The 251,052-nt window shown below is 49.2% G+C and overlaps 2 protein-coding genes across 2 annotated transcripts; both read left to right on the plus strand.

The window, feature by feature from the left end:
- The first annotated feature begins 931 nt into the window (after positions 1 to 931).
- KCNQ3 (potassium voltage-gated channel subfamily Q member 3) lies at positions 932 to 208,695 on the plus strand. The gene is given in 16 exon segments (XM_054691974.1): positions 932 to 1,019; positions 1,022 to 1,319; positions 174,652 to 174,742; positions 176,056 to 176,182; positions 179,342 to 179,514; positions 183,512 to 183,667; positions 184,707 to 184,817; positions 185,567 to 185,662; positions 186,962 to 187,056; positions 189,565 to 189,591; positions 199,566 to 199,768; positions 200,771 to 200,873; positions 201,676 to 201,807; positions 204,002 to 204,100; positions 206,033 to 206,117; positions 207,747 to 208,695. Coding segments are annotated over 16 exon segments (2,601 nt in total). The 5' UTR covers positions 932 to 946; the 3' UTR covers positions 208,479 to 208,695.
- A 17,635-nt stretch (positions 208,696 to 226,330) lies between these two features.
- Positions 226,331 to 249,806, plus strand: HHLA1 (HERV-H LTR-associating 1). The gene is made up of 14 exons (XM_037514000.2): positions 226,331 to 226,409; positions 227,505 to 227,564; positions 229,390 to 229,446; positions 230,950 to 231,030; positions 233,107 to 233,190; positions 233,282 to 233,365; positions 234,243 to 234,326; positions 234,954 to 235,010; positions 235,121 to 235,207; positions 241,389 to 241,442; positions 241,748 to 241,822; positions 245,938 to 246,094; positions 247,678 to 247,760; positions 249,763 to 249,806. The coding sequence occupies exons 1-14, from the start codon at positions 226,331 to 226,333 to the stop codon at positions 249,804 to 249,806; spliced, it is 1,086 nt and encodes a 361-aa protein (XP_037369897.2).
- Positions 249,807 to 251,052: the final 1,246 nt, after the last annotated feature.

Genomic DNA, 251,052 nt, shown 5'->3' on the forward strand with positions numbered 1-251,052 from the left:
CCATCGTCCGCCTGCGCTCGCCCGCCCGCGGGGCGCAGGGGCCGGGAAGGGCCGGGGCCGGCGAGGGGCGCTGGGTCCACCCGGAGCCCTGAGAGGGGCGTCCGGGGCGCTGCCGCGCGGCGGGCGTGGGGTGCGGGTGCTCGGGGTCCCGGCCGACCGGCAACTTGGGCTTGACGTGCCCGGCCCGGGGGCAGGACCGGGAGTGCCGAGAAGACGCGAAGCTGCCGCGGCAGGACCCGCGCCGCGAGGAGACACCCCCGCCCCCCGCCGCCCCTCCCTCCCCCCGCGCCCCGCCCGGGGAAGCCCCGACGCCCACGGGAGCGCGGGGAGCCCCGCGCGCGGGCGGGGCCGGCAGCCGGGCGATCCCCCCGCGGGGCGCCGGGCGGGGGCGCGGGGGGCGGGGCGCCGACGGGCCTCCCGCCGAGACGGGGCGGGACAATGGGCCGCACCCCGGCGCGGCGCGGGCGGAGGGAGGCGGGCGGCGGCGCTCGCGGCTCGCGGCGGGGCTGGGCTGGGGCTGGGGCCGGCGCGGGCGGGCGGGCGGCGCGCGGGGGCGGGCGCGCGGGGCGGGCGGCGCGCGCGGGCGGGCGGCGGGCGCCCGGCGTGTAAATAAACTGCGATGCTGCCTCGGGCTCGCCGGCCCGGGTGCCGCCGCCGCCCCGGAGCGTCCGTGCCCGGCTCCCGCCGCCGCGCGCCCTAGCGCCTCGCGCCCGCGCCCGCGCCCCCGCCGCCCGCGCCCTCGGGGTCCCGCGCCGCCCCGGGGGATGTGACCTCCGCCGCCCGGCCGCCCGCGCCCCGGGGCCCGCCCGTGCCCGCGCTCGGGGGGGGGGGAGGGGCGCGCGGATCATGGCATTGGGGTTCCCGGGTCTGCAGCCGCCGCCGCCCGGTCCCCGCACCCCGAGCGCCCCGTCTTCCCGGAGCAGCAGCCGAGGCGGCGCCGCGGCAGATGGGGCTCAAGGCGCGCAGGGCGGCGGGCGCGGGCGGCGCGGGCGGCGCGGGCGGCGGGGCGGCTGACCCCGCCGGGGGGACGCGGCGGCCGCCGGCGACGAGGAGCGCAGAGCGGGGCTGGCGCCCGGCGACGGGGAGCAAGTCACCTTGGCGCTCGGGGCCGGCGCCGACAAGGACGGGACCCTGCTGCTGGAGGGCGGCGGCCGCGACGAGGGGCAGCGCCGGACCCCGCAGGGCCTCGGGCTCCTGGCGAAGACGCCGCTGAGCCGCCCGGCCAAGCGGAACCACGCCAGGTACCGGCGCGTCCAAACTTTGATCTACGACGCCCTGGAGAGGCCGCGGGGCTGGGCGCTCCTCTACCACGCGCTGGTGTGAGTACCCGGCCGCTGGGGCGCCCCGCGGGGCGGCGGGGGGCGGGGGTCGCCGGGCGCGCGGGTCCCCGGGCGGGACGCCGGCCTGCCCCGAGCGCGCGTGTCCCCCGAGTCCTGCGGGGAGCGGGCCGGCCGGTGCGCGCGCGGGTGCGGGTGGCTCCTTCTCGGGACCTTGTCCTGGAGCGTGGAAGAACCGTGTGGTTTTTCCCGATTCGTAAAGTGGATCCTCGGGCCAGCGCCGTGTCTCTGCTTGGGGGTCCCTTCTCTGGGAATCGCTGCTGAGTTTACATGGTGCAGCCTGGAGTTGGGGGAGCAGAGGTGCTGCCCAGAGCGGGGGTGTGTGAGCGCCGCGGGTGTGCCTGAGCGCAGGGGGCCGTCGCCTGCCCGCCGTGCTCCGAGGGCCCCATCCTGGTGGAGAAGGAGCCTGGCGTTGCTCCAGCTGGGGGCTCGGGTTCACCAAATCCGTGCCTTTGGGTTCTCGTTCGGGGAGATCAATCGGAGCGTGTGTCTGTGCATCTCAGACTTGAAACCTCCGGGCAGGCACTGGGGCTGAGCTGTGCCAGCAGGTGGGGGTGGGTGGTGTTGTGGCTGAAACAGCTCCTTGATTGGGGTCCTGATAGTCCCTGGGCCGTAACTGCGGCTCCTTCTCTTGCTTGCACTGAGCGAGCGCGCAGAAATGTGGAGGAACCGGGGCTAGAGGTCCCCCCAGCACCCCAGCACCCTTCCCCTGGAAAGCATCTCCTTGCTAGTCAGAATGAAATGCACAAAAATGCCTGGCTAGAAGGAACACAGCGTCTTTTCTGCACCTGGCACTCTGGATAAAAACCCCCTTGTACTGGGGGAAGCCAGGGAGAGGATGGTCGTGGCGCTCCTCACCCAGGAGGGGAAACCCCGTGTCACAGACTTCAGGGCTGCAGGACCCTTTCTGGTGCCTCTTGCCTAGTGGCTGTGGCTTAGTCATCCTGATGGCTGCCTCTCGTGAGGCTGCACGGGTATCCGGGCATTGGTGGGGAACTGACCGTGACCTGTGTTATGCCAAGGTGAGCAGGGGATATACCTCTCTGGCCTCCCGCAGTTGACCCCTGACTGATGTGGTCAGGAGGAGTTCAGGGATCTCTGGAGTTAACACTCCCCGCCAGTCTTCCTCTTAGAATAGCTTTTACAGATGTGGCCACCAGGTGGGGCCCGGGCACAGGACCTCAGACTTGGCAACAGGTTTCTTCAGAGGTTGCTCAAGCCTGGAGAGGGTGCCTCCCTGAAAGGCAGCACCCGCAGGAGGGAGGAGAGCATCCAGGCAGTAATAGGGGTTTGGGGGGGGGGTCCAGCTGTTGGCATCTATGTCTGTGTGCGTTTGCAAGTGTCGGTGGCCGAGAGAAGGGTTGGCAGTTGATACTCTCCCATTTGCTTTTTTCAAGTGATTAAAATGAGTTTGAAAATACATATATTCCAAAAAAAAAAAAAATACACGTGTCTCTGTCTCTAGCACTGTGTTTAGTTAAATTAGAATGAAGTTCATGTGGTGATATGTGATCATTTAAAAAGGGACACAAACGGAGACTCACATGCAGACATACAGACTCACACGACCTTTTGCACATACATGCATTGGGTACGTGTTGGTTGACTTCCAGACCTGGGGTCCTCCTGCAGCCTGTGGGCTCCCCGCTTCTCCTCCCATGTTTCCCAGCCAGCGCTCCGAACCATGCCTTGCCCAGGAAGAGAAGAGAGAGCTAATACCTATAATTGACAGAGCCTCCATTTTATCATTCTCTAGAATTATTCCAGCACTCAGAGGCAGGTTTGAGATCTATCGAAACCTAGAGCCGCAGTTCCCAGAGAGAATCCAGGAAAGCTGAAGACTGAAGGAGGAGGAATTGAAACCTTACTCCACAGTATCCTACTTGCAAACCATTCCCTCATTGTACTCCCACCACAGTGCACTGTGGGTCTTTTTAAAAGGGGGTTCGTGCCCCCCTCCTTGACTCCTCATCTGTTGATGGATGTTCAGGCTGTTTCCACTTCTCGGTGGTCTTGTGTGAGGAGCTCTGCAGTGAACTGGGGAGGTCACTGTGTCTTGAGATTCTGATTTATTTCTCTTCTTCTGGACCCGGCTAGTTCTGGCTTTAGTGGTGAGGACCCACCTTGCGGTGTTCCAGCACAGCTGCACCATTTTGCTTTCCCACCCACAGAGTGCAAATTTTGCAGCCTCTCCACGTCCTTCCCAGGCTTGTCTGTTGTTTTGATAACAGCTATCCCGACAGATGTGAGGAGACGGTGCGTCGTGTCCATCTTCATTCAGTGGGAAGCGGGTGAAGGAGGCCCCCCAACCCCTGGTTTAACCCAGCTCTGCCCTGTCCTAGCTGTGGACCCTGGAGCGAAGTGCTGGACTCCCCTGAATTTTGGTTGGTTCATTTCTAATATGGAGATTGTGATGCCTCCTCGCAGGGTGGTGGCGAGATTTAACAGACATGATGGATAGAAAACTCCTCAACGTGGCATTGTAGCTACTTGGTAAATGTGTTTTCTTTTTTGCTCCCATACTCACTTATATTTAATCTACCTGCTTCCTGCACCCTGATAAAATCCATGGCCTCCTCTGTTCTAATCATCTTCTTTTATCTTGTTCTTCATTTCTGAGCTCCTTGCCTTCCTTGTGACTCTGTTTCTATGACGCTTTCAAGCCTCTCAACCAGAGCTCGGTTTAGGGGTTGACGACCATAGCTCCGCAGTTCAGCAGAGGCAGAGAGGGACTCACACCCAGGGGCTCCCGTGCTGGAAGCGAGGGGACACAGTCTCTTCCTCACGAGTGAGCGAGTGACAGGTCCTGAGAAGACACGTGCTATTTCGGGGAGGGAGTTGGGCTCACACAGGAGTCCTCTGGCCGCAGCGTGGCGCTGTCTTCACTATGTCACCGTGGTCCCTGATGAAAGACTTGGGGGGATGTGGGTAGGGAGGCGGAGGAGGGTAACACACAGGGACTGAAGCCTGGCCTGTCTGGGGATGTGCTCATAACTGCATTTCTGGCAAGTTCCCAGGGGAGACCAGTGTTGCTGGTTAGCAGAGCACACTTGGAGCAGCAAGACTTCTCAGACTTGGGTATCTTTGTCTCACCTGGGCAAAGGCACCTGAGCACAGAGCTGGCAGGCTCCACTCAGCCAGAGCCATCACACTTGTGTGTAGGGAGGCGAGCTGATCCCCTCTCCTCCTGACGACTGTCTATAGAAATATATACAGCATACCTGCGATAGGCCTAAAAAGACCTGTGTCCGGTACTGGAAAGTAACAGACACATTGCACTTGTGGGACATCAGTGTTTGTGGTGTCTCTTCCAAAGGGTTCATGTCATGAAAACAAACAGGCGTGGAGCGCTGTGTCAGTGAAGGGAGGCAGTGATAACCACATGCGATGTTTGAGACCCATCAAATTCAAAAGTCAAAGAATCAATCAAGAAAATGAAATGGAAACTTCCAGATGGAAGAGTATATTTTTAAACCATATATTTGATAGAGTTTATATCCAAGTTATATAAAGAGCTCATATAACTCAATAGCAAGGAAAACAACCTGATGAAAATGTGGCAAAGGGCCTGCACATTATTCCATAGAAGACATTCACGTGGCTGACAGGTACATGCAAGGTGCACAATGTCATGAGGCAGGAGGGAAATGCAAATCAGAACCACAGGGAGACGCCATCTCACACCTGTTGGAATGATTACTATCAAAAAGAGGTAAGAAGTGCTGGCCAGGATGTGGAGAAGCAGGAACTCCACTCCTGGGTATTTATCGAAAGTAAAGTAAGTCACTGTCTTGAAGAACGTGAGCCCCCATGTTCACTGTAGCTTTATTTATAGTAGCCAAGATGTGGATAGTTCGTGTCCGAAGGGTGACTATGCCTCCAGCTTACTTTTAGAGGGTTCAGGGAACATACTGACCGTAAGTGTGTGTATGGGTGTATGATATTGTTCTTCACTTAAAAATATTTCTGTGGAAAGTTAAAAAAAAAATGAGACATACGTGAGAACAGATGCCAGGCTCCAGCCCAAAGCTGGATGCTGTTGCTCTGGTGGATTGTTGTGTGGGCCCAGGGTGATCTCAGGGCAAAGTCAGACCTGCGAACTGTTGACTGAGTTGAACAGGCCTTGTTAGGTCCATGATTCTATGGACCAAGTCTCTGGGTCCCTCTCTGCTTTGGGTTTCATGCAGGTAATGACAAACATCCAGTGGAAGGTCCAGCGTTCATTTCCAGGTCACACAGCCAGATCTCGGCCAGGCTATCGAGGGCGTGAGCTGTAATTCTTTCCCTGGGACCAAGCGACTTGAAACAGCTGCATTTCGGTAGTTCAGCATCTGCAGTGAGGGAGTGCACCTGCGGTGCCAGGCTGCAGACAGGGGCAGCATGGTTAGCCTGCCCTTGTGGTTTGTGGGGAGGCTTCTCCAAAGGAGGTTTTGGGGGGCATCAGACAAGGCAGCTGCTCTTTGCCCAGTGGGTGGGTAGTCCCCTTTTCCCACTTGGAGAACCGAAGGCTAACCTCAGCGGACTTGAATGCTAAATTATTCTTCTTGCATTACGTCATCGCCTCCTGTTCACAGGGGTGGATGGAAGCAAGTCAAATCCCATCCAGCTGTACCTGTTGGATGGGACTTTTCCTCCTACCACAGAAGGTTTGAAATGCTTTCTCCCAAGAACAGTTCGGTTGCAACTTAGAGACAAGATTCTTTCTTGCACATAGTTGACAAATGAGCCGTGTAGATCCTGTCCACTTGGCTCAGGGAACATTCCAGACAGAAGCTCCGCTGACTTCCTCCAGGGGGTGGACTTCTCTCTCTGCTGAGCTCCGCGGCCTGAATGGCCTGGTCCTTCTGTCCACTGTTGCGCTCTTTTAAGAGACATAAAATTATCTGGACCCCATGAGAGGGTAACATTGAGTTGAGGTCCATAAATACCAATATACCCACAATCCCCAGCATTTTGGTAGCGTTTCATAATTTATTATAACCCCTTTGGGCAGCACCACCAGGTGGCCCCTGTTTGTATCCATTTAAAAAAAGTCCAGCCCTCAGACGGAGCGATGGACTTTTTATACAGGAACGACAACAGCAGATATAGCGGTTCCTCCCTTCCTACACATCCCCAAATCTGGTTTTCCCCACATGTGTGGTACAGGAGAAGCAGACAGCCTGTTAGAAAGAATCTAAAGATTAGATTAGCAGGTTAAGAGGTTAAGTTCATTTTTGCCTTTATGGGTGTCTTTGTTGGCAGGGGGATGGGGTGAAATGCTCTCCAATGTCATTTGAAAATGCTGAGTCTCGGGAATGTCTCCTCTGGCCTGGGCATCTGAACTGATGGGGAGACTTCGCTCTACCACCCATATATCCCCCTACCCTTGGCCTTGCCTAAAACCCCAGCTTTTGCTTTGTCTCGTTGTATGCATGTTAGCCATGGATGCTTCTTGTCTCGGTGATGTCAGTCCTAAAAATGAAACGGCATGACTTAGTCACCAGCAAGTCTAATCAGACTAATCAGCAATAGTCGCTGAGCAGCAGATGATGGGCTTCAGGGGCCCGGCACCGAGGGAGGTGTTTGGCAGGTCACAGAGTCAGAGGACAGGAGGAACCATAGAGAAGAGGGATCGGGCCCAGGTGCTTAGCCTGCTGAAGGTCAAGGGCTGATAAGCTAGGTCTCAGCTTTCAAACTCAGGACTCCTCCAAGACTGCCTTCCATTTCCCCACTCCTGCCTGCTCCCCCTCGTGGTCTTGGACACCTGGGTGCACACAGAACATTCTCCCTGCTGTGTGATTCCTCTGGGTCATGCCAGCTTAGGGTCAGAATCAAATGAACAGAAAAAAGGGCCTTCCTGTTGGTGCAGGGGTTAAAGACAGCACTATCAAGCTACTGCCAGCCACTACAACATGAGTTTGATCCCCAGCCAGCCAGGGAGCAGCCCATATGGCGCAGGAGACCGCTCCTGCCTCACCTGCTGCTCCCCTCAGCAGTGTATTTCCATAGATCTGCCTGTTCTGCTTCCTACTCTGTCTCTGGTGAATCCTCTCACCCCCCACACCTCTGGCCTGTACCCCAGCTCTTGTATGCATAAATAAATAAATCTTTTTAAAAAATGAACAGAAAAGAGAGTGCAGCCAGGTGCAGGCTGAGCAGATGAGCCTCTCTTCCTGCTAGTGCTCCCATGCCAGATCCCCTCTCTCCACCCCAGCCCCCAAAAATCCAGCGCTCCACCAAGGATCATATAAAATCCTCTCTGATCCCTGCTGAGCTTGAGTTGAGCATGTGAAAACAGCGGATTAATGGTAAGAAATGTTTTTATCCATTTGGGTTGTTTATAATGTCACCTGTGGAGCCGCACTACTGTCTGTTCCAGTCGCGGAGACCTGATTTATTTCATCAGTAACAGCCGCTGACATTTAGAGCATTCGCTCCCGGAGCCATGTTGGATGAGGCACCGGGATGGCTCTGAGATGTGGCTGGGAGCCTGGCCGCCAGGAGACCTTGAGTCTTGTGCTGATTTGCTCTGTGGTCCCCAACAAATCATTCTACTCCTAATGGCCCCAGTCTCTTGTCTGCTAAGGCGACCTAAGATGCTCTGCCTTGCGGGTTGTCAAAAGGACTAAATGAAGTAATTCATGGAAGCACTGAGCAGAGAGTGCGGCAGTGTGGGCTCTTATTCTCCCTCCACACATTGCCTGAGGCAGAGTTCAGTGCACAGGGTCCCTCGGATTTGGGGTCATCAATCTTGTTTGCATTCTCTCCCCCTTTGAGGACTCTTTTTAGATGATTTTCCCCTACATGTCCCCACCCACATGACATTGCTGTCGCACGGCTGAACTGTGTATCTCTGTGTCGCTTATCTGTCCACCCTTGAGGTAGAAAAAGTTAAGATTCTTTTCACCCACCTTGGGGGCAGTTATGCTCAGGCACCCCGGGGAGCCCTGGAATGCAGTGTAGAACAGAATTATCCTGAACCCCACCCCCCCACCCCCCACTGGCTCAGGGCTGCTCCCAGGGATCAAGAAATCCCTTAGACAGAAATGTGGGATGTTTGCAAAAGGCCCCTTTGACAGGAGCCGGGAGGGCGTAGTGAGAAGGTCTGGCAGGGCAGAGTCTTATCTGCCATCTTACCTGCAGTGCTGTTGAACTTGAGGGTCACGGCGGTTTTATGTTTTCTCAGTGGTTCTTAAGTACAGGAAGCCTTGCGGTATAAGCCATGGTATAGCTCTGCTGTTGTTTTTCCTCATTAATCTTTCATTGAGGATAGTCATTCAGGAAAAAACAACAACAACATTGAATTAAAAGTATTTGTAAATATGTCGATTCAGTGTCTGGTAGCTAATAGGAGCTGCCTTTGCTGAGCTCTTCCTGGGTGCCAGTGCTGGAGTCCTGGAAAGCACCAGGACACCTGTCCATCATCTGCACCATCCTTTGGTGAAAAGAACGGTGGCCCTCTTAACTTTCGGGTGTGTTCATATACAAGTAACGCTCACCAAATTGGCAGAAGCGCTGGGTTCAATCAGCAGGGAGAACTTCAGTCCTGCTGACACTAGAATTCTGTGTAGCTTTTGTGATACTTTCAAAGAATGAAGCATCTTACTAATTTATAACGTGAGAAACATTAGCATTTTCAAAACATGGTTAAAATAGATATTCCAGTTGCTCTTACAAACACATCTTTGGTTGAGAAAGGAGCAGGATCTTGGCTGTGAACTTTGGGGTCCAGGGCTTCTGCCCTTTGCCTCAGTTCCAGTTTCTTGGGAAAGTCATTAGCACTTACCTTTGGGTTTTCAAATGCTTGAAGGGAATGTTGAGATTTCTTCCCAATTCCTTCTTTGTGCCAAGATTTTAACAGCTTATTTGGCTGGCAAGAAGTTTCATGAGAAAAATCTCGATTCTTTTGGTTTAATGTATATATTGCTCCAAATTTCTGCTGGCCCAACCCAAGAGATAATAGCAGAGATTGGTTTCAGGTCTAGTGGAGGTGAAGTTGTTAGGTTAAGGTCATGTGTTACCTTAAGGTCGTAACGCGGGTCCTGTGTTAGGTTAAGATGGGGGAACAGTTTTGGATAAGGTGGTCTCTGCCCTTGAGGAGCTGATGGCGACTATAAATAATAGCAAAGTAGCAGGTTACTCCAATAATGCATATACCGAGGCTATTGACTCAAGTGGTCAGACTGTTTCAATGCGTCGGGGAAGCTTCCCAGCCGCACTGAGTAGATTTGGCTTTATGCACAGGGTTAAAGCCCATTCTTCCTGCATTTTGTATGTGCAACTATGACCATGTCACACATTTAGAGAACAAAGATCTCATTTACTCTCACACTAAATGGAAGGCACCAAAATGGAAGGACAAGAAATGGGATTGTAAAACCTATGGTTGGGTGGACCTCAAGTTGGGTTATATCAAGAGACTGAAGACTTGTTTTCACTGTTCATTTCACACGTGCAAACATCCATTCTTTGCATCCATTCTTTCCATCCGTATACCAGATACTCTGACTCAGATACTCAGACGGACACAGCGCCAGTGCCCAGAAAGTGCAAGCTAAGTGACAGAAGCAGAAATGAAAGTCCATAAGACCTGGCTTTGAATCCTGGCTGTGCTGTTTGAGCCAGCTAATGTTGACTGAGCCACATATCCAGCCTAAACCTTTTCCTTCCTCTGTTACATGGACACGCTCACTCACCTGCTCATCTGGCTGTGGCCGGCATCTAAGAAGAGGTTGTTCTTCCCCATTCTTGTGCCATTCTGCTGAGAGACAGACAGTGTCTGTGATGAAAGTCTGGTGAAGTTCATAGTGGCATTTCTACTGGAAAGAAATGTGATGAAACTCTGATGAAATTCTGTTAGGATGCGTGAGCTCTGACTCTTCTTAAGGGAAAAGGAAGAAACTGACATCATCGAGAGGGAAAGAAAGGTGTAGAACAAAAAGAATTGGCTGCCTGACTCAGGGTTCCTAAGGAAGCGGGATGCTGAGAGAACCCTGTGTGGCTGCAGATGCGTGGCCAGGGCTTCTCGGAGTTGTCAAGGTCCTCTTGATCAGGGAGGGAATGAGAAACCAGCACCCCCAGTGGAGCCTCCAGGCACATGACAACCCTTTGAAGTCTGGGATCCCGGCACAGAAATCGGACTTTGGGTGAAAATGAAGGAAAACTGAATCAAGTCTGGACTTTAGTTAATAGTCATGTATCAGTGTCCATTCATTAATTGTAATGCATGTCCCTGGCTAGTCTAAGAAATTTTCTCTGGTGGGCTTTGTGAGCCGAGGCACTATTCACATAGACGCTGTCTAGCCCATTCTGTAGACGTGGAAGCTCAGCCCTAGAGGAATTCAGCAGGTGTGCCGGCAGGAGCAGCTCCCAGTGGCTGTGTGGGGGCTCCTTGGGTGGATGGGGGAGCTGGGTGGCGGGAGGATGAAGTTGGAGATGGGTTGGAAGAGGTCAGACCTTTTTTTTTTTTTAACACAATTGCTGTGCAACCTTAACAAGAAACTCCTGTATCTCTGTGCCTTTAATTCTTCCTTGAAAAATTAGGTAGTTGAATATATTTTAGGGTTTCTTAATGGGGGAGCTATTGGAGTTGCAGCTGGGACTCTTCCTGACGTGGCAGGAAATCACCCACCTTGCAAGATGTGCCTCCTGGGCCCTCCCACGAGATGCTCTAGACCTCCCTGTTGTGATGAATAAAACCACACCCAGGCTTTGCAGAAGGTTCCCTTGGGGGTGGCAGCACCCTGGCCTGAGAACCGCTGCTTCTAAAGGCCGAGATGCTGTGACAGCTGCCTCTGGCCTCAGATCCCCAGTGTTCATGTTGTCAGGTGAAGAGTCCAAACAAAAAACTAGGTACGGGGGAGGCTGGAGGGCTTCGTATACCTGCGTGATTACACGGCGCTTTTATGACCTTAAGAAAGACTTTTTTTTTTTGAGCTGAAAGAGTCTGACTCAGGTAAAATACCCAAAAGTTGGGGAAAAGGAACATCAGCCAAACACAAGCCACATGCGCGCACATGTGCACACGCACGCACGCCATCCGTCCCTAGACCCCAGTGTTTGGAACATTAATTAGTGTCACTGCTTGAAACAAATTAAGCCGGGGACCTCGTTGCTTCCATATTTAAGAAAAAAAAAGCTCTGGAAGATGCTGCCGTTGGAGACAGGCAGACCTCGCCTTGGTTTCTGGGCTGTCGGGACCACGCAGGCCCTCCCCGGGGGCCGCACTTCCGTTCCGGGAGGCTGGGCGCTTGGGCGGGTGGGGGCTGGCGTGTGCCGCAGCGTGGCCTCTGTGTCCGATGAGATGAGAAAGGCGGGTTGGCACAGGAGTCTCAGCCAGCCTGCAGGGGCCTGAGTCCCAGCGGAGTGACCTTCCCTTTCCTGCATCTCAGCGTCCTCACCTGTGGGATGGAGACGGTAACAATGACTCCCTCCCGCATGGCGGTAAAGGTTAAGTGGGTTCACGCAGGTAAAACCTGTGGGATGGAGCAAGGTGATTGGATCTGCTGCCACCCTCAGTCAAGACGGCCAGGACTCCAGCTGAGTGGGGCTTACCTCAGCCATATTAACCTGTTCTAATTGTAGGGAACTATACGAGCCATAAAGTGTACCATTTGGATGAGGACAGGTCCAGTTCAGTGGCATGAAATACGTTCATGTCCTTGTGCCGCCCTCACCCCCCTGCATCTCTAGGACGTCTCCATTGCAAAGCTCAAAGTCAATACCCAGCATTGTTTGCTTGGTGAGGGAGGAGGGCTGTGGCCTCACTTCCAGATACCCCTCAGAGAGCTGGGTTGAGGGGACTCACCTCTCAGGTGTCACAGACCCACGCAGGGTGTGGTGGGGAGACGCGCAGCAGGGCCACCTGCTCTCAAGCCCGAGGATTTGGTACAGGTCAGACTTGACTGCCGGGAGAGGGTGTCTTGGAGGGAAAGGAATGGCTCATCTTTGCTGGAAGGTTCCAGTGAGGGTGATAAAGGCATGTGCATGGAACAGCATCATCCTTAAAAAGGTGGGAAACTGTGACCCCCTGCTACAATGTGATACGCCGTGAAGAACTGCTCTGGATGAGGTGAGCCAGCCTCAAAAGGATGCTGTGAATCCACTTCTGTGAGGGGTAGAACAGCAAACCCTACAGACAGAAAGTAGGGTGCTGGTTGGGCGGTTCGGGGAAGGGAGGAGTCACTGTTGAATGGGGACCTAGCTGGGGAAGAGGAGAATGTTCTGGAGATAGACAGTGGTGAGGGTGACACAGCAGTATGATTGTGCTTAATGCCATTGAGCTGGACACTTACGGTCACAGTGGCCAGTTTTATGTAATTGGTTCTCTGTGCTTCCCCTTGATTAAAAACACCCGGTGATGTGAGGGGCCGGTTCCAGCAGTGGGAGCTTGGACCACGTGGTTTTGAAGTCCCCTGAATTCCAAAATGAACTTCATTGGAAACTGGTCTGTTAACCTCTTTTCCTGCTCTTGTTGAGCCCCTGCTGCTCCAGGCCAGCCAGCCCTCCAAGCTTGTCCTGCTCACCTGCCTCCCAGCTGTTCCTGGCCCAGGTGAAGGCCTGGAGACACCCCATCTCATCCCTTCAGCTTATTGGAGAAGATGGCAGGTTAGGCACAGCAGGAACAACTTCAGATGTCTGCCTTCAGTCTGCAGAGACTCTTCCTGGCTGTTCCAGAGCTCGAGACCCTGCAGACGATCCATAATGTCCACTGTGTCTCCATTTACTTTGAGAAGTCTCAGTGTTCCCTGAGCTCTGCTCATGGGGTGGCCTCTACTGTGTTGACTGTCTCCTTCGGTATTTATCCAGCACCTGTGGACTTGCTGTCCTCGGGGGTGCAAGCTGCGTGAGCAGCTGCACAGAAGGAGAACAGTGAGCCCCAGCCCGGAGGCTCGCAGGATAAGGTCTGACTGGGGTGGGGTAGGTGGAGGAATTCTTCCAGAAGGAGGTGATTCTGCAGCCCCATCTTGAGGGATGCGTGGGAGTTCTTCAGCAAGGCCCTGAACAAAGGGCATCAGAGGGACTGTTCTGGACGGCTTATTGCCATCATTCTCTGGGAAGAACCTTCTAGATCAACCCTTCCATCCTTTCTGCGCCTTTGCAGCCTGCTTTTCTTCTTCGCTCCCTGCTCCAGGCGTCCATGGGAGGTGGTCCGGGGAGGAAAGAAGGCTGAGTGGTGAGACCGCTCTTGAGGGAGATCACGTTCCTTCTTCCTCACCAGCCTTCAGCCAGTCGCCTGCTCTGTGCCGCACTCTGTGGGGCTTTGCCTGTGGGAAATGTGTGCAGTCCGCCCCCTCGAGCCTCGTAGTCTCAAACTTCATAGTCAAACCATCCCTCACTTCACCTTTCTGTCACGATGAAGCCTGTGGCTGGAGCTTCTGCCCATGAAGTCGATTGGCTGTGGAGCCATGTTCCTGGGGTTCCTGGGTGCTGCATAATTCAGGGGGAAGAGCACTGCTTGGGCATCTGGACACGTGGCATTGGGCCTGAATGAATCTTGGGCCCCTGTTGGTCCTTCATCTTCCCATTTATAAAACCCCCTGGCTCTGACCTTCCAGGTTTCTGCCCAGCCCCTTTCATAAGCAGCGGGCACTGGTGACCAGTGGCCACGTGTCCCCCATCAGCCTCCATTGCTCCCACCAACCGCTGGCTGATTTTCCTTTGGGAACTTTATTCCTCCCTATTTTGAACCATGTTTTTGGGTCCAGATTCACCCGGTGCTCAACTCCAGAGGTGGCCCCTGTTAGGAGTCAGCCTGGCGGTGGCCTCACCGAGTGGTGGGTACAGGAAAGAACTTGTGACCCAGTCAGGGCTGATGGGAGGGAGAGGGTGACCCTAGGGCCTGGGAGAGAACACCAGCAGAGGTGATCTTTTGTGGGTGGGTGGCGTGAGGGTGTGAACTCCAGAGCATTTGCAGTCATTTGGTGAGCATGACTCGGTGGGTATCGAGAGGTGGGAGGAGAGGGGGCGCGGGAGGGCCAGGCAGTCTGCAGGGGATGAGACTGAAGACAAAAGCACGTGAGGTGGAGTGGAGACCAGCCTTTGGAGGCTGGAGGGCAGGCAGTTGGAGAGGCGGGTGTGAGGTCCTGTCTGGTGTTCTGATCACCAAATTCCTAGGTGGGGAGGGGCTCCCCACACTAACACATCATGCTCCAGGCTCCAGCTGGCTGTCCCACTGTCCAGCTCAATCCTGACATCGTCTATCAGGGGTGGCACCAGAGTCCATGCGCGGAGGTAGGACTGCCCCACCCTCACTTCCGGGGCCAGGCGCACGCCCAGGTGGTCACCTGCACTTCTGACCCACTAGCTGTCAGTCAGGTTCTGGGACCTCCTCCTTGGGGCCGGTTTGCTAGAGCAGCTCACAGAACTCAGAGAGACATTTTAATTACTGGATTCCTTCTATACGATAAGAGGATGGGATTCAGGAACAGCCAGATGGAAGGGTACACAGGGCCAGGATTGTGGGGAAGGGATGGCTGGAGCTTTGGGACCTCTCCAGACTCACCAAGACTCTTCCCTTGTCTCCATGCGTCACCAAGCTATAGGCGCTCCAGATCCCACCCTGCTTTGCTTTTTTTATGGGGCTTCATTACGTAGATGGATTAAATCATCAATTTGGCCATTGGTGATGGATCCCGACCCCTCCCTCATCCTTCCCCAGAGGAGGCCGGGCAGCGGGAATACTTACTGGAAGTTCTAACCTAGTCCCATGGTTGTCTCCACTGGCCACCAGTCCCCATCCCAATGTGCTTTCCTCAGAGTCACAGAATCAACATAACAAAAGAAACCTTGATCACTCTCAACACTTAGAAAGTTCCCAGGGTTTGGGAAGCTGTGAGCCAGGAACTGGGGGTGAAAACCAAATAGCTGTGTGTGTGGATCCCAATATGGTAGAGCCGAGGATGGGGAATTAGACATGGCTGAGTAGAGAACACAATGAATGTTCTAGGTTTCCCAGCAGGAAGTGGCATGATTGGATTGGTGCTTTAAGGTAGACTTTGGCTTCAGGTGGACAAGGGAGAAGGCAGAGGGTAAAGCAGAGCTTTGTTGTTCCAAGATGGCGGCTGTCACTCTGAATGGGGCCATTTATCTTGGGCTGGAAGGCACAGGTGCTGCTCTAGCCCATCGCCACCACGTTACGGTGAGGAAAGAGCTCAGAGAGCTCCAGAGTGCTGCTCAGGGTCAGATGTGGCCCGGAATGGCCCTCGCCGGAGTCTGCTCCCTCCACTGTGCCAGTGGACACATCATTTACTCTCCCTCCAGGGAGGACCCTTCCTTCTCTCACATTCTGCAGCCTCAGGAGCCTTCAGGGCCAAGGTTGACATTTGTGTTAAGATGATTTCCTTCCTGCTTAGAATAAATGTCAAACTGAATGATGGAAGTGATTCAGCAAGAAATAGCATGCAAGGGGGGAAAAGAGCTGTGTAAAAACATTTGCAAATGGAATAAAAATTTGAGTCCACCAGCTCATGCCAACATATTTGGAAGTTTGGGAGATATTTTTAGACCATGAAATCCAAATGGCACCGATCGTGGGCTGGAGAGATGGAAATGCAAAGAATAGATTGCTCGCTGTGACCAGTGATTGCTTTGCCAAGTTTCTCCGTAGCTATAAAATATCAGCACCCAAATGCAGACTCCCCTGCCTAGACCGTCTTCCTCCTTTCTTGCGCATCTTTCTCCTTCACATCAAAAGCCCAGGGCTCGGCAGCCTGTTTTTGGAAGGCTGGTGAGACTCTCTGCTGAGGGTTTATGGTGGTTCTCTTGATGGTTCTGAAGGAAGCCAGTTCAAACCCGATGAGGAAGGGGCTTGTTGGCTCATCCACCCCCAGAGAGGGCAGGAGAGGGTCTCCCTCAGGGCCTGAACTCCTGGAGCCTCATGGTGGGAATGTCATCTACAGAGTCTGACCGTGACCTCACTCTGTGCTTGGAGAGAGGCTGCTGCTTTGGTGTTTGAGTCCGGGAGTTGAACTGCTGAGTCCTCCCCAACTTGTGTCCTGGGGGAGACGGGTCATGAGGAAGCAAGATGCAAAACAGAGCAGACTAGTTCCGAGGGCAGGGAGTCCCTCTCCGAGGACAGGTGACGCTGCCGCCACGTTCCCCAGGTTCCACGCCCCTTTCCCCGGCACACCTGCTGGCCTCGCCTGTGCTCGTTGGATGCTCCCGATCATTCCACGTGCAGCTACAAGAAACATTAAGAAGAAGATTTGATGGTCTTGAGGGGTCACTGGGCTGACAGCTGCGTTTCTAAGATGCTGGGGGCAGAGTCCGGCACGTACTCCTGCTCACTGTCAGCGCCTGCTTCTGCCCTCAGACGTATTTCCAGTTACCTTTATTGTTTATGGAAGGAATGTGGGGTGTGCGCCAGCCCCCCGAGTTGTGCACGCGGGTCCCAAAGGAAGAGCCACAGCCGGGCTGGGCCCTTCTCCACCCACCTCCCAGCAGCAAAGTTTCTTCTTGAACTTCCCCGAGCGTCTCGCCACGCCTCCAAATCACGGGCTTGTGCTGCTGTCTCTGGATGAATCAACTTTAGGCATTTTTATCGATTTCCTGTTCCCTCCTGGCTCCGTATGCTTTATGTTCTCTTGACTCCTCGCTCCTCTCCCACTACTTTCCTCCCCCTGTTTCTGTATCCGAGTTGCCTCTCTCCCCTTCCTCCTGCCGCTTCTCCGGCGGGTTCGCCTCTCCTCACGTGCCTCCCATCACCCTCACCCGGTGGCCGTTGCTCCTCTGCCCACTGGCACTCACCTGCCTGCTCCTCAGTCTCTCCTTTTCCTCTCTGGAGTGTCTTCTCCAGAGCTCGCTCTCAGAAACTGTCGGCATCATTGTGGTTTGACACCTTGAATTGGGCCCTTTCCTGCCCACTGGGGCCTGGTTTGGAGGTTTATCCAGAACCACACTACCGCTCCCGTCTGCACATCTTATTTCCTTACATGTGGAGTCTTACCAAGTCTTCAGAATGCTCCATGATGGAAGATTTTGGAATTTTCATTGTGCTGGTGGCATAGCAGAGCCTCAGGAGGATGCAGAGAGGGGGGCTCAGTGACACACTGGAGGCAGTGAGGCCCACATGCATAGCTTGCCCCAGGCCAGGTCTCCCATCTGCCCCCCGGACTTCCCTCCCGCTGGGCACCCGGTCCTACATGGGCTAGGAAGTGTTTTGTTGAATGGGATCGGACAGAAAGACGCTTGTCCTGTAATCGGACGCATTTGACATGTCTTCTTGACGTTTCTGTTTTGACTTCAGGAGGCCATGCGCATACGCATGTGCACACACATACACATACTCCCACACACACCTCTCACACCTGCTTCTAGCTTCAGATTCATTTCCTGCTTTATTTTTTAAATAGCTTTCTATAAATCCCGATTTCTGTCTGGGAGGCAGCCCTCTTGGAGCAAACCATTGGGGTTTTCTTGTCCTTCTGACGTCCTGGGTGATTTACAGGCTTGGAGATAGAGAACTGGCCTCTTGCTCTGTCAGTATTGAACAGACCTCACTTTCCCTGCAAAATAGCTTGCAGAGCTGCAGTAAATCCTGGGAAATTACCTGGAGTTAACTATGGGGTGTTTAAGCACCAATAATGACGCGTTCCCTGGGAATGTCTGCTGCCATACGGATACCTGACTTTCAGGGTGTCCCAGGGCTGGGGAATTGTGGAAGATGCCTTTGAGGTGGACAACTTGAGCCCGGAGATGGGAAGGACTTTGCCTAAAGATGTACAACCCACTGGCAGGCCCGGGTCTCGAGCTCCGTGTTTCAGCCGCTCTGCGGGCTGCCTGCTTCCCTGCAGCATGCCCTTAGGTGACGCGCGTGTGTGGCCCTGTGCGGCTCACCCAGCTGTCTCACGGTCCTTCCAAAATTAGTTATTAATTGGGCACTAATCTCACTGACCACAGCTAAAGCATTACCTTGACAGGGGCGGAAGGTTGGTGGGTCAATGGCGAGATGCGAATTCTGGAGGTCACTCAGCCGCTGGGGAGAAACAGGTACCCGAATGTCACCCGGTACTTTTCCTGCTTTGAATGTGGAAGAGTCACAGGCTTGGTCCTCAGTAGTCCTCGTCCCGTAGGGACCTCAGTGTCCGCATGGGCGTGGGTGACCAAGTTCAGCGGTGTATTCACTAGATCCTTCCTCTGTCACCTGCCTTCAGCCAGGGGCCTTTGCTGAAGGCACATGGAAGGCAGACCTCAGCCTGGAAAGTCATGGAATGTTTTCCCAGCAAACAGAGAGGGGATGTAGGAAAATAAAATAGCCTTGGGATTAACTCAAACTCTTACTGACAGCCTTGGGTCAGTTTCTAGGCCTGAGTCTCGATTTTCTCATCTGTGGAATGGAGCAGCTATATGCTTTAACTGGGGTCCTGTGGGTGAGTGCCGGCCATCCAGCAGGCACTCAGTAACTGCTATTGATAATGTTTGCATTAGCTGTTTCTGCTCATCTTGCAGTACTGCACAGGGGCCCAGAGGGAGGTTTTGGGGGTTGGGGAAGATGTGCTGAGGCCTCACGGCTTCTCCAGGGCCTATTTCTGACTTCTTCTTCACGTGGTCATCATGTCCCAGTTAACTCCCCACCAGATTCTGAGCTCCTGTGGGTGAAGGCAGCCAGCCTGCTATTTCTATATCCCCTGCACCAATATGCATATTTCTGAGTGAAAGTGAATGATTGGATGAGTGAGATGAACCATGATGAACCTGCTAAGAAGTAAGAAAAAGTCTCCAAAAGGCACTAAGTCCAGAAAAATGTTTTCCCCAGCAGAGCTGTGACTGTATCAGCAAAACTATAATAAAGTTATTATTAGTAGCCTTTATTGAGCTCCTGCTGTATGCCAGGCGCTCACCTACAGGATCCTGCTGAAAGCTTGTACTGCCCCATTTTACAGAGGAGAAAATCGAGACTCATGGAGGCTACATCACTGACCCAGGTTTGTACAGTTAGGGAGAACTCGCTTGAATCCCAGGACTCCTGACAGTGGGAGAGGACAGTGGACAGTGCCCAGGCTGGCTGGGCCGCCCTGCCTTTTCCCCTCCAGGCTTCTGGTCCTCCTGACCTCGGCCTGACTCGCGTCCTCTCTGAAAAGCCACCTCTTGCTTCTCCATGAAATGACAAGGAAGGAATGTGACACTGCAGCACCACAATGAAGAACGCTTGGGCCTTGGGTCTGGAAGCCTCTGCTCCACTACTTCCTGTGACGCACTTCTAGTCCCATCTCTCACCTTCCTGGGCCTCAGTTTCCCTGTCTGTAAAATGGACAGGCAATCGTGAGAATTACAGGAGGAGGCTGCCTGGTGGAAGCTGTTTTCTGGAAACACTGTGGGTTAGTCCATGTTGTCACTTCAGTTCGAGGCCTCTTATAGTTTCTCATTCAGTTCCCAAGTATTCATTCTAAGAATAAAGCTCGCCGACTTTCAGATTACTTTACAATTTCCAAACCACTGTCATGCACTGTGTCATTGAATCCTCACAACCCGGGCAAGCGGGCTGTTTTTTTCATTTTCATGAAAGATGCAGAGAGGACCAGGTCGGACCCGCTCTGATGCCCCCTGACTGTGGCCCAGCGTCCAGCAGACACGGGCCCACCATCCGCTGTCCCAGCTACAGCAGGTGCGCCCGCACCACCACCTCACGCTGGTCTCACGCCACGTTGCCTGCGGCCTTCAACCCTGCCATCTGCACAGCCCGATGATGTCGGTTTTATCATTTTATCATTTTAATTTTTACAGGTCAGGAAACTGAGGCACAGAAAAGTGACATGCTTGCCTGGTTCAGACCCAGTGGTTGGCCCACGGGCCCTCATCCCCCTCCCACAGCGCCACCTGCTTCCAGGAGCCTGTGACTGTCGGGAATGATGCTGAGGGCTCTAGTGCTCGCGTGGGGACGCCCCATCTGGGCCCAAACACAGACCCTGGTGGTGGCTGAAGTCACCACTCAGAATCCCAGGAGTCTCACAGAGTGTGCGGACAGAGCTAAGGGGGTTGAGGGGGCTGGGAGGAGCAGGAGGGGGCACCAGGAGACAGAGGAGAATGCTCCCGAAGAGGGGCTGCCTGGCTCAGGGCTCTGCCCACGCCCGCTCAGCTCTCACGCCCGCTGGAGCAGGACTGATGGCTGTGCCATCTCCGTGTTCTCGCCAGGGGAGGCTTCCGGAGCTGGGCTGCCTGGTGGTTGGTTGGAATCCCAGCTCCAGGGCTCTCCAGCCACGTCCCTGAGGGACAGGCCTCCCGAGACGCTCACAAGACTTGTCCTTTGGCATGTGGGTTATTTCCAGCTGAGCTCGATCAAGGTGCCTCAGGCTCATGGTAGTTAATGCTCTTTTAACTGCTTAGAAGGATGAGCATCGAGGGGGAAGGGAGTGTTGTCCTACCTAGAATTAGGGTTTTTAGCAGAAGAAGCCTTTCTGCCAGAGAAGCCTACCTCTGGCAGGGCAGACTAATCACAGAGCATCTAGACTTTGTCAGAGGAGCCCCTCCCCACCTCGTGTGAGTCCTCTCCTCGCCCCTGGGAGCCCCCAGGCCCCCCTCCTGCACCTCAACTTTGGTGGACACCCCTATTTTGCCCCAGTGGTTTTAGAATCTACATCCATGTAGACTTAGCATTTGTACCTAATTATTTAAATTTGTTCTTTACCCCAACTTTGTTCTGATGTTCATTTGGTGGTTTGATCAGCCCAAGAAGAACTCGGAGGAGGTGGGGACACGTCCCCTGGCCCTGCCTCACTCAGTGCCCCTCAGGTTTTTGGTCTGAAGAAAAGGAGCCGCCCTGGGCTTGTCTCCTGGGCTTGGTATGGGGATTAAACCACATGATATTTATAAACCCCTGAGACTATCATATGGCCCTTAGCTATGAAAATTAAGGAAAGCAAGAAAACAAGTAGGTGGAAAAAGAGTCTCTGAGGGGTGGATGACCTCCCCAGGGGTCAGGAGCAGGCCCTGAACCCAGGACTTCTGGACCCAGGCACGCACCCCATATTAGTTCCCTTCTCTGACTGCTTCTGCAAAATTGAGGAGCAATAACGCAATAAAATAAGCGTCTTCCCCAGTCGCTTGGGGATCTGATGTGGTTCCCTTAATCAGGGTGTGTGTCTGTGCCTGGGGGCCAGGGGTGTAGGGCATGGGGCCAGGGGGAGTGGAGAGAGTGGGGTGCAGTGATGCCTTTTCACCAAGTCCTTGTCTCTGTAGCCTTTGAAGAAGCCACACTCTCATCTCTGACATGTGGGCATCTCTGCTGGCCCCTTTTCAAATCTCTTTGATTCTCATTAATGCTGTTTTTCAATTAAATTATTCTTAGTGCTAGAATCTACCCAATTAAAGAAGCAATTTTCTGTACTTTGCCTGGAAGTGATTGCTTACCTGGTTGAGTGGTGCCTTTAGCAGTGAACAAAGCCGAGCGAATACTCTAGGGCCACCGGCTTTAATTGGCGGTGCTGGGGAAGGGAGGGGCCATTGCCATTGGGGGGGATTTCTGCAAAGGGGAACCTGACCATGGAAGGGGCTTGTCAAATGTCAGTCCTCCCTGGGCCCCTCCCTACCTTTATTTTCAAAGGTTATGCTCAAGTGGGTCTTCGTGATAGCTCCAATTTGTAATTCTAATTTCCTTGGAAATAGGACTAAATAGAACATTTGTCATTCCTCCCCATGTGGGTTACCAGCCTCAGATGAGGATTTATGGTCTGGGCTGCTGCTTCCGCCTCCAAAGGCAGAATCCTGTCTCTGGGGCAGAGAGGGGCTGTCTGAGCGCAGATCCCGGAGAGGGTGTTGGGGAAGTGGGGGTGGGGGTTGCTTGTTCTCAGTTAAAAATACCTCAAATATATTTTTTCTCTAAATCTGGAGGAGAGAAAAATGTCCCCTGCTAAAACTTCAGGTTGCCTAGTTATGAATAAAATAGGAGGCAGGGAAACAAACGATGGTGAAAGGCGTGCGATGCTTTGAGCTCCGTGGGGACGGTCTTCTGCCCTGGCTGTTTATTTTGGGAAGGAAATGTTTTGATTTCATAGGCTCTATTGAAGTCCAACAGGTACGGTCAGGAGCAAGGAGGCTCCCCCAGTCTGAGAGCTGGAGCCCACATTCCAGGGAGCTGGTCGTCAGTGGCAGAGAAGGCAGCCCCTCTTGGTTGAAGCTGGCATTCAAGAAGTTTGGTGTTGGGGGTGAGCACCTGGGCTCACACCTGTTCCTGCAGCCGCAGGTATATTTAGCCGCTCCCATGTACCAGGCTCTGTGCTGCTGTCACTGAGTGATGGCGGGCTCGTCTAGCCGATGCACGGGGATGCCAAAGATATGTCGCCGGGGCTTGGGAGAGAAAGAACTTCAGTAGAGTCAGTTCAGCAGAAGACAGGAGCCCCAGGAAGGAGCACCGCCTCCGGCATGGGGGAGATGGGCTTGTGTGACATTTGGGGAAGTGGGGAGAACAGAAGAGTTGAATTTCATTGAGCAGCACTTGGGCTGGGGGCACAGGGACGTGGGCTTGGCAGGAGGTCACTGGAGGATGCTGCCTGCAGCGGGGACAGAGGATACACGGGGTGAGCAGGGCTGAAGGTCGTGGTGGACTCTTGTCCATGCACGGTCAGGTCCTTTGGAGGCATGGAGGCCTCGTGGATGAGGGCTGGACCTGGGCTTCCTCGCTTTCTTGCTTGGAGCAGCAGAGTTGCTCGGGCAAAACAGGTTAGTCTTGGTCTTGTAACAAAGGGGTAACAGAAGTCAAGGCTACCTGATTTAACTGTCCAGGCTGCAAAATAAGACCTGGTGCGAAGAAGATTCCTGTACAAATACCCCGCATACTATTATCTTCAGAAGTCATCTTTCTGTTCATATAAATCAAGGCATAGTGTTATTTGAAGAGCCATCAGAAAAATTGGACAATATATTGTTGTTTTCGGCTTTCTTCGTAATTTACCAGAATTAACATTTGGAGGAACTTAGGATATTCTGCATGGATTTAGATACCGCTTACAAAATGCTGGAAATGACTATTAGTGAAGGTGATTTATGTGATCGAGTTAAAACATTGTGCGATATCATCTGTGATTACTGTTTATCGTATGTAATTCCTTACAGGGCTTGAATGTGGTAATGTAAAAAGCAGGATTCCTATCCAAGTCTTAAGACCGTTGCCTTAAGAATGCTATTGATAATTCCGCTTGCTACTCCCCCGGCAGAGTGAAATGTCTCCAAATTAAAGTTAATTAAAAACTATCGAAGAACTACATTGACTCAAAAAAGTTGTCTTATTTGGTATTTCGTCAATGGAGTGCAAATCATATGAAAATCTTGATGATAGAACATAATACATTGGATGGAATGAAGGCAAGGAAATTTTATGGCATAAATAAGTAATAATTATGAATTGTTTAAAAAACTGTTTCATTGATTTGGACTCTGCCCCTCTTTCAAGGCCAACCCGGGCAGGGCTGGGGCAGGGGTGTGGAGTCTTGTAGACGTGACTGTAATGCTGAGTGAAGAGAACAGTCTGGGGAGGGGGCTTTCGGGTGGGATGGATGGGGTGGGGTGGGGTGAGTGGGGTAACCAACACTCAGGGAACCTTCTCCATTGAGCTTCTTGAAAAAATGGTCTAGAAGTGTTTCTTCTACCTCTGTTGAGTCGGGAACTGGTAGGGGCCAAGGATCCAGGAATGACCTTGACTTCCTAGGCGTGGCCTATCCAGATGCTCACCGTTAAGGGTGACTAACTTTGTGGAGGGTCAGGAGCCCTGTTCACAGCCTCCAGCAGTTTAAGCCTGGCCCCATGGTGGGTTCCGAAAAAGCCAACCACTCTAGTAACCCAAGCTGGGGACGCTTCCTCACATGCAGAAGACGACGCTTTATCTAATCCCAGGGCCCGGGGCATGTCGTTGCTCTACCTGTTTGTGTGTTTTCTTCTTTCCAGGTAGGGGAAATTGTTCTTAGCGTGGATTGGTCCATTTGCTTCATAAATACTCCTTGAGCTCTTTACCTGTGATTGGCACCATGGTAGCTCATGGGGACACGAATGAGAGGAACATGAATTCTTACCTTCATGGCTAAAAAAAAGGGTGTGTCAACGAGCAGTTGCAAGGAAGTGTGGTGAGGGGCGCCGTGTGGCTGATGGAGGACAGGCCTGGGAGGCGAGGTGGGGCAGGAGGCAGCGGTTACATTCAGATGGAGCCATAGGCCCTGTACGCAGAAGAGGGCGTGTTTAAGCAGGGACTGAGGTGATGTACATTACATTAGAAAGGGTCCCTTTACCTGGGGTCCAGTGTGGGGTGGAGGGGATGTCTCTGGGGAAAAGAGGCCAGTGACAAGGCGGGTGAAGACGTTGTTGGAATAACGTCAGCAAGTGGGATGTGGTGCATGCCTTTCACCTTCTTCATTTGAATGTATTTAAATAGACTCTTGATTGATTTCAACCCCGGACTTGAGAGTAGCACCCCATGCTGGGCAGACTGCAGGGTCTCCGTGTCTTGTGCTTTTGCCATGTCCACTCATTCTGTGCCGTGGGTCCGAGACGTCTTAGCTGGTCACATCTCACCACTGAGCAGCTGAGTTGCTGCGGGTGCTCACCCTGACTCTGATGACTTGAGTTCCAGTTTGCTCTGCTGACGTGCACAGAAGGCCTGCCCAGGGCCGTCCCTCCCAGGGGCTTCAAATGAAATGAAAATTAGAATGTCCCTTGGGACTGGAATGCTTTGACTTTGGGTCAATAGAGAATTATAGGAGAACTTCCAGCATGAATTGAGCTGAGCAGAGTGAAATCAATAGGTGTTTTACCTGTGGTTTGCAGTGATGCCTCACAACAGCTGCCCCAAGTAGGTGCTGCTATACTCACTTCAGTGAAGCAAGATGAACGCCTGCAGATGAACAGTCCCTGGCTCAAGCTTGCACAGTGAGTGTGGGACACATAAATGAGACGTGAGTCCAGCCCCCGGACCTGGAAGGAAGGACCGAAGTTGGCATGGGTCAGCACGGGCTGGCTGGAGAAGCCAGGCCTGACCTCACCTGTGCTTCCTCTTGGATCACAGGCAAGACGGGGCGCTGTCCCGGCCGATGCCTGGCTAGGTCCCCACAGGAATGATGAAAATGAGGCATTCTTAGATGTGTCCTCAAAGCATTTTTTACCCCGCTATCCCCCGAGTCTGGGGGCTGTGGAGCCACCTCATAGGGACAGCAGGCAGCACACCTCCATCCAAGCGTCTGGCCACGCAGGGTCCTCTCTGAGGTGAGTCAGACTTCAGGATCCTGGGTAGGAGGGGCTGGGTTTTGGCAGACAAATGAGGGGTGAGCCCTGTGGGGAGCCGGGCGGGAGAGGCAGGGCTCTTTGTGGGCTCCCCAGATGTCAGAGCTGGCCAGGAGGCTGTGTGTCCCCTGGCTCTGAGGAGACAGACCCTGTGGCTCTAAAATGCACTGAAGTTATGTTCGCAGTGGGGCAAAAAAAAATTCGCCAAATGGTAAATATTTTTACGAATCATGAATGCATATACACAGTTTAAGATGGGTGCCTGGGTGTCCTTAATATATTTAAGATTGTTCACATTGTAAACTTGGTAGCTTTTTAGAAGTTAATCATTTGCACAGAAGGGTAGAGAGCTGGGGTGTGTGTGCAAGTGTGCGCACACGTGATATGCGTGCACGTGTGTGTTGGTGCATGTGTGCACATGTGCATGTGTGTGTTTGTGTGTGCTTTCTCAGGTGTGGTGAGCGAGAAGAGAATGCTGACTGATTTCTCTGTGCTGATCTCCAGGGACCAGAGGCTGTGGTTGCTGTGTTAAATTGTTTGTGCTAATTATTGTAATAATGTTTTTGTAAATAGGTTGCCGTATGCAAAAGTAGCTTGAAGGTGTGTTTCCGAGAATTTCAGACTAGCTGTGACTGTCATTCTAAGTTGGAAAAGACTTCTGTAAGGCAGAAGGGCTGGTGAGAAGAGCGCAGACAGCAGAAGGATTCAGATTTGGAGGAAGACAGGAGTTGGGACAGGGGAATGGCATAGAGAGAGAGCAGGAGAGAAGGGGCCAGAGAGAACTAGACCTTGAGAGACCCAATATGCAGACAGGGATGAAAACTGAGGGAGGAGAGCCCAGTGGCAGAGGGAGAGAGACAGAAGACAAGGACAGAGCCGGCAGGCTCAGGGGACACCCCCAGGCTGAGGCTGGAGAAGAGGGCCGTGATTGCTAGACAGATTGTGGCTCGGAAGCATCGTCTATAATTGGTCCACAGGGGATTTTTAATAAAATCTTTAAAGTGATTAAAGACCATTTTATCGAAAGAGATCTGGGCCTCTTTGGTGCAGAGAGACCAGCCAGAGCTGTTTCCCCTGAGCTCAGCTGCTGCTTTGGTGGATCACATGTGTGAGAAGGGGGGGTGTGGATTTGCTCCCCTATTTTTCTCCTCCCTGTGTCTGAGCTAAGGAGTGCCCCCTCCCCAGATTCTTCAGGAGGGAGTATGATGGGAGCCCAGTAAAGGCCTTGGCATCTTTGGCTTTGATGCCCAGACCCCAAGTCTTGCTGAACAAAGGGGGTTTTATTTTGCATCTTAATTTTTTACTAATTATATATTTATATATCATTTGTTTAACAGAAGATTCATTTATTAGTTAATTTTTATGTTTACCCTTGGTTTATTAAATGATGTACATTTCAGGAATACAGCTTCACCCCTTGACACCTGTGTATGCCACGCCACACCCACCACCAAGGTTCTAGTACCATCCACCAGCATCCACTCGAGGCCCCTCCCTGCTCCTCCCTCTCCCCACTGGTAACCACTATTTTGTTGTAAGAGCTAAGAGTTATTTTTAAGATTTGTTAGTCCATTTCCTTGGTTTCTTTGTAATCTACATAGGGGAGAAAACATCTTGTAATTGTTTTTCTTTCCTGACTTATTTATCTTATCATAATCATCTCCAGTTCTGTCCATGTTGCTTCAAAAGGCAAGACTCATCTTTTTCATAGTTGAGTAGTATTCCATTGAGGATAAAAATGAATAAAGATGATGTGGTGCATGTTTTGTACTTTAAGTTGCTGAAGCAGAGAGCAAATACAGTGTACAGCATTTCCTTCACTTCTGAGATGTTCTTTGCATCAGACCTGGTAAGATTATTTTTTCTAACAAATTTTATTGGTCTACCATTCATTTACGAAACTATTTAATTTGGGGAGTGTAGCTTAACACCACATACACATATGGGCATGTGTATTGTGCTTCACTCAACCTCCATCAAAGTTTTAGTGCATCACACAATCCCATTATCCTCTACCTTTTCCTCCTACCTTCCCCTCCTCTCCTCTGGCAACCACCATCTTTTCAGCACCTGAGAGTTTTTTTTTTTAAGATTTATTTGTTTATGCATACAAGAACTGGGGTACAGGCCAGAGGTGTGGGAGATGAGACAGGTGTGGGAGATGATTCACCAGAGACAGAGTGGGGAGCAGAACAGGCAAATTGACCGAAATACACTGCTGAGGGGAGCAGCAGGCAAACCAGGAGAGGTCTGCTACGCCATGTGGGGAGCTCCCAGGCCCAGGGCTCGAACTTGCGCTGCAGAGGCTGCGGACAGCTTCACAGTGTTGCGCTCAACCCACTTTGTCACTAGGGAGGCCCAAGAGAGTTTTTTTTTTAATTGGTTTTGCCAGGTTGTTTTCTTTGGTTATCTATATTCTGCACAGAGTGAGACCATCCAGTAACTCTGTTTCTCTTTCTGACTCAGCATTATCACCTTAGTTCCATCATATCACAGAAGGCATGTGCCATCGCCAAAGGCATGATTTTTTTCATTCTTCTGCCTCACCCACTCCCAGTCCCATGGCAGACATGACTAGTCAATCAGACATATCAATCATGATCCCCCTGCTGCCGGAGCCTTCTCAAGACCATGTTTGGGGGAAGCACCAATAATATTTCAGCCTATGGGATGAGTCCCTCAGTGCTGTACTGTTGGAGTGTGTTTATCTTTCTTATGTAAAGAGCTTTATAGTTTTAATCTTTGGCCCACTGATTAATAACAACACATGTAACTTTAGGCTTGGAAGGAATCTAATTCACCCTTTCACTGGAGTCTAAGTGTTTTTGTTTGAAAGTGGGAGATCAAGAGGGACTGGATGGATCGTCTAGTCTCAGTGGTTCTTTGTCTCTTTGCTTTCTAGTTATTTTATTTGGGTTTGGGAGAACACCTGCAGTTAGTTGGGCTACAGGAATTTGCAAGGAGGGTTTTCTTTTTCCTTGGAAGATGAGGAGACCATTTCTCAGTCTGGTCTGACTCATATAGCTGGTGTTTTCATCACCACTGGTGAAGGAGGGAGCCCCAACACAGGGACATGGGAACTCTCAACACCCAATACTTGGCAGATTAGGTAGAGCTGACATTCACACATGCTCACAGCCTGGGGGGGTGGCTGACAGGGAGGGCCACGTGTGGCTGGGGGACTGCACTGATAAACCAGGGACCATGGGAGGCAGGCCTTGTAGTGTCAAGAGGGTGGGGCACCCCTGAATCTCGAAGGGTGATGCCTAACTCTGTGGCTGACAGGCAGCTGAAACCCACTCTCCAGGCATAAGCAGGGACTGTGTCTGGTCCCCCTGCCAAATGGGGCTGTTGGTTTAGGGGACCTGCCAGGTGCTTAGTTCAGCACCCCCTAGATGTCAGCAGCTGCCACGGCAATGCACACTGTTGAGTTGTGATTTTTGGCCCACCCCACAGCGGGGCCTGAACTGGAACTTGAACACAGGCTGATGACTCCAAAGCCAGAGTCCCTCCTGCAGATGCTGGTGGTAGAGTCAAATATTGAGAAATAAATGTTGTTCTCTCCTCCAGACTTGTCAGTCAGCAGGGCTGTCTGTGTTTGTATTTCCTCACACCTGGGCATTGTGTAATGCTAGAATTCATTTCCTTCTCAGTTCCTCTTTGTCACTTTGTGGTGGCTGGAAATATTCCCAATGAATTCAGACGTGGTCTAAGTATCACAGAAGGAGGTGGGGAGTCGGGGGGCTGAAGCCAGACTATGCTGGAGAGCAGAGCACGGGCTGACAGCAGTTGAGCCCATTTAAATCGCTAGACGTGCCCCTGCATACAGATGTGGAGAACAGACACCTTGCCGGCTCGTACGCATGCTGTCTGGAGGGTAAACCTGAACCAGAGGTCCCACGGGGTTCCTTTAAACAGAAATGTCCTGGGGCACGTAAAGCAACTCTCCAAATAGATAACTACTGTTTACATGCAGGGGAGGTTTGGGGGCCACAGCTTACGGTAGGAAAAGAGAAGTGGCACTGCTGTCGTTGAATCAGTTGTAGACACGGACATGGAACAGAGGGTATTGAGTGTCTGTGGTACTGCTGTGATAGGTATTCCCCCTACATTTTCTCCTTCACCTTCTTCCTAAGGACCTCGCACAGCAGGTATTATTATTACCATGCTTACGATGCAGAACTTGAGACCCAGAGGGTTTCACCCACTGAAGTCACCAGCTAGCAAGTGATGGCATCTATGTGCTGCTTCCCATGCAGGGCGGTGCAGGGCGGGTGCAGAGCAGATGTAGGAGGGTGCAGGGCGGATGTAGGGGGGTGCAGGGCGAATGTAGGGGGGTGCAGAGTGGGTGCGGGATGGGTGCAGGGTGAAAGAGAATGTGCGTGACAGTCTAGCCAGCACCTGACCTACCGCCAGCCTTCTAGAGGTGGCAGCTGACACTAGATGCTGGGACTCTCGTGACTCCATGGCCGATGTGCGGGTGTCTGAGGGGCTCTGGCCCTGGTGCAGAGCCATATGCTACTCTGCTTTGCAGGCAGAGAAACGTGGTTCAGAGTGTCTTCACTTGTAGCTGTGCTCACCTTCCCTGATCTACCAAGGTGTCTGGGATCCTCAAGGGGGAGTCCGCCCTGGGGGGCTGAACGGTAGTTCTGCAGAAAGGAATCCAGGATGCAACCTCCAGAGCCTGCAAATTTGACCTTTTTGGAAAAGGCATCTTTGCCCATGTGATTAAGTTAAAGAGCTTCAGATGGAGCCTCCTTTATTACTGGGGTGGGCTCTGCACCCAGAGTCAGGTGCCAGTATAGGAGACACAGAGAGACACACACAAGGGGAGAAGATGAGGGAGCCAGCTCAGAGATCAGGGTGGTGCAGCCACAAGTCAGGGAACTCCAGGGGCCCCTGGAACTGGAAGAAGCAGGAAATATTCCCCCCCAAAACTTCAGGGGGAATGAGGACCTGCAGACACGTGAACTTGAACTTTTTTCCTCCTGAACCATGAGAACGAGTTGCTGGTGCTTTAAGCCTCCACATTTGTGATTAGTCATGGCAGTCCCAGGGGATGGATGCACCCACGTGGCTGAAGACCCCCTTCCTGTGGGGCAGGGGGATGACCAGCCCGGGTGCCAGGAGCCTGGGCCCTGGCCTGGACTGCCTCTCACTAGCAGGCAGTGGGTTGTTTTGGCTGTTTTGCTTTCTGGGCCTCTCGGTTTCCCTACCTGTGAGTGAGGAGGGGGTGACAGGGATAAGAGGACAGCATGGAGGACTGGATCCTGGGAGCCATGGAGCCTGCAAGGGACAGAGGGGGTTTGGGGCTGCAGCCTCAAAAATGGGGAGAGTGGGGCGGAGGACGCAGGCTTCAGGAGCACCTGGGCAGAGCCGCGGCGTCTGCACCCATCTGAGCGGCGCCTGGAGACAGCTCTGCTAGCTGGCTGGCTGGGTGGGCGTGGAGGGGGTGTGAGCTGCTAATTGGAACCAGTTCATTCCAGTCAGGAACAGCCAGATGACTCGGTGGAATCAAAAAAGAATAATAACAAGCCCTCCATTTGAGATCACTTGGCTGCAAGTGATGGGAGACACATCGAGGATATTCCTGCAAGTTTTTTTGAAACCCCAGAAATAATTCTTTTGACCCAGTTTTAGTCGTGCTTGGGATGTGGTTATAGTTAACTGCGCTGAAGTACAATCTGCTCCTTCGCTGTCCCTGAGTTACCTTCGGAGCTTCTTGTGGGCTCAGGTCTCGGTGCTGGTGGACAGGTGGGGGAGGAGCTTGGGTCTGGCTCCTCGGAAGCCTGTGCAGGTCATGACTCAGAGGTCATGGAGGGACGGGGCTCTGGAATGACACTGCAGCTCTGCCCCTTGTAGCTGTTTGATTTGGGTGAGTTATTAGCCTCTCTGCACCCCAGTTTATTCAGTTGCAAAATGGGGATTAATTTGCATTAATGTTCCTTGGACCTGAAATTCCCTTCCCTCTTCCCTCCATCACCCACCCTGAGGATTCCTTGTCTTTCTTGTTCCTTGGCTTAAAGATTCATCCCTTCTCTCATTGGCTGAGATTCTGCTCAGAGACAGACAAACAAGGAAATAGACACATAACGATGCATCATGGTTTGGAGACAGAGGAGTGAAATGGACGGTGTTCGGAGGAGCGTCCCCAAGATGTAGCTGTCAGATGGTCATGCCTGGGGCCTGTGGGTGGACAGAATGGTCGGTGGGTGGAAAAGCCTGGTTCCCATTGGGACCTGTGTCCCAAGGTCTTGAGGGGGAAGTTGGTGAGTTCCGGGAACGGGAGGAGGGCCAGAGGAGCCGGAGGCCCCGCAGGGGGAGAGTGGTAGGAGGCATTTGGAGAGGTGCATGCCCAGGGGGACAGGGAGTTTAGGCTTAAATGTAAATACAAAAAGGATTCTGTGGGGTGATCCCTTTGCTGTTGTGTTGAGAATAGACTTGGTGGGACCGGGAGTCGGGTGAAGGCCCTTGCAGGGAGGCAGCGAGAGGGTTGGTAGGTTGGGCCAGGGAGCTGGGTATAGGAGGGTAGGCGAGTCAGGGCTTTCTAGATTTTTTTTCTGGAGGTAGATGTGAAGATAAAGGAAAGGGAAGGGTCAGAGAAGCTTTGTGGGTTCTGATAGGGGCACCTCGGTTAGAAGGTCAGCCCAGTTTGAGGTGAAATCCATGGTTCTGTCTTGGAACTTGTGGGCGTCAGCTGGTGGGGGTACTGAGGGGGCCAGTGGGTAGAAAGTGTGATTAATAATCTGCCTTTCTTCCTAACACTGAGGGCCGCACCCCTATCGAGCTATGGAGCCTGGGAGCGGGGTCGGGGGTAGATTTGGCAGAGCAGCGTGTGGACTTGAGTATGAGCATTTGAGCCTGAGTCTGTCCTGCCTCTCCGGTGGGAACTGGGGTGACATTTGCTCTTCTTCAAACCAGGCAGCTCCCTGTTTAAAAAAAACACATTTCACCTGCGATTCTGCCATCAGAACCAGGTGCCAGGATGTCTACACCAGTGTCTCCCATCATGACCTGTTTTCCTCTGTTCCTGTGGGCTCCTGGTTCTCAGTGCTCATTTCTCAGTTTGGAAAACCTTCTTTTTGCTGAAGACAGAATCACCAGTGCAGTGAAAAGACCTCCTTCTCCCTTTTGCCTCCCGGTCCACCCCCCCCCCCCCCGCCCCCAGCGATCCCCACTGGGTTGTCCAGCCCCCTGCTGACTCTCTGCTCCTCTGGGGTGCCTTTCCTCAGGCTCACCCACAGATCTGAAACCCTATTAGACATGTCTCTGCATATCCCCATCTCCTGACTTTCTACTCCCCTGCCCTTTTGTAACCGGCAGCTCTCAGATGGCTTGTTTCATTTCCCGTCGTTGGTTTTTGGTGATTTCTTATTCAGCCCTTTGTGTTGACATCGCAGGAATTTTACTTAGGGACTTTCACTTTACTCATTTACCTAGTGCTGTTGGGGGCCAGGTCAGCTACCGTTTTACTGAGGCCTCTATGCACCGCCCACACGCATGGAGACATGTCACCATCAAATGTCTTACACTGCCTTACTGCGCGATTTACAAAATGAGCACAACACTGTTATGTCCATGTCTATATATGTATATACACATACACACACATATGTAATCAGAAAATACAGCCAAGCCCTCTTCAGTACATACATGGACTGTCTAAATGTTTTAAACGTGTATGTTTGCCTCCTTCCACTTAAACTTCCACTGGAATATACCTGTCCTGCCTTCCAGTTTACCTTTCAAAGATCGGATTCACCATGTGAATTCAACTTTCCACTCTGGGTGGGGTTAGGCCCTGGAGACGCAGGACTCTGAGCTGTGCCCCGAGTGTCTGAAGCTTCAGCCAGACCAGCAGACGCCCCTTGCAGCCTCCCAGAATACAAAATGCATCGAAAACCCAGAAACGTGCTGCTTCTGCAGCCTCATTTATCAGCACATTTCTGTGCACTGTGGGATGGTACAAATTAGTTATTCATCGAGGCAGCAAGCAGTTAAATAAACTCTGTTCTTGCCCAGAGAGTTCTTGCCTCCTGAGTGTCTGTTCTGACCACAGCGACCCTCCCGGATGTGCTGTCTTCCTTGGAGTAAAGAACACCACCCACACACTTCCGGTGCCAGCTCAGAAGACATCCAGCCCAGATGCTGATGCTTCAGGCTCAGGAGCAGGGAGCCAGTTGCAGGTGGCCCCAGGTTGGTCTCTCCAGGGGCTGATGGGGTCCCATCCCCCGTCTGCTGTGCCTCTGACATTATGGTGCGAGATGAGTATTTCTTAGGCACGTCAGAACTTACCCAGCCAAACATTCATCCTCTTGGGTGGGTACCCACCTTGCCCAGTGTGGCAGCTCTGTTTGTTTCTTTTCCTTTAAAGAGAGAAGGGCACGTTTGGAAAAACACAGGCTCCCCATCAGACGTCCCTGAGCTCAGGTGCAGGCCTCCGCAGGTGTCGGTCCTGGTGTACATTGCTGTGTGCTTGGGCAAACGCTTGTGCGCCTCGGTTTTCTCATCTGTGAGATGGGATGATAATACTGACCCACATAGACTTGTGAGAATTAGAAATAATAGGGACCCATCATGTAGAACCCTCCCTGCAGGTCCTGGGCCTTGGAAGTCTGTCCTCCTCATCAGCAGAGGGCTCCAGGGGCGGGGGCGGGTGTGGCCTGAACTTTCTGGCCTCCACAGTGGATTTCTTGGCCAGGACTTTGAAAAGGACCTTTTGTTTGGTCCCAGGAGTCAGGAACTGAAGCTGCCAACTCCCTGTGTGAATTTTGGCATCCGTGAAACCGCAATACCGAGGGGACCTTGCTCTTCAAAGCAGCGTCCACATGAAAGCAGTGGACCCGGGGCCTCCCCGGTGGCGCAGCGGTTGAGCGCTGGGCTGCGAAGCTGCAAGCGGCCTCTGCAGCGCCGGTTCGATCCCCGGCTGCTCTCCAGCCACCAGGGGAGGGTCCCGCATGGCGCGCAGACCTCTCCTGCCGCCCGCTGCTCCCCTCAGCAGTGTACTTCGGTCCTTCTGCCTGCTCTGCTCCCCGCTCTGACTCTGGCGAATTCTCTCGCCCTCCCGCGCTTCTGATTGTACCCAGTGCTTGTATAAATAAATAATAAATAAATAAATAAATCTTTAAAAAAAAAAAAAAAAGAAAGCAGTGGACCCGGCACGAGCTTCACTGCGGGGCATCTCCTGTGAGGACCGTAACCTGTGTGTTCAGGAAACGACACAGACTGTGCTCTCCGAGCTGCTTGTGCAGCTGAACAGAGATGAGGCCGCTTGCCCGGCGTGGGTGGCCGCGCTGCCTCACCCGGGGCCCGTGAGTCACCACAACCTCGGCCCCTGCAGACCCCCATCCAGCAGGCCCCGGGAGCCCAGGCCTTTCTCGCTGTGCTGCTCTGAATTTCTCTTTTAAACGTCCAACCAGGAGCTTGGGAGGCTGGGGTTGCGCCCCTTTTACAGACCAGAGAACTCAAGCCTGAAAACAGGCTTGCCTTGTGCCCCGTGACCTGTGAAGGGTGACCTTGGACTTGACCTGAGGGCCCACACCAAGCTGGCCCTCCACTGAGTGCAGCTGCCTCCTCCCTGCCCCCTTCCAGTGATCCACTTTTTATTTATTTTTTTTCCCAAAATGAAATACTTATTTAGTAGATAATAAAATAGAAATGTAGACCAACAGTAAATAGAAAAAAGAACACTTTAAAAGCCATTTTTTCAATAAATTAATAACCCAATTATTTGGCTATTATGTGAACGTTTTTTATTTTATATATATTTTTACATCATTTTTCATTTTTGCACAATGTATGCATTTTCATCTTGGTTATATTCCTCATACAATTCCATCTCACACCAGTGAACACGGCACATATTAAAAAAACTAGCAACAACAAATGTTGGTGAGGATGTGGAGAAATAGGAACTCTCCTGCACCGCTGGTGGGAGTGCAAACTGGTCCAACCACTGTGGAGAGCTGCGTGGAGATTCCTCAACCTGCTAAAGATGGAGTTTCCATATGACCAGCAATTCCACTCCTAGGTATTTATTACCCTTTTGAATCATTAATTCAAAAGGGCACCTGCACCCCTATGTTTATAGCAGCACTGTTTACAATAGGTAAGCTTTGGAAACAACCCAAATGCCCAAAAACAGATGACTGGATCAAGAAGATGTGGTCCATATACATAATGGAATATTACTGAGCAATCCAAAAAGATAAACTCATGTGGTCCACTTTTTAAATGAAGCAGATGAGGAGGCAAAAACACAGAGTGGGGAGAAAGTGACTGATCTGAATTGGCAGCTGGTTAGAGGCAGAACCGGGTTAGGGATGCCCATGCCTGCTTTTCTTCTATTCCAGCCAGGGCCCCAAGGTACCTGGTTCAACCCACACAGAAGCCAGAGACAGTCTCCCCTCACAGACCCCTTCCTGTTGGCGGCCAAGGCAGCTGTCCCCTTCAGAGAGCCAGTGATCTAAGGTTATATTTCTCTTGTCCTCCAGCATCAAAGTAATTGTTTCCTCCTCGTTTTCCTGTGGGACACTCAGTGCTGGTAACGCTCTTGCCCAAAAACACCCAATGCCAGCCCTGTTATTCCCAACCACTGTCTACTGCCAGCGATGCCTCTGAGTTCAAGCAGGCGCCTTAGCAGTCAGGTAGGGCAGGAGGTCTGCCCTGGAAGATCAGGTCCCATGACTTCCTGGAGAAGTCGCCCCCACAGCAGGAGCTGGGAGCATTTTACTTCCCTGACTTATGGGTCACGGCTGTCCCGGGCCTGCAGTTACTCACTCTGCTTCCTTCCTGGACTGACCCTCACATCGCATTCCACCTGCTCAGCTCCAACGCCAGAGAAAGAGAGCATCTCTTCCCATTGTTGTCCACCAAGGTCCCTGAGCTGAGTTCTGAATGGCTTGGTCTGGCCTATATGCAGCGGGTTCATATTGCCTGGAATTCCACTAGGAGGCAAGTGCATTTTATTCACAAATAGATCCTTACTCAGCACGGTGCCTGGGATGGATGGAGGAGTGGAGGCCTGTATGGGTGTTGGACGGATGGGTGGGTGGATGGACAGATGGTAGATTTTGCCCAGGTTTGAGTCACATGACCATCTTGTTGCTAAGGGTTGAATTCCCTGCTCTCTGACCACTTGAAATGTGTATGTCACCAGAATAGATGTCGTGTTCAGATGAGTAAAAAAAAAAAAGTGGATGCCTATAGGAGGGGGGCGCACATCTGCCACCCAGAATATGTCTTGGGTACAGGTTGGTTTCACGCAAGGGGCTCTGAAGGCTGTGACATTTTTACACTGCAGGCGGTCTGCATATGTGCTGCAACCTTTTGAAGGACCACAGGCCTTTGTAGCAGCTAAGATAATTTTTGCTTCTCAGAAGCCAGTCTTGCCCGTGGCGATGCCTGGTTTCACTGGTTCATGAGACTGGGTCTCTGCAGTGTGGGGACTGTCGGACTCCTGGGGGAGATAGGGGCAAGCAACAGGGCCAGCATCCCAAGTGCCATGCTGGAGGGGTGTCTCCACTATTTGGGGTGTCAGTGATGTTCCTTTGGTGACCTCATGCATGGGGTCAGATTGAGGGCTGCAGAATCCCACGAAACTCGGTTGGCGAAGAGCTCTGGCTGTGAGCTGGCAGGACACTCAGGCAGTGAGGGTGGGAAGCAGGGCGTGGAGGACAGGGGAACAGCCTGGAGTCAGGCCCCAGCAGTGTGTAGCACAGAGGGAGATTGGGATCGAGCTCAGGTGACCCCCCACCAGGGATCTCCACAGCTGCTTTTGCTTTGGTGGCCTTCGAGTTACTGGCCCTGATGAGGTGACACCATCAGGCCAGAAGACACGGGATCCCCAGACTCTGCTGCCGGCTAACAGAACCCACTGCAGACTCCGCCTCTTGCAGGCGCTGAACTGGGGCTTGGAGCCCTAACTCCATCCCTGCTTCCTCCTGACATGCTGTTCACCCTTCTTGATTTCTCATGCCTCACGTCTCTTGCTGGCATGTTTCTGCTTTGCCGTAGCGAGTGGGATCGTACAAGTGCCCCCAAATCTTGTGAAATGAGTCATCGGTTCACATGCAAAATGTGCCCCCCTACCCTCCCCACCCCCCCACCGTAGTCTCCTAAGAGGATCAGCTGGGGTCCCTACTCCATCTCATGATGGGCTCATGGTGGGACTCTGTCAAGGGGCTGAGCTCCTGGGGAGCCCCACCTCCCCTTCTCCCCTGCACCTTTCAGCTCTTCTCTTTGTTCACAGCCATATCTAACTGTCCTCCAAAACCAGCCAGCCAGCCCTATTGCATGTGACAGAACTTCTCTGCTAGAGAAGCTGCTGGAAATAGCAGCTGCACTGGACAGGGCTGGGACTGGCCAGGACTGCAGCCATCCCTTTAAATCCAGAGCAAACCCGCAGAGGGGAGGCCTGGCATTTCCCAGCTTTACCTGAGGGGATCCTCCCTGGGCTTCCGGCACTTCCCAGCTCCTTCTCCAGCAAGGGAATAAACCTTCTGGAGACCAGGGCAGCCTGCGGACCTGGGGCTGCCTACCTACCCCTCTGCAGCTTGGTTCCTTATCTGTGAGTGGGAGGGTGATATCTCATGCCCCCGCCGGGCTGTTGTGAAAAATTAAGTAATCTCAGTGAAGCTCCCAACAGGGTGTATCGTAGGGCCTCCAAGCGAGGCAGATGCGGCTCTTACTATGAATTATCATTATTTTGTGCCATGGGACCTGCGCCCGGTGCTCTGGGGCCTGCTCTGGCTGCACTGCTGGGAGGCGGGGAAGCAGCTCCTCGGGATGAATAATTCATCCCCAGGCTTCTCTGCTCTGAGGCAGCAGCTCCTGGCAAACGCTGCCGACGAATTCATTTGTCACGGGTGGGCGTGCGCGCGAGAGCAGATGGGATTCCCCAGTCACGTGCTTCTGCAGACAGCGTGACGCGCAGATGTGCCGAGGAAGCCCTGTTCTGGAGGAGAGGGCCAGGAGCCCCCGCTTCTGAGCAAGCATGCAACCGATCTGCTGCCCCTGCCCTGTGGGGCAAACCTGGTCCTTTTCTGGAAGAAAGGGGGCACTTATCATCCTGCCATTTCCTAGGCAATGTCTGACAGCGTTTGCTCACCGTTGGGACACACGCGTCTCCTAGGAATTATAGGAGCATTTATTTAATTCATTCCACCATCAGTTCAGCCCGCGTGGGCTCCTGGCCCTGAATCAGGAACAGAGAGGCCTGGAGACCCGTTCTCCTGGGACGCTCAGAGCAGGGGGCGCTGACATAGTCTGTGTTTCATTCCTGCCCACTGAGTTCATATCTGCTCACTGAAAGCCCCTACCCCAGCCTGTGATAGTCAGGGAGGGCTTCCCAGCGGAGGTGATAATTAATCTGACATCTGGAGGATGACCTGGAATTTCTAAATGAAGGAAGATTTTGAGGAACACGTGAGGAAGTGGGGTGTTTCCCGAGAGATCTGAGTGGAAGAAATGTGTGGATAGGTGTGAGCTGGGTCCTGGTGGTCCTGGCACCTCCCTCGGGGCTTGTGTGTGATTCAGTGGGGGCCACTGAACTTGGGGCTTTCGTTTTATGGCAAGAGTGCTCTGGCTGCATTGTGTGGAGGGGCTCAGGGAGGGCCTCTTGGAGATGGGAGGTAAGCTCATGCATTTGTTCACTCGCACTCAAATCCACCCCCATACCCATTATTTGTGCATCCCTTATTTCTTGAGCGCCCCCTGTGTGCAGCACCTCAGGGCGTCAGTGGGGAGAGAAAGCCGCACAGCCTATGTGCTGAAAGGAGAGGGCTGGGAATGCCACAGCTGCCCCCTGGGCAGGTCAGTACCACCTTGTTTAAAGTGAACGTGGTCAGCAGAGCTAAGTTCTTGTGAGCAGAAACGAGCCCTGGGACCAACTGCGCCCTGCAGCGAGCGCCTGTGCTGCAGTTGGGGTGCCCCATTGGCGCGACTCGTATCTGTGGGCATGCCCTCAGCCCAGGGACAGTGGCCCTTGCTTGTCCCCTTGCTATGTCCCTGGTGGGGAGGTGACCACATGCCCTCCCTTTACTACTAGAATCCCTATGGGTCATGGCCGTGGCCTCCCACCAAGTGTCTGTGAGCTTCCTGGTGGCACTGCCATCCCTGGGGCTGAGGGCTGCAGTGCACCACACACTAGTGTGCACCTTCTGTTACCTTCTGGAAGGTCAGCCGGCTGGGATGTGTGCATGGGGCCTTTGCTCCATACCTAAAACATTTGCAGAACACGGAGATCCCGGTTGAACCCTGTTTGGAGATGGAGAGTATTCCTGGGGGCAGAGACGACCAGCCATGTGGGGGGGCTCAGGACTGTGGGTGCCTAGGTGGGGGGGGGCGGTGTGAGACACGCGAATGAAGACATGTGCCCCAGGACCTCTGAATCACATACAGTGTTGTCAACCAGTGTTGCCCTCAATACAATTCTTTTTTTTAAAAAAAGAAAATTCTAGTGAATTAAAAACCCCAGACAGACCTGGTCAGGCTGCTCCCATCGCATGATTTCCATTGGGGCGTCTTTTTCTCCATCCCATGTGCTTTGTGGCTCACCTGACTCAGAATCACGTGGGAAGGGTTCAAAGGCAGGTGCCTGCCCTCCAGGCAGACTTGTGGACTTAGAATTTCCTGGGGAGGAGGAGCCAGGGAGCCTGTATGTCTAATCAGCACCCCTGGTGAGGCGGAAACTCTTGTCTGAGAAGCATCATTTTTAAGCACAAGGCTTTTTTTTTTTTTTTGAAAGATTTATTTTATTTTTATGCATACAAGAGCTGGGGTACAGACCACTGGTACGGGGGGCGGGGGGTGAGAAGATTCACCAGAGACAGAGCGGGGAACAGAACAGGCAGATTGACTAAAATCCACTGCTGAGGGGAGCAGCGGGTGAGACAGGAGAGGTCTGCTGCGCCATGTGGGTTGCTCCCTGGCCAGGGATCGAATTCGTGCTGCAGTGGCTGCGGACAGCTTCATGGGTTGCATCTTAACCCCTTGAGCCACAGGGAGGCCCCTAAGCACAGGCTTTTTCTGGAGTCAGCAAGGGACTATCGTGAGTGCCTGCCCCTGAGGGGGCTACATCCCTCCTGGCACCTTGGCAAGCCTCTGCGCAGAGATCCCCTAGTCACCTGGAATCTCCTCCAGTCTCAGCGCCTCCTCTTAGAGCCATGGGCCCCAGGCCAGTGCATCTGAAACTGCTGGGACAAGACTCCCAGAGGCTGTGAGCGCAGCAGGAGGTCAGGGAAGTGCTGGTGAGTGCCTCATGCTGGGGGGCCAAGTCATAGCTGTTGCATGTGATCCCACCAAAGCCAGGACCAGAGTCCCATCTTGCCATCTGTCACTCTGTCTCCAAACTGGATGGGCAGTCTCCAAAAATACCTCTCTGGAGCTACCTTGCAGTGACCAACCTTGGCCCAGGGAGGCCTGGTGACTCCCAGACTCTAGTTAGAGAAAGAGCCCTGGATTTCCAGGGCTGCAGCCAAGGAGATGCATCCCCTGCTGCAGGCTTTCATTGGCAGGACCTGCATGGAGAGAGAAGGATGCAGGTGTGTGGAGGGTGATAGGTGAGGGCATAGATTTGTGCTACCAAGTGGTCAGGGTGGTGACATCCACAATCTCCACTCTCCTACTGGCCGCTGACACCAGGGGGACAGGCCCTTAATCAACTTTGTTTCCTTGATTTCTCAGTCACCTCCAAGTGTCTTGGAAGGGCCCTTGTTAATCCATCCCTGTATTCCAGTGCCTGGCACCGTGTGCACAGCCAGAGATCAGGATTATTGAAGGCAAGAGAGACTCCTGGATGACCAGTGCAGGGCAGAGAGGATTCTGAGGCTCCCGGAAACACAACCCAGCTGGTAGACGCAGAAGACGTGAGCTTACTGCACCAGCATTTGGCAAAAGGACTGGAGAAGTTGCTGGATTCTTGAAAGTATCTCCATAGAGTCTGTGCCAGAGCTTTTCAAGGGAGAATTTTGGGGAACCATTCCACAATGGACGGTTAAGAAGAAATTTCCGAATTTAGTCCATAATGATATTTTGAAAGGTGTGACCTGGCATGCATAGTCTGCATTATACTTTTTATAGCCTTTCGGTATGGAGCTTAATTTATTAATAGATGGGTAGATGAACCAGTAAGTGAATGAATTCAGCATCATTAAGTTAATTTTTTCCTGACTTATTACTCTGCTTGGCAAACTAACAACTTATCTGTCCCACTGTCGGTCTCAATATTAAAAGCTGGCTCCTGGGCTGGGCTGGACGCTGGTGCCAGGAATCCATATAACTCCTGTCTCGAGCCTCAGTTACTGGAGGAGCTGGTAAAAAAAAATCCAGATTTATGTTCCAAGTTGATCAAACAGCACTTTCATTTGAGTTATTCCAGCAGATGTGTACTGAGCGCTGGGCTGTCCTGAGGCTGGACCTGAGCTGTGGCCACCTGCAAATCGGACCTGATTATGCAAACCAGAACCCAGCCCTGTGCTGAAGCTACCAGGGATTGTTAGAAGGGTGCAGATTTGAGCTGGTTTTAAAACCCTTTCGTTTTGTACAGAAGGAGGTGACTAAGAGCACACAGCTTTGCTGCTGAACAAATGCCTGTTGTGTGTGTTCATAAATATGAGACAAATACATATGAGCACTTCATCTTTCCCCCTTGATCTGGCAATTCCAGCTCACCTTTCTCGGGTCTCAGCCGGGTGCCACTGCTTCCAAGAAAGAAGCCTTCCCCAACAGCCAGGTGGTTCTCTTGCTTGTACCTCTTCGTTGGCTGCATCTTCCCATGGTGTCCAGTTTCCATGATTGTCTTCTCCACTGAGCTTAGTGCCTGCAGGACAGAGACCATGTGTTATTAGTCTGTCTCCAGCAGAGCCAGGCTCAGAGTTCACACAGTCAGCTACTTGCCCGGGAAGGGAATGGATGAAGGAAGAAATGAGTGGTTGAACTCCATTGGGCCAAACCCCTAAATCTCTTGTAGCTGTTACAGTCTTTTACAATGGACCTAAGAGAGCCGTGATGTGGTACCTCACCATCCAGTGTGCACACAGACATGACGTCCGAGTGAGATGTGATGATGATTCTAATGGAGGTTTCTGTAATATTCTTTTAGGTTTATGCATGCTTGGTAGTTGGGATATTAAGGTTACCAAAATCTTAGGGATTTGGGGTCCTTTCTCTCTTCCTTCTCTTAGCTCTGTGGGCCTCCCATGTAGAATGACTCTTTGAGGCCAGGACAGAAAGGGGTGGGGTTACAGGAGGTTGTAGACACTCAGGAGAAACAGCTTCCAGAGCAGCAGGCAGCTAATATTGCTGCTTCCTGTGGGAGCTGCAGAAATGTTCAAATGCAGTGAATAAAGGCCTTTCCCAAAAAGCTGAGGCTCAGGCTGCTCTGTGGGCGCACAGAGGTGAGAGCTATTTCTGTAACTCATTAGAAGAATTTTTATTGCGACATTGTTAATAAAAATCTGCAAAGCAGGTTGATTCTTCTGCATAGACAGAGATGTGGCTTATGAAGAAATATGTAAGTTAGAGTGTCTGTTGCAGCTCTGGTATGTACCCCAGCATCTGTGTGGGCCTCTTCCATGATTTGGACAGGGGTCTGGGGAAGCATCCCCATCTTGGTGGACTTCTGAGATGGTTCGGCTCAAAGGCACTTGACATGTGGTTGCACGGAATATATCTTTAGGTGTGTGATGAAGCTCAGTTAATTCACTGTGTGGCCAGAGATGGTCTGAGGCCCGGGCTGGTGGGGGCATCTCCTGTACAGTTCCCTCCTCTTTGGGGCAGATGCCAGCATCTGTCAGGACTCTGTGAAAGCCCGTTCAGACTTGCTGTGTATACTCTCTGCCCTTTCTCTCTTCTGGCTTCCCAACCTCTCTCTCTTCCTTTCTCTCGTCTCCCACTGCTGCATTTTAAGCATCACCCAATCTCTTCCTGTCTCTCTGTATCCAGCCATTTAATCTGTACTATTTATACTATTTATACATCTCTAGCAAAATTAAAATAGCATCTTAATAGGAGAAAAGGCTTATGCAAGTAACCTTTAATAAAATGTTGAGTTCTCGGGGCACCCCAAATGAAAATGAAAGTCTGACATTTGAGTTTTTTTTTTTTTTTTTGGCAGAGGAAAGTACATAGAGAATTTAGAAAATGTGAATAATGAGCAAATCATTTTAGAAAATGCCATTTAGAAATTAAAAACCACTATAACTTAGTTTCTTCCCATTATATCTGAGTCAAACATGTATAAAAAATACAAAAATGCAAAAGAAAACCAAGAAACTCCAAAATTTGGGGGTCATATTGCAAAAAAAAATGAAAATAAGAAATAACCAACAAGTAAAATAATGGCAAATACTTGAGCCCAATTTGCTCCCACTTGGGTTCAACAGGAACTGCTGACAGAGAGTAAGATTGAATTTTGGGACTTACATTTTCTTACAAAGACAAAATTATGTCTTTGTTATGTCTAGAGAGACTCTTGGTTTTTTAAATGATATGGAATTTGGTGTACCATGACAGTTTGAATCTCAACGTTAGTCTCTAACACCATCTATCTCTCCTGCTATCACTGAGTACCCCAAATACACATACCCACACCTTGCAATGCTTTCAACAAAGAGTAAATATTTTATAAGTTTGTGGGGTTTTTTATAGTAGACATTCTTTTACTTAAAAACACAACCCTAGGACTTGATTGATGGATGGATGGATATATAGATAGATTAGGTAGAGGACGGTGGATGGATAGATGGATGGATGGATGCACACATACATACGTGGCAGGCAAGCTCATAGATTCTTGGCATTTAGCTACATATGAAGACAACACTTTCTTGAACTTTGAGTTATTTGATAATAATTTTGTGTCTCTGTATACCCCTGAACAGGTTATGTAACTTCCTTAGGGAGAATTATTTTTTAACCATTTATTATTTTTAAATAAATAGAGAAACATTCAGGCTAAATATTCTGAGCCAAGGAGGTTACCTGGGTCATCCCCCAGAGAGTAAAATTCATTGAAAAGATGTTTAAATTCACAGCTCTTGGGCTCTGCAAAATATAGCCCTTTGGAATTACTGTTGGGAAACATCATTTCATGAGCATCTACTTTACACCAGGTACTCCCTCTATGGGATTTTAGGTGATTCACACCCCAACCCTGTACAGTCTACCTGTTTGTAGTCTGATAATTATAGTGCAGAAAAGGGAGCAGGTCCCAGGGAAGTTAAACAACTTGCCAGTCACCCAGGCAGGGAGGAGGAGGCTTATCTAGTGCTTTGTTTTCAAGTCGGGTCCCTTGCAGGTGACTGTATATTGGAAGGGAGCACTGGCGTAGGGTGGAAGAGGGATGGTGGACAACATCAAATACGTTGGTCACATGGGCCCCTGCTCAACTGGAACAGACTGAGTACAGACATTTCAAGTACAGATTTGATAAAATGAGATTTTAACCTATTAAGTCACCCTCAAACTGGATCAGCTGAATTTGATGTGTGTCTTGGCAGTGAGACTTTTTAATGAAAAGTGCAGTGATAGTAATAAGCCACTTAGGGAACATATGGGCTCAGCTGCCAGAGGGTGACATAGCCAAGCTCTAGTCATCTCAGCGCAGAGACACTGTTACAATAATAATAGGTGTGAAGATAGCCATAGTCATTGGATGAAATAGTTTCTAATAATAATTACCATCACTGGCAACTCTCCTGCCCACTTGTGATTGCAGATACCTCTTTTTTTCTTCCTCCTTTTCCTAGTAAACCTGTCTTTTTAAAATGTAAAAAAAAAAAATACTATTACCAAGAGCCAGGACTAGGCACCTTGTGAGAGGGAGTTAGCTCTGTCTATCATCTCTTCCCTCTTTAAACCCCTAAGGCCTGACAGCACAGCTGTGCTCAGTAGTGGGGGGCTGTTATCACCTGTTTTTTGTCTTTAGGAATTTATGATCCTGTAACTGATCTGGTTTTTCTCTTTGCTTTGGTCATTGGGGAACTCAGAGGTAAACTTAAAGCTCCAGCGTCCAGAAAGAACTTTGTTTTCTAATTTTATCTCTTGTTATTTTCTTTCTCCCAGTGACTTCCACTTGTCCACTGCCTTATTACAGGTTCCTCTCTCCTTAAAGGTAAAATTTATTGAGTGTCAGTTTTAAGGCAGGCATTATGCCAAAGAGCTTTTTATGCATTATCTAACTTAATTATTATACTCATTTATTTTCCTGGGGGGAAACAAAATTTGCTGTTTCAGTCATTTCTATAAAGCCAACGCCTGGGCCAGACCAAAGATCTCAGTAACCTGGCGTGGAGGATGGACTCAGTGAATGATGCGGGAGGGCTACCTGAATCTGTTACCTAACAAGGGTTTGCAGCCCAGCGCACACAGAAGCCAAAACTGTAGCACCAGCTTTTGAGAGAAGGAGTTTTATTTTGAAGTCAACTGGAAAGGGGCTAGGAGGCAAGGCCTAATTTTACCTCTCCAATCTGAGGGCAAAGATTAGTGTTACAGGGACAGAGAAAGAAAGGAAAAGCTATGAAGGAGGGAGTTACACACTTGGTGAAGTTTGATTGGTGAATCACAAGTAGGTCCATGTATGGAGAAGTTTGCACACAAGCAGATCTGCTTTGTCGAGGGAGCCTTTGCTTTTTTTAAAAAATATTTATTTATTTATACAAGCACTGGGTACAGTCAGAAGTGTGGGGGTGTGGCGAGAGAATTCAACAAAATACACTGCTGAGGGGAGCAGCGGGCAGCAGGAGAGGTCTGCGTGCCATGTGGGACCCTCACCAGTGCCTGGGGATCGAACCGGCGCTGCAGAGGCTGTTGCAGAGGCTGTGGGCAGCTTCGCAGCCCAGTGCTCAACCGCTGCGCCACCAGGGGAGACCCTGAGGGAGCCTTTACTTTGAATGTACTCTGGACAGTTTCTTCTCAGTCCTTTCGGTTCTGCACCAACAATCTCTTGGTTCTGGCTGGCTTGGAGTTTAGTTTAAGGCTAATCATTTTTGTGCATGCTTGTGGACAAGCATCAGAATCTGCTGTTTCCATGAACACTAGCTCTAACAATAGTTAAATACATGGAATTATTCTAGTTTGGTCATGAAGAAGCCAAACTGGCTACGATTTCAAGTCTAATCAGGAGTAAATAACCAGAGAAATCTAGAATGTGAAATATTCAGTAAGGTGGCCGGTCTAATCTTTAAAAATACCAGTAATGTGAAAAACAACCCCCAAGACCTCAAGGAAGTGTTCTTATTAAAAGAGCTAAAGAAGTATAAAACCAAATTTAATCATGTGCCTTGATTGGATCCTGGATTAAAAAAATGACTTTAAACATTTTTGAGACAATTAGAGAAGTACTAACATGGAATCCATATTAGATGATGATATTATGGAGTTTTTGTTCATTTTCTTGAGTGTCATGATGACATTGTTGTTTTAAAGGAAAATTTCTTTGTTATTAGCAGATGCTGAGGAATTTGGGGTCATTAATTTCCTAGTGCTGCTAAACAAATTACCACAAATTTAGTGGCTTAAAGCAAAACAAACTCATTGCTTCTAAATATCAGAAATCTGAAGTGGGTCTCAAAGGCTAAAATCTAGGTATTATCAGGGACATCTGATAATCTCTTCATTTTAAGGTCAGTTGAGTAGCAACCTCCATTCCATAGGCAGCTTTAATTTCTTTCTGCTGTGTAACCTAACATATTCATGGGTTCTTGGGATTAGATGTGCACCTTTTGGGGGGGCCACTGTTCTGTCCACCTAGTCATGATGTCTTTAAAGTATTTTCAAGTGGGTTATAACTTTCTAAGAGTATACAGAAAACAAAGGTGACTAAAATCTTAACATTGGATATAAGTTTTAGAAGTCTTTGCCATTTTCTTTCAACTTTTGTATAGGTTTGAAATCTTTCAAAATAAAAAAAATGGTGTAAAAAAGATGAACGTAAGAAGTGAAAATGGACCAGATTATGTATAGATGAGTTGGCTGAGAAGTTGGACTGAGCTGGTACCTTAGGTCCAGTGAGATGAGCAGAAGCAAAGGGTTTTAGGAGACACTGATCAGTAGGGGAGCCAGCGGGAAATCTGCAAGGGCTCACTGACCACGGCCAGGTGTTGGACACCTGTCCTCACCTGACAACCCTGTATGGGACTTAGCTACTTCCTAGAATGTCAGCCTACTTTATACCAAGTATCGTGGGCAGGGAACCGGAACACTTGCCTCTGTTCAGTGGTTGTACGGATTTGCCATATTTTCGTCACCCAGTCAAACTAAAGAAAATATCTTTACAAAGGCCTGATGGGAAAATAGGGCTGCTTCTCTGTAAAGCGCAGACTTGTACTCAATACTCATCTTAAAGCATCATGGAAAGGACTAACGTGATAACAGGAAAGGTGTGTAAAGGACCAGGACTGGAATAATTATCCAAGTTGTCTGTGCCAAACAAATTATTCAAATTATCAGAGTGAAGCCAGGCCCTTGCTTTCCTCACTTTATCAGCATGAAGCCAGAGTCACTCTTCTCTCTTGGCTCCCAGTTATCCAAGAGGACCCTGTGCTGCGTAAACATGGCCAACCCCCCTCCCCCCACCCCTGACCCACCCCAGCAAGCGACCTCCGGGAGAGGCGCCGTTACTCATACGTGCTCGGTTATGGGGCTGGGCTTGAGTCTGAATATATAGTCCATTCTCTTTGGCACCAAGCTCCACTCATTCAGAAGAAACAGTCTTCCTGAAAAGTGAAGTAGAATCTTTCTGTGGTTTCACCAACGCTTTGAGGGATAAAGATGGGGAGACTTTCACTGCCCTGCCCCCCAAAACTCGACATCCTCCTTTCTCAGCTTGGTGAGAACACGGCTTAAATCACAGGTTGGAACCTCCCACTCCCCCCATCCATGTGTGGATGGAGAGTTCCAGAAAGAGCAGCAGAGGCTTGAGGGGAACGTGAACGAAGCACCTCTTAGCCCTGTGCTCCAAATGAGCGATGCTGGAGCTGACTCATCAGATCAGGCTTGGTTGCCAGGAGGCAGGCCCCAGGTCGGTTTCCAGATCCGATGTCCTTGGAGCTGGTTCTTACTTGTGACTGAAGCTGTGTCTCTGGGCAGATGCAGTTAGCTTTCCCGACAGCCAGGCAGCCCTCCAGGCTGTGGTTCCCCGCTCTTAGCAGCAGGCGGATACCTTTTGGTTAAGTGAGCAAGTCGTCCAGCTTGGGGACCTTTTTGGCTTCAGGGGCTTCATTTTCTGGGAAGCTTTCCCCTCTGCCCCACACGATCACCCCATCCTCACGCCAGGCTGAACACCCTCTGCCCTCCAGGACGATCGGGTCATGACGCCCAGGGCAGTCATGGTGGCTATATTTTAAGCCCTCACTCTAGACAGACAATCACGCTACGTAAACTAACTCATTAAAAAAAATGGGGAGGTGGGTTATTTTTAGCCCTGCTTCCTGTGACATAGAGAAACTGTGACCAAGGGCTCCACAGCTGGCAAGTGGTAGGAATGGAGATTAGTCCCACAGCTTCCCTGTGACCTTGTGCAGAGGCCTTCCCTGAGCCTCAAAGTCTCTGTCCTCAGGCCTCTGTCTGGACTATATCAGGGAGCCGTCACCTCTGTCCCAGCAGGGCACCCCCTGGCTCTGGATGGCCATCGAGTGCATGTCCGTCTTGCTTGTCTCTAGAAGGCAGGTACCCAGCAGAGTCTGGGTCTGCCCTGCCCACGCCTGGGGGTGTTAGCCACATTCTGGAACTCCTTGGCTCAGTTTATCTCCTGATTTGTTTCAGCCGAGACAGTTGAGGGAGCCGGTGGGCACTCGGCATGCCCGTGGGGCAGGTGACCGAGAATATCCACGCTCCCCTGTCATGGGGAACTGCGTTTTGTCTTTGGCATGAGGTGGCATTTTCATGGTAGGTGGAATTGGGGGTGTGTATCCACTGGTGGAGTCTGCGGAGGCCTGGAAGTCCTGAATTCCAGTCCCCACGTTGTCCCTCAACAGGGCGGCCTCAGGGAAGCAGTCTCAGGACTTAGCTATCCCTCGGCCCCCTGAGCACACATGCTCGAGCGGGCCCACCTTCCGTTACCGTCACTCGGGCAGCCGAGATGGCTGGTGGCCGCACACCCTGTGCCAGGCACCCATTGTTCCGGAGCAGGGCCCCAACCCGGGCCACAGGCCTCTCTGCCCCATGACCTGCTCTGTAAGCAGCAGAGCCGAGCAGCGGAGACAGTCGTGGCGTGTGAGTCCTGAATTGTGTACGCGGGTCTTTTTCTTTCTTTCTTTCTTTTTCATTTTTTATAATTTATTTATTTATATTTATTTTTAAATAATTTTTAATTTTATATATTTTTATATCATTTTTAATTTTTGCACAGTGCATGCATTTTCATCTTGGCTATAGTCCCCATACAATTCCCACCCGCCTTGTTTTGGGAAAGCAAAGAAAGCAGAACAGATGAGCTGGAAGAACAAGGAAGTATCTCGAAGACACAGGAATAAAAAGAACCAAAACAAAAGGAAAGAGAAGTGTGAAGGATAAAGAATGAAGACAGACTTCGGGAACTATCTGCCTCCATGAGGAAAGGAAATGCAAGAGTTAGAGGAATCCCAGGAGGAGAGGAGAGAGACATCAGGTCTTTTCTACTAAGAAAACTTGTCCGACTGCTGTGATCGGGATGCAGCCTCGGATCTTGACAGAGATGCGGCTCTGAGTCGCTTCCATCCCGGAGTGCGGAGGAGCAATAAGTATGGGGAAGGCAGGAAGTGACCCTGGGGTGGGAACCTTAGGGGCAGCTGCTTCTATGGGGGGCCTCGCCCCAGGCGACGGGTGACCAGAGGTCACCGACGGTTCACGCGCTGACAGAAGGCTTCGCAGGCTCGGGGAGGCAGACGGGAATAAAAATCCCAGCAGTAAGTAGTGAGTACCTACTGTGTGTTCCATGCTAGGGGCCTAAAGGTGAACAGAACTGGGATTTCTTGGAATTTGCAGTCGAGTGTGTGTGGGAGACATAGACATAGCCAGTGCCAGAGGCTTTTAAATAGACGATGAAGAATTATACAAAATTTATAAAATGATACCTGAAATTACAAGAAGAAAAGTGGTATGGAATAAAAGGGAGCAGGACAAAGGGATGTCGAGGTGAGATGGGGAGAGAGATTTCAGAGGGATATTTGGTGTCGATCTCTTTGGAAAGGTGGCTTTTGGGTGAAAGTCAAGGGAGACAAAGGGTGAACCGTGTGGGTTTGTGGAGTAAGAATCTCTAATCCAGGGAGACAGCTAGTGCAAAGGCCCTGGGTGGAAATGTGCTGGTGTTTTTGAGGAACAGCAAGGAGGCTAGTGTGGCGGAGCAGAGTTAGGAAAATGGTGAATGGCAGATGACGAGCTCAGACAGATGAACTCCGACAGGTGAGGGACCGTGCACAGGTGCTGGAGGCCAGCACTGTGCCTCTGTTTTGAAGGTCGCAGCAAGAATGGTGATATCTCCTCTGGCAGATTTTGACCGTATTCAGGAACAAAAGCTGAATTGCAGAGGGTTCCCACTGGAGACAAGTCAATGCAATTGACTGGAGAGCCGAGGAGCCGCTGTTCCCCTTGAAGAGAAAGTGACTCAATGTAGGTTTTAAGAATTAGACCAGCCTAATCTGTTTCTTGGTGGGGTGTGGAGAGGGGGGCAGGAAGCTGATGCTGGAGGCTTTAAAAGGATCTGACTTGGAGCTGCTGGAAGTCCACGATGGTCTGTGACAACGGGGTGTGCACACACGTGGGTACACATCCCTGCAGGTGCATGCTGTGGACACGTGTGCCCGGTTCCCCTATGTCAGTGTCAGAGCATGGATCTGGTGCGGGCTTGCGAGTGGACTCTTCCTTTTTCTAGCTCAAGACAGCAGTGTCCACACCCACCTTTTCCTAGCACAGGAGGCAGTTTCCAAGACAGCGGCTGCCCAGCCTCCATGAGCATCTGTATCGGAAGCAGTTAAAATCATCTGCCAGACTGGGGGCTACAGAACGCTGCTCCCCACGTAGAATATGGTGCGGGAGGCTGGCTGGCATTTGGCTGCGAATAAGTCCAGAGGGGGTTAGCAAGAAGACTGGGCTTGCTGTTTTTGAGTCTCCTGCTGCCGGGAGGGGAAGGTGTTTCTCCCTCTGGCTGCTATAGACCAGTGGGGAGGGAAGCGCTGACTCTGTTTTCCCCTGGCGAGCTCTGTGTACCCAAGTGCAGACCGCAAAGCAGTTCGGTGGTGTTTGTTTTAGCGCAACAGGCTCCTGAAATCCAGATCAGCCTACAGAATGTGTTTTATCAGTGCCATTCCCCAGCCACCTGCTGGGTGTGGGGGTGTGAGGCATTTTTTAGCTGAGCACATATTGTGAGTTCTGGGCTTTTGCATCCCTTATCTCAACTCAGAATCACCAGAAAATCTAGGACAGGGACGGAGCTGCCTTGCCATCCTCCGTGGGCGCTGAGGCTGGCAGGGGTCACATGCTTCACCCAGAGCTCCCTGGCAGTAAGAGGCGGTGTGAATGCCTCCAACCTGGCCTTCTGATACCATGCTCTTCAAGGCTGGTGTCTGAGTGACAGGACAAATGAGGTTCAGTGCAGACAGCTGCCAGTCATGGGGTGCTCTCCCGCCACCAACAGCCAAATCAAGAAATGAGGAGCCTGGCTTTGTTTTGAGGGGATTACAACCTTGGCAGATCCAGAGGATACATCTCAAGTGGAAAGAGCCGCTCACTGCTACAGTCTCCTTCCCAGCCTGAAGGGTGAAGGTTTCCACAACTGAGGGAGAAACTAGCTTGTTCTGAGATTGTCCCTGCCCCCGGGAGGCCTTGGCCAGCACTTCAGGGCTCTGTGGCTTCACTTTTCTCTCAGTGTTTTTGCTGCTCTTGTTCTGGTTTCTGAACAAAGATCCTTCATTTTGATGCAGTAAAATTGATAAAGTATTTCCTTTATAAAAAAGTCATGAAAGCACTGCTCTTATTTTCTTCTAGAAGTTTCTATCTTTCACATCAAGGTTTACCATCAGCCTGGAATTGATTTTTGTACATAGTGTGAGGTAGAGGTCAAGTTTCATTTTTTTTTTTCCCGATTGATACCAAATTTTCCTGAGAACATTTTTTGAAAAATCTGTTTTTATCAGCTTTTGTATTAGTATTTATTGAAGCTTCCCGGCAGAATCCAATTAAAGCCTGGGGTGAGAACTTCTACGTTATGCCTGAAGTCAATTTCATGTTGGATATTTGGGGTAAAGTATAAAATCTGAAAGAAGAACATGAAGATCCCTATTCTTCCTACCACCCAGAAATGACCACATTAGCTTATTCATGAAGGCAACATCTTGTCTATTTTTTGTGACAGTGTATGGAGCCAGACCTGACACTGAATAGATAGTAAATCATTTTGAAAAATAAAGGATAAATGAGTGGGGCCTCCATGGTGGTGCAGTGGTTAAAGTCTCAGTGCTGTCAAGCTATCGCCAGCCACTGCTGCGAGGGTTTGAACCCTGGGCAGGGAGGTGACCCACATGGCGCAGCAGACCTCTCCTGCCTCGCCCACAGATCCCCTCAGCAGTGTATTTCAGTGGATCTGCCTGTTCTGCTCCCCACTCTGTCTCTGGTGAATCCTCTCACCCCTGCACCTCTGGCCTACACTCCAATTCTTATATGCATCAATAAATAAAAATAAATCTATTTTTTTTAAAAAAAGGATACATGAATAAATGAAACTTTTGCTTATCTACTTCCATCTTTTTTTGTTTCTGCATATTTATATAAATTTGGCCCATATCTATTGGCAGCGTGATATATTCTCTTAACTCTTGTCTTTTTCTTGTCTCTTTTCTAATATTGTTGCTTTTTTCTAATTGATTACTTTTAAATTATATGGTATTTCAGCATACATATGGTGTTTGTAATCAGTGAATGTCCTATTCTTGAATTTGTATATCATCTCCAACTTTTTTTTAAGATTTGTATATTTATGCATACAAGAACTGGGGCACAGACCAGGGGTGTGGGGTGGAGAGCAACGAGAGAATTCACCAGAGACAGAGTGGGGAGCAGAACAGGCAGATTGACTGAAATACACTGCTGAGGGGAGCAGCGGGGAGACAGGAGAGGTCTGCTGCGCCATGTGGGTAGCTTCCTGGCTGGGGATCGAACTCGTGCTACAGTGGCTGTGGAGAGCTTCTAGTGCTGAGACTTAACCCCTTGCACCAGCAGGGAGGCCCCTCCTCTCCAATTTTAACTACCATGTGTGTATCCTCTGTCCTACCGTCCTTATATGCTCCTCAGTTTATTTCTCGGAATGTATTCCTAGAAGTGTAGACTCAGGTATGAATGCTCTTACGTACTTCTAAACTTGCTATTCAAAACTTTTTAATTAACTGTTCTCTAAACAAATGGATGACAATGCTTCTTCCCCAGAATCCTCAAAACTACTTGCACTATCATTTTAAAGATTTTAATCTAGGATAATTTGATGAATTAAAAAGTACTATCACTTGTTTGTTTTAATTTTTAAATCATTTTTTTCAAGTGAATGTGAAGACGTCTATCTAACCTCTATGTTTCTTTTTTTTTAACTTTCTTAATTAAGGACAATAATCTTTTGATTATCATCTGTATTGCAAATATGTTTCCCAAATAGTCACTTGTCTTTAAATTCATTGTGCATTTTTTTTTTCTTCTCGAAAGTTTCCCATTGTCATGTGCAAAAATCTGTGCTCTTAAACTTCAGTTTGGTGCTTCTTTCCTTGATTGTGATTTTGTTGGCTGTGTGCTTCCTAAAACCCTCCTTATTTTATATTTCCTTATGCTGACTTCTAGGTTTTCAATATTAAGATGTTTCCAACTGGTTTCAAACAATTAACATACACATTAAGGGATTCTTTTTGTGCTACCAATTAAAAAATATTCAGCAACAGGTATCCAACTTGATCAATTGCTGTTGGTTTTCTACTAAGATGATTATGTGGATTTTTTCATTTGACTTATTACCATGCTGATTCCCATTAATAACATCTCAGTGGTGGATTATCTTTTATGTCCCTGGTGTATCATGACTGGACATGATATCCTATTGGACATAATACATTTTGTTCTTTTAGTATGCTTACTTGAATCCACAACTTGGATTTGATTTGGAGTTTTTGCTTTGTTTGTATTTGACATAATTCTCTTTCTTTTTTTTTTTTAATTTTATTTTTGTTAGCTTTCTACATGATGCTGTGCTCCCAAAATGTATTGGGAGAATTTCCACTTTTCTTGAAAGTCAGAGGAAGATTTGTGAGTCATTCTTTGATTGTTTAGATTATTTCTAAATTTTTATTATATCTTTCTGTTGTGTTGAGTTTTCTTGAACTAATTTTTACTTTAAAATCATCAGTTTCATCAACTTCTTAATGGATAAAAGAGCAGCTATAAATCATACATTTGTGATTTAAAATTGCATCTATATCTGTGGTTATAAACACTTCCTTGAAAATTTTTAGTTTTCTTTTCAGCCAGCTTTTGAATTTATTTTTAAATTTTACGCATAACTTCTGCTTTTATATTTATAATCCCATTTAGCTAGTCTACATATTTTTCAAAATCATTCAGTTGAAAACTCATTCCATTAATTTTAGTCTGGCTTCCTCCAACACTGACAGCATTTAAAGCTATATATTTCCCGCTGAGACTAGCTGTGGATACCACCTTAATTTTGATATGAACTGTGCTTATTATCATTTTCTTTTCAATCAGGAGCATGTTCCCCTACCCAGGTACATATCAAAATCACCTAAAAGATTTTCCAAACAACATTATCAACCCCTAAAATTCCAATCATCACCCCGGGGTCCTTTTTATTTTATTTAAGGGGATTTTAACATGTTTGCACTTACATATTTGGTCATCTGTCATCATTACTGTTTTGGTTTGCTCTGTGCTTTCTGTACATTGCATTTAAACTTGCTTGTATTCTACTTTGTTTTGTTGTTTTGCTGTGAGGCTGCCCCACACCTCTTTAGCTCTAACGTGTATTGTTTTGTCTGACATTGATCTATGGGATTGATGCTGGTCAAAAAACACTCTGCAGATTCCCAGATCATGGCGCTGGCCAAGGTCCTAATGGCAAAAGGGAAACCCGAACACTGAGCTTGTTTCTATTCCTGGCAGAGGAATTGCTGCCCACTCTGGAGGATGACCCTGCCTCCTGGTGGCTGATTAGTCTCTCAGGTGACATTGGGCAGCTTGGTCGGTCACTTTGCTGGAATGCTGGTTTTCCCCAGGACACGAACCTGCAGGATGTTTGTTAGAGAGTGCTCTTGAAACCCACACCTGTGGAAGGGAGGAGGGAGAAGCCACGCTGTGCAGGAGAGGTTGACCTGCTCTGCAGTCCCTCCACATCCCAGCCAACTCCACTGGGGCCTTTGAAGCCAATGTGATCTTTCAGAATTGCCCCGAGTTGGGCTAAGCTGATTGGGCCTCTGGTCCTCTGTGCTGGTCAGTCACAGACATGGAGCACCTCTGGAAAGAGACGTGACCTTTGGTGGGGGCTCTCTTCAGCCCAGGCCACCCTCTGTGGGCTATTTGCCAATGTGTTCTGGTAACGCTTTAGCACCTGGAGCGGGAGGAGGGGAGTCTTCTGTTCCTGAAGGGGCATCAGGGATGCACTGTGCACACATCTCTGCACTGGACACTGCACGAGGACTGTCCTGATCAGTTCTCAGAGCAGCAGATCGATTCCCAGGCCCTGGCGGTCTGGCTTTACAATGCTGCTCCATTGATGTGGACCTTGCTCTCGATGTTGCTCAAAGTTGCTTTTTAAGTATTAAACAGGATCCTTGGTCCTGTATATCTCCAGCGACCACTGGGCTGGGCCTCCCTGTTGCTGTCACACATGAAAGACCAGCTGGCAGGGAGGGACCCTTGGGCTGTCGTCACCTTCTCCTGTGAAGCCTCTGCATGAATGGTCCCCCACCTTCTGGGGCTGGATCACTGCGCCGAGCACCACCCATTCCTTGACCTTTGTGTTTGATTGTGTGCTGGGATAATCTGTCTCCATCCTGAAATTTCAAAAATGTCATCGTATTTCTTCAAGTGTTTACTTTCTTTCTCCCTGTGCTCCTATTGGGGGAGGTTACTCATTCATTCTTTTGTTTATCTTTTGAAATGCATTGGTGATCAGCCCCTGATGGTTGCAGTGCTGGGTGAGGGGTACACAGAGATAAGTCAGCTCTTGTAGCCCACAGGGACTAGGAGACAGATGAGAAAGTAAAGCCCAGCACCACAGGGTAGGGCTATACTAGGGATGCAGGGTAGTGTATAGTCACTGAATCTGGGGAGCAGATGCCTTCTTGTAGTAGGTGAGCTCTATTTTGGCCTTTGAAGAATGCATAGGAGTTTTCTAGGTGACAAAGAGAAGGTCTTGCATTGACTGCCAGTGTCCCCAGGAAGGCTTTTCCTCTCAATTACTGAGGACAGAGTCCCCACATCTAATCATAGCTCATGCTTAACTCATTAACCCTCTAGATGTTTTTCCTCTGTTTACTCATTTAATCTGTTTCTCAGAGGAGAAAATGGGGCCCAGAGAGGTTATGTGGCTTGTCCAAAATCACGCAGCCAGAATGTGGTGGAGGCACTGGTTGGTTTCCTGCCCAGCGATGCTCGGGGGATAGTCAGAGCCCATGTAGTTGCCCCTGGAAATAGCGAACATGCACGTACAGGTTTTTCTTCCATCAGGAAAACCCCCTTTTCTCCCTGATCCCATTGGAGACACTCTGCCAGACCACTTAAGATGCTGTGGGCTGTCGACATGAACAGGCACAGTCCCCTCCAACATGACACTGTTAGCACCATAAGGAAATGTAGCCCGTTGGGAGGGAGGGGTCTGGCTCAGCTCTGAAGGCCTGCAGCCACAGTGGGGATTGACAGTCGAAGAGCAGGAGGGAGAAGCCAGTGGGTGGGAAAGACTAACAGGAGACAACTAGGGAGGGGAAATCCTTGCTAAATGGACCTCATGGGTTTCGTGCTAAAGGCAGGCGAGTCTTAGACATCAACGTGGAGGTGAGGAACCTGACCAGGGCTGGTCAGATATTAGGGACGGGGGTGTGGGGAGTGGGGGTTGCTTCCAGGATTCTTTGTTTGGAGTGGGCTGGGCTGGTCAAGGAATGGGCAGAAGCCAAGGTCAAGGCCTAGTCAGAAAGTGGGCTTAGAGGAATCTGGAGAGGAATAAACAGATAAGGCTGACCAGGGAGTCTTTGTCACTAGCGGATGTTTGTGACATGGGGTTCAGCTGAGGTTTGTTGAAGGTGGGACAGGGACCTGTCCCATGCCAGTGCCAGGCGAGTGGACCCCTGTCATCAGCACCCCTCTGCTCATCTCGTTGCCCCTCTTGCCACCTGAGGCTTCCCTGACCTCTGCAGCCCACCGGCACCCCCTCCCAGCCTCCTGCAGTCTGGCAGTGACCGACCTCCCTCCCGCCCTGCCCCGTCACCATGACGACCTTGCATTCTCAAATAAAATACACTGCACAGCGTTTTTATTAGAAAATGTATATGATTTCCTTGCCCTGCGTGCTGTGTTGGCTCCGCAGCAGCTGGATGTGATTCCCCCAACACATCACTGCCCCCCTCACACACACACACACACACAACACACACACACACATCCGATAGCCTCAGCACAACACCCAGCCTTCAAAGGAAAGTGGCTGGATTGGGGGAGGGGGTGAGGGATGAGCTGGTTTCCTCTTTGTACTCCTGGGAGACAAGTGGTTTTTTTGGTCTTCTTTGAATGGGTGTTTTAAGGGTACCTGATATGTCTCATGGAGCCAGTTTGGGGACTTCTCAGAATCTGTCTCCTTTAGTCTGCTTCGGCCTCAGAGGCAGGTGCTTGCCTCACTCCATTTTGTAGATGAAAACACAGAGGTTCAGAGGGGGTCAGTCACTTACCCAGAGGCACCCAGCTGAGAAGTGGGAGAGCCAGGATCTGGGTGAGTAATGGTTGATTTTTAAAAATGACATTTAGGGCCTCTCCAGTGGCGCAGCGGTTGAGCGCTGGGTTGCGAAGCTGCCCGCAGCCTCTGCAGCGCCGGTTCGATCCCCGGCTGCTCCCCGGCCACCAGAGGAGGGTCCCGCATGGCGCGCAGACCTCTCCTGCCGCCTGCTGCTCCCCTCAGCAGTGTACTTCGGTCCTTCTGCCTGCTCTGCTCCCCGCTCTGGCTCTGGTGAATTCTCTCACCCTCCCGCGCTTCTGACTGTACCCAGTGCTTGTATAAATAAATAAATAAATCTTTAAAATAAATAAATAAATAAATCTTTAAAATAAATAAATAAATCTTTAAAATAAATAAATAAATAAAATAAAAATGACATTTACATGTAAATGTCCCTCTGTGAGGGCGTCTCCCTCGAGGTCCAGGAAGACCTGCTCTCCTTGTCTCTGCCATGGAGGGAACGGAATCTGCCACGCTTTTGTTTGTTGTGCCTTCTTTGGCAAGCTGCCCCTCACCTCCCCAGCCTCCTTCTCACCTCCCCAGCCTCCGTCTCACCTCCCCAGCCTCCCCCTCACCTCCCCAGCTTCCTTCTTGCCTCCCCAGCCTCCCTTTTCTTAACCGAGCTGTTGAGGATGAGCCCGCAGCCATGAGCACATGGGAGGAAGGGCCTCCCATGTGCTCATGGTGTCTCCTGTGGATGCAGGAGGGCTGAGTGTTGTCATTAAATTTCCATTTGGGGGCCTCCCCGGTGGCGCAGCGGTTGAGCACTGGGTTGCGAAGCTGCCCGCGGCCTCTGCGGCGCCGGTTCGATCCCCGGCTGCTCCCCGGCCACCGGAGGAGGGTCCCACATGGCGCGCAGACCTCTCCTGCCGCCCGCTGCTCCCCTCAGCAGTGTCCTTCGGTCCTTCTGCCTGCTCTGCTCCCCGCTCTGGCTCTGGTGAATTCTCTCACCCTCCTGCGCTTCTGACTGTACCCAGTGCTTGTATAAACAAAACAAACAAACAAATAAATAAATAAAACATGCCTTTATTTAAAAGAAAAAAAGAAAACATAAATTTCCATTTGGCTTTTTTTCTCTGATCAATCCGTCTGATGCTTTGATTATTTGCCAGCCTAGGAGAACCCAGAGGAGAATGGGATGATTTCTTTTGCATTCTGACAATCCTTCGTCTCAGGGGCTGTTTTGTGCAAGTACCAGAACCTTCTTTATCCGGCTTCTGAGGCATAGCTTGATCCAGCAAAGTCAGGAACATCTCTACCTTTCCGTGCAGGTGACGTCTGTATAAAGTGGGAATTGAGATCCTGTCCTCTCATGGGACCAGTTATGGGGCTCCACGAGGCTTCTGTCTCTGTGGGAGCCTGCAAAGTCTACACTTGGGTCTGCCCTGGCCTGAACTCAGGATTCTCTGTCCTGATGCCCAGGTGTGTGCCTGGTGTAGACAAGCGGTTTTACACTCTACCCTCAATTCTCACCAAAGTGGAGTCTCCTTAATGCTTTCAGGAATGAGAGAGAATGGGGAAAGTAGTCTTGTGTCCAGAGCCATGCTTTGCACACAGTAGGTATTCAATAAAAACTTTTTTCTTTTTCTTTTTTTATTAAGTAAAACATGTGACTGTACGTCTTTCCATTGTCTTAATCACTCTTATCATCGCCAGTAATAATACAATTCAGGATTTGTTGGCCTTTAAATAATCATAGGTAGGCTAAGCCAAAAAAAATCTTTTTTTAAAAAAAAGATGCCAAGATTTCCTTAGGAGCACCTCGAAAGGGAGTCAGGGGGGTGTAATGGAGCCCCAGTAGTAATCGCAACTAGCAAACACTTAATTTGGTGTGATATGTTCCACATCTTTGTCTCCTGAACAATTAGCTGGATGAAAAAATAGCTGTCTGCCCTCAGAAAAGGAACATAATATGCAATTAAAATTAAGGACTTTCTGTTTGAAGGGACCTGTTACATGAAATTATAGGAGGAAGCCATCAGGGAATATTATTGTTTCACTATTTAGGAATCGGGGTAATTGGAAGATGGCAAACAGAGGCTGGGAGGAGGGGACCCCACATCATGGGTGTGGCCCCCTGCTGGGTGGTCCTGGCAACACAGAAAATGGACCAGCCACTGAAAGGGGGAGGGAGGTAGGTGTCTTGGGGGCTGTGGTTGGGAATGAGCTGGGCTCACAGTCCAACCTCTCCATTGAGTTCCTGTGATATTTTTCCTTCTAAGCTTTGGTTTCCTTCTCATCTGAAAAACCAGGCTAATCATTTTGATCACACAGGCTTGTGTTGTGGGATTAAAACTTAGATGATCCTCAGAATAGGCTTCCTGAAGTACTTGCAAGTTATGAATCTTCAGTAGATATTAAATTTCATTATGTTCATTGATGCATAGAAATGTGCACGCCTGATAGAGGACTTAAAAAGCAGACACATAAACCAGGTTGCACAGAGTACCTGAGCCAGAATGCTTCCAGCTACAAGCCAAAGACGTCCCGATTGCTGGAAGGGCTCTCATACCCTAGGGCGTTTCTGGTCCCACAGAACATGCAGCCCAGGCTCTGCTCAATCAACAGTTTGGTAACCCATGGTTCCCACTGGCAGCTCAGTGTTTCTCTTGGAGTCAACTGTGAGTTAGCCTCATGGTGCAAAGAAGGCTGCTGCCGTTCCAGATGTCACAGCTCTGTACAGTTATGTTTTGATCAGGAAAAAGAGTCTGTTTCCTCCCAAGGGTCTCTTTGCAAATCTAGAAAATCTTTACCCACCAGCACCCCAGGCCCTCATATCTTATGACCCAGAATTGATCAGGTGCCTCTTTTTCTACTCACAAGCCAACCACTGCCAAAGAAAAAGAAATGACTGTGGCTGGCTCTATGCTAATCAAGATCCTCATTTGAGGACTAGGAGGGACACCTCTGAAGCAGGGCAAAACGACTTTCACAATAATACTAAGAAGTTACTTGCTTTTGGTCAGCCCCTTCCCGCCGGGAGTATAGTGTCTACACGTGTGTGAGGCCAAAGACAGCTTGAAAACAAAAGCAGAGATTAGGGTCCAGCTGTCTTCTGTTAAGCTGAACATGAAAGAACTTTAGCAGAAAGCAAAGCAGGCCCATTGTTCTCAGCGGTGACGACTGGCTTTCCAAATAGAGCTCTTTTTCAAAAAAGACAAGTTTTGTAGGCTGGCGTGGAGTTAGTTTATTATTATTGTTCCATGCATTCACCATAGGCTAAAATCTGTTTTAATTTTGAGTAAATACTGATAGATCAGATCCACGTAAACAAAAGCTCTTTGCGTTCCTTTTCAGTGTTCAAGAACGTCAACCTCTGAGACCACTAGGTTCATTTTTACTGGAAGGCGCCTGTACCAAGGAGTGCCAACAGGGGCAGTATTGGGTCCAGACGCCTAGTGTGGGTGAGCAGGGGACAGGGCGGGAGGGACAGGGAGGAGAGTTTCTCTGCTCTCCCATCTAGATGTTAACAGTTACTTTTCCTGGGCCCCAGGCACTGGCGCTAACACTTATGTTCTGTATCCCTTGACAGCCTCACTGTGAGGAAGGTGCTGGTAGGTTTTGGGTTTTACCCGTGAGGAAACTGAAGCTCAGAGAGGGACAGTGTCTCTCCCATGGACACAGAGCCAGACAGGGCGGAGCCAGGATTCAGACCCAGGTCGGTGTGACTCTGGGCCCATGCAGCTCACTCGCGGCTGGTCATCCCGGGAGGGTCTGGAGGACCAGGGCTGAGAGCCCCTGGCTCCTGGCTGCCCTGCGGGTGGTCTCCACTGTTGTCCAGGGACATGCTGCCCGTGTTTGGTGGCACCTGAAGATGCTGGCTCTAGCAAGTGACTCTTGGCCGAGGAGGTCAGTGTCGCTTGCAGGGGCTTCTGGGAGAAGATGGTCTGATGCCTCCGGGGTTGAGCCAGCCAGGGAGCTGGGGCGGACTCGGCTCACGCTGTCTTCTTTTCACCATTCAGCGGGGCTTACTGGCCCCTGTGCGTCGGGCCTTAGGCCTGGTCCATGGGGCAACACCTAAGGGGAGAGAGAGAGGACTATTCCTTTGGTCCCTGCCATGCTGCCGGCCAGCCAAGACGGACCCTGCGTTGGGTCCGAGGGACTTTCCTCTAGAAGCCTCCGTCTGCCCCGTGTCAGCTGTGTTGCCTTGGCCGTGGGGCTTGACCCCTCTGGGCCTCCCTTTTCTGGGAGCAAGATGACAATGCTGTACAAGTCTCGTCGTGGAGGGCTGCTGCGAGAATTAGCGGCGTCAGGACAGACCCGCTCCCTTGCCCCAGGGAGCACTCAGCAGACATCGTCCTTGCCCTTGATTCGCTGTCTCCGCAGATGAAGGGAGTGGGGACACCAGCAGCCCAGCCCCAGCACCTTGGACCTGGGGCGCCCGTGTTGGAGCTGGGGTCACCGGGGGAGGGGGGCAAGGAAGACTCAGTGCTGAGGCAGAGGGGCTGGGGTGCGAGCGGTGGAGCTGGGGATTCAATGTTCTGCCACCCTGGCTGCCCCTTCCTCCAGGCTCGACCTTGGCTCTGCACCTGCTATGTGCAAAAGGACGTCGTCAATGGCAGCCCATCCCCTTGGAGCAACTCTCCAGCCTGGATCACAGGCCAGTGTGGAAGGCGGGTGCCCGCCGAGGCGGTGACATTGTGTTTGCTGAGTGCAGAGGGGAGACTGGAGAAACAAGAGGCCTCTCTGCTGCTATTTACTCTGGAATTACAGGCTGTTCACAGGGCCTCTTGGAGGATCCGGTCTGTGCTTCTTGAGTCTTAAAGGAATAGAGCTTTATTTTTCTTTCCAGAGGGAGGGGGCTGCTTTTTGCCAGTTAGTTGCTGGCTCTTCTGGCTCCTCATGAAGACAAATGTTCCCTTTCAGACCTCTGGAAATACTTCTTCCTGCTTTTAACTGGGCGTTCTCAGAAGGTCGAATATTTAACAAAATCTGTTCTTCCCTGGAGATCAGGATGTTGTAGGTAGCCATAAATACATGTTTTTCTCCACTAGCCATTTTCAGCCCATTCTGAATGACTCCACCCAAGTACCCCCAACTCCAGGAAGTCCTCTGTGATTGCCTCAGCCTGGTATTGTCCCTCCGTCCTGCATTTCATTGCCCCTGCATACCCAAATCCTCTCCCTCACTGGAAGTCTTTTGCTTCCATGTCTGCCTCCTGCATTGGACTGCAGGTCCTCAAACCATGGACGCTGTGCTCAGAAAGCATTTGTGGCATTAAATTTGACAGTCTTAGGGGACAGGCTGTGAGAGGCGTGTGGAAGGATGACAGAGTTTCTGAGAATAAGTCACTTACCAAATGATGAAGTGCCTGCTTAAGAGTTCAGTGTCACTTCCAGTAGATCACGTTGCAGTTCCAGAGGACTTCAGGAAATGACACACACCTCAGGAAACAATCAGTCAGCATGTGGGAACTAGGGGTCCACTAAGCGCCCCCTTCACACTGAGGAAGAGACAGGAAACCTCGGTCTCTGCCCCGAGGAGTCAGACTGAAGGCGGGGCAGTGGGCAGGTTCCATGACTGGAAGTCGGTGCCAGGGATCACGGAGGCCTCTGGGGAACAGGTGGCCCCATCGAGGATTTGCAAACCGGGGAGGACAGAGACATTTCAGTGATGGTTAAGGGCTTGCACACCTAACACACACCTAACACACACGCTGCCACCTCCTGCCTGCGGCCCAGTGCTCCCTGCCTGCCAATTCTCGCCCTCACCTTATTTCCCTGAAGCCCTGCAAATTGCTGGCTCTGTAATCTTGGAGAATTTGCTTTCGTCTCTGTGCCTTAGTCTTCTGATCTGTGAAATGGAGACAGGGCCCTGGCCTCACTGGGCAGGGGCGAGGAGCGAGAGGCCCCAGCAGCACCTTGCACAGTGCCTGCATGTTGCCAGAAATACTGCCTCTTGTTGTCAATACAGTTATTACTTCCAGCAATACCAGCCATTCCTGGCACTGGGCTCTGCTCCTCAACTCCTGCCCTGGCTTGGAATGGGTGCCCTCAGCCTTGCCAGCTGTGTAACAGGAGCCCGCCTTGGTGTGTGGCTGAATTCAGCCAGAGAACCCTGATTCTCCTCCTCTAATTGATCGGGGCTATTTGAGGCCAGAGAGAAAACACTGGATCTAATGACACGGGGAGCCTGCCAAGAGAGCCAGTTAGCAGGGCCACCGCGGGGTGCTGAGTCTCCCCACCCCGGGTGGCGTCGGGAGGCCATGCAGGACGCCCTCATGGTGCCTTTTCCTTTGTGGGGCCAGGTTTCTGCAAGAAGATTCATTCAGTCATTCCCTTGTTCACTCATTCACTCACTCGCCGTTGTGTTCTCAGCGCCAACTGTGCTGCACGGCTTGCTGTGGTCCTGAGCAAGCAGGAGACCTGCTGAGCAAGGCCCACTCAGCTTTCAGAAGCGCTGGAGGCGTCATTTGTCTCTGGTGGTGAGGATGGGTAGATATTTAGTTTATGTTTTGCATTAGAGTCCACTTCTACATTATTTACTTTGTTCTCTGATTCTTCCAGGGAGGCCATCCAGAGCTCTTGCCATTGGCTCCTGTGTCCTTTTCACGTTCCACTGCTGATGTGAGTGTGTGTGGGAGTGTGTGTGTATGAGTGTGAGTACATGTGAGAGTGAGAATGCGTGTGTGTTTGAGTGTGAGGATGTGTGTGTGAGAATGAGTGTGAGAATGTGTGTGAGTGTGAGAATGTGTGTGAGTGTGTGTGAGTGTGAGCACTCCTTACTCGCTTGTACAACATGATGTTCTCATATCATCTGTGTAGTCCCTACCGAGGCCTGGAATCAGCCATTTCTCTGAGGCGCCCTGGCTCCTTCTATTGGACTGCAGCATTAGAGAGCAAGTTCTGCATGGGTGGTGCTCATTGCTATTGGGGTATCGTTGCTTCTAGACAAATCTCTACTCAGAAGATCTGCAGATGCTTTCTGTAGAGACTTCCCTTGATGGAGGGGGACCCACTCTCCACCCCTTACGTGTGGGCTGCACAGTGATTTCGTTCCAGCTGTAGAGTGGAAATAGAGTGGCTTCCTGTTGAAGCCTGTTAGAGGTCTGTTGAAATGACCTCAGCCAGGTCTCAAGGTCAACATCAGCAGTGATGGAATGGCGGCAGCATATACCGCTGATGTGGTAAGATGTGACTTCCCCAGACACATGACCTGTCATGAGATAAACACCATACAGATCCAAGGGGAGAAACACTCAAAAAATACCTGACCACCCCTTCCACACTATCAAGGTCATCAAAGACAAGCCAAGGCTGAGAGACTGTCACCGCCTAGAGAGTCTGAGGAACACGGTAACTACATGTGATGTGGCATCTGAGTGGGGCCCTGGAACAGAAAAAGGACAATATAGAAAGATGGCGAAATCTAAGTATGACTTTAAGTATGACTTAATTTGATATTAGCCTATCAATATGAATGCATTAGTTGTGATAAATGTGCCATAATATAAGAAGCCACCAGGGAGGTGGTTGTAGGTAGACACATGCATTCGCTACTGTCTTAATGTTTCTTGCAGATCTCAAATATTCCAGGTAAAATACAGGTAACACCATGGTTACCAAATAAGATTGCCTGGAAAAAGAAACGAGACACCTTGTACCAGACAGTGTGGAGAGAGTTAGTCCTCAGTCCACCCTCATTCTTCTTGTCTCGATTCTTCCTTAGTTCTCACAAATCTCCTAGGAAGGGGTTGTTGCCTTGTGACACCTTATAAAGGAGGTGGTGAAGTTTAAATTTAGACAGTGCAGTATATACATACTCCTTAGGCAGACTCAGGATTCCTCTAGCAGAAGGGCAGAACATGAGCTGGTGAGAGATTTGCATTAGACACCTGTTTACCCAGTGGCGTGCTCAGTTTCTCTGGGATCACACATTCTGGTTCTCCGATATGTCTCATGGGCAGAGCTGCAGGGAGCCCTATCCTTCTGTGGAGCATGGTGACATATGAGCACATTTCACTCTGACGAGTGATCTGGGGAAGAGGTATTAGCAAAAGGTACAAGATGACCTCACAGCACGGGGGCTACCAGCAGTAATAGTGAAACGCAGAGATTGCTGCTGCCTCCAGCTAATCCCAGCAATGCTTTATGTGTCTGATTTTATCTCTGAATTTGGTCTGCCAGACATTAGAAGTTTAATAAAAATGTGGGGAAGAAATTGTTTTTTAGTTGGGAAAAAAATCCATCCTGTAGGTTAATTCATCATGTAGATGAGGATTAGATCACCCTAATTCTCTTCTCGTCTTGCATTCTCTACCTTGAGTGCAGGGGCTATATCTCATTTTTCAAGGTCTTGCCAACAGGCTTAATTAATATCAGGCACATTTATTAAGTGCTGTGTAACTGTGTGGACACCCCGTTTGTCAGTGGCACACATTGCTTAGTCCAGCTCTTTATATGCCAGGTTTTGCAAGAGTTTAAATTAAGAACTTCTCTGAGTAAACAAAAGGTTTCATAATTTTGCTGAAATGAAAAAGATCACTGATATAGGAAATAATAGTGGCTCTAAACCCAGGAATAAGCAATTCTGTTCAGCTGCCTCTGAATAGGTATGAGGGGCTGATTCAGAGAAGACTAAGTTTTATGTGAAGTGGTCCGAGTTCGGAGTTCTCTGTAAGAGAACTTCCCTATATCCTGACCGTGCAGTATCTCCTCATCCTCACAGCATCTTATTCCTACCTGTCCTTTAAGATATGCAGCTTAGAAAGAAAAACTCTTTCTTAAAAAGTAGTCATGACAATGAAGCCAAAATTCAATGAAGACTGCACAGGAACAGAAAACTACACTCCAGCCTTGCTTTTAAATATTAAGGCAAATATCCTAAATAAAATATCAGCAGAGTTCAGCAGTGCAGTAGAAGAATAGTCTTTGATCAAATGGAATTTGCTCTGAGATACAGCATTAGGAAATCTATATCATTGTTCATCTTAGTAAATTGATCCAGGAACAGCACATGATTACCTCGATGGATACTGAAAAGCATTTGGCAAAGTTCAACATGTATTTCTTGGAATTTTCTTAGTAAAGTTAAGAGTGCTATATGCTATTTTACTTGGTAAAAATATATGTATCTTAATTCAATAGCCAGCCTCATACCTACTGAGAAAACCCTGGAAGCTTTCAAAACAAAACAAAAAAGCAACAAAAGACAAGAGCATCCACTGTCAGTGTTGTTATTTCACGTGGGACTAGAGATACTAGCCAATGTGATTGTACAAGAGAAAGATATCAGAAGTATGAAAATGAGGAAAAAAAGGTAAGTTGTTGCCATTTTCAGGTAACATGGTTACTCCCTGTAAAATTTGAAAGAAAGAAGTCAACTATGCAATAAGAGATTTGGTAAGGTGACAGTGCCAAAAACTAATACATGGAAATCAATAGGCAAATTGTAATGCAAACCTCTTTATTATAGTAACAAAAAAATATAAATACCTAAGAATAAACTAACAAGAAATATGCAAGACTTAGATGAAAATAAATTGACTGAAGAAATGGAGGGTTTGGCATGCTCTTGAATAAAAAGATTTTAAAAAAAGATTTGATTCTGACAATATTCATCTATAAATCAACTTAATCCCATGTAAACCCGCCGGTGCTTATTTAACTGGACAGGTGGATTCATACATCAACATGCTTCTTTCGCTCCAGATTCCATTTACATTCTTCACCAACGTTCACTTATTTAATCCAGTAAGAAACCACAAGACTTGCATCTTTATAGTCGTCATATCTGTTTACAGGCAGTGAAACAAAGGCACATCAAAGTTAAGTAACTTTATCACAGTTAGAAGCAATTGGTTCATGGCAAAGTGAGCCTGAAAACCCAGAGAGTTCACCTCTACCCACCTTTTACTGTGGAGCTGTGCTGTGATAGGAAAAGGCAGGTTCAGGCACCCAACAAATTACCTTTTTTAATAGGTAAAATGCAGGGAAAAAGCAAGCCTCATGGGATTATTATAACATTTAATAATTTCACACATGTTAAATTTAGCATGGTGCCTGGTCCTCCACGCTCAAAAAATGTTGTTGCTTTCACCCAGGTGGGAGCCCAACAGATAGTCAGTTTCACATTCAACCATTCACGTGTTCACTTTGATTTATTATACTCCGAGATTGTGCAGTCTTGACGCTCAGCTCTTATATAAGAAGGAATGAACCTGAAATAAGCAAGTGCTGAAAAGAAACAACAGAAACAGGCAGGAGCAGGGATCCTAGAGTAACCTTTATCACTGATATCCTGATATTCTCCCCACTCATATTCTGTCATCATCTTGATATCTTGACCACCACATAAAGGTGGTCCACTTTCAGTGATTTTGATCAAGTTATCATTCCCAGTCTTGGTGGATTTGTCTGTAAAGTAAGGAGAAGAATGACAATATACCTACTATACAGTGGGATTATCTATACCAAAAAAAGTACCTAGGAATTTATCAGTGTTTGCTATTAAGTGACTTTTATTGTTTGTATAGTATTAGTAGTTGTAGTGTTGGCAGAGCTCATGCTCACCCTGGCAGACCTTCCATCAATCCACGCCGTCAGCCACCCACACATCTCCTGAGCCCAATTACAGACTCTATTTAGTACTTACACTACCAACCTGCATATGTCCTACACATGCAGCGATAAGTTAAACACAGCTAAATTCCCTAAATTCCCTTTCTGGAATTTACTGTCAGACATGACACTCCCTCCAGCCTTCCCAGGATAATAAACAAGACTGGCTCTCCCCCAGGATGGTAGAGAACTTTTTCAAAGTGAAAAGGCAGATTCAATGGTGATGCCTTAGGGGGGATCCATTTTCACTACACAATGTGAAACCTTCAGCCCAGAACAAAGAGCTGTCTGTTACATAGGTATGGTGCCAACTCTTAGCCACCTCACATCAGGGGTGGTTTTCTTTTTTCTTTTCCTCCTAAAGTAATTCCTCCTTCAGTGTTTTCAAATTATATCTGCTTGAGGATCGCCTTCCACAAGGTTAACCACATCCTGTGTCATAATCTGTATTCTCCCTGCTCTGAAATGTTTTAATTCAATTTTTACATTATGTCCAATGTGATGAATTAGAGCCAGAGAATCATTGACTAAGTGTCAGGAAAGACAGATCGAGGAGTTGAAACTACTGGCATTTGGGGACATTTTTCTGCAAATACCAGAGTCAAAAATGAAGAGGTAAATTATGTGGCAACCAGGAGCAGCACACAAACTTTAGAGATACTCACTGAAGGGGAGAGAGTTGCATGTGGTTTAGATTTGAGCAATTGCAGTTTAAGATATAGGATTAACCAGAGATAAAGTAGAAGAACCCAGCATGAAATTCACCAGCACTGGACACTCAGAAAGTGTGGAAGAAAGGAAGAGAGGCAGAAGGGAGAAATGGTGAACTGTGAAGATGAAACGGGTCAGACATGGAACTTGGTTCTGAAAGAAGAATGAATAATGCCGGCAACCTGGAACCTTTCACTGGGGGCTGGAGCTAGACCCTGGGCTGAGTCTGCAGGCTAAGAGGCCATCCAAGGTGGGAGTGATGGAGTCCGCCCAGGTCAGAAGGTCACTCTAGGTCAGTGCTGGCTTTATCTGTGATTGAACCTTCCTTGACATGCTGCGTTACAAGTGGTCTTGGGTCTCTTTAATGGAAATACATACCTGTATTAGACCACAGCCTATACACCACACAAAACACACACACACACACCCCATACACACCAAGATACCGATTTCATGATCAAAGAGTCGATAATGGAGAAAAGGCATCAGTGGCAAAATAATTTTGGAAATACTTTTCATCATTTGGAGAATTATGGGTACAAATTAGCTTATTAAAGGTTTTGAGAAATGCACCAATTTCCTCTTTCATCAAGCCTTCCCCAAACTCACTTGTCCCATGGCACTGTTTTGTGGTTTGGGTTGTTTCTACCCATACCCTTCCCAGTTAGTGTTTTGCCCTGAGGGATTTGAATCAGAGAAGATCAAGGTATCTTGTCAGCTGTCTGGCAAGTTTCAGGTTTTGCTGAGAGCATGCTTTGCTTCTGACTTGGTTTCTCACCCTATGCACAGCTCTTGTCTTATATAGACTTAATTTAGACTCTTCCCAACATCAGGCATTCCTGTGATCTTGCCGGGTTCCTGGGCTTGCAGATCTCCACCCTCTACTTCAGTCTTTCTCTGATGGGGTTCCCTACTCCTTGTCTCCTCTTCCCTCTGGCCTCTGCAGCCCAGATCTATACAACAAGCTTACAGGAGCCTCATAACAAGTGTCTTAACAAGTCAAGAGCCTCATCAAGTCCCAGCCTCATCTTGTCATCAACTTGTCATCTCAGCACATCTTCTCTCTTGCCAGGGCTGACTATGAAGCCGTCACACTTGCTCGATGACTTTTTGGCCATTTTCTCCCCTATCTGACTAATCCCATGTTACCTGCATAACATAGCTCAGGGACTCTTCCCAACTGGCAGTGCCTTCTGAGGCTTACTCAGAAATAAGCACATGGTGCAAGCCCCCGATTTGACCCTGTGTCATTTTCTAGGTTTGGTTAGTTAAGCATCGGTTTCCTCCGGCTGAGCTGAACTTCTCCAGGGCACAACATTTGTGTCTTTGTTGCCACAGGAACTGACAGATGCCAAGTAGATGTTTGCAAATGACTTGGTGAAGTGTGATTTAGGCAGGTCCTTCAAGTGTGATTTGAATTTAGTTAAGTGTAAAAGTGAAAGGGTTTCCACAGCTAAAAATATGACATTTTCTAAGAAAATAACAGAGACTGTATTCCTAGGATCTTTGGTAGACCAGAACCATGATATAGAGAGAGCTTGTGGTATGGTTTGCATAAACATTTTGAGGGTTTTTAAAAAATCTTTGTTTTTCCAGTGTGAAATTAATAATGGTCAAAGAAAATTGATGAAAAAATCACCAAAGCCATAAGCAAAAATATAAAATACTGCTGACATTTTAGAGGGATTTTGTAAGTTTGCATCTGATAATTTAAAACCCTACTTACTTCATTTACATAGACATGTATTTTGCAATGCCATTAATGTTTGATTGCATAATTTTGCTGCTATAGTTTTAACAGCTGCATAATATTTCTTCTGTGTTGAGTATAAGGAGATTGCATTCTTGTAAATTATACTGAAAGCCTTTACTGGGCCTACATCTGTGATTGGCTTTAGATATGTAAATGGCAGTTTAAATGTCTAGAATGCTTTGCCTGGATTAACCTGTAGAATTTTCTCATCAGTGTACTCTTCCTTAATCAATAATTGTGGATTCTGTTTTACTGACTTCTTGACTTCCACATCCAGTGAGTTTGTCAGTTGACCTTCTCCAACCGTGGAGACTACCATTGAGAGGTAAAGGTCTTGAAGGTATGGGATGCAGATTTCTCCACCTTGGAAAGCATGGACATCAGCCAGTAGGAGAAAGTTCTGGACACGCTGTTGTCTGCTTCTGTTATTTGATGGCAGATCCTGTGTATAGGTGATATGTACATCTAAGACATCCAGCCTGTAAGGTAACGTGGAGGCAAGCCTAGGGGGACTGCCATCGGGGGCCTGGGCACCGATCTTACAGGCTGTTAAATGGTCTGGCAATGTTACTGTATTGTCCAAAGTGCCTGATTAAATGGAGAACTGGGGAGCAAATTGTTGGCTGCAGTTTTGGGGAACTTGCATTGGGTGCTAAGCAGGTAGATGGAGTGGAAGCCAAAAAGATACAGGAAATCAGAAAGGGACATTCTGGACTGAAGTGAAAAAAAATAAAAAGGAGCCAAGCAGAAGCCCTGCAGAAGGGTCCGAGCAGCGAAGCCAAAGCCAGGTCTCTCTTCTTTCCCCCCCCCTCCTTCGCCCAAGCCCACTTATAAAGGATCACTCTGTGCCAGGTACTGTCCTGGATCTGGGGAGACCAGAGTCCTACTTTCATGACACTTCTGAAAGAGCAAAATAAAGAGGAAAATAGAAGAATAAAAACAGAGGTAGACTATCCCGGGGACACAGGAGGAGCCGGGGCAAGTGCCAGGGGTGCAGAGAGCCCAGTGCCAGGGCAGGGGCAGAGTGTAAAGCAGAACAACCATGCTCGTTGTCAGCTGAAGATCTGCTCTGCAGTGTCGGAGCGCTGGGGAAACCTCTACCCCTCTGGGTTCTTCTTAGCCTGATGGAGTAATGAAAATAAAGGCTAGCCACGGAGAAATCAATTAAATAGCATGCCCATGGGCAAGGCTACAATGATTGTGCACACCCCACCGTCATTTAGGGGAGGTAGGGATTTAAATCCTGGACTAAATGGGGTAAAGAGCCAGGGGTGCCACGGAAAAGGGAGGGGCAGGCATGCTAGGGAAGGGGGTTAGGGTGTGGCCTTCGGTTTCTCATTGATGGGAAAGGCAGAAGGGTGAAGGGGAGAGCGAGGACTCTCCTTGTCCTTCATCTAGTGACTTTATTGCCTCAGCTCACAGTGGTCTGCACAGCAAGGCATCTTGAGGGGACCGACTTAGAGATCTTGGGGTGCTCTGATTTGGCACCTTCAGAGGGAATGTGATGGGGGCTGAGCTGGAGGGGACAGCTCATTCAGGGAGCCCCCGTGGGGTTTAAAGCACCTTCCTTCACGCCTTTCACCAGTGATTCTTGAGCACCTACTGTGTGCCTGGCTCTCTTCCTGTGCTGGGCAATAGCAGTGAATGAAACACTCTCACCCTCGCAGAGCTTGCATTCTGGGTGGAGGAGGTGGGTAGTCAACAAATGCAATGAACGTCATAGACCAGGTGGGGTAAGTGCAAACAAAGTGGCAAACAAAGCAGGACGCAGGGCAGAGTGAAGGGCCTGGGGCACAGGGCAGTGAACCACACCAAAATCTGGACAGAGCTGCTGCTTCAAGAATTCCGGGAACATAAGGGCCCGACCCTGCTGGAGTGGCGTACACCCAGGTGATGAGAGATGGGAGTAGGGGGCAGAACTTGGCAGGCCACGGCGGGGGCTTCCTTCTGTGACAGGTGCCCCAAGCGGGGGAGCCAGGACATTGCATTGGGCCTGAGGAACTGAGGCCTGTTGGGCAGGTGTAACGGGGAGGAGCTGGAACCAGAAGTCAATGGTGTCAGGAATGGGGGTGCCCAGATGCAGACCAGAGAAGCTAATCTGGTGTGAGACCCAAAGGGCCGGTGCAGGCCAGACACATAGCTGGGAGTCAGAAGCTGGGTAGATGTGGCGGGGGGAGCACACGGGAACCAGGATAGATAGGTCTCTGGATCTTGGCCTTGACTGGGCCTGCTCTTCTTCTAATCCACATGTTCTTCACCTGGCAGAGGATGCCTTCACCTGGGTTTGCCCAGGAGAATCAAAAGAATCAAATCATGATGAGGGTGCCCTGTAAACACTCATGACGTTTTTTGTCACATGAGTTGCATCGTCCTTAGTGTCTCTCGTCGCCATTGCTGTAATCAGGACGCACTCATGGACTCCTCTGCCTTGTCACCAGGAGGTCTAGTTTGTCACAAGGAATCTTCCAGAGTGCATGATTGGAACAATATTTTCCTGATGCAAAAGTCTAGTCTTTTGGGGCCACACGCCTCTGAGCCGCTTGTGCAGAGACCTCGGTGTCCAGGCTGGTCAGTGAAGGTGTTGCTGAGGGCTCGACCCAAGCAGCGGAGACCGAGGGGACAGCAGACCCCCAGCGCCCAGCCAGGCCAAACCTACAAGAACCCCAAGAATGCTACATCTTCCCGAGATGGAGGGCAATGAGCAATGCACTGAGCAGGGAGCCACTGCAGAAACCGGGAAGTATTTAGTTATAAAATATAAACCGGGGGTTACCTGGCAGGCTCTCCCTGATCTGAGTCATGGCTGAATCACTTCTCCTCATTAGAGTCAAACCAACGAGTGAGCATGTTGCTATTTTTAATAACCGTGGGTGATTTGGTTGAGAGCCCACTACTATCAAGTTGGCATGTGATGTGCTGCTTTGTCATCACATTGACCCCCACCATGGCACTGTGCTGTTCCCCGCCGACACGCGAGGAAATGAGGCAGGGAGAGGTCAATGACAGGGTGAGGCCACAGGCACAGCAGGCAGGAGCAGAGTGGGTGCAGAGAAATCCTTCACGAGCCTACTGCAAGCAGAATCCCAGGGGCCCCTCCCTGGGAAGCCCCCTCTTTCCTATGGAAGCTGAACTGCCAGTGTGGGCCATCATGGAGCACAGGGGACTTAGCCTCGGGGGTTCACAGACCCCCCTTGAGAATATGTTGGAAGTGCTGAGGCCTCAGCCAAGAAAAATGTGCATTCACGCAAATTAGCACAATAAAAGTCCTGCTTTTCGATGGTTCAGCCCTAACTTTTTGGCTCTGTGATGTATGGAAGCCACGTGCATGCAGTGAGAACCGCGCTCGCAGGCTTGCATTGTGGTCTCTCCCCGGGCTGTTGACAGGTGGTCTGAGGTGAGCCCAGCTCCCAGCCAGCCCCATTTTTCAGTCCAGGGTCCCGTACTTACATGTGACAGGCTTATCATAAAGTGGGCCTGTGTGAGGCAACTTTGCCCAACTGTAGGCTAAGAGGCATTGGGGCAGGTGGGGCTCTGCTGTGGGGTTTCCGAGGTGCGTGACATGCTCAGCCTCACAACGTGCTCGGCCTACGGTGGGCTTTGCTGGGACGCAGCCTGGCCGAGGAGGACCTTTCCTGGCTGCCTGCATCTGCCTGGCTGTCCAAGGTCTCAGCCCCAGTTGTGCGTGCTGTGCCCCCGAACTAGGATTCTTTGGTAGTCTTAATGCCTCCGGCCTTTGGGGGAGAAAGGGACTAAGTCATTCAGGAGACAGACGAGGGCCAAAGATGGACAGACGCGAGCAGGTCAGAGTCACCGTGAGCGTGAGCGTGACCGTGGACGAGTGAGGGCCCATCTGTCCGAACCGATGAGCGGCCTTTGTTTCTAACTGGAGTCCGGGGCAGGATGCAGGTTTTCAAGGTTCCCCGCCTAGGGCCACCTCTTCTTTCTCCATGTTCTTGGTTCCTTCCTGCCCTGGTCAAACCTGAGGGTGAGCCGCATGCTCATCGTTGGACCCGTTGGCCCAAAGCGAGGAGGGGCAGATGGTCCCCAGGAGCACAGGCGGTCCGGGGGGGAACAGCCAGAGGTTGACAGGGAACAAGGGGGTGGGGACCCCCCTAGAAAGACTTGGGATGCCGTGCTTGTGGTTTCAGGCTGGCTTGCCTAGCAATCGTGAGCGTGTCCAGAAGGAGACATGGTTTTAGGATGGTCGTGAGGCAACAGCAAAGAAATCAGCCCTGGGCTGTGAGTCTGAAGCAGTTAGAGGGGAGCAGTTAGAGGCTCCCCATGGGGAAATGGGAGGCAGCTGCCTGTGCCCACGCCCCTACCTCTTATTTTTGGCCATGGTCTGTGTGATTCAGAGGCACAGGCTGACCTTGTGTGTCCCGTGTGTGTGCGTGCAAACCCCAGGCCACGGTGCGGGCGCTGAACCACCCTGGTGAAAACAGCCCAGCCAGCGGGAGGAGACGTGAGGGAATGTTCCAGCCTCCCGTCCTTCTTGCAGACGATTCTACAGGCCCCGCACGTGTCCGTGGCAGTCTTGGGGGAGTCAGCCCCTGCTCCCCGCGGCACACGCCACGATGGTTTCCTCCCTGCCTGCCTAATCCTTCTGCTTGCTTGCTCCCTCATCCTTGCTTCCTGGGGTTCCCTTCCAAAGGAGCCCTCCCCTGTGCCCCAAGCCCTTTTCTCTGGCTTTTCTTTTGGGGAAACCCCAAAGAAGACAGAGACATAAAAGAAACTGGGTGTTGTCTTTGTTTTAAGCCAAGCAAATCTGATGCCAGCCGGTCCAAGTGGGTGGGTAGCCAGTATTCGCTGGCTCCTGAGAAAGGGATGCTTCTCAAGATGTTCTCGGTGCTCCCTGGATAAGTGACTCAACTCCCAGAATCCCAGGCCCTTTATTATTAATAAAATTGTTTTGATTTACTTCATTTTCTCCCAGGCCACAGGACTGTGGAACTGGCATATACTTCAAAAGCGATCTAATTCAATCCAAACTCCAACCTTAAGTGGCCTCTGTGTCGCTCCTGTCTTGCGGCTCACCCTCTGTTGTCTTTCCTCTTGCGATGGGGAACTCACTACCTCCCACGTAGACCATCGGACTCCTGAGCCATCACTCAGCAAGTCAAGTGAACGGATATTTATTTGGTGTCTGTTCACGGCCGTCCTTTCTCTAGGTTATAAAGTGTTTGAGAAATAATAGCACAGAAGTCAGATGGGGCAGTCTCGGCTTTGCAGATCATACTGACTTAGGAAGTAGGGCTTCCTGAGCCAAAAGAGCTCCTAATATTTCTCTTCCTAAATATAGGCGATGGGGCATTTCTAAAGGGAGAGTCAGATCTGCCACCTCCTAAGAGCAATCCCAGGAGATGCCTGCTTGGGGGAGGAGGCAAAGAAACTGAAATCTGATGCCAACCACCCTGGCCAGGGGGAGCAGCCCCATGTGGTCTGGCCGGCTCTCAGTGCCCAGGCCATGACACGGCCAGGGTGGGCTTGGGTCAGGAACCTCAGCCTGGCAGCAAGGGGGGCTGGGGGTGGAGGCCAAGAGGAGGGCTTCCTGCTGCTGGAGTGCCATGCGTGGTCGTACGTATGGCATTGCATGAAGCGCACCTGCCTGTGTGTGCATACGTGTGCACATGTGGAAGGGGTTAGAGTCAGATTGAGCACAAATGCTGGTTCCACTGCCTTTTTCCTTCTCACACTTGAGCCACGTGGCCTTTCTGTGCCTCAGTTTCCTATCTGCAGAAAGGAGGGGGGAACTCCCCTCTATGCTGTGGCTGTGGTGAGGATCAAATGAGGCGATGGGGGCCTCCCCTGGTGGCGCAGCGGTTGAGTGCTGGGCTGCGAGGCTGCCCGCAGCCTCTGCAGCACCGGTTCATTTCCCGGCCACCCGCGAGGGTCCCACAAAAAAAAAAAAAAAAAAAAAATGAGGTGATGGGCAGAAAGTGCTTAAGCTCTTGGCAAACTCTCAGGAACTGTGAGCACTTATTATGTAACCTGCCCTGGAAATCACAGCGTCTGGGGCTGAAGGGGCTTCAGGGACACCCCACTACCTGCGTCTGTGTACACGAAGGGAGGCTGGGCTCACTGTCTCACCGCCAGCTCAGGACAGAGTCCCCTGCCCTAACCCAATTTTCACCCAGAACATTTTTCTTCTAGAAACTTGGCTTTGAGTGGACACTTAGACTTTTTTCCATGATGCCAACCTTTCAGCTGCCGGTGAGCAGCCGGAAAACAGAAGGCGTGACCTCTGCTGCCTTCCCAACTCCACAGACTGCTTCCGTGGTCAGTGCCTGGTGCAATGCTGAGTGTCATGACCTCTGATCATCTCCATCTTATAGATGAGGAGATGGAGGCTCAGGAAGGAGCAACACTGTGAGTTAAGTCACCTCCATTAAGGAGGCACTGCCACTTGCAGCTACCCTGGCCTCAATGCCCCGCTAACCTGGCTGTCTGGAGCCAAGCTGATGTCTGCCCTTTGTATTCTGAGCCCAGAGAACCATCTGAGAATCCCCGATTTACTTGGCAATTCTGAAGGCGGAAGTTAGGGACTTAAACATGGAGAGAGCATGCGCCTCTGGAGGCCAGGGAGCCTAGATCCGTGGTTGCAAGCAACAGAATCCTCACTTACACTCCCACAAGCCCAGAAGGGGAAATGTAAGTCCATCAACAGACCACGCGATTGTCACGTTCGGCACAAACCACACACACAATGGCCACTCAGGGTTCCCCTCACAGCCCCTCCTCTGCTTGCCACAGCATGGAAACGTGACTGTTCTCTGTGCAAAACTCATCTAATTGCTTTGGGCTCTCCCTCTTCAGGTCTCATTTGAAAATACCCAAGCAGAGTCCTGATTGGCAGGCTCAGGGTCACAGGATGATTCCCGGCCCAATCACTGTGGTGGAGAGGTGGGGCATCACCGTGGGCCCAGCCTGTCTCCTGGAACAGGTACCTGGCGGGGCATGGCCTGCTCCTCTTGGATTGCGGGGTTCTGTCAGAGTAGCAACAGTTCCCCAAACAAGCCTGCGAGGGTGCTGCCTGTGCCAGGTGGTGGGGAGGCACTGAGGGCCTGGCCGGCATCCCAGTTCCTATTAGAAATAGGGAGAGCATTCTTCCGAGCTGTGTGTCCCTTGCTCATTGCTGGGTAACACATAGCCTTGAGGCCTTTTTATAGCAGTAATTTATGCTCACCAAGCCCACAGCCTTGCAGTAAGGTAAAAGGAAACATTCTAAAGCCTGACCTCCATCTGGTTTCTAGAGGTGCTTTGTCAAATTTCCATAAATAGATCAGCTCTTAATTAAGTAGCTTAAAGAATAAAGTTCTTATCTTCACCTAGAGTGTTCTGCTGCCCCAGAACCATTTTAGAATTAGCACTGTTGTGGCTTGCCCTCTGGGTTCTACCCCGGAGCAGCAGCAGAGACAATGCCAGGGGGACCCCTGCAAGCCCGTTGCAGGAATGCTGCAGCCCCACATCCCACCCCACCCCTATGAGAAGGTTGCCTTGGGAGAAATGTGAACACAGAGGTTGGCAGGGAGTGTGGAGCGCCCCATCCTTTGCACCAGCCTAGCACAAAAGGAAACAGGATTAGTCAGGAATTCAGCCTCCAGGGGGGATTTCAGGATCTACAGGGCACAATGGCTCTCAGTCCAGAGCAAGACCAGACTGTTCTCCCAGACACAGGCGGTAGGAACGTCTCTGATAGGGAGAATGGCTGAGCTGGCCCGCCGTGGAATCTGGGTATGGAGTGGGAAGAGTTCTCTGAACATTTTCCAGGAGAGCGTCTGTTCTGCCATGACCCGTCTGATTTTAGTGGTTATATGTCCTTCAGTGGAGATGGACATGCCAGGCTGGTTAGACGCTGAGTGCCAGCAAGCGCTCACGTAATGTACTGCCTCCTGTTTGATTCCTGTCTCATCAAACCAATTCCCAATTTGTAGTTGGTCTGCAGCCACTGTCTTGACCTAAGGAAATATTGTCTGGTATCCTTGCCAGTTGTCACGATACAGAAACCACTTGGCCTGCTGGTTTATACATCAGTCTCTAAGTTTGTTTAATGTGAGTCTACCTCTGGGAGGAGAGGCCCTGAAAATGACAGATACACTAATGCTGAATGCCAACCAGTGAGGGCACATGGCAGCCAGCTGCTTCTCCCATAAAAAACCTCCTTAGCTCTTCCTCAGACCAGTACAGTGGGGTTTTAGGGAGGACTCAGCACAATCTAGGCATCAGGAGGAAAATCAGACAAATTCTTTTCTCTCCGAACATACACAAATCTAGACTTCTCATGCTAAGGCCTGAGCCCAGTTCTGCCAGGAGTGCAAGGACAGGCAGCACACCATCGCCGTGCCCAGGGAGCTAGCAGACAGCATAGAAAACTCGCACTCGTGACCACAAAGCAGTGGAACTCGCAGAGAACTTACAATGTCTCTCTTGCCTATGAACTTGCCTAGTGGCTTGGCAAAGACTGATATTGTTAAACCAAACTACAGAGGAAAAGATGACCCAGAAAGGCTTACCCAGGTCTGCCCACATTCCCCAGGCAAGGAAAGATCCAAGACTTGAACCCACATTTGTCCATCTCCCCACTTCGACCTTGTCCATGTGCGAATAGCTACCCCGACTTGTCTATCTTCTTTTTTCTGGTGGTTCTGTCTCAAATTTCTCTCCCTCCTTTTTTTTCTCCCATTACCCACCTTTCCCTACCTCTCCCCTTCCTTTTTATTCACCCCCTGAATCCTGCCAGGTCTGCCAGTCAAAATCCTACTTTCCATACTCAACCCTCATACCATCCTGTCCATGAATCCAAACCAGCATTTATCAGACTTAATGCCAAGCAAAAAACTGGGGACAGGACAGTGGGGAGTGAGCACTGACAATGGGGTGCGAGCACAGGTCCCCCAACTCCTAGTGAGGGAAAATAATCCTTTTGCAATAGGAACCATGAAAGAACTGCCGAAATCTCATGAAATCAGCTATGCAAATCGTGACACATGAGTCACCAAGTATTTTTGCCCTAACAGGTTAAAATAGCATAATCTCCATCAAAATGAAATCAGAAAAGAAAGATGAGCATGTTGGCATGATGTAACTGGGGGCACTTGCTAGCGCCATCTTGTGGTCAGATCTGTCTCTCCCAGAGCTAAGGACCACCCCCCCCCACCCCTTCTTCTTGCTTCCCTGTAAAGGCCTTGGCTCCTCTGTGCCCATGGGCCACATCTGACTTATCGCAGCAGCACGGGACAGTGACTCTCCCCTGGGAGCTGGGACCCCTGTGAATGGTGTTTGTGCTCAGCCATTCTTTGTTGGGGGGTAGTTCTAGGCATCGTTGGATGTGTGGCAGCCTCCCAGCCTCTACCTGCTAGATGCCAGTAGTGCACCCACCCACTTGTGCCAACCAGAATGTCTCCAGGCCTTGCTAGATGTCGCTGGAGGATGCAACCTCTCAGCAGCTGTCTTCTCTTTCTCTCCTCCCACCTGCCACCTTGGCCAGGGAGCAGCACCGCTGATCTCCCTCTGCTCTTGTGATTGATGGATGCCCCCTCTGCAGGTGCTAACTCGGTGTAAAGTGGTCTCCACCGTCTCTCCCACTGGAGGCAAAGGGAACTAGGTGGCTTTGCCTCACCTACCACCTGGAGCTAGCTCCAGCCAGGCCACGACCTCCCGTGGGCATCAGCTTGTCCTGAAACAAGGGTCCTCATTGAGTCTCTTCTAGCTCTGACAACAGCAGTTTCTGTGACAAGTCCCGGGGTGGGAGAATGGAGGGCCCTAAGGGACTGAAAGGTTCAGCACAGTCAAAAAAAGGAGAGCCAGGCTAAATTTCTCAAAGGGAGTGAGGAATTTATTGCACCTCTGGGTGGGATTCATGGACCCAAGGTGGGGGTCATTGAAGTCGCGCTCATTGTCAGGGGAAGGCAGGTTTCTATAGGGTGGGGAGAGGAAACCAAGCTTGCGGGTGGGGGAACTGATTTGAAGAGGAGCAGAGTTGTTTTCTGATGGTATCGGGCAGGCCCTCATGCTCGCCCCTAGGTGGGCTTCCTCATTCTCGCACCGTATGACCTTTCAGGGGCCATCTAGCTCAACCTGCCCTTTTTGTAGATGTGGAGCCAACAGACCCAGCCCAGTGTGGCTCTTCTGCGTCAGGGTCCTTGTGACTGTCACTAGCTTCTTGCGGTGAGCCTAGGTGGAACACGGGGCAGGGGACTCTGCGGCCTACAGCCTCGTTAGCACATGGTATGTTATAGGGAAAACACTTTAGGACTAAGTTCTGCCACCTTGGCAACATTAGCTGTCATACAGGTCAGAGGCAAAGCCAACAAATAATCTGGCTTACGAGCGTCGGGTCACTTAGAGAGCCAAGAAAATGTCATTTCGATGTTGACGCGATATTTTGAAGGTGGACTTGATGGCTGTGGGTCACTCGGTGGTGGGTTCTTCCACAGAGAGGCGGGATTAGCCAGGCTCTGGACTCCCATGTTCCAACAGGGTGGTCCCTGGCCAACTGTGGCTATTCACATCTAAACTAATAAAAATGGAACATAGTCAGAATATCAGTTTCCCCATCGCACTGGCCACATTCCAGGTGTTCGAAAGTCTCCTGTAGCCGGTGACACCGCGTGGGACAGCACAGATGGGGTGCGCTTCCTGCATCACAAAACTTCTGTTGAGAGGCAGCACTGGGCCTGCCAGGCGGTGTGGAGACCGTGGATTGTACGTCTGGCCAGATTCTAATGTACGGACACACCCGTGAAAAAATATTTTAACAGCCTTTATGTAAATCACCAACTCTCTCCTGCAGATTTACACAGAGATATTTTAAGTGCTAAGTTACCACCTCTGAAGGTGTTGATGCTGAATTAGGGCAATTCCTACCCTGGTTGAATGTCCCCAAAGTGTCGGTTCCTGATTAGAAGCTGCAAATAGTAATTCACTTCCCCTAGGGTGAGAATTAGTGTTCGCTTGTAGGAACAGCTCACGGTCTTTCTAATGTAGTAATTTCATGTAAATTACAAAGTAGGAAATGCAGTGGAGAGACCTGTCAAACTCCTCCCTGCCCTGGAGCATCCTCCAGTGCTAGTCTCCTTATCAAACTCCTGGAATAGTTTCCCCTCTTTTTCCTGATAACTACTACCAACTCTTTCTGTCTCAGTTTAAGCATCATTTCTTGAAAAGAGAAAGAAGGGCCTCCCCTGGTGGTGCAGGCGGTGGAGCGCCGCGCTGTGAAGCTGTCCGCAGCCTCTGCAGCATGGGTTCGATCCCGGCCAGCCGGTGAGGGTCCCACATGGCGCAGCAGACCTCTCCTGTCTCGCCCGCTGCTCCCCTCAGCAGTGTATTTCGTCAGTCTGCCTGTTCTGTTCCCCACTCTGTCTCTGGTGAATCCTCTCACCCTCCTGTGCATCTGGCCTGTACCCTGGTTCTTGTGTAAATAAATAAAAAAATTAAATTAATTAATTAATCTAAAAAAGAAAGAAAAGATCTTTGATGTGACCATCTGGGAGAGTTCACGCTCTGCTAGTTCCATCCTTGCTCCGAGGGACCCATCCTATCAACTCAGTTGTCTCTGTCATTGTGTATGGGCTCCTGTGTTTTGGTACCCACCTCCACCCCATGGAAGATAATTCCACCACATAGGAGAATACCACCAACTAGTTCACTGTTGTATTTCTACCTTGATAAACTCAAGCAATGCAAGCGAAGACACTCTTGCAGTGTGTCAGTCCTACAAAATAGACAGGAAATGCATCGAGCGTACCTGGCAGGTTCCCGAAATGTTTGATGGATAAAAGAAGAGGCAGGGGGTCTCCCTGGTGGGACAGGTGGTTGAGCACCACACTGTGAGGCTGTCTGCAGCCTCTTGCAGAGAAGGTTCCATCCCGGCCGGCCAGCGAGAATCCCAAATGGCGCGGCAGACCTCTCCTGTCTCGCCCGCTGCTCCCCTCAGCAGTGTATTTCGTCAGTCTGCCTGTTCTGTTCCCTGCTCTGTCTCTGGTGAATCCTCTCTTCCCCACATCTCTGGCCTGTACCCCAGCACTTGTATAAATAAAATAAAGAGTCAGGGACTTCGCAAAGTCAGGATTAGGGCCCATACCTACTGAAAAACATAGACTTCAGAGGCAGAAAGGATCCTTAAAGTTATCCGGTCCCAAAGTTAGACGCCAGGGCCAGGCAGATACCATGCATGTGTGGATCTGCAAGCCCAGGACAGAAGTGGGTGATGGCAAAACTGCCAGCATTTCTACCTACAGGAGCTTCAACTCAACTATGTAAAGACAAGACCGTCCAGCTGACCCTTAGCCCAGCTGTGCAAGCGTGCCCCCTCCAGCATCTTCATACTCTTGTCAGCTTCCCTCCCTTAGCCCGGGCAGCTGTTCTGTAATTGGAGCAGTGCTTCCTTCAGCCCTTAACCCTGAGAGCCCCAGGCTGAAAAGAGAAGCTTCCTGATCTCATCTGCAGGTGGAGCAGGCCAGTTGGTGGAAGGTCTGCCGCTTCTTTGTCTCTGCCATCTAGCCTGCGCCTCCTAGGACATCTTTCCAGGCCAACATCATTGGGGAATTTGCTCAGTAGTTTTGGAGTTGAACCATTGGTTTCATTTCAACTATAAAAATCACCTGTGTTCCCCCTTTAGCCTTGCAGAAGAGGTGAATGATGTGGAAAGTGATAGGAGACCAGTGGCAAGGACTCTAGTCTTTCCTTGTGCTGACAGCATCACCCTCCCCTGTCACTGAGACTTTTCAGAGGGTGGCTGAGTCACCCTGACCTTTGGAAATGCTCCCACCCCTGCCTCCGTAGGCTCCAGTGCACGTTGAAGCTGGCATTTTCGCAGTGAGATGATGTGTGCATGAACAGAGGCCAGAAGAGGAATTGTAGCTAGAGAAAACTGGTGTGAAAATGCCAGTCGGCTGTTTTTGGAACCTGACAACCAAGCAGAGTACTCATGTGGCTTCGAGATCCTGACTCACTTGTAGAGTTTCCCTTCTGGGTCCTGTTTGGGAGGAAGAATGAGACCAATTGTGGTCATGCCTCGATTTAAGCATCTCTGCCAGCCCCATCCTCACCATCACTGTCACTATCATCATCATCAACCCTATCCCCAACCCCATCATCACTATTACTATCACTATCACCATCATCCTCATTGTTACCATCACCATCATTTCACTATCTTCATCAACATAATCACCCCACGACCACCACCATAGTCATCATCCTCACAATACAATCATTATCATCATCACCAACCATCATCACCACCACCGCCATCATCATCATCATCATCATCACTATTATCTCCACCATCATCACCATCCTCACCAGGACTGACACCATCATCACCCCTCCATCATCACATAATCTCCATCATCATCATCATCATCACCATCACCACCATCATCCACCAACATCATTAACATCATCAACATCAACTGTCAAGTGATTACAGCCTTTATCAATAATGAATAACTATTTTTGGAGCTCTTATTATGTGTCAATTTATGTGCGTATCATTTCATTTCCCCACCGTCTACAAGGTTTGGGCATTTTAGCTATAAGGGCTTGAAGCTTAGAGAGATTTAAATAATGGGAACAAAACATCCCCAGAGTGTGACTCTCAGAGCATGTGCTATCATTGGATTTTTTTATCCATGGAGTTATTATCATGTGGACTTTTTCCATCACAATGTTTAGCACAGCTGTTTTCAAGTACTAATTCATGCAGCCAGTCTCTTGGCCTGCTACAAATTCTGTCTCGCTCACTGCTGTAACCCCAGGGCCTAATCAGAACCGGCATAGTGTAACTACTAGTTGCTTGAGCAGATTCCTATAACATCACACTCTCAGTGGCATCTACTCCTCCCAGGGCCCCAAATGCATTCACCTTCACTGTACTTTTTTCCATCCAAAGGTAGGTGGCAGGATGGGTATTCTCTCATTAAACAAATGAGAGAATCAGATTGAATGTGGCTGCTCTGATTAACCAGAACCCATTTCTGACCTCTGATTCGGGACAGTTCTAGAGTTCATCAGGGTTATAAATGTTAGTATCCTGAGGGACAGCGAGGAGCAGAGATTTATCCAAAGTCCCTCAGCAAATTATAGTCACAACACTGCGCCCCTTGGTCAGCCCAGCGGATGGGAACGTGGTCCAGCAACGTGTCACTGACCCCACGGTCTGCATGTTGCCAACTGGACTGACTTTGAGAAACTGATCACTTTCTCTCAGCTCAGCTCTCCGGGCTGCCTCCCAGCCTTTGTCTCATTCCATCTTCTCTCCCCTCTTTCTCCTAAGGAATCCACTGTCATCAAGTTGTCCCCCTCAAAACACTCACCGCTCTGCCAACTTGTTCTTTGCCAACATCTCCTGTTCGTGCTACAATGGTGTTGGCTTTGCCCCATCAGTTGTGCATTCCCTGCACATATTGCCCGTGTTATGGTCTTTGCAGGAACATAAAGTCACGCGCTACAGTCGGGTTCTTGGATTCTGTAGCCTCAAAATCCCACTCTGAAATGGCGTGAGTGTGGGCATATTTGTCAAGCCTTTGAGTCCCAGTTTCGTCATCTGCATGATGGAAACCATCATGGCACCATTTTTAGGGTTTTCCTGAAAGCCAGTCCTTGGCACCTATAACAAGTAAATACCTGCTTAATCCAACTGTGAGTGTGTGACTCGTGCTGGACACATGTAATCTCATTTAATCGACATAGTAGCTACATGAGAGCACTATTATCGCCTGTATTCCAATCCGCATCCCTGTGCCCATGTATTTTACATCATATTCAATGATGACCTTCATTTGTTTAAGACACCTTGGTTTTTTCCCTTCCATAAAATGTCATGAGTCTATAAAAAATGGACTCAACACTTTGTCTCTTTAGGAAAGCCTTTCAAGTGGGAATGTGTGGTAGAAAATTTGAGGCACCATATTCTGCTGATGGAGTAGCTGCTCGGGGTGGATAGAAAGAAGAAAGAAGTCACTGCAGCTTCCCTCAAACGACAGCTGGGAGAGCGCTTCCCACTCAGCTGTGCATGGACCTCGCTCTGGCACGGTCTCTGAGTACAATGCATTTATGAGATCCTGGGAAAGCTGTTAAAGGTTTAGCATGTGGAGAGCTAATTCTAACTTCATATTATTAGAGAATAATATGCTGATCCCCCAACACTCCGTAAACAGTGGAGATTTCCTCACTACCTGGATGGGATCACGGTGTATTATGGGAGAATCCCTTTTCCTCCTTGGGTATCTTCCATAACATACCTGCCCATTTGCCCAAATCATGTCCCCAGAAGGCCTGGGGACCCACCACACCCACCATATGCACAGACCAATCCTTGCCCAGCAGCGATCTTGATTTAAGCACAGGAACATGCACGACTTCTCAGAATCTCTCTCCTCTGTGCAGCCCTCGTCTTCAAAATGGAACAAAGAGTAACATCTTCGCTGCAAACCTCCTTTCATTTCCTGCCCTTGTTACTGAGCAGATTTGGCACCGAGCCTTTCCCTCCGGGGCGGGGGGAACATATGGGACTGAGAGCTGCACCCTGTCCAGACTGGGAGAGCCGCAGTGAAATCACCCGGGGCGCCATGTGGCGGCCCCACAGGAGTGTCACCTCACACTTCAGAAGGCACCGAGGGAGGGTTTCTTGTGTGGGGGGAGTAGCGGGGAAACCATCCTCATGTTCATTGTGAGGGGATGAGGGGATTTTTTTGAAGAAATTAGTGAAGACTGACCCTGTGCCTGGGGGTACAATGGACAGTAAAATGGGGAAGAAATGCTGGGGCTTAGCAGCAGCCGCCCAGTTGGGCTGCTAGAGCAAAAGTGAACAGACTGTAGGTTATAAACAACAGATTTATTTTTATTGTTCTGGAGACACGAAGTGCAAGAGCGGCGAGCCAGCCTGCTCTGGCGGGAGCCCCTGCAGGTCACAGATTCTCAGTGTCCGCAGAGGGCGGAAGCGGGAGGGTGCCCCGGGGTCTCTGGTCAGGGCACTAATCTCATTCCGGAGGGCTGCACCGCGTGACCTGATCACCTCCCAGGGCTGCCCCTAACACTTCACAGTGGTTGTTAGGATTCCCACAGTGAATCTGGGGGTACACACACATTAAGTAGGTGTCAGAGGGAACAATTTGAATTCCTAGGCATTTGGCATCATGAGGACAAACGTCTTCCATTTAGGTTTTTGAGAGCTTGGGGTTCCTCTACCTTGTCCAACTTGAATTGGTGGGGTGAATGGGTAAACGAGTAACGGGGTGAATGAAGGGAAAGGTAAAAAGATCATGTAGAGCAAATTCTTGCTCTCTTGTTATAGCCCAAACACCCGTGTCCCCTCACCCATGCCTCTAGGGGCCCGGGGAGAGGCCTGGCTGGCTGCCCCTGTGGGGAGCCCCCATGGCTCACTCTCAAGCTCCTCCTGAGCAGTGGAGTTGGGTGGAGTTGGGTGGTTCTGGAAACAGCCGGCAGGAGCCCAGGGAACAAGCTGCCCTGATTGATGTTTTTTCTTAAAAAAAATAACTAGGACAGTGGATACAAAATTATTCTAGATTTGTGCAGGCTGGGAAGCCACTGACTGCTTCATGAAACAATGAAATACCAGCAGAGTTCAGTCTCAGGAAGGGGCAGGACACAGCCGTGATGATGCAGTGCCAGCAGCAGGGCTGGAAGTGGGAGACCCGCCTTCCTGAGATTGTCACTCACGGCCTGGAGACTCCTCATCCCGTACAAAGGAGGCTGAAGCCCAGCCTCCTTATCCAGCTAATGCAGTGATTTGGGAAAATATGCATGTGTAGAAGTAGGCACGGCAGTCGGCACATAGTAGGTGCTCAATAAAAGAGTCCTTAATCAAAAGGGGAATTCTGTTTGGTAATTATCCTCGGTCCTCCTGTTAAAGTGTGTCCCCTTTCCTTGTTCTCTAGGGTGATGGTTCCTTAGAAATGGGGTAAGGAGAGGATGAAGGAGAAAGTTCTTTTACAGGGGAAAGTGTGTCCGCCGTCATCCGTTCATTCAGGTCTTTGCTCACTTCATCGATTAACAGATATCAACTGATTTTGAGATATGTTCGGAGATTAGGGAGACAGACATAGGTAAGCCAGATCTCTGCTCTCAAGAACTGGATTGTGCTGATGAGCAGAGAGGAAAACAGCAAAAGACAGTTGTCTGCGAAGTAGCGTCGGAGCAAGAACAAACTGTTGAGCTGGACACATGAGCAAATGAGTGACTTGCTCAGGTGAAGGGGGAAGCATGAGTCATCGGGGAAGGCTTCCTGGAACCGCTTGACATTTGGACATGGATCTGGAAGCTCTGTAGGATAGTTCAGCTGGGAATAGGTGAAAGTTGTTAGAGGCTGAGGGAACAGCTTGAAGAGCCAAGATGTGGCGGCAGGAAACTGTTCAGAGAAACCGCAGCAGTGTGGAGTCTTGGTGTTGCTGGAACCGCCCTGGATGAAGGCGTAGACTTGGGGTGTCTTCCAGAGAGACTGTCAGCAATTCGATCGTGGGAGCCTGGGGCACTGAGATCAGGAGCTTGGACTTCCTTGGTAAGTGATGTGAGCACAGTGTCAAAGAGGATATGACACAAACAGATGTGTTTTAAAGTGGGTATGTCTGCAGTGGAGGAGTAGCTGCACTGGAGTTGGACTGAATGGGGATTTTCTAGAAGGTTCAGCTGAGCATGGTTATAGAATTCAACTCAACTAGCACAGGGACAGGAGAAAAAAGGAAAAACACTAGAAATATGGAGGTGGAACCAGCAGGTGCAGGGAATTATTGGAAGTGAGAGGACAGGGGAGGGAAGAGCTGGGGAGTAAACTCAAGTTTAGAGACAGACTTTGAGTTCACCGCTTGGCCATCTCCTGAAACAGGCCACTTTCATGGCGGGATGTATCCAAGTCAGGGGGCTTGTGAGACATCCCAGTGGAGAGAACCCATGGATAGAACGCTTCTCACAGGCTGGACAACCTGGGAGACAATGCAGCAGGAGTAAAGTCCAACCACAGGAAGGCGGCACATGGCGATGTGGGTTGTGGATTGGCTTTGCTGTGTTTTGTTGTGTGCATGATCAGATTTGGAGCCAGAGGACAGGCAAATGGGAATGGCCAATGGGCAGTTGGGTTTATAAGCCTGAAGGTCCAAAGTGATGAAGGTTAATGAGAGAGATTGGAAATAAGTCATCAGGATACTGGTTTTCATTGAAGGCACGTGTGGGGTAAATGAAGATGCTCAGGCTTTTACGCCTTTGGCCTCTATGGCTATCACCTGTGACCTTGAATGCAGGAGGCACTGGGAGCATGGGGTCGGGGCACGCAGGCCTGATGGTGACACCTGGAGTATGGGCATGCGTGAGTGGGTGCACCTGAGCTGAGAGACTGAGCCTATAACAGTGGCGTTGCAGGGGATGCTGTGTCAGAGAGCCCATGAGGGAATGCCAGAGAGCCTGGATAGAGTAAATATTCGCTGGGGGCTGTGAAGCCTGCCAGCCTCCCTTCCACGCGGCACCCCAGCACCCCCACCTACCCTGTACCTGGTTGCCCATTACAGATGGTGCAGAAAGATCATTAAAAGCCTGAAAAGGCCACTGAGGGCTCCAGGACTTTGCTTTACCCGTCTGCCCGGGTCCACAGAGAACCTGCCCATGCCTCGCTAGCGCTACAGCATGGGAAAGAAGTTGTTCAGGATCGTGGAAACTGAGAGGAGTATCCCAAGTAACCCAGCGAATGGAGTTTGAAAGCAAAACATCCTGGTCTTGCGGGGGTTGATGTCCCAGGGCATCCATTCTGAGGGTGGATGCAGCAGGGTCTGGTCGGGTGGTACGTACTGAACACTGTGGTTGCAGTCGCCAGTTCCTGAAGTCCAGGATCCTCATTGCAATTGCATGTTGAAAAGATGCCCCCCAAGGGAGAGCCTGGTGCAAGTGCAACAGTATGCCGGGCTCCGTCCTCTGGGCTGCTGTTGCTGCAAGGTCCATGACTCAACGGTAGAGTAAATCTGTAAGAGCAGAACCCCACAGTGGGTCAGAACACTGACAGCTGATGAGATAGTCTATGCTCATGTCAGACTCAAAGCAACAGGTAACCCAAGTAACTGACTCTGGACAGTTTTGTCTGGTGAGCCTGAAAGACTCTGTACCACTTGATGCCATGGTTGGGAATGGCTAGAGAGTTGGGAAGATTTAACCTACATGGGAGCCAAGAGCAGCTGCAGGAGAGTGGGCCTGACAGAAGCAAGAGCCTTGTTACCTCCAGCATATGGTGAGGGTCTTGGCCTAGAATGATCCTAAAGGGCTGTTGCAGCTCCACTTTCAATAGACTCCACCCTCTCTTTCCTAAGGTCATTGTGATTACCTGTGCTCAGGGGGGCAGTTTGGGGGTACCCGGCTTCAGCTCTTGGTGGTTCTGTGACTTTGAGTGAGTTAATTAACATTCACTGTATTATGGGGACAATAATGATGACCAGTGGTGGTTGTGAGAATCAAGTGGGAAGTATCTGTATCTGTAAATAGCTCTATCAGGATGTTTTCAGCTGCATGTAATGCTATGCCAGAGTAACAGTAGCTTCAACAATGAGGTCATTTAATAATCTCACCTTGTAATAAATAAGTCCCAAGTTAAGGTAATACAGGGATTAGTTCAGCAGCTCAATTATGTCACCAAGGACATCATTCTCCTCAATTATCCTGAACATGGTATTTTAGTCTTAGGTCCTCATGGCTTCAAGATGGCTGCTGCAGCTCCAGCTATCATGTGCTGATGCAACTCTGTCCAAAGTTAGGAAAGAAAGAAGGAACCCCTTTTTATCATTGATTTAGGAGTATGTTTCATATTTACCCCTAATAGCCCACTGTCAAAAGCCGATGACATGGCATACTTTGGTTAAGAAGACTAGAGGTAGGTAAACTTTTTCTCTAAAGGGTTAGAGTGTAAATATTTTTGGCTTTGTGGATCACAAACACCTTCTGCCACATCTATTCAGCTCTGCCACTGTGGAATGAAACTAGTCTAGAGAGTCTGTACACAAATGGGCTTGGCTATTGTAAGGGCAGGACTGGCCACAGTGCAGGTTTTCTGATCCCATGCAGACCGGGTAAAGGAGGAGTCAGAGTCCTCAGTGGTTTTGCAGGCCTTTTATTGGGGTTCAGCGGGTACATGGCAGGCAGGGGTGCTGCAGGGGTGCAGCAAATCTTCACTCTATCCGGACTCTTTGGCGTTCTCTGCTTCTGCTTCGGGCTTCTTCTCTTTCGGCTTCTCTCTCGGCTTCTGCTGCTGCTGGCGTCCCCGTGACGCCGCCCTTAAAAGCCCAGTCTTAGTCCAGGTGAATCCCATCTACCTATGCCCACACCCTACTCCAGGTGCCCGCCATCAGGCATGCATTCAGGACCGCAAGGATCCATCATCTATCCTGATGGCGGGAAGGCAGAAAAGCCTGACATTTTTTTACCTTACCTTACAGCTATCTTGCATGACAAAGTTATTTACAAAAACATAGCACATACTAGATTTGTTGCTTTGGACCCACGGGTTCTTACTGGTTCTTAACCCACCCCAGACAGCATAATGCTCCTTTTCCCGAAGCCATGGGTCACTGCCCCCTCCTTCTGTTTTCCAAAAACAAAAGCAGAAATCAGTTTAGGAGGAAGAAGGCAGAGGCATGGAGTAGTACATTGAGATCTTGAGCCCCGTGCCTAGCATAGGGTCTAGTACAGATGGAAAGTTCCTACCCTGCTTCCTGGGGACAGAGGAAGCCTTGCTGACCCGTGATTGGTGGGGAAGGAGAGGGACAGCGGGAGCATTATGTCCTGCAACATAATCACTGTTCTCCGAAACAGAGGCCCCCAGGGGCCAGACTCAGTGCCAACCTAATCACCTCGCAAGTGGCGTGGTCTGTTCTTGTCCGTGGGCTGCATGCAGAAATGTAATTATTTGGGGGAGCTCCACTCCCTTAGCTGGGTCATCACCAACTGTGTCCAGAACCTGCACGACATGCTTGTTTTTAATTGGTTATGTGGAGGCTTGGACGCCTGCTCTGCTCAGGCTGGCCTCTGAGGGATGAGGATGGAGTTTTCTGCCCCAGTATTCCTGGGCACATGTATCTGAGCTCCCCAGTGAATACAGAGTCACGTGGTTGTCTTCCTTCCCACTTTTGCTTGTTGGAAGGCCTGGCCCGGGGGTCCTGTTGCTTTGGCACTTCATGCACATGTCTGCGGGGATTGTCCTGTCTTTGAGATTTAAATCAAAGGCAGGATCCACCGCTATTCCTCACATACATGAAGCCTGGGAAGCTCAGTGAGTTGTTCTTAATTCTCCCACTACCCTGCCTCTGGGCAAAGCAGGCGAGGAGGCAGGGGGTCAGTTGTCTCTCTGAGTCCCCTCTGCGGTGAACTCCCATCTCAGTCCGGCCTCACCTGCTGTGCTCTTAACCGCCACCCTGAGCCAGCTGAGCATCCTGCCAGCCCCTGCCTTGATTCCTCTCCACATCTGTCTCTTAAAGCATTTGATGTAGAGTTGATTTTGCCAGAAGTTTGGGGTATTCAGGTCATATGCTGGACAGCCAGTACTTAACTCTGGACATTAGAAATCTCTGTTGTTTGAGTCAGATGACCCCAGAATGACTCACTGGCCAACAGACCTTTGAGTCCTGTGTCAGTTGCATCCTCCTGACATAACGCTGAGGGCTGGACCTGCCCGCGGTGCTCACTGGAGCCCGACTGAATTTCCTGCAGACATTTCCCCGTGAGAGCCAACATTACAATGAGACCTGCCTTTGGGGGTTTTATTATGATTGCAAGATGCTCGTCAGCAATAACCATCAGGAAACACTGAAAAAACATAGAAATTTATTACAAAATCTGAAATTACACAGCACCCTGGGCTTAAGTGTGATTGCGGAGTCAGGGGGTGGGGGAAGGAGAGAGAGGGAGCGCAGTGGCTGAGGGGCCTGCTTTGTTTACTGGGACTAGATTTGGGGGGCAGTAATCTAACACTTTCCAGACTTACTCTTTATTGGTGCATTTAAATCATGAGAAAGGGAATTTAAGCACTGGAAGAGAGACCAAAAAAAGAAAAGAAATTGTAATTCCTCCCAACTGAGCAGTTCCCGAAATCAGCCAGGGTCTAAACAACAGAGGCGCCTCAGCTGGGGCCCAGCTCCCTCTCTGGCCCGTGGCTCTCGTGTGTCTGGGAGGCGCGCCCTCTGACGTGGGCCTCAGCATCACAGCTTAAGTCAAGCACTTGCGTTCCAGAAAGCCCAGTCAGTTCTCAGGGTCTCCAGCACACTTTCTAGACCCCCACCGTACTGCCCGGCCTGTGACTCTTTCTGTTCCTCTCCATCCCCCCCCCAGCTCTCTCACACCCCCCAAAACACGTTCTGAGCCCACACCCAGGCCATCTCCAGAAAATGTGCTTCAAAAACAGTCCTCGCCGTGCCTTTCTCACCTGTAACGTGGACACACAGCAGCACTGTCCCGCGAGGCACTCAGGGGCTTCCCCGAGCCTGGAGGGCCGTGGCCCAGGGCCTGGCTGGCAAGGGGAGGGACGCGGGCCCTTCTGGGTCCCTTCACAATGTGCTGCTTGTGCTCCACATGTCAGGGATCTTAAAGAGCAGGTAGGGTCTCCCCTGGCACACTGGCGTGCAGGAAGTTCTTGGCAAAAAGGACGGCCTGGCCAGAGCGCAAAGGCACGGTGGACAGTGGACTTAGAGGAGTGGGCTCGGGTGTAAATAACATGGAGAAGACGCGCGCACACGTGGCGCAAACACACACACACACACACACACACACGTGATGATTACGGACCCGGAACCATGCAAAGACCTTGCAGAAGTGGCGAGACGTGCTGAGAAATCCACATTTTACCCCAGGCATCTGCCTGGAAGCAGCACAGCCAGACCCGCTGAGCGGCATCCTTGTATGTCCAGAGAGCAAGCAGAGGAGGGGCGCCCGCGGGGTACAGGGAAGGGGTGACAGGGACCACATGTGGGCACGGCATGGGGAGAAGGAAGTGGTGGTGGGAAACCTGGGGTTTCTCTGAGACAGTGGCCAGGTCTTAACACAGTGAGAGGGGATCCCCTGCGCCAAGGGTGGCAGGGCAAGACGGGGTGCCCCAGCACATTTCAGCAGGGTCCAGTAGTGTTGCCACAGCTAGGCTGTAGCAGGGCAAAAGGGAGGACTCTCCCCACTTTTAGTAGAGGTGATAAGAACCTGGCAGGAACTGATGGGGGACGGGGAATTTGGGGATGGGGCATCCGAGTTTCTATGACTCACTGAATCTACACAGTGCAGCCGGTTTTGGTCCCAAGCCAACCAGCCCCTCAGCAGCTACAGCCCATGCCCAGGGTTCTCAGCCCAGGTTTTGTGTTTCAATCACCTGGGAGCCTTCCAGAAGCAAAGGCCTGGTTGCAGCTGAACCTTTTGAGCAGGAAGCGTCTATGGACTCACATACATCTGCTGACTTCTTTATGTTTCTGATGCTACTCAGGTCATTCTAGTCTTGAGAACCACCCCTGAGAGGGAATGTGGGTGAAGAGGAAGCTGTTGAAGGTGCATATGGGTGGAGGGGTTCAGCAGGAGGTACCCCTAGGTTGTGAAGGTTTGGAAGAATCTCAGGGCCAGGAACAGATTTGTTTCTTCCACTGCTGTAAACAATAGCAGTTTGTGGATTCACTGCTTCCCTCTACTGTTTGGTGCTCAATGTAATTTCAGGGGTTCTGGCTCTGAGCAAGTGGGGCTGTCAGGATATATTAGATTTCTTCTGGAAGATCAAGTTCCAGCTGCTCCTGTGAATACAGTGTGAGCTGCTTTTTGCCCTCAGAATTAGGTTGGGTGAGCAGGTCAGGGAGAATTACCTGGTCATGAACAATTTGGGTAATTTTAGACTGGAAAGTGGCTCTGGCTGGTAGACAGTGAAGAGCAAATGTCCTAGATTTAGGTGACTCTGTGACCTTGGGCAAATCACGTCACTTCTGAGCCTTAACCACTTAATCTGTAAAATAGGCAGATAACACCATCCACCTCAGACAAAGCCAGCATCTGTTGAGGCCTGTGTTTACTTCCCTGATGCCTGCTCTCAGCTCTGGGCATATAAGCACTATCATCCCCATTTTAGCATATGGGTAAACTGAAGTCTGAGGGTTCAGTAACTTGGCCAAGGTCACTCAGCTGATAAGTGATAGAAGCAGGAATATAACCTTCAGACTCCAGAGCCCATGAGCTTAATTGCCAGATGGAATGCTATGGGATGATGCTGGAAAGAGGAAACTAGGCAAACCCAACCAGATAATAATTTTTCGAGGGTTGTACCTTCAAAGTGGACAATTTCACCATTTGTTAAAAGTAAAATTATGGGGGGCTCATTGCAAACCCTTGCAGACATTTTTTTTTTTTCATTTATTCTTTCACTCACTCAAAGTGTAGTTGAAGAAAGGGGCTAATTTGTCCAAGGTTGGTCAGCACAGGTACTGTGCAGATAGGGGTAGGGTGTTCATTTCTGGGCAACTGAGAAGCTAGTTTTGAGGTGCATCTAAGTAAATCTTTCATTTTGCTGCAAGTCTTCCTTTGCCGAGCCCTGCATGGCGTCTGGCCCCTGTGTTCCTGTGTGTGTTGTGATAAATCCACACTGACAGGCCAGCCCATTAGAGCAATGGAAAGCCCATTACCTCATGTTGCGTCAGTGATCCAAGGACTACAGATGAGTGTGAGGGGATGCGGGAGTCCAGAGGGACTTGTCGCCATCATCCGTCACCTCTGGGCTTCGTGGCAGCTCCGTCCCGGGAGCACTTTGATCCTTGGGCTATCACACCCGGGGGCCAGCCGTGGTCTTCAATCCCTGGGCAGCCGTCTCGGATCAGTGAGAATCTGCCTTCTGTCTGCTCTGATCTCAGGCGTGTGCTTAAGGTGCCTGTGCATTGATTTCATATTTTTATTTACTTATTTATTTATGCATATAAGAACTGGGGTACAGGCCAGAGGTGCGGGGAGTAGAGGATTCACCAGAGACAGAGCAGGGACCAGAACAGGTGGATTGACTAAATACACTGCTGAGGGGAGCAGCAGGGAGACAGGAAAGGTCTTCTCCACCATGTGGGTCACCTCCCTGGCCGGCCGGGGATCAAACTCATGTTGCAGAGGCTGCAGATAGCTTCACAGTGCTGTGCTTAACCCCTTGTGCCACTAGGGAGTCCTCGCTGCAAGAAGGAAGCGAGCCCACGGCACATGGGCATCACCTGCTGGCCATGCCTTCACAGTCACAGCATTGAGGAGGAAGCCTTGAGTTCTGGGGCGTCCAAGAATCTCCCCACTTAGGAGAGCCCAATTTTGTGATTTCATGTTTATAGTTTTCCAGGATTGAAGATAAAAATATCTGCAAAAGAGGGTGAGAGAAAGGGCCAAACTCCCATCACATCAGCTCTGTATCTTGAGTGATAATAAGCTCCCCAATCTCTCAGTTTCCCCAACATTCTGTCATCTATGCAACAGGATACAGAGACATGACTGTGGGTTGACTGGCAATTCCTGACACTGGGGTCCATGGAGACACAGCTTCCCCAGCATGCGCTGTTGCTTATCTTCTTGGTCAGGCATTGCCTTTCTTTGCCCCACCCCTTTGTTTCTCAGAGGTATTTGGGGATCATAGTTCTATCTCAAACCTGCCTCCTTCCTCTTTAGCACTCATGTCTTTCTGCATCTCCAGCCCTTGCATCTTCTTGCATTCATGCCCTGTTTTCTCTCCCCGGTCCAAGGTAGTCTCCAAGGCTTTGCACCCAGATAACCCTAAAGCTGAGAGCCCAGGATTCCCCGGGGCAAAGCTTTCAGGGCCAGTGGGTGCTGCCGAAGCACCAACACTGCGTCCTATCAAATCATCACTCAGCAAGTTGCGGTGACGGAGCACATCACTTCCAGCCCCTCGTTCTAGCACTTTGATGTGGTGGTAATTGCAGTTCAGAGAGGGAGGGTCACTTAGCTAGGGGTGCGGCTAGGCTGTGGGTCCTGCAATCTGATGCTGTGTGTGTGTGCTCAGTATCAGACAGTTACATCGTACTCCAGCATCATATAGAGGAGTCTTTTCTCTTCCCACTTTGCAAATAAGGTATCTGAGTCTTGATGGGGACATCAGGAGCTGGGCCCCCAAATCCCAGAGCTAGGGAATGCACTGATCTAGGACTCTGACCAAGTCTGTCTCACTTGAAAGCCTTTATTTTTCGCTGTTGTTTTTCATCTCCTTGCCAACACCCAACACCGGCAGGTGGTGAGTAGTTTGTGACAGTCAAGAGTAATTGAGAAGATAGAAACTATTCAAGGCAGACAAGGTGAGTTGAGTATTTAAATACAATCTTTCAGGACACGATAATGCTGAGAGAGTTTATGCCAGAATGAACCCCGAAATCATGGAGTTTGGGTAAAATGAGCCTATTAATCATGATGCCTCGTCTAGGATAAATGTGGTCTTTGAACATCCCACTACGTTCAGGAAAAGAAAATAAGCAAAGAAATAAACAGTAACTCACATGTTCAGAGCCCAAAGCAGCTTCCCTGTTTGAAGGCCGTTGTCAGTGAAAATGTTTCTATAGAAATTTCCAAAATTATAGACTTCTCAAATTTTTTCATTGAGCTACATTCAGGCTATTTTAAGATGTTCCCCATCACCTCCCAAAGATTGAAAACCATTCAGGGGTATGAATCATAGACGGATAACTTGTGATACATGAGAGGAGCGACTGCTAGTTTATAATTCAATCTCAGCCTGAAATGAAGTTTAATAATACATAGAGTGGCCTCATTCTCCTCTTATTAAAGTGAAGGATATGACTTCAGGGAGAAATTAGCTAATTGAATAGAAATAGTTCAGATATAGGAAAAATAAAGGACATGGATTGTCCTGGTGAAAAGAAAAACAAACAGTAACTGAGTCGTCGTGAGAATTAAGTTGTCTTCTCACTGAGGAAGCGTGGACCGTTTCCAGAAGAGAACCTGGGTTTCAACCCCGAAGACCTCCAAAAAAGACGAGTCAGGACAAAACAATCCAACTAATCTTTGAAGGTAGACTTTAGACGAGCGAAGCCCAGGAAGGATGGGCTTTTATAGTCTCCTCCTCCAAAGTCTCAGCTCACTTGATACTTACATTCTTGCCCCAGATGTGCATCTAGACTGGTTGGTGTGCACAGCGTGCAGTCTGGAGGCTCACATTTGCTTCCTGCGACTGTGATGAATCACGACAGAGCTTCAGTCCCAGGCACCCTCGTTTTCCATCCATCTGCACTGGTGCAGCTCTCAAAGGACCGCAGCCCCCTGTAGTGACGTCCCCAAGCTCTTCTCATCATCACCACCATGGAGTGTTCCTCCAGCTGTGACCCGACCACCAGGGTGCAGGTGTCCCTGCTGTTCTCTGCCTTGGCTTCTCCCTGGAGATGAAGAGAAGGGGAGAGGGAACTGACTGAAGGCATGTGGGCTGACTCACTAAGCAGCTCTCCCAGGCAGAAAGACGATTGCCCACTTGTCTGGTGGATACAGACCCTGGTTCTCTGCCAGTGGCGAGAAAGGGGCAGACTCCTCCCGCAGCAGTTTCCTGCCGTAACCACGTGCCACAAACGGCGTGGCTTCAAACAATAGAAATGTATCCTAGATAAGTCTGGAAGCCAAAAGTCTAAGCTCAACTTGTGGGCAGGGCCATGCTCCCTTGAAAGCTCCAGGGAGGAATCCTTCCTGGCCTCTTCCAGCTTCTGGTGGCTGCGGACAGTCCTCGGTGCTCCTTGGCTTGTCCTGTGTCACTCCAGGCTCTGTCTCCATCGTGACGTGGTCTCTAAGCTATGTGTGTCTGTGTCGTCTTCCTCTTCTCATCGGGACACGCATTGCTGGTCCTCACCCAGTATGACTTCGTCTTAACCGATTGCATCGGCTGGCTCTGAGGTTCTGGGTGGATGTGGATTTTGAGGGGACATTGTTCGGCCACTGCACCTTTCAGCCTGGTCGGCCTCTCTTTCCTAAGACTGTCTGTGAAGCTCAGCAGCCCATTTCTCAGTGCAGCTCCTTTAGTTGTAATAATATATCATAAACAGCCCGTGTGTCCAGCTGTGAGGCACTCCACACGTGTGGGCTTTGTCTGATATCACTCATGAACACCCCTTTCCGATCTGGCAAGAACTGACTTACCATTTTTTGTTTTCAGTGAGTTCGGGGATTTTCCCTTTTCCTGTCTTCTCACCGGCATTTCAGTGACAAGTAGGGGAACTGGACAGGCGCTGCCGGCCAGATAGCGTCTTAGCCTTTCTCTCCCCTTCAGGACATTAAATAACTAACCTGCAATTCTGGATGCTTACTTCTAAAATAAATGAGATGCCAGGGACAATACTCTCTTGATTTCCAGGTATTCTGTGGTGACATCTTGTTTCTGCTGTCACACGGCACGTCACGGAGGGACGGCACCGAGCCAGCTCCCTGGCATCGTCCGTAAAGGCTGCTGGCTAAACGAACAGCTTTAATCTGCCAGACTAGTTGTCTTATTACATACAGACATGGGTGACTCTGCGCATGTTGTTCTGAGTGTGCCTTTGCTCGTCCCCAGGGATCACATTCTCCTCCCTTCTTTCTAAAGCCCATGATTTATGTTAACAGTGCAGAATTTTTCGAAGACCCAATTCCAAGATTAATGTGGATGTACTTTTACACATTGACTTTCAACCCTTTTTCGACTCGCGTATGGCTTGTACGACTTCACATTCTCTAGTGTGGGCAGCGGTGAGTGTGACCGACACCTATTGATTCGAGTTGGCCTTTGTCTTCCAAGATCAGGCTCTAGGTGGGGCCTGGGGTTAATGAAGCCTCATTCCTGGATCTTATCTTGGGATGGGCTTTCTGGACTCACCTTCCATAGCCCCTTGCCGAGGTCATAATGCAGAAGCATGGACTGTCCCAAGCCAGGCTGTTCAGAGGGTCTGCCTGTCCCTGCCAGAGGACATCTGTCATGCTGACCCCTTGTTTCAGGAGTGGAATTTGGAGGACAAGTTGTTTTCAGAGCAAAGGTTCAACTCAGGGGGTGGGGTCCCTCTCCTGGCACCTCATCATTCCTTTACCTCATGGAAATGACTTTTTCCCAGGCCCTTACCATGGAGACCCCAAGGGACTGCTTCCACCTGCACATCTCATGGAGGCTGGAGGAAAAGGACCTCAAGATGGGTGGGGAGCAGATTCCAGCCCAGAAGAGGAGATGCCTCCTGGAAATGGGGGAAAGAGGATGTTCATACCATAGGAGATGCGCCTGGGGTGCACAGTTCTTTAGAGGGAGAGAGCGGATAATAACTGACAGAGGGTCCTCACCAGGAGAAAGATCCTGGTGAGGACACAAAGGCCCCTGGCCAGTCGTGGGATGCAGCAGCTGCTCGGGGACAGAGCAGAGTCCTGTTCTTCTCTGCTGATCCTTCTCTTTCCCCGAACACAGGGGACATGTAGATTTATGACCTTCATTTTTAAATTGCTTTGAACTTAATAATGTTCTGGGGCCAGCACATTTATTCTTAAAGTAACTCATTTATGTGAAGTGGTCTGGTTTTCCTTCCCATGAAAGGTTGGGATACAAAGTTTCCTTTTCTTGAGCTATAATTGAATTCATGTGGAAAAGAAAGGTGATTAAAAATATAAAGTAATAAGCAGAACAAGTCGTATCCTCATAAGGTAAAGATGATGGTAGGATATCTGATGAAGTGACATCTTGAAAGTTCAAGGAGGTTTCACAGAGCAAGGTTCTGAGACAGTGGGGTTGGAAGTCCACAGAGGAACTGTTTTCAGGACTTGGTGATCAGAAGGATGTGGGTTTGTGCTGACTTCTTAGGCTTCTTCTATTCATTTTCTTGTCTGCAACAGCCTTATTATGAAGCTGTGTGTCTCTAGCTGGGATATGGTGAGAGTTAGATTATAGTGAGCATTGGATTTCATGGGTGTAGGCCTTCCATTTGATGCTGTCTCATAAACAATGCTGGAAGCCAGCTTGGTTTCTGAGGCACAACTCTTGGTGTGGTTCAGTGTCTTGGGGTGCCAGTCCTGAGGGCAGCTGGCCGTTCATTAGCTCACACACCCCATCCAGTGTACACGTTGCTCTGTATAGTATCTGTGCAACTGCACACTTCCCTCTCAATCAAATGTGAGGAATCGAAGCAAGAAAATATAGAACAGGGCCTGGCACAGAGTAGTGCTTGACAGATAGTTGTGCAATGAATGAATGTCCAGCTCGGAGACTTATAAGTCAGCGACACAGACTCTGGAGTCAGACAGGCCTGCCCTAAAATCTAGTTCTGTACTTACTAGCTGTGAGAACTTGAGCAATTTCTTAACCATTCTGAGCCTCAATTTCTCTACCTGTAAAGTGGGGATGAACACTTATGTTATGGGGTTATTGTAAGACTTACAACGAGGCATAAACCAGGTCAGTCACCATGCCTAGCCCAAGGTAAGCACAGAAATGTTACCTCTTAAGTTATTATTACTTTCACTTATGATAATAGCTATCATAAAAATAAATGCAGGCCATCCTTGAATCACACTGCCCAGTTCATACATCTTCCCCATGTATGCCCCCATGGAAATACTTAACGAGTAGCTCTGGGGACTCGATTTTCTCCCTGCTCCTGTATTCTCCCAGGAAATGCCTCCTCACAGGGTGCAAGTCTTCTTTCCCTCCAGCGCTAGGCCCCTTGTCTGCCCTGCCCCAGCAGGCTGAGTCCACCACCCCTTCACTCTGCTCCTTGGGCCTTGGGCCTCTGTGCTCCTGGCTCTGGCAACACTTGTGGCTGTGGATGCAGAGCTGCCTCTTTATCTGGCTGCCTCTTCATGTACCAGCTCTTGAGGGTAGGACTGCAGTGCAGTGGCTGATGAAGAAGAAAGAACAGGGAACCAGGAGACCAAAGAGGAGGAAGGGGTCCCAGGCCCAAACCCAAGCAAACCTCAGGGTTCAGCTCTATTTTTATTCAAACAAAAACCCAGGCCGCTTCTCTTGTGAGTCCCCTGGAGAGAGATGTCGCCTGTCTTTGTTCTTCACCTTCCTGCCTGTGGCTCCCTGCAGGCCTGACACTGACAATTCTCGGGAAGCCCCAGGAGCCCGCAGTTCTTGTCTCTGGGACAGGAGGCCGGTGCTGTTGTCCTCAGGGAGCTGGACACAGGCTTTCCTGGGAGGAACCAGCTGGCACCTGAAGAATAGAAAGTGGCAGATGCATTTCTGTCACCAGAGAGCATAAAGAGAAGCCAAAGAGGAGCTTGGAACTGGGTGACTCTCCAAGAATCACATACCCTCTCTAATCTCTTTTTCTCTGCTGTAAGGCTGAAAGCTGGCATTAGAAGAGCTGTTTCCCAACTGTGTTCAGCAGAGGCCAAAGTGTCCTCCAGGCTGATTCAGCCCCCAGGCCAGGAAAGAACAGAGAGACCATGACCGAGGCCCCTCCCCTTCTTAACCAGCCATTCAGAGGCCCCTCCCCCCTTCACTGCCAATCACAGAGGCCCCTCCTCTTCTTGCCCTGCCAATCACAGAGGCCCCACCTCTCCTGTACCACCAATCAGTTTAGTCCTGACTAAAGTATAATATCTAACATTTGGGCTTTCTTCTGGACTTTTCTTTTGCTAGATAAGACATTTTGACTTTTAGAAAGCTTAAAATGCCTGTGAGCAAGATCGTCTATGTTTCTTTCCATGTCCAAGAATGTATGACATTAAAAATTGCACAAAAGGTTACAGAGACAAAGGGGTGGAAAAGATGACTGGATAGGTATTTCCTGCCCATCTTCTGTATACTCAGTGCGACTGTGAATCATTAATGACCAATATCTTGGCCAGAAGCTGATTTTTCTCTTTCTTTTTTCCCTCAAGGTTAAGCTTACTGAGGAATAGGTTATGCTTGAGATCATTAATTCAATTCAATTAAACAAGCATTTATGAGTGGGTTCTTTGTGCCATCCATTGAACTCTGGGGATTCTGCAAAATACAAAACAATGGCCTTGTTGCTATGGAGCTCACAGTCCCCTGAGGAGTCTTAGATCTGGAAAGGATGTTTTAAAGATGAGATGATTAAGCCAAGGGAAGTAAAATGATTTGGTCCAAATCACACACACAGCAAGTGATACCCCTAAAAATAAGCCCTCGGTTTCCTGATGTAGTTGTTTTCATCTTCGTCCTTCTGAGTTTATTACTCATTAGCAAGGAGGCCAGTAGCTCCCTCTTGAACTAGCCAAGTGGCTCACATAGTTTAAAAAGGAGCCAGTCTTGCCCTAAGTTTCTGCATGAAAAAAATTGGAAATTCTTATCGGTCCATTCTTGCTTTAACTTCTCACGGCCATATGATGTCACTGTTGAACTCATGCCCTGCACAGTCCAGTAACTGCTTTTCCTTGCCTTGGCAACTTTGCTGGTCCAAACCCTGCAGTTGCTTCCAAGCTGTTGCCCACTTTGCTTCCAAGATTTCAATGCTTTAATTCCATGCTTACCTGTGCAGTCATTGGTGGATTGTATGGCAATAATTCTATGGCCAGGTGATTGGATTAGCTTTAGCTACATGGAATACTGGAACCAAACTCCCCAATGCATTAATTAGATATCACCAACCAAGATTCTCCCAACCTCTGCATCACTTTGATTTGTCCCCATCTAGAAACCCATGGACCCTGTATGCAGTTTTTCCCATCTTGGGGTAGGCAAGGAGTACTTTCATGGACCTGCCTGTATAATCCAAGTAACGCTCCATTTCCTCTTTACCCAGAGCAATTTGTGTGTATGCATAACTAAGGAAAATCACTTATAAAGTTCTTTCCTAAATTTTAGTCTTTCTTAGGTTACCTGTCTTTCTTAGGTTACATTCAGCCAAACAATTTCTCGCTCTTTGCACTACCTTCTAATTCGCATTAACACTTCCTAGTTTGTGTGATTCCTGTATAGCAATTTCTCTTTGGTATAAATTCAGATGGACATATATTGGGCTGATGTCGCTGTGTCATACCTGTGCACACTCCGCTGGAAGTAGACTAGTACATTGGTTGGAAAGATCCACTTGAGGGGCTCTGAGGGGCACCCTACCCTCCTTGCAAACCATCACGCTCTCTGAGCTCTGGGTTTCTGGCACTGGCATCTGGCAAGACAGAGGCCAGCTTACAGGAGGATGGCCAGAGATCTGCAAGGAGAGTAAATGATTCCTTTGGCTGGCTGCTGTTTAGAGGAAGCAAAAGAAATATGTCAGCTCCTGAGGGGAAGCTGTGAAAGCTTAATGGAAGGAAAGAAACAAAAACAAAACCCAACTAACTGGGAGCTACTTCCAGAAGCCACAGAGCATTCATTTGAAGAGGAGGCAAGAGTCATTTTTCAAACACCCACACTAATTTTCAGTGCAGAGTTGTAGTGAGAACACAGAGGTTGGAACTGGAAAGTCAGGTATTCCACACTTCACTCTGATGAATGTGGACTTGGGTGAGTCACCCGACTGTAGGAGTCAGTTTCCTCATCTGTAAAATGGGATTTAGCAGGTTTAAGGAGACACCCCAGGGAAGGGAGCTTAGCCCATTGTTTGACACTAAATAATAAGTTGCAATGTTTGCCATCAAGAAACTCAGCAAACCTGCAAATAGAGACTTTAATGAAGGGATATTGTAGACATGATGGGTATGGTTAAGGAAGCAAATGGGGGACAGTGAGGCACCCAGAGACTATCAACTGCAAAAGTCATTACCACCCCCAGGTTGAGGGAAAAAGAAGGGGAAAATGTGTTACTGGGGCTTAAAAGTGGGGGCCTTCAGCAAATGCCGGCATTGGGGTGGGGGTGCAGTTACTTCTGGGATAGGTGCTGGGGGTGTCATGGCCCATGTCCTTCTCACCCTCCTGGTTCTCTGCTTTGCCTCCTGCTGCAGCCCCCCTTACCAGGGTAAGCCGGTGGCCTTACCAACATGGCGAGCAAGGAAGAGCAGCCTGAAACAGAGTGTCAAGTATATTTCAAATGAGAAGCCCTAAGCAGCATTTAGGGAAGGTTGTGGGACCAGGGTCAGCCATGGCAGAATTTTAGGGCAGAAGTTAGTAAGCATGATCTGGATGGAGATCAGCCCGTGTTTGCAGAAAAGCTGAGTTACTAGAAGCTCAGTGGTCTTCTCTCTGGGGCTTATGAGTTCATCTGGAGCTGTTCTTGCATCAGTTTGTATTCTTGGAAGATACAGGACTGAACGAGCAGGTGCTTCCAGCACCCTGAGCTGCGTCTGCGGCATGCCGAGGCTGCTTCAGCTTGGCCCTCTTTAGGTCATCTTTCATTTTGCAAATTGGCTTCTGTTTTATGTCTCCCTCCCATCGGCCAACCCTACCAGAAGGCAGCCAACAAAGACAGCCAAAGGAGACGGTCTGCAGAGATCAGCCTCCTGGGCACCGAACCAGCAGGAAAGGGAGGGATGGTCCTGGGGCTGTGAAGAAGAACCAGTGCTCTCACCTGCCTCTCTGCCTCCTTTTGTTTCTTCACACCCACTGCCCCCGTGCCCTCCTTGTCCAGCTGATATTAATGCTTCCTCACCTGTGTGCTTCCACCTGTCACTTCCCTCTATTCATTTCCGCGCTTTCAGAATTACTGCTCGAGGCCTTTGCAAGTTATAAATTGTATGTGTGTTATATATATATAATCTATGATATCAATAGTATTCTATATTAGGAACGTTTTTATGTGCCAACACTATGCTGGGTGACTTTTATGCCTGTAAGTCTCATCTTTTAAATCAGCCCCGTCCAACATAACTTTCTGCAGTGGTGGAAAGTGTTACCATCTATAATGTTCAATATGGTAGCATCAGCCATTCGGCACATGTGGCTCTTGAGCACCTGTACTGAGACTATTGTGAATAATGAGCTGGATTTTCCATTTGAATTAATATTTATTTCAGTAGGCACCTGGCGACAGCTACTGTGTTGGACTGGGCAACGCTGAATAGCCCTGAAAGGATTGCTCTTATTATTTTCATTTAAGACATGAGAAAACTAAGTCCTGGCAGATGGGGTACGATGCCCATGACTGCCTGGCTGGTAAATATTGAGCCCACAATCTCCTGGCTGGAAAGCTATGAAGCCCAGACAAAATCCTGGTTCTCACCAGCCCCAAAGACACTCAGCTTTGTACCACAACTGCTCCCTCTGCCTGGGTATCTCTTGGACAGCTCTTAGTTCTCCTTGGAGCTCCAACCCAACTATCTCTTCCTACTAAGGTCTTTAAGGCATGGAACTGAGTCACTAAAGAGACACACAGTAGGTGCAAAAAGCAAATTTGGCAAATGAGTCTTTTGTCATCACTGTTGCCTTCTGGGGTTCCTTAACCATGGAAGTGGTCAGAGAATGACCTGAGCTTGTTGGTGCTGATTCATACATTTCGTTCATGGGTTTACATGCCCACAGATCAGCCCATCTCTGCTGAGAGAAAATGCAGGCCTGCCTGTCCCTGTCCCCCTCTTGGGCTCCTTCCACCCTCCTGTTGTTGGACAATCAATAGCTCTGGCCAGGAGAATTGTAAGCTTGTTGTCCTTTTGACTTGAGTCTTTCTTCCACATTTCTCAGCAAGCTTCCCCAGCAGATTGATGGATCAGTGGTACCTAAGGATTGTGGTAGAATTCAATAGATTCTCCTGAGGAGCATGCAAGGGTGGAGAAACACCAGCATCTCTGGATGTGCAAGGCAGTCGTGGGCTGAAAGTCAAGCTTGCTCAAAGTCTTGCAGTGGGTGAATTCCATGGTAAGATCAGACAGAGGCATTCTGACTCCATGCCTGGGGCCAGCACTCAGAGAGGGGAAGGCTGAGTCCTAGGAAACTGTCTCTGAAGACAAGAGAATGTTCTAATGGTTTCTATTCAGGACTAGTCTATTCTCAGTCCTTTCAAGAGAAGGGATACAAAGGAAAGACCGTGTCCCTGGTGTCTGAATTATGTTGGCCACCATGGCCTTCAGAAGCTCTGCATGGCCCCCAGAAATTATTCCAGACTCCTTGTAATTGTTCTCCAGCCACACCAATAGTTCAGTTTCAAATTCCAACAGGGGCCAGGTAGACAATATGACCAGTAAAGTAACAGTTGGGGGATTTGGTGAGCTGGAACGCCCGTGACTGTTAAAGGCAGCAGCCAGGGGCTGACACTGATAACTCGGGAGGATAGGAGGCCAGGCCCTCCATTTTCTTTCAGGAGAAGAGGGAAGCTAGACCTTGCCATCTGACATCTCTTTCTTAACTAGTTTGGAGGCCTCATGGCGCTGGGTCAGCTTGGGTCCCTGGCTGTCATTTTACAGCCTTTCACCTATGCCAGCTCAATTTCCCTGGATTCTTTCACTTTCTCGACTCTTCCGCCATGCTGGCCTACTCGCCACTTCAGGATGCCCCTCCCTCATTCACACCTTGCCCTTTGCACATGCTGTTCCTTCATCCTGCCGTTCTTTTCCCTTCCATGCAGGTGTTACACCTGCACCAGTGCACCCAGGACCAGCTCCAGTGTGGGCTCCTCTAGAAGTCACCCATCATCCCCGGTCAACTGCTTCTTCCTTGGGGCTCCCCCAGCTCTGCTTCCACCTCACCCATTGCATTTCCTTCTTTACAGTATAACCTGGGGCCAGCTAGACAGAGCTGTTTGCTGCAGGCCTGTGTTCCCACAGCCAGTCTCCCATGGGCCTGCACCTGGCGCCTTGCAGCAGCCTCACGCTCAGTGTCCCACTTGGAACTGAGTTGCATCCCCTCCCCCCGCACGATCTTATTCCCACATCCCCATCTCAGTGACTGACACCCTCACGCAGTTAGCAGAGCAGAAACTTGGAGGTGCTCTTGGCTTCCTTCATTTCCCATACCCTCCCGGTCCTGTCAGTCTCTCCTTCACGACTTCTGCGGAAGCACCACCCTGCCCTCTCGGCTGGCCCCGCGTCATCAGCAGGTGGGCATGGGTCCTGTGAGGCACTGTCTCACGAGGGCACTCAGAGGTTCTACCTCAGAAAACCAGGAATCTTTGCCTGCTCTTGAGCAGGAGATCCGTGTTCAGTGGTCCCAGGGAGGAAATAACAGGACTAAGATAAGCAAGGGAGGGTAGGGGAAACCTGGGGGCATGGGCAATGAACTTGGGGTTCACTGGAAACTGGGGCAGCCACAGGGCACCTGGGCACAGCAGAGGCAGTGTTTGGAGAGAGTTTGCATCTCAGAGGGGGAAAGTGTGTAGAAGGGAGAGACGCCGACTCCCCTCACCTTGCAGTCTGACTTGCTGACCTTCTTGTCACCTTCTCGCTAGAACCTTGGAAGGAAAATGTCCAAACCGGCAGCACTTCCCTTTGTGCTCTCGCTGGCCGAGGCTCTTGGTCCAGCAGCAGGGTCATCACAACAACCACTGCCCTGACGCTGTGGCCCTGGGGTGCTTTCCAGATGACGAGGAGCTTGCTCGTGGTCTCCTCTTGCTCCCCCCCCTCCCCCCGTCTTCCTGGTGCCAATCCTGGCCATGACAGTGAGTCCTCGCGGGATCTGGAGGAGAATTCACACACCAGACTCCAGGCCAGTGGCGGGGGAGGTCCCTTTGCATGACCGCTGCTGGGGGTGCAGCTTGAAAGGTGGATTCTTAGAGGTGTCCCTCCAAGTGTCTGTTTTAGTGCTCAGGGGACTGACTTCCCATGTGGTTTTGGAAACCAGCGTGCTTTCCTGCCCTGCCCTGCTTGGGCATAAGACCCAGCCTGGCTCCGATGGACCCTGTGGGCCATGGTGCCAGCGATGATGTGCCCCGGAGTTCTGCACTTCCCACCACTGTCTCAAGCCCCAGAAGGGCCCGGGGGCACCTCTCGGCAGGTGTCTGCTTTTTCAAACCTGCCACTTCAGACAGCACGTGAGCTCTGCGGCGTCCGCCTCCAGCAGCCCCTCCAAGAGGAGACAGAAATAGCCTTTCCTACCAGGAGCAAAAATAGAAATCGTGAAACAAAACCATGTGTTCTTATCTCCGAGCAGGGCATCCTGTCATCTGGGAGCCGTTGCTTCCAACATTCTGCTGCGTGAAATGCCAGCAAAGGGCTTTCCTTGTCAGGACGGGAAAATGCAGAAAATTGTATCACTTTCATGATGGAAGATTCATAGTCTGTTCCTGTCTTTTTTCTTTCTTTCCTTTTCTGAAATACCTTCTTTCAGGTCACTCTCTTGCAGGTTATTGTGTGTATTTCTCTCTCTCTATGTGTGTGTGTGTGTGTGTGTGTGTCCCAGTTTGTAAGAGACAGAGGATACGGTGCCATCCCTGTCCTGCCCGCAGAGGGCTTCCCGCTAGCTGGGGAAGCAGAGCGAGCTGGCGACACAGAGAGAGAGATCGCACCCCGGCGTGCAGGTGCCGGGGTAGAGGGGCGCACTCCAGAGGGCAGGGGAAAGGAAACACGCACTTTGTGAGCCAACATCCCCTCTGTCGACAGGGAAAACTGCTCCATCATTGCCTGGCCTGGGGCTCAATTCTATGACCTTATAAACAGAATTTAAATTGCTTCATTTTTCAGAAAGGCAGGAAAGTACTTGGTTGGTTGAGACATTTAGAAAGTCGTCGCCTGATGACAGAGGAGGGGGTGGGACCTGCAGGCCGAAAGCCAGGGGCGCCTCCCTCCTTAGATTCCATTTTCCAAAAGGAGGACTTGCCATTTCTCAGTCGGAGCAAGATGCCTCCAAGGGATTAAGTATTAATCAGATCCTTCCTTCCTCTTTCCTCTCCTTATCGCATTTTAAAATCGTTTTCCCCTCTCGCATCATTCACTTCTTCGTTCCCTACACCCAGCCAGCGTTTTCCATGGACACGGCTGACACGGAAAACACAGATAAAATAACGACCCACACCCCCTCCCGCGGGTCTTCACCCCACGCCCATCAGAATCGCTCCAGGACCAGGCTTCCCATGCACAGGCTCTGGAACCCCCTCCAGGTCAGATTGTTAAGTGATGAAAGCAAAATGTAGAAAAGTGTATAGTCTGGTAACGTTTGTGGGGAAAGAATTTTTGGGGAAAATATGCATGTTTTCCGGTATCTGCACAGAATATGTCTGGAAGAATATAGAAGAAGCCAGAAGCATCAGGGGACTGTGGCCAGGGGAACCATTGTCTAAATAACAGATACAGGGGGATGGGGGACTTGATTCTCTGCCCTGTGGGCTCTGCTATGCTTTTCCATTTGAAGACAATTTTAATTAAAATTAAAAGCAAATAAGTCATCTGCACACCTCCCTTCCAGACACTCTTAATCAGGGTGCTGGAGTGCCTCCACCTCAAATTCTAGGCTCTAACCATTTTTAACTATTTACAGTTCTCCTGATGAGCCATGTTCTCTTTGGCCTCTTACCTTTTTACCACTTCCTTCCAGAACTCTCCTATGCCAGAGTGAAACCCCCACAGCCACCTTCTTCAGTTAGATGCACCTGTCCCCCCTCTGCAGTTCTCTCCTGAGGTGCCACAGTGGTCTGTTACTTGTATGCCCATCACATCTCACACCCTGGGGAGGGGGTAGATTATGCCTCGTATATCACTGGTATCCACAAGACCTGGTTCCTGGGAGGAGGTAGCACCAGTAAATGAGGTTGGGTAAAGACAGATGATCAGCCCTGTAAGTGACACCTACTGTTTCCGATCACCAAGGCCCAACCCACCTCCAGCCCATCCACCACCACCAGCCCTTTCTATAGACAATTTGGTAGAAGACAGCCACGCCCAGCCCATTCATTCAGCATCCTCCACGGAGACACCTTGGCCTGCAAAGCCTGGACATTTACTATCGATCCTTCATGGAAAACTTTTGCCACTCCTGGACCAAGGCTTTTTGACCCCTAGTTTAAGGCTCCAGTCCAGCTGGCTTTGCCCTGTGTTTGACTGCTTGGCCAAATCTTCAGAGCTGTCCTGCTGGTTTTTTGTTTGTTTGTTTTAAAGATTTATTTATTTATGCATGCATACAAGAACTGGGGTACAGGCCAGAGCTGCAGAGGGTGAGAGAATTCACCAGAGACAGAGTGGGGAGCAGAACAGGCGGATCTACTGAAATACACTGCTGAGGGGAGCAGCCGGGAGACAGGAGAGGTCTGCTGTGCCATGTGGGTCAGCTCCCTGGCCAGGGATCGAACTCTTGTTGCAGTAGCTGGCAATATCTCTTGACAGTGCTGTGTCTTAACCCCTGCCCCACCGGGGAGAACCCCTGCTGTCTTTGAACAGTAGTGCCTTGTGAAAACACCTTGGTCCTGGGCCAGCTGGGTGACCCGTCACCCTACAGATCCCTACCAGCCAGAGGGTCCCTGCAGACAGAAGCCATGCTGCTCCCTGTGATTCTGTGATTTATAATAAGATCTATATGTGATCTTCTTCCCCTTTCTGGCTCACAGAACCTAAAACCCTTAGCATTATCTCCCTACACAGTGAGACTTGAGGTGTCTTTTGTTATGTTAATGAAATGACTATAGGGAGCACCTGAAGGTGGGGGCTGCCAGGGGCACCAATGGTGTGCTTGGAGGGTTGCAACTTCCAATCTCACCCCTACTAGGCCTCCTCAGAGAGGAGAGGGGCTGCAGATTGGGTCCAAACACTGACAACCAGTGAGTTCATCCATGGTGCCTAGAGATGGAAAATCATAAAACCCCAAGAGGATGGGGTTTGGAGAGCTTCCGGTCTCATGGACCCATGGAGATGCAGGGCCAGTGAGGTACCTGGAAGGCCATGGGGGCTCTGCACTTCTCCCCCATACCAGCCCCAGGCACCCATCCCAGCTGCGACGCCTGAGTCACACCCTTTCGCAATACGATGGTGATCTAGAAAGTAAGGAAATGTTTCCCTGGGCTCTAGGAGCTGCTCTAGCAAATTAATAACCCAAGGAGGGCCTCTGATTCAGAGCCAGTTGATCAGAAGTACAGGAAACAACTTGCCTTGCCTGGCGTCTGAAGTGGGCCGGGCAGTCCTGTGGGACTGAGTCCTGCCTGTGGACTGCACCGTGTCTCCAGCTCACAATCGAGTTGAATTTTTGGTCAACCAGCTGGTGTCTGAAAATTGCTGTTGATTGTGTGGGGAATCCCCTCCCCTCATGGAAAATTGTTCTGAGGACCCCATTACTCCCCTAGCCTGGGCTCCCCTAACAGAGCTGGCACTGCTCTGCAGTATGTGTGCCCCATAAGACCCAAGAGATCAAGAGGAGACCCCTTTGCGATTTCAGGGTCAGAAGAATCCCTGACCTCTGACCCCTCCCCTGCCCTGTGCCATGGCGGCCAGGGCAGAGAATGGCGCTGACCCCTGGGTTCTGGCCGGACACTTTAGAACCTGTGTGCCAGGGAAGCTCTAGAACAAGAGGACACAGAGACGGTTCATGGGCCCCTCCCTGACCCACACTTGTGATGGGAATAAACTCTCCTCACATTAAGCCACAGAGATCTGGAGATGGCGTGTTGTTCCAGCATAAGGCATCCTGTTCTGACCCACTGATACATTATTTAGGATATATTTATCATGCGATTAATTTGCATTTGTGCTGTAGCAGGAAAGGCCACACTAAATCTTCTTGGCCAGGGAAGATTGCTGATCGATGAGTTGCCCATGAGTTTACCCTTGGTGGGCGATTCCTGTGGAAGGTGGCCAATGCAGAGAGTGAGTGAGGAACGTGCCGCTGAGTGAATGAGGTGATAGTCACCAGCCCAACACGAGGCGTTCACTAGGTATGAAGGAATAGCATCGCCCAAACCACCTACTGTGCGCCAGGTGCTGCTTTAGATGCTTTAATCAATGATTCTACCTGGGCTGCAAATCAGTCATTTTCAGGGCTTTTTTTTTTTTTAAGATTTCTTTATTTATGCATACAAAACCTGGGGTACAGACCAGAGGTGTGGGGTGGGGGAAAGGATTCACCAGAGAGAGTAGAGAGCAGAATAGGCAGATCTCCTGAAACACACTGCCGAGGGGAGCAGCGGGCGAGGCAGGAGAGGTCTGCTGTGCCATGTGCATTGCTCCCTGGCTGCTGGGGATCGTACTCCTGCTTCAGTGGCTGCCAACAGCTTGACAGCACTGTCTTTAACCCCTGCACCACCAGGGAGGCTCCCCATTTACAGAGCTTTAAGAAAATTCTGAGGCTCGGTCCTCAGGTCCATAGATTTTCAGGTAATTGGTAGGAACCCAGACCCAGATCTGACTGCAGCGGCGGCCAGAGTCTTCATGCGGGTGCCTAGCAAAGCAGGTGATGACAGGTTTGCCTGGTGCTCCTCGACCCAGGCTCCTCGGTAGACTCACCAGAGGAGACAGTTTAGATCCTGATGCACAGCCCAGAACAAGCAATTCAGACCCTCTGGCAGTGGGACCCAAGCATCTGTGTTTTGTGTACAGTCCCCAGCGACACGAATGCACTGCCAAGTTTGAGGACCAGCAGGCTGACTCTTTAGGTGACTCCGAAATCTGTATTTTTAGTGAACATCCCAGTTCTTAAGGAAGGGGTAACTAGGAGCAGTGCTTCTTAACCTTTGGCGCGCATACACATTGGCCCTCGATCTCGTTGAAATGCAGATTCTAATTCATCGGTCGATGGGGGCCTGAGAATCTGCATTTCTACTAACATCCCTGATGATACTCCGGATACTTGGAGTAGCAAGAGGTTGATCTTATCACTTGCTGCCTTAGGCCACCCATGGGCCCCCCGTTTGGACCCACATAAGGCTCTTAGCTCCATCGAGCTGTGCTCAATAGGTCTGGCTCCGGCGCGTCATTCTACTTGTATTTCAAGAAACTGCTGTGGGCGGGAGGGCTGCGAGGGTCTCCAGGCTCCCTGGCTCACGGGGCGCCCGGAAGCTGATGCTCTCGTTTCCTGCCAGCAAGCACACGCTCTCAACCTGTGCGCCTAGCTGCCTTTCTCGTGGATGATGCCAATTGTGCTGATCATGTAATTAATCTTGTTCCTTTTTATTTTTTTGCTGTGGCCACAGGGAGCATAGAAGCTCGTTGCATCTCAAATTAAGCACAAGATTGGGATTCATGCCTCCACTCTTGTGCCGTAATTTCATCTTCAGTCTTACCATCCTACTGGAAAGCAGCTATATGGGCCCGAGTCGCTGTTCCCTCTGGGGGTGCTGCTTCCTCGGAGGTCCTGTGGACCCGTGAATTCGCGGGGTCTTGGAGGACACTACGCTGTGTCCTCCTGAATCCTTCGAATCCAGGTGTGTGACCTTGAGCAGTTCCTGGCTGTCCCGAGGGAGGTCACCCCTGCGCTGCAGGTGCTCCGCGACCCCCTCGAGGGAGGGATTGTGGCACATGCAGCAGAGGAGGGGACCCCGAGAAGGAGGGGACCCCGAGAGGGGTTGACAGCAGAGGCAGAGGGTCATTTTAAGGAGCAGAAGAGCCCTGTTCGCCCTAGTTTCCAGGAGCAAGCTTTGCTCGGGTCTCTCAGGCTGGAGTCCCAGCCAGTGCAGCTCCCCGCGGGGGTTCTGGCCTGTCCTTCTGTCCTGCGGGGACTGTCACCGGGACTCTCCAGCTCCCTGGCTGCGGGTCTGCGAACTCGCCCATCTGCTCGTGGGGCACCTGCTGGGGCGCGCTCGCGTGTGTTGGCAAAAAAAAATCTTGACATGGAGAAGGTCAGGGATTTTTAGAGGGAGCGAAAAGACGCTCAAAAATCTGTCTCCCCCGCCGGTCCCCCCCCGCCTCCCGCGGGGTCCTCCCCGGGTTCCTGGCAGCCTCGCGCCCGCTGGGGACACTGTGGGGTTTACTGGGCACGCGAGGGTGTCTCGGCCGCCAGCACCCGCTGTGCCCAGCAGGCCGCCCCCAGGGCCGGGTGCACCCACAGGTCTGGACTCGGGGGGCTGCGGGGAGGAGGAGATCGGGGCCTGGAAAGGGAACAGACCCCGCGGGGCCCGGACCCGGCTGCTGCTCCTCGGAAGCCGCGTCCTCCAGCAAGTCGCTGGGCATCTCCGAGTCCCCGTCTCCCTCCTTCTGTGCAGGGCCTGGTCGGCGCCGGGAGGGCAGTGCCCGCAGAGCAGAGACCCAGGGGCGGCTGCTGCCAGCGGCGGGAACTCCAGGGCAGTTTCTTTCCTTTCCTTTGAAGGAGTATTACTCTCCGTCCTTCCTCCCTCCTTCCTCCCTCCTTATTTCCTTCTTCCTTCTCTCCTTTCTCTCTTCCCTCCCGCCCTCCCTTTCCTCCCTCCTTCTTCCACCCTCTTCAGATCACTGCTGCCGTGTTTCCCTCCAGCCTAACTCGTCCGTCCACGGCGCGGGCAGCTCATTCTGTGCGGCGAGCAGGAGGAAGGGCCCCGAGGAGGCCCCTGCTCTGGCCACGCTGGGCGCGCACCGGGGCCTCTGGGCACGCGGCGTCCCCGGGATGGGCATCCTCGCCGGCCTCGTCTCCCCTTAGCTCACCCGCCAATGCGCAGGATGCCAGCTTCGTGCCACGCTTGGACGGCCGCGTCAGGGGCAGAGGCCGCGGTGCCCCAGGTGCTCTTCCTGGATCTCCCCGCCCGCCCGCCGCGGAGGGGCGGCGTGTCCCCGTCGACACGCGTGACGTGGCCAGTCACCCCGCCTCGCCTTCCTTGGTCACTCAGCATCTCCGAGCTTCCCCTGTCACTGCAGCGGCCTGTGGGGCCCGAGCTCCTCCACCTCGTGCGGCGCTTGTTAAGGGAATCTTCTCTGGGCTCCCCCCAGACACTCAGATTCGGCGTGAATGGATAAATGAGTGGATCCGCGTTCTCTGCGGCTTTGATAAGGACGCAGACTGATCACCTAGTCCAGGGGTTGGCACATCCAGTCTATAATGATCTAGTCTATAAAATCTGCTGTTAAAAATATTCTGTGAAAAACAAATCTGGCAGGTATTTCTGTGAAAGCATACATGTGTCAAATATTTCAGACATGGGGTCTCCACTGCAACTCGCGGCTCTGCCTTCGTGATGCCCAGGCAATATCAGTGGGTACGTCTGTGTTCCGGTAAAACTATATGTAAAAACAGGCGATGGCTGCACTTGACCCACAGGGTGTGGTTGCCCACCCCTGAGTCCAGCCGTCCGTACATTACAAATGAGGAAACTGAGGCCCGGAGGTGCTCACAGTCTTGCCCAGGGTGAGAGTTAAGTGGGGCGTGCAGGGGCTGCCTGCTGCTGCCTGCAGCTCTTGGAAGGAGAGCCTCAGACCAGCATGTTTGGAAAACAAAATGTGCCGGTTTCTGCAATGAAATGCCCACAGCCAGGACTCCCTGCATATGGAGGTTCTCCCTCAAGTCGTTAGAAACTGCAGAATTCTTGACTTGATATTTTTAGAAAAGTGGCCTTTCCGCAACCATCAGTTTTCAATCTGGCGGTGTCAATATCCGCTGCCAGCGTTTTAATTGAAATACCAGTTAAAGTTTTCTCTGACTGCTTTAGCAAAGAGGAATAATAAAACCTGCTTCAATTTTTATTTTCGGAAAAATCGTAACGCTGAGAAATCCTAAGAAAGCGACTGGTGTTCAATAAGAAAGTGTGTGCTTAGAGCTTGATCCCACAGACAATGGGCCACTTGGAAACTACCCGACAAAATTTTCCCCTTCAGAGATGATGATCCAACTGTTAATTCTCCAGCCGGATAGTTGTGGGCTGGATAGGAAGCCAGTCATTTTGTCTCTCCTACTCCCCCAACCCTAATCTTGCTGTTGACAGATGCACAAAGACGGTATCAGGACGCAAAGAATATCATCCCATACCCCTCAGGGTTCTTCTAGGTTGCCAAATAATCAAGCAAGTATCAGACACTTCGGTAAGAGTAAAAGCAATAAAAAATTAATAATAACATGAAGGCCTCTGGCGTGGGTGAGACCAAGTGTTGTGCCAGCAAGCGTGGGGCAGGTTCACTATGGATTCGGGCAGATGGATAAGGAGAGCCCTGGAGCTCTCAGTGGATTTTTCAGGCTTCAATGCTCCCTCAGGGAACCAGGTACACAGGCAACCAGGCAGGGAAGCTGGCATGCAAGGAGGCAAGCATGGGCCAGGCAGAGGGTGCTGGGAGGCAGGCAGGCGTGAACCTCCCAGCCCCCCACAGATCTTTATGCTTTCTCTGGCATCTCTCTGGTGTTCTCTCTAGTCACTCTGCTCATCCTCTTGTACTGTTTTCTGGTTTCCGTCCTCAGAGCTCTGGCTTCTAGGCTCAGATGTGTACACTTGCACGTGCACACTCACCCATGTTCCAGGTGTCCACAGTCAAGCACATGTGCCCCACACCCATGTGCCTTCTGTGTTAATACGATCAAGGCCACAGGTGATGCCCAGCATGACTGGGTAACTCACACACATGGCTTCACTACCGTCTTGGATACCTTAACTAAAACCAGGGGGTTTGAGGGAAGGATGGGAAGGTGAATTAGGGAGCTTACAAAGAAGACACAGTAGCCAAAGCAATGCAGAGTGAGTTCTACCTTTGAAATGGAGCAAATCCAGGGAGGGGTGGGGAGGGGAACCAGGAATAAATTGGTTGGTGAATCCTCACCAGCTTGCCTAAGAATGCAGGACACACAGAGAAGAATAAAAAGGATTTATTTACAAGAAAGGGACTGCTAAGAGAAAGAGAAAATTTATAGGCTGGCCCATAGTCAGATGCAATCTGTTTTACCCGTGCAGATGGTAGTAGCTAAGCAGAGGCCCAGGTGCACTCCAAAGCTGGCTGGAAGAGAGACTGAGCACTCATGTGTTCAGTGTTTTGAGTCCGACATGACCGCTCAGCTCTGCTCCTAGTTCCCGGTAGCTGCCTGAAACAGGAGCCTGCAGCTGCTGCTACTGCAGGGCATGACTGGGTTTGGTGTCCATCCCCAGCACCAGCCAAGTTTGAGGGCCTGCCTGGCAGGAGCCACGGAGAGAAAGAGGCCCATGGCATACTCAGCCCGTGTGCAAGCCCTCAGCTCCACCAGCGTTGGCCTGAGCTGTGCTGGGGCAGCTCCCGTGAAAGCCGGGCAGCTCCCACAGTGGTGACAGCGGTGTTTGCTTGCCCGGTCTCAGCACAGGTTGGGTTGGACAGCCAGCCACGGTTTTCATTTTTGAATACTGCATCAGAATTGTAAATAGGCCAATCAGGTTTGAACTCCCAATGGACCAATTAGGTTCAAGGGCTCCCTGGTGCCACTCAAGGGTTTTGAGATCATTTAGCATTGTAAATGGACAAATCAGATCCAAAGTCAACCAGCACAAATCAAACGGCTGGAGCTGTAAACAGATCAGTCATGCTTGAAAAGCAAGGACCCTGAAGGGGATTCAAGCCGAGGCTCCAAAGGGCTTGAGATTCAGACTCGTGGGATCTTTTCCTGGACAGACCTCCACACAGAGATTCATTTGTGGACATATTTGTCAGGGAGATTCATTGGGATGGAGACCCCGCAGACCTTCACATCTTATCTCTGCTTCAGACTGCAGGCTGACCACTGCCCCTGTCTCCAGCCTGGCCTCTGACATCATCTGCAAAATTGGCATCACTGACGTGTGTCCAGTGTTTCTAAAAGGGCTGCCTGATGTTGGCTTATGCCAACAGCTCTCAAAGTGTAGTAACTCTGGTTCTTGTTCTCTGGCACTGTTGCCTACTGATGATTGCTGACCAGCACTGCTGACCTCTGACAGCTGCCCACTGCTTCTGATCTGCCCACATTACCTCCTAGTATGCTGTAGCAGGCACCATCTCGCTGGTGTCCGGCACTGGCCAGCCCCAGCCTTGAGATAGGTGTTACTGGCTGCAGCACCACCTGTTACCACCTCCAGCTGCCAGCATGAGTTGGAGCCTGGTTTGCCACTTACCAGTGTACCACCAGCCCCAGGCTCTCATTGAGGGGACGATGCCTTCTAGTGCAAACGGCCTTTGGTTTGGACTACTAGACACTGTGGACACTGTCTGAGGAGGACAGTCAGCCATTTGTGGCCTTAGAAATTCTTTCTATTTTCCCAGTTACTCCTTTGTTAATAAATTCCACTGTTGTGGCACCCTGAGTCTGAGTAATATCTTGCAATTGTGAGCACATGGGTGAGAACCCACAGATAGTGACTGTCCCCCAGCCTTTGCATTGCTTTACCCCATTCAGGGAGTCTGGTTCATGGCATGCTGGGAGTTGTAATGTTAGGTGTCTGGGGTGTTGATGAAGCAGAATTGAGGGTGAAATCCATTCAGGCCAACAGGGGTTGAAGCCCACAGCCTCCTGCCGTGCTGCATTCTCTAACAATTCCCCCCCTTTTCATTTTTGTCTCCATTACACGTGATGAAAATCAAATGTTTGGATGCTGGGGTAGAGACCTCAGAATACATTCTTCCGAGTTACAGTGTATTCAGAGGAAGCAGCCGTCAGTCACTAGGCATTGTGTACGTATAGCCAGTGGGACAGAGTCCTCCATTGCTAGAAATGGCCAATTAGTTCAAACAATAAATAAATAAATAAATAAAGCTAAAGATATTAGTCTAATAAATGTCAAACAGATATCAAAAAATCTCAGAGTTAAATAGCAAGAAAAATATCAAAGATGGTTTAGAGAGGCTACTATTAAAATCACTTTCTCCATTCATCCTGGTGCTATTAAGTAGCACAGCAAAATGCTTTTGTGAAAATGTAAATGTAAAAATATAAAAATGATATGTATATCATTCCAATCAATTTGATCTATTTTTGCATAATTTCATAGGGAAGAATAACCAAGTAGAATTTCTGTTGACTTTGCTGGAACTTTCCATAAAGGATCTTAGCCTGAGCTCTCAACATTCAGCCTGTATATGCTTTGGGAGCCAGGTCATGGTATGGTCTTACCAGACCCTATCTGAGTTTTCTCAAGATTTCCCAAGGCTTTTCTCTCTGAAGTCACAAATCTGCTAAAAGGGGTATATTTTCCTACCTTCATTAGAAGTCTCAGGATCCTACAGGCAAAGCGTTAGGCTCTTCTTCGTGGCACTGCTCAATCCCAGCTTCCCAAAGACACTCCAATCAAAGACATGATAATGAAGTATGTTCCCACTTCGCTATTTTAAGGACAGGGAAATGAAATTCCCTCTTGAAATTATGCAAAGGTAGACATATTGCCATGAGCAATAGTACCATGTTTCTATATTATGGCATTATTAAAGAGAGACAAAATGAAAACACAATTTGACTCTGCTCACAAGTTAACATTGCTGCAGATCAAGGTCAGTGAAAAAAAATCCATGAATTTAAAACAGAAAACATAAGAAAATCTTTTCAAACAAACAAAATAAAACACCTTATTAAAATTACGTTCATCTTCAGTATTCCAGTCAGTCCTTTGTAGAACACTCTGAATTCCCATTAAGAAACTCAAACAGATATTCATTGGCTGGTTGTTGGAACTCCAGAATCTTAATGAACTCTTTTGCTTAGGCATTCTTGTTCTTAGTCTCCTAACAGGCACCCCTTAGAGTACTCGAGCCTCTCCATCCCACTGTCGCTGATAGGGTCTACCATGGGGACAACCTCTGCAGTTTTGGGATCCTCCTGATGGAACTGATGAGCCTGTTCACTGACATCCCATAAAACATGTCTCTGCTCATGTAATGTGAAGAGTATGTATCATATGAATTGTTTGTCCACAAAGATAGGCTGATGGGGGCAAAAATGGAAGCAAACAAGTCAGCCATCCCTTGAGTATCCTGTTGGTACAGAGGATGGAGTCTCTTCAGCTTAAAAGGTTCTCAGTGGAAAATGAATTCTATAACTAACAATATCCTGCAGGTTGCCCCTGTTTGTTCAGTTCACCCACAAGGCACTGATGAAGAGGAATTGTCTTATCACAGGGTATCTCCTTTGGCCAAATTGTATGTCCTGTCTGGTAGGAAAAAGAGGAGCCAGCCCAGTCCTACCTAGAGGGCCGTGAGACCCAGAGAGTCTCTGGGAGGTGCACTCACCTCTAGAAAGGAATTCATTGCTGGTGGGTTCCAGGTTTCCAGTAATTGGTGGTCCTGCCCCGCCCACTTCTCCCTGCCACAGCTGTCAGGATAAGGGGAAATCTGCTTTGCCCTTATTTGTACCATCCTGTGAGCCTCTGTCTGGTTTATGGAGGGCAGCTTCAATTTACCCAAGTGGATTCTCAGCCAAAGTAGAAGACTTACCTCTTCACAAAACAGAAACAAAGTTGTAGAAAATGCACACGCGTGTGCGCGTGCACACACACACACATGCGCGCACACGGAGCACCCGAGAAACAAAAATCCTAAGTTAGAGGTTGAAAGTTGAAAGAGGTTGCACCCTCTAGCACTTTCTATATTGAAGAGAAATAAAGAGATTAGGTCTTCTGTGCATGACCTTGTCAAAGTATAAATGTATAAATTTATACATTTAAAAGTATATCTTTTTCAAAAGCAACCTCCACCCGGTATCCAGAGCCCTTCCAATGAATCAAATTTTGCCAAAAGCCGTATTTTGGGGTGACAGGTGTTTGCTCCCCTGGGACAGAAATCTCATTTCAACAGGTATTTATTGAATCCCGGCTGCACATCAGACCTCGAGTTGGGTCTGGCTGCGATGGAGCGAGGGCAGGAGTCAGAGTGGGGAGAGACATGCCAGGGCTACCAAGGTCAGGCCCTTGTGTTCAAGAGGCTCATAGTCTGGTGGAGAGGACAAAGGGTTTATGTTGCTTAAAATAATTCTAGCTGCAGGAACAGGACTTTAACTAAATGGTATTTTTTTCTGGCAACAGGGAGTTTGGGGTTTGGTTGTTTCCATGCATGTGGGTAACAAAAAAATTAATGTGTGGTCCTTAGACCTTTGGCACCAGAATCACTCAGGGAGCTTGTTAACAGGGCAGATGACTGTCTCCGTCACCAGCTGTTTTCATTAAGGAGGGTCAATAATCTCCCCAGGAGCTCTGATACGCGCTAACATTTAGGAGGTATGGTGCAGGCTGGAGTGAGTGTTTAGGACTGACAAATAGCCACGTGTGTGATTTTGGAGAGAATTTAAGGGCATGCTGAGGAGTTGAGGCTTTGTTGTGTGGGCTGTAGCAGGTTCTGGAGATTTTGATCCAGGGGAGTGACAAGTTCTAAGCGTTGCTTTGAGGAGATTGATCTGGCAGCTGTGTGTTAGAAAGCCACTGCACGCCTCCTGGAAATAGATGCCAGGATTAAGTGTGATAATACATGCAAAGACTTAAATGGGGCTTGGCACAGAGAAAGTGGGCAAACCGCTCCGTGTGTGATGTTTACTCCTGAGCCGAGATGATGGCAATGGAAATAGGCAGGAGTGTGGCTGGATTCCAGGAAGGAGGATGAAGCGTAGTCAGGGACCCCGGCTAAGTGGGCGATTTGGTTTCTTTGCTTGTGTCTCCGATTGCAGATTCCAGCCACTTCTGCACATTCAGTAGAATTTCCAGGGGGCTCTTGGTGTTAGGCTGACAGGCCGCGGAAACCCTCTCGTTGTTTACTGAGGTTCCCCATTTGTCTGCTGCGTAACCATTTGTTTCTACATGGAGAGAACTTTTCTTTTTTCTTTTTTAAAGATTTATTTATTTATGCATACAAGAGCTGGGATGTAGGCCAGAGGTGCGGGGATGGGGGTGAGAGGGTTCACCAGAGACAGAGCGGGGAGCAGAACAGGCAGAAGGACCAAAGTACACTGCTGAAGGGAGCAGCGGGCGAGACAGGAGAGGTCTGCTGCGCCATGTGGGTCAGCTACCTGGCCAGGGATTGAACTCAAGCCGCAGTGGCTGCAGCCACGAGGGAGGCCCTACATGGAGAAAACTTTTCTTTAGCCTTCTCTCCTCATGTCCATCTGATAGCTATGGTAAAGCAACCCTTAGGTTTCAGATAATAACACAACATTTCAACCCTAGACCCAGTCGGGGACTTTTCTCCTGCTGATTTCTGGCACGTCCTAGCTTCTGGTTCCATCACTGCTGACCACAGAGGCTCTCAAGGCCACAGAGGTCCTGGGCCAGCAGGATCACCCAGCACTTGTTAGATGTGCAGATTCTCAGCCTTCACCCCCGACTGCTGAGTCAGAAACCTTAAGATCTCACACCCTCCGTGGGAAGCTGAGGCTCGAAGAGAACCTCTCCAGCCCCCTGCATCCTGGAGTCAGGGGAAGGCAGGGCAGTGCCCCCAGGCCTGATGCCTACAGGCCATTCCCCCTCCCATTCCATTGGCCACCCCTCCTGCAAGACAGCCTGAGATTTGTAGTCTGAGTGTCTCCACACAACAGAAACAAGGTTGTGATGAAGAACTTGTGGCATGGTCTCTGTGGCCCTACCTGGAAAAGAGACACAAAGTGACAACGACTATTTGAATCAGTCTCTGGCTCAGCAGAGACGCTCAGTCACTCTTAGTTCCCTGCCCATCCTGCTCCTGTGCCCCAAGATGGTCCTGGGGCAACCAGTGGTTGATCATTTCCGCTGCTTGGGAATGTTTCTCTTCTGTCCACCAGTCAGCTGGACCGGCAAATGCTTTGGCCCTCCACGCTGACTTGAGGGGGCGCTGAAGGAGGCCCACCCTCTGCAAGGCGCCAGCGTAAGTGGTCATTCATTCCTAGCTACGCTTCAGGGCAGAGGACAGCCCACTCCCTTTTCACAGAGAGGCTCAGCTCGGGACTGTGAATAAGTTGCCAGGCAAAGTCCCGGCTGGGGCAGGTGTCGGCTGAGATAGGCTGCCTGACTCTCGATGCCCAAGCTGGGTCACCCCCTTGGGCTGGAGGAAAGCTGGGGACTTAAAATGTGAAGCCCCAGGGGCTCACCGTCTAAATCATGACAGTGGGCAGAGACAGAAAATTACCCCTGATGTTAGTGTGTGTGTGTGTATGTGTGTGTGAAAGAGAAAGAGAGAGAGAGAGAGAGAGAGATTGATTCCTCACCTTGTTCTAGGAAGGAAGGGAGGGAGGGAGGGAAAAGAAACACAGGGAATTAAAGCAAACAGGTGCAGCAGACACCATTAAAAAACCAGATGAGCTCAGCTCCCTGGAGAGGCGCGCGCAGGGGCTCCTGAGTTCTGACGTCAGCTGGAACCATAGGCATGTGACACAGCTAAAATCTGCCGCACTGATGTAAAATATGACAGGCAAGCCTCTGGGTGAAGCCCCTGTCTCCATGGCGACCGGCTGTGTGTGTCCCAGACACTGTCTGGGGATGGGGAGCTTGCCAGCAGCCTGGGAGACAGCACGCCCATGGGGTTTTACCATTTGCACACGGAGCACTGTAAGCAAGTCAGTGTCTGGGCAGCCGGAAGTGTCGGAGGGTCTCATTTATTGCCAAGAAATTGAAGTGGTGCCGTGAACAAGCCCCCCACCCCCGGAGCGGGGCACTGTGGTAACACAGGGTGGCCTCGCTGTTACAGACACCAATTTCCTGTATGAAATGCAGAAAACCTTTTTCCTCCAGAGAAAGAGGAGAAATGGGCCACTCACATCCTCAAACCACCAGGTCCCATGGAAATTTAGCTAAGCTCGCTTATTCTAGAATGTCTTTACAACTATAGCTGATTTTCTGAGCAGTTTTTACTACATGCTAGGCACCTTGCCAGCTGCCATAACTTTATTACTACCAGTCCTTTGTTACCACTTGCAAATGAAACAGGTGTGGCTCAGAGAGGTTACGTGTCTTGCCCAGGGTCACAAAGCTCAAGGTTTTTCCGAGCCAAAGCCAGGTTTCTTTCTACCATGGCAGCTTCTTTTTGCCACGGTCCTCTACCGTAACCTCGGGAGCTTTTTAAAGCCAATGAATGATTTTAACTACCCGCCTTTCTTGAGTACTTACTGAAGCGCAGGCTGTGTTCTAATTCCCTTAACCTTCCTGATGTCATCCTGAAATACCAGGGGAAGATCCTGAGCACAGGACCAGAGGTACTTAGCCCAGGCCACGCAGCTCGGAAGGGGCAGGACATGGATCAGAACTGCACACAGGGGCTCAGGGCCTGTGCACTCAGCACCCCTTCCTAGAGCTACGTGGCACCCGCGTTTCGGGCTGGGACTCCAGCACGTGCCATGAGGCCTGAAGTCCCACAAGGGACAGACTCAGGGCAGGCTCTGAGTGTTGTAAGTTCCCCTGTCCACCTGGGCTCCCCAGCAGGCCTGTCTCGGACCCTCTCATCATCCACTGCACACCTGGCAGGTGAGCCCAGTTGTGATCACGAGAAGAAAAGGCCAGCAAGGTTTGGGGAGATGACCACAATCCACAAGCCCTCCTTGCTGCTGAGGCCCGTGGGGGTGGGACTCGGCTCCTTCCTGCTCTGCTCAGTCCCTAACCTGCCTGGGGCTATATGCGCTGGACAGGTCCTCGGTGTGTCCTGGGGTGGGCTCAGGTGGGGAGATGCAGGTGTAGCAGTAAGCACAGCTTAGCAGTCAAGAGCTGGGATTCGGAGGTAGATAGCCCTGGATTTGGAATCCCATTTCCATGTGCAGACTTGGCCTCTGAACCCCTCACTGACGCCCACACAAAGAACTTCGTCATGCTATGCCACAAACCACACGGTATGATCGATCTGCCCATTCCTGACATAGCCAGATGAGACCATGAGCTTCTGGAAAGCTGGAGCTTTGCCAGCTCCTCTGTGCATCCACAGCGCTAGCTCAGAACCTGCCTTTGTGAAGGTGTTCAGTGAATTCAGGATGCGGGGAAGCTTGACTCAACGACCGCCACTCACCTCTGAACATGCCCCAAGCCAGGGTGCGCTTGAGACCTGTGTCTCCTGTAACAGTTTGAATATCATTGGGCTCCCAAGGCCCCAGTGAAGAACTTGGGGGTGTGGGTTGCTTTGTTGCATTGATTATTTATGCTTTAACTTCTTAAATATCAATGCAAAATTTCCTTTTTTTTTTTTTAAACAAATATCTTTGCGGACAAGTCTTTTAACATTTTCATGCAGGAACAATGATTTGTCGTGTTCCAAAAAGCATGAAGAATAATACAATAAAACTGATGGACTCACCACCCAGTTGGAGAAATGACATGAACATGCAAGTAAAATCCCTTGTCTACCCCCTGCCTGTGTGACAATTTTTGCTGAAGTAGCTACTATCCTGCAGGCAGAGTTGACAACATCCCACGCAGGGCCAGGATGAGGGGAGGGGTGGGCGGGGGATATGCAGGTTCTGCAGGGTGGGGTGGAGCCTGTTATTTCTTTAAACTTTCGATATTTCACTCATCATGAATTTTTGCATTATTTTTGATCTCTTAAATATTGCATTAAATATCTTGATTGATGAGATCTTTGGCATCCCCTTAATTTGTTTTTATAAAAGCTTTGTTGAGATATAATTCACAGACCACACAGTTCATCCCTTGAAACTGTACATCACAGTTTTTATGGTTCTTAGAGTATACAACCAACATCAAAATCAACCTTAGGACATTTTATCACCCCAAAAGGAACCTCAAGCTCTGCAACCCCATCCCTAACCCCTATAAAATTAATCTGCTTTCAGTGGTTTCTATAGATTTGCTTTTTCTGGACATTTCATATAATTGGACATTTCACCGACCACAGTACTATGTCCCGCTGTTATCACACACTGTACTTGTAGACTTTCTCCATGTGATAGCACATACTAGCACCTCATTCATGTTTATTGCCAATTATGGTTCCATTATGGATATAATGCATTTTGCTCATCCATTCACTCACTATTTAATGGATATTTGGCTTGCACAGGTTTCCCCCACTCTCTGAAAACAGAAATCTCCTAGTTGGAATGATTTGGTAAGTTTTGGGGGGCTATCTGACAATGCTATCATGATTAATTTTTATGGAAAAATATTAACATCCCCAGAAACAGAAATATAATCTATTGACTCATATTAATAGTAATGTTTTCCTTTTGGATAACAGAGGAAACTTGCATCTACTTTTTGGCTGTTCTGAACAAAGCTGCTGCGAATGTTTGTGTGCAAATGTCCTCCTAGATTTCAAGCATGAAATGAGTGTCTCACTCTGCTCGCCCTAATTCCAGCCCTGTTCCTACCTACAAGGAGTTTTATTCTATGGTTGAAGTACAAAGCAGAACAGCCGGATGCTCCAAGCCAGGGTCAGCCTTGGCACTCTTGGGCCGTGCAGGTTAAGGCTAGAATTACAGGTTGTAATTGACCCCCACCCTCCTCCACCCGCCCAGAGACTCTCACCATGACACTCCCTCCTGTTCTCCCAGTTACATCTGCTCCTACCAGCTGGGCCCCCGCTGTGCTTGCCACCCACACAGCCTACCACTCGCCTCCTCTCTGCAGAAAGCAGAGGGAAGACTGCATATTGCCTTTCTCTTCCAAGCTTCAAAACACCCTTCACCATTTGGAGGATCTGCCACAGAGCAGGACAGAAGGATGCAAGGCAAGAACAAAAAATTACCTGCGAGGCCAGAGGTTGAACAGACTCAGTGAGGGTAAAACAGCAGGTTGGCTGGTGCAGATCCATCTGGCAGGCAGAGCCTGGCTGGATGAGGCAGAGCAGCCTCCACCGGGCAGAGGGCACATTTGCCTGAAGGTGACCACGCTAGAATGTGTGGGATGTAACAGAAGAGGCGAGTCTGTCTTCAGAGAGAAACCCGGTATATCACCGTGGATCAATGGCTTCACAACACCCAGCCCCGGCCCACCCCCTCCAGATACAGAACTGAAGTGGCCCCAGTTCCTCTTTTGCCTCTGGTTTCCCTATTAAAGACTTCACTTTTAGAATTGGTCAGAATGGGGCATTGGCCTGGGTTTCTTTTAAGATGATAAAATATAAGGAAATAGCAGCGCTGGCTGCCCAACTTTGTGAAAATATACTAAACACCAACAAATTGTGTACTTTCCAAAAGCAACTTCATGGTATGTGGATTATGTCTCAGTAGTAAGAGAATGAAAGAATAAATAAATGGGAGGGTGGCTATGTGGTTGGACAGATGGGTGGGGCACCCATGGGTGGCGGGCTGGGTGGGTCAAAGCCGAAAGGACAGATGAAGAATGGTGGCGGCTTCAAACAGATGACATTTCATGTCAGCTGCTGCCCTCCTGGGGATGGGAGGAGGTTGGGGAGCATTCCGTGGTGAGAAGCCAGAATGTCTCTGCATAGAAAGTCTTCCAGGAAGTGCTCACCTGCCACTGACATAGGTGCTTTTACTTCTCACTTTTAGTTGCCTATACGCCACTGGTATGTAAACTCCTCAAGAGGAGAGAATTTTTCCCTGTTGTGTTCATGCCTGCATAGATGTGTATTCATGTCAGAATAACTCATAGAACAGTGTTTGACACGTCGTATGTGTTCAGTAAGTAATTCTTTAGTTGGATGAATAAATGTCTTTATTCCTGTGGGGAAGGGTGGCTCTCCTAGCCCCATAACTCAGCAGAAGAGAATATGTAGGACACATCATCATGCATTTTGTACAATGTCATTACTTTTGGAGAAGAAAACTGAGAATACGGGTCAAAATGGAGCCAGATGGTCTCAAGTTGTCAGTATCTGCAGAAAAGACAGCTGGACATTTGATAACAATTGGACGTGTGTAGATTAATTGGAAAGTATTTTGCTTCATCTTGACAATATTCATTCTCCTAGTCCATGTACTAGACATCTTAACTTTTATTTAAAATTCAAAGAGATAGTTTCAGTGATACGTTCTTAGTCTAAGTGTATGTGTTGCATTTCTGTTATTAAATTTGTTTGTATTTTTAATCAACAGTAAATGAACGTGTGCTCTTAACTCTCAGATTATTCATTGATTTTGTATTTAAAGTATAATTTATTTTTGGGTATTGGTCTTGTATCCTGTAACTGGTAAATTCATTTACTAGTTCTAGTCATTCTTTTAGCTGATTCCTTGGGATTTTCCATATATAAGACCATATAATTTACAAATGGAGGTAATTTTGTTCTTCCTTTCCAAAATGAGATGCCTTTTATTTCTTTCTCTTGCCTAACTATCCTGGGTGAACCTCCAGAATAATGTTGCTACAAGTGGCCAGAGAGGACATCCCTGTCTTGCTCCTAATTTTGGAGGGAAACATTATTCTCCTTTTACCAAACATTAAGTAGGTCTGAGTTGTAGGGTTATTTGTAAATTCCTTTTGTCAAATCGAGGCAGTGCCCTTCTATTATTAGTTTGTTGAGTGTCGTTCTCATGAAGGTGTTAGAGTTTGTCAGATACTTTTCTGTATACACTGAGATAATCATGTGGTATTTTGTCCTTGGTTTTGTTCATATGCTATTTTCCATGGATTATTACCCTATATTCGCCCAGTCTTGCCATAATGTATCGTTTTATCAGTGACCTGATACAATGAGTTGGGAAGCTTCTCTCCTCTTCTTTTTTTTTCTTTTTTATAGAAATTTATAAAGGACTGGTGCTGATGCTACTTTTAATATTTGGTAGGAATCATCATGAGGGTAGCTGACTTGTGGGGAGATGATGTTTTATGACTTAATTCAGTCTCTTTACTTTTTAAAGAATGTTAGATTTCTCTTGCTTCTTGAATCACTTTTGCCATAGTTTTTGTCTTTCTAGGAACCTGTCCATTTCATCTAAGTTATTGTTGGCCTACGATTATTCATAGTACTTCCTTTCTGTTGTGCTTTTTTTAAAGATTTATTTATTTATGCATACAAGAGCTGGGGTACAGGCCAGAGATGTGGGGGTGGGGGGTTGAGGGGGAGAGGATTCACCAAAGACAGAGGGAGCAGAACAGGCAGACTGACTGAAATACACTGCTGAGGGGAGCAGCGGGCGAGACAGGAGAGGTCTGCTGCACCATGTGGGTCACCTCCCTGGCCAGGGGTTGAACTCCTGCTGCAGCAGCTGCAGATAGCTTCCTAGTGCTGCCTCTTAAACCCTTGTGCCACCAGGGAGGCACCCCCCTTTCTGTTGTATTTCAGTAAGGGCAGTATTGATGTCTTTGATCTCTGATTCAGTAACTTGAGTCATCTCTTTTGTGTGCCTTTGTCACTCTAGCGAAAGGTTTGCCAATTTTGTTGATCTTTTCAAAGAATCAATTTTTGGTTTTTTGTTCTCTAGTTCAATATTTTTGCTCTAGTCATTATTATTTTCTTCCCTCTTCTCACCTTGTGGTTCATTTGCTGTTCCTTATCTAGTTTTCTTAAGGTAGAGTTTAGGTTATTTGAACTCTTTCTTCATTTCCAGTATAGGAATGTACAGCTATAAATTTAAATCTAAGCACCAATTTTTGCTGCATTCTCTTAAGTTTTCCATGCCATGTTCTTGTTTTCATTCATTTCAAAGTAGTTTCTAGTTTCCCTTGTGAGTTCTTCTTTGATCCTCTAAATGTTTAGGATTAGATTATTTAATTTCCACATATTTATGAAATTCCCAAATCCCTATTATTGTTTACTAATTTTACTCCATTGTGGCTGAATATGTTTTCAGTGCTTTCAAATTTTTGAAACTTGATAATGTGTAACGTGTAGTGGTTCTGAAGAATGCCCCGTGCATGCTTGAGAAGAATGTTCATTCTGTTGCTGTTGGATGGAAACTTCGTAGATGTCTATTAGGTTTAGTTGGTTTATACTGTTGTTTAAATCTTCTGTTCTGCTGTGGATAGCTAAATATGTGTTTATAAGCATTGTATCTTTTGGTGTGTTGACATTTTGTCATTATAAATTTCTCTTCTTTGCATGTAGTAAACATTTTATCTTAAAGTCTATTGCCTGATACTAGGCTGGACACTCTGGCTCACTTTTAGTTACAGTTTGTGTGGTATTTGTTTTTCTACTATTTTATATTTAAAAAACTTATGCCTTTAAATCTAAGTGTAGCTCTTATAGACAACACATAGTTCAATATTGTTTTCCTTAATCCATTCTTTCAATTTCTGCTTTTTGATTATAATGTTTAATCCATTTACATTCAATGTAATTACTAATACTATAGGATTTACATCTGACATTCTGCTTTCTTTTTATGGCTAGTGTCTTTCTTGTTCCTGTATTCTTCCATTGCTGTCTGTTTTTCTGTTGAATAGATATTTTCTAGTGTATCACTCTAATCCTCATGTTGTTTTGTTAACTATATTTTTCAAGTACTTTCTCAATGGTTGCCTTGGGAATTTAAATGGCTTCTGAATTTATAATAATCCAATTCAGATTAATGCCAACTTTCAATAACTTAAAAAAAGTTTGTTCCTTTACAGCTCCATTTCCTCCTCTTCCTTTGTGCTGCTCTTATACAAATTACATCTGTAATGGACACAAAGCTATAAAATTATAGTTTTATGTAGTCATTTCTTTAAGTTAGAGAGAGAAAAAAAGAGAAGCAAGCAAGAAATGCATCTAGAATAGCTTTTATATTTAGCCTGTGTGGCTCTCTTTACTGGTATTGTTATTTGTTCATATAAATTCAAGTTACTGGCTGGTGTCCTCTCATTGCAACCTGATCTCTAGTATTTCCTACAGGGAAGTTCTAGTAGCAACACATTCTCTGAATTGTTGTTTTTTTTGGAATTATCCTAGTTTCTTTTATTTTTTGAGGACTAGCTTTTTGAATATAGAATATAGAATTCTTGTTTGAAAATGTTTTTCTTTCAGTACTTAAAATATGTCACCCTACTCTGTTCTAGCTTTTATGGATGCCGATAGAAATTAGTTGTTAATCTTATTAAGGATTACTTTTGCATGATGAGTTGCTTTTCTTTTGCTGCCTTCAAAATTATTTCCTTGTCTTCAGTCTTCAGCTGTTGAGAGTTAAACTATCGGATTTCCAGATGTGATTTTCTGAGTTTATCCTTCTTGGATTTCACTAATCCAGGTGAAATCTTCTTGGACATGGAGACTAATATTTTTCATGAAACTTGAGAATCTTTCTGCCATACTGAATAATTTCAATGGGACTATTTTCAAGTTGACGTATTCTTTCTTTTACCGGTTCAAACCTTATATTGAGTTCTTCTAGTGAATATTTAATTTTACTTAATGCCCTCTTCTATTATATTTTTGTGCACATATTATATATATATATTTATGTGCTTAAACATACAGATATGAATACTGACATTCTCTACTTGGCAAGACATTGTTCTCATTTTTTCCTCTGTTCCATTGTTTTCCATTGTTCTAGTAATTTCCTTTAGTTCTTTATACATTAGTTCTTTGAACACATCCATAATAGGAGGTTTAACCTCATTGTTTCGTGAGTTTACTTCTGGGCTTCCTCGGGCACAATTTCTATTTGGCAGATTTTGGTTTTCTGTGATATGGATGTATTTTTGGTTTTTTGGCTTTTCACACAGCTAATTTGTTGTTGGAAGGTAGACATTTAAATAATAAAATGTGACAACTCTAGAAATCAGATGTCCTCAAAGATTGTGTTGCTGTTTATTGCTGTTGCTAGTGTGTGTTTGTTCAGTGAGTTCCCTGAATTGTTTCGCAAAATGTGTGCTGCTTTTCATGTCTGGCCACATATGTTTTCAGTTGCCTTAGTGGTCAATTTGTGCTCTGCAGAGATTTCCTTAAATTCCTGGGGCCAATAAGTCTCCCCAACTTTGCTGCAGGGCTGTGTGTGTGTTAGGATAGGAGTTTCATGCTCAGGCAAGTTGTTTACAACTCTGCCTTGGCCGCCACTTCCTAACAGCGCAGAGCCTCAAGAGGAGGCAGATGTGAGGGCTTTGGGCTTTCCCAGGTCTTCCCAGGCGGGCACATATTCCTGGGGGTCGCCTCACGGGCCCACAGCGTTGGGAGCAGCACGGGATGAAGGAAGGGATATGCAAGGTCAAGTGAGAGAGAGGCCTAGAGGGGCTTACACCTACAAGTGTGCAGCCCCATCTCTGGGCAGTCTCATATTTATTTAGAACCAGGTTCAGAGAAGGTGAGCAAGCACATGGAGGAATGTACCAGCGTGGGGGATGCATCATCGTCTGGGGCAAGCTAGGGTGGAGTGACCAGGGCCTATCACTTGGGGGCCCTCCTTAGTGCCCGCTAATCAAAGCATGCTACCTCTAATCCCTGTTCTTACCTACCTTTCTGCTGATCTTTACAAGTAAGGTGGTCTGGCCAAGGTTGCTAATCTGGCCCTAATGGCTGCCTGCTGTCTTCAGCAGATACAGAGTTCCCAGTATGTTCCTCCTACCAGGACTTTTGGCCCCTACCTGCCTGACTTTATGCTTTAGCTTGACCATCAGGAACCCTGGGCACCAATACAACAGCCCCAATAGCAAAGAAGCCGGGGGACCCCTCATCTCGACAGCCGCACACACCTGTGCATGTGCTCAATCTTCTAGATTCCCAGGAATACACAGAAGTCCCTGTAATTTTAAGTTATTGTTTTCCAAACTGTTATTGCCACCTCTGTCAGTTGCAGTATTTAACAATTTCCAATGATTATTTTCAGCAAAGTCCTCTGGGGGGGGGGGGGGGGGGAAAGGCTGCTCTCATTGGGCAAGCTCTGACTTAGGTGAAATAAAGCTAAACCCTGCAGGTAGAATTTTCCCGGGAACTGCCAGGCAGACCAAGTGATGACAGCCCTGTGTGAATTAGACTTTGAAGTTACTGCAACCCCATTCTGTGCCTCGCGAGGGTAGAAGACGTCTGGCTCTCACTGTGATATGTGGGGTATTGGTTTTGAGGGTTCTCACAGGGACGAGGAGGGAGGATGGGAACAAGGTAAGTTAAAATGCACAAAGATTGAGATTTCTATCGAGATTCATCTATTTTTCTTGAGTAAATACTCCATGATTGTTCTAATAAGCCTTTGCTTAATTTGCAGAACTTTGAAAAAGTTGACTTTGATTTTCTGTGCTTTTATGGGAGAGAGGACTTTAGGAATTCCTGCTTTCCTTAAGTCTTTTCATTCATTCTTAAAACTTCTTTGTCAGCCTTTAGGAATGCAAAGAGAGGTCAGGTCCACTCGTGGCCCTCCGAGAGCTCTCGGTCTGGAGATGGTTACATGTAATCAAAATGTGATATGACAAGAAATCAATGGGGATGTCAGCTGCGATGACATTTCCAGCCGTTCTATGATAAGGCAGCGTGGCCAGGAGACACGCTGGTGCCCCCGTTCGGCGACGCCTGTGTCCCTAATGTGCCTATGCAAGTAGTTTTAAAGTGCTTCCTCCATGAGTCTCCTCTAATTTCTGTATTACTTATGGAGGAAGCATTCATTTGTTGAAGGTGGGATGCATTTATGACATCCCATGCTGTAGAGAGGACGTCCACTCTCCCACATCAACCCAGGCAGCCCTCTCTCCTCTCTCTCAAGCTGCACCCCTAACATGTCGTGGGGCACATGATTCTGATGAAAATGCAGCTTCTGCTTCTGTAGGTCTGAGTGGCTGAGTCTGCGTGTGAACAAGCTCCACCGTGGGGCTGGTCTGCAAACCACATTTCGAGAAGCAAGGTCCTTGAGATTTAGCAATTTTGGCTTTTGAAGACTCACCCCTGCATCTGTCAGAAAATAGCTCCCATCTGCTTTTTCCACCAGGCCTACTTTCACACTTGAACTTTAGAATGTGGGTCACTGAGGAAGCCTGTGGGATTTTCTTTGGGGCTTTCAGAAAGGAGAAGCTCATCTTTGACATTGAACTTTTGTGAAGTTCTGCTAAAGGCCAGGAATAGATGAGGGAACATCCCAGGTCACTGTAAAATCAATCACAGCCACATGCTCTGAGTGCTGTGCATTATTAGTAGTAGCAAAGGGGAAGCCAGGAGAAAGCAGGGAGGTTACAGAGAGGCAGGGGTCTCTAAACCCACAGAAGCAGCAGGAGCACAGTCTTGCCAGCCTGAGTACATGTTTCCAGGACCACAGGAGAGCCCCCAAACCCAGGAGCTCACGCTTGCTGATGGGTGACTTGGGGCCTGTTTCCTCTGTGCCTTGGTTCCTTTGTAAGATGGGGTGACATCAGTACCCACACATGACTGCCGTCACACCGCAGCTGCACAGCCATGTTAGTCCTGGCCATCATCATCACCCAGGGAGGGTGACCTCCCCGTCAGCGGCTGGCAGCAGAGCCGGGAGTGGCACCCATGGCTGAGTCTTATTATCTCTGCTTCTTTGGAGCACACCCCACATCCTGTCCTCTTCTGGGGGGTCCTATCCCCCGGCACAGTGTCTGGCACACAGAACACCCTCCCTAAAAATGCGTCCTGCTTGATGGACAAGTGGGTGGATTCTAAGAGAGACTGGAGGAGACTTGGGCAAATCTGCCACTGAGGAAGTGCAAATTTGCTCTCCCAGAAACGGTCTCCTGTCCTACCGACGAGGAGGGCAGCGTGCACTGGTCAGTCCCTAGAAGTCCATGACGCGGGCACCTTGGGAGCTGCTGTTTTCCCTGGAGCAGCACCACTTCTGAGGTGCTGTGGCTAGAAGAGGGCCATCGGGGTCTGCCAGGATGAGGCACAGAACAGCACCCCAGGGACCTCCAGACAGAGAGCAGGCGCTGCCAGCTGGTCCTCTCCTTCAAGAGAAAAGTCTACGAACGCTGCCTGCTGCTCAGTGCAAGCCGGCTTTCGAGAGCAATGCAAATGCTTGTCTTTCTGCTGATCGGATCTGGCCTGCGGGTCGATGCTTGGCTCTCTCTGCTCCCGGGGGCTGCGCTCCCAGAGCAGGCGGCGTGGCCTTGAATGGGCCAGACCCCCAGAGATGGCGTCTCTGTCTGTCCAAGTTCAAGAAGATGAGGCCACTGAGGCCCTCAGCCTCTGCTCGATGTCTTCAGGGAGGTGTACCCCCTCTAAGCCCACCTCAGAAACTTAGGACTTCGTGAAAGATTTTTAAATATGTTAGTGTCCCCGCCATATGGAATGATTCACCGCAGACTTTTTACTGTGTCATTGATGTGACCCTGTGCTCACGTCACAGCCATGGCTGGTGCTCTGGGGCCGCCTCTCTTCATCAAAGAGTCACTGCAGATCCAGCTGGGGGGGATCCAGGGGCTCAAGTGGCGTTGCCAAGCTTCTCCTCACTTCTGCGTCGCTTGACTCTGCTCTTCTTACAATCACTCCATTTCTGAGTCTTCTCCAGAAGACAAGACACCGGCAGCTCCGGGTGAAGTCCGAGCAATGAGCCACACTGGCAGAGAGACAGGAGAGCGGGGCCCGCCGTGGGCACCTGCAGTGCCGCTGACAGTCACCAGGGAGGGGAGGGCCTGACTCCCTGAATCTGCCCCCCCTTGCCGGGCGGGCTGGAGGAACAGCTCCTTGTAAGCCACAGAAACTGAGTCTCTGGGGCTGGGGGGATAAGTAAAGAGTATTGGGGTGCTTTTATTAGAGGAAAGGGCCCAGCAAATCTTGTGAGCCTAATTGTTCACTCTCCCCCTTGGCTTGGATAGAAGAGCCTGGAGAGGGGCAGACAGGGGCCCCCCAGAGGACTTGGTTCTCTGCTCTGGCCACTTCTGGTTTTGCTCAGGGAGAGGCGGTGGGGAACTCACATTAACAGGACAGATACTGTTCTGTTCCCCAAGTAAACACATGAGCAGGCATCCGGATATACATGTATTGTATCTTCATGAAATATATTCATAAACTTATTTATGTGTTTCCTTGGAAAGGGGGCACCATCAGTCCTAGGTGATAGTGCTATCTGTATATGGATATTTATGGACTGAGAGGTCTATGATCAGCTCTAGGGAGCCCCTGAAAGTCTGGCATCGGAAAAGTGGGAAATATCAGCCTTTCTGGGCTGTGCAGCCTTTGATAGTGTTTGATGTCTCACTTCCTGCCTCTGCATCCCAGGGTGACCGTAGTGCTGACTGCTAGGGCTTGGGGTAGGATGAAGAGAGCTCGTGTTCGTGAAGGGCTCAGCCTAGCAGCTGCACCTGCTGAGTGCTATGGGAGTGTTTGCTGCTGTTATTTTCCTGTTTCCCACCTTTCCCAGACAAGCACATTGAATGGAACATCTACAGCCTGGAGCAGGCTTCCCCTGGCTCTTTTAGCAGCCAAGGAGTTGGGGTGGCTAATGAGCCAACAGATGATGACCAGGTGGTGCTGTGACTTGGACTTTGATGACATCACTTGACTTCTTTGAACCCAACTTTCTCTTTGTTTCCCAGAGAAAACATGCAATTTATCCAGTTTAATTGTTTATAGTTACAGTAAGGCAGAGGGAGCCGGTGCACACGCATTGTGAAGCTCAGGGTGTTGGAGCACAGAGCTTGAACTCTCCAGGGAAAAGGCAATAGGGAGGTGACCATAGACAGTGGATGAAGAAGCACAAGGGATATCACCAGAAGTTGTGGTATAGAGAAGGCTCCCTGATGTGGTCTTGAAAGATGGAACACCAGGTGATAAACAGTCTCCCCAAAATGATCATTCCAAGGACCACAAAAATCCAAGGCAGTGGCCACTGGTACATGCTGTGTAAACCTCTCATCACTGGTATGGCCTTTATAGGCCTTTATCGGCCTTTATGGCCATCATCTCTCTCTTAGAAATTAGAAAAGTGAAACTCTGAGAATCTAAAGCAGAGCCTGGCGCTAATAGCCCCTGCGTTACCCCTCGCCAAGGTGCCAAGCGCTTTTTGCAGGAGCTATTATGTGCGCTGAGCTCTGAGGGGTCAGCAGAGTGAGTTGGGAAGACAGCTGAAGGGAAGCATCCCAGGTGGAAGGATGGTGTGAATAAAGGCAGAGAAGTGAGAGGGAACATGCTGTCTCCCCTTGCAATGGAACATTCCATTAAGTGATGTGATGGCCTGCCCTGTGCAGACTGAACAGTCTATCAAATATTTCCAGCTTCTTGGAGAGAGAGAACAAATGAACCAGGGACATTATCACCTCAGCCATCAGGCTTGCCTAAGCAAAGAAATCGCTCCCCTCCTGCTAAATAATGATTTAAAGTGTTGTTTATATTTCCAACTTCATGGCTGGCTCATAAAAGAAACGAACACTCCAGCAATACCCTGAAGATGCGTTGCTAAAGCAGCACATTTCTCTGCAAACCTCCTATTTTCGTTAACTTTATAGCTTTTTCATAAATTTGCTGCTTTGGGCATTTTTCCCCCTACATGTACCTTCTCTCCTGTAGAGAAATGGTTTATTGGAAATATCCCATTTGGCTATTTTGAGGCAATGATTTATTTATTTCCTAGACTTATTTAAATTCCTTTTGCCTGTGCCCAAAGGGCTTTGGGCATTTGCACAAGAATCGGAAAGTGGGACAGGCAGTCTGTTTACTGTGGGCAGCTGGGCTCCCCTAAAATAACTGAGGGCCCCTGGCCACGTCCCATGTGGAAACCTGCCCACGTTCTGGATCCGCAAGGTCAGACAATTAGGAAGGAAATATCAAGAAATCCTTCGCGGTCCTATGTCTGGATTCGAGAGGGAGTCTTTGTTTCTTCTCTGTATTCACTCACTCACCAAATATTCACTGGACGTTTCCTATACTCTGCTAGATGAAAGGATTACTAACATAAAACTTAGACCCTATTCACAAGAAGCTCGCAGGTGAACAGAGTAAACAAGCAAACAAATGACACCCGAGAACATGCCCCGGGAGGCAGCAATGTGTATGTGCCTTAGAAATACACACAGGCCGCGATCGCAGCCCCGGGAGGAAATACACCCCGGAAAGGCTGTCTGGAGGACACCGATGGGTGGCAGAGTGGGCTGTGGGGAGCTTTTTCATCATTTCTTTTCATTGGTTAAATTCAGTGCTGTGGTTATGTTGCTCTTATAATAAAACCATGCCTCTATAAATAATGAAAAGACTTATACCTCAAGGCACCAGAATTGCCAAGTGATTATACGGTGACAGAGGCAGAAAAGAGAAACACCGGATCTGGGCTTCAGTGCAGGCTGGAAGAGGGAGCAGACGGGATGGGGGGCTCTTGTCTATGCTGGGAGCTCAGGTTCAAGACCCTCAGTCTGGAGCTTTGTCTCCACGTTCACATAGGGGGCCGGGACTGTCTTCCCCAACCCTTTCCGCCCTCCTTAGCTTCCTCCTTCCTTTGTTTCCCTCTTCCTCTTCTTAAGTAGAAAAGAACAAACTCCAGATCTGGACCGTGAGCCAGCCAGGAGTGTCTAGCTATCATTCAGCCACAGTCATCTTTTTTAAATTGCATTTGTTTTTAGTTCACTTCTATTATTAGCAAGTAATAATATTGTTTCCTTCTAAAAATAGGAAAATATCTTTTCCTGTTAAAAATTCAAGCTCAAGAAAAGTAAGCAAAAGTGCAGGGAGTGAATAAATGTGGGGAAATCCTGGCTAACGTTTGAGCACTGTTATGTGGGGAAATCCTGGCTAACGTTTGAGCACGTTTGAGCACTGACTGGTCCTGGCCAATTCTGAGATTCTGGTGGGTGTGGGAAGACCAAGGGCCTCCTCAGTGGCCTCCCCCGGGTCCAAATCTTCACAGTGACATCCAGGTCACCTGCTTTCCCCTTTAGACTCTAGCCCTCCTTTCAGCAGCTGGCATCTGAAGACTCCGTAAATGTCTTTGTCATTGATCTCGCTTAGATTTTCAGTAACAGATGGGCACCCGGGCCCATCAGTACAATCAGTACAATCTTGGGCACCCGGGCATCTTTGTTCAATAATGACAGTACCTCAATTATGAAGTCAATGTATTATCCTAAGAGCTTAAACTCTAAATACAAGAATAATTGTTGGTCATTTCTGCCCTCCCATATCCATCAGTGAAGGAGAGGGATAAAGGGAAATGAGCAATTATTGAGCACTTACTGTGTACATCGATCCATTCGTAACTTTATTTTGCTATAAAATCAAGGTTCAGGGAGATTACATCATTCACTCAGAGATACCCAGTCCCTGAGCTGGGAATCAGGATCTGATGCCAGAGTTATTTCTTTCCCATGAAAAGAAATTTCTTGTTTTACGCCATGAGGATACTGACAGTAACAAATGTTCATTTTGTACCTACTATTGGCACAGTCCTAGGTGCTGAAGATCCACCCGTGAATGAAATAGGCACAGAATTTGTTTCTTAAGCATATCTATTCATTTGAGTTTTCTATCATCTCTCTAGGCAGGAAAACAAACAAGGAAACAGATCAGTACAATACCGGATGCTGTGCTGGGGAAGGCATCATGTGTAGTACTGAGGTCAAACTGCAGCTCTGAAGTCAGAGAGGTCTAAGTTCAAATCCCAACTCTTCCACTTAGCAACTGTGCAAACTTGGGTTGGTGTCTTGACATTGGTCAGCACAAACAGGGCCAGTGTCTTGAGGTTGCCTGGGAGGTCAGTGTCAAGTTGCCAGCCCATCACAGGTGGTGGCAGTGGATGTCAGCGCCCCTCCCAATACCTATGCAGGGTCGGGTGCCTTCACCCACCCCACAGTTTCTTGCCCAGTGTCCTCTACTCAGCTGGTGCTCAGTAAATGCCTTTTGACTAACTAGTAAAAGCTTATTAGACAGAAGCCTGCAGGTGCATTAACCACGACTCAAGTGGGCAAGCTTTACCCACATGAGGTATTTGCCAACCTACATGCCTCAAATAGATACTGATTTCCCACTAATGGATGGAAACAATGAACTGAGCTTACTTCCTGCCTCAGAAGAAGTTTGGTAGTGGTGCTGTTAAGTGGTTGTGCGGATTGTTTCTAAGCCTATTAAAATATCTTTGGTCTTTTCAGATGCCCTTGACAGTACAGTCTTTGGTCTTGAGTAACTTAGTCCAGCTCCATTCTGTGAGAAATGGGAATAAACCTTTTCTCTTCTACCACTCTGTGGTTTTTGTCATGATAAACAGAGGCGATGGATAATAATACCTAACAACAAATGATGATTGAAAGTCATTTCATCGTACCGTGTCTTTATGAAGAATTTTACATGTACTTAGAAGCAGGTAACTGCAGCCATGTGACCTCTGCTAGCCCTCCAGCTGTGTGACCTGGGGCAGCTGACTTAACATCACTCAATCCTTTTCCTCGTCTATGAAATGGTGCCAATAACTGCAGTGATTTCACAGGCTGCCGTGAGACCGAGGGAGCCTCCCTAACACAGTGTCTGCAAATTAGTAGACACATGTCAAGTAACTCCTTTATTTTGTCTTTCAGTAAATGTTGGTTCCGTAATATTTATTGAGAGCCTACTATGTGCCTCGCCTCAGGCTCAGGGCTTGGATGCATGAGTGATGAAAGCTGACAGTCTGTCCTCAGGGTTTGGCTGCCAGTTTGCAGGGAAGTCTGCTTTATTTTCTGGGCTTGGCAAACAGCAGGAGTGAGCGTGGGGGAGGGTACAGGTGACTGGAATTAGAATCAGGGGGTTTGACTTCTGGGTCCTTCCCTCGATCAGTGATCACATTCATAGCGTGAGGGTCCACGGCTGCCCACGGGGAAGTGGTGTGTCAGACTCCACGCTGCGGAGTTTCCTGCAGACCTGGAACATTTCCAGGGGGGAGAAAAGAAGTGGCAGAGCCGGAACTTAAATACCCATCTGAAGGCCTCAAGACCATGATTTGAAGGGAAATGGTGGGAGATGGAAAACCACCCCCGTAGACACCTCCTTTGTGTCAAGTTGTTCTTTGTGTCATTATAGCCGACCTTTAACTATTCACCACAACTCAGGTGTGATTTTCTCAACTTAGAGATGAGGTTCAGAGTGTGCCCCCAACCATGATCAGTCGCCAGTTGTGGTCTAGAGCTAAGGCTCAAATTCAGGAATTGCCATATTATCTTTAATTGAGAGTTTTCTACAGTTGATTTATAATTGCCCACTGGCAGGGTTAGGACAGTCATTTGAGCCTGGCTTCAGTGCCACACAGGAAGTCATCACCAGGGACACGGATGGCATGGGCACTTTGTGCCCCGTCTTGGGCTCAGTCTTCTGGCTTTGCAATCTGTCAGATTCAATGTTAATATCCAAGGCTCCCTGGAGTACTGACCATCTCCACCAGGCTCCTCCTTTCTCAAATTACGTTGAGTCTCATTATGTCATTCCCTACATCATCAGCTTCCTAAATCAGTGGCTTTCATGAAATGTGCTTTAATTCTCTGAGCAGTAGCCTTAGAGGTACTTACAGAGGTGTTAAATTCCCTCAACTGCTCACACAGCTTTTATTTATTCATGTGTTAGAACGTGGTTGATTATATCTGCTCGGACTCAGCAACTTGCCAAGAGCAGACCAGACCGTGTTCGAGGGAGCTATCAGTCCATGAACTCAAACTAAGTAGGAAGGGTGTCTGGAGTGGTGAGTGGCACAGAGCTACTCTGCCCTGCATTTCCAAAGTCTCCTCCATTTCAGGCCTGGACATAGTTGTGGAGGACTCACTGATCCACCAGATAAAATGATTTCAGGAGCCTAGGACTTTCTTTGTTGTACATCAGTCCCCTAATGATCAAGATTCTGCCAGGCCGGAGGTCCATCCATTAATAAGTCATTAGGTAAACTTGTGAACTTGATCCATCACTGACTTCATGGCTTTACCCCTGTGCTTCCCTGCAGAGTCTTTTCTTGCCTTGCCTCTTGTTGCACCTATGGGATACCCCGGTCAGTATCCCTTTATGGTAAATCTACTCTTCTTTCTATTCATGTGGTGGCAGTGGCTGCTTCCAGGTTAGGACCATGTGACCCCGGGGGAATGACTGATGGGTTGGGGTAGGGGTGGACTTAACACAAGTTGGGCCGATGCATCTTTTCCCTGAGAATTTAGTATTGGGTCTAAGGGATGTTGCCATTCTCATGCTGGAAGCTTGGGGTGGGACTTATATTTTGGGAAGCTGTTGGTGATCATGCTGCCCAAAGAATCCAGAAATCAAGGGATATAGGAATAGAGAGAAAAAGTTGCTGCACAGAATGGAGCAGAAAGGAGCAGGAGGGCCACTGGGCCTGTTTCCAGTAATTCCAGCAGCTCAGCTCAGGATTTGGGAGACATTTTATTTTGTGTTACTTATTTTAGATTTGTTTTACTAATACATTTCCTTTATTTCTTAGGTAGCATTAAGTTGATTTTCTGTCATTTGCAATCAATTAAATCAAATGAAAGCACAACCCCTAACAGTAACGCCGACTCTCGAATCCCCAAACCGTCACCATCATGGATATCCCGAGGACTGTGTCCATGCTGCTCCCTGCCCCGACCAGCCCCTGCCCTAGTCGATGAAGCCCTTTCCTGTTACCTGGTATGGGCCGTGGGTGCTGGGGCTGTGTGCTGGTTGAGTGCACAAAAGAGAATGAGCCACACGGGGGAGACAAAGAAGTGCCTGCTGTGACCCTGCGAGACAGGGGGTGCCTGACCCTGGGCAGCTCTGAGGACAGAGAGAAGCTTCTGGTCCTGACGCTTCGAGTTTTCCAAGTCTGTAATAAGAGCACAGGGTGGGCTGGACCACCTGGCTTTGAGCTGCTGCCAGGCAGCTGCCTGGACAGGAGAAAATCACTTAGTTGAGCTCTGCTCTGGTTTCCCAAACTGAGAAATTGGACCTCGTGTTTGCTGTGAAAACCAAACAAAATAAGACAAGATAAGACATGCATTATCCTGTCACGGTCCCCCAAAGTAGGTGTGCTTCCGCCTGTCCCTTTTCTTCTGTTTCAAGATATCCCAGGAAGAATCTTCTTGTCCGCTAACCTCAGCCTGTACACCCCTCCACCCTGCAGGCAGCCTGAATTGGAGGTTGCCTCCGAGAAGTCCAGCCAGTCTTTCCCCTGTCCTTAAACAGCTACTTCCCAAAGCAGAGATGGAAGAACTCTGGGGTCTTCTCCATCCCAAAAAAACTCCCCACTTCTCACAGAGATGGGGAAAGTTTGCATAGTGTGGTTTTGAGGAAATCACAACCCTTCAGAGACTTAGTTTTCCCACTTATAGAAGGGGGATAGTCACACCCCCTTAGGAAGTGAAGATCAAGGGACACTGCTCTGCTTGCTAGAAGCCATGGGAACTCCCAGGGGGCCTAAAATGCAAAGCATTGCGGAGAGGGGCCATTCCTTGGGGTGTGCCTGTGACTGTTACTCAGCTGTGCACCCAGGAAAAAGACTGAAGACCACAGCACCACTTATAGGGGGACCACCTGTCCTGAGTGTCCACACCTGCCTTCCTGCTGTCCCAGCAGAGACAGCGATTGCCCCACCTTTCACGGTCGGAGTGGCCTGGTTTGGACAACCAGTTATTTGGCAACTTGGTCTATCCACTTCACTCATTTCCCCACAGGTCAACTTAGACCTTTTCCTTTATTGCTTCAGTGAAATATTGAAGTGCCAGGTCCTGACCACTGAGGAGCAATTTTGGAGATCGTGGAGGGTGCTTTTCTTTTTTTAATGAAAGGAAATTTTGCCTGCTTCTCTGCCTCTAAATCTAGACAGCCTAAGAAGTGATTCCATTGTGTATGCATAAGGATCTGATTCATGGTTAGGTATCTATTTTGGGTTTCTATAAAATTTTAATAAAAACAAACATTCTGTCTGTGTCCTCAGGCTGAAACAGGGAAATGAGGGGGCCTGTGTAAATTAGCATCTCCCTTAGACAATGAAGGAGAGTGATGTATCCGTGTGTGAGGTGAATGGCCAAGAGCAGGATGTAGGTCTCTGCTTTTTCCTCCCATCGGCATCGAAAGTCTGAGGGAGAAACCAAACTTCATTGATGCTTTCAGAGTAGGCTGTCCAGATGATTTATTAGCTCTGAACCAATGCTAATGTTGAGCCTGCGCCTCAGACATAACCCAAGTGCATCCTAAATGCACCGGGCTCCCCACATGCCCTGCAGAGGAGGTTGATCGGGCAACTTTTGGGTAAACCAGGATTCAGCTTTTTCTATACAGCATCGGAGCTGAACTAATCTTATGAAATGAACTAATAGAACCTGGATTAGACAGTGAGGATAGATGAAGCAAGCCAGGAGACTTGCTTCTGAGAGAATCCAAATCAAGTCACAGAAAATGCTTCCAATGGACATTTGGATACAGGTGATTTTGAAAACCTGTCTGTGATGTCTGATGTAGTTTTGCTCCTAACTTTGAAATAAACGACCATCGCCTCAGCGGGTGCTGTGAGCCCAGTGTCCTGTGCTGGGGAAGGGTGGTCAGGATGCGGCTGGGTCAGAAGGCTTTGCAGTGCGGGGTGGAGGTCATCAGGACAGTTGGCTGAAGATTTTATTTTTCTCACGTAACAAGATATGTGAGGCCGGCAAAGCAGAGTGCTGGTGCCTTGCCTCACAGGTTGGGGAGCTCTGTCATGGAGCACTTCCTCCCTAAGGACACTCACACTCAGCACTGCTGTGTCGCCACCGGAGCCACAGCTCCTAAGGATTAGGGCCAAGAGCTAAAGAGCCTTCGACCTGGAGCTCTCGTGCAAAGGACAGAGGTGGCCTGCAAGAGGATTGGGTGGGCATCATGAGTCAGAGAGACTTAATGGCATCTGCAAAAACACCCACCTGAGTCCACATGCTCCCTAGGGCCACTGTGACAATGCACCATGAACTAGGTATGACAGAAATTCACTCTTTCACGGTTCTGCAGCTCAAAGTCCAAATTCAAGGCATCAGTGGGACCACGTTCTCCCTAAAGACTCTAGGGAAGCAGGCTTCCTTGCCTCTTCCAGCTCCTGGTGCTTTCTTCCCGTCCTTCTGCACCCCTTGGCTTGTGGACGCATCGCCCTGGTCACATGGCCACCTGTCCCTGTGTGTCTTCACACTGTCATCCCTCTGCACCGCCCTGCCTATGTCCCGATGTCTTTTTATAAGCAAACCAGTCCAATTGTTTTGGGATCCAACCCCATGATGTGGTTTTCACTGGATCATATCTATGAAAACCCTATTTCCAAAAAGGTCTATCAAAATAGTTGGGATTAGCACTTCAATGTATCCTTTTTGGGTGGTGGGGACACAAAATTCAACCATAACTAAGTAAGGTTTGCTGGTGAGAAGTGGATGCAATTCTAGAAGAAATGGGGTGGTTGAAACTATATGTGGCCACAGCAAAATGTTAAAAAAAAAAAAAAAAAAAAAAACACAGGTTTGGAAAGAACCAGTGTAATTATAGTGCTTTCTTTCCAGAAACTCGTGTGGGCATGACTTCCTAGTGCTCTGCGGCCTATAGATTAGGATAAAGTCTCACCTCCCTGCTCTCTGTAAAAACGTTATTCAAAATAATGTTGCAGGGATTCCTGAGTGGCAGGGAGACACGCTGCAAGAAAATTCCTGACTTAATATGGTGAGAGGTTGAAGGGCTGTGGGTTTTCTCCCTCTCTGCCTGTGGTAGCAGCAGCTGTCTCTTTTTCAGCAGTGACAGGCTGAGAAAATGGAAGATGAATTTCGGCTGGGCGTGGGTGTGATTTCTCTTTTCTCTGGGTGGGGGGGTGTGGGGGGGGCTTCATCTTGGAAGGTATGGAGCTGTTTTTATCCTGGCTTGGGAAGCTACAGCAGCAACTGTCAGAGTGTGAATGAGGACTTTGCTGCCTCCAGGGGCACTTCCCGCTGGGACCCTGGAAGGGGGCCAAGTTGAATGCTGATGGGCTTCTCCCCAGGGAGGCAGCCTTGGGAAGAAGCTGGGAGGGGCCTTGGTCCTGTCACCTGTAAACAGGTGAGCTGGATCCAACGTGGCCCCTGGATAGAGAAACAAGCATGCTAATAGCATGCTTGTTTCCCAGAGAGAGTGAACAGACCCCATCCTGCTCTTCCCAAAGTCAACAGCTCTTCCACACTGAAGTGTTCTGCGAAAGATGCCAATTATGGGAGCTGATGCATTTACCAGCTCCCTCCCCACAAGTCTCCCTGCAGGAGATTGTGACACATCCTTAGTCTTGATGCATTCAGCCTAGGGCTTCTCTCTAGCCTGCCATGTTTCACCCTGGGGCCATGCTGTATTTGCTTGCTTGCTTGCTCAGTATATTTAGTGACAAGAACAGACCTCTTGGAAGGTCTAGGAGAGCCCCACCTCCACCTGCTGCTCTTCTGCAATGCCTTGTTGGATCCCATCCGTTCCCATGGTTCAACTCACTACTTTGTTAGATCACAACTTCCAAATTTCTAGCTCTGGTTCAGATACTGTTTGGAGCGCCAGCCTGTGTTGGCTGACTAGCCATTACCACCTAGAAGCCCCACAGCACCTGGATGCAACCTTTAAAATAAAACTCATGAGCTTTCTTCCAATCAGCTCTGCAGAGGCAACTCCTGACCATGGCATCCTCCAATCCCTATTGTTTTTGATTCTCCACCCTCCCTCCTGAAGTCATAAAGTTAAATTAACTTTAAGACCTCATTGCATCTGAACGCACCTTTTCCTGCTTTCCATTGCCACTGGCTTGACGGGGTTTCCTGGAAAAAGCTGCACTATCAGCTCTTTTCATGCCATTCTTCACCCCACATCCAGGAATGTATTTACGAAACACAATATGCTTATGATTGCACTACCTCTCCACTGAAAATCCTTTGTCAGAGAGGATACATGTTTCTTCTACCCTCTTAGGTTCTGAAATTGGGACCAGCAAATTAAACTGACAAAAGACAGACTAACAAGAGAAAAGACTAACTATATCCTTACACACCTGCAGGAATGTGCATGAAATGTGGCTCAAGGAAGTGGTTAGAGGTTAGAATTGGGGGTTCATATACCATCTTACTAGGACAAAGGGAGGGGGAAGGGCACTCAAGGAAATTGGAATGACTTTTGAGACAGAGGAATGGGCCTGTAAGAGAGTAGATGAGAGGCATGACAGTGTTGTTCCAATGTTTGTTCATGTGATTTCTCATCCCCACGCTGGTCTCTAGGCTCTGGCATTGGGAATCAACCTTCCCAGTCCAGGACGCATCCCAGAGGATGGATGGCAACTTGATTTTTTTTTTTTTAAAGACTCTGTAGGCAGGTAGGGGTTGAGGAGTGGAGGAGAAATTTCAGGCAAATTATTTTTCTGCATCTTTGGATTCTCAAAGACCTTAAGCTCAAAATAACTTTTAATGTCACCGGGACATATCCTGGATGCATTCACCTTTAACTCCTTGTTATCTGCAAAATAAATGTTTAGCTCCTGAATATGATATACCAGATTCCTTAGGATCTATCCTCCATCTCCCTGAGTTCATCTCAGAAAATTCCTTTCCCTTCTCTTCCCACTCTTCGTCTGGCTCTTTCTTCTCTTTGAAGTCAGCTGAGGGTGTGAGGCCTGTGGTGGGAGAGTTCCAGACACTTCCAGGTAGGGACAGGTACCTGTCTGCAGCTCTACCCCAAGGTGACCCTTATCTTAAACTTTGACCACAGATTGCTGACAATATTTTCTTCTCTCCTTCTGCATCAGGTTACAGTAAAAGTGAGTGCTATATTTTTGCATGTTCTACGCACTTTTCTAAGTGTTTTCATGAAGTAATTGAATTAAAATCCATACCAGCTTTCTAGATGTGTACTAGTTTGTGAGATCCTTGAACGAAAGAACTATTTGTCTTGCAACTTTGTCTCTTCCATACATAATTCTATACCAGACACATAGTAGGTGTTCAACAACTGTGTTCCTCAATAAATGAGTGAACAGATGGATGGATAAGCAAATTATTCAGTGCAGTGGAGTGACTCGTTGGCCATATTGCTCAATAAAATTATTCAGCTGTCACTTCAAGGCCTGAAAATTTGGGGTTTTTGAGAAGAAAAAGTCCACTCATTGAAAAATCATGCGAACTTGATTTGTGTAAATCAGAAAAGTTTCCTGAGAGACAAAAGTGCCTGGGTCTTAATGAAAGGAATGACAAGTTAATATGCGCTCCCTCTGGCTAATTGTGGCAGCTTTGATTTTGTCAACATGGTTTTGCATGAATAGAGAAGTTTTCATCAAAAGCAGGTTATTCACTGTTGAAGGGACAAAGCGTGATCGTGCTGGGTTTTGTTAGGATATTGTGAACTTCTGGGTGAACTCCATCGTGCTGCTTCTTAACTGCTCTGAGTCTGAAGTGTATCTGATGTTCAGTATCAAGGAAGACACAGTGAAACACAGGGCAATGAGGGTGTGTTTCTAATATTGTGGGTTCATGAGTAAATAGGAGCAATAGTAGAATCAACAAAACACAATGCTAGAGTCTCCCCCTAAACCGCAGGTAATGGGGTTGGGGACAGAGGACCTCTCTTCACATAGCCTGGAAGACCAAGGTATGATCCTGATGAAGGAGAGAAAAGTGACAATTACTGTACACCTACTGTGTGCTCAAACTGGCCTGGGGACATTGGGATATTTTATCTCAGCAAAATCACTGTGGAAGTGTGTGCACATGTCCAGGTGTGAAGCTAGGCTCCTGAAATTACAGTGTTTTGCAACTGACTGGTAACTCAACCAAATTTGGTTAAAAAATAAATAAAAATTAAAAATCACTCATTTATTTATTGAGTGTCTATTACATGCCAGGTGCTGTGTACTGAGATAAACAAAATCTTTGTTGTGCGTTCTCAGACAAATCCCGAACATGGTACATTTCCTGAGCCTGAGACGTGGGAGGAAGCCTGCTGCTCAGGGCCGATGCCGCGTGATGAGACCCACGCTCGACCCAGAATGGGGTTGCCCGCACCACACGGGAACAAAATGTGTGCCCAGTGACCACCACCGTTCTGGGGCCTCGGGAGCCCGCCGTTGTGACCTGGGGGTGTTTGTTGTAATCCGAAGACAGGAGGAAATGTGGACTCGGAGATGAACCGCAGCCTCAGCCTCAGAAACCTGACAGTCACTGCCACCGGCAGAACCAGTGTTGTAGCAGCATCTTTGGTGCGGCCCACCAGGCCTAGGCGTGAAGGTTTCTGAGAGCACCAGTCAACTAGGCCGCCGGCCTGAGTCAGCTTCTGGCTGCATAAGCGAGTCCCAGGGCTGGGAGGTCAGCAGCAGGGGTTTATTGGCTCGTAGCGCTGGAGGCTGACATCCAAGGTCCTGCTGTCGCAGGTCTGGCTTCATCTGAGGTCTGTCTCCTCGGCTAGCCAGAGGGTGGCCATTCTCTCTGCGTCCCCATGCGGCCGTGTGGGGGGAGCCCGTGGTGTCGTGGCCACTTCTTACAAGGACGCCAGGACACCTGGGTTCGGCCTCCCCTTAACCTTGTGTTCCCTTCATTGGTTCTTTAAACAGCTGATCTCCAGAAACTGCCACATTCTGAGATCCTGGGGTTAGGACTTGTACATGTGGATTTGGAGGAGGTGGGGACTGACTTCAGGCCACCCTACCCCCCAAACAAGTCTGTCTCCGGTAGTAAAAATGAATGCAAATAAAGTCAAGCCAGAGGTGATGAAAATCGTAACACTTGACCTTCTCTTACCAGTGAGGTTTCAGTGTGACTTGTTGCGTCGGGCAACACCACACTGAAAAGACACGGGAGTCGTGGAGCAGGCTGCACAGGCAGGATGCTTGTTGAGAGCAAGATCCTGGCCGTTTTTGTTGATAGAATAATCACAGAGCATCAGCTACATGCGTTAGGAGGACAAGGAGAAAAGGATGGTGACACTCAGGAACATTATCTAGGGCATGGGGGACGCGAGTCTGCTGACCATGTCATCAGCCTGATGACCAGGTGCTGTCATCGAAACTGGACCCCAGGCCCCCGGCCATAGTCCTAATCTTATCAGCAAGGTGTTCCACTGATCAGCTTCTGGGGTCCCTTGTCATACATTGGCCCTCGGCCCCCCGGGCGTTCCCGGTCATACCTCATGATGTATGAGTCGGGAGTAAGTTTATGCATCTGTCCTCAGCACCCCCCTGGGGGTTTCCGGTCATACCTCATGATGCATTCCCTTCCCAGGGTGATCAAGCTTTCTGCTCTTGATTGATATGAAAGGTGCCTTGTAAGGTTCGGCTCATATGACTGTGACTGGACGGTTCTGACCTTTGTATAGGAACGCAGAACTGCAGGTAACCACAATGGTGGCTTAAGTCTAGCAGACCCACAGTGACTGAAGTAAACCAGCCAACATTTGGGGGAGAGCCCTGCAGCTCCCAGGGCTGAGTCCAGTCTGAGGAGTAGGGCTCCTTCTCAGTGGAAGAAATAAAGCCACCACGTGGATCCGGTGTCAGGGGTGGATACTAGGTACTTGCTTATGGACTGACAGGTGTCACAATGCCTCTGAGATTCAGTTCATCTTCTGAAAAGTGAAGTCCTGGATACTTTCCTCCAAGGAGGCAGTGACAGCTCCATAGGATAACAGATGTGAAATTCCCAAGACTCTTGGATGAATGTTAGTTGCTTCTATTTTCACCACCCAGAGAGTGTGGCCAAAAGGTGGACTAAGAATGCTGTCCTCCCTCCCTGGTCCTGGGCATTGATTTGTTCTTGGCAGTTGGTAGGAGGAAGCCCATTTTTCTGCTCAGTCATAGACTCAGCCCAGGGAGCTCAGTGACTCTCTGTGCTCTACTATCTTCCTGGAACAACCTCCTACTAGCCTCAGTCTGCCTTTCTCAACACTTGTGCAAGGTGGTGCAGAGTGGGGAGCAGAACAGGAGGATCTACTGAAATACACTGCTGAGGGGAGCAGCAGGCAAGATAGAAGAGGTCTGCTGCGCCATGTGGGTCAGCTCCCTGGCGGGGGATCCAACTTAGGCCGCAGTGGTTGGTAATAGCTTGATAGTGCTGAGACTTTAACCCCTGCGCTACCAGGACGACCAACTCAGGTTATTTTGAAGAATAGTGTGCCTAGTGTGTAAACTCATGCCATTCTGGCTCCGTATTTCTTAGAAGTTATTCTAATGAGGGGCTTGGCTACTTGAAAATTCCTTGCTTTATTTTAGATAAACCGCTAAATCATGATTTCCCTAACCAGCCTCCACATTCCTAAACACACACACGCGTGCACACACACACACACACACACTTTTGCACCAGTCGTGGATGAAAACACTCCATAGTAGGGCATTAATTTTCATATGTCTGTTTTCACCACTGCAGTCTCAAATCCTCCATGACTATCTCTAACATGGCAATGCAGATGCTTTGGGTAGAAAGTAAACATCAAGATCATTTGTTGCATGCCCCCAGGTGTGCACAAATCTCTGCTTGATGTCAGTGGAGAGGAAATGTATTGCTTCCAAGGCAGCCCATGCTACCTGTTGACTCCTTGGTTCTGAGTCAGGATATAAGAGTGGAAGATGAACCATGACATGGGGGAACTCTGGCTCTTAATTCCTGATTCCATACAGGTATTTTTGGCTGTTAACCTGGACTCCATAATCTGCAGTGTGCTGGTAAATATTTAATATCTTTTCTCCAAAAACAGATGTGTAACATTTGCAGCTTTCTGTGATGTAAATATTCCCACTGTGGTCAATTTCAGGCCACCAATGAAAAATGAGTGACATTCCAGTTGGGAAGAGATGTCCATAGTTGGCAGTAGGGACAGCCCCGGGACTCCGCTGCCACCCTGTTGTAAGCCTGTAAGGGGCAAGATCTGCCCACCACCCCTGGGCTTCCTCCCGGAGCCCATGTGCTCGCCCACCCCATCTTCTCGATTCTAACCTCTGCCTGATCCCACCGAGTTCTTAGCAGAACTTGAGGTTCTGCACTGCCTTCCCAACCACAATTTCCTTTTCATTCTCCAAAAATGATTCCAGGGAATTGTCTAGAGGGACTGTTGGCTTTGCTCTGGAATTGTTTCAATTCTGGCGGAGATCTCAGTGTCCTCTCTCATGGAGAGACTCAGCCCATCTCTACTAGAAGTAGGGAGCTACTTTAAATGCTCACTTGGGCACAATATTCCTCAGCATTACTTCTACCAGTGGAGTCGTTTCTCCTCCTGGGGCTCATACAGAACAGGTCCTCCTGGGACTCACTTCCCGCACTGCAGACAGGGCAAACCTGCGAGCCCATTCGGTCTCCATCTTTCTGTGCCAGTACCTGACTCATGCAGTCCTTCCTATAAGTATAAGGCCAGAGAGGGCAGGGACCATGTCTGCTTGTCCACTGTTAGTGCCTAGCACAGTGCTTGGAGCACTCAATGTAGACACTCAATGATGAGACCTCACCATTCCTTCATGCATGTGTGCATTCATTCATCCATCATTCATTCATTCATTCATTCATTCTTCCAGTTAATTGAATTGCGTTGTGTAGCTGATACTAGACAATGCAGCATCTATGAGCAGGATAGCACCCTGGGGACAGCTCAAAAAGTCTCTAAATCAGGTATTTGAGTTGATCATGAACTAAGGATTGACTTATTTTTCAACCACTTAGAAAAAGAATTGTCCTGTTCCTTTGACTCAATTAGTCACAATAAATCTAATTTTAATGCTTTTCAGAGATGGAGAGACTGGCAAATGAGAAAGAATGCCTTGGGTTTGGTTCTTGAGGGTACAATATGTTCCTGCTGATTGACAAGCTGGTGCAGCACACCCCACTAATTGAGACCAATTAGCAAGGAGGCAGGTTAGATTTAGGGAGGAGCAAAGCAGGATGCTCTTCAGAAGAACATTTCCTTGTTCAAGGGCATCTAGGCGTTCAGAACCTCCACAGCCGGAAGAGAGGGCCCAGTTGACATCAGGCTGAGCCTGGGCTAATCAACCCACAAAATTCCATTATAAAAAGCAATTAATCCTGGTTTGTGTGTCTTGATTTTAATTATGGTCTATCTCCATTACTTTCTGGAAGGATGCAAGTGCAAATTTTAAATCAATAAATTAAATTCATTTCAAAACAACATATTCAAGAGCTTAAATTTGTTATTGGATTTTGATAATGTGTTGTTTTCTTATGTTTACCAAACATTTAGTCAACACCTGCTTTATATCAAGTGTTGCACCCAATATTGAGTAATGAAAATTAGATAAAGATTCCTCCTCTCTGCAAGTCAGTCTCCCAAAGTGGAGCCTGCAATCAGAATTCTGTTGCATCAGAATCTCCCCAGGGTGGTAAAAATTTCAGGTGCCCCTAACCACCCTGGAAGCATTCACTATCAGAACCCATAAAGAGAGTCCCAAAATGTGCATTTTATGGTAAGTTCTACAATTGATGAGTTTGGTGTCATTCCTTCAAAAAACCATACTAGTAAAGGTTGGCATTTATACTTTTCAATGATCACATTATATGGATTCATGCACTGGAATTCCTTAAGTTATAACGAATACGAATGATACCTCTACCTGGCAAAAGGTGATAAATTCCAATACCACCCTGTCTGCAAGCTGGCTCTCCTCCAGCTGGCTCCCCAAGTTCTTGTACTTTGTACATATTTCTGTAAAAGGACTTCTCTTGGCTTACCTAGCTGCCTAGCTCCCCCTGGGCAGAAAGCTCCTTGAGAAGAAAGCCCATGTCTTATTCCTGAGTTACTCCCTAGGCCTTCACATTGTTTGGTGCTTATTTGGAATTTAAGAATTACTCTCTCTCTTCCCTCTCTTCCTCACATGAGAAGTCAGATAGGTCATCATTGTTTCTAGTCTCATTTAACCTGTTCTGTTGAATGTATGAATTCACACATTTGTGAATGAATGAATAATGTAATTTACAAAGTGCTTTTACACACAATGTGTCCTTTGATGAGACAACCAATGATCATTCTTGATAGAGATTTTTCATCCGTTACAATCGCTGTTGTGACTTGTGTCACATCCAGGCTGTGTTTGATTTCATGTTTTCCTCTTGAAGTAAACTCAGTGTTTTTACTCCCATAAGTTTAGCCCCATCCTAAGCAATACTATGTGAAGTCCTGGATGTGATGCATTCAATTACGTGCTAAGTCTATGGTAAGCATGTCACTGCAGTACCCACATGGGCTTTCCCCACATGCAAAAGACACCGTCCTGAGCCTGCCTGCATCTGACTATGCTGGAATCATTGTTATTGGTTCAGAATTTTAAGCTCTTCTACCTTGACTTTCTCCTCCAGCCTGAAGCCATCTCAGATTTATGTAGGAGAGGGCCACACCTCCGCCTCCAGACTTTCCTCCTCGGGGTCCTCTTGAATGCGCTCTTCTTCCTAGCTGCAAGCCTCCCTGAGTGCTCCCTTTTCTGGACCCAAGTAGCTGGCTAGCTTACCCTGTGGTGATACACCAGACAGCCATTGTTTTCCCAGCAAACAGTAGGCTTCCCTGCATGATTCACCTGAAGAATGTCTACTACCCAACTGTAAATATGTGTTCTAGCCTCTTTCCCTGTATGGTCTTGAGATCAATGCACTGGTGTGGAACAACCCATTTTAAGGATCCTCATTTCTTCCTTAATCTTGGTAAACAGCAGATTTCTTTTGGTCGACTTTGGTTAAAGGAGAGCTTTCCCTCATAAAATATTCTTATTAATAGTTAAGAAGAATGAATACTTGTAGGGTAAGGGAAAATGTCAGGCTTTTCTGCCCTCCCGCCATCAGGATAGATGATGGATCCTTGAGGTCCTGAATGCATCCTGATGGGGGCACCTGGAGTAGGGTGTGGGCATAGGTAGATGGGGTTCACCTGGGCTGAGACTGGGCTTTTAAGGGCGGCCAGTAGAAGCCAAAAAGAAGCAAGAGAAGCAGAAGCCGAGAGAAGGCCGGAGAGCCCAGATAGAGTGAGGATTTGCTGGGGGCTGGGAGGCCTGCCAGCCTCCTGGCCCCCCAGCACCCCTGCCTGCCATATGCCTGGTGAATCCCAATAAAAAACCTGCAAAACCACTGAGGACTCTGATTCCTCCTTTACCCGGTCTGCATGGGATCAGAAAACCTGCACTGTTCCCATTCTTGACCCTACAATACTCTACAAAAAAAGTCCATCAGCTCAGGGTCTGAAGTAGCTGATCAGCTTCTACATTCACTTTGTCATGTCCAGAGACTCAGCTTATCTTGACCTTGGTGCCTCCTAAATGGATTCTCCGTCCATTTGGAGAGGGAGCTGGCAACTGAAGTCACTGTTCCTTATCTATCTTTAACGTTCCCCAAGCTGAGGCTCTCACAGCCAAGGACTCAGCCCGGTGTGTGCCTGACAGCTTAGGAAACAAGCCTGGAGACTGTGTGTGTGTCCACTTTTCCTTAAGCTCAGATCACAAGGGCCAGATGGGGAGAGGGCCTGCAGGCGTGAGGATTTTGCTCTCAGCCAATAAAGAAACTGACTAGGTGAATCTATGGCAACGTCTAGGGCTGATAGATAGAAAGCTGTATGTGACACCGGCGGGGCAATGGGACAAGAACCAGAAAACCAACAGAAACATCAGCAGGGCTGTAGGGCCCCCTAAGGGCTCAACCTAGGGTACCTCAGCAAAGGGGTCAGACGTCTCTGGGAGTCATTTCCCTCGTCTGTAAAATGGGGGATACTAAAAACCCCCAGGTGTTTGCAAGGATTAGATGAGCTATGGCATGAAAATCTCCCTTCCTCCTTTTCTTCTATAATTGTTTCCTGTCTACCATTGTCAGATGACCCTTTTCTGGCCAAAACGTGGCTAGAATTATGGTTTAGGAACATTCATTCATTTAAGTTCACTGGGTGCTGCTGTTTACTAACTGCCGGGAACCTTCTAGGTGCCAGCTCTGAAGCCTGATTGGGCTTGTTCATTTCCTGTTGCAGGGCACACCTGAGGCAGGTACTGTCTTATGCACTAGTCACCCACATGCCTGGCGTTTACTCATTTCCCACCTGTAGGTTACATGGGGGCTGCCTGACCTGAGTAGGGCAACTGTTCATTCTTCTCGGGGTACAGGCAAAGTGTGGGATTCACTTTTGATGGAATTCATAAATCCCTCCTCCTTTAGGTTTCCAGGATAAGGCTTGTTTTGCAAGGTCTTTACCTCCCCTATTAAAAATGCACCCACAACCACACACTTGGCTAAGCAAATTAATAACATAAACAAGACTGAAAAATATTTAACCTCCTTAGGAGAACAAACTGGTTTTCAAGGAGCCTGGCAGGGCCATTTGTGTGCAAACACTTAAGGGGCTGCTTTTAAATGATCCTTATCTATTTATCGAAGCAGTCCCGGCCAGACCCCTCCTTGGCAGCTCTTTGTTAGCTATTAGTTGGAGCTGCTGCTGTACATGAGCTGGAAAGTCATCAAAATGCACTTATTGAAAGATGCTCAAGAATCGGAACTTCCAGTGATTTCCAAGGTATTCTGCCCCAGTTAGCTCAATCAATCAGCTCCTGTTACAACCAGCCATCAAGACATTGAGACTATTCCTCTTGCACATAGTAGGTGATTGATAGTGTTGGATGAATGAATGAAGTCATATCCTCTGCCCTGTCTGGACCACCTTTGGCAGCCTTCTGCAGAGGGTGTGCTGGTCAGCTCAGAGCAGGGCAGGCTGAGCCAACACAAACATGGGCTGATATCTGTGTGCACATAACCCCTCCATGGTCAGTTTCAAACCATGGCTGCACAGGTAATACACGTGCTTCAGTACAGGCTGTTTCTGCCACACGGATTACAGAAGACATAAGTAACCCCAGGACTGTAGTTAACAGTAATTAACAGTGATGACTTTTGAACAGGTGTTATCTTTGTTTTTCATATAATTTACTTTATTCTAAGTTTCTATCACTTAATTTCTAATAACAGCTGTGCTTGACCTCATCTCCAAAAGTTGCTGAGAATTTTCCATTCTCGGGAGTTCTCAGAGCTGCCTCTTGTGCCTCGGTTTCTTTCCCTGCAACAGGAATCAGCTCTGGAGGGACCATTCTCAGGCTTGCCCCCTCTCTGTGTTCTGGAAGGATTGAGAGCTAAGTGCTCCCTAACATGCAAAGAACCTGCGTTTGTTCTTCTCCCACCCCACCAGGATGCTCCCCCAGCCCCTGCAGCCCTTTAGGGGAATTGCCTCTTTCCTGCATCTGCCTGTGTGTTAGCGCCTGAGAGGAAGTGGAGCTGTCCCTCCCCCTGGGGTCTGCAGTCACAGCTGTGAAGCCCAGATGTCATCAGAAGTCCCCGTCCTGGGGATCCAAGAGGAATTGGCTGCCACCCTACTGGGAACCTGTCTCCCTCCACCCCGGCGCCTCCAGGACCAAGCTGGAGTGTGGCCATGTTGCCTGTTGCTTCCTGGCTGAGGAATCTGCACAGGCATCACCTGTGGGGGAGGATGGGTGCCTCCTCACTAGTGCATGTGGCAGCCGGACCAGGCACACAGCCCCTGGCCCTGGAGAGCTCCAGAATAACATGCACACAGCCATGCGCCTGCAGCAAATGTGCCTGAGCGAGACTATTGCAGGTTGTGTTTTGCTATTGCCTGTCTGTGTGGCCAGTGGCCCAGTCCTCCCACCAGCGCTCTCTGGCCGCCTCGGCTCTTGGCTCTTCCAGGACATGCAGCTCCTCGTGGGGGTCTGAGAGGGGCTTAATGCCCGGGGAAGTTATGCTTCTTGGCATCTTCTGCTCACATCATGTTTGTAGGGCATCATGGGCCCTCAGTTCTGGTCTCCACTTTCCTAAAAGAAGGAAGAAAGGAGGCAGGGAGAAAAATAGAGAGGGAGAGGAGGAAATATCGGCCTGGTTTATTTAGACTCAGCTTGGGGGGGGCCACCCACATGTTCCCAGGAACACACCTACTGCCGAGGTGGTTGTCTGGGTCTGGAAAGGAGATGAGGAGAGGATCTCGTCAGCAGGAGGAAACTGTGGCTCAGACAGGTAGAGGGACTTGCCCAAGGTCACGCAGGAGGCCGGGACAAGCACCCGGGCCCCCCGACTCAGGTCAGGGTCCTTCCCGGCCTTCCCCGCAACGCCCCGTTCTGTCTTCCCAGTGAAGGCGCCGCACGCACGTCCGTGCGCTCGTCGGGCACCTCGGCTCTGAGTCATTCTGCATATTTTCCTTCTCTATGGGTGTTTTTTTTTTTTTTCCTGCCCTTATTTCAAGGAGAAAACATCGTGTCCTCATCTCAAAGAGAGGGAGAAAAAAAATCTCATTTGAAATGCTACTTCCCTTGCAGCCCATAACTCAGCCTCAAGAAGCACTGATTACTCAGTCTCCATTAGAGCCCCATGAGGTCACGGAGACCTTGATAAATGGATCTGGGGTCTTCGGCTCTGTGACCGGGATGGTTTCCAACCCGAGCTTGCTGCGGCCTACCCAAGCGGCGGTGTCTTGGGGGCCCACCAGGCGCAGCACTCTGGCCACCTCCACGGAGCCTGTGGCGGGAGTCAGAGGGGCCAGATCAGGCCCAGCTCGACCGCAACCTCAGCCTTGGAGATTATGACATGTGCCTTGCAGGAGCTGATGTAACTGGTGTTGGTCTGGGTGTTTGCACCCCGATCCTGGCGCATTGTTGACAACAACTCTTAGTTATTGGAAAGTGTCAAAGGCCGGTCTGGTCCAGCTGGCCAGGTCTCTCTGGGTAGGACCCTCAGATGCTCAGGAGGCAGCTGAAAGGCAGGTAAAGCTCCAGCTGGAGAACTGAGTTTCCAGAATGATCACGGTGGCTGGGGGTAGGAGCTGGGTCTCAGAGGATGAAACCGAACAAAGATGAACGTCAAGGCCAGGACTTAAGTCCAATAAGTGCAATTACCTAGCCCTGATAATGATCTTGGTTTCACAGTAATGAACATCGGGGGGGACCCTGCCTTTCCTTTCCACAAGTCTGCTGTGCAAAATTAACCACATTGCCCACGTGGCCAAGCCAGTGACTTCAGGGTGGGTGAGTAGGTGTGGTGTGAGCAGAAGAGCCTCCTGTGACCCCAGAACCAGCAGTTCAGTGTCCAGCAGTGGCCGCCTGCAGAGCTGTGGGTGCACCCCAAGGCTGGTTCACCCCAGAGTTCACACCTATGTGGGGAAAAGTCAAACCACAGCCACGAGCCAACCAGGAGCATGGATGGGGCCATCTATGGAGGCAAAGCCAAGGAGCCCTGGCAATGTCAGTGATGGCCTGTTTCTCTCACTCGTTCAGCCAGAGCTTGGGGCGCAGTGCCCTTATCAGGAAGGGTCAAACTAAACCCAGGTGGAGGGGAGGGCAGGTGGCGGCACTGCCCATGGGGTTGTTGTGATGAGACTGCCAGTGGAGGTCAGAGGCAGGAGCAGCTTGGTCTGGAGAAGGCTGATAACTGGGCCCACAGCCAGGGGACTGAAGCCCGACCAGGCATCCAGGTGAGAGTTTATCCTTCCAGAGTCCCTTTCTTCAGGGGACGGTGCCTGGATGCACATAAGGTGGGAGAAGGGACTTTGGTTTTGCGCCGACCAGACCAGTCCATGTGCAGATCTAGACTCACTCTGCGCGCAGCCCCTGGAACGTGTCCGGAAGAGACTGACCAACGACCCTCGAAAGTTGGCCACACGAGGCCAAGGTGGTTGATTAGACTGATTCACGATTCACTCACAAAACGATATAACTTTCGGGAGCAGACCTTCACCAGGATGTGTACCTCACTTCCCTCCACCACCCAATTTTAGTGCCATTTCACCATCAGATTGACTCCCTCTACCCTTGAAGCTCACCCCACTTCTGCTCCCCCTCTGCTCAGCACCACATTTTTTCAGATCTAAATGTTGATTTGTAGTGTATGTGCTTTGATTATTTGTATTCCACAATTAAGAGAAACCACCGATTACTATCTTCCACTTTCAGACTTCTGTCACCTAGCGTAACCACGTCGGCTTCCACCCGGTTGTCACCAAAGGCGAGAGTTTTGTAAACAGCTGACTAGGAGCCACTGTGCACCCCCCTCCGCATCTCCTCGTCCATCGCCCGGGGTGCTTGGCTTGGCCCTGGCCTGGGGATAATGATCATGAATAATGCTGACACCAGCGCTGCACATGTCTTTGCAAATCAGGGTTTTCTTATTCTTTGGGTAAATGCCTACCACTTGCTGAGTTATATGGGATCTGCATTTTTCGTTTTTTAAGGCATTTCCAAATCATTTTCCAGAGAACGGTTCAACCCTGATAGTTTTCATGGAGGAGATATTTCGAAACTACACCAGCATTGACTGCCCAGAGGACCTCCCCATCAAGTGACTGACCTCTCAGTTAGGAGATTCACGGGGCTTTTGTTTCTAGGACCCACAGGGGATCTTAATTTTCAGGTAGCTTTTGCAAAACACAGGGATGCCCAGGAAATCCATATCCTCACTACACATGGGGAAAAAGCTGGTGTTGAGAGATAATTTTCAGGAAAAAAGGGACAGTCTCAGCTGGCATCACTCTTTGCCATGGACATAGACATTTCCCCTACATTTTGCTCTACGGAAAGCCAGTCCCCATTCAGCCTGAGTTCGGCCAGCACGAGCCAGGTACCTGCAAGTGCTGCTAGACTGGAAACATAAAAGACACCCAGGAGTGATGCAGGTTGGAGAATGAGGGGATACCCCGTAGAGGTCAGCGATGAGTGAGCTAGGCCAGGGTCAAGGGCTGTGAAGGCCAGTTGTCCATTATCCTCAAGGACAGGCCCTGATAGACTTGACCCCAGTGTGTCTGAAGCCCAAGCACCCACGTATGCCATGTCTGTCTTGCTATACAGGTGCGTGACCCCCAAGAAAGTGTCTGCCTGCTTCCCGCTCAGCACCATCTCCCAGCAGTTGCACCCCAAGGGCCAGTTCCGAGCCACATTCTGTCTCGTCTGCCTCCTCTCCAATAGCCCAAGGCCCAGTGCACCCCGCTGCACCTCCTAGATCCTGATGCAAATAAGAATCCTAAACCCATCCTAGTATCAGAAGGTGTCTTAGGAGGGCGAGCTGTGGTGTGAACCTGAGCTGAAGCCAGCTGTGTGCAGGGCTGTGCTGATGCCCTCATTGGATCCTCCCACCCCCCTCGTAACTGCTTCAGAAGGTCATTGGATAGACGCGTTTGAGAGTGAGTCGGCTTGCCCAACGTCGCCCAGGGAGCTGGTGGAAAGGCTTGAAATCAGGTATTCCCTTCCCTCCCCATTCCTCTTTTCCTGCATACTAACTGTACCCCACCTTCTCAACACCCCATCCCCAGGTAAACACTGTGCCTCAGTTTACAAAAGTTGATGCTGCCCCTAGGACCTAGGGCAGGAGAGCCAGGTGAACCCGCACTGGCAGTACCTTCTCCCACCTCCCACCCGTGGATGGCGATTGATCATCTTGCATCCCCCCCTCCCCATCAAGTGATTAACCTTAGAGATGGGGAGAAGGGGGTGTCAAAGGTCCAGGATCTGTTGCATTTTTGAAATTGTAGCTAAGTGCTGGTGACCCTTGGAAACAGTCCGGGCTGCTGGACCATCCTCTGTCGCGCAGAGGGGCCTTTGCTCCTCTTTTAGTGCTGGGCGGACTCCACTACTTTGAGGGGTTCCTCCTCCCTACCTGGTCATGGTCTCTTGAAGACAGAACTGACTCTTGGGTCACCTCTGTGTCTCCGCGCAGGCTCCGGGCAGAGTGATTGCTCAGTAACCGTGCGCTGAATGAGGACCTGAGTGAGTGAATATCAAATCCAGGAGCATTTAAAGATGAACAAGGAACCCGGGGAGGGGAGGAAATTGCTCAGACAATCAGCCGTGATGGCCATTGTTTCTGCCGTGCAGCTGGGCAGCAGATGTGTCTCTTGATGCCAACGCGGCATGGAGCGCTCAGCCTCTAGTTTTTTAATCTCTCTCATTTTGGAAACTTGAAGCCACTAAATGTTTCCATTCTAGTGAGATTTCCAAAAAGAGAGCAAGAAAAGTCTAGAATAATCAGGGCTCATGTCACGCTGGGGGGAGAGAGCAGGGGGCCAAGATCTTCCTTTGTGTCTCTGTGTTTCTCAAAAACCACCTTAGAACCTTTTGTGGCAAGGTGCTAATGTGGGGAGGAAATATAAGATGTTTACACCTTTTGATTTTGTATCTGAATGAGAAAAGTCTCCAAGGCATTGTAAGAAAAGTAAGTAATATGCCAATTACACGTTGGCAATTTTCCCACTGCCTTCAGTTGGGAGGCAGCGTCTGGTCTGCCCACGGGGGAGGTGGAGAAAGTCCGCTTGGGACCATTCTGGAGCTGCTGGGAAGACTTGCTCCCTTTTCTCCTGGAACCTCTGTCCCTCACTGTCACTCCTATGGGAAATGTCTAAGTCCTGTGGTGCCAGGCTGATGCCTTCAAGAATGCAAAGTCCAGGCGCCATTTTATACCCAGTAAATTAACAAGTGATAATAACCAATGCTGGTGAATTTGGAGTGAAAATGGGGTCCTCGATGTTCCTGGGGTCAGTATAAAATCCTGTAACCCTTTTGCAAAGTAATCTGGCAGAATGCATCAAGAATCCACACAAATGTCCAAAACCTAGCTGTTCCAGAAATTTATTATGAGGAATTGGTCCTAACTAAGGAAAAAGTATGTGCACAAAGATATTCACCACAGCATAATTTATGCTAACACAAAATTAAAAGAAGTCTGACCCCAAATATCTAGCATTTACACTCACATATATATTTCAGAGCCTCGATGTCCTAGAATCTGCTCTTCCATTAAACATGACTGTTTTGAATATTTTATAGCTAAGTGGAGGATTATTTATGCATTAATAAGATAAAATGTGGAATACAACATGGCAACAAAAGCAAACATATAAAAATTGTATGTCCTTGGAGTGGGAAGGGGACCGGGGATAATAAAAATTGTTGATTTATTAGGTTTAGAATGAAACATGATGATTGTTTTGGTTTGGTTCCATTGTTTGCTCTTGAATATCTTATGCGAACGGAGTCCTTGAAACCAAGAGGAATGGAGGCTCTCGGGGCCAAGGTAGCTGTGGGCGCAGTGCAGAGTGACTGAGAACAGGGAGAAGCACGCAGTCTGGACCTGCAGAGAGGAAGGCAGCAGGAACGGCTGTCCAGGCAGCAGCAGGGGTCCGGGAGATCGTGGGGACAGAGGTGGCCAGGGTAGAAGGAACAGGATGCCCGGGAGCACCCGCTGAAGAGTCTGGGCTCTGCTACAAACACCCCTGGTTAGCTGCAAGAGACCCGAGGAAGGACTGGAGAGGCAATGCTGGCATCCACCGTGACCTGTTTTGGAGATGGCCCTTCCTTCTGGGAGGTGGGGGGGCGGGGGGGCCCATGCGGCCTGTTTGGCATCCCCCAGCCTCGCCACCATCTCACTCTGCACCTCCTAGACCAAAGGCTTTCTCCACACAGGCTTAGGAAAGGCAGTTGGGCATGCCCTGCTGGGCATCTACCTCCCCTACCTCCACCTACCTCGCCTCATCATTTCTAAATTCCTATTTTCCCCATGTTACCATGCCTAAAATGAGGGTATGGAGTACAATCAATGGGTGTCATAATCTAATTGCAATGTCCCTGCTGTTAATACCATTCTATGTGTCTTACAATGAATGTGTCTGAGAGACAATGAAATAATAGCTACAGTGTCTCTTGGTAGAATTACCCAAAGGTGATAAGTATTTGATGAACTGAAAATGTTAAGACGGACAGTTGGTTCCAGTTATTAAGAACCTCCAGAATTTCCCAAGACACTATTTTATGGACTAATAAAATAGAGCAGTCACATTAATAATAATATTAATAATTGTTGACATTATCAAGCATTAGGCTAAGCATTTTATTATCCCCATTTTACAAATGGAGAAACTGAGGGACAGTTAGTCCTCACACTCTGTGACATTGAATAACTATCTATAAACACAAGGGATTGGAGGATCTGAGAGGTTAAGTCACTTACCCAAAGTCACACAGCGTAAATAATGTAGTCAAAATTTAAACTTATTCCATGTCTCACTCCCAAATGTATGCTCCCAATTACAATAAATTTGTAAATGTGCATGTACATCAGCCAGTTGGAAAGAAAGTGGCATTGGCTGGATGCCCGCCAGTGAGCACTTTATGTTATCTTTTTGCATATTCTAAGGAGGCAGGCGCTTTGCACCCACTGTGAGATGAGGAACCAGAAGCCCAGGGGTGAGGCTAGAGACCCCACCATGCCGTGCCCCAAAGCAGGGTGTTTCCTTACAGAAGTCCCTGTGGCCCTTGGACACGTGGTAGAAAGTGTCACTGCAGCACGAGTTTGATCCCAGACCAGGGAGCTACCCACATGTCCCAGCAGACCTCTCCTGCCTCGCCCGCTGCTCCCCTCAGCAGTGTATTTCAGTAGCTCTTCCTATTCGGTTCCCCACTCTGTCTCTGGTGAATCCTCTCACTGCCCCCCAACACCTGGGGCCTGTACCCCAGTTTTTGTATGCATAAATAAATAAAACCTTTAATTTAAAAAAAAAGTGTTGGGGAAAATACCATGTGCAGGGGCTAAAGAAGTCACCAGGGACAGAGTGGAAAGCAGGAAAGGAGGGTTTAGTGACAAAGACTGCTGAGAGAAGCAGCAGGCAACACTAGGGAGGTCTGCACGGGCTTTCTAACTTGGGGCTAAAGTTAGCACCAGTTATCTGCTGGGATGTCTGGACTTGGGTATGGGCCTTTGACTTGGAAGCACATCCTGGCCTCTGCTTTGCATGCCTGAGCTGGGCTGCTTCTGGGCATGGTGGTCTTAGGGCCTTGTCCCCAGGGCAACCTTCCGATCCCCTTATCTCATCAAGCCTCCCAAACCTGCATGCGGGGCCAGGAGTGGGGGCTTAGTTTTTAACCTTATTAAATGGTACCCCAGCCTACACTCAGCACTACCGACGAAGGGGCTCCTGGGGCAGGAGCAGCAAGTTCAAACCCAGCTTTGATGCATATAAAAGTCCCTGCTGAGCAGACAGGGGTGATGACACACCATGCAGCTTAGTTCACGTTCCAGAGGCTGATCTGCCATGAAACGCATGAGCTTCAGCTGCAGGGCTGGCACCAATTTATTCATACTTTGTATTCTTTTTCCCTAAATATAGTATTTCTTTTCCTCCACAAACCTGCATCTACCTTGATTTTATTCCTCTCATCCTGTTCAATATTCTGGTCTCCAACTCAGCAAAGGTGTTTTGAAGATTAAGTCCCATACTTTTAAGTCTTAAGTACTTTTTTCCCCTGCACAGCATCAGACACGCAGCCCATCTTCAGGTGATGCAGGGAGCAAAATTGCCCTTGACTGTTTGTTTAGATCAGGAGTTGCAAACTTTTTCTCAAAGAGCCAGCTAGTAAATATTTTAAGCTTGTGGGAGACTATTCATTTCCACTGTTGCATCACAAAAGCAGCCACAGACAATCTATAAACAGAGGAGGGAGGCTGTGGTTTACTGAAATTTATTTACAAAAATAGGCAGCTGGAAAAAAAAAAGGCAGCTGGCTGGATGGGGGCCCAGGGCTGCTGTTTACAAGCCCTGGTTTAGCTCTTCCGGACCTGCATCCACATGACGGGGCTGTGATTGATGCAGATTGGAAATAAATAGACAGAGACATAGGTATAGCTGTAGGTGTGTATGTGGGCTCTTACGAGCACGATTTGCTCAGCTCATTTCAAGAATGTGGAAGATTTTAAAGATCTTTTTTTTTCCTGTGTATTATGAAAGTTAATATTTTTTAACTCTCATGTATGGACTTTAAATGAGAAGGAAAAGAGCTAAGAACCTGCATCTGATGAGTACCTATTCGTTGCCAAAATTCTAGGGAGTTTATGCACCTGATTCTCTTCTGTCATCTGCATGTAGATTTAAACATGTGAGCGCCTTTATGTTTTCTTATTCTCTTTCATCATGGAATCAGTGAATATCTACTTAAGGAGAATCTGCTGAAAATTAGAACCAAAATTTCATACAAAACAGTGAAGAAAAAATACCTTATTAGTACTTCATTACCAAAAAAAAATGTAATTAAGATACAAAAATGTGTTTATTATCTCTCAACTAACAAAATTTAGATCATAATCAAAACTATGCTGCAAGTTTTAAAATGAACAAACATAAAATAGAGCGTTAATTTGGAAGTATATTTTTTATGCCCAAATTACAGGATAATACAATGTGACTTCACTTTTTTAGTTTCTTAACATTCTGGGGGAAGGATTGTCTGAGAATTTGGATTGTTGAGTCTTCCATCTTGCCAGCCAGAGAGCCGTGGGTTGATGGCCTTGCTGTATTTACAACGGCTCTCCGTCGGTGAGTCCATCAACTTCATGAAATCTGTGTTTTTCTTGAGTTTCGCTTTTTCCTTTACACTTGGTCCATGTTGGATGCTGGGCCTGAGGGCGATGATTTTACTGACTGCGAAGCCAGTGCCTGAGGAATACAGGCTGCTGCTGCTGGTAAATCATCAAAGATGTTGCATGGAGACTTTATTAGAGAAATAGGCTTTGGTTCTGAAGATTTTTGCGATCCTCTGCAACCTCTTAGCTACAACAACTTGATAAAGAATATGAAGATAGGCCCTCCCCCGTGGCGCAGCGGGTTGAGCGCAGCGCTGTGAAACTGTCTGCAGCCTCTGCAGCATGGGTTCAATTCCCGGCCAGCCAGGGAGATTCCCACATGGCGAGCAGACCTCTCCTGTCTCGCCTGCTGCTCCCCTCAGCAGTGTACTTCGGTCAGTCTGCCTGTTCTGCGCCCCACTCTGTCTCTGGTGAATCCTCTCACCCTCCCACGCCTCTGACCTGTACCCCAGTTCTTGTATAAATAAATAATAAAAAAGTAAAAAAAAAAAGAATATGAAGATAACAATTCCCATTGATGGGAACAGTTCTATGTTCTAGGTAAGAGCCTGAGGTTCTAAAGAGGAATTTTTTTTAAAGATTTATTTATTTATGCATACAAGAGCTGGGGCACAGGCCAGAGGTCTGGGGGGTGAGAGGATTCACCAGAGACAGAGTGGGGAACAGAACAGGCAGAATAATAGAAATACACTGCTGAAGGGAGCAGTGGGCGAGACAGGAGAGGTCTGCCGCGCCATGTGGGTTGCTCCCTGGCCAGCTGGGGATCGAACTCGTGCTGCAGAGGCTGCAGATTGCTTCATAGTGTGGTGCTTAGCCCCTTGCGCCACCAGGGAGGCCCCGAAAGAGGGAATCTTGCCAAGGTGATTTGGTCCCAAAGTGCTGAGTTCAGATGCCGGTCCTGGAGAGATGGAGTCCCAGGCCTTGCAGATTTGTTCTCTTCTTCTTGGCCCCAGGCCTCTCCCACAGCCATGCTCTGCCAGACCCTTGGTCAGGCTGACAGGCACCCCAGTTTGACCTTTGTATTTATTGGGCCTGGAGGGACTGGAGCAGTGCTGTATGTCACACGTCTGACTGTTCAATCCACATGCCAGTTCGGGCAGAAAGAATAACCCAGAACCCTGGCGTAGACTGGATCCCATTGATTAATACAAGTTCTACTCAGTGTATGTAGATAACAGCAAACTGAAGAAAGAAAAGCTGGAGTTGAAATGTCATTATAAAGTTCCTTGCAGGGAAGTTCTTCCAGAAGCCATGCATACAGTTTTTCATTAACCGGGAAGTACTTACCCTCGAAACATAGGAAATCATGTTGGTGTATTGTGGGGATTCACTCTGAGGAATAAATATCTGAAACTTGAAAACAAAAGATTCAGATCCTGATTCATAAGTGGTATGTATCTATTACTACATAGAAACTACCACGAAACAGCAGCTTCACACAGCAGACTTGGTTACCTGTTTCTTTGGGTCAGGAGGCCAGACACAGGCCCCCTGGATCTCCTGCTTAGGGATTCTAGCAAAGGCTACCCTAAGAGTCTGCTTGGGATGGGGTCTATCCAAAGGCACGACTGGGGAAGGATCCTCTTCCCCTGGGTTATTCTTTCTTCCAAGCTTCCTTCTGTGGTTGTTGGAAGAATTCAGCTCCTGAGGGCTATTGGACTGAGGTCTGGGTTCCTTGCTGGCTATTGGCTAGAGGCTGCATTCAGTTTCATACCACATGGGCCTCTCCAACAAGGCGACTTGAGAGAGCCTAGTAGCAAGCCTGTTGTAACCTCACCACAGAAGAGATACCCCAACCTTCTGTATTCTGTTGGTTAAAAACCACTCATCGGTCACCAGCCACCTTTAAGCAGAGGGAATCTATCATGGGTGTGAGTAGCAGGAGGCAAGAATCTAGTAATTGGGGGCATTCTTAAAGTCTGCTTGCCACAACTGGACTCCAAAAGCTTTACTCTTCTCCTTTTGGGTGCTGGTTTTGAAACATGGAAATGCTTACATGAAGAAGTTGAGACTATAACCTCACATCTCTTTGTAGCACCTGCTGTCTTGGAATACAATTGCTTTCTTGATAAGAAGTCTTTGCAGAAACCCCAGCCCCTAGACAGTGCTGATTCTTGGGGTCACACTGCAAATGATGGACTGACAACCACGGGCAGGGACAGGGCAGGAGTCCAGATTGACCTCAGAATCTCAAGATCTATCAGAGATGTGGCTTCTTCTGGGGAGAACAGGAAATGTCAGCGATGGTCTGTTTCTCGCACTAATTCAGCCGGAGCTTGGGGAGTAGTGCCTTTATCAGGAAAGGTCAAACTAAACCCAGGTGGAAGAGAGGGCATGGTGGCGACACTGCCGATGGGGTTGTTGTGATGATGATGATACTGCTAGTGAAGGATGATGATAGTGCTAGTGAAGGACAGAGGCAGGAGCAGCTTGTTCTGGAGATGGCTAATAACCGTGTCCCCAGACAGAAGCCTCCAACATTCCACCGCCCCCCCAAAGTGCATATGGCTTTTGTCTAGCGAGCTGGATGGATCTGAGACCACTGACAAGAAGGTGCAAAAATTGCCAAATGATGTTGACTTGCACCGTGCAGACAGCACAGCAGCACTGATGGAACCCAGACATCATCTTTCTAGAACATCTTCCAATTTCTAACTGATTTGCACATTCTAATTGCAGACTCCCAGGTCTGATGATATGATCCACAGTCCCATTGGTCAGAGGCCTGACCATCTGAGCTAAACTCATTCCTGTCATATTAGTCCCTGGGGGCCTCTGCTGGTCTGAGCACAGCACTACCTGGTCTATAATCCTCATCTTGCTCCTCACAACAACCCTGAGAGGGACTATTGTTTATTTGCTCTGGGTGTTTTCAAAGGATTTTCCAGTAGTCTAGTGGTGCAGGAGGACTCTGGTAACATAAGAACACATAGGATGTTCATCTTACCTCCTTATCGTCTCCATCTGTTACATAACAGGCTCTGTCTACACTGGCCCTGGGCCCCCAGCCGTGAACAGAAACACCTGGTCCACTTGGCGTCCCATCTGTGTCTCTGAGAGGTTGATCCTGATTTGAGTGTTTCTTGGCGTCCACATTCTTCTGCTGTTGCTTGTGTCACTTTTAAGAGCGTACTAAGACATGAAATTATTTTGAATAATTTCTAGGTGTTCCTTGTCCTGTTTTCATGTTGGTGAGCCCTAGGGCTCCTCACACGCCTTATATAGAAATGGATGGTTGAGGAAATGCTGACTGAGGAAAAGTTGAGGTCATCTGCCCAGGGAACGGGACTCCTCGGGTTTGTTTAAATCTCCTGACGGGCTGTGGGGTGCTGTGTGAGGGTAAAGAGAATTCAGTGGGAGGGGGAGTTTGTAACCCGCTGAAGGACAGCAGAAATCACCCCTGAGAAAGACTTCTTCCAATTTCTAGTTGATTTACCCAGGCAAAATCCTGGGTCTGAGGATATGGTGAAAAGTCCCACAAAGAGTTACTTTTTAATTTGCCAAGGACAGCCAAGAGCACAGGTTGGTGCTGGGAGACCAGAGTTCTCACCTGGGGTCTGGAATGAGTGATTTTGTGACTAGAAGCAAAATTTCCGGACCTCTGGTTTGCAGATTTCCTTTCTGTATGAAGGAACAATAATAAGTTCTTCTTAAGGTCCCTTGAAAGTTCTATTTAATAGAACTGGGGGGAGAGGTTGGCATGAGTCAAGGCAGGAAGCAAAAGCAATCGGAAATTGACTTAGCTCTGACTTATGTCCTGTGCCTGGGCGCCAAAGGAACAGCACATTTTTGGCTCTTTTCTGCACCTGTGACAGACATGACTAATCAATACTTCCACACACACACACACACTCACACACACACACACACACACACTCACCTGGCAGCATTCTGAATCCTTCTCAGCACAGCATTTCAGGCAGCCCAACCCATCCACCCCAGAGGGTTTGCAAAATAAGAGTAACACCATTCAGCACTGTGCCAGGAGAGTGAAGCAACTCCAGTAAGAGATGACCCAAACGCCCTTGGGCTGCCATACAGGGAATAAGGGAATCCCAACACACAGTGGGTGCTTTACTTCTGAGGCATTTCAGTGGCGATCAGGAGGCTCCTGAGGTGATTGTCTGAGAGCTTGTCTTCTGCTGGAAGGGGTGGTGACTGAGGACCAGGGCAAGTAGGCTGTGAGGTCAGCAGCACCTGCTCTGTCCAAGGGTTCCAAATGACCGGCCTGTGTGGGGAGACTGTTTCTACACAGCCCTCTTACCGCAGACAGACAGGGACTGTAAAGTGAATCCCGGCTGCCTCCGCCCGGTCTAGGCCCTGGGAGAGATACAGATGCCCTGGAGCTTGGAGCCAGGCAGTAAGCCTGGGCATGTGGAGGAGCCGGCACCACAGGGCCACTCCCTCCTGGACTGAGCCCCAGGCCTCCCAGCTCCAGCCTGCCCTGACAGGCCCTCGTTCCAGCAGCGTGCTCAGCCCAGGGTCTGGCCCTGCAGGGCTACTCACCACTCCTCCTGTAACCCCGTCTGAGCCTGGAGGCTCCATTCCTCACCTGTAAAATGGGGGTGCGGATGTAAGGGTGCTAGCGCCCCACCTCCACTATTGCTCTCAAGAGATTAGGAGAAAACAATACAACAAAAGATGAGATAAATTCTGGAGTTTCTCCACCCTCCTCGTCTGCCAGGGAACGTGTCTGCCAGGGAACGCAGCCTGGTCTCTTATCCCCAGCGGGCCCGGCTGGTCTGTCCTGATGAAGGGAGGCTGGGCTGGGCTGAGAAGCTCGGTCCTGTGCACGTCCCCCAACTGCCTGGGAAAATCCCCTGCACTGAGCCTTCTGGGCTGCTGCCCCACAGGGTTTGGTCTCGAGGGGCTGGCAAGGGGGGTGGTCCTGGTCCTTGTCCTGGGTCCTGGACCTTCACAAAGCACAGCCACCCACCGAGCACCTGCTGCTGGGTCAGCTCCCTCCTGCCTGGTCTGGATGGAAGCTGCAGAGCGCCAGGTGCGAGCAGGCAGGGGACTGTGCTGAAGGGCGTGTCTGCCCGTGACCCTGACTGGTCTCAGCTGCAAAGCCCTCCAGTGGGGCCCTGCAGGTAAAGGGTCCCTGCAGACAAAAAGCCTTGGCTGGCTGTCCCCAGGACTCCAGCTGCAAATCTCGGGGTCCCAGGGTGAGGGAGCAGTGCTGGGCCAGGAGCAGAGGGAGGAGGAGGCAGAGAGGTGAGCGGAGAGAGAGGACCAGGAGAGAAAAAAGGACAGGTTTGCAAGGCCAGCCAGTGGGGGTGAAGGAAACACGGAGGCCGTGCCTGAGGGAGCAGAGGCAGGCTCCGGGCACATGAGGGAGAGCATCGAAGCAGCAGCAGGCCCGAGGGCCCCCCAACTCGGATCCAGCTTCCCTCCCAGACTGGTGTTTCTGTCTTTCTGTCTGAAACCCAGTCATAGTTTAAGAGTGAATTGCACTGTGCAAGAGACCAAAGAGTGTCTTCCCTCTCAGGTGAGGGAGGGCCTCCTCCGTGCTTTTAGCTCTATAAATTAATGATTATTTTCAAGTCTGGAAAGTAGATTCCCGAGGTTGCTGGTGCTTTTCCTTCCTACCCAGGGCGCGGGAATGAGGCCTCCGCCGGGCGTTTGCTGCTCCCTGCTGGCGGCCTCCTGGCTCTGCAGGCCCCCACGGCGGGAACAGGGCTGAAGCTGCCTTTGGGTGATGGCTTAGGCCAAATTATCTCCGCTCCCGCTTCTAAAATCACGGGCTGTTACAGCTGGAAGAGACCCGGGCTTCCAGCCACGACCCCTCCTCTAAGCTGGAGACTTGAATTTCAATCCACCTCCTGGATATTTCCACCTGGATCTCAGACTCCGCTGGTCCACAACATAGCTTCTCTCGGCAGCCCTGCAGCCCCCGCCTGTGCTCCTGATAGCGGTGAGCTGCACATGGTCCACATGTCATCCACTCTGAGACCTCCAGATGCGCCTTTGCTCAGCCTCCACACCCCATCCGCCACTAGCCACTTTGAGAGCCCCAGGAAGAGTCTCTCTTGTGGGACCCTTGCGTCTCTGGCTCATCCTGCATCCTCTCTCATCATGAGAATCTTCCTGACTACTGTCTGTCAGAGGGCTGTCGTGTGTGTGTGTGTGTGTGTGAGAGAGAGAGAGAGAGAGAGAGAGAGAGAGAGAGAGTTGGATATGGATATATGACATATTGATAGCATAGAAACAGGTGTTGGTCTAGACCTGGGCATGTGGTCTAGACCTGGGCATGTGTGTATCAGTGTTATAGACGCAAGCTCTGCATACACACTCAACAGGGATATGTAGTAAGTATGGAGACATACAAGTATGATCCCTTACCCCAAGGATGGGACAGTGTGGGCAGAATCTCAGGGTCCGGAGAAAGCCTCTTGCTTTCACTAAGTTTGTTCAGCTGTGGGCCACTAAGCCATGCCCTCCGGTAGGAAGTTCAATGCCAGCTGAAATCAAAGCCAGTCCACCAGGCTGTGGTGGATGGTTTGTATTGCTATACCGCAAACATGAAATTTGATGCAATTTTGTTCTTGAAAGTCCTTCAACGAGTGGCTAGGCCATAGCTTTCCTCCTTAGTCTTTCCTGGCTCTCAGGGCCAACCCTCATCTCCAATCCCTATTGATTCTTGTTGCTGAGTAGATGAGCAGTCTCGTTCCTTTAGATCTGAAGCTTCCACCTTAACTGGCTCAGTTTAAGGTATTTTATTTTATTTTTTTAAAGATTTCTTTATTTATTTATGCATACAAGAACTGGGGTACAGGCCAGAAGTGTGGGGGGTGAGAGGATTCACCAGACACAGAGTGAGGAACAAAACAGGCAGATCTACTGAAATACACCGCTGTGGGGAGCAGTGGGTGAGACAGGAGAAGTCTGTTGCACCATGTGGGTAACTCCCTGGTCAGGAATTGAACTCCTGCTACAGTGGCTCTGGACAGCTTCATAGGTTGTGTCTTAACCCCTTACACCACCAGGGAGGCCCTCAGTAAGTTATTTTAACAGACAAAGGCAGTTACTGCCCTAAGGAGAATCCTAGCATCAAGTTTTAAGGTAGTAGTTTTATTTGCTATACAATTCACGTAAATGATTACAAAATAATAATGGATTATAGTCAGCACGGAATAGAAATCTTTGAGGGTGCCATGTGATTGCACCTGCAGAACACAGCGACAGAGGTCTTGGCTGAATTTATCTAACTGTGGAATAAATTCATGTTTTCTTGACACTGAGAACATTTTCCTATATGTGAAAGTCATGGTCATGTGTGTGAAGGACACTCACTCACATTCCTGTTGATGGACCAAAGCTAGTGGCAACTTGCGGTTTTTGGGGTGTCCGCAGTCCCCATGGGTTGCAGCCAGATGATCTACTTCAAATCCAACTAGCTGGGAAAGTGAAAGTCTGCACGTGGCTTAACACCTCTCAGCTGTTTTCTTTCCCTGGAATAGTGATCCCCAGCTGGCGGTCGCGAGGTTATGCGGGATAACTTGGAAAGCACATGCCAGTGGCCCGTGGAACTTGTAGCCTTGTCCGAGTTGACACCTTTTCATCCAGACCCAGGCACACTAGGCCTGGATGCTCCCTGAGCCTCCTCTTCCTTTCTCTCCAGGTTCCTCATTGTCCTGGGATGCTTGATCCTGGCTGTCCTGACCACGTTCAAGGAGTACGAGACCGTTTCGGGAGACTGGCTTCTGTTACTGGTGAGACCGCGGCCCCCCTCGGTGCTCTTCTAAGGGAGCCGCCTCTGGCTGGCCCCTCGTGGAGTCCCGCCCAGGTCCAGACACAAGAAAAGCAAGGCCTGGATCCATTGGTGAGGCCTGCAGGGTGGGGAAGGGCATTCCTGGGAAGAACAAGTTGTTCCAGATTAGAAAGGGGCGTGCACATGGTCAGGGCACAGCCGGTTCACATCGTGACTTACACGCACCGTCGCCTGAACCACTGCGAGTGAGCAGTGAGCACAGACGGGCCGTCCACTCTAAACTCTGCCCCCCCGGCCCTCAGAGGCCCGAGGATCTCACACTTGGCCTGGGCCCAGCACAACACCCCATTTCTACATTTAAACTGCAAGTCCTTCTCCCGGGGTGCCGTTCACTATCAGTTCTCCAGCCAGTGGCGTGAGGGTAGCGAGAGTGAGGGGTGGGGGTGGCATTTGGGGGCCCGTTTGGGGCCAATTACCTCATGCCCGTCTCTCAGTTTCCTCCTGTCCCCCCATGTCTATATAACAAGGTGAGGCGAGGAGCAAAGGTGGATGAGCCAGGTGCAGCTCAGCGCCTGGCCCCGCGGCCGCTCCCCGGCAGGGCCGGGTGCTCCTGCAGGACTCCCTGTTGGGTTCCCGGACCTTTAAGGCCCCCACCCTGGTTGGCTTAGGGGTCGGTCAGCCGCCTCACCTGGGCCGAGACCCAGATCCTGTGAAGCTGCCCGGTCCAGGGGGTTGGGGATTGCAGAGGAGCAGCAAGGTGCCCGGGACCATGGCCGGGGAATGGGGGTACAAAGACGCCCCCTGATTAAGCAGGGCGGTGCTGGCGGGAAGGAGTCCACCTGGGGCCGGGTGTCAGCACAGCTGGCTTTTCCTTCCCTGTCACTTCACGCCTGGACAGGCTCCGTTATTGCCTCCTGGCTTTCGTTTCTCAAAACAGCCTTGAGGGAAACGTGATAAAGCACTTGAGGGGGTGCTGGCCCAGGACCCAGCGCACAGTCAGGGCTCCAGGGCCCGGGCCGGGCTGGGGTACATGGTTTCGTCGATACCTCTTTGAACCTAAGTGCACTTCTGAGGAGCTTTTAGTGTATGAAAGGGATTTTTTTTTAAGTGTTCCATTAGAACAAAAACAGGCCACATCAGCATGAGGACTGGGCCCTCCAGAGCTGGCTGCAGGCGCCCGCCGCTACCACCCCCCATCTGACCAGTAGCGGCAGTGGCAGGAATCCCCTGCGCGGGAGCTCCCGAGCAGGAGCTGCTGGTGGCAGGCACTGGGTCGTGGTTCAGCGGGGACTTTCCGTGTGCTCTTCCATGCAGGAGACATTCGCTATTTTCATCTTTGGAGCCGAGTTTGCTCTGAGAATCTGGGCCGCCGGGTGTTGCTGCCGATACAAAGGCTGGCGAGGAAGGCTGAAATTTGCCAGGAAGCCCCTGTGCATGCTGGGTAAGTGCCGGCTGAGGGGGCTCCCTGGTCCCCCTTGCTGGGTGACCAGTGAGGACGGTTGGAGCAGACACTGTTGCGGGATCAGGCGGCCCCGGGGGGTCAGCCCAGCCCTGCCCGATCTCCGTGAGCAAGAGCGAGCGGCTCCCGTCCTCTGGGGGCCAAATTCCTTTTCCGAGCTCATCCTAGCAGAGCCCCACAGGGCAGGGGGCTGGGGGGGCTCATGTAGCACCTGGGCTGTGAAGGGGGCCAGCCCCTGCTGGATGTTGCGTATCCGCACCCCTAGGCCAGTCGCACCGCAGTCACGTGCCAACCACCGCTGCCCGTGCACCTCCAGACCCGCTGCAGTGGACTGGGGAGCAGACCTCCTTGCCGGCTGAGACTCACGTCTATAGGACCACGCTGTGCCCATTCCATTGAGGTGGAAACTGAGACTGACAGAGCTGGGTCATTCCCCAGTCACACACCCAAGCTGCAGTCCCTCCAACACGTGGCAACTGTGCCCTCCTCCACCTGACCAGGTCCCAACCCCAAGATGCTTTGGGGAGGTGTTGCTGAGACTCCCACCGGGCACAGACAGGCTGACAGCAGAGCAGGTGGGAGCTCTTGCCTCCCCCATTGCTGCAGCAAGGCCCCGTGTCCCCGTGTGACGAGGCTCTGAAACCACATAGTGACGGAAATGTCCACTTGCCGGGATGCTTAGAAGACCGGGAGCAGCCGATCTCCAGGGATGGTCACAGGACAGCGACACATGCTGTCAGGGCTGGGGCATCCGGTCCTCAAGCCACCGCCATCTGATGCTGCAGCCTGTGCTGCCTCTCAGGGGTGGCCGGATACTTACATGCCTCTCGTCACAGCACACTCATCACCTGCCTCCGTGTTCATCCACCTGAATGCCTCTGACGCACTTCCAGTATTTGGGCTTGGCCAGCTGGTTCCTCCTCTTCCGTCCACCAGTTCCCTTTCACCAGGAGAGGTGCACGTGGCGGCCTCATAGGGCCCAGTTCCCAGCCCCTCTCCTCCCAGCCTCCTCACTCATCACTTCCCTTTTGAAAAGTGACCCCCAGACTGGAACACAGCCCTTTGGTATGAAGGACTGGACCCCCCTCCACCCTGTGCAGTCTTCTCCATGTGGCCGGGGGGAGGGCCTGCCTTGTTTGCAGTTTCCTTCACCTGTACCCCCTTGCTTCCTACCCCAACCCCTCTTCCTTCTTCCCATCTGCTGGGAGGTTGGGCAGCTGAAGTTGCTAGTTTTTGCTCAGAATTTTGAATGCAAGTAGGGTGTGTGTGCACTAATGCGTGTGTGCAGTTTTGGGGGACTCCTTAGTTACATTTTGTTTTTCAAATCCCCCCCTTCCTTTGCCAGCCCCCTCTCTCTGTTTACCTGGTATTAGCCTGTCCCAGCTGTTCTAACCAAACCCCCCCAAACACAACAGAAATTGACTTCTCAAAGTTCTGGAGGACAGAAGTCCCAGGTCAGGGTGTAAGCACGGTGGGCCCTGGAGAGAACCACTCCTGGGGTGCTGGCTGTGTCCTCACAGGGTAGAAGGGCCGGGAGCTCTCGGGGTGTCCTTTATAAGGGTACTGGTCCCTTTCATGTCCCCCTCAGGGCCTAGTCACTTTCCACAGAACACCCCCCAATACCGCCACCTTGAGGGTGAGAATCTGAACATAGGAAATTTGGGGGGCACAAACCTTCAGACCATGGTGACCCCCAACTTTCTTCTCCTTCGTCATTCTATCTTTGTTTTTCAAGGTTTTTGCTTCCTTCTTGGGCCTGGGTGGGTCCTCTGGGTCTGAAGCACAATCCTCCCCAGCATCAAACACCCGAGTCACTTTGGTTTCCTCAAACACGATACGTGGGTAGCTTTGTGTAGACCTGGAAAGCCTGGTCATGGGTACCCATGGATGTCTGAGCCCCGTCTTCCCCAGCTAGGCGTGTCTGGGGCACTCTGACATGGAGGAGAGCTGTTTGGCAAAGTGCTGAGGTGTGAATTGAGGTACCTGTTCCGGGCTGAGAGGCCGGCACGTACACCCCTGTGCGGCATGAGCACGTGCGCTCAGCAAACACGCACGCTGCAGGAAGGCCCCCTGGGCCAGGGCCAGGGGTTTTCAGAGCTTGGACTTTCCTCAGGGGATGAATCATTCCTCAGGTATATTCCTTGGGGCCCTGAAGCTCTTGCAAAACATGTCTCCAAGATCAATATTGTTTAGGAAAGACCCAGCTGGTGTCATCAGGAAGCGCCTGCATGTCAGGGGCTACAGTAGCAACACCATTTTCATCAATTTTTTCCCAAATTTGTTTGGCCATGGGGTCCTTTTTCCTTGCCCACCCTCTGGAGTAGTGTGGAGAGACCATGGAAGGGGGCGTGGGTGATGGGGGTGCCCCTGCAGGGGATAGGGAGGCCAGCCCACTGCTGTCCATGCCAGGCTGACTCCTGGACCCCACTGGTCCTTTCCGACGTGCCTTGTCCCAGGGCTCGCTCTGCTTCAGTGGGATATTCGACGTCACCTCCAGATACCAGGGTCCCGTTTTCATGGGTGGGCCTCATGCTTTTCCACTCTCTACCCCGGGCCTTCTCGGACGCTAGGACTGATCGCCAGGCAGTGCAGCTCGGAGGCGTGGGGGCACTGACAACCCTCAACCAGCAGGGGGCAGGGGGCTCTAGCAGCAAGCAGGCTTGATCACACACACCCCCTTTTCTCCTCATCTCTCTCCCCACTGGCTTCTGCTTCCTGGGGCCATCTCCCAGTACTTTCCCGCAACCAACTTCCTTTCTCTGGTTCTACTGTTGGGGCAAATGCACATGAAAACAGTGAAGCTGCAGGCTCCTCCTCCACTACCAGGCTACCGGATCCCTTGTGACCTGAGTCACTCTCAAGCACTGCCCGCGAGGGCTTTGGGGAGCATTTCTCTGGGGGAATAGAGCTAGCATTAGCAAAAGAAAAGCCCACATCCAGATCCAGTCCCACGTCTTCTGGCCGTGTGATCTTGGGAAGAGCGTCTGTCTCCAGTTCTCAGGAGACCAGTCCTACATACCACGCGTGGTTGATGTCACGCATTGACACGACAATGCGTAGACGGCTGGCAGGCAGTGCCAGAGATGGCCCTGATGCCGGACCTCTCCCCTCTCCCTGCCACCTCTCTGTCCTCTTTCCCAGACATCTTCGTGCTGATTGCCTCGGTGCCCGTGGTTGCCGTGGGAAACCAGGGCAATGTCTTGGCCACCTCCCTGCGGAGCCTGCGCTTTCTGCAGATCCTGCGCATGCTGCGGATGGACCGGAGGGGCGGCACCTGGAAGCTCCTGGGCTCAGCCATCTGTGCCCACAGCAAAGTAAGTGCCAGGGAGAGGTGCTTCTGCCACCACTGACAGTGATGGTGACGAGGGTCAGGAGGGCAAGGAGGATGAGGGAAATAACAGCATGTTGCAATGAGCAAATCAAGTGGACTTGGCTCTACACCACCACATGCAAACCACTTTGGACAAATCACCTTTCAGTTTCCTCGTTTCTAGAATGAGGAGAATGATGCCCCTGCTTCCAGAATGTTCAGGATGACATGAGCTTGCATGGGATGGGAGGGAAATACGGGGGTCACCAGTCCGAGTTCGAATCTAAGCTCCACTTGTGTGACTTTGGATATTTTCTATGACCTCTCTAGGTCTTGGTTTCTGCATTTGTAAACTGGGAATGACAACTCACTCACCTCACTGGGGGAGGAGGCCTAGAACTCACCAGCTCATGGAAATTGTTCAGTTGCTATTGACATTATGTAGCCAGTAGCATGGTGTCTAGAATGTAGAGTCTGAGCTGCACTAGCTCACCCCAAGCGCTGGGCACTCTTGTTACCCCATCTGGAGCAATTCCAGAAAGGGGGAGCAACCTTCCCAAGGTCATGCTGTAGGACATACCCATGTCAGTGGCTTGAGGCGGGGGGGGGGGGCATGGAGGTGGAGCCTGCCTCTCTTGGGGGGATCAGAGCTGGAATGAGTCCTTGTGGTTGAGCAGGTATGGACACCCAGGCAAGCCAAATCCTGTGTCTGAGGATCCAGGGTGCTGCCGTTTCTGTCCTAGCATTAGAACATTGGCACCACTTTGTTTTGACACCCCTGCTTTAGCTGGACCCCGAAGAAATGCAGGAGAATCTCTGTGGCTCAGCTCATCAGGGAAACCCCCTCCGAAGCCCATCAGGGGAAATCAGAACAGAGGACTCCGGGGTGGGGGCCATCAGGAGGTACAGTCAAGGCTGCCTCCTTCATGTGAGGGCATCTTCTTGCACCAACCTGGGTGAGGGCACAGTGGCTACTGCTGGTGCCCTGCCTAGACTGTCTTTCCTGAAGGATATGCCCATTCCTCAGCTGCTCTGAGGGGTCCACTAGTGCTCCCCACATTTGGACAATTAAAGGACAGTTGCCTTGCCTTGGGGTCACATCAGGGAAGCCCATAGCCAGTGACTAACTGACAAAAGACACCTTTCTTCATATTGGGGAGCTCTGTACTGCTCCCCATGGGGTTGGGCAGAAGGAGGCGCCAGCCCACATCCTTGTTGCACTCCCTCACTCCCTCTCTCCTGAGATACGACACTACCATGTCCCCCCACACACCTTGATAATCCCCTGCACCCAAATCTCTGCTTCCCAGGCTCTGCTCCTGGTGACTGACCTGAGCCTCGAGGCAGGTTGACATGGGGAGACTCAGAATGTCCCTTAGAAGTGTTAACATCACCATGCTACCCCTAAAAGGACAACCCAGAGCACACCCACACAGCTCCTGGGTTCTTCCAGCCCAAGGACACACCCAGATACATTTAGGGCCTCCACGGTTCCTCTGAGATGCTAACTGGGAGTGGAGTGGATAGGAGCCCCCACGTCCACAGAGCTCTGTCCACCATCCCGCTCTGCACTTCCAGCTCCAAGTCTTCAAGAGCGTGGCTCTGTTTTTGAACTTCCTTAGAGGTCAAGACGTGACAAGATCATGAGAAAAGGTACAATCGAGTGCCTGTTGAGCGGTAGGTGCTGATTCATGGCAGTGTTTACTCTTCCAAATAGCCCTCTTCACGAGGAATACTAATAAATGTATGTGTCAATAGCAATATCCATCTTAAACAGCTGGGAGTCTTTCACCTCAGGCTGCGCTTTTTTGTCCTATACATTTTGTTCCCTGCCTGTATCACCTCTGCCACAGTCACGGGAAGGTCAAGCTTGCTCTCTTGAGTTGTTTCCTACACCTGACCTCCAATTTTATCTTTCATCTGAGGGCATGATTCCCGCACCAAACCCTGTTCCATGCCGCTAAGCTGACTGTCCACCCAGGAGGACTTCAGGGCTACAAGGGCCTGCTTTAGGTTTTTGTCTGTGTCCCATCCAGTTGGAATAGGTGACAGTCGGGTGTTTGTGATGGCATTGCTGGGAAGACAGTCCCTGTCAGTGGTAGGAGCCTGAAGCTGCAAGCGGAGCCTGCTGCTCAAGCCGTCTGTCTCTTCCTGCCTCCACGACCACCCCCACGAGGTCTGCTCAGCCCTGCGCTGTTGCTCCTGCGCGAATAGGCACTGGGGTCTACGTGGGCAGCACACAGCACTGTGTCTTCTCACTGATGGCGATGTGGGCTGGGCCCTCTGTCTTGAAAAGGGGCCCTGAGGTACCGAGGAAGAGAAGGGCCCGGAGCTTCCTGAGAGTGGACTTGAGGGACAGACAGGCTGGACCTCAGCCTCTCTTCTCCGCCTGGGTGTGGGCAGGTCCTGGATTTCAGAATAGCCGGAGCTTCTGGTGGAGATTGTGCAGAGTCATTTATTTCCTGGCGTAACCTTTTCAATAACTGCAAAGCATGGGATTGGGACACATTTTCGCTCCTCATCAGCAGCCACTGACCGCCTCTTAGTAACCCCGTGCAGCCAGTTTCCCGTGCACACGCCAACAGGCAGCTGTTTCTCTGGGTAAGCACCAGGCGAAACTTCTGACTTGCATGTGGGGGTATTACATGTGAGGACACTGGGGACACTGAGATGCCCTCCGCCAGGGGAGAGGCTCCGGCCCGCACGGGGAAGAGCTGTCCTGTGTGCCGGGCCCTCTCCAGCCCTGTAGGCCCTCGCCCTCACCCAGGGTTGCTGGTAGTGCCCCTGCCCTCCGGCTCAGCCTCTCTGCTGTGTGTGGACTCACGCAGGTCAGGGTTCGTGATGCCCCAGTAGAGCCAGAGCTGTGAGCGCACAAGCGTGATTCGAGCATCTGTCAGGGAAGCAGCGGGAGCGTGAAGGAGCAGGAGAGGAGCCTGGCTTTGGCCGGAGGAGTGGACATCCAGGGAAGTGCCGTCATGGGATGAGCACAGGGCTCGATGCTCGGGCCAGGCAGCGCAGACCGCGAGGCCAATACAGACCGGGCAGAAGGAGGCAGAGGCCACCCTGCCAGGGCGCCTCTGTGGATGCAGAAGGGCAGCGACTGTCTGAAGAGTCCAGAGCTGAAGTCCAGGGAGAGGAACAGCTTTTTCCTCTGGGACGACATAGCAGGAAGGACGGAGCTGGTCTCTGATCGAGCCGCTAACCCTGACTCTCATCCCAGCCAACTGTGCTAAACTTTGGAAGGTTTCCCTGGTAGGACGGGAGAGTAGGAAGCACCTGCTGGCTGAGACTTCAGTGACTTGAGGGTCTTTGCCTGGTTCGCCCCATCCTTGACTTGTTTCGTTAAATCAACTTCCTCTTGTTTACTTGTTTGTACATCCTACTCTCTCAAATGATAATGGCCATGAAATAATAGATTTTAGGTGTTATTTATGCTCATTTAAATATGATTGAAATCAATATGTGACTATTTAACATAAAATTTGTCTGCATTCCACGGGTGATGCCCATGGCACTTTCTGGAACTCCATGGTCTAGTCTTCTCATTTGAAAAATGGGAAACTGAGGTTGGAAGGAGGGGTCATTTGCGCAGGTCACACAGTGAGTTAGTGGCAGGACTGGGGCCCTATCACGGCCCTGTCTGCTGTGCCCTGAAACTCCCCCAGCCGCATTCCTGGCAGCTGACATGGGCCTCGCCTTTGTCCGGAACTCTTGTCTCAGAGGCAGTGGCCAGTTCCCAGTTGCTCCTGCCGACTCGCCTGAGGGCCCGGTGAACTGTGATACCGAGATCACCCTAAGGTGGAAATCAGCCTGTCTTCCTAGAGCCGTACACTCGGTCTGTTAATGCAGGCAGCGTGGCTGTCCTGCCGGCGCCCTGTCGCAGTGACGAGGGGGAGGCTCAGACAAGGCCGGTGACTTGCCCGCAGTCTCAGAGCTGGTGAACCTGAACTCCAGCTCCCCCGCCCAGTGACCACTTCCCCGTCCTCTGCTTCCTCTCCCAGGAGCTGATCACTGCCTGGTACATCGGGTTCCTGACGCTCATCCTTTCTTCGTTTCTTGTCTACCTGGTGGAGAAAGATGTGCCAGAGGTGGATGCACAGGGAGAGGAGATGAAGGAGGAGTTTGAGACCTATGCAGACGCCCTTTGGTGGGGCCTGGTGAGTTTTGCACTGTGAAGGCCACCCCAGGAGGGTCGCATGTTAGAGACACAGGGGTGTGGAGGACATGGCATCGGCCTGCTGCATTCTGCAGCCACAGGTGAGAGCCTGGTCTCCTCCATGTCTGCCCCTGGGATACCCCACCCCTGCAGGGTGTGCCCTTGGAACAGGATTTCTAGACTTCTTTCTAGGAAGTCAAGACACAGGGCAGTCAGGTCCCATGGTCACTCAGAGGCCTTACCTCAGTAACTGTAGGCTGCTGTCAGCCAAGTCGTACTTGTGCAGACAGATGCAGTGACAGGGACGTGTGTGCACACAGACCTGCAGACACCCCTAGAGATGCACAGCCTCGTCCCCACAGGGACAGCTGGCGCTGAGCTAGCATTTACTGAAGGCTCCTTTGCTCTAGAACATTGCTCTAAGCCCTTTACATTTACATTTCACACTTGAGCAACTCCTATTATCGTCCCCTCCCTAAAAACTGAGGGGAAACTGAGGCTTGAAAAGGTTTAATAACTAATTCAAGGAAGGTCTCTGAGTCAGTCAGTGGTAGACCTGGGATTTGGTCAGTGAGACCACACTCGACAGCTCTGACGTCTGCCTTCTGCGTCCACATGCACATGTAACTGCTAACCTACCCGTGCAGACACACGCAGAGCAGGCTACAGAACACACAGCAGAGCACCGGCGTGCATGCATGTGCACGGACACACGGAAGTCCGCTCACAAGCCACATACATTCAGAAACGTGTTACCATCGGAAATCACACACACAAATACACACGAGCGTGTACGCACATACACGTGTTTCAATGATCCAATCATTTGTTGGCTGACTGACGACAGGTAGGGAATCCTTAACTCAGACGCAGGCACGCTCTCAGGCTCCCGCGTGAGGCCCCTGGTACCTTTTCTCCCATAGGAGTCTGTTCTAAATGGGAGCAGCACCCAGGGGCAGTGCCAATACAGGTGGAGCTCAGGGCCACGCCCCGACGTCCCTCTCCCCGGGGGAGCCCATGCCTGTGCTCTTCTCCCCTAGATCACGCTGGCCACCATTGGCTACGGCGACAAGACGCCCAAGACCTGGGAAGGCCGTCTGATCGCAGCCACCTTTTCCTTAATCGGCGTCTCCTTTTTCGCCCTCCCAGCGGTGAGTACCGTCCACCTTCTCCCTCGTGTGACGTGCAGGACCCTCGCTGCCTGCATTCCAGCCCTGTCAGCTCCACGGCCATCCCGTCCTGCAGGGATTTCTGCTCCTCTCCCGTTAGCTGTGCGGCGCCTTTCGTCAGCGGCCTTCCCTCCAGTGTCTGCTCCTCCTGGCTGTGGTTCCAAAGCGGCCTTCTTTGGCTGAGTTAGTCACACCCTCCTCAGAGGCAGAGCAAAGGCCTTTCTGAGCCTCTGTGTTTGGGCTGCCCCTTGACGTATCCACCCTGGGACGTCTGACCTGGAATAAGACAGATCACAATTCTGGGAAGTTCTAGTCGTAATAAAAGTCTCAAATGACATTTAAGGCAGCTACTATATTTTAAAAATTCCATTAACATTTACTGTCACATCCCTTATTAGGCACTTCCTATACATTATTTTACTCAACACCATGTGAGGTGGTGCTGTTACCCCACTTCCTGGTGGGAGAAGCTGCAGCACAGATAAGAGGCCCTCCCGGGCTCTGACCGCAGAAAAGGGACAGAGGCAGCCTTTCTGGCTTCAAGGCTCCACTTGACCCTGCTTCCTGGGAGCAAAGGGGGCGTCTCTCCCTTTTCTCCTTGCTCAGTGGAGAATCTGGTATAAATCCAGGTCCATACCGGCTTCTACTTCCCACTCCTGTGGGCCCCTGGAGAGGGGTTGGGGTGCTGGGGGAGTCAGGGTGGGCTGACTTCTACCACTTTCTACCTGCAGGGCATCCTGGGGTCCGGGCTGGCACTCAAGGTGCAGGAGCAGCACCGTCAGAAGCACTTTGAGAAAAGGAGAAAGCCAGCTGCTGAGCTTATTCAGGTGAGGTGTCCAGAGATGAGGTAGAAGGGGGCTAAGGTCCTGTGTGCATGTGTGTACACACATGTACCTGTCTGCTTGCATGGGAAGGCCATTCCCTGGAACTGAGGTGGGATCCAGGGCCAGCATGTCTGTGGTAGCTCTGTGTCTCTTTGGTTATCATGTACCTCTCTCTGTGTCTGCTGAGACTGGCAACCGTATCCCTCTCCCAACCAGGTTCTAAGGCAAGCAAGAAAGAGAACAGATGGGCATCAGCCCAGCCCTATGCTAATAATGTTGCACTGGAGTATTTGGCTTGGACCTGAGTCCATACCAGGGTTCTTCTACTTCCCACTCCAGAGTTGGCCTGGGAACCACAGGGAGAGTCAGCCTGAAGTCCAGAGGTTTAGCCAATCAGCTGCAAAGAGGTGTGTCCCCCTCACAGATGCCACAGCGAGAGAACCATAAACCAGGAGAGGCAGTGATGCCCATGTGGGCAAAACAATGAATGGTTCACCCACTGTCCTGCCCAGTAGACAATCATGCACCCGTGGGTGCTGACATCTGCTGGCTCTCCCTCCCTGTCCTCACCCAGGGCTGGGGATTGGACAGCAGTGAGAGGTGAGGAAAGCGGAAGCATCACCGCTATACTCCAAGGGGACTTTCTGCTTCATGGTTTTCTGGGCTGTTGAGAAAAAAAGAATAGGAAAGTGGAGTGAACCAGCTACAGCTACGTGGACTGACTGCCTGCATGACCACCCACTCTCGAACTTGTGTCCCATTATAGCCAGTGTGTCTGTGGGTCTGTGTGTCTAACACAGGATGGCACATGATGTTATCTTATATATTAAAGTTTTTAGACCAGCTCCAAACTCTAGGAATCTTCCCCATGAGCCCCCCAACCCCAAGTATCTCACAAGCCCTAGTATAGTCTCATCAATACCTCATCTCTCGGGCTGCGTCTTGCCTCAACCATAGGTGGCACACAAGGCTGTGCTTGTCTTGCTACCTATTTGAGACATCTTGTGGAACCCTGCTCATTTCTGGGCTTTTATACCCAGCACTGCTTTCTCTGCTGCTGCACCTCACCTCTCCACATCTCCACTCCACACCGATTAGAGCTCTGAGAAGATGGGGTCATGGAAGTTTTTCTTCCCAAAGGTCCTGCAAAAAGCCAAGAATCTTAACTTCCTGGATGTTGCCTCAATGCTCATTTAAACCCCAGGGAGTCAGGAGCTTAATGAATGTTCATATGTTGTAAGAGTCAGGGTGAATGTTGTGGGTGCCACCTGGTCATTCCTGCCCGCCTTCCCTCCTCCCCAGGCTGCCTGGAGGTACTATGCTACCAACCCCAACAGGCTGGACCTCGTGGCGACGTGGAGGTTCTATGAATCAATCGTCTCCTTTCCATTCTTCAGGCAAGTGTGAACCAACTGTGGCCCCAGAGCATGGCGGCTCGTCTCCCTAGGCCTAGTGTGCCTGTGACCTTCACAGCTCCTTAGAGGACATCCTTCAGGCCACTGGCTCTCAGGCGGGGCTGCACATCACAATCATCTGAGTGGTTAAAAAAAAATCCAAATGCCCAGGCCATACCTTGGGTTAATTAAACCAGAATCCATTTTCAAGGTGAAGATGTGTGGGCACAGGTTATGGCTGATTGAAAACCATCTCACTTTAAAAAAAATACCCTGACAGGATCCCCAAAATTGGGGTCCACATGTCAGCATTTTTTGAAGCTCCCTAGGTGACCCAAGGGTGCTCCCAGGAGTTTTCAGGTGGACTATAGAGGGCTGATGAGGAAAGATCCCAAAAGTGTTGGAGCAGGGGCCGTATGTGAGGAGGTAGGGAGCCAGCATACCAGATCACCCCTGGAGTCCCATTGCTCCCACCTCCTGGCCATGACCAGCACCCACAGGATGGTGGGGACAGGCAGGTGGAAGAGGCAGCAGGAGGAGTTCTCCAGTGACCATGGGGTGTTTTTTTTCCCAGTAGGAGATATGAAAGTTCTCAGGAAAAGATAAAATCCTCTCTCCATGGCCAACATCTATGAAAGGGGGGGGGTTGATACTCATTGATTGTCTCGTACAGTTGAGGGATCCCAGTGTTCATGGCACCCTGTGAACTAAGCCAGAGAATCTCAAGTGTTGAGATTAGTGGGGAGGATGAAGATGGGTCCTGCACTATCCTTCAGTGACCTTTTGTGTCAGTGGTAAGAGTGTGGAGAACAGGCATCCCCAGAGATTTGACATGAGGGGCCTCAGACCACACTGGGAGGTGGGTTGGATGGCAGAGTCACCAGCTCACTTCGGCGGGGTGAGAGGTGTGAGAAGGCAGAGTGGAGGGAGGACCTGAAAGGGAATAAGAAAAAGGAGCTCAGAGGAGCGGTGCCCTGTGGAAGAGTTGAGGGGATCAGTAGAAAGAAGACTTCGATAAATGAACAATAGCTTGGGTTTTCTAATGGTCTTCTTACTCATAAATAGAGTTACTTGTTCCAAAGATGATTTTTCTGGTTCCTTTTGATTCCAAAATTCTATTATTGTTGTCATCATCTCAGGTAGAATCAGTCTTCTTCGGGATAGTGAGTCTTAGAATGGGCAGGCGGCTTCCTCCTAAGAGGACAGAGTGACCTCAAACTCAAAAGCCAGAGCATGCACATTGAATGCAGAACCAAGACTTCCATTTGTCGTGAACCCCAAGGTCTTGGCAATAGGCCCATTCCTTTGGGTTGATTTATTATAAATAGGGCATTGTCCCGGCTGTCAGAGGCTTGGAGGAGTGCATTGTGCTGTGCATACAGCTCTGTGATATGGGAATGGCTTTTAAACTAGGAGAGAACATTTCTTTCTTTCAAGGACAAAAGTATGGAGTCACTAGAGGAATCCACTTAGCAACCATTCGGAAGCAAGACAGTCCCTTGGGAAAAGAATGTCCCTGAATCCATCCTACTCCATCTGTTAATAGTAAAGAAGTAGCTGATCATACCCCTGTGTTATCACCTGCCTCCTGAAGGGATTTTGTCTTTTGTTTATGCTTTAAACAAAAAACAACTTTATGGAGAAATGCAGTAGACCCTTCAACAGTGCTGGAGTTAGAGTGCTGACTCCTCCCACACAGCTGGAAATCTATACCATGACTTGCCTTCCTCAAAACTTGACTCCTAAAAGCTGCTCTAGGAGCCTTACTAGCAATCGACTTAATATAAAGTGAGTTAAAAGATCTTATGTATGTATTATTACTGTATTCTCACAATAACGCCATCTAGAGAATGGAAGTGAATTAGGAAAGTTATAAGGAAAAGAAAATGCATTTACGGCACCATGATGTATTCTGATAGTGTAAGTTCACATCTTGTATCTGCAAGAAAATCCCCACTTCAGTGGATCAGAGCAGTTCAAACCCATGCTGCTCCAGGGGGAACTGATTTCCATACCCTAAGAGTGTTTCGCATACTACAATGGTGTCCTTGTCAAAACACGGTTGGGTGACTTTTGGTAGATACACAAAGTTGGACATCAATCACCACAATCTAATCCAGAACATTTTTATTACCCCCAAAAGAATCTCTGTTCCCACTAGTGAATACTCCTGGCTCCTCCTTCACCCCAGTCTCTGCAACAAGATCTGTATCTCGTCTGTTCTGCCAATTCTGGACATTTCACATAAAAAATCAAATCTTATAATATGTGGAATTTTATGCATGATTTGTTTTACTTAGCACAATGTTTTCAAGAACCATTCCTTCTGATACACATGACACCCTGGAGGTGATAGTGATACCTACCTCGTAAGGTTAAATAAATTAACCCATAAAAAGCACCTAAAAATGCTTCATCTTCATCAAAGAGAAGTGTTGGGGCAAATCTGGGGAGCAGGAAGACTGCACTGTGTGACTTATGCTTTATTTTCTTCTCCTTCACTCTTTATAGGAAAGAACAACTGGAAACAGCCACCAGGTATGTATCTAGTGGTGAATCCCCTCCCCACACGGGGTGGGGACCGAGGGTGCAGTTCTGCCTGCCATGTTGGGCATGAGATGGAGTTTAGGGGTTCATCTTAGTGGCTACCCACCATATTCCTCTGCCATTTTCATGTGGATCTACTCAAGGGAGCCTTCACAGGGGACACGGCAGCATCCACTTACTGAGTGACCCCCTGGGCAGGACTCCAGGCAGGTGAGCCACCTGTGCCCTCTCCCAACCACAGTGTAGGATGGGCACTCATCTCTCATTTGGGGCTCAGAGAGGTCCATATCCTCTGGGGTCACACAACCATTCAAGAAATCCCGGGGAAGCTCTTGGATTGGCCCAGTTTGGGTCACATACTTCCCATTAGAGAGTAAGAGGCTACTTATACTGGCCACACTCTGGATCTTGTTCCCACCTTTGGGGGGTGAAGGGATGCATTCATGGTGCTGGGATTGGCAACCCCCATTAGCAACATTTGTTTGAAGTTAGGGGAATCAGTTCTCCAGTAGAACAGGCTCCGTTTCCCAAAGAATAGGGAGTGAAACAGAAAGCAGACAACAATGGCAGGCATAGAATCTACCCATCAGTTTTCAACTTCTTAAACATAATATCACATTAAAGACCATCAACTATAAACTACAGTCAGCCTCACTCGCTCTATAGGCCATGCCAGAGGAGAGTGATGTTATGTTAGGGACATCGTTTTGAACATCAGTTCTAGCTATCTAGTGGGTGTGCAATGCTACTGATAAGGAGGGATGTTTGTTTGATAGAAATGAGTATATTTTGAATCTTCAAAACATGTAACTGTTGACTGAGTCCAATTGTTCGCCTTGTATTTTCAAACAATTCAATCTGGGGAGCAGCCTTTGCGAATGTTCTCTTCTGTATTGTCTCTGAAGAAGGAAGAAATTTGTCCCAGGCTTCTCTTTATCTCTGATCTCATTATTAATCCTTCCTGTTGCAAAGTTGTCTGATTGAGCAGACCAAAGAATGCAGGCACAATAACAATAATTTGTAAAGAACGCTTCCTGTTTGTGAGGTGTAGCTCTGTGCCCATGTAGCCTCAGAAGCACCATGGGGTAGATGCTATTTTTAATCCTCATTTTATAGATGAGAACATGGAGGTTGTAGGAGGTCTGTGACGTGCACAAGGCCACGTAGCTGAGAAAGTAGCAGAACAGGACTTGGATCCAGTTGGGCTGGCTCCACGGGCTCCATCCCCGCCGCTGCCCTGTCCTCCCAGTTCCTGGGGGCAGTTCCCTCATCAGCCATTGCAGGTCCTTTTCCTTGTTTGCTTTCTCTACCCTTTTCCTGGCTCCCTCGCTGGAATCCCTGCCACGCGAGGAGGCGGTGGAGGCAGCGGAAGGCACGGAGCCAGGATGCTCCATGGAGGGAAGGAGCATTTGGCCAGGCGCTGTAATTCACACTTCGCCTTCTCCTGTGACATCAGCCACGTGAAATGTATCTCACAGAGTGGTGGGGAATGAAAGGAAAATAAATCTTCCGTGTCCTAGAATCAATGGCTTTCAGAGGTGTGCGGGCATTTAAAGACCAATTAATCCAGTCCCCCAATTTCACTGATGAGAAAATTGTTACCCAGAGCAAAATGAGCACCTTGGGCACGGTACCACGGCTATTAGCCTCCCGCCAGCCAGCCCCTGCGTCAGCAGCCCTGGCCGCAGTCACTGGGATCTGGACTCACTCCGTTTAACCCCAGCGTGATCGCCAATATGTCGGGAGGGCTTAGCCTCACTTTTCTTTTTGGGATGCAGAAGAGGGCCTGTGTCTAGCAGCCTTCCCCTCTGAATTAAGAGCAATTGAGAAACAACACAGGAGACGGGGGGCAGGGGGAGGTGGGTGTGGCCCCGAGGGCAGCAGTGAGATCCCTGACCCTTTCTGCACGTGGACAGCACGGGCCGGCCACGTAGGGCCATGTCTTGTCTCACCCCAAGGGGAATGGGAGCCAGAGAGGGACACTATATGTGACCTTCAATACGGAACTGACCTTGAGGATGGAGCCCACCCAATCAAGAGCAGGGCCCACCGGCTGTCGGCACTGACTCTGACCCAACAGAGGACCCCTCTGATGGGGAGGCCCAGAGAGGCCTAGAAGTTCTCCTCAGTTCTTCTAAGAATGTGGACATCCCATTTTTATGACAAAAATAGGAGAAAGGAAGAGTCTCTCCACCCTTTGTGAAGCCTCCTCTACTTGTCAGTGCATCATCCCTCGGCACACAGGAGTGTGTCCAATCTGGGAGGCTTCCATCATCTGAAAATACATGCTGCGCCCACGCAACCCTCACTGCTGTGGGGGCGTCCTAGAGCCACAGTGCAGGTGACCACACACGGGGCAAGGCAGGACCACACACGGTGTTCCGTGCTCCTGGACACAGGTGTCCACCCGCAGGTGTCACCAGGGCCGTCCCTCTTGTAAGCCTCTGGGGAGGATCCTTCCTTGGCTCCTCCCCTGCCTCTTCCTGGCTCTGTGGTGGGACCCTGGACACTCCGCGGGCTGGTGCAGCCATCACTCTGTCTCTGCCTCCATTGTCCTGCAGCCTCTACCTCGGCGCGTCTGTGTCTGTGTCTCCAAATCTCCCGCTCTTTGCTAACATCGTTCATCATCAGATGAAGGGGCCATCTGACTCCAGGAGCCCATCTTAACTCCATGAATGTACAAAAACTCAAATAAGGTCACATTCTCTGGCATTAAGTTAGAGTTGGATGTGTCTCCCTGGGGGACATAGTGAACCCTCACATTTGACGAAGACGAGGATGATATAGGTTTGTATGCAGTGGGAACTGTCTGAGAAGATCCAGGATGTGTGATTTTGAGAAAGACCTTTCTGAGAATTCAATTCCTTTACTTCCCGACACAGATGAGGACGCTGGGCTCGGCAAGGTGAAGCAGTTAGCAAAGGGATTTGAACCTGTGTTTACCAGACTCCTTCCAGATCTGTGGTCTTCTCACGTCTTTAACCAGGGGCAAAAAATTACCAGGTAGTGGCATTAAGAGGTCATCAGTGCAATAGGGGCTTAGCTCAAACTCCAGAGTTAAAAGTGTCAGACAGCGAAGCCTGGCTGCCTTACATAATCACTGTGTGATCTTGGGCAACTCACGCACCCTCTCTGTGCATATTCTTATCTGAGATGTGGGGATGGTAACAGTATCTGTCTTGTGGGCTGCTTGGTATGATAACTCTGGTCAAGTCCGTCACATACTCACTAGGAATTAGTGCCGGTCAATCGGCGTATTATCCATACACGAGTAAGTCTTTTAGGAAACGAATGGAGAAAAAAATGAGTGCTCCTCACTTTTCACATCAGTGTGTGTCTGTGTGTCCTTGGAGCACCAGCTGCAAATGTCTTGGAATCGTGCTCAGAGAGAGCTCTAGATTTGCTGGATCAGAGAAACTGAATAGGACGTTGACTCAGCTAACTTTGCAAGCCCCTGCAAATGAGAGAACCAGATGTATCCATCAAGGTTGTTTCAAAGTTGTGAGGTTGTTCCTTCCAACCCGGCACTCAGTCGGGTCACATCCCACCCCGTGTCCCTGCTCCGCCACCCTATTCCTTCCCAATCTGGCCAGGCCCTCCCTTTCCCTCCCCCGTTCCTGCCTTCCATCCTTGGCTAAAGTTAAACACAAGGCATATCGGATGTTGGAAACCATTTGATATTGGAAACCCAGCCTTGTGTCCACCCCTAGAGAGTCCCAGTAGTTGACCTCAGTCTCATGGGGGAGGCACGCACAGCTTGATGGAGGGGGTGGAGGTGTCAGCCAGCAGAGAACAATGTGGTTTGGAGGATGCTGGTGGGGGGGATACTGCAGAGGTAGGGAGAACAAAACAAAGGAAAGGAATTCTAAGTTCTACCCAGAATAAGAGGTCAAGAGATGGCCACTGAAGAGCTTTCCTTTGGACTGACCTTCAAGGACTGAGAAGCTTTTCACCGAGCAAAGGGAGGATTAAAGCACTGATTTTGTTTCTTTCCTCTTTCAAGCTTCAAACTGACAGTGTTGAAATCTTAGTCTCGAGGCCTTCCCAGAGGCCAGCAATTTCTACATGAGGAATCCCTCCATCATTAGGTCAATAAAGAAGCATGGCGTGCAGATGTCCCAAGGAAGTTTACAAAATGCCAAACAAACGAGTCTTTTTTTCTCTAATAGGGGAATTTATTTTGTAGCTAGAAACAAAATACATGAGTTAACTGGTTCTCCAGCTCTTCTGCAACCATTGTGAGAGTTTAAAGACATCAACATTGTCGTCTTTGATATTGGCACCACTTCTGGAAGGACATTTATTCTTCCCAATGAGCATTTCCCATTTTATTAGAAAGCAACAAAGGCAAAATAGCAGCTTTCATTCATAGTCTTTTCTCAGAGAGAAAATAGAACACCAGAACCTGGAAGGTTTGGCATGTGGGTAGCAACAGGTAGTTATTATTTCTCTGCTTTTCTCTGTCTTTCTCAGATTGACAGTGTTGCTAGTGTAACATTGTACTTTCCATGTGGAAAGATGGAAGGATGAAAGAATGACGGAGAGAAGGGACAAAGTTAGAGCTTTAACTCCTGTCGGTGGGATTGGTCCATCTGTGTTGGCTATTTAACCCATGCTCATAAGTTCTCACAAGTAGCAGAAGACAAATTGGCTACTTGTTCAAAAGACTCTTCTGTTGGCTATAATCTGTGCATCCATCCACACTCCCACACATCTTCTATCTTCTATTCTCTATTATCCATCATCCAGTTTGCAGCATCCATCCACCCATTCATCATCTGTCCATCCATCCATCCATATGTCCATCCATCCATCCGTCCACCCACCCATCCATCCATCCATCCATCCTTTCATCTGTCTGTATGTCCATCCATCCATCTACCCATCCATCCATCCACCCATCCATCCATCCATCCATCCATCCATCCATCCTCTTATTTAATAAATATTTATTAAGACCCTCTTTTGTACCAGAAACCATTTTAGGGGCTATAGCTATGAATAAGAAATTCAAGGTCCCCAAAACTGTTTACAGAATGCCCCTCAGTTTTCCTAAAGGTGACATGTCCCAAAACTCAACTTTTACTATTTTAAATTTCAGTTTTATTAGCTTATCCAGCACACACATGCCCAACAAAGGTGGCATGAAAACGTTAAAGAATATAGTCAAGTTGGTCCCAAGAAAATACTGTTAAAAACTAGCGGACATTACGAAATGAGATAAGGCTTCTGAGGTGAAGGGGGAGCAGGAGAAAGGGTCAAAGAGTATGAGGGATGCTGGTGGAAAATATAAAAGAAAATTAGAAACTGTCACTAATCCCAGACAGCACTGACCCCGTTCTATTGAAATCATGTTGGGGTCTGCTTTTCCCATCTGACCATTTGCTTGAGGAGTTGGTGAATTCTGAGTCTTCCGATCCAGTACAATCCACAGCAAGGCAGCTTGGTAATGGCCTGACAATCCACAAGTCTGGGCAGAAGGTCGCTGCTGTGGGTCGGGGAGGGTAGCACTCACAGCCCCACAGAACTCCCTAACCCTTCATGCCAAAGCAGGTCACAGCAAGAAGACAGTGGCTAAAAACCATCAATATCGTTCTTTTTTTTTTTTCTTGTTATTTATCATCTTTCAAGTTTTCTTCTTTTTTTTTTTTTCAAGATTTATGTATTTATTTATACAAGCACTGGGTACAGTCAGAAGCGCGGGAGGGTGAGAGGATTCACCAGAGCCAGAGCGGGGAGCAGAACAGGCAGAAGGACCAAAGGACACTGCTGAGGGGAGCAGCGGGCGGCAGGAGAGGTCTGCGCGCCATGTGGGATCCTCCTCCGGTGGCCGGGGAGCAACCTAGGATCGAACCGGCGCCGCAGAGGCTGCGGGCAGCTTCACAACCCTGCGCTCAACCGCTGCGCCACTGGGGAGGCCCAAAACCATCAATATCTTTCAAGGTCATTTTCCAATATCAGATTTTACATGGGTTGATACTTTAACATTTAAAAAAAAAAAAAAATCATCCTTGGTTGAGAATTACTGCAGTGAGAAAGCCCCTGGGAGAATTCTGGGGACACAGGGCACAGAACAAATTGGACCAACGTGGAAGGGAACTTTGGGGCTGATGCTGGGACCAAGTTTTAGACAAAAGCCAGTGTCATTTCGGTGAAGGGGGAGGAAGCTTTCCCAGGCGCCGCTCATGGCTGAGAACAGTCTGCTAAGTGCGACAGCAGGGAGTGGTGTGGAGTTTAACGTGGCCGCAGCTCCCTGCTCCTGAGACCTGGTTTCACTTTTCCATCCCCAGTTCATCTCTGCAGCTTTGCCCTTCGCGTTTGGACAATGTTTGCGCTTAATTCAGGAATCTTACCTTCTCGCCTCCATAGTACACTGGTTTTCATGTTTCCCTAACAATTCAGGGACCTCATTTTTCCAAGAAAATCTGCTGTCAGCTCCAAGGAAGGCTTTTTTTTTAAATTTTTTTATTTTTTTTGCCCAATTCTGACTGCCCTCCATGCAGGGCCTGAATGATACACTTAGAAATCCAGAAAGAGAAGGCAGCGATGAGTTTTGCGTTTCAGGGATGAATTTTGCTTGCATTTGATTTTCCTTTGGGATCTCGGATTTCAGGCAACACAATTAAGAAGTGAGCTGATCCCCCACTTTGCTATAGGGAGAATTCTATAAGCTGCTTAGGGGCGGTGGCTGTGAGTAATCAGAGCTGAGGACTGTGACTCGAACCGCCTCATCTGGATGCTTCACGCTGTCGGAGCCCATCTCTTACAGACCGTCCTCTGTGACCAATGGGTATTAAGTGAACAGAGCCAGAGCAGCTCAGACCATTAAAGGTTGCAATGAAGCATTGAACTGCCGAACAAGCAAATGCTGAGCCCCAGCGAGGGAGTACGCTCATGTCTGCTAGTCAGCAGTTACGCTGAGCTTTTAAGTGGGGACAAAGTGGCTGCCATTAGTTTTGCCTTCCTTAGATTATCTGGAATTAAGCTCTGCCAGGACTTATCTCCTGTGAGGTCAAGTTCAATGACAATGGTGAGTGTTTGGGACTAACTTTAAGTTCCATAAAATAATGTGTAAATCCCAGGAACTCATCTTAGATCATTAACAAAAAAAAAAAAAAAAAAGCACTTTGTTCGTAACCCAGAAATTGCATCCACCCATGTCACACATTCCATTAGCCTTCTACTGCTTCTGCGGGGAGAGGACTGTTTGCAGTGATCAGGCTAACAGCCGGCATTTGGTGAAGGGCTCTTGCACCGCATCCCAGGCTGTGGGCTCAGTGTTTCACATGATTTGCCTCTTTTAACCCTTAAACCACCCTGCGTAGTGAGGGCTATTGTCCTCGTATATGTGGGAAGCTGGGGCCAGCCGGTTTGTCCCCAAGCCCGTGATTTTTGCTGCCGCTCTGAACATTGGGATGTGTTGAGCAGGGTGGTGTGTTCACAAATAACCAGGCAGGGTCCTTGCTTTGCCAGGTGTGCACAGGTGAGGAAGGCAGCAGGTGTGGGGTTGACAGTTTCCATACAGTGTGGTGAACACCTTGACAGAAAAAAACAGAGCGTGGCTCTGGAGCAGATGGGGAGGCTGAAATTTCATGAGCGGATGCTCTGGCAGTTTTAAGGGACAGGATGGAATGAGGTAGGTGAAGAAGACAAGAAAGGGCATTGCAAGCCTGAGGGGCACCAAGGCGTGCGGCAAAGAGTTTGGCGTGGCAGGAGTCTTGGCACAGGGGGTCATGGATCTGTTTGACGGTACAGTACAGCAGGACACCCAGGACCCGAGAAGTGACTGTCCTACATCCCTCTGTTGTTCAGCTGATGGGTGGGGAAGCCTCTGTGTGTGTTCAGTTGACAACTGCCTTCCCTTGCACTTTCAGCCCACGAAAGCCAATCGGTTGTCTGTCCTACTAGTTGTTCTAGAAAACCACTCTGAAAAATTTGACTTCACACAGGGCAGATGGTGCCATCTGAGTACCGGAGTTTCTCCACAATGAGCCGGGCAGGTTCTGAGTGCCTCCGGGCTGGGTGAGAGGGAACAGACCCCAGGGGAGTCGGGAGTAATGATTCTCATCCACTGCCAGTCAGGCATGTCTTAGTGCCTTCTCTGCGCCAGGCTGAAGGCAAGGGGCCTTGCAGATATCCCCCAAATCTCTGCAAAGCAGGTATTGTTGGGATTCCTTAACCTGAGGCCTTGGGTTTGGGGTTTTCAGAGAGCATGGGGCACCTGCTCCAACCTCATCCGCGGCCCTGGCACCCACACCTCACGGCACCAAGCTGCAAGGACAGCAGCAGTTTCTGCAGAGAAGTAGGAGCTTTTCGTAACTAGACCTGCTCTTTAGAATCTGAAATTATCTTGGGTTGATACAGAGCTGATTTGACAATAATCAGTGGCTTGCTCTCTTATTGCACAAGCACGTGAGGGGTGAAGGAGGGGGAGCCACTGAGTTGAGTGTGTCGGTTTGTGAACCCACACCTTGGCTCTTGCTGGCACGGCCAGCCCACAAGGACTTGGCTCCTCATGCCCACCAGGGTGAGGGTGGAGGCCGAGAAACTGAGGCATGAAATAAATATTTATAGAGCACCTACTCTGTGCCAGTGTGTCTGTGCCAAATCCTTAACAAAAGTCATTTCATGGCAAACAGAAGAGGCAGGGAGTGTCTACCCCTTGTTATAAAGATGAGGTGATCAGGCTCTGGGTGGTCATGGATTTGCCCAGCGCCACCAAGATGTAAGTGGCAGAGCTGGACTTGAAATCATGGGGCAGCTGGTATTTTTAACTTGAAGTTGGACTTGTTGGTCCTATTTGTGTGCAGAACACTTTGGCAGGATGCTGAAGTCCAGGGATCCTTTCTCAGAATAACACTTTCAAATGGATGTAAAATGCCCATAGTTAAAGTAAAACAGATTGTATTAAAACATCATCAAAATTTGGGACCTCCCTGGTGGCGCAGAGGGTTGAGCACAGCCCTGGGAAGCTGCCTCTGCAGCGCTGATTCGATCCTGGCCGACCAGGGAGATGCCCACATGGTGCGGCAGACCTCTCCTGTCCTGCCCGCTGCTCCCCTCAGCAGTGTATTTCAGTCGATCTGCCTGTTCTGTTTCCTGTTCTGTCTCTGGTGAATCCTCTCACCCTCCCATGCCTCTGGCCTGTACCCCAGCTCTTGTATAAATAAATTTAAAAAGTCTTTTAAAAAAATCATCAAAATTTGTAAACATCTAAGATGCATCCCATGTGCATTTTATGAGGTGAAATGAATCTAATGACAAGACCTAGTGGTGAGCTGAACATGACCAAGACTTTGAAGGGTGAAGAGCCCACAGAGTGACACCTAAGACAACGCCCTAAAAATGCCCTGTGCTTCCCTTTTTGGGGGGTCACAAGTTCTAACTGGGACACGGAGGATGCTACCAGGGCCCATTCTCTGCCTTCATCATGGGATAGTGTGCTCAGTTTCACTTAGAGGTTAGTAAATGAAAGATATTTTTTTCCATTCATGTTCATGGATCCCAAAATCTATCCATGGGGAGATCTGTGGACACCAGGTTCGGGTACCTGCTTTATGAAATTGATAGCATTCACTGTTGCTCAGGTCACACTCTGGGGGCCTGGGCGTGGTACCTGGTGGAGGTCCCCAGTGCCAAGGAGAGGGGCATGGAAAGGACAGATGCCTGATGGTGGGTGACCCCGATCTGGGCATTTTAGACCATGTGTCTCATTTGAGCTCCTCTTTTGGAGGAGATGAAGTTCAGAGGTGTGAGGGAGCTCGCCCAGTGTCACGGCTGGCCAGGCGTCCACCTGCGAGCTGCCCAGCCCTGCCTGAGTGCGGGCGCCGCGTGGGGTCTGGCCTCTGGGTGTGCCTTCATCCCCGCGTGGAGGAAGGAGGCTGTGCGAGCTTGATGGAGAGGGGTGGAAATTACGAGAGCCTGCACTGAACGAGGAAAATTGTTCACTTTTGCTTATTTTGTAGCCAAAAGCTGGGTCTCTTGGATCGGGTTCGCCTTTCTAATCCTCGTGGTAGCAATACTAAAGGAAAGCTATTTACCCCTCTGAATGTAGATGCCATAGAAGAAAGTCCTTCTAAAGAACCAAAGCCTGTTGGCTTAAACAATAAAGAACGCTTCCGCACGGCCTTCCGCATGAAAGCCTACGCTTTCTGGCAGAGTTCTGAAGGTAAAGCCTTTCTTGTCCTCCCTGCCCCTCCACTCCTGCCTCTCCCAAGCCCTCTGCTCCCCGCCTCCCTCCTGCCCGATGTGGAGGATGGTCTACGCAGTGCCCGGCCCCTGACCTCCCTGGGCCTGCGTCTTGCTCCGTCTCATCCAGACGAGCTGGAGGCCCAGAGGACCGCTTGGCTTCCTGCCCTTTCAGTTACCCGGGGTCAAAAATATCACCTACGATAGAATATTTTTGAAAGCAAGACGGTGTATACATAACTTTTGTTACAGTATGTTATTATACTTGTTCCATTTACTTTGTTATTCTTTTCTTATTGCGCCTAATTTATAAGTTAAATTTTGTCATAGGTATTTTGTTATAGGAAGGAATAAAGTCTTTATAGGGTTTGGTCTTATCAGTGGTTTCAGGCCATCACTGGGGGGGTTGGAAGGAATGCCCTGCAAATAAGGGGGACCACTGTATTTCCATGGCTCACAGGCCAGAGGGCCCCCAGAGAGCCCCCACTCATGTCTGTGCAGCCCCCTCTGGGAGGCTTGGACACAAAGCCAGGGCTCCCAAGGATAGTCATGATGAGCGCATTGTTGGGGTCAGCCTCAAAGGTGGAGGGCCCAAGTGCAGTGGCCTGGAGCCCTCAGTATCCTACAGGGGAACAGGGACAATACCTAGTGAGGACCAGCAGGGCCCAGAAAGTGACCCCTCCCCCCGATGTCACAAAGTGACTGATGGAGCAAGAATCAGATCACGTCTGGCTGACTGCGAGGCCCTCGTGTGGGCTCCATGCTCTATGGGCTGCTCAGGACCCCTGTAGCCCACTTACCAGCCTCCTGGTCTCCCCTCCGGCCAGCAGTCCTGTCTCAGACTTCTGGTCATAGAAGGGGGTGCTGGGAAAGGCTGGATGACGCCATGTGGTCTCTCAATGAGACACTCTGGATGCAGAGCTGGGAAGGCTCTGGCTGAGCAGGGCGTGTCCTGCCACTGACATGCGCGTCTCCCTGTCAGATGCTGGGACAGGCGAGCCCATGGGGGACGACAGGGGCTATGGAAACGACTTCCTCATGGAAGACATGATCCCCACCCTGAAGGCCGCCATCCGAGCTGTCAGGTAAGGAAGGGCCCTCCTCCCACCTGCGGCCTCCAGGCTCGGCTCAGCGCCCACAGGCCCTGGCTCTGTGCAGTGCCCTTGGGCTGTGGGAAGGTGGATGGGAAGCTCCTCAGGGCAGGTCACTGACCTGTAGTAAGGGATTTTAACTGACTCTGCTCAGGAAGAGTTGACTACAAGGAGCATTAGTCATTCAGGGTGACTTTATTTGTTCCCAGGAAGATGGAAGCGAGGGTTTGACATCTGTGAGTTCTGGGTGCCCCACTTTCATAGGAGCTGAGAAAACCCGAGGGAGGGGACCCACCATCCCTTTTCTAGAAGCTCACAAGCCAAAGGATTAAAGAGGATGTGGAGGAGAAGCTACGTTAGCTGTCCTCAGACAGAAAGCAGAGTGACACGGCAACAAGAGCGTGGGCCTTGCAGCCTATAAGCCTGGAGTTGAGGATAGCTCGTGCTTTGAAGCTTAGCTCTCTTGGCCACTGTTGTGTCATTCATGGCATTTTGTTCAAAAAGCACTTAGCTCAGTGTCTGGCCTGGAGTGAATGTTCAGTGGGTGTTAGTTCTCATTGTTATTATGATTTTATTATCTGTAAGGCCAAAGGGAGGTGATCGTGAAGGAAAGGCACTAGCAACCTAATTCTCCATGGTTGGAGGGGGTTGACCCAGGACCGAAAGTTGAACTTCTCTCCCCCAACTCTTTTCCTCTCTGGTTCTTTTCTCTCCCCGCCCCTGAGTTTCTGGTCTTGTATCATCATTCCCTTCACTCTCTGCTCATGAGTGCAAATGTCCCTACTTTGCCTTGTAGAATTCTACAATTCCGTCTCTATAAAAAAAAATTCAAGGAGACATTGAGGCCTTACGACGTGAAGGACGTGATTGAGCAGTATTCTGCAGGCCACCTCGACATGCTTTCCAGGATAAAGTACCTTCAGACAAGGTAAGACCATCGTATCTGGAGGCCTGTGCTCTCCTGACTGCGATGGAAGCAACGCCAGACCAGCCTTAGCACTGATGAAAGGCATTCAGAAAGAATCCACATTTTAAGAACAAAAGTGGTTATCAACAATTATGGATGTTGAGGCCAGCTAGCACCAGGCCAAATGGATTGTGAAGAAACTCTAGCACATGTCCAAAGCCAACACCCTGGTCTGTCCTCATGAGAGAAGACCTAAGTCTGACTGGCCACTGCCTGTGGTGCTTTAGATGTTGCCAACAAAATTGGGTTCCTCTAAACTGAGTCCAGCTGGCTAAGACTAAGTGTACATTTCCTTCAAATTAAAAAAAGAGTTCACCAAATGCTACACTGATAATAGTGAAAGTATGGAAACAGCATTGAAGCTCAACTAATAATTGCCACCATTTTGGTTGAGCACTTGGGAACCCTCATTCCTTATAAGCCTCTGAAGTGTTACATTAGAGGTGCCGATTTACCAATGAGGGATCCAAAATTCAAAGAGTAAAGGACTTACTGCAGATCACCCACCTAGTAGGTGGCAGAGCTGAAAGTCAAACCAAGTCTTGTCCTCTCTAAACACCACACCTCCTCAATTATAAAATAGTGATTAAGAAAAGACATCTGCTCACCTAAGTTAGCAGCCATCAAATGAGATTGCAGAAATGTCCATAATGAAAAACAAAGTATATGATCTGTGAGTATAAATGCATAGCCATACTAATTTTACATTCAGGCATATATACATGCAGATATACCTGTACGTACTTAATGTGCATATAGAGGATTGTGTTATATATACTTTTCCTAGACCTTGCAATAATATATATAATGATTTTAAAATCAAATGCACATATGTTGACACAGAAATTCACCTCCCTCACCTCCCTCCTCTCTCTCTCTCGCTCTCTCCCTGCCTCTGCCTCTCCCTCTCTCCTTCTCTGGTGTAGCAGCCTAGAGAAAGGAGTAGCACTGCCCCCAGGGGCTGACAGTGGCTATACTTGTTGATGAATCAATGTGTTGTTTTTTTGTTCTACTTCTTAAAATTAGCAAATCTCTAATGAATTATAACACCTTTTAGAGAAGAAAAGCCATTTACAAACCTAAAGGACAATGTGAGTCATAGCATTGGCACCAGGAAACCACAGTCTTCTGGGGAGCTCGCCCTCCGACAGGTGTGACCTTGCAAATGGACAAGACTCAGGTGCCCTCTGGACCTCAGCTTCCTCATCTGAAAAATGCTTCCATCAGAATACCAGAAGCATCTCCACACTGAGAGAGCTGGGGGAGAAAGGTGCTGGGTGTGTGTGGGGCTCATTTGTGACCTCGCTTCATGCGTAACCTGGTTATCAAGAGGCCTGGCCTTCACACAGCAGGTGCTCAGTGTGCAGAGGAGGTTATGGATGTTCTGAATCTAGCGTGCTGTTATTTATGTACAGAGGAAGGGAGCATGATATCTAGAAGAGACCGGACTCCCAAAACACTGGCCCATCTTCATGTAGAGAGCAGACAACATGTTGTGACTGTTTTAGAGATGACTAGGCCGGAGCTGACTGCCTGGGATGGCTGGTGCATCCTGCTATGCTGTGTAGGCCAGACAAAGGGGCCGTTAGCCACATGGTATCAATGGGGAGCAGCAGGGCTCACAGGGACCGTGTTCTGGCCACTTCTGGGTCATGATCTGGGTGGCCCAGCCCCCACCCTGAAGCACCCTGGGGATGTTTGTCTCCTGTAAAGTTCCAGAGAAGATACTGCTGCTCCTACAGAAAGGGGAGCAGGTACAGGAGCGAGTGTGGAAGCCATCTCTCAAACAGCCAGAGAGCTCACAGCTAACAATGGAAAAACTCCCTACAAGAGAGGAATGAAAGATCTGGAAGATCAGATAGGCTTAGAGAATATAAGAGCTCCCCCTCAGGAATAGCGGGGTGCAGCCCTCACCCAAGCTGTGCTTAGACTTCTTCCCCTCTGCCCTGGGACAGGTGCTCGTGCTGCCTGGACAAAAGAAGGAGCGCCGTCTATCAAGATTATAAACTCTCTCTCTCTGGCTTTGTTCCTCTCTCTTTTCCCTTCTCTTGTATATTCCAAACCCATATGACAAAAGAGGGAAGAGAACAAGTTGCCTCCCTGTCTTCCCGTGACGAGCTCTCTGTGACGTGAAACCTTGTGTGTTCTCTTTCAGAATAGATATGATCTTCACCCCTGGGCCGCCTTCTACTCCGAAGCATAGGAAGTCTCAGAAAGGCCCGGCGTTCACCTACCCGGCCCAGCAGTCTCCCAGGTGGGCTGTGGGTGGGGCAGGCAGGTGCCAGGCTACAGGGCTCCCCAGATCGCAGCTGGTTCCTTGGTGGTCGGCTGATGTTGTCTTTCCCCGAAACCAGATGAAGGGAGGGAGATAGAAGCCAATTCTGGCTCGCAGCCCTTTGAGAGGTTTCTGTGCAAAAGCCCCGCGCCTCTCTTCCCAGACAGCTTCCCAAACATTGGGTGATTCTCCTCTATGGTGGTCACAAATGGAAACGAGCCGAGAGGGACAAACGTGCTTTGCCAGAACAGAAAGAATACTTCGTGTGGGCAGGGCGTGGGGCTTTCTGGGTCAGATGTTTCGGCTTTTCCCGATAGGTTCATTCTCCTCCCGGGACAGAGGAAGGAAGTGCATGCCAGGCCCGACACGTTGCAGGCGCCCTGTTCTCCCGAGTGCTTGAAGACATTCCTTTCCTAAGTCCTGACGAGGAAGAGCCGTCCCTTAGAACATCCCCTGCCGGAACTTACCTGTCTTTAGTCCCACCGTGTCAGGCAGGGAACACACACACGTCAGGCTAAGACTGTCGCACACCCACAGTCACAAGCCCCCTCACTGTAGCAGAAGCAAGCATGTGAGCAAGATGCTCTCGGCACCTAGTCACCCGCCTCCATCCTGGGAATGGAGTAGGGGGCGTGGCTGTGACCCCGGGGCACCTAGCTGGTCCTAAGCAGGTCATTGCTGCAGTGACCTGTTGCTGCTAATTTTTTATTTATGCATACAAGAGCTGGGGTACAGGCCAGAGATGCACGGGGGGTGAGAGGACTCACCAGAGACAAAGCGGGGAGCAGAACAGGCAGACGGACTGAAATCCACTGCTGAGGGGAGCGGCGGGCGAGACAGGAGAGGTCTGCTGCGCCATGTGGGTTTCTCCCTGGCCTCCCGGGGATCGAGCTCATGCTGCAGAGGCTGTGGACAGCTTCATAGTGCGGTGCTTAACCCCTTGCGCCACCAGGGAGGCCCTGTTGCTGCTAATTTTCAGAAGAAAGTTTCCCTGAGCCCAGATGTCTAAATGTTTCATGAAAAGTGAACAACCGCATTTCATGTGGACTCTCCCGTTTTAGACCTGGGTTAAGTGTTTTTGAAACCCTGGGTGGTGGGGAGTCGGGGGCATCCTGCCGTTTGCACTAGGGTTCCCGGCCTGCTTTCAGCCGGGAGGGTCTGACATGGACCTGTTAGCTGCTGTGAGGGCTTCCCGCCACAACACAGCTCCCACTGCAAATGGCAGAGAGCCCTGGGGGCTGCATTTAGCACAAGGACTGCCTCGTTGGCTTAAATTCAGGACAGTTGAGCTGAAGACAGAGCAGGGACTTAGCGCCGGTGAGAGAAAGAGCAGTTACCCCCTGACAGCAATGACTCAGAACAATGGTGACCCCCTAAAGGGGCTCTGCCACACAGGACAGAGCTGTGTTGGGACTCGTGGGAATTCAGGTGGACGTGGCCTGGAACAGCCAGAGAGCAAAGGCAGACAGAGGTCGACCCGTCCCCACCAGCAGCATCTTCCGCGTCATTTTCTGATCTGCACCTATTTTCCGTTCTTAAAACACAGCAGAGGAAATGCTAATGCCCACCGTGGAGAATTTCAGAGATTAGACGCTCCCTCCACACCCTCCTCCCTCGCACACTCAGGGAAGGACCAAGGAGTGTGATTTAAAGGCGGGATACACTCCAGGCTCAGTGGGAGCTGTGTTGTGCCGGGAAGCCCTCACAGCAGCTAACGGGTCCATGTCAGACCCTCCCGGCTGAAAGCAGGCCGGGAACCCTAGTGCAAACGGCAGGACGCCCCCGACTCCCCACCACCCAGGCGTGAGCATGAGCCCCGGCCCCGGGAATACAGCCTCAAGCTGGAACGACCCTGTGAGGCAGCAGTTCTGCTGACAAAGTGATCTTACGGACCCCTTGGCTCTTTCCTAGGAACGAACCCTACGTGGCCAGGCCGTCTACATCCGAGATGGAAGACCAAAGCATGATGGGGAAGTTTGTGAAAGTCGAAAGACAGGTAGGCCTCGTCTTCCCCTCGACCGCAAGGAGGTCACAGAATTTATCTTCAAATGCTTTTCTCTTTCCATGAGAGAGAACATCCTAGAGTGTTTACACTCACAGAAGGATATGGAAATTAAGTCCCCGATGTAGCACTTACTGGCTGGGTGATCATTCGCAGGATCCTGAGCCTCTGTTTCCTCCTCTGTGAAATGGGGATTTTATTTTCTTTACGGAAGTAACCGACATGGCAGCAGTAAGTGTGCAATACTCCAGGCTGAGCCTTAACAGGGGCCTTCACGGCTGGAAGCCCATCTCTATCCTTGGCCCTCCTGTGTCCGGTGGGATTTTGGTGCCACTTACGTGGCTGTGAGGATGAAATGAGGAAGGAAGCGATGACCTGAGAGCGGCTGGGGCCTGTAAACAGGCCACGAGTGCAGCTCCTGCTGTGCTCCCTGCGGCTCCCTCCCAGCACCGCTGCGTCCCGAGCCCTCCTACCTCAAGGCCCCGCGTGGGGTCTCTAGAGGCCTGGAGGCGGAAGGCTGTGGTCTCTGTGTGTGTTGGGGGGATTGGGGGGTTCTCTCAGGACACAAAGGGAAACCCATTCACTCGCAGGACCCGGGAGCTCACCTTCTCCTCTGCCCTAAAGCGGGGCTTGCCTGACTTTGCCCTGGACACTGGCGCCGTCCATTTCCCTCAAGATTCCTGTCAATGCTTTCATTTGACCATCACCCCACCCTGGGTCTGTGCAGGAAGGAGAGAGGAAATTTGGATGATTATTCCTTTGGGTTCATCAAAAATATATTTTTTCATTTCAAATGTTAATTTGTGATCTCAGCTCTTCCGTTGCCTAGTTCTGTGACCTTTGGTAAGTTACTTTTTCATGCTGAACCTGTTTACTCATCTGTAAAATAAAGATAATAATAGTATTTACCTAGTAGGGTTGTAGAAATTAAAGGAGTTGATATCTTTTAAGTTCATGAAACAGAGTTGGACGCTTACTAACTGCCATGTAAGTGTCAGTCATCACAAAGGCATGGACACCTTCCTACCTATCACCTGTCACCTTCCCACCTATCACCTGGCACTGCTTTGTATGCTCGTCTACAGGCATGTGCACACATGCTTATGTAGATACACCTGTAAAGATTTGAGTAAATTCCCCGTCTAGTAGGTAAGAGCAACACAGCTTATGTCCTGGTAGCCCTCGGTGAGGGTGCGGGCAGGGTCTCCAGGTGGGAGAAGCTCAGTTCTTGCAATCACTCTCCTGTGTCTTGGGGGCTTACAGCACCAGGTAGGAGAAAGGTGCATTAACAAGCCACATGCTCTGCCTAGGGAAATGTTTGCAAGACGAGGATACCCCGCTCCTCCCCCCAAACTGCAGCAGCAAGGCCAGCTCTTCCTCGGGGAACAAAGACTTCTAACACATGCCCCCCAACCTTCTCTCTGTGTGCAGCCGTTGCTTTCTGGAAAGCCACGGTCAGGCTTGTTTCTAGATTAGCACATGCATGGCCCGACGTTCAGAGGCCGGGAATCCTTAGCTGTGATTATCATGACTGTGTCCAAGAAGAGACGTCCTTTCTGAGTGCTATGCAGTGTCTCCTCCCGACCTGAGAGAGCCCTGACCCCGCGTCCTTATGTTTTCCAGGTGCACGACATGGGGAAGAAGCTGGACTTCCTGGTGGACATGCACATGCAGCACCTGGAGCGGCTGCAGGTGCAAGTCACGGAGTTCGGCCCCGCCAAGGGGGCCTCCTCTCCAGCCGAGGTGGGGAAGCAAGAGGACCGTCGGGACTCGGGCTTGAGGACCATCCTCTGCCACTATTCTGAGGCAGGCCCCCCCGAGGCCCCCTACAGCTTCCACCAGGTGCCCATCGACAAAGTCGGCCCCTATGGGTTTTTTGCCCACGACCCCGTGAACCTGCCCCACGGGGGCCCCAGCGCCGGGAAGGTTCAGGGGACCGTCTCCTCCTCGGCGCCATATGCAGAGAGGCCCACCGTCCTGCCTATCTTGACGCTTCTCGACTCGAGAATGAGCTACGGCTCCCCGGCCGAGCCGCCCGGCCCCGGCCAGGCCCGGGTGTCCCCCCGGCAGAGACCCAGCGTCACGCGGGACAGCGACACGCCCCTGTCCCTGATGTCCGTCAACCACGAGGAGCTGGAGCGCTCGCCCAGCGGCTTCAGCATCTCCCAGGACAGAGATGACTACCTGTTCGGCCCCAGCGGGGGGTCGAGCTGGATGAGGGAAAAAAGGTACCTCGCGGAGGGGGAGACAGACACGGACACCGACCCCTTCACGCCCAGCGGCTCCATGCCGCTGTCGTCCACAGGGGAGGGCATCTCTGATTCCATATGGACCCCTTCCAGCAAGCCCATGTGAAAGGGGCCGTGGACTGACTGCTCCTGGCAGTGTAGACAGACTCTGTACAGCTCCTGGCTCTCGCCCGATGCATCCCCCGAGCCCCGGGCTGCCCGAGCGCCTGCATGTGCTGGCCCCGGGGCGCGGCCTCTCCCCACGCCGCTCGCGGAAGCCGCTTCTTTTCAGCATGGTTTGCATGACTTACACTATATAAATGGTACCGCTACTCTCTTCTAGGGTCCACATGTATCTGCTGTTCTTACTTTAGCTCACGATCGGATCAGTACAGGGAGACATTCTTGATGAGCCGTGCATTGTCTGTCTGGTTGGCTGGTTTGGGTTTCGGTGTGGTCAGCAGGGAATGGCGCTGATGTCTGAACCACTGCCCCCTCGTGTAAAACAGGCCAGCAATGAGCTGTTTCTAAGGCAAGCAAATCACTTAATAACAAAACAGCGCGCTGCCTGCTGGTGAGGCTTCCCTGGAGCTGAAATGTCAGCAAAGGAGTGAGAGAGTCGTAGCATCTGCAAAAGCAAGAATTCAAGAAATTGTTAAGGAAAAACTAACCAAACCCTCTAAAAGCTCTCAGAGGACCCTCCCTTGATCTCCCACTGTCTAGCACCATGCCTCCGTTTCCTCGTCTATAAAAGATGGTGGTCATCCCGAGCATAGCTTTCCAGATGAGTTACAAATTGGTGAGAAGAAAACACACACACACACACACGCTAAATTAGTTTCCAATTTATGTAACCAAAGTAGTGACATTCATCAGAAGCGGGTGCCCCTCTGGGCAGGAGCTCGTTCAGTGCCATCGCAAGTGGAAATGCAGGTCAAGAAGGCACATGGAAATGCTCCAGGTCAAGTTCTTTGTGAAAATGAGAAGCCTTTGGCTCAGGTAAAGAACCAGGCTGGTGTCACTCATCCCCTGAGAATTGGGTCTCAAAGCCTGGTGAGCTGATTTGCTCCATCCCAAGTCCCCTACTACTCCACTCCACCACTGACACACTGGGCCCAGAAATCATGCCAGGAGACTGGACCCTGTGTCTTGTGGAAGGCACTCGCATACAATCTATCCAGCAGGAAGGGGCCGCCTGCTTTTATGGTACAACACACTCGCTCAATGCATTACATTTTGGATCCAGAAAAAAATAATAAAAGCAAGCTACAACATTTATGAATAATCAAATGAGCAGTTTCCAGAACCATCCAATTTTACTCCTCCCAATTTTTTGGACCACACGTAGCCTTATGACTAGCTAAAGTGTAAGCAGACAGCCTGGAGAGCACTGCCCCACCTTGTAAGTATTAATATTGAGCACAAGCTATCCTATGGCCTCTTAGGAGATGTTACTACTCTCTAAGCACTTTGATAGAAAAGGTTTCTGTTAGACGTGAGCTAAAGTACTACGTGGTTGTATTATGGCCTCACTCTTATGTATCTAAACACTAATTTGTCAATGGTTGCCATGGTGATCAAGATGATCAGAATAGCCTAAACAAAAATCGACGTGCGAGTTCACTACACTTCTCCACCATGATCTTGTCACAAGCCATAGTAGCTGCTATGGGCATCTGGTCGATCGTCTCATCATTACCCGACACAGGCTCTTTATGATGTAGGAGAGAGGAGCAGCTTTCTCAGAGATGGCTTCCTTCCAACCCACAGGTCAACAGGTACTAGGAAAAAGGCTCAGAGTAGAGTAATAATGAGGATTTGGCCACAGGCATTTGCCAGAAACTCAATGGGGTGTTCAGCTGGAAGAGTTGGACTTTCTCACCCTTGAACTAAAATAGTTACATCCATCCACAGTTAAAGGATTTCCTCATCTTCTTTTAGCACTTAAGAAAAAGAGCTTGTACCACTTTCCAAACCCAGGGAGGGAAGTCTAGCTTCCCTGCTGGATTGGAAGGCCAGGATGGCAGGGCTTGGGTTGGTGTTGATTGCCACTGTCTCCAAACATATAGTAAGTTGTTTTCATCAGTGTTTACAGAGACAAAATGCATTTTTCTTGAATGGATAAATGATAAGAATCTTAGGAGCCATTCTTTCCCATCTAAGAGAAAAAAAAAAAAAAGACCATGATATTCTGGGATAGTCTGCTCTCATAGTCCATAAAAAAAAAAAAAATACTTCAGAAAAGCAAAACCAAACCTACTCAAATTGCCTGCCCATAGAAAACATCATCAACATGGCTACCATTGATAAAACAGAAACTCAGGGTCTGGGATTCAGTGTAAGTCATGGTGAGAAGCCATGTGTGTTTCCACAAAGACCTTTTTGTCAGACAAAGGAAAAGCATGATGGAATGACCCAGTAGAACTGTCTGATAACATGGTCCGACATATACAAGTTCAGATATACCAGTGGTTCTGAAGCTTGCCCAGAAAATGGCTGTAGTTTCAGAAGAATCCAATGAAATAGTGATAAATTCCATCATAAGAATTAGCAATGTTTTTCTCAAGTGAAACAGTGATCCCATTATGTGTGTGCAGCTTCTGTGCATCACAGAATGGTGTATGACAATTTTAAGAAGTCACCTTTTAACAGGACCAAAATGAATGCGATAAATCTACTTTCCAACTATTAGGTGAAATGTGATTCTCTTGACCACAGAAGAAAGTCCTGAGCTCAAGAGTGAGTTTTAATTTTCAAATACACAAGCAAACACTAAAAGTTGAAGGGAAAAAAATGCAAGAGGAAAGGAAACAACACCAAGTCAGGAAAGTTCTGTTCACTATCTGTACTGGGTACTGAGAGATTAAATTAATTTGACATGATATTGCTATTCACAAAACCCTAGTTTTCAGGACAATCTAAGTAGAAAATTCAAAGGTCACTAAAGGTCAAAATGAACTAATTAATAGACACTTGTGCAACTAATGCCTATTTTGTGTAAGGCAGTTCCTAGACACTGTAAAAAGTTGAAAAAGTAACAATTACTTGTAGAACATCCTAATATAACAGGATCTACTCTGACTTTGCCAAGAACATTCTCATAATTTGATGTCACTCCATGAGAGTGTAATAAAAGCATTCATTTGTTTATTCATTTGACAAGATTTATTAAGCTTCACTCTCTAGTAAGCACTGGGCAAGACATGAGAAATTCAGACATAAGAAAACCAGTTCCCACCATCCAAAAGGTGGGAATCTGGTAGCTTTAAATATCGGGGTTCCCTTCACATTCTGCCTCCCAGGAATGGAAAGTACTTGATTTCATCCCTGAAGATAACTATGCAGACAGGAATGTTTTCTAGCTGGAATAAGTAGAAGATGGAACATGGACAAAAATGAGAGCAAAAATTCTGCATCAAAATGAAAATGACCCTCAGCCCAGGGAAGACTGAGCAGGTTGAATTGATGCCTTGAGGTTAGGTTCAATGCTTTGAACTTTAGAACTCCAGAGAAGTTGTGCAAGAAGGAGGTTCTTAGAGAAACCAGTTTTCTCCTCTTTTCTATATTCTTACTAGGCCTGAGGCCAGGGAAGGAATTGAGCTACTACCATTTCACCGTGTTGACCAAGAGAGACTTATGGTTCAGACCAAGACACCACATCTATTTCAAAAGAAAGTCATCACTCTACCTGTGGGATCCTGAAAATCTAATTCCCCTGGGAAAAAAGAAAAAGTGTGTTCCATGATCTGAAAGCCAAGTGCACTTTGACACCCAGGCTCCTGGAGAAGATGCCACATAGCAGGTCTTTGTTCGCTGTGAATACACTTCCAAGGTGCCTGGACCACAAGGATTGTCTTTGCTTTCCGATCCCCAAGCTTCTTTCAGAATTTGTGCCATGTCCCCACTTGTACTCGAAGGTTTGCTTACTTACTTCAGGATGAATTTTCTGAAGATGATCAGTCTTTTCTTTGATTCCAATTCAATCAACCTTTTCGTGCAACTGACAGCACATGGTGCACAACGGAACAACAGACCCCTGAACAAAGCCACAGAGAGTAACTCATGGAAGCCCAGGTGAACACACACCTGGAGCCCGGAGATCAATGTCTTCAAAATCTAGTAGTGGAAATGTCAAAGAGAGAGGACCGAAAAGAGATTGCCTGGAGGAAAACTTGAGTTTCAAGTTCGAAAGTGCTGGACTTTTCTACCCTGTTTTGATTTTCAAATGATTTACCCATAAAGCCCCCGGTGCAGTCACTGCCATATCCTGGGACTGTTATTCATGTTCTTTATTTGATAGTATGTGTGGACTCCACGGCCGTGGATTACTTCTGGACTCTAAATGTACACCAGAAACTACTTCTTTCAGAAGAAGAGTGGTAGAGATACAATTTGGATTACTACATGACAACCTTGGGCACCTTTGCAGTTACTTGTTAAGTTAGTACGTCTCTACAAATAAAAGTGCTTACTTTTTTCCATCAAAATGAGGAGAAGCAGGAATGTTGAAATGAAGGGAGTAGGAAGGTTGGATTCCACCAGACTAGGTTGTCCCTGCCTCCAATTTAGCATCCATCTAGGAAAATTGACTGGCATTGTGCTTTATTATCATAGAAGCAGGGATATGTAATTTCATAGATTCTTAGATGCTCAAAGCAAAAAGAGATGTTGATCCCCAGACTAGCCACCTCTCTTTTTGGTTTAGGAAGCAGAGGCTCAAAGCAAAGGGAATCACAGTGGTCACGTGAGTGATGGGGTAGCAGAGAGCACCTAGAACTCAGGGCTCCTAACTCCTAGTCCAGAGAGTGGGAAGAAAAACTAAATGTAAGATAATAACTGAGACCAAAGGATGTCTGAGGAACCCAGAAGGTGAATGAGAACTTCCTGGTCCACTTGAGAAACTGTTAAGCCAGACATAATTTGGGGGCCATGGTCTCAGCTCTGGAATATGATTGGTGATTGTATGGCTTGAGAGATGGCACTGTCCCCTCTCCCCAAGTCCTGCTATCTTTAGAATGTGCACCTCAAACCACTGCTGCTGTGTGGGGTTGAGAGTGGGAATGAAGAGTGTCCTAATGGCACTGCACCCTCTGCTTCCTCTTCTGCTCTGTCCCCTCCGGTTCTGCTCCTTGACCCGGCGCTTGAACTCGTTCAGCTCCAGAGTCACTTCTCCAGTTGTAATCTCACTACAAGGCAATTTAACAGGATTTCTTCTTGACAAAAGTAGAGGAGTTTGATTTTAGGAAATGGGATGTGACTTTTTTTGAGGATATTTATGACCCTAAGTTGCCAATTCTACTGAGGTGTCCCTTTGCAATGAGACCTCTGCGTGTCCCCCTGAGGACCCAGAGCTTCTGGTTCCTAGTTCTTTGTCCCAGAGAAGGCCCAGCTTGTCTCGGGCACAGACAGGTATTCTAAAATCTTCAGCAAAAATTACAAAATTGCAAATAGGATTCTGCTTAAGACATCTTATGTTTGTATAACTAGGAAATTATTGGGGCGGGGGGTGCGGTGCGTAAACTGGATTCTGTTGGGTCAAATGAAGATTTTCAGCATTGGTTTCCACTTATGTTGTGCTTGGCATAGATTTGCCAGAATTTGCAAGGGATGTGATTTCTTTTGAGAATCTAGATGACCCTAAGTTGCCAGTTCTACGGAGGTGTCCCTTTGCAATGAGACCTCTGGGTCTCATTAGCCTGATAGCAGGATGCCTCTTCTCCTGAGTCGGGCTGAACCAGAAGCTCCACGAAATAGAAAGAAGGTGGTCAAATTTGTGCCTGAACCAGTAATTTTACAGTCGCTCTATCTAAGTTTTCTTTGCCTCCAAATAGCATTGTTTGGGGTTAACATAAGTTTTAGAGGGAAGCAAGCAAAAAAATGGGTTCTATATGAGAATACCTGGAGTGTGACTTGTAATTAAGTAGTCAAAAGCCCAGGACAATGCTTAAAAATATATTTGCAATTCCTCTTGGGCTTGTCAAGTGGATGATAAAGTCATGCCTAAGAGCAATGAAAGGTGAGAGCATGACTTCTTCAATGTTCCCCGCTCTTTCCCTGCCCAGAGACTGAGGTCGGGAAGGAGAAAGAAATTTGCCCTAAACTTTCTATGAGTTGTGTGAGATGGTCTCTCTCTGACTTCACGTAATCCTCATCTCAACCCCACGAAGGAGGTGTTGGCTCCATCTTATAGATGAGGAAAGGGGTTGAGAGGGAAAATACCTTGCCAAAGGTAACACATTATAAGAGATAGTGCCGGCATCATAACCAAACCCATGTATCTCCAAAGTTCTTCTTCCCTCTGTCCCTGCTGCCCCAGGTCAATGGCAATGCTCCCAGACCAGGCCCGATGGCCTCCCACAATGCCTTGCCCTCCTATTCCTGGTCATCTTTGTGCAAAAATGATGACAGACCCATCGCTCCCCTGGAGAGAAGAGTAATGTCTGCTTCAGCTGCTCCACCTGGCTACTCAGCTGACCCTGTCTGTGGTTTTTAGTGGTTTCATAATTGAACTGTCAGGGGCAGAAAATAATGCCACATAAATTATTCATCTGGTTCATAGCTCTTGGAATTGGCGTGGCTGCACATAACCCCACAAGAGCCCGTTGTTCTCTGTCCCCGAGGACCCCCTATCATTGTCTTAACAAAACAAGTTGTCCCTCCTGACTCTGGTCTTTCATCTCTAGACTGTACCTTTATTTCCAGGTTTTGAAATCTTATGGAAACAGGTGAGTCTTCAAAAACATTGTCCAGGAGATGAAATGCTAAGAACAGTTGTATTTCTCTCTCTTGATGTTAGAAGATCAAGATTGCCAGGGAAAGTCAACCTAATCTGGTAATTGGGCCCTTCTTTCCTCTCTATCAAGGGAGAGGAGAGCAGATCCACTCTCCAGAGTTCCTATGAGGCTTTAGTGTACACTGGAAGACCAAGTTCCAAGATGGGCGGCCGCCATTTTGTCAAATCTGAGATTTTATTGTTGAAGAAGTGCGGCAAGCTCTGTCCCACCTTGAAAGCCACCTTAGAGAGACTGTCCAGTTTCATAAGGTTTATGAATCATTCCTGTTTTAAAGAGAAAATGCTTTCTACTTTGCTTCCACTGGGATATCGCTATTCTCTTTCTAATGAAGCAGTGATGAAAACACCAATTTCTGAAGAGCAAAATGAGATTTCTAGTGACATGAATCCATTGTATTTGATTTTGGATTGTATTTTATTTAACCCCTTTCTATGGCATAGAATTCTGGTGCCTTGCTCCCTGATCTTGTCTCCATGCTACAAGTAGGCTTTCTTCACATTCCGGCTTACACAGGAACACAACTATCCCACAAGTGGCCTTTAGTGCTCTTTATAATATGATTTCCTGTAATTTTTAAACTGTATGTATAATTTATATTCTGGCTCTGTCCAATATTTGAACAACTTTAATAGGTTGATTTCCATATATATTATGCAAATAATTCTTACCTGATTTTTTTATGTTTGATCTTAAATAAATACTGCACCACTTATTAATAAATAGACATTTCAATGATTATGTGACAGAATGTTATTTTCTCTGAAACAGTTCTTGTGAGGTTGCATTGAAGATGATTAACACTGGTCAATACAACAGAAAAAACACTAAATATGAATGGCCTAACACAACGAAGATTTACTTCTTGCTCACATTAGAGCTCACCATGGATTGTCTCAGTTTCAGAGTGATGTAAACTTTGAGGCTACATTCATTCTGGGTGCTGATATGCCGAGTTTTGTGCTTCTCTCCACAGAACCAGAGGAGGGAAAATGCAGGAGAGCCAAGCCCGCTTCTAATGCCTTGGACTCCAGGTGACATCGCTCTTCCACTTAGACACCCATTGGCCAAACTAACTCACGTGGTATTGATCAACCTGCAAGGGAGGCTGGGAAATTTTGCCTTCATGAATTTCCATTATGAAATATGTGTTGAAATAGGTATTCTCTAGACGTCCTTCTTATTAGTGAATGATGACAAGATCATTGGCAAACACAAGTGTAGTTTTTGTCCAGGGAATAAAATTAGAAAATCAGAACATCTCCCTGGGAATCACTAGAATAACATGAGGCATCAAGTGCTAGCAAGGGACTGATGAGTGCCCACTCCCACCCTGTAGGGTAAAGAAAATATCAGGCTTTTCTGCCCTTCCGCCATCAGGATAGATGATGGATCCTTGTCCTGAATGCATGCCTGATGGTGGGCACCTGGAATAGGGTGTGGGCATAGGTAGATGGGATTCAGCTGAGCTAAGACTGTGCTTTTTAAGGGCGGCGTCACGGGGGGACGCCAGCAGCACCAGCACCAGCAGCAGCCGCAGCCGAAGCCGAGAAGCAGCAGAACGAACGCTAGAGAGCCCAGATAGAGTGAGGACTTGCTGGGGGCTGGGAGGCCTGCCAGCCTCCCAGCCCCCCCAGCCAGCACCCCTGCCTGCCATATGCCTGGTGAACCCCAAATAAAAAACCTGCAAAACTACTGAGGACTCTTACTCCTCCTTTACCCGGTCTGCATGGGATCAGAAAACCTGCCTTGTGCCCTGTCCTGCCCCTTACAATTGGCGTATGTCGGCAAGATCCATGCAGACGGGTATTGGAGCCCTCCGAAGACCTGGAGGGACTAAGGAGAACAGACTTTGCCTGTGACGACGCTGGAGGCGCCATGGCGGTATAGAAGATGGATACGTCCACGAGCTACAGGATGAGACCTGGCGTGAAGGAGACGCCCGAAAGGACCAGCCAACGACACCGGAAAGGACCAGCCAACGACACCGGATAGGACCAGCCAACGACACCGGAAAGGACCAGCCAATGACCCCTGAGGCAGCAGGCCATTGCTGAAGCAGGGAGAGGCCAGTGGACTGATAGACTGATGAACTGATGATTTTGGACTGACAATCCCGCCAGAAGGCGGAGGACCTTAGCAGGTTATGTTTATTTTTTGAGAATCTGGGGGTGGCCAGTGGGCCTAGATGGCCAAAAGCAGCCTGTTATGCCCAGCAGCCAGGTGGAGGAGAAAAGCCAACTAAGAAGGCAAAAGCTGGTACTGATGATAAGTTGAGAAGCCCTGAGCGGCTGTTAAGCAGCCTGGGTATGCTGAAGAACTGTGAGTCTCGTAAAATCACCTGTGGGTGATGCCCTGCTCATTCTTGAGCGAGGGTGAGGAGCTGAGGAACCTGTCCTTGGGGGACGGGTGGGGAATGTGGCTTGGGGTGGAGCCCAAGCCAAATGCAAAGTTTGGATCCCCAACCCATGTGCTTGTGCAGTGGGTTGGCTTGAGAGCAGGGGTCTGTGAGTCGCATGGGTGGCCATGAAGGCCGAGTGTTGGAGCGACTGCAGACAGAAACCCTGAGGGTTGGCGATTACCCCCAACAGAATAAAATTGCCAATCCCAGAGCTAGTGCATCCTGGGGGTGGATGCTGTGTGTGCCTTGTAGCCGAGACTACAGCCAGAGAAGGCCAGGAAGCCTGACGGCTCCTGGTGTGTTATAGCAGATGCCGTGTGTGATTTCCCCTCCCTCGTATGAGCAGTGCCTTCGGCAGCAGATTTGGTGGCTCATCTGCTGGTACCAATAATTGTCTTTTGCACTTGGTTGGTGCCCTGCCTGGACTTATTTGTGTTCTGTTGTATTTTGTTATGTTGTATTTTGTTATTTGATGTATTTGCTTTTGTGGGCCATGGCTGCATTGTTTGTTTGCTTAGAAAATTGTGTATATATGTATAGACTGTATGGCAGAAAACCCTGAGGGGGTGGACTGTAGGGTAAAGAAAATATCAGGCTTTTCTGCCCTTCCGCCATCAGGATAGATGATGGATCCTTGTCCTGAATGCATGCCTGATGGTGGGCACCTGGAATAGGGTGTGGGCATAGGTAGATGGGATTCAGCTGAGCTAAGACTGTGCTTTTTAAGGGCGGCGTCACGGGGGGACGCCAGCAGCACCAGCACCAGCAGCAGCCGCAGCCGAAGCCGAGAAGCAGCAGAACGAACGCTAGAGAGCCCAGATAGAGTGAGGACTTGCTGGGGGCTGGGAGGCCTGCCAGCCTCCCAGCCCCCCAGCCAGCACCCCTGCCTGCCATATGCCTGGTGAACCCCAAATAAAAAACCTGCAAAACTACTGAGGACTCTTACTCCTCCTTTACCCGATCTGCATGGGATCAGAAAACCTGCCTTGTGCCCTGTCCTGCCCCTTACACACCCCCACCCCCAGATCCTCTCAATGGGCAGAAAAGATTATGCTATCGTTTTCCTTGGTGACAAATGCCATCCTGCCTCCCCCTCCTGCCTCCATCCTCCGCAGTACTCTTCTCTTCCCAGACAGATTACCTGAGTGTGTGCATTTATCACAAGCTTTCATATTGTAAAATGAAGATGTGCATTTCACTATATAAAAACTTTTCCTAAATAAAAACACTCTTAAAGAGAAAAAGCTTAAGGAACAATTAGGGTTTAAATTGGGTACTTTTAATTAATTGAACAGCTATTTATTTAAAAAAAAAGGAAACTGAGGTCCAGAAATATACAGAGACATGCCCAAGGTCAGGCATTATAAGTCAAAGAATCACACTTAGAACCAGGACTCCCTGCCCCTCCCCACTTCACATTACTTCCTCTGGAGAAACTTCGCCTCCTAAATCATGCAGGAGAAAGAAAGAACTGGTGACTCAGAGAGTGAGTCAGTCAATGGGGTGGTAATTAGTGAAGTCTGTGTCAGATTGGCTCTCTCTTGTCAGTAAGAAGGTAGACGTTCTATGAGCGAGGGGAAATTCAGGCGGGAAACCTTGGGAGAGTTACTGCTCTTCTTGTGCTTTGGTTTGTCATCTGTATAGCGAGGGGAATAATATGTGTCTTGAAGTGTCATCTTCTTGATGGGTGTGTTTGGAAACCTCGTGAAGGATCAAGCACACAGCAAACGTTGAGTGAGTGACAGCTTCTGACTCTATCCTGTGCCTGCTCACCAGCCTGCCTTGACTTGGGTTTCCACAAGCAGAGAGAGACAAGATGTTGCGTGCAGGTGCTTTAGTTGGAAAGTGATCCCAGGAACAAGACTGAGCGTGAGAAGAATAGAATGGGGAGTGAAGAGCTAAAAACGCTGAGCTGTTCCTGTGGAGGATAGAGCTCGATTCTCCCAGGAGCCCTCTGAGAACCCGAGTAAAATGCACCGGAGAATTGTCCCACCTTAGGCCAGGAGTGTGGGTGCATTTATCCACTCGCTCCTATCTCTTGGTTGTCTCTGTGGTGTGAAGCCAACTGCTTGGTTTCCCTGGAGGTGGGAGCTGTCTTCGTGCTGTGACCTGTCAGTCAATGACAGGTGAGCTCAGAGGTGGGCAGAGAGAATCCCAGAGATGGAGTAATGTCATAATCTCGGGGGTGAGCCCACTTGAAAATTCTCATACTCAAGGTCAGCATAAACCCAGCCCAGCTGTCAGGGCTCACTCTTTAGTCAAAGGTCAATGTTGATCAGGACTGGGCAAGCTGCTCGTGAGGCCCGTGGGCAGGAGTCATTGTTAAAACAGTGTCTGGAGGTCCAGATACCAAGGCAATGACCCCTCTTCCAGAGGTCTACCTCTGTCATCTCAAAGGCCTGTGACCAACTTTGCCATGTGAGGGACCATATTCCTCCCCCAAGAGCATTTACCTGCCCCCAGTCTCAGGTGACCATATGACAAAGAGCCTAAAAATTATATCCCTGAGAATATCCCTCTCCAGCTGCACAAATGAAGCAAAAGCCCATTCATAGCCTCACATCCCAGATTCTCCTGGGAGCCAGTTATTGTTACTAATAATATCAGTTTCAACAATGAGCTAGGCCTGCCACTGACCTGGGACCCAAGGGCCGCCCTGCACTGAGGCCATGTGACAGGTGTCCCCTGGGAAAAGCCCAATTGTCCCTGCATCCTGCCTCCGCATCCATTATGAAAGCATTCCCAGCAGTATGCCTCCTGGTTCTGCTAGGTCAGCTTCAGGCCAGGGGAGGGCAAGGCGAGTTAGCAGAGGAGCAGGGAAAAGAGACTAACAGAGGGTACAGGCGTTAGGCCCTGCAAGGCCTTGGGTGCCATTATAAGGACATTGACTTTGAGTCAGACAGAAAGTTGATGCATGGCTTTGAGCAGAAGGGTGGCAGGACATGCTTCATGTTGAAAAGGATTTGCTGACTGCTGTGCTGGGAATGAGGAAGCCTGCCAGGGCAGAGGCAGGGGGATGAGTCAGGAGCAATATTGCATTGGCGAGAATCCAGGTGGGAACCAAGAGTAGCTTGGGTCCCGGTGGTAGTGATGGAGCTGGCGAGATGCATGTGGATCTGGATTTCGCTAAATGGACCAGCAGTGGTGGCCTCAGCTTCAGAAGGCTTCCATGCCCCCAGGTCAGGAGACACTGGGCTCACAGGCTAAGCAACTGAACGGCAGGAGGGGGGACTCATCACTGGGTGATCCTGTTCTGCTCCCTCAATACACATAATTACCAGCAGACAGGTTTCCCATCCCCAGCTGAATGGGCCCTTGTCATTCTGCTCACAGATCCTTTTCAGCTGCAGCACTGGCATTTTCCTCCGATGGAACTGATCCTGTTTCACTGCCCTGAGTTCTTGGTAGGATTATTATTCCCTTTTTTTTTTTTTTCTGGAGGATTTAAAGTAAAGTTATCAAGCCTTTCCCCACCCCCACCCTCTGTATCTTTCACTAAGAACTCATATAAACCCCACAGCTCTCACTTAGCTGTTAATCTTTCTGGTGGCTCAAATTCTTTGAGGTCATTTATCCTGCTGGGGAGACAGGTAAGTCACATACTGTAGATATTTTAAAACCCCCTTGTTGACTCTCTTTCCTGCGCTGTGCAGCTGAGGATGCATCCTCCATCATCCCGAGCTCTGGCCTCCTGGGCAGAATGACCAGGGTTTCTGTCATCCAATATCCACTTCACACTCACGCTAAGACTCCAGCCCTCTGTCACCATCTTTATCTTTCCATTCCCCCTGTGAAGATATCAGTGGGGATCTACAAGCCCCTTTAGCTGGAAGCGCATCTTGTGCTAAGATCTGCAGTAAAGGAAACGGGGTCTTCAACCCAAAGAATTGGAATGAGTTTGAAAACAGCCTTAGAACATGGCTGCCCACAAGGCAGCAGCTAGAAGATGACCCTTTCTCAGTCAGCAGTTAAGCCCTTGTGGGTGTGGGGGCTGTGGGGCGGAGGCTCCGATCCTGGCTACGTTCTTTCGGGTCTGTTATTTGTCTCAACCTTGCTTCCCGCCAGTTGAAAAAAATAAGGATAAGAATAATGAAGTAGGGCTGCTTTGAGCACCAGTGGGTGACTTGACGTCAAATGCCTGGCACATCAGATGGTCAATAAATATTAGATCCTTCACTTCTTGTTTCTTCATTACCAATTTTTGGTAAGAGGGTGTTGCACATTTCACCACTGGTTCCCTGGTCCTGGAGCCCCACATGTAAAGTCCAGGGGTGCCATCAAAGGACCACAGGTAAGATGTTTGTACCCCTAAGCCTTTGGGTGCTCCCCAGGAAGAGGGGTCTGGCATATGGAAGGTTGTGTGAGGAAAAGACCATCTTAAGTATTGAAAACAGGCCACTGTCACCATGGCCCACACGGCACGGGGCTGCAGGATGAGTCTCCTCCCCACTGAGCCCTGTGCTGACTCTACCTGAGGAAGCCAGGCTTGTGCGGCAGCTTAGACCACCCCTGGTCAACTGGTGATTCTTTGAAAATGGAAGCACAATGGTGGTTCATTAAGGCTCAGCAACTTTGTTCTTACCACTCAGAGTCCCAGCTCCAGGGCTGTTGTCGATAAGACAAGGACATACTGGGAATTCATTTCACCAGACTCTCCCCTCATTGGTCATGACGGCACTTCTCAGCCCTCTCGCAGCAGTGTGGCTGGACTTCCAACCCCTCCTGCCCATGGAAATGCTTTGAAATAGTTGTTTGGTTCAATATCCAGCCCTTGTGCCCCCCAGGATGGTGCTGTGAAGGGCCAGGGGGGCAGCAGAGCTCAGTGGGGAAGGACACTGACTTTCCTATCTCACAGACCACAGTTCGAATCCCAGTTGCCCCAGTTAGAAACCATGTGAGCCTGCAAGGACCCCCCACCTCTGAGCCCAGTTCCCATCCTGTATAATGGGAAAGTCAGTTCCCTCCCTAGGTGCTTCAAAGGGTAAAATAACAGGGGTGGACCCACAGTGGAGGCTCAGTGAGTCACCCCGCAGGAAAGGGAGAAGCCCCTGCTTTCCTGTCCTCGGAGGCTCAGTGGCTGGAGCTCAGTAACTGAACCGACAAAAGACAGATTAACAGAATGAAAAAGATGTACTTCATATACATGTGTGCAGCGCGGAAAAGAGGTGCCAGACCCTGAGCTTAAATGTCATTTTAACAGAAGGATGGAAACTTGGTGGGGAAATGATAAGGAACAATAAAAAGGGGGTTGAGCCTCTAGGGTGCTAAGTTGTGGGAGATGAGCCTACGGAGACGCTCTAGGGAGACAGGGTGCTCTCAGGAAGGCTGGTTTGTGCAAGGCCATCTTGGTGCTGAATCCCTGTCTTCTTTACGGCCACAAAACTTCCCCAGGGAGGAATCTTAGGGCAGCCCTCATTTCTCAGCAGTTCTGGCTCTTAATGTTCTTAATCAGATGAGATGCGGAGAGACTGCAAACGACCTTTGACTCAAAATCGTCCGTATGCTAATGTAGCGTATTTGGGGGCCTCTCACCCTCATCCCCTTGAGTACATTAGTATTGCTGTCACGTCATCACACGGCTTGCTTTTCTGGTCTCACTGAGAAATAATCATTGAAAAATAATTATCCAATGATAGTCATGGCGAAGGCAGTGAAAGGATGAAGACTTAGTTTTCGGGTAGGTTTTCCGACATCTGATCTTTGCAAGTTACAGCTCCGAGGACTGTAATAATGTGAGTTTGGGGGTGTTGTCTATCTTGTTTCCTGTGGTGGTATCTCCAGCGTTTGGGTTCCATCGCTCTTGTTTATTTGTTAAACCTTTATACATTCACACGGTGCCTGCTCAGCACTGGGGACTGTCCCTGTGTTTTATAATAATGACACGCTTTAGTCCTCATGTCGGCCTTGGGTGAGGACACTGAGGCTCGAAGCCTTAGTCCCTTGCACCGCTAGCAAATGACTGAGTCAAGAGCAGACCCAGGTAATCGGGTTCCGGGCCCGGTGGTCACAGTGACACATGATCTCCAAGAACCTCTTGAGTGAGTGGAGGGTGTGTAACTTGACTCAAAATGCACAAGTCAGGGCCCCAGTCAATCGAGAGCCACATCAAGCCCATCTCACCTTAAGCCCAGCTTCTCCTTCTGCCCTGGACTCCACAGTGACCCTGGGAGACTAGCGAGCTCTCACCTTCTCGCTGCTGCTGAGGGCTAAAGTCAGTTGGGTCTGCGTGTGTCAGCTGTGGGCTGCACAGAGCGCCTCCCAGCCCCGCCAACCCCGCCAACCCCTCCACGCTGCCTCCTCCTCCCTCCAGCTCCTCATTTGTCCTCTCTGGGGCTGGATAAGACGGACAGTGAAAAAGAAGATGGGCCTTGTGGAAATGCAATCACAGGGGCACGAGTGATCAGGAGGCTAGGGGCGAGGGCCACGGTTAGCTCCTGGGCTGAGTCTGCAGCTTCTGTTCCATTCAGCAGAGAGTTTAGAGAGAACACTCCTCAGGGCCAGCTCCTCAGCACCCCCGCGGGGAAAGCAAGTTTCTTTAATAAAACTCTCCCACTCTCCAAGCTAGGGTAGCCCAAATATTGCATGAGATACACTAAGATAGTATGCACTGTTTATCTCAAATCCAAATGTTAACTGGGTGTCCTGGTTTTTGGCTTTTTGTTTTTGCCAAATCTGGTAGCCCTTCTTCACACACGTAGCTGATCCGGCTAATGACAATTTAAAAAAAAAAAAAAAAAAAACTAAACTAAACAGAAGGTAACATGCACTTTTGTCCAGGAATAAAAATCAACAGAAATTGTAGTTCTACAGTAATAAATGCTAGCACATGGGCTCTTAATAATGGAAGAGAGTGAGTGGTTGACACACTGAAATAGGAGTTAAAAAAAGAGGGGCGTGTGTCGCTCTTAAATGGACATAGAGTTATTTTCAATACGTTTAGAGATGTTCCCTCCATAAGCTTCTGATTTGCTGCGGGCCCCTGGGAAAGGTGTGGAGGAGGAAGAGGAAGGTGGAAAGAGAAAAAGGTAGGAGAGCATGAAAGCAATCAGGAGTCCTGAGTATCTACCATCTTCCAAAGGCTGCTCAGGCGCCTTGTTATAAGAATTCATTCAATCTTCACAAAATAGCTGCAAAGTGGCTGTGGCTCTGCTCATTTTACACATGGGGCTCAGAAGGGGATGTCACAGGAGCTAAAGGGCCAGAGGAAAGACTCTCATGTCATTTTTCTTGTTGCCCACTATCCCCCACCACCAGACACATGTGCACATGCTAGTTCTCCCTCCCTCTCTCTCAATAGGTAAGTCTCTCTGCAGAATGCAGTGCAGTGGGCGTGAGTGTGACTCCTTGGCCATGTGTCCATTTCCTGCCAGTTACTGAATAGCTTTGGGGGGGGTATATCTTATCTGCCCCGGTGTCACCAATCTGCATACAAAGATGGGTGGGTCTGAGCACCTACTGTGTGCCAAACACTTGGTTAAGTGCTTTGGACTCATTTTCTTAAATTTGCACAAGGACACAGTAAAGCTGCATTCTCTTATCCCCATTTTGCAGATGAGGAAAACAGATTCAGACGCTAAGCAGATTTGTGAGCATGCAGGACTCCAAGAAAGCCCAACTCTTGCTCCCCTGCAAGGCTTGTCTCTGTTCAAGGCGCCATCCAGAGGAATCACCATTCACGATCTATCAATAATTAAAAGCAAATTAAATGTTTACTAGGATTTCTCAGGACAATTCCAAAGGTGATTCCATCCCAAGCTGACCACAGGACTCCTTAAAATATAATTTGCAATAAGATGCTCAATTCCTGAGGCATTTTGTCCCCAGCCCCAGGGTGCTTTCTCTGGACTTTACTCCAATCCACCTCACTAACCCACCTTCCAAATCTACCCCATTCTCTCCCAGTGGCAAATGTCTGTGTAGCTGAGTGTTAAATGAGCATCACATTAATCCCTACACATGAGATGCTGTAGTTAAGAGTAATGTGTGTCAGACAGCATTCTGTGTGGTGTCTGGCACACAGAATGCACTCAACAAGCTTTTGCCATTATTCTTATTAGCTTCAGCTTTGCAGCTATAACTCTTGTGCTGATTCTGCACAGGAAATGCCCAGGAGGACAGCGGGCGCTGACACTGCAGAGAGCGGGTGGGAGTGTGAGCACATACACACTCGTGTTCTAAGACTATTTTCCTACTTATAAACATCACTAATGCTGTATTTGGAGGGCATTTCCTTTCAAAACAGCCAGAAAACTCAAGCCAGGCATATGAATGCTCCCCGAATGTGTGCTCTTCCCTCCCACAGTTCCTGACTCATGCACATGCAGGGCCAAGTGAGGTGTGCTGACGTGGGCTGTAAATGAACTTGAGTGTTGGCACTTTCTGCCAAAGCATTTAAGAGCATGTGCATAAATCTTCAGCACAGCCACAATAAACCAATGATTAAGGAGGCTGCAGGGGCCAGATGGAGAACTACAAGAAGTTAAGCCTCTGACACCAGGGTCCCTGCGTGACTGTGTGGAGCTGAGCCCCCACCAATCTGCAGTGAATATGGACCATAAACAAGAATTGACTTTGGTTGTTGAATGAAGCCCATGAGTTTGAGGAGCTGATTGGCAACCGCAGCAAACCTGACCTACCCTAACCAGTATCAAGCCTTTTACAGATTTTGTGTCTGCTGCTCCCAATGTGGTGCTGTCAAGGACATTGCACATGGGTGCGGTCAGTAACCCAGTCTGTTTGCTCCCAATGCTTGTTCTTTGCTTCCAGGTGGGCCAGGGTGTCACCAACATGCCAAGCTTCCTGCATTGTGCTCCTCTGGGGAAGCTGTACCTGAGCCTGGCATGTCTCCTGTCCCTTTGGAATGCAGGTGGGTCTGGTTGAAGTTCCTGTAGTGTCTGTTCTATAAGCTGGGTCTTCACTGTGCTTGAGAGAATCATAGCTGCCAGTGTTCCAGGCCAGAATCCTAAATGAGCTCGATTGTAATGACAATAAATTCCCTGTTTCCGATTGTCCTTGGACTTTTTGTTTGAGCTGCATTTATGTGACAGAATGCTCACGATTCCGTTCAAGCCACCAACACTGTGGCTCTCTGTTAGCAACAGAGGACTTTGTGATGGGACGTGTTGTCATCACCATTGCAATAATCCTTGCTGGATTCCTAAGAGAATTTTCTAAATCAGCTCCCTGCTTCTCCCTTGTCTGCCCATGGCCCTTCTCCATGCACTAGCCCCAGTGACCTTGTCAAAACTCATCATGTTTCTCCCTCTTGTCTCTTCCCCCTAAAGTTATTCAATGATTTCTGACTTCACGTCATAGTTTCCAGCATGGTGGACATGGCCATTGCGCCATCCACTGTAACCTCCATTCTCCACCTCAGTCTTTATTTCCATCAGTTCTGTAAAGTCACAGTCACACCCAGCCCAGATCCTGCACACATACTCTGCCCTCTGCACTGACAACCACTCGGCCTCTTCATTCCTGCTCAGATGCTCCTCAACCTTCAGATCTCAGCCAAACATCACCTTCCAGGGAAGGCTCTCAGATCCCTGCGACTAGATCATCCTGCCTGCCCTACATCCTCTAAGTTCCCTCCATAGTATCTTGTTCAACATTTTTTATTGTTCTACTTGATCCTTGTGTCTTCACTGCCTTCATCTCTGCCTTCCCCACTGGACTCTGAATTCCATACAGATGGATCTCTCTCATCACATCCCTGGGATCTAACACACATTACCTATCAGAATCTAAGTACTTACTAGCATTGTCAATACCCATTATTATTACTGCTGATCACTAGATATTTGATGACTGAATGAACAAACTACAAGTAGGACTTTAAGAAAGTCACTTCTCCAGTCCAGATCACAATTCTCTCCTCTCTAAAGTGGGTATTTTGGCTGTTATTCTCTGGGATGTTATGTCCTGATTATAGTTTCTCAGATGAAACCTTGTTTTACTATAGTGTCTGCCATTAAAGAAGAAGCCAAGAAGGAGAAGCTTATGACCTTCCTACCTACGGCAGGTGAGTGGGTAGGTGCTTGTCCCTAGTTCACTCTGCCTTGGGCTAACTCCTGAGCTCCTCCAAGCCTTTCACTCTGTCTATAAAATAGAGATGGTATCTCTATCGCCATTAGTGTAGTGTTCTAATGGTTAGAGTAGTAGCTCCTCAGAGCTGCTCATTGCTTTATGGTTCATGGGACACTTTATTAAAGCCACAAAGATTGTGACATTCTATTAGCAATAGAAGACTTCATAATGGGAAGTCTTGATAATGCCATCATCCATCTTTCTTTGCTCTTTTTTTTTTTTTTTTTTAGGAGCCAGGGTCCAGGTTTTAGTTCCTAACTTTTTGGTAAGCAAGCAAGATGATTATTTTATATCATCTTGGGTTTTGATTTTCAAGGGGGTGGATTGGGATAACAGTTTACACTTTTAAATTTTTCTTTATTTTTAATTCGCTAATAAATTCACATGGTTCAAATGTAGAAGTTGCCGAAATGTGTAAAGTTAAAATGCTTCCCTAGTCAGCCACTTCCCTTCCTCAGAATACAGCAATTGTACCAACTTCTTGTCCGTAAGGAGGGACAAGGGCCTCCAACTTTCTCCCCTTTAAATGGGAACAACAATTCTGTCCCACAGGTAAGGAAAAGGTGATAAGCTGTTAAGCATTAAGTATGAAAGGGCCAAGCACCTTCGATATTAACAATACTGCTCAAAAAGAGAACAATAGTTGCACATCTGTCCAGTGGTTTATTTGAAAAGTGCTTTTGTGCAGCATCCTATTGAGAAATCCCAGCTTCAGCTTTGTTCTGCTCACACTTCTTTGCTATCAAAACCCACCCACGAGTTTGTGAGCATAAAAGGAGCAGCAGCAATCACCTTCCTGGGTGACGGGAGTGGTGTTCAAGGAAGGGGCCTGGTGGGAATTTGCACAGGAGCCCCGTCCTGGCTGGACGGGGTAAGAAGCCTGCGAGGTGGGAGCCTGTAGCCTCCCGGAAGCCTGGAGACCCAGGTCCCCCATGGCCTGTCCCTAGCCTGCATGGCCAGGTGACCGGCAAGGTCACTGGTGCCTCCCACAAGGTCCACTGCAGCTGCCTCAGAGCTGTCACAGCTCATGGGAACACCCCTCCAAGTGGTAGGGGAGAGAACCTGAGAAGGCTCTCTAGTCTGATTGTCACGAATTCCTGTCTCAAACTTCCTGCTGTGGTTACTGTCTTGCTCCCCGAGGAGCCATGTGATAGGAAAGTGGAGCCCATCAATCCCCACCTACTTCTAACCCCAAGTCTGACAATTGGTGGAAGTTGATGTAAGCTGGCAATCGCTGATGGCACCAGTGGATACTTAAAAAGCAGGAAACAACCTGAATATCCATCTACACATAGACAAGTAAAGAAAATGGGGCAGATACATATAATGGAATATTATTCAACCTGAAAAACAAACTTTTAGACTTTAATAACAAAAGATGTTGGTAGACACATCTGTACACTTGAAACCTACATCTTACTATAAACCTGTGACATCTATGGAAGAAGCAGATCCTGCCACATAAACAACACGGTGGCCCTGGAAAACATCTGTCAGGATAGTAGGCTAGACCCGGGTTACAGATCATACGGGAGAGCTGGTCATGGGTCATCAAGCTCAGAGAGATAAGCAGGGGTCCAGATAGTTGGGGGGCTAACAGAGCCATAACCAATGTTGGATTTAGGGTATCACTTAACTTTTCTGGGCCTCGGTTTCATCACCCTTTAAAGGGAGTATTGGGCAAAATGATTTTTAGGAATGGTACAAATTGTGTGAGTTTGCACTTCCACATCACTTCATTCCTAACACTTTCTTTCCAGCATCTGGCAATAACGAAGTTCAGAAGGAGAAAGATGTGGCTTTCCTCGGTGCAACAGGTAGGAGGGCCAGCCCTCAATCCTGGGAGTCGGTAAGGCACTTTCCAGTAAAACAACTTCTCCATCGGAGGGTGGCATGAAAAGTCGTCTTTGAATAGAAGAGACTAGCGTGATTTGGGGGCATCTCGTCCAAAGCAACTGGTCTTGCGGGTCTCGGCTTTCAAATGTGCTCCGTCCCCTAGAGCAGGCTGACGCCCTGATGCACACGTCCAGCACCCCGTCCTTCGGTGACACCACGTATAATTACACGTGGCTCTCGCTCCCTCCCGAGCCACGCATAGTAAGCTCCATGCAGGTGGAGGTGCGGTACCCACCACCGAGCATATGTGGGCCTCAGTGAGTATTTGCTGAGTGGATAAAGCAGGAACAGATGCTTCTGACACTCACAACTTCCTCTGGCGTCTTCTTAGAGAGCATGGACTTGACCAAGCGAGCAAGAGGCCTGACATTTCAGGGGGGCGGCTCGCTGCAGTCCTGGGAAGTAGCTTCTGACCCCCTCATTACCAGGGCTCCCGGTGCACATGTAGGCAAGCTCCCTCTCTCGGAGCCTCAGTTTCCTGGATTAGATGCCCTGGGCCAGGATCACCTGTTTTACTGAAATGTGTATTTCTAGGCCAAGCTCAGGCAAAAGAGACAAGGGCCTCAGGAGAGGGACCCAGGATCTGTCTCTTCAGGGTGTCCCCACTGACCCTCTTGTTCTCAGAGCCCCTGAGGCTCTCCCCTCCTGCAGCCCTTTCTCTTCCCAGTGTCTGGCATCAAAGAAGAGAGAAAGAAAAGGGGTGGGGGGCAGGATTCTCAATACCCTGCAAGTGCCCCATGGCTGGCCTGGGAGGAACTTCTCTCCTCTGGACCTTCACTCCCAACTACACCACGGGCACAGCCCCGGCCCCTCCACTCCCAGGTTGCTTTCCCTACACGATCATTGGAACATCAAGTAAAAGTTGAGAAAGACAAGGCTGTAATAGTATAAAGAAGCGCATCCACCACTATTTCCACCTCATCAACCTCGTCTCCAAACCTTCAGGGAACAGCTGGGGACGGGGGTGATTTGTCCTCTCCGTGCGACCGCGCCCCACCGGCCCCAAGGAGCGATGGGCCAACCCCTGGATTGATTTTGGTTCCGACATCTAGGACACATCCCAGGCCTATTCGATCTGAATCGCTGAGGCTGGAACCCTGCGTTACACTGGAGGTGTCTCCAGACCCCACGGTGTCCATGGCACCCCTTCCTAGAGGAGCAGTTCCCACCGGTCCTGCTCCGTCCACGTGCAGAGACAACAGACACTGACGGCTGCGCTCCTCCGGCGCTGCCCGACGTCCATCTCCTCTGACGTGTGGCTGTGCAGGCCGCTGCTGTCCCCTGAGGCCGGGAGCTGCCTCTGCTGTTGGAAGCAGCTCAGGGCTTCTACTCAGCCCTCTCCACAGCCTCCTGACGTGGGATAGGAGGACATTTTCTGTGGCCTGGAAAAGCCTGCAGTGACATTGTCTCCCCCTCCCTTTCAGAGCTGCCCGCAAGGTCGGTGGACCTGTCTGCGCTCAACCTGACAGAGCTGGTGAACAGCATGCTGGCCAGAGCTTTGAGAGGTAACCTGTTTTTGTTAAGCGCCACCCTGTCCCATTGTAAACATTTATTATTTGTATTTATTCTCTTTTTAAGACAAGTTTTATTGATTTGCCATTTGTTTACAAAACTGCATCATTCAGGAGCACAGCTTCTTGCCAACCCAGCACAGGCCTCCCTCGCCCGCCACAAAGCTCCTGTGCCCATGCCACCTCCTCACCTCCTTCCCTGGCACCGCTTCCCTCCCAACCCTTCTAGCCACCATATTTTTCACAGAATGTAAGAGATATTTGTGTTGTGTTTAGCCACTCTGGCTTCCTTCGTTATTTGTATTCCGCAATTGAGTGACACTACCGGGGAACAGTCTCTTTCTGACTTCACTCGGCATCGTCGTCCCTGTTGCATCCATATCGCAAAAGGCATGTGCCATCTCCAAAGGCAGGATTCATCTTTTTAACAGCTGAGTAGTATTCCGTTAAACAGCTGAGTAGTATCTCTTATCCAGCTGGCTGTCGAACATTTAAGTTGATTCCATATACCTTGGTGGTTGTGAAAAATGAAAGATTCCTCAAAAAACTAAAAACACAACTGATTCAGCCATCCCATTTCTGGCTATTTACCCCTAGAATATGCAAACACTGACTTAAGGTTAATGCAAGCTCACTTTTGTCTCAACACGCTTCCTTTCTGGGCCTTTCTTGGAGCTGCATGGGAGACAGGGTATGCCTCCGTCTCCACTCCTCCCAGTTTAGAGTGGAGAATGTGTTCTCCCTGACTCATGACGAGGTGGGGAGCCTCAGTGCAGCACTTTGAGAACAAGCTGCTTTCCAAACACCCCGTGTGTGCAGATGCTGCTCGTCACAGCCTAACCGTGAGACACTCACCAGGACGAGGACGTCCCAGGAAATATCAAGTGACGTGTAGTTCAGCGTGTTTCGGTTCACTTTTTAAACATTTTATTGTTTTTACTATTCATTCTTATGTGTTATTTAATTCAGTTATTTACTCTTGGTGGTTTTGTTTTTGTGTGTGAATCCCTGATGACAATCTCAGCGTGGAGCTAGCACTGGGGGGCTCACAGGTGGGCTCTAGAAAAGGGATAAAATATTGAAAGGGCTATTCTTGCCCCAGGCCTCACAGCCCTGCAGGTAAAGACAATAAATGAACACATTTTCTTTCTGACTTTTAAAATAGTTGGCCATTTGATTTCAATGGACGGAAACTTTTTTTCCGGTTGCATGAGGGTAATTTTTTTTCTTCCAGTGTCAGTCCTCTCTCTTACAAATCCTGCAGACCCCACAGAATGTCACCACTTCTCCCCACCTCCACGGCTGGCCACCAGCTCCCCAACTGTTCTCTGCAATCGCCTTTTATTTTGGGTCCTTCTTCCATAGAAGGCTTACCGGGCTTCCTTCTTCTAAATCTAAAATTATTCATTGAACAATCCAAATGCCCAAAAATAGATGATTGGATTCAAGAAGATGTGGTATATGGACATGATGGAATACTATTCAGCCATCAAAAAGATAAATTCATGCCATTCACAGCAACATGAATGGCGCTAGGAGAGATTATGCTCAGCGAAATAAATCAGAAGGAAAAAGAAAAATATCAGATGGTTTCACTTCTAGGAGGAATATAGGGGAACCAAATAAGGGATCAGGGAAAATAATAATAACAATAAAAAACACAACTAAACAAAAATAAACAGACAACTATAAATCAGAGACATTCTACAGGGGAGAGAGGAGGAAGAAGGATCAAAACGAGGGCAGGACGAGCACAAGGGACTGTGGTGATGGAGCAGGGTGAATCGGTGGTGGGAATCTGTGGGGACTGCACCTGAAAAAAGAAAGCAAACACTCTAAAAAGAATGAGCAATGATGTAAAATATATAAAAATAAATAAATTATTGAAGAAATAGTAAATAAAATTATTCATTGCATATCAAACAACTCTATTTTTTTTAATCTCGCAGCAAGCCCTTATACTCCCTTGACCTTTCTCCCTGATATATTAATGTCTAGTATCTGTGCACTAGTTTCTATCACTATTTGTTGCCAGTAGGAACCTGTTGTTTATCTCGATCTCTTTGGCAGATAGCAGGAAATTCTTCTCCTTGCTGAGCATCACGTCCTACAGTTCCTTTGCCTTCCACAAGTTTTCTGTGGCCATTTACAACAGTGAGTGCAGGTGCTCTTCTGGGCGGTGATGGCGGGGGGGCGGGCGGGCCCGGCTACCTTCAGGATGCTGTGTGAGCATTTCTCTCCGCAGTTTCTAACCTGAAGACAGTGGATCCAGTTAAATTCCCTACCCGGTACTGCTATTGTTTAAACAATCGGACCAATGACCTGTCAGGTGGGTGGCGCTCACCCTGGCCTACCACCTCCCCAGCATCCCCACGCCCTTGCCACCATGGAGGGCTGAAAGAAACCCCCAACATGTCACCAATTGAATAGGCAGAAATTTGTCTTTTCCACTTTTTATTTATATATGAAGGTAGTATGAAATCAGTCATCTATAAGCACGGCTGTCCCACTAGCTAACTCAAGCTTTCATCAAAACAATAACAGCTTTGAGGTAATAACTGGTTTTCTTCCAAGCCTAAGAGTTGAGGGCGGTTCTAAAGGGCAGTAGACAGAAATTCCATGATCAGCGATGGGAATCCCTGGAAGAGTGGGCATTTAGTTCCAGGGCATTTCTCAGATCAGATTCAAATTCTGCTGCATGGAGGGGAGGGAAGGAAGGCCTTCCTGGCAAGGGAGAGAGGGCAGGAGGAGAGAGTCCTGGCTCTGTTTTGTATTATCCCTTATCCCTTATCTCTTATGTCGTCCTTAGTTTATAACCTACTGCGAAAATGGACATCGTGTTTTGAAAATCCAAAATGATGTAAATCTGAATGACATAATTCGGGGCTGTTTATTGTCAGATGGACGTGGTGCTCTAAAGCAATTAGAAGAGATAACTGGAGAAAACCCACAATACAGCAGTGTGACCTTTCACAGCCCTGTGGTGTTGGCAGAGAAGGATCTGGGGAGGAGGCTATGGGAGAAGAGGGTTTACAACAGTGGGACTAAAGGGTTTCTGCCTCCCTGAAATTAAGACCTTATTAACAACTAGTAGTATTTTCCTATTCCTCAACATCCCGAATTAATTCATATTTGTCAAATGTACTCTGAGAAATCCAAATAAGTCTCTGAATTAGAAATTTAAAATTCTCCCACCTGTCTTGCAGATTTCACAGCCTTGTTGGTGGACATCATCGGCAATTCCACGAGCTACCTCACAGAGATTTTTAAGTCGACTTCCATCCTCTCAGGTATCTTCGTCTTGAAAATGTCTGGCAAAGTTGAGATTCAGTCCCAGCTTGGGTTCCCCATCACCAGCCTGGCCAAGCCAAGGCTGCCGGGCACCTGTGTGTCATTTCTATTTAGACAACCAGTGTGGTCCAGTGTCAATCACTAGGACTTAAGGACCCCATCTTCCAATCAAAGCTATTCTTGGTGTCCGAAATATTGAAGAATCCTAGGCTCAAAGTTGGGGGCGGGGGAGAATCTAGGCAGACTTTAGAAAACAACTGCTGAATAGCTGTACCCCCTATTTTAAAAATGAGAAAACTGAGATTCAGAGAGGGTTGAATATCTTGCTCCAGGTTGGCTCAAGATTCACATTGCATTCTACTGAACCCCCTCAAAAAATAATCCCAGAAAATTAGGGTTGCCTTGAGAATAAGGAGTTAGTCTTATTTTCTTGTAACTTCCTGAACTAGGGATTTAATTATAATTTCTGTATAATTATAATATCCCTATATAATTTATGGGGATAAATTATAATATAAATTATAATTTATAGGAATTATTTAATTCAGCGTAATTATCCTTTTGACCAAAGACTTAGGGCTTCAGACCCAATGCTAGGTCTTGCTGTGCTCGGGTTTGTCTTGCAGTGAGTCAGACGAATGAATCGGACTGCATCTTCATCTGTGTGATGACAGGGAAATCAGGTGACTCCCCCCACCCCCAGCCTCTTTGACAAGCTCTCTGAGCCGAAAATTAAATGCATCACTCCAGCAGGTAAGCCCAGGACTTGCTTCTGTTGGTGTGATTTTTGCAGGAAGGAATCTGTCTGACTTCTGGGAGATGGCAGAGAAATCTCCTGTTATCAATTACACATTCACCAGCAGCACATCAGGTGTTCAGAGTGAGTATAAACCCTCCCAAGGTGTGGTGTCTTAGACCCTGGTTCCACCATGCAAGCTGAAGACTGAATGCAACAACCCTTGGGCGTTTCACCCCACTGTGCTGTGTTACAATGAAAGGATTTTCATTTTTTTTAAGTTTCTGAATTCTCTTACAAAGGAAAACCTGGCAACCCTGGATCTTCCCCCTCACCCATGGCAGCAAGCAATTTGAGTAGCTGCTGCCCCCGCTGCTCCCATTAAGAGGGACCCCTTTCTCCTGTTTTCCATAGCCCAGTGCCTTGAGGGACCCCTTTCTCCTGTTTTCCATAGCCCAGTGCCTTACACTCTGCCCCCAACCCCTGCCAGGCCTTATTTCTCTACATACCCATTCATGGCCATAAGAGCAATAGTCTTAAAATATGATTGAATTATTTTACTTCACTGCCCAGAACTCATGAGTCAGTAGCAGACTCCTTAGTGTAGAGAGTACATTTCTCTGTCTTCAAGGCCACTCTCATCTCTGTCCTTTTCCCATGAATTCTCTGATAAAAGGACACTGATGTCCTTGCTTCTCCTGGCAGATGACATATTGATTAACTCCATGACCCTGCAACTTTGCTCATGTTGTTATCCCAGTCTGGAACCCTTTCCCTACTTTTCCATTGTTTCAGATACTGATTTGTCTGTCAATTGCCAGCTTAGAGACTTTCTCTTCTTTCCCAAAGATCCTCCAGTCAAAATCTTCCATCCTCTGTAGTCCTACAACACAGTACTTGTACGTCATTTGGACTCTATATTGTTCCTGGTTATATCACAGTTGACTATGTATGTCCATCACCTCACTAGTGATACCTGGAGACAGAGACCAGTCTTCCAAAGCTCCTGTCTCCCCTCTCAGTACCTCACACTGACCTTGCACATAGTAGGCTCTTCATCATTATTTCTTGGAATGAAATGAAGTTTACAATAATCCCCTAATTCATTCTCAGAGGGATACCTTGATTTGTATTCATTGTAGGACAACCCCTAGTTATGCTGAGAAGGGAAGAGCAACTTGTGTGGAATGAGGCTACTTAATAAGATAAAAAAGATATTTATTGGGTTCCCTTCTTCCGTCCAATTCTGAGGGCAAATCTGAGGGTGGAGCAAGTATACTTCTTCCATGACTTTCCAGTTTCCACCTCCAGTCTCAATTATGTCTTCCCTCTTGTGCTCCCTCACTCATGTGCTTAGGAAGAGAAAGTAAACCTACAAATCGATGTGCCTGACAGCCAGTCACATGGCTGAGGGACAGTTTCATTGGGAGGCACTTAACTCCATGCCCAATTGATCTAGGGGCATGGACAGACATGTGGTGCATGTGGGGTGCTGAGCCCAGCGGTAAGGCAGGCGAGCCATGAAACTGGCCCACTTTCTGCAATTGCATGGGTTGTTCCCAACATACCATTTCCTACTGAAGAAGCAAGTAGGGGCCAAAGTCCAACAGAGGTTCTGCCCACCAGTCTGTAAGCCATACTCGTGTACCCAGAGACAGGGTCCCAGCAGGCCAGTGGGAGTCTGGTGCCCTAACATCCAGCCCTCCACCATGGAAGCCTTCCTTAGGGGAAATATAGGGGAAAGTTGACACTTTGCTTCATGGAGAAAAGAAGGACCCTGGGCAGATCTCCCTGTGAATTGAGCCTTCTGCTAGCTCTTTGGGAACTATTTTTCAAGCAGTTTCTGCCTGGCAGACCCTGGTCCCCAAAATTTCATTTCTGGTTCCTAATCATATGCACAGGTTGCATGGAGCAAGTCTAATCCTCTTTCAGGGACAAGTGCCAGAGCCATGGAGAGGCTGAGGGCTGCAAAGTGGGTTAAGGACTCTGACAGGATCCAGGTTCTGTTCGGGTGTTGGCCTGACAGCTTTGCATTTGTTCACAGCACTTCTTCAGAGACGGGTATTTTAGCTTAATTTATCATTCAAGGTGCAGCCCTCTGTTTGGCGATGTACGGTTCTATTCTTAGGTTCTATTCTGGGTAAGCATAGAACCCAGATGCCCAGAACATCTCTGCATTCTGTGTGATAGTTTACAAGGACCTTTCAACAACCTGGCAACTTTTTGTGCTCAAAATGCCAAGCTCATCGGTCCTGCCACTCACTGTCTCCTGAATGTGCAGCTACCAGGGGTGCGGCCATGACTTCAATCCTCCCACCCACAAGCTGGCAAACACTACGGACAAGCCCCCTCCGTGGAACCCCAAGCACCAGAGTATTTTCTCTGAAAGCCTCCTCCTGGCCAGAGACAGCTCCTTCTTCAGCAGGATTGCAGACCAGGCTTCCTGAGCATAATGCCAGGACAATGGCCCCACGGGACACCTCTCCTCCTGTGCACCCCACCTTGGGTAAGAAGCTTCCCACCCTGTCCTCTCCTATCCTGTTCCTCTCCCCTGTTCCCTCAAGGCTCCTACAAATACGTGAAAACTTTCCTTCTAGCCCTTCCCAGCCAACCCCTTTCTTCTTCAGCCCCCCCTGCCTTAAATGAGAAATGGGTGTGAGCCTGTATAGGTTCCATGAGAACAGACAATGGTAACAAGTGTCATTGGCATAATATCCTGCTAACATTTTATATTTATACTTTTTCTTAAATTTTGAAATAGTTTATGACTCACAGGAAGTTGCAAGAATAGCACAGAGCATTCTTCCATCTCCTTCACCCGGTATCCCCAATGACAACACCTTAAATAATTGAAATATAGACATTTTTATTTCATCAGAACATTTAGCAATATATCTCCCTGAAACGCACACTGAATCACTGAATGGTGAAATGCAGTCAATATTTCGCAGCAAGGCTAGGTTAATTTCTAGTTGGCTGGAGAATGATGCCAAGAATAAGTTAATGGCTCGATGCCAGCATGACGGCATACCAAGATTGTCTCCGAGATGCAAAGGCAAGCTTGTCCCTATTTGGGAATTAGATACAACTGAGATCAGGTTTCCATGAACATCAATACTGCCTCAGTGGGTTCCAACAATGAACCAGGTCATCAGAATTCATTCGTTTTCCAAAACATGTGTTTATTTTTTTTAAGATTTATTGATTTATGCATACAAGAGCTGGGGTACAGGCTAGAGTTGTGGGGGGGTGGTGAGAGGATTCACCAGAGACAGAGTGGGGAGCAGAACAGTCAGACTGACTGAAATACACTGCTGAGGGGATCAACAGGGAGACAGGAAAGGTCTGACTCACCATGTGGGTTGCTCCCTGGCCAGCCAGGGATCGAACTTGTGCTGCAGAGGCTGCAGACAGCTTCATAGGTTGCATCTTAACCCTTTGCGCCACCAGGGAGGCCCCAAAACATATATTTGGTACTAGACCCCAAGGTAGCTCTTAAAAAGATAGCTCCCTCGATGATATTCCCTTTCTGCCCTGAACTCACAGGCCAAGAAAGAGAGACACAGGCAGGTAACTTGATCGTTGTGACCCAGCCTACAAAGAGCTATTGTGCAGGGAAAGCTCTGAGCCAGGCTCCCCAAGGAGGTAAGAACTGGTAGGAGTCAGGTAGGCAGAGAAATAAGAATGAGGAAGAAGAATCAACTTTATTAATTAAAACAGTCCTTAGCACAATGACCATCTTCATGACAATCACACAAAATTAGAAACCTTTCCGGTACAGTATGAAAAAAATGTGATTGCAATTGGTAAGAAAAAAAAATCATGGAATTTCTAGTTATAACCCTAAGAGCAAAAGAGCTAGCTTTATATACAAAAATGAACAAAAATTTAAAGAGAGTGGCAAAAAAAATTTTACAGTAAATGACTATTATTAACTAAATGAAGTGATATGCCATATTTTGAAGATGGCAACTGTTCCCAAGTAAGAATTGAAAATTCTTCAAGAGAGTTAGTCTAGAAAAATGTGAAAAATATAATTTTAATCCCTACCTATGGAATGAACAAGGGAGAACCTATAACAATTGGTTCAATGATGGGAGACTTAACATTATTTTAACAATCATGTGAAATTGTAGGGCAGGCATTATTGTTATCATTATTATTATTACTATGAGTTCAGTGACTTGCCCCAGAATTCACAGCATGGAGGAAAAGGAGGATTTACTCCCGTAGGTCTCTTTGCTTCAAACTCCATAATCTTCCCTCTAAATACATTAGAAATGTATTTCTGGGGCCTCCCCGGTGGCACAGCAGTTGAGTACTGGGTTGCGAAGCTGCCTGCAGCCTCTGCAGCGCCAGTTCGATCCCCGGCTGCCGGGCGAGGGTCCCACATGGCACAACAGACCTCTCCAGCCTCCTGCTGCTCCCCTCAGCAGTGTACTTCGTCAGTCTGCCTGTTCTGCTCCCCGCTCTGGCTCTGGTGAATTCTCTCACCCTCCCATGCCTTTGACTGTACCCAGTGCTTGTATAAACAAACAAACAAACAAACAAACAAATAAATAAATAAAAAGAAACGTATTTCTTAAATGTGAGAATGAACCCACTGTGCCCCCACACAGGCCCTCTCCGATTGTCTGGATGTCCGAGGGATTAGAAATCTTTTTCCAATCAAATTTTATTCAGCTGCCACTCGTTTACAAAGCTTTATGATTCCAGGAGCACAGCCCCCTCCTCCATATGTGTATACGCTCCACTCACCTCCCCCGGAGTTCCAGTGCCAACACATAATCACACCAGCCCCTCTACCCTCTACTCTTTCCTCTCACCCGCTTCTCCTTCCCCTCCAGGAACCGCAATATTTTTCACAAAATCTAAGAGTTACTTTTGTTGTGTTTTGACAGTTTGTTTGCTTTGGTTATTTATATTCCTCATTTAAGTGAAGCCATCTGGTATTTGTCTTCCACTTTCTGATTTATTTCACTTAGCATAATCACTTCCAGTTCCATCCATGTTGTTGCAAAAGGCAAGATGTCATCTTTTCTTAACAGCTGCATAGTATTCCACGGGGTATATATACGGCTCCTTAATCCAGTTGTCAGGCTTTTAGGTAGGTTCCATGTCTTGGCTGTGGTGAATAATGCTGCTGTGAAAACAGAGATGCAGATATCTTTTTTAATTAGTGGGTTTTTTCTTAATTGTAGTTAGGAAGCAAAATTTAGTTTGGTCCACATACTCCAGTCCAGGGTAAAGTTAAGCCCCTGCATCATCTATTACACAGTCACATTGCTTTGCCCTTTGATTACATGTCAATGTCTTGGCAATTTTACCATTTTTGCAATTTATCTGATCTAAGTGGTCAAGCAAAATGTGTCCTGTCACACTGTCACTTGAACAGCTACCAGGAGGGTGGCCGGAACTTTGTGGGTGACAGTCAACCAGCAGCCAGAAGCTTCCACACTACCTGTGCCCTGGGCGCCGACCACCGATGAGAAAACACCTGGAGGGCCCCCCTGGGAGGCCTCTTCCTCCAAGCCCCCAGGTTCTCCGGTTGCTGAGGAGCCCATGAGCACTTGGGTTCTTTCTGGGTCACCTGCTAGGACGGTGGCCTCCCCCAGCAGCCAGCCCCAGGCCAGCCCGACCTCAGGTAAGAAACAATGGCCACGCCCGCCTCCCGATCCTTAACCCAACCTGAGCACTGTTTCTTTTTAAAACCCTTTCTAAATTTTTGAAATATGCATGTAGAAAAGAAAGAAAGCAGAAGCGAACAACATAATTAATAATCATCACGAGCCCGCTCCTCTACGCCCCTGGTACTCCCCCCTTGGAATGAGTGAATGAATGAATGTAAACGCCTCTTTGCAGGGAGTTTTCCTCTTTCATGGACCCATTTCCCTGCAGCTTTATTCTCTCAGGAAAGTGGCAGGCAGTCTCTAGGGGTGGGGGCAGCACGGGCACACACCCAGACTAGGGAAAATGAGAAACAGGCCGTTCTCTGCTCCCCAGAGCACTGTGCTCTCACTCCGCTTGTGCAACACCATCACTGGGTCTTTCTATCACGCCACGCCAGTGTGAGCTGCTTTGCCCCCCGCCGGCACGCCAGGCAGGCCATACCACGACGGATGGCTTGTTCATGTCCTCCTTGGCCCTGGCAATGCCCCGTTGCAGATTCTATTTCCTGTGCTTTCTGCATCCTCAATGCCCCACCAGCTACCCAGCTGAATAACAACACTGGGTGACTAGGGCGAGACTGGTGGCCTGGGCTTCTTTCCTTGATCAGGCATCTTGAGCAGAAATGCAGACTCACCTCTGTCTCATCTCCCTCCAGGAACACAGACTCCAAGTCCAACCAAGGCACCGGCTCCCAAGTACCCACATGCAGGTAAGACTGTGCCACCGGAGAGAGAAACCCAAAGTGCAGACAGAAATCGTAGCTTGGGAAGAGGGGTGGATGGGGCAGGCAGACTTAGCTGCTTACTGTCCTGTGTAGGTTCTAGAAGAACCAGGAAAAGTCCGGCAGAGCTAGTTTAGAAGCCTTGATGTGCTGTGACATTGCTCTGTGGCATTAGATAAATCATGTCCTATTTCTGGGCTGCAATTTCCCTATGGATTTCCAGGACTCTGCATCCTTCAGTGCTAGGACTGTCTAGTAGTGTGTGTCAGCCAAGCTCACCTCACCCCTTCCAGGTGACCTGCCTGCAGCCTGGCCATTCTCCCGGGGAGAGGAGCCGGCCCTGGTCCCCTGGCCCCACCAAGTCTCCAGTAAGTGCCAGCTCCCTGTCACTACAAGGGCTTTTGTTTGTCTTGAACAAGATTGTGGAGCAGAAAGAAAAAGACTTGTTTAATATATTTTGGTCCACACGGCTGGGATTCAGATGCTAACTCTACCATTTACTGGTGAGTTTGGCTCTGGCACACGGCATCCAGGATTTAGTTTCCTCTCCGTAAAGGGAAAATAATAGCAATTATTGTGGTTGCTGAACTTGTCTGTTTTCCACCAGTTCTTTTGATTTAAATAAGATAGCATGTGTAGAAGTGATTAAGGACTAAAGAGCTCTGCGTACTGAATCCAGTAAACATTTATTGAGTGAAGACAATCAACCCAAGTGCCATGTGCTTGGCAAGTGGAAGTTGTTCTTTTATATTTTTGAATTGAAGCAACATTGGTTTATGACACTGCGCCCTTCAGTGGTACAGCTCTACCCTGCGACATTGTATATACCGGTTTCCACCCACCACATTGACCCTTTCACCCACAGCCACCCCCTCCCACCTCCCACCTGCATTGATTTCCCCTCTGATAACCACCATTCTTTTGTCAGAATCTGGGAGTTTTGTTTTGCGTTGGTATTCAGTTGCTGTGTTCCTTTAACTCGCAGGGATGACCCTCACAGTGTCAGTTTCTCTGGCTGGCTAACTTCACTTAACACAGTCCCTCCTGCCTCATTCACGCTGCAGTGGTGGCATCGCACAGCTGCGTAGTACTCCATGGTGCATTTTACCACATTTTCTTTGTCCACACCTCTGGCTCCCGTAATGAGCATGGGCACTAGCAGAGACAGAAAAAAGAGTAAAAGGTGACTCCAAAATTCAACCCCTGTCCCTGGATGTGATTTACTTTGTTCTGTTTCAAAGCCCACATGCCTTCCCCTCCCTGCACCTTCATCCTTAGAGAACCGTAGAGGGATCATCTCCCAGGCTGTGGCCAGGCTGTAGGACCCCTGAGACAGCCCCAGGGCTTCCAGTTTTGGGGTTTATGCTGCACCGTCCCAGATCTGGGGTGTCTCACACTCCTCTTTTTTGTTGAGCCAGTTCCCTTAACAAAGAAACTGATACAAAGCGAGGCCTGCAAATCTGGTGAAGTCTTTGGCCCCGCTGACGCCTGGATGCCTTTCTGTACTAGCTTCCTGAATGTTCCTGGAACTGTCCCATCATCTGTCAACAGGCATTATTAAATTTTGGAGCCTGCACAGACTCCTTTTTCATATCGCCTAAGATCTGCCTCAGCCCCACCATCTACCTGCAGTGAACGGTGAATGGGCCTTTCAAACACAAAGATGTGATAAAGCTACAAAGGGAAATTATAGCCAGTTTTCCCCCAGTGGGTTCAGAAGAGATACAGTGCACTGGTGGTGCAGATGGGGGGAGTTGTCAGTGGGTTTTAGAGACAAGTTAACTATACCTGTGCCTGTACCTACCAATGTGGCAACATCTGTATATGTATCTATATCTGTACTATAGCTTTGTCTACCTTTACAGTTGTATCTGCCAGCCAGCCAGCCATCTAGTGAGAAACAGAATGGCAAATTAAGGTGGGTCTGGCATCTCCCAGTAAATGATTCTACCCATCCATGAAAAATCATGCCTCAAGACCTGACACTCGCTCATTATCCTCTTGTGAATATTTATTGTGCTCCCACTGTGTGCCACGCACTGTGTTATGCTTATTTTCACGTTTTCTCTACAATAATTCTGCAAGCTAGGAAATGTCATCTTCAACAAGTAATGTTGGTGAGAACCCCAGGTGAAAAGTAAGTTTTGAGCCCAGATATCTAATTCCAAAGCCTGTGCTCATTCCACCTCATCTATGTGACTTCCCCCAAGAATTTTCATATGTGCCAAAAAGTCCAGTTTGAGCAAGAAAGTGGCAAAGTTATTAAGAGAAAAAGCAATAAAGTACTCTGTGCATCCAGAGAGGAAGACATGACTTACACCTGAGGGCATCATTCACGAGGATGCTGATGACTGAGAAAGTGGCACCTGAACAAGGTTTGCCTCTAAATATGCATTCTGGGTAAAGGCACAATATATGCAAAGGTCCTGAGACAGGAAAGGACTGATGCTTCCAGGGACTTAGGTCTTTAGGACTGCAGGCTTGGGGCTGCGAGGCAGTGAGGAATGAGGCTGAAGTCCGTGTTGAGGCGTGTGGGCCTCTTCTGAAGCAGTGATGTGATCAGATTTGCAGAAACTTTCCTCTAGCTATACAGGGCAGAGACTTAAAGAATGAAGCCATGAGCAGGGAAACTGGTGTGGAAACTATTGTACTAACGATGGCCGGAGGTGATGGGGGCTGACACTGGGGGTGGCAATGCAGATGGGGAACTTGAATGATATTAAGGAGGATATAATGATGGATGTGTGAGCTCCCGGAAAGAACCAAAGATTGTGCCCAAGTGTCGTTTCCTGAGATGGAGGTGCAAGGTGGGAGGGGGGCCTGGAAACAAGCGCTAGGAATGGGATGTGTGTGCAGAGGTCAAATGTGGTGGATATGAGCCTGCTGTCCTACTGATCAAACCACAGAATCGCTCAGACCCTTATTAAATAGTACATCCAATATCTACCTCCCATGACTTTATGTGGATTAAATGAAATCACATATGTAAAGAACTCCGGAAAGTGTCTAACACAAAGCCGTGATCAATAAATGCATAGGTATGAAAGTGGATGAGTGTTCTAGAAGGTCTGCTGTTCCAGGTGACACAGGATAATGATTTAACATTTCTAAATGTGTTGCTGAATCTTTGTCACTATGAGGCACTTCAGCACTTTAACAAATATATAACTGCTGAGTTATAATTTTCAAAAATTAAATCCCTGAATCTCATAAAAATATGAAATGCACACATGTCAAAGATGTTTTCAACTCATTATTATTGAAGAAACCAGGAAAATATTAAGACTGATTCAATGGAGAATTTGAGAAATAAGATTTTGTCTAGTCAATCAAAGAAATTCGAAATGAATTTGCTAATTGATATCCTACAGCAACAAACTCTTTATTTTTGCTCAACAAAAATCAGTTGTACACCTTCACCAGAAAAACAGGTAATATTTGGATTGCTGTTAGACAAGAATTATTTATATTGCTAACAATTAGTCTCTACCCCTTCCGAGTTGTGCAATCACCTAGTCGATAAAAGGGGCAGGCCCTGTTTAACCAGAGGGTTCCCCTCAGAGCCTGCCAGGCAATGTCAGGCATGCACTAACAGAACCTCAGTGATTCTTTTAGTTTATTTCCAGCATTTTCCTTATCCTAGAATTACTAGTGATTAGCAATTCTATGCCAGAAGATTACTACTAATCTCCTAATCTAATCTCAGATCACTAGAAAGAGAGCACTGCACCAAGGTGCTTTTTCTTTCTTTTTCATTTGTGTGTCCCCAATATTTATTAGCAGTGGCTAGCATGCGGGGGGGGGGGGTGTGCAACAAATTTCTAATAAGTCGATAATAATAATAATAGCTTGTGTTTATTGTTTATTACGTGCTAGGAACTTTGCATGGCACTTCATATAAATTGTCTTATTTACCCTCCCTGTCACTTTAGGTGACACAGTCCATGCACATGTACACACTCCCACTCACAAATGCACATACCTCATCCATGCAAACGCATATATCCCTGTGCGCACACATGCACATACATTTACTTGCACATACACAAACATGTATACCCACATACACACGTGCATGTGCACGTAAGCCCTTGAAAACACATTGTCATACCCCACATCCTCTGTACTGTCAAATTATTTGCCTTTCTCCATCAGCAAGCCTAGCATCATGCTGAGTCTTTGTGGGCTCTAGCTCTTACACCAGAAATGCCTCCACCAGATGCGTTTCTGCTCAATGTTTTAGCTCCCTGTTTAATATTTCCTTCTCAGAAACCACCTCTGAGTTCCTCCTGGAGCTGGAGCCCCACCTCCTCTCCTCTTATCTCTCAGAACTCCAACAATGGGGAAGCACTGCTATCCTTACCTGTCTGTCTGGGTCACCTGAGATCAGGGGCAAGACTGTAGTCATCCAACATGATAACTAGCCAAGAAGACACTTGCTGAATTCTTGTGGATTTAAATAGTCTAGGATTATTTTTTCTAGGGTGTCCTCAGCCATTCCCCAAAGAGGGGGCCCAGACAGCTGCTCCTCCCACCCTAGCCTTCCAGAAGCTCAACCCTTGCCTCATGGAGCTGTGCCGCTTCTTCCAGCAATGTCTCTGCATGGCCCCCAAGAGGGTCCCTGGGATGGAAGCCGTGAGGTAACCTGGGCAAGTGGCTGCGTTTCACATTCAGTATTTACAGGCTCCCATTCTCCTGGCTTTGTTATAGGCCTCACAATAGGCAGACATGACACAGTTCATACACAAGGGTTAAGGGCTTTTCAAGGAATCAACCTCCAAGGAGTCCTCTGCCAGACTGCACCTTTTTTGAGAGCAAGGATGGAACTTCATCCATAACTGAGTCCCCAAAACTAAGTGCAGGGTGAACAAAGTAAATACAGTTGAATCAAATTGAGTTGAGCTAAACTGAGTTGAGTTGAGCTGAACTGAATTGAGTTGAACTGAATTGAGTGGGGCTGGGTTGAGTTGAGCTGAGTTGAGCTGAATTCAGTTGAGCTGAACTGAGTCATGTCACTTCTGGTGGAATGATTACAGAAGATTCAGAATGGTCCCCTGAACCCAAATGCCCTCATTCTGGTGACATTTGCTAGAAGACAATAATCACAGGATGTGTCCATCTAAATTCTGCTTCTAGCAGTAACTTGCTTGCCAAATAACAAGGTTGTAAAAAGACAATTGGAATGCAGACCCTGCCTTATTTAAGAAGCTCTGGGTTTGGACATGTTCCTTCCCTGAAATCCTGACATCCTGCCCCTTTATCCTGAGATTTATTCTTGGCTATAAACCCAGAACCAAAAACAAGATGAATATTTCTGCTCCAGTGTTCTGGGGCCTTTTTCTTAGATCTTTAATGCTATTTTCTAAGTCTACTCATGAGCCTTCAACTTTTCAAATCTCCATCATCCTCCGGGTCTGAGTCCTAAGTTCAGCTTTGCTGCCTTTCCCCACCATGCCTCTCTGGCCCTGGTCTTGGACCCCTCGGTCAATGTGGGTGTTTCTTCCATCTCTATACAAGAAGGTGGAGACATTTCTCAATGCCACAGGCTGATCCTAAAGAGAAATTTTCAATAGCACTTTCTGGGTTCAAAAAATAATGATGTTCAGTCATTTCTGATGTGAGTCAGAAACACACCCAGAAACTGAGGTTTACATAGTTGGGAGAAAGAAATGATCATAAATGCAAATTAAAAATATATCATATTAAGTGACAGAACGAAGTGTTGCAGACAGGAAAAAACTTTTAATCTTATCCCTCTGGGGAAAAATCACTTTAGAAAAACCTAAATATTGCAAATATTTACTAGAAGAACCAATGAGGAAAGCAGAAGTTTGGAGCTTAAATTTAGCAAAGTAAGCCCATTTAAGCCTGCACTTAAGCAGCTAAAAGCCTAGGCCTGCTCAGCCCTTATGCTTCTGATAACCTGTGAATGTAGATTCTATTATAGCTTCTTGTCTATATTTGAAAAGTTGAAGGCCCAGAGAATTGAGAAATCAGCCTGAAGTCACACATCTTAGTAAATAACTACTCTGAAACAAAAAAGTAAGTCTTGTCTGAGCTTTTTCCTACCCCACCTCACTCTCTACTCTCCTCCCACACCCTGTGAGGATGGAGCAAGGGTTCTTTGCTGAGATTAATTAGCTACTATGACTTTTTAAACTCTGGTTTCTTGTAATAGACTTCACAGGGTGCTGACAGCTCTCCCTCTCATGCCAATCTTTAGGTACTGTCTTGACTACTACTCCTGGTTTCTGAAGAATGCAACATACATCTGCCAGAGGATGAAGAGAGTGTCCTGGTCATATAGTAAGTGTGCAGTTTGACTGTGGTGAGACTTGGCAATAAATGCCTGATATGATCAGATTTTCTTGCATTAGAGGGGTCAGGAGAAGTGGTGTAACTTATCTAGTCACTCCCTGTGGGAGACAAAAAGAGTCTAGGGCATTTCTGACTTCCCTTTCCCAACAACTTGATGTTTGTGACGATGTCTGGGGGCTGGGGAGAGGGTGTGTAGAGCAGGGTCTTCCTGACCAAGCACTGCTGCTTTCTACAGGATCCCAAGCAAATTTCTGAGCATCTCTGAGTCCCCTTGTAAACTAAAAAGGCAAAGAAAAATGAAACAAAAGAGAACCCCTACATAAGACATTTGACCAAAGTGAAATGTTTTCAAGTAATTCAAGAAAAACAAGGCAGATCAGGCCTGGAAGCGGTGTCTGAAGCCTCGTCCTTGTCCTGATGGCCTCATTTGCACCAGGACGCTGGACATCTTGGTTTTTCTCCCACCCCAGCAGACAAAAATGACTGATCCAGTCTGTCTGGCCCCAAAACCAATGATTTAGTCATTTTATTTTGCCATTGCATGGACTGTCCAATCAAGGAATATTGATCTAAAATTCATGAAGTTATATTGAGCTCTGAGAAATCCTTTCTTGATGTAACTCAAATAGAAGCCGGGTGTTTATGTGACCCAGACTGCGCAGTGGTTTGCATTTAAAAGGCAGCAGCAGTTTAGCGACCCAATCTCTCCCTGTGCTTCTGGAAGAGCATCAGATGGGATCTACGGCCTCTCTTCTTAGAAACACATCATTTTTGCCCTCTATTGTCTGTCACTTCCAGAAGCTGCCCTCTGAAAGCCCCCTCTGTGCTCTGTTTTCCAACTTCTCACTCACTAAGTCTCCTAAAATCAAACTTTTGACTCAGTTTCCTGATACTCCTCTGTTGTTTGTTTTGTTTTGTTTTTTTGCCTCCATATTTGCTTCTCTCTGCAGTAGTTCTCTTAGTTCATATGCAATTCCATCACCCCCCTACTGCCATCTTCTCTTTCAGTCATCACTTTTTTTCTGCCACATGGAAGCCAGTCATTTGCCGCGCAGGCCTGAGAGCTCAGTAATCACAAGTAGAGCTTTTTCCACTTGCCACAGGGAGCCGGAACACGCCATCCTGACAGCCGCTTATAACTGAGTGACGCTTCTTTTGTCCTTGCCATATTAGAGTCTCTACACAAACAACAGATGACCCAAACAGCATATTAATGAGCTTAGATTGACCTTATTCAACCTGGGGAGATGAAGTAGAGAGCCCTGGGCGGAGCGAGGAAGAGAAGGCTGCTCCCAACGTGTCTTTGCTGCTGACTGGCCCAGAGGCTGGTACCAGGGTGCGGTCCTGCTCACACCCTGGCACTGACCTGAATAACACCCCAGCTGGTGTACTGCCATACACCTGCCCTCTGGAAGACTCGGGGCTGTCACTGGTGCTGTCAGAGTTCAGTGCCTGTCTCTCTCTGTAGTGTTTCCTTCTGTTAGGAGATAGACAGGCATGTTAAAAATTTTAGATTTAGTTGAGAAAAAATCAGTTTGAACTTGGCAATAGCCAGTCTAGCAGAGAGAAAGGACCTGTGCAAGATGCAAGACTTACAGGCAGAAGGTATGAGAAAAAGGACGTGATACTGGGTGGAAAAGAAGGGTGGTTATTGCAGTGCTCTTAGGGGATGGCAGAGTCTATCCGGAGGCTGATCAAGCAAACCTGTGGCTTAAGACTCTGCTTCTGTCATTAAATTAATTCTTAGTTTGGTGACATGAGCTATAACATAAGCAGCTCGCTTTGGGGCTATTGTCCTATTGTTGTTATTGTTTTTAAAGATTCATTTATTTATACAAGCACTGGGGTACAGGCCAGAGGCGCAGGAGGGCGAGAGGATTCACCAGAGACAGAGCACGAAGCAGAACAGGCAGGTGGACCGAAAGCACTGCTGAAGGGAGCCGTTGTTTTTAACACTTTCTGTACCTGAGTTCCTCTTCTTCTTTTTCAGCCTTAAAACAAAAATGCCTTGAGAATATTTGCAAGTCAGTGTGAGACCTGAGAAAAAGCAACGGACCCAACATAGAGTGGCAACATCCCTTCACCCCGGCCCCTGATCCGAGTTGCTTGTATTTGGAAAAATCACCCAAAATGCAACTAGATCATCAATTAACTGAGAGCAGTTCTTTTTGGAAGTAACGTGTCCTTTCTCTCCTGCTAATCTGTGCAAGGTGTGGAAGGCGAACGGACAAATGCTAGAGGCTGCTACAAGGTCACAGCCACCAAACACCTGGACTCAAGAAAGCCCCATCACACGGCGCAACCCTGAAACTGGAGCAAGGAAAGGGGCGCTGACTAGCATGAACAAGCCGGTCCAGGCACTGAGATCCGGACACCTGAAGTGACTGAAACCTGAACGTTCAGAAGAGGCAGAAGCGTAAATGAAGAAAACTGAGCCCACACTCTGGAGAGAGTGTGGTTTCTCTATACAGTTAATTTAACCCGGTGATGTGCATTAATCAGACACACTGCACGAGGCAGCTAGGTCCTCTTCTAAGCACCCCGCGAAGGTGATGAGGACCTGTCCTCGAAAGGAGCTGAGAGCTGATTTTGATCGTTTCTGGTCTTGATGCCTATTCTGTGGGCCCCCAGCAGGGTAGGCCAGGGGAAGGCGCTCTACTGAGTGTCTGGTCCGTGTGTTCTGTGCTTGGCGACGGGTTGGGCTTCCTTCCTCCATGGGCCTGAGATACTGAACAGTCGTTGGTATCTGGAAACAAAACCTTCCAGGCACAAAGGGGCTAATTAATTTGAAAAGTCCTTCTGTGGATTCTGGAAAGGCTCCCCCCATCCCCCACAGGTGGTTTGCTCAGACCCTCTCTGGGAAGAACCAAAGGCCACAGCAGCTCTCAGCAGCCGCCCCCTCCCCGCCCTGAAATCCCCCACGGGTGGCCTTGCACATCCTGCCTCAGTCACCTGGAGGCCATTGCCTGGGTCTGAAGCTCGTACCCCATTTAGTGTCAAGTGACCAGGGCCTCCGAGGTGGGGACAACGCCCTGTGACCCACTGTAGTCCCTGACAGACACTCTGTACATTAGTTTTGAGGCTGAAATCTGGACAGGAGCGGTTCAGGAGCAGGATGTGACTAGCAGAGGCGCTAGGGTGAAAGCCCCACTTCGAGCCTACCTGGCTCACCCTAAGGTCCTGGGAGGATGTGCCCCGTTTCCTGAATGTGGGGGTAGAGCGGTGATGAGCTCCCTGTCCCCAGCAAAACTACAAGCAGGGCCCACACAGGAACCTGGTC

This window comes from Talpa occidentalis, unplaced genomic scaffold (assembly GCF_014898055.3).
Source record: "Talpa occidentalis isolate TD23 unplaced genomic scaffold, MPIMG_talOcc4v2.1, whole genome shotgun sequence".
Classification (NCBI taxonomy): Eukaryota; Metazoa; Chordata; class Mammalia; order Eulipotyphla; family Talpidae; genus Talpa; species Talpa occidentalis.

Excerpts from the sequence above, each read along its gene's own strand:
- HHLA1 (XM_037514000.2), top strand. The coding sequence starts at position 226,331 with ATGCCAAGCTTCCTGCATTGTGCTCCTCTGGGGAAGCTGTACCTGAGC. Across the intron at positions 226,410-227,504 it reads CCTGTCCCTTTGGAATGCAG|TGTCTGCCATTAAAGAAGAA; the intron begins GTGGGTCTGGTT and ends GTTTTACTATAG. Across the intron at positions 235,011-235,120 it reads TGTGATGACAGGGAAATCAG|GAAGGAATCTGTCTGACTTC; the intron begins GTGACTCCCCCC and ends TGATTTTTGCAG.